General features: G+C 38.2%; 5 protein-coding genes across 9 annotated transcripts; 2 read left to right on the plus strand and 3 right to left on the minus strand.

Moving 5' to 3' along the window:
- Positions 1-66,178: 66,178 nt before the first annotated feature.
- Positions 66,179-210,908, minus strand: ARHGEF28 (Rho guanine nucleotide exchange factor 28). 4 transcript variants are annotated; one of them, XR_015732105.1, is made up of 36 exons: positions 210,559-210,908; positions 198,885-198,928; positions 177,764-177,905; positions 175,717-176,010; positions 163,406-163,589; positions 161,456-161,636; positions 157,215-157,287; positions 151,330-151,382; positions 149,812-149,872; positions 118,340-118,470; positions 116,673-116,899; positions 115,545-115,740; positions 115,189-115,300; positions 113,948-113,987; positions 113,507-113,630; positions 111,856-111,988; positions 109,601-109,656; positions 107,158-107,209; positions 105,255-105,402; positions 105,046-105,167; positions 104,145-104,285; positions 102,653-102,903; positions 101,575-101,697; positions 100,143-100,260; positions 97,998-98,252; positions 96,406-96,482; positions 94,565-94,743; positions 93,826-93,914; positions 93,048-93,230; positions 89,666-89,785; positions 86,314-86,402; positions 86,002-86,040; positions 85,854-85,901; positions 83,899-84,371; positions 82,487-82,781; positions 66,179-67,633 (listed from the first exon to the last, which is right to left on the minus strand). XR_015732105.1 is itself a non-coding variant. In XM_034441149.3 (36 exons), the coding sequence occupies exons 1-36, from the start codon at positions 210,563-210,565 to the stop codon at positions 67,467-67,469; spliced, it is 5,031 nt and encodes a 1,676-aa protein (XP_034297040.2). In that variant the 5' UTR covers positions 210,566-210,908; the 3' UTR covers positions 66,179-67,466. The 4 variants fall into 4 exon arrangements, 3 of the variants coding, with proteins under 3 accessions (XP_034297040.2, XP_034297043.2, XP_034297045.2); XM_034441149.3 differs by having other exon boundaries at positions 83,899-84,375; XM_034441152.3 differs by having other exon boundaries at positions 82,459-82,781; positions 83,899-84,375.
- Positions 210,909-221,776: 10,868 nt separating this feature from the next.
- UTP15 (UTP15 small subunit processome component) lies at positions 221,777-235,894 on the minus strand. Its single transcript, XM_034441155.3, has 13 exons — positions 235,036-235,894; positions 233,774-233,947; positions 232,773-232,865; positions 231,888-232,072; positions 230,740-230,918; positions 228,990-229,115; positions 228,390-228,525; positions 227,539-227,623; positions 226,349-226,495; positions 225,341-225,442; positions 223,633-223,766; positions 223,037-223,095; positions 221,777-222,512 (listed from the first exon to the last, which is right to left on the minus strand). The coding sequence occupies exons 2-13, from the start codon at positions 233,861-233,863 to the stop codon at positions 222,319-222,321; spliced, it is 1,530 nt and encodes a 509-aa protein (XP_034297046.1). The 5' UTR covers positions 233,864-233,947; positions 235,036-235,894; the 3' UTR covers positions 221,777-222,318.
- Positions 235,533-250,073, plus strand: ANKRA2 (ankyrin repeat family A member 2). The gene is made up of 9 exons (XM_034441156.3): positions 235,533-236,168; positions 238,110-238,484; positions 240,366-240,524; positions 242,010-242,075; positions 242,997-243,094; positions 244,769-244,894; positions 245,947-246,013; positions 246,235-246,315; positions 247,363-250,073. Exons 2-9 carry the CDS (start codon positions 238,196-238,198, stop codon positions 247,416-247,418), a joined length of 942 nt encoding a protein of 313 aa, XP_034297047.2. The 5' UTR covers positions 235,533-236,168; positions 238,110-238,195; the 3' UTR covers positions 247,419-250,073.
- Positions 250,074-250,827: 754 nt separating this feature from the next.
- On the minus strand, positions 250,828-257,093 carry BTF3 (basic transcription factor 3). Of its 2 annotated transcripts, none has more exons than XM_034441157.3 (6): positions 256,916-257,093; positions 256,427-256,495; positions 253,680-253,793; positions 253,339-253,540; positions 251,970-252,026; positions 250,828-251,106 (listed from the first exon to the last, which is right to left on the minus strand). In XM_034441157.3, exons 2-6 carry the CDS (start codon positions 256,493-256,495, stop codon positions 251,060-251,062), a joined length of 489 nt encoding a protein of 162 aa, XP_034297048.1. In that variant the 5' UTR covers positions 256,916-257,093; the 3' UTR covers positions 250,828-251,059. The 2 variants fall into 2 exon arrangements, with proteins under 2 accessions (XP_034297048.1, XP_034297049.1); XM_034441158.2 differs by lacking the exon at positions 256,916-257,093 and adding an exon at positions 256,657-256,857.
- A 14,360-nt stretch (positions 257,094-271,453) lies between these two features.
- Positions 271,454-273,930, plus strand: FOXD1 (forkhead box D1). Its single transcript, XM_034440756.3, has one exon. It carries the CDS (start codon positions 272,009-272,011, stop codon positions 273,254-273,256), a length of 1,248 nt encoding a protein of 415 aa, XP_034296647.2. The 5' UTR covers positions 271,454-272,008; the 3' UTR covers positions 273,257-273,930.
- Positions 273,931-288,358: the final 14,428 nt, after the last annotated feature.

Here is a 288,358-nt window from a genome sequence, read left to right on the forward strand (position 1 = left end):
TCAAAATAATATGGCTTTATGCATCTTGACCTGGGTGGGTGGAAACATAGATTGATTATATGCCATTAAGTTGGTGTCAGTTCATACCACCCACCTGGATAGATTTTCCCCATGATGTTCTGTCCTAATTTTGTCTTTCAAGTGGGAAGAGAGAAGAAATTGTACTTCTCCTCAGATCAACTTGACAGGAATACTTATTGACAAATAAATTTTCTGGGTAATCTGTGCAAGGTCCTCATTAACATGAGGAATAAGAGAAAAAGATATTATCTGGGAGAAAGGTGGCATGGAAATAAATATATAAATTTAAAAAATGGTTTATGTTTGCCTCAGATTGAAATTCAATGGCACAAAAAAAGGAGAGCCCACTTTACTGATAAGTGTTCAGGCTGAGAAGCTCGGGGAATAAGTATAGGTCAAAGTCTTTGTGTCCAGTGCTGACAACAAGAAATTCAGTGAAAAGTTTGCCTGCAGGGATTAATAAGAGTGCCTGGTCACCCCTGAGCTGAGTTCAAGGGTCCTTTTCTGGGTGCCTGAATGTTATTATTTTCTAATGAATGACCCTTTAGAAAATAACCAGGGAAAAGCTTATTAATGGTGAAGTTTTCATCCATTATCAAAGTCCATGCCCCCAAAGAGGTCAGGAAAGGCTTAAAAGGAGAAGGAAATAATATTTTAAACATCTGTCTTAAAAATACAGCATGCCCAATTCATCTAAGAAGAAAATTTTGCTTGATTTTGTTTGCTTAAAAAAAAAATCCAGAACAAGGAATTTTAGTGATTCCCTGGGATAAGCACTCAAGGTTTAGGGAGAGAAATCAATTTGACTATTTTTTTTTCTTGACTGTAAAAGAAAAATCGTTTTTCTTGCACTGATGGAAGTTGAAATAGAGTCATAAACCTTAGGAGAATATACAGAATGGAAGTCTCAACCAGCAATATTCCACTGCTATTCCCCAAATAATCTTTATTAGTTGCTGGTCAATATGCTACACCTTAATGTGGTTCATTTGATTTTGGACTATTATGATTTATGAATGAGGTTAGTGAATAATCCATGATTTGCTTTAGGGAAGTAAATGAAAGACTGAAGCCATAAATTGTTGCTGGTTTATAGATTATCACTGTGGTTTAATGTGAAATTGAAAATGGAAATAGAAAATGTTAACTCTTTCAGGTTTACTGATGTATTCAGAATTTGTTTTGTACCTCTAATCCTGAGAGGCAAGAATAAGCCCCCCAAAAGGAATAGAAAGCAGGAAGGTTTTTATGAACTTTTATGAACTTACCATTATTATTTTGTACACCATATTTTTGTACACCGTTGTCTAACTACCATGCAAAACCTAGCTTGACCTGTGAGCACTACCTGTTGTGGCCCACCAGCGGCCAGCAGAGCTGGCAGCAGATGCAGACAGTGAGGAGGTTGGGGAGGAACGTGGGCCAGCCCTGGAGTCTGGGGAAGGTTCGGATGATGGCTCTGAGCCGGACAGTCCCCTCTGAGAGAGGGAGCCAAGGCCATCTGATAGTTCTTTGCTGCCTCCAGAGTCTCCGGAGTCTGACATCAGCGAGGCAGAAGAACAGTGTGAGCCTATTCCCAGTGTGCTCATGCGCAAAGAACAATTAAGATAGCAGGGTCAACTTGGGAGTAAGGCTTGGAGATGATTGGCCCCTCCCATAAGAATAAAAGAGAAGATAATGGGACATGAGCTTTTGCAGGAAGCAATTAGTTCATCTGGCTGATTCAAGATTTGAAAATTCCGTTTGTGACTCTGTGCCAAATTTGGCCTTGCCCTGTGTCTGGAAATTAGCTCTCTGGCAGCGTTCCAGGTGAGATAGGTGGGTGTTGATAACCTTCCTCTGAAAGACTATTTATCAAGCCTTGCGAACTGTAAATGAAAGTAATTTACAGTCATATAAATAAAAGAGGTTTTGTGGGACTAAGATTGTGCTTTATACTTTCTAAGGAAGCCTAGGTCAGAACACTACCATTGTGTGACAAACTTCCCCTCTTCTTCTTTTTTTTTTTTATTAAAGAGTTTTACAGAAAGAGGAAAAAAAATTTTTTTACAAGTATTTCCCCATCCATCCCTCCCTCCCTTCCTTACCCCCCCCACCCCCCACCCGAACTTCCCAGAACAAAATACAGGTTATACAATTGACAATCATATGCTAAACTAAGCTAATAAACTAAGGATTCCTATCCCCCCCTTCACACTTTAACTCCCCTTTTCCTAACTAAGCATCAATACTCTTAATTTTTCTATTCCTTCATAAGCTATTTGATACTTTTTAGTCCGATATTTGTTTTGAATATAATCAATCCATCTTCTCCATTCCGATATATATCTTTCTTGTGAGTGATCTTTCAAATATGCCGAAATCTTCGCCATTTCTGCCAAATTCGCTACTCTTAATGTCCATTCTTCAATAGTAGGCAAATCTTCCTTTTTCCAATATTGTGCCACCAAATGTCTAGCTGCAAACTGGTTCTTTTTTTTTAACAGCTCTCTAAAATTCTTTGTTTTTTTCTTGAGCTCTTTTTCTTTTCACCTTCCCTTACTGGTTCGCTTTTTATTATTGTTGTTGTTGTTTGTTTGTTTGTTTGTTCGTTCGTTTGTTTCTTGGTCTTGCAGCCTCCTGGTCTTTTGAATCTCATCCTTAATAACTTCTTTTATTTATTGCACAGTTGCTGTGACTCTCTATCTATGAGATTTGGGACTTCAAAATGATTTCTGATATTCTTCCTGAAAATGGGAGGTAAAAGCTCAATATCCTATTGCAGAAATCATTGGCTTTATTCCTTTGCCTTAACTTGACTTAGAAATTGCACATCATTTAGTCATGGCCTGTTCCACAGTCACTCTCTGGCTATGTCTTCGTTATTATAACTGAGTTTTTCCACCTCCTTGTACCAATAATATAATCAATTTGATTTCTGTCTATGCTGTCTGGTGATGTCCAGCATCATTGTAATTGTCTGCAGAATGTGATATCAATTTTAAACTGGGCTAAAATATGTTAAAATATGTCATATATTACTAATCACTTACAGGGATGTTTGCAAAGAACATTTAAAAAATCAACATGGCAGCCACTCCTTTTTTTCCCATGTGTGAGACATATAAAAGAGGAGTGGTGTTTTAATTGTGCAGTTGCAATAATCATCTTTATTTTTTTTACCCTTCCTACCCTTGCAATAATCATCTTTATTTTTTTTACCCTGCACAAGAACTGAAATAGTATTAAAACCTGCTGTTTTAACCGCAGCTACATATCTGACTTAAAAATAACAGAAATTGGCAGTGTTTCTTTTTCAACTTGAATTGCAACCATCATAAAATGAATCCCATTTCAACTACGCCCTTGTTAATCATTTTCAGACCAGAACAATTCCAGTTGTCATTGCTAGGTTTGAATTCTTTTTTCCCCCTACAAGGTAAATCCTGCCTCTCTAATATTCTTGACATCTTTCTGTGACATCTTTGATTTTACAATTCTATCTTCCCAGATGCTGGTTATGAAAAAGAAGAACAACTTTCCTTTAGTTAAAAGTTGGCAACTTGAAGTCCCTAAATTAAATGCAGGTTACATTCTGCTTAAATTCATCCCACTCCATTTGATAACATGTAAGAAATGACCTCAGATTTCTGCTAAGGACTAGATGTGGTTTTTATACAACTGGACGCTTATGAAACAGTGAAGGCAGCATCACAGAAAGAACGAAAGTCTGGACTCTGACTGAGTAGTTTCAGGGGGGATGACTGAGGTAGGTCTTGAGAATGTTATCTGGGATGAATTTGATCCTGTGACTCCTGACGACATGGACAGGATTCTGGGTAGACTGAACGCGACCATTTGTTTGTTGGACCCGTGTCCCTCCTGGTTAGTGCTGGCTTCTTGGGAGGTGACGCGAGGCTGGCTCCAGGAGATTATAAATGCTTCATTTAGTGAGGGTGACTTCCCCGCCGCTTTGAAAGAGGCAGTGGTGAGGCCTCTCCTCAAGAAGCCTTCCCTGGACCCGGCAGCGTTGTCTAATTAACATCCGGTCTCCAACCTTCGCTTTGTGGCGAAGGTTGTTGAGAGTGTGGTTGCGCGACAGCTCCCCCAGCACCTGGATGAAACGGTGTATCTGGATCCATTCCAGTCGGGCTTCAGGCCTGGGTGCAGCACGGAAACGGCATTGGTCGCATTGGTTGATGATCTCTGGAGGGCTCGGGACAGAGGTTGCTCCTCTGTCCTGGTCCTATTAGATCTCTCAGCAGCTTTTGATACCATCAACCATGGTATCATGCTGCACTGGTTGGTAGAATTAGGGGTGGGGGGCACTGTGTTGCAGTGGTTCTCCTCCTTTCTCTCTGACTGGTTGCAGTCTGTGTTGGCAGGGGGGCAGAGGTCGACCCCGAGGCGCCTCTCGCCCCTTCTGTTCAACATTTATGTAAAGCCACTGGGCGAGATCATCCGTGGTTTCGGGGTAAAGTACCATCAGTATGCTGACGATACTCACTGTACATCTCCACCCCAGAACCACCCCAACGATGCCCTTGAAGTGATGTCCTGGTGCCTGGAGGCCGTGCGGATCTGGATGGGGAGAAACAGGCTCAGGCTCAACCCATCCAAGACCGAGTGACTGTGGTTTCCGACATCCCGATATAGTCAGTTGGTGCCATCACTGACTATTGGGGGCGAATCGCTGGCCTCCAAGGAGAGGGCTCGCAACTTGGGTGTCCTCCTGGATTCATAGCTGTCTTTAGAAAAGCATTTGACGGCCGTGACCGGGAGGATTTTTTATCAGGTTCGCCTCATTCGCCAGTTGCATCCCTTTCTGGATCGGGACTCCTTACGCACGGTCACTCATGCCCTCATCACTTCCCGCCTGGACTACTGCAACGCTCTCTACATGGGGCTCCCCTTGAGGAGCACCCGGAGGCTCCAACTGGCGCAGAGTGCGGCGGGTGGTTATGGGAGCGACATGGCGTTCCCATCTAACACCTCTCCTGCGCGAGCTGCACTGGCTCCCAGTGGTCTTCTGTGTGCACTTCAAGGTCTTGGTTACCACCTTTAGAGCGCTCCATGGCTTAGGACCTGATTATCTATGGGACCACCTGCTGCCACCAGTAGCCTCCCACCAGCCGGTACGCTCTCATAGAGAGGGGCTCCTCTGGGTGCCATCGGCCAAACAATGTCAACTGGCGGCCCCCAGGGGGAGAGCCTTCTCTGTGGGGGCACCTACTATCTGGAATGAGCTCCCCCTGGAGATACGGAGGATCCCGGATCTACGCACCTTCCGCCGCGCTCTCAAGACCTTTTTATTCCATCAGGCTGGCCTGGCCTAATTTTTCCCTTTTTAATACGCAAATTTTAATTCGTTCATAATTTATTGGGGTGTTTTCAATCTGTCTTCGGCCAAATTGTTTAATTCGGTTTTATTCTGTTTTTTAAATTTTGTATTTATGTGTTTTTATCTTGTGGCTGTTCACCGCCCAGAGTCCTTCGGGAGTAGGGTGGTATATAAATCAAATAAAATAAATTAAACTAAACTAAACTAAACGAGAGCCTTGACTATCTATTTTGTCAGATGACCCCACCCACTCTGTGCTTCCTCTCCACCCACCAGGTGCATCCCCAACAATTTACTTCTGAATTAAATAGAAAAACAGATTACAACTGAAAAGAAGTGGTCATCATTGTGCTTGAACAGCTGCCTTTTTCAAAAATTGTTTTTGAACAAAATGAACAAAGTTTTAAGATCCATACCAGCGGTGAAATCCTCTGAAGTCTGCTTCTGGTTCTGGGGGTCTGCTACCGAGCGTGTGCTTTGTGTGTGCATGTGCGCCTGAGGCATGCCCACATAGCGCTAAAAAAGGAACATTTTTAACCCTTCCAAGTCTGCAAAGAAAAGTAGAACAGCGGGGGGTGGAATCCACTGTGCCACACGATTTAGATTAGCTAGAAAGCAGGAAATCCGACGATTCTAGCTAATATAAATTGTGCGTCACAACTGATCGTCGCCTAGCTGATAGTTGAAAATACCGGTTTGCCCCAACCGGTAGCATTTTTTACTACCTGTTTAGGAGAACTGGTCTGAACTGGTAGCATTTCACCCCTGATCCATACATAAAGACATACATCCCAATGAACACATGAATATTAATAAATTAATATTTAAGTATTAGTTTGTAGTATAACAACTCTTACTGCATCATACCGATATCAACACTATTCTAGAGGTGATGTTATACAATATTACAAAATATGTCTTGCAAAGTATTTACATCCCTTTAGAATGGCTTCTGGAAACCAAAGGATCTAGATGGCTTTTTTTCTGGTTGATTTATTTCCATGGATCAAGATTGTATAAGCATTTTATCTGTGAAAAGATTCTGTTTAGATATCCCTGTCTTGTTGTGATACGCCAACCTCTCCATGAAATCTTTATATGCAGCTCTTGCAACATATGTCTCTGTTTCTATTTTTCCTCCATCTTCATTCAGCTATTGTGGGGGGAAAAGGGGGAAACCATTTATTCATGACATTCCAAATGCTGTATAAAGTGTAGGATATGTAGCAATTAGGGGTATACTGTCTGAACTGAGTCCATGGGAGCCACCTAAATCATATCTGCCTGAAGACAATGATTAAAGCTGGCTCACCTATTTTTCTCTTGATATTTACCATCATGGCTAGTAATATGCAGAACCACAATTAAGTTGAAGTTGACAGTGGTGTATATTGAGTATACTTAAGTTTCTGCTGCCATTTTTTTCATTCCCTAGACAGATAGCAATGCAGGGTTATCGGTGGGAAGGGGTCAAAAAATTCAAGATGGTGGCCAGAAGCCCCAAAGTCCCACCATTTTTAAACATATGTCACGATGCATGTAATCTAGGGGCAAGAATGTTAATGCATAATTCTTGCCACCATCTTGACTTTCTTATCTATCTACTTCTCCACTATCCCTGCAGATATGAAACAGCCAGAAAATCAATTCTACATTACCTACAATTCTACATACTTCTAAAGGCATTCTTTCTACACAAACGTTCTATTTCAATCCCTTTTAGAAAACATGATGTGTCAATTCATGTTAATGAAACTGAGCAAACTATATCCATTACCTTTTTCCTTCTCTTTAATACAATGTCAGAATTGGGTTATTGGTTTGCAGAAGTACAAATGGTGCAGAGGTGGGTTTCAGCAGGTTCTGACCAGTTCTGGAGAACTAGTAGCAGAAATTTTGAGTAGTTCGGAGAACCGGTACTAAAAATTCTGACTGGCCCTGCCCCCATCTATTCTCTGTCTCCCAAGTCCCAGCTGATCAGGAGGAAATGGGGATTTTGCAGTAACCTTCCTCCGGAGTGGGGAGGGAATGGAGATTTTGCAGTAACCTTCCCCTGGAGTGGGGTGGGAATGGAGATTTTACAGTATTTTTCCCTTGCCACGCCCACCAACCATGCCCACCAAGCCATGCCCATAGAACTGGTAGTAAAAATGTTTGAAACCCACCACTGAAGTGGTGGAAGGAAACATCTGAGACTGTATTCGTACTCAGGGGTTTATTGATTATTATTTACATAAATGACATAAGACACAATTTGAGGAGAACGCAAAAGATCCTTGATGAGATTTATTCCTTGTTTCTTTTAAAGGCCTCGGTGCAGCTATGGCACCTTTCAATTTAGAACAGATCCTCATTCTAGGCAAGAATTTTTATAAATATATCTTTTTATCTCTGCCTCTATCTGTACCTGTATTGCAGAGGCAAAACATTATAGTCATCTGAGATGGCAACCAGGGTAGGGACCGTTACTTAGCATTTACAAGCCAAGGCTTAGGAGCAGAGCATCTGTCCCACCTCCCTCTTTTAACAGATTGACTAAGTCTGGTTGTTCACACTGTGATTTCCCCTTTAAAAAATGAAGCAGTTTAATTTCCCCTTTCCCCCCCAACATGGGTATAAAGGACATTTGAAGAAATGAAAATAGTAACTGCCACTTAACATTCATTGCTTTGAACAGCATCATGTTGCTCACAATAGGCATTATTCTCAGATAAATTTATATTGTTTTGTAGCCACAGATATTTGCAAACGTAAATCACATTTTAAAAATTTGCAGAGAAGAGACTTGGGGTGAGTCACCAAATTGTCAGGGAATTTACCAACTTTAGAAACAATTAGTCTCAGGTAAGTTTCGGTGGAGTCTGTTGCTTGACTCCTTTGCTGCAGGCCAACTTCAGGGCAGTTACTATCTATAGCACATTGTACAGAATAGTGCACAGATAAGAAACACACTAAATGTAAGCATTTCTATCAGTTGTAAAGCAATGTTAATCCTACAGTACAGTATGTTTCTGTGCAACGGCTCTGTTAAAAGAGTATCATAAAACCTGTGCCTCTTACAGTGGTTTAATTATCAGTAAACATGCAGAGCAACAGTTGGCAGAAGCTATGAAATGTTACATCTGGGAGAAAGTAGGATGAGAGAAAGTGATAGGCACAAAAGAATCAAACATTCCCTTTTCTTCTGATCAGGTGTGGGATTCAGCCGGTTCGGACCAGTTCAGGCAAACCGGATGTTAATTTTACATCTGGTTCGCCGAACCGGTAGTTACAAGAACTGGCTGACCCCGTCCACCCTGCCCCACCCCTCCCAGGAGTCTCCACATGGCCCATTTTGGATGCAAGGTAAGTGCAGGGCCCGCATGCAGGGTCTGGGAAGAAAAAAAATGGGCCTCCCGGAAGTCTGGAAACGGGCCCATTTCCGGCCTCCAGAGGGCCTCTGGAACCCAGGGGAGGCCATTTTCACCCTCCCGGAGGCTCCCACCGTGGTGCAGAAGGCTTAATAGGCCACTCCCCCATGGCCACGCCCACCCAGCAACCAGGCAGAGAACCAGTTACTAAAATTTTTCAATCCCACCCCTGCTTCTGCAACTGCTCAGTTTTAAGATTACTTTTTAATAGTTAAAAATCAAGAAAGATTTTGTGTGATATGCAAAACTTAGGTAAGGAGGCATTTTTTAAGCTAATAAATGTTACTAAGATTCAACTAAATGCATTGACATTATGCAATCCTTCAGTAAAACCCAACCTTTGTTTTGAAAATGAAGGGCAATTGATTCCCTACCTTTCTCCTATCCCCGCATCCCATCTCTGTTTTCAAGATAAGCTCTTGCAATTGCTGAAACAAGTGTCCTTTGGAAGACTGGCCATGCTTAGGATGTGCAGTTGTGATTGAAAACTTCTGTGCTAGTCATAACAGTCTAGAGTGCCAAAGAAAGTTGAAACTACATATGTACATATGGCCCAAGAACTTTTAGTGAACTTCTCAGAACAAAGCTGAACTGCGCACTAATTAATCAACACTTTAAAGGCTTCCTTTTTCCTCTGATTAACACTGGGAAGAAGAAGGGGGAAATTTTTTTTCAGCACCCTATTGTATCAATGATACCCATGACTTTCTTTCCAAGGATAATTATCCTAAAAATAGCTGATTAAATTAAAAGCCTTTAGCATTCTATGCCTTTCTCCTGATGGATTTCCAGGTAATTTGCAAGAAAAGAGGTGCTTCAGTTAAGATCTGATTCTCATAAAGATGCAAGTGAAAACTGATTATGGATTACAACAATCATTGATCCCTAATCACATACCACTTACATTTAACTTTGATTTTCTGCACAGTGTTCATGCTATGTCATGCATTATTATTACTGTATCCATCCTTTCCAGACGGTGACTTTGACCATCTGGAAAAACAATTGTATGAATAGAGATTCCAAAAGAGATATTGGAAATTTTCAGTTTTCTGCATTTTTACATGACCTGAATGATCTGTGTTGCCCAGATTAGTAGCATGGATTGAAACACAGTTATTCTTTCTGTTGGGTATCATTTGTCTAAATTTTGTGACACATTTGTAATCCTAGGCATATGAAATGTGAATATGAGAGAAAGAGGTGTGCCAAATGTCAGGCAAAGATTGCACATTTTATATGCATGGTGGAAAAAGCAGCATGTAATAATGTGAATTTTCAGTTTGTATTTTACATTCACAGATTGATGTGGAAATTAGGTGGAAAAGAAAGCATAGAATCTATTCTTCCACTGGATGGAAATCAAATATGAATTTGATATGGACTAAGGTAAATTAACTTCTACATCTTTAGTTCCAAATATACCATGTACGTAAAACAGCATTGGATTAATCAGCATTTTATTTATATATTTACACACACACATAAATATATACATGCATACATTTCATTTAAAAATACAATTGCCACTTTTTTTAAAAAAAAGACCTAAACTACCAAACCTGTTTATTTATTTTGAGTGTGTGATGACAACTATTAGAGAGTTACAATATAAAATGCATGGGGCAATCCATTATTTTCTCTTTTTTCCCCAGTTTTAGGCAGGATTGGACCGACCTTCCTCCCTCCCTCCCTCCCTCCCTTCCTATTGGGCCTATTTTACAGCCCAAAGTAAAGAGGTAGTTATATCCACTTCTGTCTCTCACCTCAAAATGGGGGAAACTATGGCACATTTTTGAAGCGACATGGTGGCTCAGTGGCTAAGATGCTGAGCTTGTCGATTGAAAGGTTGGCATTCAGCGGTTTGAATCCTGAGTTCCGCGTAACGGGGTGCGCTCCTGTTACTTGTCCCAGTTTCTGCCAAGCTAGCAGTTCGAAAGCACGCAAAAAATGCAAGTAGAAAAATAGGGACCACCTTTGGTGGGAAGGTAACAGCGTTCCGTGCACCTTTGGCGTTTAATCATGCCAGCCACATGACCATAGAGATGTCTTTGGACACCGCTGGCTCTTCGGCTTTGAAACGGAGATGAGCACCACCCCCTAGAGTTGGGAACGACTAGCACATATGTGCGAGGGGAACCTTTACCTTTACCTTCATGGCACATTTTAACCAATTACACAACCAATTTTCAACATTCAACTATCCATGATATAAACAAATAGACTAGTAATATTCAGGATATGATGATTCTAGTCTGCACTAGACAACTTGAAATAATTTTGAGTTGAAGCAAGTCAAGCAATGGAAGAACAAAAGCTAAGACAAGATCGGATAGCATTTGAGGACGAAGATATTAAACTCAGTGTCCTCAAAATTGAAACTACAGAACCTACAGTCATTGGTCATACTGGCTGAAAGAAGTCTGACACTTCAGGAGGACATAAAGATGCCTTCTCCTGTTGAAAACCCAACATATTATGGAGGCTGTGGGGTGGGGGAACACAGGATAGCAACCAACTAACAGCTCCTTATTTTTAACCAATCTCACCCTCTCTCCTCTAGCCCTCTGGCTTTAACATATTCCCACAGTCACTTTATTGGGGAGATGGGTGACAAAGAAATGTAGTAAAAAATTAAAATATCCAGAAGCAAGAAAAGAATCTGGGCCAGTCCTGAAACAAGTGGTCCCTGTTTAGTGACTGCCTCATTTAGCAATCATTCGATGGTAAGATAGTGGTGGAAAAGAAGCTTTGTCACCAATCCTTGCCTTTGTGACCTTCTGTAAAGCAAAGGAAAGCTGAAATAAGAATATAAAATCATGATGTGATCTGACTGACCCCTAAAAACAATTAAAGCATAGTTTGTGAATACTTTTGTTTTTACATGTGTTAGCAGGCTTCCCAATTGCCTTATAAACTCAGTCACAATGGTGTCTTTGGAGAAGCAAAGCATTTCTAGATTCCAGATTCACCCAGCAGGCACTGTAGTTTTATTTGTTTAACTTTTCATTCTGAGTGTCTTCTAGCAGATTCTGTTCTGTAAATATGTTCCACAAAAGACTCTTGGAGATCAGTTGAATGCTGACCCCAAGTGGAAGAAAGAAAACAGTAGCATCCTTCTTAATTTAATTCATTTCTGAACAGTCAGCGTAGATTTATTTTGCATAAAATATTTTTTATTTATCAAATTTATATGCAACCTATTGGTCAGAGGTCTTCAAGTCAAGCCTGCAGCATTGCATGTCACACCTCAAGGTCTGGTCAGTGAATCCCAAGTGCCACGTGATATTTAATAAGGGGAAATTATTAAATACATAGATAGCAATGCTATTAATTTCAAGTAATTATATAAATTAAATTACTTGGTCAATCCGGTCAGAGAGGAGAAATTAAGACTAGTCAGTTCTTTGACAAGAGAATTCTGGAGAATTATGTGGCATGGACTGGACTGAAACCTTGGAAGAACATTCAGGGAGAAGATAGGGACAGATCAATCCTGTAGAAAACAACATTTTAGTCACTAGGAATCAAGCTTAGCTCAAGGGAGTCTTTGAAGTTAACTTTGAATTAAAGCTGGGTCCTTAACCTACTTCTGGTATGGATGTCTCTAAATTAGGTTTTTACTTTGCAACCATAAATCACTTTGTTCTCCGCAGCTTAAAAGAAGTCCAGAGGATATTATTCTCCATTTCTATTTCTTTTTTCTTTTTTTCCCGCTATTTCTTCTATCATCTTTCAAAACTAAACATCAAGGAGAAAAAGATGAAAGTACTTCACGATGCATTATGATAGGTAGTAATATGCTGTAAGCTTTCCACCAGCATGTGCTTCATACATGCAATTACCGGTAACCATCGTTAGCTACACATAAGACTGTTCAATTATGTGAGAAGAATACATGGAGAATGTACCATAAGAATGTGGAAAAAAGTGCAATCTTTGCATTAATGCAGGTGAACTAGCATCCAAATATTTAAAAAACCCTTTGAAACTGGTTATCTGTATCCACCCACATGGTTGAATATTTCCAGGAGCTATTTTATGCTGTTGCTAGGATCTGTTAGGAATAAAGTTTTTTGTTTTTGCAAAGATGAACACAAGGACTGTGCATCAGATATGACTGAACCATGGATCTTGAAAAGGAGCACTCAGAATACATTTTTATTTTCATTTTCCCTGGGAGAGAATGGATGAGCCTTAACCATTCATTTTTTATTCTGGTTCCCTGAAAAATGCTAATCCTGATTTGTTTATAAGAGGACTGTTGATGAAAGAATGTACGTTAAAAACCTTTGCGCTCATTTTTATGAAGCCAAGTTGAATCTCTTGTAATTCTAAGTATAATTGGAACAACTCTCGTCAAAAAATCTGGAAAGCTATCGTCAGCTAGGGCCCTCAGAGCCATTTACACAACGAATAGAACATAATCACCTAATATAAAAATTTCCTTTTTTTAAAATCATTTATGCACATTTCTAGAATTAAAATGTGAAGAGCTAAGTATGAAACTCAGAAAAAATACATCTGTTGTGTTAAAAGGAAGCTATATGCAGTATATCTACCAAAATGCAGATTACTTGAGAAGATTCTCTAAGATTCTTTCAGAGATTTCTATTATTAGACAAGTAACACAACTGTTCCCATGATAAGATCACATGTTTCATTTGCTGTGGTTTCTTGCTCAACAATTCACACATTTCCTAGCATGTAGAAAGATTGTTTATCTGAAACCTGAAGTATGAAATATTAAGCAGTTAGAAGAGAAGCCAAGTTCCTTTCTCAAACAAAGCTTTATTGTGGTCTTCAGCTTCTAGGATTCCTCAGCCAGCCAATTAGTCCACAATTTTAAAATAACTGAGGTTGAGAAACACTGCTTTAATACATAGTCAAACTCTTCTACTTTGCAGCACTAATATCTGCTATTGATCTAAGGCAGTGTTTCTCAACCTTGGAAGCTTGAAGATGGGTGGACTTCAATTCCCAGAATCCCCCAGCCAGCAGCGCTGGCTGGGGGATTCTGGGAGTTGAAGTCCACCCATCTTCAAGCTTCCAAGGTTGAGAAACACTGATCTAAGGTATTACTGGCTCTTAGAACATCAGTTTTATTGGCAGCCTTTTCCAACTTGGTATTGTTGTTCCAATTATACTTAGAATATGCTGAGCTACAAAATTTATAAGACCTAGTTTGGTGTAGTGGTTAAAGCACCAGCATAGGAAGTGGCATATTGTGAGTTATAAGCATGCCCTTGGTGCCGATTGTTCTTTCTCACCCCTAGGAAGACGACAATAGCTAGAAACCATTTCCAAACCTTGGCAAGAAAACTACAGGGGCTTGAGACTTATCCAGGCAGTCTCTAGGAGTCAACACTGACTCAAAAGCACCACCTCTCCCCAGTGGTGGGTTGCTATCGGTTCATCGCGGTTCGGGTTCCCAGATTTTTGCTACCAGTTCTCCGAACCATCCGCCTCCATCGCTACCAGATCAGGCGATCCGGTCCAAACTGGGAGCATTTCACCCCTGGATACTGGGTTGGATAATGCTGCAGATATATATGTTCTTTCTATTCATATAGATGGATCCAAATAATCATATTTTTAATTGATTATATGCCATCAAGTCATTTTCGATTCCTAGCAATCACGTAGATAATTTTTCTCCAGGTCAATCTATTTCTAACTTGTTTTTTTCATGTTTCCCACTAGTACACACATCACCTCTGTAACTAAGTCCATCCATCTTGCTACTAGTCATTCTCTTCTTTTCTTTTCTCTATCTTTCCAGCATTAGAAGCCATTAGAATTGAAATTTCACATAATGTCTCCAAAGCAGAACTTAATTGATCCATCAATTTGTTTTCCTGGTTGTCCACAATATTTTTGGGAGTCCTCCAATACCAAAGTTCAGAGGTTTAATATTTTTCCTATCCTACTTCTTTAAAGTCAAACTTCTGCTTCTATAGAATGTCTTATAGCAGTGATGGCTAACCTTTTTGCCGTCATGTGCCAAAAGTGGGTGGAGCATGGGGGGTTGTACGGGCGTATGTGGATACCCATAATTCAATGCCCCCCCACACCCCGTGCCCCGGACATGTACGCATGAGCCCACCCCATGCTCCCCCATGCTTTTGGCAAGCAACAGCAAAAAGGTTACTGGTGGGCCTTGAAGGCCCGTTTTTCGCCCTCTCCAGGCTCCAGTGGCTTTCTTGGAGCCTGGAAAGGGTGAAAACGGCTTCGCCCACCTACCCCGGAGGCCCTTCGGAAGCCAGAAACAGCCCATTTCCTGACTTCCTTTGGGCCCGGAAGGCCTGAAAATCAGCTGGCCGGTGCACACATGTGCGCTGGAGCTGAGCTAGGGCAATGCTCAGGTACCCACAGATATGGCTCCACGTGCCACCTGTGGCACGTGTGCCATAGATTCGCCATCACGGTCTTATAGTGAATGCCATGGCTTGCACAATTCTGATCTTTGTAAGTATAGACATATTATGGTATTTAAATATCTTTTCTATAGCCTTGGTGACTGGTCTATGAAATGCTCGTCTGTAGCATATTTCTTGACAGTTGGTTCCTTTACTGTTGATGGTTGATCATAAATTACAGATGCTATCCACCACTTCAATATCTTAATCGTCAATTCTAAGGCTGTTTGCTCCACTTCTTGTCATTAATTTGGTCTTCTTTATATTTTATCTTTAGTCCCATTTTTTCCATTGTGTTCTTCAACTTTTAATACTAGGACATGCATATCTTTTGCATTTTCAGCTATTAGGGTAGTGTCATCAGCAAAGCACAGGTTCCTCCAATTTTAAACCACAGTTCTTCCAGTCCAGTTGCCCTTAATTATTATATTCTGCATATAGGTATAATAAATAAGGAGGGGGTATGCAGCCTTGTCACACTCCTTTACCAATCTGGAACCAGTGTGTTTCACTATATTCTGTCAGACTGTGGCTTCTGTATATAAGTTTCTCATGAGGATAATGAGATATTCTGGAATTCCATTCCCAACAGCTTTTCTTCAATCGAGGAAGCACATATTGACTTGGCTTTTTCAATTATTCAGCATGTATCAACAGTACTGTCTCAAGTTCCTTGGCCTTTTCTAAAGTCAGCTTGTACATCTGGCCTCTCTATTTCCATGTAGTGCTCTATTCTGCATTGGATAATCCTAAACATTATGTTGTAGCTTATGAAATTAAGTACAATGTATGATAGCTTGTACATTGTGTTAAGTCTCCTTTCGGGAAGCACTGGAATATAGACAGATCTTTTCTTCCAATCTGTCATTCTCCAGATTTGTTGCCATAGCTTGGTTAAAACCTTGACTAATATTTCTTACTTGCCATATTTTAGTGGGTATTCCGTCAGTTCCTGTAGCTTTCCAATTTGGTAATAACTGAAGTGCTGATCTAACTTCCTCTTTTAGTGCTAGAGGATCTTATAAGAAAAAATATCTTTTAATATATTATGGATGTTGATTTGTTTCCTGTATATAAAGTTTCAATTTATTTTTCCATCTTCTTTTTATCTTCTTTGAATCAATTAACAACTAGACACAAGAACAGTTTTTTCCCGAACGCCATCACTCTGCTAAACAAATAATTCCCTCAACACTGTCAAACTATTTACTAAGTCTGCACTACTATTAATCTTCTCATCGTTCCCATCACCCATCTCTTCCCACTTACGACTGTATGACTGTAACCTTGTTGCTTGTGTCCGTATGATTTATATTGATATTGTTTCCTGATTGCTTATTTGTAACCTATGACTATCATTAAGTGTTGTACCTTATGATTCTTGATGAACATATCTTTTCTTTTATGTACATGAGACCATATGCACAAAGACAAATTCCTTGTGTGTCCGATCACATTTGGCCAATAAAAATTCTATTCTATTCTATTATTACCTCCCCTTTGGTGTCCTTTAGTATATCAGTTCAAAGTTGGAGACTTTTTCTAAGTTCAGGAATCTCTTGACAAACTTTCCTTGTTTTTCCATGTTTATTTCCATCTTCAGTGGCTTTTCTGATGTTGTTGTAATACTACTTTTTGTCTATTCTTGTCTTTTAAACTCTTTGTTAGGTTTCTTTCTGAGATTGGCTTTCTTGGCTTTGGCTTCCTTCTTTTCTTGGTAATTTCCACAGTATATTCTAGCCTTCAGTTTGCTTTCTTCTTTTTTTCTTCTCTCTTTCTTCATTTTTGTCAGTTTGTTTTCACATTCATCCTTAACTTCTTTAAATTCATTTCATAATTTCTCTGATTATCTATCAAAGCGATTTCTGATAGTCTTGAAAATGGTTGGTATATTCAAGACTGTATCTTGGAAACTGATTGTATTTCTTCTTCTTCTTTTAGTTTAACTTGGAGCTTGCACAGGAGCAGTTCAAGATCTGTTCCACAATTAGCACCTGGCCATGTCTTTGATGCTATAATTGAACTCCTCTGCCTCCTTTTAGCAATAATATAGTCGATCTGATTTCTAGATACTCCACTTGGTGGTCTCATTTTTGTTGTTTGAAGACAGTGTTAGCTATGAAGAAATCATCGGAGTTGCAATTGGTCTCTTGCTTCATACAATTCAATTACATTTTCCTCTTTCATGTTTACATATTGGGCATTCAATCACCAATTATAAGCCTCACAGCTTGCTTGCATGTTTTGTCAAATTCAAATTGAACTTGATCATACAAGTCATCCACCTCCTCTTCTTCTACTTCTATGGTTGGAGCATCAACTTTTGCATCAATACAAATATGAAAAATAAATAAATAAATAAATAAATAAACTTGAATTATCATGATATTAAAGGGTTATCTATGAAGTCTAATCAATATTACTTGATCATTGATTGCATTGTAGCCAGGAACCGTTCTTGTTATACTCTTACTAACTATAAAAGCAACACCATTTTTTCTTTATTTTTCATGTCTTAAGAAATAAATGTTGGAATCTCCTGACTGAAAGTGTCTGATTCCAATCCATTGCAATTCGCTGCTGCCTAAGATTCCAATTTGTAATCATTCTGTTTCATCTTTATTGAACATCCTTGTGTTCCTGCCTCTTATGTTCCACCTTTCTGTTGTAATTTTATCTTTGCAGCTTTAGATTTTCTTTTCCGGTATGGCAACATCAGCAACTAGACATCCTGAAAGCATTAATCTAGCCATGTCACACATACCATTAGTACCTGAAAGTTCCTCAACTCTTCCTTAGTTGCATCTTGAATACATCTGGCATTATATCATCAATCATTTTATATTTTCTATCCATGTATTTTTATTGGTGAAAACACAGGAGTGGTTTACCATTGCCCTCTTCCGCTCAGTATGAACTGATATTTTTGCCATTACCATTAAAGTATCATCTGCCTCCAGCATCTTCTTGTATCACTGCTGCTCAATATACAGTAGGTGCCTGCTTGTTTTAGCAGTTGGGTGACCCTGCTGAGAATATATAATAGATAACAGATTAACAGAGTTGGAAGTGACCTTGTAGGTCAACTAGTTCAACCCCCGCCCAAACAGAGGACCCTACACCATTTCTGACAGATGGCAGTCCTTGAAAGCTTCCAGTGATGAAGTTCCGACAACTTCTGAAGGCAAGCTGTTCCATTGGTTGATTCCTCTCACTGTAAGAAAATTTCTCCTTATTACTCTTGGCATACACTCAAAATGTTCTTTGTTCATCCTTCCCAAGAACACCCACCCCAACACCCACCCCATCACACAGCAGAATGGGGGGGAGAATTATCATTGGCTTCCATAAATTCTGATCTAACACACATGAATGCTCCTATCTGCCTGAACTGATCCAATGTACTAAAATATACCATGCCAACTTTTATACTGCAATAGTTTGCATAAAAGATCATCCTTAAATAGAACCTAAAGTAGTCATGCTTTGACAAAAATTCTTCATGCAATTATGCTTTCTAAAGGCACTCTAATGACATTATTCTTACAGCGCATGCCCAAGATGGCGACAGTTGCCGAGATTGTGGCTTGAGGATGGGGACTGACCTACCCTTTGGGGTCTTTTGGGGGTCGTTGTGAAGATCTACGACCCCAGGCCTGGTTAAGAGAACTCTCTGCCTACACAGAGAGGGTCTTCTCTGCTCTGGATATTGAGGCTGGGCAGAGATAGCGCGTTGGGCGATGTCGGGAGCAGCGGACTGCGTCAGCTGGGCAACAGCAGCGTTTTCCTTCAGCTGGAGCCCACCTGGGCATCAGAACGGCGTGGCGGCGTTTTTGCCTGGGACACTTGCTGCACGGCAACTTCCCAGGCCTGAGGGGTTTGCCTGGAGTGCTGCAGGAGTTGCCGGGTTTCCCAGAAGATCTCTGGGATGCTGCCAGCCCTCTTGGGTGTAACGGCGGCGACGGAGGTGACGGCGTGATGATGGCAGCTGTGATGGCAGTCCAGAGGGCCTGGCAGGGAGGAGACCCCCCCCCATGAAGTTGGGGATGGGGGGGGCAACGAGGCCGGGAGATCATCCACCTTTTGGGTTGGGCGAGGACCTGGCGTGAGATGCTTTTTAGACCTTGGGAGGCCTTCATTTGGTTATGTGGGGGCTGGGGGCTAGAGATAACTGCCCCTGTTTCTCCCCCAATGCTTCTCTACCGGGACTATGCCCACCTTGGATTGTCGGCTAGCCTACTGACTCACTTGACGCCAAGCTTATTTCCACCTGGACTTTCCCTAACTGTGGGGAGGACTATTTAAATCTGAAATGGGGGCTGCTACATGGCTCCCTTCCATCAGCTGAGGGGGCTGGGCGTCAGTTTAAACCACCGTGAGAGGGTGGCTCTGATGTCGGGGCCCCTGGGGGCTGAACTGGGATGATATCAAATCTTCTTGCATTTGCCAGCAGAGGGGACTTAACCATTGGACCAACCGCCGTGAGAGGGCGGTTTTGGACCTGAGCCCCGGTGCTGTGCTGTCTGCATTGGTTCATCGCTGCCATCTCACCACAAGAGGGGGTTGACTGGCTGACCGGACCACCGTGAGAGGGTGGTTGGATCTATCCCCCCCCTTAGATTGTGGTCGACCTGGAACTTGACTTTGTCCTCTGTTGTGAGGGGACAGTGGACCTGGTCTCGTGAAAATGTTTTTGAGACTCCCATTTCATGTCTCTCCCCTGGACCTTTTATATGGACCCCTAGGACATTGTCGCTCCCATCCTCTGTGTCAAGATGTATTCAGCAGCGGAACTTCTTGGTCTGCGAGACTCCCCCCTCTCGCAGGCTTGGCCCTCCACTCTATCGAGGGCCTACCTCAATGACGGGTTTTGGAACCCCAAGAGGTGGCATTCCGCAAAGAGGGGGTTGCAGGGTTTTTTAAAATTGTCTTTTTGTAATCTTTTAAGGGGTTTAGGGTGGGGGGTGGGGAGGGAGGGGTATAGGTCAGGCTCGACACAGGGGCATGGAATGGAAGGCGGGGAGCAGGGTGTGGAGGAGCTCAGTGCTGATAGGGTGGAGGGCGATTCTATCAGGACCGTGGTTGGGAGGGGCAGATATGGCGGGAGTAGGGAGCCACATCAGGTGGTGGGGGCATGCACCCACTATCTCCAAGCGGTGGCATGCCTCAGCCCCCATGACTCTTCTCGTTCCCCCGGCTGTCCAGAGTTTCAGAGCCCAGGCCTTAGACTGATGTTGTGCAACGCCAGGTCCATGGTTAATAAGCCCCCCCTTATTTGTGAGCTAATACAGGAGTGGGGTGCGGACCTGGCAGGCATTACAGAGACCTGGTTGGGCCAAGAGGGGGGGTCCCCCTTGTAGAGATGTGCCCACCAGGTTTCCGCACATTCTATCAGCCAAGGGCCCAGGGCAGGGGTGGGGGGTGGCGGTCGTTATAAAGGAAGGTCTTGATCTGAGGGAGGCCACTGTACCTCAGATAGCCGGATGTGAGCCTCTCCTGGTGAAGTGGGGCCATGGGATGCAGGTGGGCCTGATGATCGCGTACCTGGCTCCCTGCCATGTGACAGCGGCCCTGTCCGAGCTTCTCAACGTTATTGCCAGGGTGGCGGTTGATACCCCCAGACTTTTGGTCATGGGGGATTTCAATTTGCCGTCTGCCGATGAGGCGTCTGGGATGGCTCGGGAGTTTATGGCTTCCATGACAGCCATGGACCTGACACAACTAATTCTTGGCCCTACTCATGCGGGAGGACACACTCTGGACTTGGTTTTTATCTCTGGTCAGTGGCTGAGTGGTCTGGATATAGGAGATATAGTTATTGAACCCCTGTTATGGTCGGACCATTCTCTCCTGAGGCTGGACTTTTTGACTGCTGCACCCCACTGCAGGGAGGCGGAACCGACCAGGTGGTTCCGCCCCAGGCACCTGATGGATCCTGATAGGTTCCAGAGGGAGCTTGGGCCAGTTCCTGAAACTCTGGCTCACGGCTCGGCTGAAGACCTGCTGGCTGCCTGGGATAGGATGGCCACCGGTGCTCTGGACCGAGTCGTGCCTTTGCGGCCTCTGACCTGACGCCGAACCTGCCCGGCCCCTTGGTTCTCCGAGGAGCTGAGGGAGATGAAGCGCCGGAAAAGACGCCTAGAGAGTGGTTGGAGGGCTAGTCGCTCCGAATCCGACCGAACACTAGTTAGGTCTCATATTAAGACCTATCTAGTGGCGATAAAAGCGGCAAAGTGTAATTACTTTTCCGCTCTTATTGCATCAGCAGATAACCACCCAGCCGCCTTGTTTAGGGTGACTCTCTCCCTCCTACATCAGGGAGCACGGGAAGACCCCTTGCAAGGGCAGGCTGAGGACTTTGCACAGTATCTGCACGATAAAATCGCTTAGATTCGGGAAGGCTTGGACTCTGACTGGGTAGATCCCGGCAGGGTGACTGAGGCAGGTCTTGAGAATGTTATCTGGGACGAGTTCGACCCTGTGACTCCTGAGGACGTGGACAGGATCCTGGGGAGGTTAAACGCAACCACATGTTTATTGGACCCGTGCCCCTCCTGGCTGGTACTGGCCACCCGGGAGGTAACATGAGGCTGGCTCCAGACGATTATAAATGCTTCTTTGAGAGAGGGTTTCTTGCCTTCCGCCTTGAAAGAGGCGGTGGTGAGGCCTCTCCTCAAGAAGCCTTCTCTGGACCCGGCTGTTCTGGCAAACTACCGTCCGGTCTCCAACCTTCGCTTCGTTGCGAAGGTTGTGGAGAGTTTGATTGCGCGACAGCTCCCACAGTACCTGGATGAAACCATCTATCTAGATCTGTGCCAGTCTGGCTTCAGGCCTGGGTACAGCACGGAGACAGCATTGGTCACATTGGTGGATGATCTCTGGAGGGCTTGGGACAGGGGTTGTTCCTCTGTTCTGGTCCTGTTAGACCTCTCAGCGGCTTTTGATACCATCGACCATGGTATCATGCTGCGCCAGCTGGGGGATTGAGGGTGGGAGGCACCATGTTGCGGTGGTTCTCCTCCTATCTCTCTGACCGGTCGCAGTCCGTGTTGGCAGGGGGGCAGAAGTCGACCTCGAGGTGCCTTGCTTGCGGGGTGCCGCAAGGGTCGGTCCTCTTGCCGCTCCTGTTCAACATTTATGTGAAGCCGCTGGGTGAGATCATCCATGGTTTTGGGGTGCAATGCCATCTGTATGTTGATTTTTTTTTTATTTTTTATTTTTAATTTGATTTATATGCCGCCCTTCTCCGGAGACTCAGGGCGGCTTACAATGCGTTAAGCAATAGCCTTCATACTTTTGTATATTTATACAAAGTCAGCTTATTGCCCCCACAAACTGGGTCCTCATTTCACCTACCTTAGAAAGGATGGAAGGCTGAGTCAACCTTGAGCCTTGGAGAGATTCGAACCAGCAGTAAATTGCAGGCAGCTGTGTTAATAACGGGGTGCCTAGACCACTGTACCAGCAAGGCTCTGATGATACTCAGCTGCACATCTCCACCCCAGACCACCCCAATGATGCCCTCAAAGTGATGTCCCAGTGTCTGGAGGCTGTTGGGTCTGGATAGGGAGAAACAGGCTTCAACTCAACCCTTCCAAGACCGAGTGGCTGTGGATACTGGCATCCCGATATAGCCAGCTGGTGCCATCGCTGGCTATTGGGGGCGAGTCACTGACCCCCACAGAGGGGGCTCGCAATTTGGGTGTCCTCCTGGACACACGGCTGTCTTTAGAAGAGCATATGATGGCCGTGGCCAGGGGGGCTTTTTATCAGGTCCGCTTGATATGCCAGTTGCGCCCCTTTCTGGATTGGGACTCCTTGTGCACAGTCACTCATGCCCTCGTCACGTCACGCCTGGACTGCAACGCTCTGTATATGAAGTTCCCCTTGAGGAGCACCCGGATGCTCCAGCTGGTGCAGAATGCGGCCGCGCGGGTGATTATGGGAGCGACGTGGCGCTCCCATGTAACACCTCTCCTGCACGAGCTGCATTGGCTCCTGGTGGTCTTCCGGGTGCGCTTTAAGGTATTGGTTCTCATCTTTAAAGCACTCTACGGTTTAGGGCCAGGATATTTACGAGACCGCCTGCTGCTACCGATAACCTCCCACCGGCCAATATGTTCTCACAGAGAGGGCTTCCTCAGGGTGCCGTCGGTCAGGCAATGTCGGCTGGCGGCCCCCAGGGGGAGAGCCTTCTCTGTGGGGGCACCCGCCCTGTGGAACAAGCTGCCTCCTGGAATACAACTGATCCCGGACCTCCGGACCTTCCGTAAGGCCCTGAAGACTTATTTATTCCACCAAGCCGGCCTAGCTTAAATGGTCCTTAATTGGGATTTTAAATTTTATAGACTTGGGGGTTTTAAATTGGGAAGCCAATGATTTAATTTTTTTTTTAATTATCTTAACTTTTGTATTGTATGTATTTTTAATTTTGGCTGTTCACCGCTCTGAGTCCCTTCTTTTATTTATTAAATTAAATTAATAAATAAAATAAATAAATAAATTATAAATCAGTGATGGCTAACCTTTTTGCCATCATGTGCCAGGAGCGGGGGGAGCACAGGGTGGTCGCATGCGCACGTGCCCACACCCATAATTCTATGCGCCCAGTCCCTGCGTATGCATGTGCAACCCCCCTATTCCACCCGCTTCTGGCACGCAATATCCTGATGGGCCCATTTTTCTCTCTCCCCACGCTCCAGAGCCTTTTTAGGAGTCTGGGGAGAGTGAAAACAGCCTTCCCCACCCCCCGGAAGCCGGAAATGTCCCGTTTGCCAACTTCCGGTGGGCCCAGAAGGCCTGAAAATCGGCTGGCCAGTGCACGCATGTGTGCCGGAGCTGAGCTCGCGTGCCCATCGATATGGCTACGTGTGCCACCTGTGGCATGCATGCCATAAGTTGGCCATCACGGTTATAGGTAGTCCTCATTTAGCAACTGCCTTGTTTTAGCAGGCAGTTATAACCTTTATTTGCAGTTATAACAATGATGAAAAACTTTGCAACTAATCTTCCCATTTATGACTTTTGCAGGTCCATAAAGCAAGGAAAAGTTAAAGTTTTACTTAGCATTTTACTTAGCGACCACCTCACTCAACAACCTAACTGAGGACTATCTGTATATGTGACAATTAAAGAAAAATCAAAGAAAAGAATGCAGCAAGAGCAATCATTAGTATTGGAGAATTGCCAAGTGGCAATTAGTGCTAAACATGCAACTTATCTTGGAATTCTCTACCAAATTAATGGGCAAAAAGATTGTGTGGAAATTTTTTTAAAAAAAACTCTGCCGTGGAAAGAAAATTACTGTGACAATTTGTCAAGGAATAAGTGTCCTTTAGTGCAATCATGACTGGAAAAAAATGGCGAGAGGAGCTCCCTCATGATGGAATGTAACAAACATGAGAAGAAGCTGAAGAGGAATTGATTGCACAGCAAAAAACAGGACACTTAAGCACACATCACCTTTGGAATAAATACAGGAACCACACTTCACCCATGAAAATTTCCCCAAAATTCTAATAATTTCTAAAAGAATTTTTGATTTAATACATTGAATTAGAAGTGTAGAAAACCACTTTTCTACAGTTTTCTATATACAGCAGGTAGGAGCACCTGCTGTATATTCTTAGCACTTGCATCCTAATTATTTTACCTGCTGATATTTTATTTTCTTGGTAACATTAAATAAAAACCTTTCTTTCCCCACTCTCAGAAGCTATTTTTATTCCGTAACCCTCATTTCTCTTACGCTGTAATCAAATCACTCACTAATGGTTTACTAATGAAACAGAAGCGCTACAGTTGCAAAAAATATATTTTATGTTCTCCCTTGCATGCATTTCATAGAGCACAAGTCAAATTATCCAACTGATTTAGCCAATCATTTTTCTACTGATGTTTATTTCTTATTCCTTTCTTTCTAGAATGTATTAATTTTAAAAAAAAAATACTAGCTGTAGAACCATGAAGTTGATCGTCTCTTCTTATATCTCCAGTGACACCGGCAGGTTATGGTGGGCATCTGAAAGATAAGGGCATAGTATATCCAGGCCTAGAGAAAGCTGATCATGGTCTCTGTATTTTCCTGCATTTTCACCATTTGACAAATTTACCATATAATTGGAAAACCATTTTCACTGAAGCAACGGTGGTGATTAAAACTTTTGAATTTTCAATACTTCTGCAAAAAAATATGACTTAAAATCTGATCTGATCTCCACACAAATCCTAAAGCTAGATAAAGAGAACTCAATTAAACAAATGAGTCAAAAACACCATACTTGATCCAAAGCTAATATTTGTTGTTGGCAAAGTATGTGAATCTCTAGGATTCTCAATTCATTTGAAGGGACAATTAGAATGAATCAAATGGAATCAGGTGCGAGTGTGGGTGGTCTTGCATTATTTAAAGAACAGAATCCTGGTATTTACTATTTACTATCCTGGTATATACTATATACCTGGTTTTTCACAACACAGGTATATATAAGTATGTCATAGCTCAAACAAAGGAAATTTCTGAGGACCTCCAAAAATAGTTGGAGGAATCCTGAGTAGGTTAAAAATACCTGGAATAGGTTAAAAAATTAATAGCAAAGAGTTTGGACTCCACTAACCTACTGCCAGAACAAAGTGTGTAATATTCTAGGAAGTCTCCAATAACTCCAGGTTAACATCTAAGGAATTAGCAGCTTCTCCTGCATTGGTGAAAGTCAGTGTTTATGAAACCATCATCAAGGGAACACTGAACAACAATTATGTGCATGGCAGGGTTCCAGGGAGAAAGCCATTACTCTCCGAAAAGAACATTGCTGTTCATTTACAGTTTGTGAAAAGCTACAATGATAAGCCAATGTTACTGGAAAAATGTTCTTTAGACTGACAAGACTAAAATAGAATCTTTTTATTTGAATAACAAGCTTTATATTTGGCAAAAACAAACAAGGCATGCCAACATCAAAACCTATCCTGTCTGTGATATATTATGGTAACAGTATCATAGTTTGACCTGCTTTACTGCCTCTGGACCAAGATGGTTTGCCATCATTGATGAAATTCTGAATTGTAGTAACAAATTCTACAAGAAAATTCCAGGTAACTGTCCCTGAACTAAACCTCAACTGAAAGTGGCACATGCAGCATGTCAACAACCCAAAGTCCATAAGATGTGCAACCAAAGAATGAAATTCTTCAAGCAGATGAAAATTAATGTTTTGGATTGACCAAGTCAAATATGTAGCTTTGAATCATTTCTCTCAATAAATAAAGAAACAAGTCTAATATTTTTTGAGCACTGAAAATCTAGAAGGTTCACACATTTTTAAAAATGGTTGTGTTAGTTTTGTTGTACTTTCCCTATTGATAAAATGGACGAATTTCAGAGTGTTTGGCTATTCTGCTGCTTCTGAGATGGTTAGATTTTAACAATACTGCAAATTCAATTCCACTAATGGGAGAATGCCAGTGTTTGAGGAGTTGGCTTCCTAATATTGCTGCCAATAATCACTCAATGTGCTATTAAACTCTGTGCTTATTATTGCTTTGGACTTCATAGATTTTTCTACTTTCCCCTTCCATTCTTGTGCTAATGGAACATTGCCCTTCTGTGCTGATCCTGAGAAAATAATTGGCAGCTTTGATCCACATTCAGCATTTGGAATATTTATTTATTTGTTGGTTGGTTGGTTAGTTCGTTGGTTGTTGGTTAGTTGGATTGTTTGGTTTATTATCACTGTCCATCTCAAATTCATTACTCTGGGTAGCTAATAAGGGCTTGCAGGTCACCTTGCTTCTGAAATTCTGTACAACCGGAGTACATTTAAGGCACTGAAATAAATTTGTGCTGCTCTAAAAACAGATGTAGGATCGTAAAGTTGCAAATGCTTCTTTCTCTTTGTCATCCTTTTTCACTGTGGCCTGCCTTGCTTATGACATTGTTTCTGACTGTGACATCCTGCATCTTCTGTCTTTGCATACTAGAAAGACTGTTGCTGGCAATTCACAACTCAAATGGCTAGAGGTTAATTCCCCTTGTGAACCCCTAGCAATACACTAAAATAAAATAAGAGGCAAAGACGGTAATCAGAGACCCTGATATTTTCAATTCTGAAGAGCAAAGGCATTTTTTTCCTATTCTCGGTGATGTCCATCTTCCAGCTGAAAAAGTAGCTTCCTCTAGTAATATTCTTGCAGCAATTTAATTGGATGGAGTATTTTCAAGGAGAAGCTAATCCTCCCCTTAATGGTTTTTTTTTGGGGGGGGGGGCTTCCTATTTAGTTCAAAGTACTATAAAATTGCTTCAATTTTCTTTTTCAAGCGATAAGACTTGACTATAAAATTGAGAGGTTAAGTATTCAGCAGGCCTCTGTGTTTCATCCTGGCTTTATCTCTGGTCATCAACAAGTAGTATCTTTCTCTCCACACTTTTCTATGGAAATTGGCCGTCAGCCTGAGCTCAGACATTTCACTCTGTGTTGCTTTGTGCTGAAATGCTTTTTCCTGGAGAGATTAGATGAACTGATTTGCTTTCATTCATGTCTGGCCTAATAGATTCTTACTATGAAATCTGCTTTCAAGTTGTTGTTTTTCCTGCTCTATCTAAAGGTTCCTTGCTTTAGGATGCAAATGTAAGCCTGGCTATTTATATTCCATCTGTAGTCAGGACGGAGCCTTATAATTCTTCTATGCAAAGAAAAATGATTTTATCTCAATAGCATTTATAGAGAAATATCACCATAGCCAGCCTGCCTTGAGGCACTGAAGTTCTGTCTGCTTAATCCTCATTCTTTTCCTAATGGAAAATACAGTTCTTAAATATATGTTGATTCTTAGGAATGAGTCTCTCAAGATTTCTTGGGTATTTTGGAATCCAGTGAATTAAGATTCATATTCAATGTAGTATCATAATTTCTTCACCCAGGTGCTTCCATTGCAGCCAAATAGGCAAAGATGCTAAAAAAATGTTCCCAAAAGCAATCATGTCTGTTTATAAGAGTGTGCTTTTGCCCAGTATGTTATATGGAAAGGAGAACTGGGTATCTTAACAGAAACATAATTAAAAGTTGAATGTAGAAAGTATGGAGCATTTTTAAATGGTCCATGGTAAGAAATAGAAGAAACAGGGTCAAGAATAAATAGGTGCTGAATGAGTAAACTAAAATGTGAATTAGTCAATTTAATATTTTCTGAAAATCAGTCAGGTTTTAGCCAGCTATGCTAAAACACTCACACACACACACACACACACACACACACACTCACTCACATCACCAACATTTTTCTAATGCCACTGGAAACATTCATTATTAGAAATATGTTAAACAACTAAAACAACTTGTGTTACCCTCTAGTCACTTTTGAGCATCCTTAAGTCCCTGAATGCATAAAAAATGAAAAATCAGCTTTCTCACAGGCAATATGAAATATAATGGTAATATTAAAAACGATCTAGGGGCAGAATAGCAATATTTAAAGAAAATCTATTTTCACAGATTAAGGTTTTAAAAACTAAAATGAATCTATATAACATACGAGACATTTGCCAGGCCTATACTGGCAAGCTCCTGAGATTCCAGATGATTTACAATAATAGAATTAGAAACATAAATAAACAGCAACCAAGACCCCCAAAAATCCAGACTTCAGCATTCCAAACAGCAGTCTGGATAAAAACACAAGCACAGAATCACATACACCCCACTGAAATAAACATCCAACATCCAGCAAAAGACTTTTAGGACTGTATGCAAGAATCGCTAAAGATGGTGCCAGGTGTATCTCCAAGAAGCAAGATATCCCACAGCATAAACGATAAAGGACCAGAACTTCCTTCAGGTCCATGTCACTTTGATTTCTCATATGAATGGGATTCTAAGTATTTTCTCCCTATCTATTTGAATAGGCCAGGCAGATTCCATTTGGAGCACACAGTCCTTCCTTCCCCAAGGTATACTGGAGCTGAGCCAAGTCATGGAAGACTTTATAGACTACCGCATAACTCCCAACAACCGGTAAGATCCCACAGAGTTGGTCTCCTCTGGGTCCCGTCAGCTAAACAATGCCAGCTGGCGGGCCCGCGGGGGAGGGCCTTCTCTGTGGCTGCCCCAGCTCTCTGGAACCAGTTACCTCCTGAGGTCCGGACCATCCCCACCCTATTAGCCTTCCGAAAAGCGGTGAAGACCTGGCTTTTCTGGCAGGCCTGGGGCCGTTGATCTCACTCTTGTGATCCGGCGAGATCCAGCCGTGAATGGTGTGAATGAGTTTTAATGTTTTTAATGTTTTTAATTTTTAAATGTTTTTATATATGGTTTTTAAATGCATTGTGAGATGCCCTGAGTCTTCAGAGAGGGGCGGCATACAAATTGAATAAATAAATAAATAAATAAATAAATAAATAAATAAATAAATAATATCAATACTTTAAACTGGACACATAGACTTTTGGTAGTCAGTGCATTAAACGGAGATTCGGTGTAACTATATAATAATAGCTCTTACTCATTAACATTGATAGTCTTCAAGGGCAACCCCAGGTACAGCATTTTACAGTAAACTAAATGCATGATGATCAGGACAAATTCCCTGTCCAAAGGGTTTCTCAATCCAGATAGGGCCCCAAAATTGATGAAAAAGCCTAAGGTTAAAAAAATAAAACCAAAATCCTGCCCATAGCTAATACCTGCCCTTCCAACAGGAATTGTGGGTCTGAAAGATTGGCCAAATCTACTCCTTGAAGGTGACCCTCATGGGAGCCATCACTGAGCAAAGATGTTTCCAGACAAATAGTAAGTTTGTCTTGCTGGAATTTGAGCTAGTTTGAGACCATCCAGTCACTCATATTCTTGAAACACCAGGTTAACATTTTTACAGCATTTACAATTCAGTCTGTGGTGGCAGTCTCTAGCTGAGAATAAATATCTTATTGATGATACATAACTCCAAACTGACAAATGGCATTAGTAATAATTGTATGCATTCTTTTACTGAAAACATTAAAATACATATTTCCTTTGTTAATATGCTTCAATTTCTCCTTGTATGCCCGAATAACACTTTCAATTTTTTTGTTTTCTAGACCAAATAGTTTTTCACAGTAACTGTGTGGATCCCCTGACCCTGATTTTTGTTTTAATTTTGTATCGTGCCACAACTCATTTGATTAGGTTTAGGTGTATGGCTGCTTAAATAGGTTGTCTTAACTGTCCTTGGAGATTAGGTTTTAGTAAATGTGTTTCATGTGCCTCTTATAACATTTCATATTTTATTTGTCCAAAGAAATAAGAAAAATTAGTCTGGAAATCAAGGAACATGTTAAAGGAAACAGTAATGAGGGGAAAACAATCCTATGCAGTCAATGCTTTTGATTTCCGGGGTGGGGGTGGGGGGGGTGAGGGGAGAAATCTTCCAGTGATGAGATTCTAGAAAGTGGGCCAGACAAGCACATTTGGAGCTGACTTTTTGCCTTCTACTCTTTTTTTTTAATGTTGTTAGGATGAGAAATTGTTTCCTATTAGTCAAAGCCCTTATTGATTTATTATTTTTAAACTTTCTTGTTCCAGAAAATACTTTCTGTACAAACTTGCTTCTTAAAGTATCAGCCTGATCACTGATTCCCCATGTGTTGCAAAAAGTGGTGAGCAAATCATTTTGAATTAGAAGTATTTCAAATTTGAAACAGGCTGTTTTAATCGTGTTGGAAGTGTCAAGTTTGAAGCAGCTCTGTTTTAAGTTTGAAGCCCTCCATTTTAAGCTCAAAACATCCCTAAAGTAATCAAAATAGCTTCTTTCAAATGTAAAATAGTTTTCAATTCAAAATGTTTTTTTTTTAAATATACAGATATACACCCACACATGTTCAAAATAGCTTGAATTCAATTTTTAAAATATATTCCTTGCAAATGTTTCAGGGTGTTGTAGATTAATGTTTTTTTAACCTCAGCAACTTTAATATGTGTGGGCTTAAGTTCCCAGAATTCTCCAGTCAGCGTGCTTTCTCTCTGGAAGAAAAAAATGGTATTTTTGTCGTCTAGAATCTAGATGACCAGCCTATTTCAACCTTTGTTTCCATCTTTTGAGGAGCACCAGCTTTTTTAAATGGGAAAAAATAAAACCCTGTAGTAGAAACACTCCAGGCTCCAAATATTTGAAATCAATACCTTAATTTTTGCCTTTCCTTTCAGACCGTTCGTTTTGATTACTCCAAGGGATTTCTGCTAGGTGTACTCCTTTGCCTTTTCAAAATAATTTTATTAAATATTTTTTCATAAGTAGAAAGCAAATCTAGAGAGAGAGAGAGAGAGAGAGAGAGAGAGAGAGAGAGAGAGAGAGAAGGAGGAGGAGGAGGAGGAGGAGGAGGAGGAGGAGGGGAGGAGGAGGAGGAGGAGGAGGAGGAGGAGGAGAAGAAGAAGAAGAAGAAGAAGAAGAAGAAGAAGAAGAAGAAGAAGAAGAAGAAGAAGAAGAAGAAGAAGAAGAAGAAGAAGAAGAAGAAGAAAGTGCAAAAAAGGCAAATACACAAGAAAGAAAAAACAATAACTAAAGAAACTAAGGCACATTACTCCCAGCCTTCTTTTCAAAAGATGTTAACAAACTCATCCTTTCCTCTTAATCTCCTTTTAACTATTCCAGAGATCCCTACAGCCCCTTATTTAATCTTCATATTTTTCAATCATTAAATCCATAAATCATAATTTCAAGTATTTCTTCTTTTAGCAAAAAGCCTATAAAAGTTTCCTAGACTTTCAGAGAAGTACTTATTGTTTTCTTCATGACCAAGCAGATCAATTTTGCCATTTCCAACAATTCTGACAATTTATTCTTCCATTGTGGGAATGTCAGTGAACTTCCTCTATTGCGCAAATAGTAATCTTGCTGTGGTTACTATATACAAAATCAATCTTCCATGGGATTGATTCTAATTTGTCTAATTCTAGTTTTTCTCATTTATTATTTTTCATCTGCTGATTCATCAATGAGACAGCAAGATAGACACTTGAATTGGTACATATAACATTACACTAAGCAAATAAATGTTTTCAAATATTTTATAAGAAAAATGTTTCTATAGACTGTTTTGTACTGGCTAAGTTAAAAAAGTGGTTGAAAGAATCAACTGATGCTACCTGTATAGCAAATTTCCTATTTAAATAACCGTAAAAGAACCAATATGGTATAGTAGTGAAGATCCTGGCTTAGAAACTAAGCGATTTCAAGGCCTCCCTTAGGCATGAAAGCTAGCTAGATGGATTTAAGCTGATTGCTTTCTCTCAGCCCACCATGCCTGACATGGTTATTGTTGTGGGGAAAATATGAGTATTAGGTATGTTCATTGCCTTCAATTATATATAAAAAGGCGGGATAAGACCCTAAAAATAAGAAGGCTTCAGTTTTATACCATACATGTTTTTATATCATAGGATATATCAATTTATCATTGCCACATGTGGAGTATTGTTTTCAGCTGAGATCTTTTTACTTCTGGGAAAGCATGGAAGACTATGTTCAACAAATGTCCTTGCTTGTTTTAAAAGTGCCTCTTTTTTGACTTTGTTGACTTAAAATCAGTGGTGAAATGTAAAATTTGTTACTACCGGTTCTGTGGGGCGTGGCTTGGTGAGGGGGTAATGTGACTGAGTGAGCGTGGCCAACTTTTCTCTGATGATCGTGCGGCTCAGCTGGGCATGGGGAGGACAGGGATTTTTGCTACTGGTTCTCCAAACCACCCGCCGCCATCGCTACCGGTCCGAACCGGGAGCATTTCACCCCTGCTTAAAACCCACCAAACTGAAACCTGACTTTTGAAGCCTTCCACAGCATTGAAAGATTCCCAACTAATAATGCAGGTATAATGAAGTAAATATTTATTTATTTATCTATCTATTTATTTCATTATTTATAAAATTTATAGGCGGCCCATCTTACCTCAAGGTATAATAAAATCATGGTTTGGTTGAACAAATGAGCATCCCTTTAAGTTTGAAAGACATAATATACTATCGAGGTAAAAAAACAAAACAGGAGAGTAAAAACCATTTTTCTATATTTCCCTATTCTTGGATCTGAAATGTTGGCTGCCAGTTCTTAATTTAGGCTATTTAGGCTTATCTATAGATCTATTCATATGCCATGGGAATGGTCATGGCAATCTCTGAAAGAAAAATAAGCTCTTGGTAGCATTCCATTTCTTCTACATTCCATTATTTCTGAATATTAATCTATTGTTCTGCAGAAAGAATCTAGAGCAATTTGAGGGTGATTGGTGAGTGAGACGATTGATTGTTAAAAATATACTCCAATGTGTTCAACTCTGAAAATTATAACATTCACCATGGTAACAAATGATCCTTTCCTTCCTAAAGTCCTGTAATCTATATAACTGACATGCCAGTATTTCTGTTTTTGGACCCTCTTTTGCTGAGAAGCAGACATCATTTTATTCAGCCATGTTTGGACTTACAGATGCACAAGCTAATATGAAGTTCTTGCCATATTGGCAATTTGCTAGATGACTGTCCATTACATGAGCCATTTCAAATAGGAGAAAAGGAAGAAGCATCCCTTCTTAGTTACATTCAAACCTTTTCAGGAACATAGGCATAATCTCTCATTAGATTGAGGGAGAGCCAATTTGATATAATGCTTAAGGTACTGGGCCAGAAACCTGGACTGTGGGTTCTCAAAATAATAGAATAACAGAGTTGGAAGGGACCTTTGAGGCAGGGGCGGGTTTTAAAACCCGTCGCTACCAGTTCACTCGTAGGTGCCTGCGCATGTGCAGAAGCAGGTGGGTGGGTGGGCGGAGCCTATCACCATCGCCGCTACCAGTTCCCCCGATCCAGGGCGAACCGGTAGCAACCCACTGCTTGGAGGCCTTCTATTCCAATCCCCTGCACAAGCAGGATGTCAGCTTTGTAAGCCATATTAGGCCTGAAGCTTCCATGCTGCCACCTTCTCATGTGTGGGAAAGTAGGAGGGGGGATTTAGTAGAGGGGTTGTCTGTAGACATAATAACATTCTTCCTGTCAGTCAAGGTCAGGCCGATCTGGCATTTGGAGAAGGCGTGGTCGGAGTGATAACTCGAGACGGGACGGCGGTTGATTGGAGCATGTGATCGACAGAGGAGTGAGGGGATGGTTTGGGGGGTTTTGATTTACTGAGAGAAAACCCAAACCTCTCAGATTTGGGTTTTCCCAGATGTGCCAGTTTATCTATTCTAGTAAATGAAACTTTGAAAAATGATTACTTCAGAGTTTTACTTGGAGTTGGGGTTTTTCTGGAATATTGACACAGGAGACCCTATACCAGTAATGGTGAATCTTTTCAACACCAAGTGCCGAAAAGGGAGTGTGCATGTGCACGACACCAAGTGCCAAAAAGGGAATACTTCACATGCGTCTGGGCTGAGTCCAGCAATAGGAGTTGCCCAGGGGCGTGCACGCACTGGAGAATGTACTTGCGGTTTCTTCAGGTTACTGCCAGAAAGTCTTCAGGTTACTGCCGTGCATGCGTGCGCACCAATCATCTGGCGAGCATGCGCCAGAAAATGTACTTCTGGTTTCCAATGCGTGCACGTGCTGTGGATCTATTCAGATGCTGCCAAGTCTTCAGGTTACTGCCACGCATGTGCATGTGCTGATCAGCTGGCCAGCACATATGCTCACGGCAGAAAATGGAATACTAGCTCTTCCGGTTTCTGGCACTAACACAAGCACAAAGGCCAGCTGATTGTCGCACGTGCATGTGTGCCAGAAACCCGGAAGAGGAACAGGCAACACCACCTGTGCCAGGCAACATGGCTCCACGTGCCACTTAGGGCACACATGCCATAGGTTCACCATCATGGCCCTATACCATTTTGGACAAACGTCCAATCTCTTCTTAAAAACCTCCAGTGATGGAGCACCCACAACTTCTGAGGGCAAGCCATTCCATTCGTTAACTGTTCTCAGTGTCAGGAAATTTCTCCTTAGTTGTAGTTCTCATCCTAAGAGAGGCATGAAACCAGTTGGGTGACCTTGAGCCAGTCCCTCTCTCTGAGCCCTAGGAAACAATGGCACATCAATGTAGAAAGAAAACTGCAGGGACTTGTTCAGGCAGTTGCCAGGAATCAACACTGATTTGAAGGCACCAAAATAAATAACTACATGGAAGCCAAATTTACATTGGGAACCATAACTGGACTTTCTCAACACAACATGACTGTTACTCTACTGTAGCCATCAAGCAGAACACTCGGAGGTTCATCTTTGCTAACATTTCACCCTAGATTAAACAGAAGTAGCTTTTTATAAAGAGAGGATTAGGAACAGACAAACCCGCTGCCTGAATTAATGCGTTAGCATATAACAGCTGTACCAAGACAGATATTATGTGCTAGAAAGCAGAAACTCCCCACTCTGCATTTTCTTATAAAATATGAAACATTTAATTACAGTGACTGATTATACTCATTTCTCCTATACTTCAGAGCTTCAGATAATTTGATGAGAGAGAGAGTTTACGGAGGAAGGAGGCTTGAGAATTTGAAGTGTCTCTTCAAAACGAATGACAAAATCCCCGCAAAACACAGCACTTTAAAGTTCAGACTTTGAAAGAGGGTACTTCTTCCTGAGAGAGAAAGATGGGTATTTAAATATCACAGGAAGATAAATATCAATTATTTATTCTTGAAGATTAATGTTGTTGAGCATTTGCAAGATAAGACAAATAACCAAGTCAATGATGAATAAATATTGTTTATATGGAAGATTCAAACTAAGCACTTTCCTTAGCCTTATGATGAGATGAATTAGAATTTCTGCAAGACAATGCAAATCATGAGCTTTGGAATTGCCTAGTAAGGCTACAATGAAATTCTAGCCTGCTGTTTCCCAACCTCCCACCTTGGGAAGAATGAGTCTACACTCTCATAGATGTCAACCCTGAAGCGAATTCTGAACCACTTTGGTCAATAGCTAGGAATTCTTGGATCTACAACCCCGTTAAGAGGATGCCAGATTGGAACAGATATATTCTATGGCAGTGATGGCTAACCTTTTCTGGACTGAGTGCCCAAAGCACGCGCGAGTCCATGCACACACACAGGAACCCTGAAAATGCAATGCGCGCTCAGGCCCTGTGCATGTGCCCCACACATATGCATGTACCCCCGCATGCACACTGCCCCCCACACATGTCCAGGTGTCTCCCCTCCCGGGCCCCACCCCCCATGCATGTGTGGCAGAGACCCAAAGATCAGCTGGCCGGCGGGAGGCACACAAGCATGCGCGGCAGAGATGAACTGGGGTGACGGCTCGTGAACCCACAGAGAGGGCGCTGCGTGCCACCTCTGGCACGTGTGCCATAGGTTCACCATCACAGTTCTAAGGCAACCTTACCAAGCCTATTTTCAGTCTGTATTTTATGGGCATAGATAAAAGGTAAATGCAGATAGTCCTCAACTTACGACCACAATTGAACCCAAGATTTATGTTGCTAACCGAGAAATTGGTTAAGTGAGCTTTGGCCCATTTTATAACTTACAGTTGTTAAATTAGTAACACAGTTGTTAGGTGAATCTGGTTTCCCCCTTGACTTTGTCAGAATGTTGCAAAATGTGATCACATGATCCCGGGACATCATAAATGTGACTCAGTTGTCAAACATCCCAATGTAAATCATATGACCATGGGGATGCTGCATTAGTGTGAAAAATAGTCATAAGTCACTTTTTTCAGTGCCATTGTAACTTTCTAAGGGTCACTAAGTGAACTGTTGTAAGTCGAGAACTACCTGTATGTTTGGAGGATGAAAATGGTTACTTAGGGTTAGTGAGAGCAGAATCCCACAGTATAGCTATCTGTCAATCTATCCATTATAGGTATAAGAAACTTTCAGTCCAGAAATCAAAATTAGACCTCCACAGGTCTAGATCTTCACATTCTTCTGTGATGTCTCTTCTGTTAAATTCATATCTTTCACTAACAGTCCTATCGGTTTATATGTACAGTACAGCAGTGGTGGGTGGGCTGCAACCGGTTTAACAACCGGCTCTGTGAATGCGCGCTTCGCGCACTTGCACACCTAACACGCAGCATTCGAAATACAGCAATTTGAAGCTCAGCTGCTTACCTTCTAAGGCAGCCTCGGTAAGTAGAACAGTGGAGGCGTGGAAATCAGCTGTGCCGCACGAATCAGCTGAGCCAGAAAGAAGAAAATATAGGATAGGACAAGGGTGGGCAGGTGGGCGGGGCCAGCTGATTGTTGGAACTACCGCCCAAACTGGTCCGAAGCAGCAGCCCACCATTGCAGTACAGATAATATCACATTTATATTAAATGTGAACATAAAAGCAAATCTATATCTACTTTCTATTTCTGGCTCAGCTCATTTTGACTTTTGCCACACCCAACCTTGGAATGATAAGTACAACAGATTTTAACAAGGTCCTGCCTATTTCAGCATATAAAATTTCCCAGCCTTTTCTAATTTATCCATTGGGCAAAAGTGCCTTTTATAGTTCATAGAGGAGCCCTGGCACCTAGATTGTTATGGGACAAAATATAACTTACTGTGAGTATAAAACATGGATTTTATTTACAGTATGTAGTTACATAAAAAATTAATAAAACCCTTTAGGTTGCTTTGAAATTTAAAAAGAAAGAAAACATAGTGTTATATTTCATCTGTTCCACTTCTAAGAGATCAATGATTTTTCAAATATTATTGTACGATGCACATTGTTGCCTCATTCTTTAATACAATATTCCTGTTTCCATGGTTACTAATATAAAAATTAAAGAATAACTCTTGGAGGAGAAAAAATAAATAAATTGTAGGCTGGCAGATAATTCAAATGATTCTGCTGTATTTTTCCAAGTTATTCAACTGTAGATAAGTCATATCGATCTATTCAGAAAACACAGAATGAAATTAGTTATCCAAGCTTAAAAAAAAAAAAAAGGCCAATGTGAAATCACTCCGCTTCAGTTCATCCAAATCTTAGATATATCTAACTAAACTATAATTTAAGGGCTTCAGCATTCAGTTAACCTCATTATAGTTATTTTATTTTATTTAGTTTTCTTAAATATATTTAAATAAAACAGTTACGACAAAAATAGAAGTATCATCTTTCATGAAATGTTAATAAACTATACCCTTGAAATTAATAGTAAACACTGCTAAAACATACATTATAAATGCTACAAATTTTATTTTTAAAACAAAGAAAAAGAAAGAAAATGCCTAGAACATTTTGGCACGGACAGAACAACTCAAATAAATCTGACTAGTTTTCTCCAAAGTCTCTCTCATCACAAAGGGTGGATTTTGAAAGTTGCCTGGAGTCTACTGGCATGGTTGGCCATATCAAGTTTGATGAAATAAATAAATTTCCCCTCCATTTTAGTTTATTAATTTAATAAGAAAATTTATATTTCTGCCCAACTCATTCATGGTGACTCTGGGCAGTTTACAAAAATAAAAGCCCTGTACAAAAACCAATAAATCTCCACTGACTTAGCAACAACAATCAGACCCAGGAATTGATAGGCTCCACATCACCCTGGATTCCCAGGCTTCTTGGCAGAACCATGTCTTCAGGGTCTTTTGAAAGCAAGCCAAGAGGAGGCCAATCTTATGTCCACAGGGATGGAGTAACCATGGAGAAGGCTATTCTTCTTGGTCCCGCCAGATGAATGTCCTTAAGAGAGGGGACCAGGGGTGGGTTCTAAATTTTTTTACTATCGGTTCTGTGGGCATGGCTTATTTTGTGGGTGTGGCTTGGAGGTCATGTGACTAAGTGGGTGTGGCTAGCTGGTCAGAGTCATTTCTGGAAGGTCCTCGCACTTACGACCAGTCCTCGCACTTACGACCCAACTCATTTGTTTGCTTTTAACACTGATCAGCTGTAGGACGGCCCTTTGAAGCCCCACGGCAAGAGTTTAAACAGTTTTTTTCCCTCTAGTCATCAGCTGGGACTCAGGAGGCAGCAATAGATTGGGGGTGGGACCAAATAAAAGGTAAGAATAACGTGGGGGGTGGGGGGTGGGGGGGCGGGGGGGAGAACCGGTTCGGTGATGTCATATCGTCACTGCTACCGGCTTGGCCGAACCGGACCGAACCGGGAGGAACCCACCACTGGAGGGGACCTATAACATTCTCTGCTTCCCAGCTCTGGTGGTCCAGATAGATACAACTGGGAAAAGATAACCTGATTCAAAGCCATGTCGGGCTTTAAAGGTAACAACCATCACTTTGAATTACATCCAGAAGCAAATTGACAACCAATGCAGTTCCCATGTGGGAGAGATGACCCATGTGGAAATCTAGGCTTGCCCAGAACTGGAAATTTATTCACCAGAAGATTGTAAGAATCCTAACTTTCTCACAATAGGGTTTAGGGGGAAATTGCAGGTGAGATATTTCCCAGAAGATAGGTAGTGTAGCAATGGCTACCAAGTAACTGCACAAATGCAGGTGGAAGATCAGGATGTGGTAAGTCAGTAGGGTTTTTTTGGGGGGGGGTCTTAGAAGTTCCACTGCTGCGTCTTACGGCGTGAGAAATATCATTGATTTACTAACTTCCTACTGAGATTTGATGACAGACATTTAACCTAGAGTCCCGATTCAGGTGTCCATTTTTATACCCTGAATTCTTTCATACCAGATGATCCCAGGAAAGAGTTTCAGTAATAAATGTAGTTTAAAATGAAGTCTTCCAATTTTGGATTATTTTTTTCCTAGTGGACGTTGGCTGTAACATCTTCCCATAGCATTGAAAGCTCTTTATTTGTGTTGCTAAGACAGTCTCATGCCCACTTTTTCTTACCTTTCTCAGTCAATTCTATAAACGAGAATTCTCTGTATGAGAGATATAATTTATACACTCAATTTTTCATTAGGTACTATCCCATTTAAATTATGTTAATCCATAAGCATATGCATATTAAACAAAGAATGATCATCATGAGCTTCTTTATTTCTTTCATAATCTTTTTTGTAATGTTATATACAGTGTGTAATTCCTTGTGGTGGTGGTGATCCATATTTTTATTTTAAAATAAAATACAGCTGCACAGTTGTGCATTGGGAAGCACAGGAGTGCAATGGAGAAAGGATTGCAACGCATCTCTGAGAGTGTTAAACTAAGTAGAAAAAAATAATCTTAATCCTCCAAACATTCAGTGTAAGACCTGAAGAGAACAAAAGCTTTCTTTGGTGCACTATTACATAGTTTGCAGAGATCATTGTAGCAATGAAACTGGTCTCAGGCAGTGGTGAAATCTGAACCGGTTTACTACTGGTTCGCTGGCTGCGCATGTGCAGTTCGCACCACACACCAAATGTGAGGTGCACCCGTTCAGTGCACGCCAAAAGGAGGAATGCGGTAAGTGGAACAGCGTGCAAGGGGGGGTTATCAGCTGTGGCACACAATCTTTTTTTTTTAACTTTTAAAAGCATTGCTTTTAAAAGTTAAAAAAAAAAGCCTCTGACGATCGCGCTGCTCAGCTTGGATCATCAGAGGCTTTTTTTAAAAAAACCTTTTAAAAGCATTTTTTCTACAACCTTTTCGGCCAAAGAGGTTGTAGAAAAAATGCTTTTAAAAGGCTCTGACGATCCCAGCTGAGCCGCGCAATCATCAGAGGCTTTTTTTTTTTTACTTTTAAAAGCATTTTTTCTACAACCTCTTTGGCCGAAGAGGTTGTAGAAAAAATGCTTTTAAAAGTAAAAAAATAAAGCCTCTGATGATCACACGGCTCAGCTGGGCAAGTGGGGGGGGGATTTTTGCTACCGGTTCTCTGAACCACCCACCGCCATCGCTACCAGATCGGGCGATCCAGTCTGAACCGGGAGCATGTCACTCTTGTCTCAGGGCATGTGGCCAACTAATAGAGAATTTATTAACTGCATATGCTTATAGTGCTAGGAACTGACACAAGCAATAGTTCATATGCTTGAGCCACCAGGTGATGATTCTGTTCCTTTGCTCATTGATAATGAGCAAAGATAATGATCCAATAAGTCAAAGAAATCCCACAAATTTATATGCACAGATGGGCACTTAAGCAACCACAAATAACAGGTCTGATTTCATTACACCTTCATAGGCCTGCCAAAAAGATTTATGCGTGCAATTTAGGTGGCCACTTCTGGAAAGATCTCTGTTAATTTACAGCAGATATTTAATACAGTGGGGCATTAATATGTTTTTTCTTTCAGCCGGACCAATGAATATATTTTCCAATTCATATCTATCAATATAATTTGATAGATAATAGCTCTAATTAGTTGTTGTCAATAGTCTCCTTTATCTGAAATTATGATACTATATTATAGAACCAGCTAAGTTCATCTCACACAATCCTTTCTATTTTTAAAAAAACAATTTTCAACTCTTGCTTCTGTTCTGCACACACAGGCAATTGGCTTGCATAAGATACAAATTGATAGGACTTTTAGCTTGATCCTCAACAGAGTTGCTGTTGGGACAGCTTAGCCTTATTGTCATAGATATAGTGAAAATCTGGAACCAGCTCACAACTCGGATTTATTATTACTCTGAAACAAAAACATAGCTGTCTCTTTTTTTAAAAGAAGGAGAAAGAGCAAGGGGGTTGTAATGGGGAAGGAGGAGAAACAAACTTGAAATTAGAGAAGTCTGCTGAAATGTCTTGGAGTAGGGGTCTCCAACCTTGACAACTCTAAGCCTGGCGGACTTCAACTCCCAGAATTCCCCAGCCAGCAAAGCAACTCCCAGAAATCCCCAGCCAGCAAATTAACGCTAGCTGTGGAATTCTGGGAGTTGAAGTCCTCCAGGCTTAAAGTTGCCAAGGTTGGAGACCCCTATCTTGGAGGACACTAGATAAATGCTTCTAGTACTATCTCTATATGTGTTCAGTACTTCTGTGAATAAAAACCTAATTCCTTGTTTGCATGAATAATTTTATAAATCTAGGTTTGTTTCAACTACATTTGTCAAATGTCCCTTGAAACTACTCTGAAGGGAATGTAAGATTAATAGAACGCATCTCATATGATGAAATAATATTATACTGTTCACATCCTGGTATAAAAACAAAATATTTCCTGCTGATAAACCATGCATCTATTTTCCTGTATTTTCAACATATTTTTCAAATGATTTGATACACTGGGGCATTTGGTATTTATGAAGGCATTACATTTTTTCAAGCATGGCACAGTTTCTGCAAATTTCAGTTTGAAATACATTGAATAAATTTGGAGCATGAAATACTAACAGCATGAAGCACATAAGCAGCTTTAATATCCTTCATGCTTTAATGATACTTTACTTGTCACATATTGGCAATATTAATTAAAATGAATTTGTTGTTATTGTAAGTGTGTGATTATTGTAATCCTATTTTTCAGGAAAAAGAACGCATAACTGAATAGGTTATATTTTACAGGTTTCTTTCTTTTCCAAAAAGATTTTTTTATATATATTAAGAATATCAGTATTTTCCAAGGATATCAACAGTTATTATCTCTGGTATAACAACCATGGATAAATCATGGAGTCATTATTGTAACTAAGAAGATGAACCACTCAGAAAGTTAATAATCTTCAAAGAGCTAAGCAAGCTGCTTTGAATTTACATAAAATAAATTATGGATTTCTATTATTGCAATTGTACATTTATATGGAACGGAATGATATTTAAAGTAGCTTTCTCTGATAAACTGAATGGAATAATCTGTGCACTAAGCATTATGCTGGAAAATAAATATGTATAAAGAGGTAGTCCATTATAGAAGATTGGCCATAGATCTACTGTTTGATGTTTAAGTTCATAGAGTTTCTTTCAGACTTTGTAGCTTGTAGCTGTAGATAGATAGATGATAGATAGATAGATAGATAGATAGATAGATAGATAGATAGATAGATAGATAGATAGATAGATAGATTATTATTACCCATAAAATTCATGTTTTAGTTGATTTGTTTTCAGGTAAAATTTATTTATTTATTTATTTATTTTGTTGCATTTCTATGCCACCCAACTCTGGGCGGCTTACAACAGAGAATAAAACAATGCAACAATATCCCATACAAAAGTTAAAAGAAGACATTAAAACATTAAAACGTTAAAACACATACACTCCAGTTTGTGGCCGGGTCTCGCAAGATCACTATAACGAGATTAACGGCCCCAGGCCTGCCGGAAGAGCCAGGTCTTCACTGCTTTCTGGAAAGCCAATAGGGTGGGGGCGGTCCAGACTTCAGGAGGTAATTGGTTCCAGAGAGCCAGGGCAGCCACAGAGAAGGCCCTCCCTCACGGGTCCGCCAGCCGACATTGTTTAGCTGACGGACTCGGAGGAGACGGACTCTGTGGGATCTTACCGGTCGCTGGGAGCTATGTGGTAAAAGGCGGTCTTGAAGATAGCCTGGTCCTGAGCCATGTAGGGCTTTAAAGGTAATAACCAACACCTTGAAAATGGTGCTATAATAGTTGTTTCCATCTTAGAGTAATTAATAATTAGATAAGCTGATCTAGTTTAGAAAGCTGAAGCTGATATAATTGAGAAATCAAATAAAAGTAATTAAAATATTCAGTAATGGAATTTCACAAATACATATCTCAACATTTAAATGAATTATTTCTATTATTGGTATCCCATGTTTTCTGTAAGAAATTGAAAGTGGGTTATGTATTCTCTTTCTGCCCTTATGTTGTAAGGAATATGAAACCAATATGTTATGGCTTGTTAGTAGAATAGAGTTTTATATTTCAGTTTCTTCAAGCTGAATATAAAACTTAACCTTTATGGAAAACTGTAAGAATTGTAGTTCAACATACCTGGAGGTTGGCAAATTGAGACACACTACTTGCTTGTGCTAGAAGATTTACTACTCAGGTTCAAAATTAACTGCCCCCAAATATGGAATAAGATCAAGTTGTGTGTAATTCTTGCTCCAAACACTACCAGTCTGGATAATGCAAGTTTGTACTAAGGCTCTGCATCCCAACAGATCTATTAAAAAAGGAAAGAAATTGCTTTCTTGAGAAACTGAGATACATTATAGGCTTACCAGGTCAATGACTGGTTTTCATTTTGTAGTCTCTTTCTTTCTTCCTTCTTTACTGTATTTCCATATTTGTTTAATTTAAGTATTACTGTTCAGGTTTCATTACTTATTGCCATGCAGTTATATCTTTCATTGTTAGTATGAAATTTAGATATAAAACTGTACATTTATTAAATGCCTTATGATGTTTTCACTCTCATCTCTTCCTCTAGGGATTAATATGGTCCCTACCCTATTGGCTTTTTATAAGACCTGAACACCTGGTTCTGTGCCCAGGCCTGGGGCCCTGAATGTATGAAGGATCCCACCACCTGGTAGCACTAGCAACTGTTGGTTGTGATATCTTCCTCACCTGCGGTGTATTTTAATTTGTGAATTCATGGTGGGAATTTTTATTTATTTATTTTAAGACTGTTCACTGCCTACTTGCTGAGATAGGCAGCCATAGAAAATTAATAAATAAATAAAGGTATGTTTTGCTCCATCTGTAAGGTTGCATTATTTCCTCTCTGAGAACAAAATTACACTGCATCTGTTTATTAAATAGGATGCACAGCTGGAAAAAAAACTAAAGGGGATCAAGGCAGGTGTGTGCACACAAATTTACAGCAAGACATTGAAGATATCTAATGGCCCATGGAACAGCTGGTTTTTATTTATACCTCAACAAAGGAATTAGATCAGTGCACACCATTTGAAACTGTTTGCTTTGTTTCAACTGGGGCTAAATCCTCTGAGAGTTACAAATCTCTGTCATCCAATTCCAAGGAGCAATCTTGATGTCTAAGACTTCCCCATTCTACTTGTTCTAAGTGAAGTTCAGCATAGACAGAGGCACCATTCTGATGAGTGAAGAATGAATAAGCATTCTGTCTCTACAGCTTCAGGTATTAAAGTTGATCCAAAATAAATGCAAGTAGATACTGTTGGATATTTATCCTACGGTTGGGTAGGTAATATATAGAAAAACTATGTTTGTGGCTTTAAATGATATAAGAAGAATGATTGGCTGTGCTATTATCAGGCAGCCATAAAGGTAGACAGGAAGCCCGGGAACTCCTGTTCCTGCTATTTGATGATTGATCTCCTGAAGAGGGACTGTGTGTGACTGAAGAGAACTGTAAGCAAACTATGTTTTGTGTTGGAGAGTGATTATTCGAAGACGTGTTATCATTGTTTTGAGAAACCAAATTTGTTTTTTCACTAAGAGTAAAGAATGTTTTTTTTTCACCGTTCAGAGTCTGTGAGTATCTGTGTCTTTAATCAGCAACGTATCTCTTTGCTGTCCCGTCCGTTGCCTACTATGCAGAGGGAAGTTTTCCCATCAACAGATACTAAGAGGTGTCAACTTGAAATTAATACTGTATTAAAATGTGTGTTATAATCTTCATTTTAATTCCAGTAATATTTTTTCCACCATAAGAAAACTGAGATTTTTTTTTAACCGTATAATCAGTATTTTTATATATCTTTTATTTATTGTTCGGAGAGATGAAAGATAAGGTAGTGGGGGAGAGGTACTGTTATTCTGTTCTGTTCTGTTCTGTTCTATGAAAAACCAATAAACCATGGTTTGGTAAATCAAAACAACAATTTGTGAGTAATGTTGTAATTGAATGATTAAGTCAACATATATGTGATGTCATTCTTGTCCCTTGCCCTCTTTCATGGATGCTCATGTTCAATCTACACTCCCTTCTCTATCATACCAGACTTTTGAATATGTTTTGAGCCTATTAGGTTTTATATTGGATACCTATTTGGATCTGCCAATTGGCTATTGGGCCTGTTTTAATTTGCAATGACTTGTTTTGTCTGCTGCTTAAGTTATATACTGTACTTTTTCTCTGTGGCCTAATATTTTAATCATGTTGCTGTTTGTAGGTTCATCTTAATTAGTTACTATTAATCTTGTATAACAGTTATAGGAAAAATAAAATACAAATCAAACAAATAATTAGCAATACAATTATATCCATAGATAAGATTACTTAGAACAGGGATAATTTGTGCAAGAGACTACTCTTTCCATTCAAGCCAACCCCAGTGTATTAACTATTATATATAGCCAATCCATCCTACACCCACAGGTACAGATTTAAAAGCATATTGAAAAATATACATGGGAGTTAACATTATTGAGAAAATGTTAGATTGTACAGGATTTTATTCTGCACCTTCAGGGAGCAGATGCCCTATACAGAAGACATAATACCACCTATAACTATTAGGTTTTCATTTCCCCAATAGATTTCCCCATTAAACTTAGCCAGGCTCTTAAACTCTGTATACAGATATTTGTTTCTCATTACAGCACCTAAAGGGCAAATAAAATAGTTAAGTATTGGTTTTCAAATGCAACTCAAAGACAATAAAGCCCAGTCTTGGCCAAATAGAACAGCCCAAGTTCATTGGCTCAGTTCCACTCAGACAGATCCTTGGAATGACTGAATAAGGAAAATTATAAAAATTTATTGTTCCATTTTTTTTACCAAATGAGTTCTGGAAAGCAACTGGAAACTGGCAGAAACAAAAAAAAATGACATTGAAGATGCTTTTTATTTCAGGAGCCAAACTTTTCATTTATTAGTTTGCAAGCCTTAGTACTAATACAAATAAATACCTTTGGGAACCAAAGATCATTGTCAATCATCTTAATGGAACTCTTGGAATTATTCTCAGTGTAGACTGAATTGTAAGAAATATACCTTTACATATAGAGAGGGGGAAAATAATGATTGGCACAGAAGTTGGGTTTCATATATTAAAAATAGGACTAAGTTGTGGAGGAGATATGATGAGGCAAACCCAAAAGAACTTAGAGAAGTCAACATTAGAAGAATATTTTTTCTGAGGAGATTTTGTCTCCTCCATTTCAATATGACTCTGATTCCATTGATAATAATTTTTAATAAAAAGCCATTAGACTATAAGCTATCCATTTAAGGATAACAGCTTTACATTTGAAATACAATGCAAAATTCATCTAGAGAAATCTAGATGACATCAGTTTGGGATTTGGATTGTAGAACTAGCTGACATTAGTAATATTAAAAAGGAAAAAAATGAATATTTAGATAGAATTGATTTGGAGAGGTACTAAAAGCAAAGCACTGACAATGGAAGAAACGTAAAAATATTTTGTATTTTAGAAATAAACTGTATTTTGCACGCCCAGGGGAAAAAGAAGTTATAAAACAAATTAGACAACTTTTAAAACTGAAGTGGAATGGCAGTAATACACGCAAACCCATTACTATTTCAGCTGTCCTCATTACACACTTCACAGTGTATTACACATTTCAACCATTATTGATTGGGCACAACTGAATTAGCTATTTTAGATTGCAAGACTTGACAACAGATAATGTACTACACTGAAATCTGAACTGAGTCGTTTGTATCTACTGAGGAAAGCTGGTAGTCATGGTTTGTTGCAAATAAAGCAGTCAGTGGAAGATGAAATATGTGGTTTAAATCATTACATAAAAGGAAACAAAGAGATGACGTTAATAAATATCTGCAGGAAAATATTTTGAATGTTACTGAATCAAAGAACAAAATGTTACAACAGTGAATGAAAAAGTAACTAAACTTGGCAATGGCTTCAGACTGGATCCATCAAGAAGGAAATGAAATGATTAATATTTCCAGCACAAGTGAACAAGCACTAGCAATAAATGCCATAACAACAAAAATGCAACAACAAATGCAGATTATGCAAAGAAAAAAAATGCAAAGTCTGTTGATCACCTAAGTAGTAAATGGCCATAGCAAAATATCTCTAACAGATTATATGAAAAGACATGAGTAGGGGACAGAAATGATACATTGAGGTTTACATAAAATATATGGATTTGATGCCCCAAAGTATTGGTATGGACATAATGTTGAAAAAGTGCTCCATAATGATTATGTAAAAAAAATATGGGATTCTTGAATTCAAACAAAGAGAAAATTAACACAATACACCAGCTATCACAAGTGTTGAAGAAAATCAAGTTTTACTTAAATATGTAGTTATCCAATACCAAATAATAGCAGTGTAGCTCAAAAGGAATTGAAAAAGTCTATAAATTACTGGAATGGGGCAATTAAAATACCAAAATGCTGGAATAAATTGGCAATAATTCACCTCAAAATTATTGAAAGATTAGCATAAAATTATAATTCTAGAAGTACCAAAACAGTTTTTAGATAGATAGATGATAGATAGATAGACAGACAGACAGACAGATGGATAGATGATAAAGAGATAGAGATAGATAAAGATATAATGGTGGATAATTAGGATAATAATAGAATTTGGATAATTCTTAATCTGTTTTGAGATAAAGTTTGAATCTACTCTACATTCTACAACTTGCTGAACATTCTTCAGAACAAAACATATATATAAAATAAGTATATCTTCAGCAAATCCAATGTTGTCATTTAATAATCCTCCAGGAGACATATAGGGGGAGATATTTCCTGAGCTGGTGTAACTTCTATCTCTGCAGAGGCAAAAATAATTTACATTTATATTGGGGACAATGCTATAAATTTAATATGTACTGAGCCTACGTCTAAAGATGCAAACAAAATATACTGGGATTTCTTCCTTAGAAGTGACAGCAGCTAGAAATATTTTCACATCCCTTCTTCTCTATTTTAACATTGATGAAACAAACTGTCACTATTAATGAAAGAAGAAAATAGGAGAATACAAAAACTATGCTTGATCTGTAGAGTCTCTCACAATTCTAATATAAGAATGAAGCATTTGCTGTATTCATTTTCCTGGAACCATTATCAGGAGCTACGATTCTTGCATTATTTTCAAAACAACAATAATAATCAGCAGTGCTCTTAGAATGAGCCCATAAACACACATCGTTTGAATGCTGAAGCCATTGTCGATATCTATTTACCAGTTTACCTAGACAAATTCTCTTTTAGTTTAGCACTACAGATTCCAAGAGGAGAGAAATGAAACAGAAAAGTTTGAAGGTTTTGGAAATTGTTTCTATATTCAGTAGTATAGAATATACTACTGGGACTTTTTCCACCCACCCACAACTGTCACAGAGGGGAATTATAAACCATTTTTTGTTCAGTTAGTTGTCTCTTCTGTTTTACTAAGTTGCATGCACAACAACAACATCAAAAATAATGACAACCAATAAAGCCCTTCATCTCCCATTTAATTTGGTATAATTGCAAAGGCTGAATAGGAATTAAAAGCAATGAACAGAAATTGTATAGGTTTGAGCTCCTGTTACAGTTTGCAAGGGAGAAAAGGGGAGATCACCTTATCTTAAAGTAAAATAATTGCACGACTAGTTTGTACATTGTCCCCTGTATTTTTCCTGAAAATGTTAACAGAAACTCTGAACAAGGAAGGACATTAGGATTTGGCTTAACAATAATGACTAGTTCCATGAAACAAAAAACTAAATTAGACAGAAAGATGTAAAGATGTCTTTCTCAAAGCCAAGTTCCTATGTTCTTCACTATTCATTGCACTGACAGGAAAGTATTCACCAATCACCTTGTGTGGGATGAAACTAGGGAGGAGCTAAAGCCATCTGTTAGAACTCAGGTTGGTTTTGAACAAGCATTTTGCATGGGTGTCTTCAAAAAAAGCACAACTATCAGTTCTTTTGGATATGAGTTCCAAAAAAGTGCTAAACCTATGTTCAAAATCGACCAAATAACTGGCTAATGCAGTGAATGTTATGCGATAAAGCAGTAGAAAGAATGCTTTCTCTCTTTCTCATTCTTGCTTCATTATGCAGCCTCCTCATCAGCACCTCATCAACAGTTGCTCAAACCGATCCAAGCTGGAGATCAGTTATGATCTGATAGGTACAGGGAGAGAAGCCTATTGGAAATAACAAGGCTCTCCTACTGCCCAAAACAGAATAGGCCTAGAAGACAGGAACCAGGAATCAGAGAGGAGGAGGATGTCATGGCCCTATCAAATCCCGGTTCAGAGGAGGAGGAGGAGTTGTAACCAGGACCATCCATGGTCCATCCATACCATCTAGGATGACCTGTCTCAGTGGTGGGTTGTCCCCGGTTCGGACTGGTTCGCAAGAACCGGTAGTAAAACCAGCGGGAGGCCTCGCCCACTATCCCGGATGTCATCATCAGCGATCTGTGCAGAAGCAAGGCGTACACATGAGCAAAGCAAGCGCATGCACAGAAACAAGGTGTGCACGATCCCATTGCGAACTGGTAGTAAAGGTAAGTAGAACCCACCCCTGGCCTGTCTCCCCTGGAATGTTTGGATAGGTCAGGGGCTGAGAACAATGCTATCCCTGACCCCTCAGGCATTGGGTGAGGTGGTTGACCGAATGGGGAGCTGCCTATCCTCACAAACACAGGAAAGGATCAGCTGGAGACAGACAGTGGTGTTGAGAGACAGCAGATCCCCTCTGGGACTGTGGGTGCCTGCCTTCAGGGAAATTTGGGGTGGAGTTTTACTGGCCATTATAGGGCCATTTGTTGGTGACTTAATGGAACAATAAAGGACTCTATCAAAGCCTGCCTCTGTCTAGGTGACCTGGGTCATAACAGAGGGTCACTATACCACCCTAAGGGGACAACAGAAATCCTCAGATTGCACTACTGACCAAATGGTTGATATAGCCAAAATGAATGTTTTGATTCAGTTAGCCACCAGAATTACTTATGTGAAATGTTCATCTAACTCCGGTGAACAAAACTAAGAGTTTATACATTGCAAACCCTGTGAAGTAGTTAAGGGGAAAATAGTACATTAACACTGGTACAGATCAGAATGACTTCAGGCTGCTTTAGACGTGGGCTATGGCTCAGATGAAGGACAAGTCATGAGAACATACCAGTAAGAGAGGTTGCGGGGAAATGTTAGTGATATAGTTATCACATGAAAATGAGAAAAGGCTCCAAGTGTGACAGAGCTCATCAAAATGTGACACATTCCCATTTTTATTACAGGCCCAGCAGTAATATTAAAGCTCCAGCTACCTCAAGCAAGCACAAACATAGGACAAGGAAGACAATTTCACTTTCAATTGACTCAAAAGCCTGATTGGGAACTCATTTTGTTTTGTTTTTTTAAATCAGATGTTTGAAATTTAGATGAAAAATATAAGGTTGTCACAACTTCCTATTACAGACACACATTTCCATATACATATACTAATTACAAGCAGCAAGCTAAAACAAAATAGCATCATTTGCAACATTGGTTAAGACCTTAATTCAAGTTCCATATTGTTGCCATAGGAACAATTCTTTTTTATAGACTATGCTGAACCTCTGCTGTGTTTAGTATGAAACTATTATGCTCCATATTCATTCAAATTACAGTTATTATTGAAATATTTCTACATTATTTCCATAATACCAGAGTTTAACCATAGTAAAACAAACTCCTTCAGAGGGGTGAATTTATTTTAGATATTGTACCATTATCATGTAGAACAATTCTCATACCACAGAATATATTGAAGTTTCCTTTTAAATGCTCTTTTTCTTTATAATTAGTGTAACTTTCCTGGTAAAATAAATATATCTGTGTGATGCAGCAATAACAACCATTTTAATTACCAATGTAAGCCTGAGATAGTCCGCCAGGCCGGACTATCAACATAATAGTTTTAAATTGGGGTATTTAAATTTTTGGGGGTTTTAAATCTGAGCCAATTTATTTAATTATTTTAAATTTTAAATTGCTGTTTGTCTGTGTTTTTAAATAGGCTGTACACCGCCCTGAGTCCTTCGGGAGAAGGGCAGTATAGAAATAAAATTATTATTATTATTATTATTATTATTATTATTATTATTATATAAAAAATATTTCATATATCCATAAGCATAAGAACTTTTCTTACTCATAGTTATTGATTATAATTTGTGTCACTTTGTATCAATTTCATTGTATTGGTTTGTGAGAAATTCCTGCAAGATAGATTTTTCACATCTATGAATTCAAATAGAGAGGAAATTGAAAGAGTAATGTATAAACCATGTCAAATCAAATGTATTTAGCTACATTCAACGATCAGCAAAAGAAAAAAACCCTCAAAAACATATGACAGAATGCAGCTAAAATCAGCATAAGTGTTGTAAAAGCTTTAGATTTAAAACCAGAGTAGAGAAAAGTTAAATATATATATTTTTTGAAAATTGGAATAAAATAAAGTTGCCATAGCAAAGACATTTCATATCATTGCTCCAAGATTAGAACATCTTATGTTGTTTTATGTGAATTGCAGCAGATGAAATTTAGCAAATTGATGATAGGTTCCAACCAGCAAGTAGAAAATGGATCATTTTTCCCTCATACAAAATGTAGGTTTTGTTAAATGGCGGTAAAATTATGATTGCACATATATTGACGTACATAGAAAATGGAAATATACATGTGAAAGGCTTCCATTCATTTAGATTATAAAGACAGCATCTTTCAATGAATGGAGTCCTACTGTGCCTCCACCCAGTACACTTGAGGGTGAACAAGCCTACATGGACCTAAACAAATAAGCTGAATAAATCATTTCCCAGTATAAAAGATTTGTGTTGATCTATAATATAATAAAGGTTTGGTTTGGTTTGGTTTGGTTTGATTTGATTTGATTTGATTTGATTTGATTTGATTGTAAAAGGTTTCTGGGTTGAAACCCACCAGTGAAAGTTGGCTACCGCATCCAAATCCATTTGCTGGGTGATGTCAAAGCCTTTGACAGATTCTGAGTTTACCCACCTCAGACCTTGGGCAGAAAGTAATAGGTAGAAAGACTGCAATAGCTGTCATCCTATTTATTTATTTATTTATTTTGTCGCATTTCTATGCCGCCCAACTCCCAAGGGACTCTGGGAGGCTTACAACAAAGAATAAAACAATGTGAACCATCCCATAAAAAATGTTTAAAAGAAAAACATTAAAACATTAAAAACTTTTAAAACGTTAAAACACATGCACTCCAATTCGTGGCCGGATCTTGTAAGATCATTATAACGAGATCAATGGCCCCAGGCCTGCCGGAAGAGCCAGGTCTTCACCACTTTGAGGAAAGCCAATAGGGTGGGGGCAGTCTGGACCTCAGTAGGTAATTGGTTCCAGAGAGCCGGGGCAGCCACAGAGAAGGCCGTCCCCCACAGGCCCGCCAGCCAACATTGTTTAGCTGATGGGACCCGGAGGAGACCGACTCTGTGGGATCTTACCGGTCGCTGGGAGCTATGTGGTAGAAGGCAGTCTCGAAGATAAAAAAAGCCTGACTTTATATATATTTTAGCACTGGAAAGAAGATATTTGTCAAGTACTAATCAAATAACAGATATTAGTTACGTAAGTCATTAACAATACCATTTAGAGTTATGTTGCAGAAATAATCCAAAACTAGGTTTAACTTTTCTTCATTATAAGCAAAGTATTGTCTGCCATCATTGCCTAATCTAGAACCATGGGTAGATATGGGCACTTTCCAGAGAAAGGTGACTCCCATTATGCAAATAAGGGAACTTATTGCTTGAGCAAAACCAGACTTTGCATAATGTAATAAACATTGCTGTTGTAGCAATCTTTTCTCTTTATTTTCCTCTTATACTATATTAACTAGTAAAATGTAGTTACATTAATGAATAGCTGTACAGCGCATACATATGTATGAAGAAAGTGTGATGTACTTTATGGATTGCGCTGTTACCACAGTAAACCCAGACCAGCATGGTGATATGCCGTCTTGCCAACCTATGTAATATGTTTATAGTCTTTCAGAAATATATCCTAGCTAGCTAATGGGCTCAGGAACAGATTTCTAGGAGAAACAAAGGTCTCAAAATGCATCTGAATGGTATACTTTTCCCCCTAGAAGTACACTATCTGACAATTTAAAGACCATTTAAGCTTTGCATGGAATGTCAAAAACCACATTCAAAAGTGGGCAGAGTTTAAAGCATGAATTATTGCTTTTGTAATTACTAAGGCACCCATGTATCCCCTAGGACTCTCAAATATTATTAAAAAGACTCAAAGTTTAGACTACATCCCCGTGGCGCACTTTGGAAACCATAAAAGATAATCTGCAGATCTATGGTGCCACCAACTTCTGTTCATAAGACTTTCACCCTCACAAATATTAAGTATTTATTCAACCTCACTTAGATTCCGGTTTCTTTCATATCAGTCGTGTCATGGGTGATAGGGCAAAGAGAGGGTTTGCCAAATCAGACTTCTAGAGAAAAAGGTTGCTTAGAGGCACTAATTTTTATTTTTATTTTTGCTTTAATTTATATGCTGCCCTTCTCCGGAGACTCAGGGCGGCTTACAATGCGTTAAGCAATAGCCTTCATACTTTTGTATATTTATACAAAGTCAGTTTATTGCCCCCACAATCTGGGTCCTCATTTCATCTACCTTTGAAAGGATGGAAGGCTGAGTCAACCTTGAGCCTGGCGAGATTTGAACTTGCAGTAATTGCAAGCAGCAGATGTTAATCTGTTAATAACAGTGCTTTAGTCCACTGTACTACAGGCTCTTTTTTAATTAATTAAATTAATCTTTGTTTAGCAGTAATTCCACATCAGAAGTTGCGTTCATGCATGCTTTTTAAGTTATAATCAGCTAATATAATTCTAACTTAATATAATGAAGCCAGTGTAAACTCCTATAAAATTAACACCTCTAAATGTTTATTTCTGATCTTCTAATAAACTACAGTATAACAGCAACAGATGAGTTCAAAGAGATAACTAATATGAAAATGGCAGAATTTAGTAAGAGAAAGAACTTTTGTCTCTTTAAAAATTATTAAATAAGTACAATTGTTTCATGAAGTTGAAAGGAATGTTATTCTCTTCTTTAATAATACAAAATTGCTATTCAAAAGGTAAGTAGAAATTAATCTGAACTGTGGGGTATTTTTTTCCTTGCAAAACAATATCGACTAAATGTATTATAGAACTTTCAGGGTAAAGCTTTGAAGATTAAATGAGTCACATGCTGTTAATGTGTTGGGTTTGATTACTGGGACACTTTTCTGTCTTTATTGAAATTTTATTTTTCATTGCTTATATACTCTAGCTTAAGTTGTTTTTTTAAAAATGGAGTACTAAGTGCAAATTCTTTGCATGTTTCCTCAGACTGAATTAGCAATAGCACAATTCAGCAGCAAAATATATTTCTTTGTCTACTGGCATGGGAGTTTTTTTTTCCTCTTCCCCTCTCTCCCTTCCCAACATTGTTGAATGCATTAATAAAAACTGACTGATCTCCTATGGGACTTACATAGAAATGAGGCAAACCATAATTGTCTTCACAGTTTTTGTAACAGAATCCCCAGAAGTAAAAATAGTACATTCTATTATTTGATCAGGAAATGAGATCCATTGTAAACATAACAGTAGGAGTGGGGCAGAATGGCTCTACAGTTAGTTATACCTTAGGATCACAAATTATTTTTGAATTCTTGGATAAGCTTATTAGTTCATAAAATGCATACCACGGATATCATAAAACATCAGTTTAGCACAAGGCAAGCTGATGATTGCTCCCCATCATCCCTTCAACCTTCATAGGATACTCCCTACCATCTTAATTTATTTTTTCTTTTGTTTTCTAAGAAGGTGGATGCATTCGAAATAAACCCTCAGCTGCAGCCCCTTAACATTTTCATTTTCTAAGAATGCATTATTTGCCAAATACATACAATTGTTTGCAAAGCTTGCTGTTTATTTCTAGAGAGGAGAGGAGGGGAGGGGGGAGGGAAGGGAAAGGAAAGGAAAGGAAAGGAAAGGAAAGGAAAGGAAAGGAAAGGAAAGGAAAGGAAAGGAAAGGAAAGGAAAGGAAAGGAATGGGTATTCAAAGATGTTGATGGTACACTGAACCCTACATTGGCCTCAGATAGAATCTAGACTTTTCCACTCTTCCCCCATCAGTGTGGCTTTGAAGGGAAACCAGAAGGTTATTGTTGGTGCTAAGGTGACACTGTTAACATTTCTGATTTCCAGGCAATCCCCCTGCTCTTTGGGCCCTCAGTTCCCTCCCACCAACCTCCACCCAATCATGTGTTTTCTTTTGTTCAGTTGCCACGCTGGAATAAACAATGAAAGGGTTTGATGCTCTTACCTAATAGCGCTAATGGAGATTATTTTGACTGCAAAATTATCACTTCTGAGAATGTAATAAAAATCACAATGGAAGAGGATTTGCTGGAATCTTACAAAGATGACACCGCAAAGCTTTTTTTTTCTTTTTTCTTTGCATATCATGCCTTGCAAATATATTGAAATACAAATCCTATAATTCACTGATCAAGATCTGACTAAGAAATTATAATACTTCTAGATTGAGACATCTGGAACATACCAGACTGAGGGACGTTGTTATTGTTAATTCAGATGGGACTAAGAAATCATCACACTTCCTCCCCAGCAACAAGCCATCAACACCACATATCACTTCCCTTCTCCCTTGGGTCAATTCACAGACTTCAGTCTAGACCACATATGGTGCCAGAAGCTGAAAGGAGAGGCAAGCCAGAAGCGTTGCCAGAAGGTGACTCCACATCCATAACTCCTTTGAGCCACACCATATACTAAAGAATTAAAAAAGGAGCAAAGAAGTGAGTTATTTCTATTTTCCAAAGAGAAACTGACATATAGTCTTCTCTTCCCATCTTTGAAGTGAAAATGGCAGAGAAATAAGACATGTTTTACCTTTTCCCATGTTCCTTTTGATCACATCTCTTTGGTGCTGGGGCAAATAACATAACCTATCTTTTTGTTTACAGCCAAAATTTATCATTTTAGACCCCCGTGTAGGGTTTAATAAAATAGGCCTGCAAACTGTTAGTAATAACTTTCTCCATTCAAATGTTCTTCTTTGGGCAGGCTGAGTGTTTTTTTTTTTATTTTTTAAAATATGTAGAATAATGAATCCAGTGTTTTAAACTGGCAGTTTCGATTGTTTATGTAAGTTTTAGATTATGTGAATTGGTCCAAATCAGTTCTAGTCATAATATTTGGGCTCTGAATATTTTAATAATGTTGGGAGTTGTAGGATCATATATTTTAGTTAGTGGGTTTTTTCATTTCATTTCGTTTTGTTTTGTTTTTCTCACTTCTAATTCTTTGGGAATCAGATAATGATTCATTGAAAAATGTAAATAAGAAGAACTACAATGGAGATTTTGAAAAAGTTACTTTCATATTGCTATTCCCGTGACCCTCAATAACAGGATATTCATAATTTTACTTTTTACAATATACTTTCTAAAGATTACTTCCTATCTCAATTTGGAAGGAATTTTCAGTGACCGGGTGGGGAAACATTGAAGGATGTTATTTGGATATCATTAGATAGGAAAACAGATGTATATGAAACAAAAACAACTGTTCCTGTAATTTCAGGCCAAAACATACTTTGAACTAGAGGAATATGATAGGGGGAAAAATGCCACTATCAAAATAACAGTGTTTATAATCGAGACTTAAAAGAACTTGATACAACTTGTGAAACAATTTAGCCCAGTGCATGATTAAGGACATAAAAATGGAAAAACATAATAGTTCTGCTTGTGTGCTCTCCTGCTCACATACATACATACACACACACACACACACACACGTAATCATGGTTTAGTAAGCAATTCCCTTCACCAAAACCCAGAACTGTCCCAATTAAGTCCAGCCACAAGCAGTCAACAGAGCAATGACCAATGAGTCCACAGGAGTGGTGGGTTGCTACCGGTTCACCCCGGATTGGGCAAACCGGTAGCGGTGGCAGGAGGCTTCGCCCACCCGCTCAGAAGCTTCTGCGCATGCGCAGAAGCGTTGCATGTGCCCACAAGTGAACAGGTAGCAACAGGTTTTGAAACCAACCCCTGGTCCACAGGGCACTTGAAAGTTTCCCAATCAAAATAAACCCACCAGGTAAACTTAAATCTACAATACAAGAGGGTTCATGAGGCAAAAAAAGTCCAGAATTCACACGGCACGATCTGGGAGTCTACCATTACTGCTCTGTGTGTGTGTGTGTGTGTGTGTGTGTGTGCGCGTGCACAAGCACGTGCATGAACACACACACACACACACACAACAGTGTTTGTCAACTTTGGCAGTTTTAATTCCCAGGCTAGAAAATTCTAGGAATTGAGGTCCATACATTTAAAAGTTGCCAAGGTTGAGAAGTATTAAAAATAATAAAAAATAGAAAATGTAATTTCTCCCTTACTCTTTAGTTTCTAAGATGATTGTAAGTTGCTTTAGAGATATTCAGCTCCTTAACCATCTGTCCTGGAGTGCTTCTACTCTGACTGGCAGTAGCTTTTCACTAGTCTTTTCTATAACTCTGAAATCGTATTCTCTTTCATTGTGTTGAAATTGCTCAAAGCAAAGCATTTGCTTTGCCATTTAACCAACAATTCTTTCTAAATAATATAAGTGGTTGACATTTGTGTTTGCTTATAGTAGAAATTGTCTGATCTGCCTGCATGTCTGACTTTGTTTCTTTCTTAGTCCTGGCAAAGTATTCACAAATGCCTTACAAAGTTGGAGAGGGGAATTTCCTAAATTTCAGCCCGATAAATTACATTGTTAATTTTTAAATTTATTTACTACATGGCTTAAGTCTCTGGAATTTTCTATTCCAAGATGCCTTGTGATTATGGAAACATTTTACATAGGCACAAGGCCATAAGCTTGTTTTCTGGAAGACAAAATCTGGAAGGTTCCGCTCCATATTAACTGTGTTACATTGGTTTTCTGAATCATCTACAAAGTATGTAGCAGGCAAGTGTCTCTAACCAACCCAACAGTTGAATTTCATGAGGTGCCTAAAATTAAATATAATGATTGTAGCTATGGTAATAAAGTTTCAGTTTTTCACTATCTATTATGAGGATGGTAATACTTGTACTTTAAAAGAGGGTTTTTTAAAAAAAAAATCAGTTTCCAACTCAGGGTAGCATCACTGATTCTTGACATAAATAATCTAAAAAGGTTCAAAGTTACTTAGGTTGTGTCTAACATTGATCTATCCCGTTCTAATGTTCTTCAAGATTTATAATACCTGATGTTGCTTACATCAATCAAGCAGTAAATCCTAATCAGAGTGCAAGTTTATGGCAACTGAGATCACATTCCAAGAACCACTAGTCACGTAGACTTCTTCCTTGTCCTGAAATCAGAAGAAAATCACAGCTGCCACTTTCAAGTGGATTATTTCAACATGGGATGCCCCATGTCACTTCCCTCCAGTTTACACTTTGTGGGTGGTGTAATGGTTCAGTGGTTAAGACTGGACTTGATGGCTGGAAGTGGGAAGATAACATCATGCTGGCCACAAAACTGTAGAAATGTTTTTGGACAGTGCTAGCTCAAAGGCCCTTGAAACAGAAATGAGCATAGCCCCTATAGCCAGCAACAACTAGCAGATTAAAATTCACAGGGACTCCATTATCATCTTACAAACCAGGCTCTTTGATAGATCAGGAAACTCCTGTTTCAGATTATTTTTATTTATTTGTATCATTTATTATTTTTACAATAGTTCAATGCGGCAAACCAGGGGTGGGTTCTACTTACCTTTACTACCGGTTTGCAGCGGGGCCGCACACATGCAAAAAATTCTGCATTTTGATGACATCTGGGTTGGTGGGCGGAGCCTCCCACCAGTTTTACTATCTGTTCTATAGAACCAGTGTGAACTGGGGGCAACCCATCATTGCGACAAACATATCTTCCTATAGAGTGTGATGGAAATGAGTTAAACGGTTCTGAGATCTCTTGTGTTTTCCATCTTAACAACATCTGTAAATTTATTTTCTCACAATGCTTTCAATTAATTTTTAGTTTTATTTCTATAAAACAAAATAAACCAGCAACTTGCTACCAGCAAGTCACTTGGATATAAAACATTCTAAAGACCGGGCAACAAGATTGTGTGTGTTTTTAAAAGTCATTTCTGTCTCTTTTGTATATCAATGCTTCATGAGTTTAAGGTAGTCTGGTATCTGCTCTGTCAAACTCATAGAACAGGGGTCCTCAAACTTCGACCTGCAGGCCGGATATGGCCCGCCGAAGCCATTAATCCAACCCATGTGGGACCATGAGGCTGCCCCACCCACATCGCCCCAACTATCTGCTGGCCCCCATCCGCCTTCTGGAGGCCGAGGAGGCCAAAATGGGTCTGTTTTTTTGCCTCCCCATCCTTCAGAGAGAGAGAGGGAGGGTGGGAGAGCGAGAGGGAGACAGAGAAAGAGACACACTCACTCACACACACAAACAGAAGTCCCTCACAAAGCCCTCCAAGGCAGCCACATCCCTTCACTAACCTGCTTTCCACCCCCAGGAGCATAACAAATTAAAGTTTAATTTGTGTGTATTGTTTAATGGACTGCTAAATTGGCCACGCCCACCAAGTCACATGACCACCTAGCCACGCCCACCCAGCTCATCCGGGGGGCTCAATAGTCTGAGGGCCCATGAATTGACCCCATTTAAAAAGTTTGAGGACCCCTGTCACAGAACATAGAATCATAGGGCTGGATTCTAGTCCAACCCCTGCCCAAGGCGGGACACCTTATACATATCATAGACAGATTGTTATCCAATCTTTTTTTGAAAACTTCCAGCAATGAAGCGCCCACAACTCCAGGAGCCAAACTGTTAAATTAATTGTTCTCACTGGCAGAAAATGTCTTGGTCCTACGTAAGACCTCTCTTTAACAAGTTTTCACCCGTTGCTGCTTGTCCTACCCCTAGGTGCTTTGGAAAATAAGTCAATCCTTCTTCTGACAGCCCTCAAGCACTGAAAGACAGCTATCATGTCACCCCAAATTCTTCTCTTCATTAGGCTAGACATACATAGTTCCCTTAATCGTTCATCATACAATTTAGCCTCCAAATCCCTTATCATCTTTGTTGCTTTTCTCTGCATACTTTCTGTGGTCTCAGTATTTTTTTTGTATTGTGGCTACCAGAACTGAATGCAGTATTCCAAGTAGGGACTCACTGGTGCCATATAGGCAGTGCTATCACTACTCATGATCTTGATGCTATTCCTTTGTTACTGAAGCTTAGGACTGCATTGGCTTTTTTGGCAGCTGGAGCACACTGCTGGCTCATATTTTCTAATGGCCTAGCAATAAGTCTTGCTGCTGTACCTAATGGAATGAGGACTGTTGCCAAAAACTGGAATACATTTCAGGAATTCATATGGTAACACTATGTACATTAGTACATATTCATAAATATGTACTAATGTATGCATTATAGTGAGACAGTCTCAAGACCAAATTGCTGATACTGGTTGGTTATACAGATTCTAAAAATGCTGCCAAAATATTGGCTGATTGGCACTAGCACTGATCACTTGCTCTGCTGCAGATCAGCAAGATTTGTAGACTTGTAGCTGGCTAAAATGGGACCAGGCAAATGGCCCAAAGTCCAAAATCAGAGTCCAAGGCAAGGGTTGAATATCACCGGATTTCTGCTCAATAAAAAAAGCAAGGGTCATAAGACTAATATGTCAACCTTGTTCCAGCACTACTCTGCTGCTGACTGAAGTCTTTTATTCTCCTACCTTGAGTGTGTCAGTTTTTGTTGGCTTGTTAGTTTTGGAAGAAAGAAGACATGAAGTCTGGTTTCCAGCCAGGTTGTAGCACTTAGATGACACGGATTGCCCTGCCTGATAATCTCTGCCAAGTTTGGCATGGAGTTGGTACATTCATCATGGCCATTCCCTTCAAGGCCATTGGTGTACTGGTACCAGTTCACACTGGTGTTGGAGCAGAAGGTTCCAATTGGTGGATTGGTTCCAGTTGGTGTTGCTGAGGTAAGGGGAGGGGAGGGGTGAGGTCCAGTCCTAGACCCCGGCATTGCAGGTGCTTCAAAACTAAACTCCTTCCATATTCCTGTTTAGCCAATACATAAAGCCAAGGTAAAAGGTAAAGGTAAAGGTTCCCCTTGCACATATGTGCTAGTCATTCCAGACTCTGGTAGGTGGTGCTCATCTCAGTTTCAAAGCCGAAGAGTTAGCGCTGTCCAAAGACGTCTCCATGGTCATGTGGCCGGTATGAGTAAATGTCAAAGGTGCATGGAACGCTGTTACCTTCCCACCAAAGGTGGTCCCTATTTTTCTACTTGCATTTTTACATGCTTTCAAACTGCTAGGTTGGCAGAAGCTGGGACAAGTAACGGGAGCTCACCCCATTACACGGCACTAGAGATTCGAACCACTGAACTGCCGACCTTTTGATTGACAAGCTCAGTGTCTTAGCCACTGAGCTACATATCATCAATATGGAGATGATACAAAACTGTATATCTCTATCTCTAGCTTGCCAAGCGATGCCATCAACATCTTTCTTAGTGTCTGAAAGCTATGGGGGGATTGGATGGGGTAGGATTGTATTTAAGCTTAGCAAGACTGAGTAGCCAGGGGTTTAGGTACACCGGATCTGGAGTTGTTCTATATTTGACTTTGACTGGGGTAGTATTCCCCATAATCGACATAGTTTATAATTTGGAGATCCTCATGGTTCCATCTTAGCAGTCCTAGCTAAGAAAGACTTTCTACAAATCCAGCTTGTGCACCATTTGTGGTCATTTCTGGACTGAACTGCTGCAGTCACGGTCAATCTGCCTTTGCATGAGCTAATTTTATTGTCATAAGTATCAGTACTGATACTTATAGTAGCGAGGCAGCCCACTACTATTTCAACATTCTTTTAAACATGGATAGTTATAATAGGTGAATTATTTGAAACATATTAATGCCATATACTTGGGATTCCAACCCAAATTGGAGTCAGGCTCATTCCAGATGGAAAAAGTCATTAATTTTCTTTGAGGGAATTCTGATAATTATTATAATATTCTACAGTCTAAGCCAGGCTATACAACATACAGACCATGGGCTTCAAGCGGCTTACCAAGCAGCCTGGCATGGCCCACCAGCATTTTTTTAAAAAGTAATCAATTCACTGCCTCTTTCACCAAGGCATGCTGCCAGGGGTCTCCATGCCTTGCTGCCACCAGCTCCAGCACTGCTGGCACTCCACTAGCTACCAAACAGCAGATCACATACTCCTCTGAGCCTGCAAACATCTTTCCCTCTACAAGTTATGCAAGCTGGTCTAGGGTATGCTTCCTATGATAGCACCACATTGTACATTTGAGCGAATACAGCAAGGAAAACTGTTTTATCCCCACCACATTATTATTGGCTGATTTATTAAATTTAGATGCTACCGTACCATCTCACTATCCAGTTTCAATATAAGCAGCATTTTTTTTTTGTTTTTCTGGAATGCTCAGGAACATAAGATTTGGAAAAAGCTGTTTCTGCAAAATAATTTGAAACTTATGGACACATATTCAGATATGCATTTATCATTTCATCTAGGCTCCTGACTCTTTTTCCCTTTAAATGATTCCATCAGCACCATTTGCCTCACAACATCAAATAGTGTTTATTTTTTTGAAGAAAAAAAAAGCATTCTCTGCCCAAGTGGAAAATAGTAAAAGAGCCCTTATTGATATACAGATTTAGTAGAAGAGCCCAAAGAACTGATATACAGATTTAGATCGTCCTGGATGTTAGCCTCAAGAATCTTACATTACATTGCTTGGGGGAGGGGAACCAAAGCTAAAACAAAGGCTGTTTATCTGGATCCAAAATCTATCTGGAAGCTGGCAGCAAAGCTCAGAGGCTCACTTTTCCTTTTTAAATTCCTTTTTAAATCAGAGTTTATGCATTTGCCCATTACTGAAGTATTGGGATGATTCTGAGTGAATTAGATGACCATGCTACACTGGGAAATCTCCAGTCTAAAGAAACAGAATAGGACAATGTCACTGAAGTGTCGCAAACACTGATAGTAGCTGCTATAATATGTATGTGCTCTGCAAGTGGTTTTCTTCATGAACCCTGTGCCAGATCCACTTAGGAAGTCGACCTTCACCTATGTAGACTGTGCTTGGGTGTCCAGGAGGAAAGTAGTGATAAAAAAAATTGTCAAGATAATGGCTGCAATCAAGCAAAATCATAATCTTGAATTATTTTTTTTTTGACATATAATCCAGATACTCCTGAGATTACATTGGAATTTTCTTCTATAGCATTTCTTTGGTGTTGAAAGGAATTAAGTCTCTAATACTGAGCTAATGAATTCTTAATGTTTCTAAAAGCTCATGTTTAATTCAAATAAACATTAAAAATGTCTAAATGATGGATACTTATAGAATACAGACTGCTTAGAAGACCACCTAGATTCAGCATTGCTTTACGTTTTAAATCTTTCTTTGCCCTATAAGTACAGAGGCAAGCTATAAACTGATGAAATTTACTTTTATTGTAAATATGGGTAAACAAAATAGACAATACTTAATGCTAAAGGTCTGAAGATCACTGAAAGTATTGTAAATAAAGATGTGCCATTATTTCTCTTCCACGGGCACAGTGCAATGCAGGAAATAGGTTTGTAGGCAATTGTTCTTTTCCAAGAAAGTATGTGGTACACAAATACTGTGTAATATACACGCAGTGATAGTAGTAAATTGACTCTAATATATTATGGGTCGGTTGTGCATATTCTATCTTTACCTGTAAGTTACTGCTCTTTCCACTATATTTCATTGTTGCATGGACACCAATGTGAAATGCTGTCTGTCCATTTTCCATTTTAATATTCTTCAAAATATTTTTACCCAATTTGCAATAAAATGCCCCCATTTTATCTTCCTCCCCTCTGTTGAACTTGACTGATTTAACATAGCCCTGGAATTTACAGAGAGCAAATTCAGCTAATCATTGCCCAAATCTAGAACGCCAATAGTTAGCTCTGAGAATTCAGCCTATCTGCAAATTTTGTCTATCGTAAACCCATTAGTCAATAAGTTTACTCCCCCCTCCCTTTTAGTTCTCCATGAATCAACAAATAGCCCCTCCCTCTTCCTTCACAACAAGCCTTCAATTCACTATGGTGCTATTCTAGCATGCACTGTGAAATGTCCCATTTCAGTAAATTATGAACATTCAGCAAGCTAACCAAGATGCATACAAGGTATAATTCTAGACCTAGACTGTGTCAAATGGATCTACAAGATGGGACACCTGGGAGGCCATCTATCCAGCGAGAAAAACAACTCCTGCAGATACAGGATTAACATTTCATCCATAGCTGAAACAAAGGAAGGAGAGGGAGACACGAAACATGTAGTTTCCACCAAGTGAAAAGGAAGCATGGTTTTTAGGTGTTTGCAACATGCGGTATTGCTACAGGTTTGCTGTTTAAATTAAGTTTAAGTTAAGTGATCAGTAAACACTATATATAGAGGCGGCAGGGAAATTGGGAGTAGCATTCATAGCAAGAGAGAGTTCTCTGAAAGAAGTATTGAATGGTAGGAGTGAGGAAAGGGCAAACATTTACTTATACTACTGACTGAATCCTAAGGCAACCTACACAGACCCTCTTTGCTTATAAGAATTATAACTCCCTGAACCACTGAGAATCTCACCACTGTAGTAACCATAAATGAAACAATCTGCAGTTAGTTGATTTATGGCAGATCTTGGCTATTCTTGAAAAAGCTAAATGAGGTCAAACCTGATCTTTGGATGGACTCATAAGCAAGCAATCCCACCATGAAATCCTGCAACTGTTGACTGGACAGAAGAAGGAAGGAAGGAAGGAAGGAAGGAAGGAAGGAAGGAAGGAAGGAAGGAAGGAAGGAAGGAAGGAAGGAAGGAAGGAAGGAAGGAAGGAAGGAAGGAAGGAAGTTTTAGGATACCACTTTGTGATTATCATCAATAAAAGTACATTGATGTGTCCATGTGATCACTGGGAATTATATTCAGCTCAGCTGGGATTTTTCAATGTCATGTTGGAAATTCCATACATACAGTCAGTTGTGTATGTGCATACACATACACAGAAACACACATTTGGAGATTGAAACGAATAATTCCATTCAAAAAGTATACAATTCATTTGCAAAATGTACAGAAAAGATCCTTATTTATTATAGTGCACCAAAGCTCTGCATTCTGAAAGATATATACTGATTCACAGTCCATGCATGTAAAAAAAAAAATCAGTGGATCCTGGTTTATTATTTAAATAGGAAAAATCCTGCATTTGCTCTTATTCCACTTCCTAGTTCTTCTACACCATGTGAGAGAGAAATGTCATGCATTTTGCTGCTTTTGATATGAAAGGCCACTCTGAATAGCTAAGGACAAATTATAAGGCAATACATAAAAATGATCCCTAGAAAGCAAAAGATGTTGTACATGGTTGATGAAAATGACAAAAATATGTACTAAGGAATGATACAGAAAAACAAACGTAGCTTGAAGTGACGAATACGTGGCCATTAATTATTTACTAAAACTCTTTGCTGTTATATTAGGACCACATTAGACTATAGATCAAAAGGTTCACAACTGAAACAAGATAAAAGTAACTATAATGTGGCAGAAGTCCTAGTGTGATAATTCAATTGAAAAGATATAGTGATTCAGAAGAAGTCTTATTTCGAGAGTATAGGTGGGCTTCTCCACCCAAAGACATGTGACCTGAATTAAACTAAGTTATCAGCACAAAATTTTCTAGGCTTTTTATCACCATTTCAGGACACAATCATGTCTGCGTACATGTTATGAAACTAATATGAAAGACATACTATGGTCGTGTAATTTGGAAAGTAACTGAGAACAATGCCTTCTTCAATCTGATGCTTGTTGTTTACGTGAACTGAAGTTCAATGCATCTGAAGGGAAGCAACCTGAGGTAATGATTGGACTGATGCTTATAAAAGTCTGTAGTAAATCCAGTATGGTACATTCAGAAAGTACAACAGCAACAGACCGAGGTTCTCGTTTCTGTTTTTCCATTACATCATTTGTTATCCCTTGGTGCTTTTTTTTTTTGTAACTGAAGTTGCATTCTTAAATTTTAACTGCTCAAATTATAGTGTACATAATCTAAAGCAAAAATCTTTCCACTTAACCTAGTCCAATGTTGATAATCTTATTTCAGACATACAAATACATATGTATATATACATATATACACCAGGTGTAGTTTTAGAGCTCATCTATGTTTCAAAGGTCACAATTTAAATATTACAGGTATATTTTAAAAAATAACTTAATTTGTATCCTATGGATAGAGAAAATTTGTATTTTGAAATAAATAATATACTGGCAAAGCAATTTGAATAAAGAATAACTACAATTAGAAAAGCTACCCGAAAGTGCTACTGTATTAATATTACAAATGAGGAATTAGAGATAAACAATCTTTTCTTCCATGCCACCATTTTCTGACTCTTGTTCCATGTCACAAGGTAAATTATGAAGCAGAACATCTGAAGGGTGAAGTAACTGAAAGTTGCCATGAGTTGAATCAAAATCTTGTAATCTTGGGTACTGGCTCTGCAATGCATTCATATCTAGAACATAAAAGCATAGGTGGGTTAAAATTATTTCTTGGCTTGCACTATGCACGTAGCACCAGTAAAGATAATATTCAAGAATTTTCTTAATGGCTATTTTGTGGGACCAGCCCAAAATATTTCACTGCCTAAAACAAGGCAACCAAATACAACCATCACCCACCAAGTCAAAGTGCAAAGTATCCAGTGTTAATATATTTTGGCATGTGAAAATATCTTACATATGTCTGTTTCCCACTTTGGAAATAATTATACAATAACAAATCAAATCTCTAGTAGTTTTAGACTTGTGTGATTTATTTTCCTAGGGCAACTTCTCTTGAATTGATTTTCTTGTAACAAATTTGCAGAAACATGTAGTGTGACCATTTCATATTTTTCCCACAAGAAAATAAGATGAATAAAAAATAGTAAAATTAATTAAATATTTAATAAACTTTTAAAAAATCAAAAAGATAATCCAGTGAGTGCCCAGTTGAGTGAAATGCAAGAGCTGAGTTGCAACAGAAACTCTTGGGCTGCTTATTGCTTAATTTGTTTTACATGTGCCTTTAGCAAGAACTTACCCAGACTGGTTCCATTTTAATTTTAAATAGAACACTGAAAACTCTGTCCATGACCTGAATGTGCTGTAATTATTAAACTTGTCAAACTATCTGTTATGACTCCGGGTGTTTCTCACAATCCTGATTCACAGGGTTCCATTTATTGTTGGAATGGGAACAACCTGCATTTCTTTTTATTAACATGTGCAGGGAGTAATCTGGAAACACTTCTGGAAGACAGAGACTACAAATGCCAATTTCTGGATCCAATCCAATCAGACCCTACTGTTCACCCACTGAACTGGCTATGAGAACCTCCTTAAAAGCCAATTAACAGAAAGAACTACAAATATTGTAAAATTGGGGGGTGGGGAGAACCATTCACCTCCCATCACCCTCCCATCGCCATCCTTAAAGTTCATCAAGCTGAGAGCGAACGCTTGTATACCAGAGAAGTGTCTTCCCAAGGACTGAATGCCTTCATTACAAGCACAGCATGATTGTATTTATGTTCAAAAACAAGCACAGCATGAATGTGTTTATGTTCAAAACTAATTTTTTGAAACGAGGGCAAATTTTAGCCCCATTTAAATGCTTTGGATTCAAACACAAAAAAACAAACAAACAAACAAGGGAAACCTATTCTTAACTCTTTCTCTGTCACTGTAAGGTTTATAGGTAACTATTACATTCTGAAATTAAGCAGACTTCAAATATTCAATACTACATACTACAAATGGAAGTATTATTCCTATTGGAAAGTATTGGAAGTATTATTCCTATTGGAAAGTATTATTATTATACAGTACTTCCTGAACACAAAATATTCATATGAAAATATGAATATTTACAATCAGTATAAATCAGCAAATATATTGCAGCCTTATGTACCCTGTGTCCCCAACAACTCTGAGATTCATCTCCCACAATCTTCAGAGAATATGGCTTTTCAGTGGAGGGTACTACCTCAGGACTGACTGATAAATTATGCTTTCTAAATATTTTTGGGTGAATCTTATAGATTCCATGTTAGGTCTTCCAGGGAAGAAATGGCAGACTGAAGACACTCCATGAAAAGTGGAGCTGATGACTGCAGGGCAATGAACACCTGGCAAGAAGACCAGTTCCTCAATCATTCCTTTCTGGACAAGGAGAAGACTTGAGAGCACCCACAAGTACTCCAGACAGTTATTCCTCATGAGACCTTAAGGTAGCAGTCTCTGACAGGTTTAAAGATCTGGGAAATAAGGGAACAACTGAGCAATTGGTGCCTTTGTAAGGACACTAGCCTTTCCTCAGAGTCTAACAACTGCTTTTAGTATAAACAGTACAAAATTTATGGACCAATTATATGACTCAGCATAAGCAACTTTTTACAATGGCCAGGCAGAAAAGATGCTAAGTTTCTAAATGCTGCCTACATAGCACAAACCTGAAGGGTAATAACTTTTAGTAAAGGCTGAATTTGCATTTAGCCGCACCAGCTTCAAATGCCTAAGAACTTTTTTCAGATATGTGTCTGACCCAGGGAGATGTCACTTTCTAGCACTTTCTTTATTGCTAGCCACTAAACGTAGCTTCACTTCTGGTTACAAAGTTTTGCTGAGAACAAGCCAGCAGCATCGGAATGCAGTGTCATCTTTTAGTTCCCAATACAAGAAGTCTGAGAATTTAGAGTCCATAATTTATATTTTTAAAAGTATATTTGAACATGTTATACTGTATATTCAAAGTGTTCAAAATATTTACTTTGGAATAAATATCTCGCTGTCTTTTAAGGTACAGTAACATCCAAGAGGATTATGTTTTCTGAGAAATTCAAAATGAATTGTTCATATAATGTATGTACCTTCTGTGCCACTCATATACACATCAGAAAAAACTGATCCAATAAAACATGTATTGTACCTTTTCCAGGGTTGCCATGACAGCACTATTTGAATAATGCATGATTTAAAGGCAGTTCTGGCACTGTTTCAATTTTTTATGGTCCTAGTTGTTTTTAAAGATACGGGATTCAGTATCAGGGTCATCAACCACTGACCTTACAAGAAAAGATTAAGAGAACTAGGAATGTACAGTCTTACAGTATGGAGTGAGGGAAGGAGTTAAGCAAGCATTTTACAAAGAAAGCAATGACACGTTTATTCTCATTCTATATGCCAGAATATGGAATAAAAGAAGTTTAGGAATACAAATTATAGCGGAAGAGTCATTAAGTGTGGTACCACTGAGCAATGATTAGTATCAGCCTTTCTGTTGTGGCCCGCCAGCTGCCAGCAGAGCTGGCACAGACTCAGACGATGAGGAGATTGGGGAGGAACTTGGGCCAGCTCTGGAGTCTGGGGAAGGTTCTGATGGATGCTCTACGTCAGATGCAAAGATAGAGCCAGGGCCATCCAACATTTCCCAGCCACCAGAGAAGCAGCTGCCTTTGGAGGCTGAGATAAGTGGGAGGAAGAACAGCTGGGGCCTGTTCCAGATGCGCGTATGTGCAAAGCTCTTAGGAGAAGAGAATAACTGAGGACAAGGAGTCGACTCAGGAAGCAAGGCAAACATGGATGCTGACTGGCCCTCCCTGGCTGGGGAGAAAATAGAAGGAAAGGGGAGCGGTGGTCGTAGGAGACAACAGTTCGGATTTCTGAAGATTTGGCTCATTGTGTTTTGTGCCTCAGAGACTGCTTGCCAGAACTTAATTTGCAGCTTTATGCCTAGGAGCTCACGGCCTGGCAATTATCGCAAGGAACTGATAAGGTCTGTTACTGCAGTTAACCCTTTGAAGGACTATTGCCTGGACTTTTCAGTGTGTGAATGCCATTAATTCACAGGAGATAAATATAGAGGGGTTTTTCATGACAAGGAGTCTGTTTCTTGTTTCTGCTAAGGATGGGTCAAAACACTTTCTGATAAGAGCAAGATGCAGAAGGATTTGTATTGGAAAGTTCCAGAAAAGAGAAAGTATTTAGAAGAAAGTGGAAGGAAATGATGAGAAAAAGCTTTAATTTAATTAAGAAAGCACCGGGCCTTGGCTGCTATTTAAGTAAGTAGGCACAATTTCATAGTCTCCCTTACAAAAAGCATGATTTTTCCCATGTGTAACAACAAAATCTTTCTGAAAGTGGAACAGGAAATCCTGCTGTTGCATGTTTCCAAAGTTCATCTTGAAAGTAGCACAGTTCTGAGACAAATCCAGGGCACAACAGATGGCACAATCGATTGATAAAATACCACAGTGGAAACAAATCCATTGTACTTTTTACATGTAATGACAAATGTCATACACATTCAACGTTCAGAGTTCCTTGGGAGTTGGGCGGCATAGAAATTCTATAAATTAAATTAAATTAAACATACAAAATTGCTATTTTGAGAGGTTTGTACCTGAACTAAAACATGGATGTTGGATGTTTTGGTTTGTGTAATTGGTTTCTTTTTCTAGATATGGACTGACATGTGATTGCTCTACAAAAAAGTGGAGCACTGAGTGCAAGGGGTTGAGGAGAAACAGTGCTAAATGATTTCCTTACTGATGGCATGTGCAGATATCAGAGCATTTGTTGCTTGAGATTTGGAGTTGCCAAGTGTTTGACCATTCTGACACATAGTCGAGGTCTTTTTGTAGAGTAGCAGCATTGTCAGTGGTGTTGAATAGTTTTACATCATCCACAAAGAGAACGCAGTTGCTTATAATATGATCACAAAGGTCATTTATATAAAGTATAAAGTATAAAGTGCATATCAGACATTAATACAATCGAATGAGTCCAGAGATATACAAGAAGAATCTTCCACTCTGCTCACAACAAAATACCTTATGCCACCAGATTCTAAATTTTGGGCTTAGACAACTTAGAACTTCGCCGTCTTCAGTATGACCTAAGCATAGTACATAAAATCATCTGCTACAATGTCCTACTAGCCAATGAATACTTCAGCTTCAACCAAAACAATAAAGAGCACACAATAGATACAAACTCATGGTAAACCGATCCAAACTAGACTGCAGAAAATATGACTTCACCAACAGAGTTATCAATGCCTGGAATGCACTACCTGATTCTGTGGTTTCTTCCCCAAATCCCCAAAACTTTAACCTTAGACTGTCTACTGTAGACCTCACCCTATTCCTAAGAGGCGTACTTAAGCGCACCAGCGTGCCTACCGTCCCCGGTGTTTTCTTTTATTCGTATCCTTTTCATGTATTTATAATTATATTTACACTTGTGTCTGTCATAAAATACATGCTTGATGAAATAAATAAATAAATAAATAAATAAATAAATAAATAAATAAATAAATAAATAAATAAATAAATAAATAAATAAATAAATAAATAAATAAATAAATAAATAAAAATTATGGAGACCACTGCTCTAGGGAACAGGCACACAAGTCAGTATATTGAAGTTGACTGGTAAGAGTGGGTAAGGGAAGATCAGGGAAAGTCAACTAATAGGATTTCTTGCTGGGTCAACATTACAGATGGAAGGCAGAGGACAGAGCAGAAAGCACCAAGAAGGTCTGTGTTATAAATTAGGAATTAAAGGGCGGATAGTGATACTGTTTATGTATTATGTATTAAGAAGAGATTAAGATAAGATAAAGAAATATGGAAAAAGAATATTATGGCCAAAGTTGGAAATATGTACTTTGGGGGCGGGGGGGAAGAGATGAAATAACAAGATATGGTGAAAAATGATGAATTTGTGATAAAGAATTATATAAAAGGGATGAATTTGGAAAAAGCGGGAAGATTGGAATAGATTATAAAAATTAAGATATATAAGATGTATAAGATGTAACCCGGTCAACAGTCTGTTCATAAAATATGTATGGTGAAAGTAAAATTTTAATAAAACCTGTTTACAAAAAAAAAAAATCAGTATTGGAGAGAAAACAGGGGGTACCTTACACCACCTTTGCCCTCTATGCTTAATAAAAATACTCTAGGACCCCTCTAGAACAGTGTTTCTCAACAATGTAAAGCTTAAAATGTGTAGACTGCATCTCCCAGAATTCTCTACAGTGGCTTTATAGAAATTAAAATCCACAGAGTTTCAAGTTGCCATGCTTGAGAAACACAGCACTAGATTTTGTTTTGTTTGAAACAATATAATCAAAACAATGCTTCACCAAAACATACTTTCATTTTGTGTAGATCTCTAATTTCCAGGAACTCTTCTCTCTTCAGTTACAGCCACAATCAAAATTTCATATGCTAACAGCTATGCAGTGTGGAAAAAAATTCAAAAGCTAACACGAAACCACTTCTACAATTAGATAGCCAACAATGATACTGCCATAATGCCCCAAAGGCAAATATCTTTTAGAGAAATGATATCCAAAAGCCACAGGTAAAATCAGAAAGTATGTTTGTTTATATCTATTTTTGATATTGATTCAAGAAAAATTATGCCATATTTGTAAATAAATATAAAGTGTTTATGATCAATTTCTCCAAAATCTGAAGGTATCAAACCCAAATCTTTAAAAATAATTTTAAATGAAAAAATGTGAAAGAATAAAAGGCATATTATCTTATAGTTGTAGCTATAATTCTATAGAGTAATCTAATGCAATGATTGTTCAATTACATAAATATTTCTAATACCCCGTTTCCCCCAAAATAAGACATCCCCTAATAATAAGCCCAATCAGGCTTTTGAGCGCATGGCAATAGGGTCAAGCACTTATTTCAGGGTTGAAAAAAATATAAGACAAGATCTTATTTTCGGGCAAACATGGTACATTTATACAACTATCAAATTATCCACCCAAAAATTATGTGTGGATGTGTAAAAATTAAAAATAATGTTATCAAGACCACAAAAGAACAAAACTTTCTGCAAACATAAATTTATATTCACTTATTGTGATCCTTAGTATGAAATTGCAGATCCAACCAGTTACAGTTTTGAATGAAAAACTTTGTGATAGTCTTCTTTAAAAAAAAAGTAAACAGCTTTTTACTTTACAAATATATAGCAGGGAATAATTTAGTTAAATGAGATATTGTTCTGAATATGTATCTTCAGGATAGGCTTTAATTTGTCATCTTAAATAAATTATTGATATGAAATCTTACATTTTATTGCAATTGGAACATATGTTACAAAAGAATCAACTTTTGTATTCTTCTGACATCTTATGAAATAGTTTTTATATTTAAAGATTTTTAATTTTTTAATTTGCTATAGCAGATCTATAGGGACACATTTTATTACAATGCATAAAGTTCTTTAAGTTTCATTTAGCTCAACAGTGCACCCAACAGCTAAACAAGAATATCTATGGAGCTGCAACACTTTTTATTATTCTGATTTTTAATATTGTAATTTAACAAATTGTAAAATCATATAAAATATCCTTGCCATGGTGTGGTCTTAGTTTATCTACTGGTTACCAATGCAATACTAATGCAATTGCCTAGTAATATAATATTGAGTATTACTGCAAAGGAAGGTTTTCATTATTATGACATTTGTTTTAAGCAGATTTTCCATTAGCCTATTTGTATTAGTCAAAAGTATCACAAGGCTGTGTTGTTCAAAATACAGTACTTCAGATGATATATTTTATTCTGCAGATATTGAGGAGACTACAGGTAGTCCTCAATTTACAACAGTTCATTTAGTGACTGTTCAAAGTTACAACAACAGCACTGAAAAAAGTGACATGACCATTTTTCATACTTATGACCTTTGCAGCATCTTCATGGGCATGTGATCAAAATTCATATGCTTGGCAGCTGAATCATATTTATGATGGTTGCAGCAGGGGTGAAATCTAAAATCTGTTACTACCGGTTCTGTGGCCGTGGCTTGGGGGGGGGGGTAATGTGACTGGGTGGGCATGGCCAACTTTTTTTTTTTTTACTTTTAAAAGCATTCTTTCTTTAAGAGGTTGCAGAAAAAAATGCTTTTAGAAGCTTCTGATGATCAGGCAAGTCAGCTGGGACCGCCAGAGGCTTTTAAAGGCATTTTTTTCCTACAACCTCTTTGGCTGAAGAGATTTCAGAAAAAAATGCTTTTAGAAGCCTCTGATGATCCCAGCTGAGCCACGCGATCATCAGAGGCTTTTTTTTTTTTTAACTTTTAAAAGCATTTTTTCGGTTGAAGAGGTTGTAGAAAAAATGGTAATAAAATTTAAAAAACAGCCTCTGATGATCGCGCGGCTCAGCTGGGCATAGGGGGGGCACAGGGATTTTTGCTACCGGTTCTCTGAACCACCCGCCACCATCACTACCGGATCAGGTGATCCGGTCCGAACCGGGAGCATTTCACCCCTGGGTTGCAGTGTCCCAGGGTCATGTGATCACCTTTTGCGACCTTCTGACAAATTAAGTCAATGGGGAAGCCAGATTCACTTAATTGTATTACTAACTTACATGGGGCAAAATTCACGTAATAAATGTATCACTTAGCAACAGAAATTTTGGGCTCATCGATAGAGGACTACCTGTATAATAAACCTAATCTGCAAGCTCACAAGCTTTTCTTCAAACCAAGTAAAGCAACTTATGACTTAACATTACAAAGATGAAAGCAGGGAAAATTCATTTTGTGGCTCAGGTTTTTGTGGCTGAACATTTTCCATTAAAGCGCAAAGCTATCATTTCAACTGGCAACAGAATTTGTGAGGTAAAATACACTGGAGAATTAGATTGGAAGTCTAGTGCGATGTTTCTCAACCATAGCAATTTTAACATGTGTGGACTTCAATTCCCAAAGTTCCTCAGTCAGCATGAAGTCCACACGTCTTAAAGACAATCAGTTTGATAAATTCTGGTCTAGGGAAACCAAAACCTGAGCCTTGGAGCCAGGTGAAAATAATATATAACTGAAATGTTGCTGTATTATGGGAAACCAAGAAGAGATCTAGTTTACTTTGTTTTGATCTATTATTTAGAAATAAAGTTCATTTATTTCTAACAAAATGAAAATCCATTCCATTTCTACCACCTATACCAGCCTTAGTATAGACCCATTACATTTACAGGCCAAATAATCTGCGTCATACTTATTATATGCTTTTAAAGAATTAAAAGAATTGTATTCATATTTGCCTGGAAAGCTATCTTTCCAGGCTAAATCTATGTTTGGCAAAATCAAGATGGTACCACCAGCTGAAAAAATGCAATGCTTATTTGTTTTTAATCTTCATAACTAAACAGAGAGCAGTGTTTTGGAAATCATTAAAATATCACAATGTATAAAGCTATGATGTTGATTCAAAACATATTTGTTATGATACTCTCCTGAAATGCTGCAGGAGATTTCTATTATTTGGTTTCTTCCAAATTTGGGATGGACGAGAAAGACATACAAGAAGAAAAAAAATGTACTCTTCATTATAGTACAAGTTCCAATCTCTCTTTTCCTTGCCTCATTTGGTCTTAGGGTCCAAGGTAGGGTGAAATCTAAAATTTTCCCCTACCGGTTCTGTGGACGTGGCTTGGTGGGCGTGGCAGATTTTGGACTGCAAAATCTCCATTCCCACCCCACTCCAGGGGAAGGATATTGCAAAATCTCCATTCCCACCCCACTCTGGGGCCAGCCAGAGTGCTGGTTCTCCAAACTACTCAAAATTTCCGCTACCGGTTCTCCAGAACCTGTCAGAACCTGCTGGATTTCATCCCTAGTCCAAGGATGTGAATTCATTGCATATGTACCGCAAACATGTGGATTGGGAAAATACTTTTGCATCCCACTAGTTTCAATTTCTGCAGGAAGGTGTGGTTTATGAAATCAGCCTGTATCAAATGTTTAATAGATCTATCAGATTCTAGGGAGACCTTATGGTTTTTCCCTTGGACCTGATCGGTAGTCAATTGAACCCTCAGTCAGTACATGATATGGGTATGAGATGAGGTCCTTGTGCTGGGCTGCTCCTACGTGGCCTCTCTCATAGTGTGTGCCCTTTGGTTCTTCTATGAACTAAGGGAAGTGATATGCCAGAAGAGGCATCTGGAGTATCTATTATAGCTATCCCTTGGTCAGATCAATATGAAGTGCAGTTTTTAGGACAAAGCATCTCATTCCTTTTCAGTATTAATTGTCTACTTATTCTTTTCCCATCTGCTTAGCTGTTTGTAAACTGGCCATTCTCTCAAGCTTTGGGATAGGGAATCTATTGTTTTATTAACTCATGTTTATTTGTGCTGTTGCCTGGATTTGTCATCTTGTTCTTTATCTTGTCTTTGTTTTTGCTAACTCTGGCCTTTTAAATTCCAATTTTCTTATATTGTGAACTGCCCAGAGTCAGTTGTTGGGAATCAGGTGACATACACATTTATAATTATTACTACATTATTCTGGAGTTGGGCAGCATCTAAACTGAATAAATTAGGATTTCCATAAGAACACATGGCTTTATTCCACCATTTACTACTTACCTGATCTTATGGTGCTTGCACTTCTATTGTTCTCTCAATTTCATAGTATTAAAGCTGCCTTTCCTTTCAGCTTTTGAAGTTTTGCAGTATAATTATGCACATACACATGATTCATTCAGTATTCTTCTAACGATGAACATACCTTTTATTGGCTTGCTTCTTTCCCAATTCATTAAACACAGCTGGGCTCTAAATAAGGAATAATGAAAAGGGAACCTAGAGCTTTTAAATGTATCTCTGTGAATTTACCATGAGGAGGAAGAAACAGTTGTCCTGCCAAGAGAATATTCTGGCAATCACCTTGATCAGTGTTTTATCTTTTTGTGAGCCTATAAAGAAACACTTAAAAACACCCATTATGAACTATGCTTACTTTTGCAGCCACTAGCCCAGTTAATTAAGTGCTCTCATCTTCTGAAATGGGACAATTGGAAAAAAAATATTTTTTATTTCTCAGTGGAGGAAAATCCAATCCACTACAGAACAGGTTTTTTTTTTCAAAAGGAACTTTGCAATCTTGCCAATTGCTGTCCATGAATTTGGGCAGAAGATAAAGTGTTAGAATATTTAGTAGATTGTTGGAAGCAATATCCTGACACTGAAAACCACCCAGAACGTGCTTTAAAGCACTATGGGGCAATATATAAGTCTAAATGCTATTGCGATTGCTATTAAAAATAGAAAAAAAAGTAAATTATATTTCAGCTCCGATCTAGAATGGGGTGGCTAGAAATATTGGTAATAAAGAAAACATAAATAATAAAATAAAGCTAGCTTTTGTACTATTCAAAGTGTTCAAAGTACACTTTTCTTTGCTTATTTACTCATTAAAAAAAATAAAATTGTCTTCAAAAGTTTAATATAATAGGGTGATTCTGCAGCTTAATATTAATCTTTCTTCTGTGATGCAGTCCAGATTATTATGAGCAATTATGTTGCATACTATTTTCAACATACAATAAAACATTGGAAACATAAAGCATTATAATTCATATTATGTATATAAATTCTACTGCAGAATTATCTCATGCACTTTATTTCTGTGCAAACATGCTTAACCATTTCTTTACAATCTCATTTTATATAAATACTTAGTTTTAGCATTGCTTTTTTATATAACTCTTTCAAATATACATTGACATAGTCAAGAGTGAACCAAGTAGACTCTTATCACAGATGTTGTCCATTGGTGATATGGTCTGCTTTAGTATTGTTTTTCTCAATTTCAGCAACTTTAAGATGCAACTTCAACTCCCAGAATTCCCTAGCCATTCCCTAACATTAAGTCAACACATATTCATGTCACCAAAGTGAGAAATACTGCTTTAGTGAATTACAGCATTTTAATACAACTGTAGAAGAAATGTCAATTAATGACTATGTTTTGTTCTGAGACAAAATATACTTCAGGCTGTCATTCTCTCTCTCTCTCTCTCTCTCTCTCTCTCTCTCTCTCTCTCTCTCTCTCTCTCTCTCTCTCTCTCTCAACCCAACTTTCCTCATAGCAAAACTGTGGGGAAAGAAGGGGGAGAGAGTGCTATGAATTCCACCTTGATTTCCGAAAATGTAAGGGGAAATATAAATCTAACAAAAAATCTGTTTCATTACTGTGCCTACACTATATGAACACACAAAGGATTTTCATGGAGGCATCTTTATAAAAAGAATGGATTAATGTAAAAATAATATTGCTTTACAAATTCAATATAAATAGTTTAGCTGACTGAAACAGTTTGTGTGTCTTTTTTCCTCTTCTCTTTGGTACTGCACTGTTGGTTGTTTATTTGTTTGCCCTCTGCCTTAAACAAATGGTGATATTATTCCCAAAGGCATAATTTCCCCATAATTGACTTCTGCTAAGAAGCCTGCAAAGAATACTTCATTCCAGTTGTACATGAAACTCTGTAATCAACAGTCTGGAACTTGACTCAAATACTGTGTTTCCCCAAAAATAATACCCATTATATTTTTTTGAACCCCGAAATAAGTGCTTGGCCTTATTTTCGAGGTGGTCTTATTATTCTGGGGCACATGGAGCAAGACGGGCTCCTCTTGCTATCTTACCTGATTTCCAGCTCTCTCTCCCTAACCCTAACCAGAGGAAATGGCTGTGCAGGCATTTAAATATTTTCGGGGAGGGCTTATTTTCAGGGAGGGCTTATTTTCAGGGGGGCTTATTTTAGCACATGTGTTCAAAAGGCAATTGGGCTTATTATCTGGGGAGGTCTTATTTTCAGGGCAACAGGGTATGTTATCCTGATAAATAATTCAGAGACTTCCATTCTCTGCAGTTTGCACATATGTATTACTAATATTATTCTACCAACCAGACATTCACTACACAGGTGCACAGAGCATATTATAAGCTTGTTTGAGTTTCCCAAGTAAAATGCATCTATTTTATGTGAATTACAGGGTGAAAGTAGCAACTTTCAATCCTCTCCGTATTCTGGATCACAACTCAAAACACTCTGACGGTCTAATTGCATATAGTTATGGGACTGACATCAGGTAGAACCAGAAGGTAGTACAGTATCATATCATCTTTACAAGATAAACATTTTGTACATTGTTTATATCATGTATTCCCCTGTATACCAAACAGAATGTTTTTCTAAAAAGCGGAAAACATTATCAAAATTAATAAAGTTATATTAAAAAATAAATCTTCTGGAAAACTATGGAGAAAAGACCCTATGCTATGAAATAATAATCTTGCAACATGAATTTTATCATTTTGAAATACACTGCACATTAGGAGGACTTGCAACAAGCACTTGTTGGAAAATGTAATGGAAAATATGGTTCTTTAGAGTAATTGTAGTTCTTTCACCAACCTTGCTTAAAATAAAATGTCAATGCTAGACTGAGGCACACAGAAAACAATGCAGATCTGCTCAAGAAACAATTTTTAGGATTTGGAATTACAGCTTCTCTTCATAAAGTAAACATTAAAACGCTGATCAATTGCCTTGCTACTGAACTATTTTGCTGAATGTTAGATACAGATATTGCTCAATTTTACTACAGAAATTCGATGTGGTAATTTGTATCAGCTGAAATTACAAAATAGACATGCTCACAAGTGCTGAGCTGAAATCACTTATCAGGATGGAAGATTTAAACTACAGCAACATGCTGGATTTGCTAAATATCCCTTGTGGCCCAAGAGCTACAGAGACCAAAAAGAATTATAGAAGTTTCTCCTGTGCCAACTTCTAGTTGAAGTCTCTCAACTGTTGCCCACTTTTGAAATAAAGTTTTGCGATGCCACCAATTTTCTCCTATTGATATTATTCTGAAGTTGAACACATTTCAATATGAGTATATTCAATCATTTTTATGAATCATGCAAGGGATTCTTTGTCAATTATTTTTTGAATTATCTATCACCAAAAGCTATACCTTCCCAATCAAAGTAAGGAAGATAGGAATTTCAGGATTTCAGATTGATTTTTCTTTTAAGTGCTAAAGTTTTCTCGATTTAAAATTGCTTGCTAACATGAATTAAAACTTCTGTTAACTCACTACTTACTTGGGTGTGGTATAAGAAAAAGAAAAAAGTGAGAGTACTACTCAGACATTCAAATTTAGGATCCTATTAAAATTTAGCTCTGCACTCGTGAATTTATTTATTTATAAAAGACGAATGTGCATTTATAATAAATAGCTATTATACTTACAAGACCTATTCCTTCAGCAATTTAAAAATATCAATTTCTACTTTCTTTAACTATACATAAGCTATACAATTTGTTGTACATGTCTTTATTATTCTTTATTAGAAAGGATCCATGTACATCCTTTCTGTACATGGATATTATTATTAAATATCCAGTCACTCTATTGAGCATTTAACTGGACTTGATTGAATAGAACATTTTAAACCCAGTGATGTAAACTTTCATTTCCTTCCTATTCTAATTAATCAAACCATTGGCTATTAATCTACATAAAAGAAGACAACGATTAGTTTAGTATGAATGTAATGTCTTTCAATCATTTTCTTCCTGCTTTTAAGTTAAGTGACAGGCTTTTTATTACAAAGCCTATAATATCTAGTATTGAGTTTTGCCGTTTGTGGGAACTTGCCTCAAGGCCATTTGTAAAGCATATGCACTGGAACCAACAATTGCCAATTATGTGAACAGCAACCTTTAGATTCTCAATTAAACACCTTGTACTCCAAATCTGTATATGCATATAATGGAGCAAATAAACTTTCCCCACCTGTAAATATTTGCATTTTCTTATAGGTTTCTCTGGACTAGTATTTCTGGGGAAGGCAAGATATTTATGAGACTACACAGTAGAACATATTTTGTACTCTGTAAAATCTGAAAAGCAACATTTTAAATTTATCTAATCTCATTATCTTATTTTGTTTGCTAAATCGTTTGATACTGTGTATATATATATGACACTCTTTTAAATTTGATGTCCTTATAAATATCAATTCTAAATAAAAGAATATTTATAAAAGAAATAAAAGTAAGAGATCTTAAATTATTATAGTCTGTTTGATAATACATTCCGTGTAACTTTCTAGAAATAAAACAGGAATCCATCCCCTCACAGCGTATGGTTTGCTACTATATATACACAGCTAATATATGTAGTATGGATTTACAAGAGCACTACTAAGGGAAATTGGGTGAGCAAATATTCCAAACCTTAAAAATAGGCTGCTTTCATATTTGCTTCTCTTTTGTCTCTGGATTTGGTTGGGCAGAGGGAGATGCATCAAACTTTCATATCTTTAAAAAAAGATGGTATTTTTCATATCTTCCCTTTTCTTAATAGCAGAAGATTCAATTTATTTATTTCAATAAATAAGAATACTCAGAAGAAAACATATGTTACTTTTTCACTATGTTACTTACTAGATATATGTATTGAAGCATAACTTACGATTGTTACAAGCATCTGACTGATTTGTGTTGGAAGAAGGATGATGGCGGGGTCCCGTCGATTTTGAGAGATCAGTAGTGAATGTTTGCTGACAAGATATATCCATGTTGAAGTTGGCCTGATTTTCAGTTCTCCTTGGTAACTCTGAATCTGTTAAATTTACACTATTCCCAGTGTCTTGGTAAGCTAGAGAATTTGATCTGTTGAGGTGGTTTAATGACATCTGTACTAGGGTTTCTTTTATGATGGCTGAATTCTCACCACAAAAACTGTCCAAATGAAGAGGTCCCATTATCTGTACATAAGAATACAAAAGGAAGTCTAAGCAGGCCAAATTTTTATCATTTCCTGCCACCGTAAATCTCCTTCCTATATCTTGAAGTAATTAACCAGCTTTGAACAAAAAAGAAAAATATTTTAAAAACTTAATCTTATTCATCTGTTGCCAAGATGAGAATCAAGAGCAGGGTAGCAAGTTCATGCAATGCACAATTTGTGGAAAAAATAATAATTTAACACTTAAACAACTTCTCCTGATGAAGGAAGGGAGAAAGGAAGGGAGGGAAGAAGGGGGGGAAGGGGGCATGTTTTGGAATAGTTCTTTTTTTTCTCTCCTCTTAAAAATATGTGCTATAATTTTCTCCAAGTAAGCACTAGATTAGACTGTTGCTACTTTTCTATGTTTTGTCTGCTGTTTAAAAAGAAGCTAATTTTGAGATTATCATGCTTCTCACATTATGTAAATAGAATTATCACCTGTAAATGAAAAAGCATGATACTTAAATTATAATCCATAAACTACAAAAACTCTTAAACAACAAATTTTGCTATCTTCATTCCACTGGCTGACACTTCCTGTGGTTAGAGAAATCCTAATAATCATAAGTGGCACTCCTCACTTCCCACTGCATATTATAGAGGAGACCCCAGAGGCACATTCAGGGTGAGGACTTCCTGCATTTCTCTATTGTATGAGTACTGTACTCTAACTATAAGACCCTTGTTTTCCCTCTGTGGTACTCCACTGCCAATGGCTTCCTTCCCACCTTTTCAATTCCTAGATCATCCTGATTACCCTGACTTGTCCATCAGAATGATACAATGGCTTTTCAGTGGTAATGCCTGGAGTATGGTACTTCTAGTATATGGTAGTATGAATACTGGAAGCTTAAAGCAATCAGCATAAGTGATTAAGCTCATCACAAGCTATTAATCTCCCCGACAATCTTTATCTCTTCTTTTTCTGAGTTACATAAATAAGGTAGTGATTCAGATCTTATGTCAGCCATAAACTCAATGGGTTCTTTGCTAGTTCTTAATCTCATGTGTTAGCTCATCAAACTGGACTACCTCAGATGGGGCTTAAGGGAGATCCATCACCAAGTTCAATAATGTTTGGAAATGCTGCATACCTCGTTGTTTCCCGATGAGATGACTGCTGGCAGATTGCTTTGATGGTTGTATTTCCAGTGGTGCAGAATGTTTTGCTGCAACCTGACAGTTTCCCGTTCCTTCTCCACCATCCTTTGACTCTCTTGGAGTCTCTCTAGATTCTGTTGGTAATCTTGGAACTGGCTGTCCAGCTCTTCTCGGTTTTTGCAAAGCAATTCTTCTTGGCTACAGCACTCTTTCTCCTTCTCCAGCAACCTGCTCTCTCTTGTCTCGTGTGCCTGTTGCTGCTGCTCACACTCACGGTGCCATCGTTGCTGCTCTTGCTGAAATTGCTGCTTGAGTTTATGAATATTTGCAAATTCTTCTTTTAAGTTTCTGTGTTTTTCTTGTTCGGGAAAGAAAGTGCTCCTTGGGCTGTGGCTCAAGCTGGACCTTTCATGTTCCTGCAAAAGCAGCTTATTGATCTCAATGTGACTGTCCTGGATAGTCAAGGCTGCCTTTTCATCAAAACAAAATGCAGTAACAAGTTCTATCAGTTGTTCTATTCATTTTATAGAATATCAACGTTTAATGCATAATAGCTTTAAAAAGAAAATTCCACATAAAGACGATGTTTGTTGTTTTATTCATTTAACATACTGTTTCCATTTTCAGATAATAACATGTGTTCATTTTCTGCACTAATCCTATGATTAACGTTATAGTTTTTGGCTCGCTATACCTTACAATTTACAAATTCTGGCTTATCTGGAAATAAAGATATTCTTAAGCAAGATAGGAAGTGCTTTGAACAGAGGTCTCAAATATATATATCCCAGCCATAATCTCAGAATCTCTTCCACCTTTTACAATAAATATTTAAGTTTGGGATCACATCTGAAGGACGCTTGCACTCATATGCACTTGCTTAAGCTCTAAGATCAGGACATTAATACTTGGACAATCTAGTTAAAACTATGAGAATTGTCAATTCCAGACAAATGAACCTTTCTAAACACCCCCATTCAGAGCTACACATAGTGAATGACTGCTATCATTCAGTTAAACTCTGAAAATGTTTATTCCCCAAATCACAATTCAATTATGTCTTTATTAAAACTGGTCCAAATTTCCAATCAATCAAATATCTATATGATTGCCAGGAATACAAAATGACTTGACACCTCAGACTCAAACTTCCAACAGTGAGCTTTGAAAAATCCTAAAAGTTTGCTCATTATCCCACCATTTTAGCCAGTTTTAACAAAAGTGTCTGAATTAATTTGAAGGTTTTGGGGATTCACGCTTATCTTTGATCATTCTTTTTGTCTACATGAGATGAATTTGCTTGGATAGAGTTTAAGTATGCTTAATTTTATAACCCTGAATTACATTTTATAGAATGGCTTGACAGCAAATAGCACTCCTTAGTAGAACTGATGATGTTACCTAATTAGGGTAATGAAACTTCTTCAAGAAATTTCAACCCTGAGCTACAAATATTCTCCTTTATTGGTTTTCTCTCTAATTGCATATTTTTATTTTCATACAGACAATAAATACACAATGCTGAATATCTATTCAGAATGTTCTCTGAACATTCTTCAAGAAGAACCACTAACTTCACACTTTAGAGTTGTAGTAGAGACCATTCAGGGACCTATCACCTCAGTCAGGCTCAATCAACCATGTGCTTTAGGAGAAAACAAATGCTACATTGATTTTTAAATTATATTAATTTTTTCCTCAAATGTGATATCCAAGAACAAAGACAACACAAAAAGACAAACTCCTAACTAATCCACTGTATAGTAGTTTCCAACTCTTTGTAGTTAATTAACAATTATTATTTTTTTGAAGAATAGGATAATGTTCAGAGAAGATTTTTGTAAAGAGACTGCTAAACTGTTAACAATTCTTTGAAAATCAGAAAAGCTGTGAGCTTTTTGAATGTACAATTTTTAAAAATCCATTAAATTCACTAAGCAATAATCACCTGAATGCTGTATAAGAGCCGTGTTAAATTCTGGATAGTCTGCACAACCTAAGGAAGAAAGGAAACATTGAGGATGAGATAGGAATTAAAAACATAATAAACTAAGAGTAGGGAATATTAATAGATCGCTGTAAGAGAACCATCTTACCTCAGTTTGTGCAGAAGCAGAAAAGCAGGCATTTTCTTCCTACAAACATATAATTACATTAGACTATTTGTGGAACTGTGCTGCCATCTTCTGGTCTGTCTAGGAAATTATCTAAAACTTTTGCTATTTACAAATATGGTGTAGTTCATGCACAATTATGGTATTAAGCAGCCTTTTAATGGCAGCTTTGAGGAAAAGTGGGCATAAAGACTAGATAAAGTGAAAGTACAGACCAAAAAAAAAGAGAATAAGAAATGGGCTAAATTCAATGTCTAGGTAATGCCATTCAAGGCGCATATGAAAGTACAGTACCTGGTCTAGTATATCCATTTCTGCAACATTGTTTTCATCGTGCAGGTCAGAATTACAAGTTTCTTTCTCTATCTTCTGTAGTTCTGTACCTACAGATTAACGCCAAGAGGAAAAATATGACTTAGAATTGAAAAATTAAATGCATGTCTCTCTTTAATTATGTTGGATTCAAACTTATTACTTCTAGCATTCCACTCACTTAGCTTTCTTTGTTTTCTTTTGTTTACTTAGCTTGCTTTCTTTCTCTTGTTCTTTTTTCTTGTTCTTTTTTTACCCTTTCTTTTCTGAGATTTTCCCCATGTCTAAGTAGGGATACTGCTATTCAGTTTTTCATAGTTTTCTTTGTACCATTAAGAATGTTTAATAAAATGCTGAGTTTAATCACCAAGAATAAGCATATACCGTATTTTCCGGCGTATAAGACGACTGGGCGTATATGACGACCCCCGACTTTTTCTGTTAAAATATAGGGTTTGGGCTATACTCACCGTATAAGACTACCCCTCTTCCAACGCACACCAAATAAAAATTAAAAAACATCAACTGGCTCACCCACAATGTAAAAGCAGCTGTGTTAGACCCAAAATGGCCCCTGCAACAAGCAGGAACCTCACACAGCCACAAAAAGCCCAAAAAAAACAACTTTCACACTTTACACACACAAAATTCCACATACAGCTTTGTGAGATTTTGTGTGTTTGTGTAGTTAGAGTGAAACACTACAAAAACACACTAAATCTCAGAAAGCTGCACAAATATTATTTTATTTTATTTTTATTTTTATATGAAAGCTAAATTTAAAACTTCCTAAACTTTAAATGGCTAGGTCTAAAAAAGAACAACTAAAAAAAACCCCAATTAACGATTTTTTTTAAAGCTCCCAAAGGGGAAAAAACTTACCCAATAGAACAGGGGTCTCCAACCTTGGCAACTTTAAGACTTGTAGACTTCAACTCCCAGAATTCCTCAGCCAGCTTTGTTTTGCTGGCTGAGGAATTCTGGGAGTTGAAGTCCACAACTCCCTGCCTGCTTAATTGTAGGCAGGGAGTTGCTTGCTGATGGAATGGATTCAGGCAAGCGAAGCAAGACAAGCAAAGCAAGGCAAGCAAGCTGGAGGGGGAAAACTTTTTTCCTTCTCCATGGCTCTGGCGATCCCAGCTGAGTTGCCTGATTAGCAGGCAACTCAGCTGGAATCGTCAGAGCTTGGTTCGATGGCTCTGGCGATCCCAGCTGCGTTGCCTGATTAGCAGGCAAAGCTGGGATCATCAGAGCTTGGATCGCCAGAGCCATTTAAGGCTCGTCAGAATCTTTCGGGCTGGTCTGCCTGGTTACAGGAGAACGACACCCGGTGTATAAGACAACCCCCGACTTTTGAGAAGATTTTCATGTGTTAAAAAGTTGTCTTATACGCCGGAAAATACGGTATATGCAGTTGGTATTGATGGAACTCCTTTCTAACAGAACTTTTATTTTAACTGGTATTGGAGAACCATCAATCATCATTGTCGATATGTGGAAGGTTTAAGTTTTGAAGACCTATTTCACCTTGCTTTCAAAATTTTTAAAGTTAGTGCTTTCATTCTCATGTTAAAAATCAAACAAATTATACCTTTGTTCTACTTTCTTTTACAATGGAGTGTTGCTATAATACAGAAATGCAAGTGCCCTTTTTGTAACAGAAAAATAAATGCAATATCACACTATCAATACAGCAAATACCGTATTTTCCGGCGTATAAGACGACTTTTTAACACATGAAAATCTTCTCAAAAGTCGGGGGTCGTCTTATATGCGGGGTGTCGTTCTCCTGTAATCAGGCAGACCAGCCCGAAAGGCTCTGACGAGCCTTAAATGGCTCTGACGGTCCCAGCTCTGACAGTCGATCCCAGCTCTGACGATCCCAGCTGAGTTCCCTGCAACTCAGCTGGGATCGCCAGAAACCATGTAAAAGAAAAAAAGTTTTTTCCCTTTTACTCTGACGATCCCAGCTCTGACGATCCCAGATGAGTTCCCTGCAACTCAGCTGGGATCGCCAGAACCATGGCTCTGACGGTCCCAGCTCTGACGGTCGATCCCATCCCAGCTGAGTTCCCTGCAACTCAGCTGGGATGGCCAGAGCCATGTAAAAGATAAAAAGTTTTCCCCCTCCAGCTTGCTTACCTCAGCTGCTAGTCCCAACGCTTGCCTTGCTTCGCTTGCCTGAATCTATTCCATCAGCAACTAACTCCCTGCCTGAAATCAAGCAAGCAGGGAGTTGTGGACTTCAGCTCCCAGAATTCCTCAGCCAGCAAAGCAAAGTTGGCTGAGGAATTCTGGGAGTTGAAGTCTACAAGTCTTAAAGTTGCCAAGGTTAGAGACCCCTGTTCTATTGGGTAAGGTTTTTTCCCCTTTGGGAGCTTTAAAAAAAATAGTCAATTGGGGTTTTTTTAGTTGTTCTTTTTTAGACCTAGCCATTTAAAGTTTAGGAAGTTTTAAATTTAGCTTTCATATAAAAATTAAAATAAAATAAAATAAAATAATGTTTGTGCAGCTTTCTGAGATTTAGTGTGTTTCTGTAGTGTTTCACTCTAACTACACAAACACACAAAATCTCACAAAGCTGTATGTGGAATTTTGTATGTGTAAAGTGTGAAAGTTGGTTTTTTGGACTTTTTGTGGCTGTGTGAGGTTCCTGCTTGTTGCAGGGGCCATTTTGGGACTAGCACAGCTGCTTTTACATTGTGGGTGAGCCAGTTGTGTTGTGTTGTGTGTGTTTAGAGTGTGAAAGTTTTTGGGGGGGGCTTTTTGTGGCTGTGTGAGGTTCCTGCTTGTTGCAGGGGCCATTTTGGGTCTAGCACAGCTGCTTTTACATTGTAGGTGAGCCAGTTGATGTTTTTTAATTTTTATTTGGTGTGCATTGGAAGAGGGGTAGTCTTATATGGCGAGTATAGCCCAAACCCTATATTTTAACAGGAAAAGTTGGGGGTCGTCTTATACGCCCAGTCATCTTATACGCCGGAAAATACGGTATATTTAAGACTTCAAGGCCAGATTATTTTTTTCAAGTAATCTCCAAGCATATGAATAAACATGGCATACAAGTCATTCAATCAGTGTCTCAGATTAATAGTTCTCAATTTTTGCAATAATAAGTATTGAGTTGACTAAATCCATTCACAGTTTATAGGGCTTCATATTAGCATATACCAGATTGAAACATTTATGTCAGCAATGCAAGTACCAGTGACATATCTAATTCTTCTAGAAAGTATCTTTATATATTGTATTAGATTTTTTATATTTTCGTATTTTGAAACTATCATGGTAAATATATTTAAGCAGTGGACGATTAAAAATATTAGCTCTTACTAACAATCAGTGAAAGGTTCACAGGCTTCAGTTTCACTAAGATTTGTCAAACATGAGTCACCAACATTCTCTTCCTTTAAGTCTTTTGTTTGCAATGATGCTACTGCTGTATGAAGGTTTTCCGCTGCAACAAAAGCAAACATTTAGATGTTGATTGTGTCTACAAGGTAAACAGTAATTCTTATATCACTTATAAGAAAAGGAGGAGAAAGAAGGAAAAGGAGATTTTTATTGTGGTCAATGATCAGCCGATAAGTATCAATCGTATGGTATATCGTTCATACACATATGACTGATAGTGATTAACCAATTAGATATAACAGATTACATATAACATGTCAAAATTTAGCTACACTTAATAGTGTATTTTAGTCTTCCAAGCTTTCGGACTTGTGCTGGAGCCCATCCTCAGGGAGCGTTTCTCTCGCCAGAATGTGGTCACTCAGCTGTTCTATGCATATATTTATGTGGTGCCTGGCGGTGTGTGACTTTTAGTTGTTAACTGGGATGTTGATGGACAGCTATTAAATCATTGATTGTTGTTTCCTTGTCCTGCCATGCCTTGGCTTCTACATATCTAGTAAGCTAGTGGTAAATCAGCACTCCTGTTGACTGACAAGGGGCCCATTTCCCAGGCTTCCATCATTTCCCTGGCTATTTTTGTCCCTGCTTGGCCAACAATCTTATTGGCTGCAAAATTGAATATATGCCCTTGTTCGTTGCAATGTGAGGCTACCAATGATTTTGGGTCTCCTCATCTAATCGCTCACTTGTGTTCTTGCAATCTGATGCTTAGTTTCCTTCCCGTCTGTCCTACATACTCACAGGAGCAATCCATGCAGGGAATCCGGTAAATTACATTAGAAGTTTCTCCCACCTCCAAACGATTTTTGTAATGCATGATTTATAAGGGATACAAAATCTATTAAAAACTTCTCTTTGGGGAGGGACATCAGGTCTACTGGTAATGTACAACCTTCATCACAATCTCATCACAGTGAATAAAGTTCAACTGACTCAGTTCAGCATATTTTTAAAAAAATCTATTAAAATTTAACCATGTAATATTAACATGTCAACCATTAAACACCTAGAAATGTTTAAACATTCAAAGTTCCTAAAATATAAATAACACATTCAAAAAGTGATAAGACAAATCTAATGCAATCCTAAATTGCATTAATAGGGGGATACAAGCAAGATCAAGTGAGGTACTAATACCACTCAATAAAGCCCTAGTAAGACCACACCTAGAGTACTGCATCCAGTTTTGGTCACCACACTATAAAAAAGATGTTGAGACTCTAGAAAAAGTGCAGAGGAGAGCAACCAGGATGATTAGGGGACTGGAGACTAAAACATATGAAGAACGGTCACATGAACTGGGCATGGCTAGTCTAGTGAAGAGAAGGACCAGGGGAGGCATGACCAGGGGAGTTCCATTATTTGAGGGGCTGCCACAGAGAGGAGGGGTCAAGCTGTTTTCCAAAGCACCTGAAGGCCAGACAAGGAATAATGGATGGAAACTGACCAAGGAAATGAGAAGGAACTTTCTGACAATGAGAACAATCAACCAATGGAACAGTTTGCCTTCGCAAGTTGTGGGAGCTTAATCATTCTTAATCAAGAAAAGTTTGGACTGCCATTTGTCAGAGAAAGGGTTGGACTAGATGACCTATAAGGTCCCTTCCATCTCTGTTAATCTGTAATCTGTAATCTTTACTTTTTGACTAAACCAAGCCACCTTGCCTTCAGGAGGGAAAAACTTGGAAACCATGACCATCCCCATATGAAGACCTCCTGTGCAATGACCGGAAGGCAAGGTATAAGCTTCAGTAGGAACAGCAAGATGCTTTCTGATGAACGTTAAGATCACCCAATTCCATATCAAAGTAGGAAATCTCAAAGTTATTTGAACATGCATTGTTAGGATTTGAGAGCCTGAATCTAATTTGGCAGATGTAAATATCAAAGACAGTCCTGCAACTGATTTAAAGCAACTGCTTTCTAGGTTACCTCCTATTAATAAGACAACATTACAAAGCCTGGAGAGAATATCATGCCTACTTTTTGAAGTAATATATTAATTAAAGTGGCTTGGAAATATTATTTTCTGTCATCTATAATTAAACAAGAGTTTCAAGAAGCCTAATAATATTCAGGTAATCAAAAGATAAATCTGCACTAACACTTAGCTGGGCGTGTAGCAGGTATATGAAGTATGAAGGGTAGACTATTTCTAGAAGCAAATAGAATGAAAGGCCACAATGTATAAGTAAAAGAAAGAAAGAATGAACCACCAGTTTACCAATATGAGTAAATGTGCCATCAAATATTTAGACATTCTTATGAAGATTTTCCTAATTTATAATCTCAAAATAAATTCAATCCAAAGGAAGAGAAGTGCATCCTTTATTGGTTAGTAGATGTCCTTATCTAGGGGATGTATCACCAAGGATATAAATGTGTGGAAAAAAGGTTTAAATTCTTAATTTGAGTAAATCAGGTATCTCAAGGTTAATCTTGGTTTTTGTTTGAGTATTATTTTTAGTATCCAAGGACATAATGGTAAAATAATAATATTTTAATATCACATACATAGACCTTTTGAGGATGTAGGTCTTAATTTGGAATACGTTCTTTCTGTTCTCTCTTTTAGATACACAAATTAATAAGTCTTATTAATTCTGTTCAAAAAAGGGGTTCAAAAAAGGGTCAGAGGCACATGGAGCCTATAGGTCGGTAATGGCGAACCTATGGCACTCGTGCCTGAGGTGGCACACAGCACCCTCTCTGTGGGTACGCGAGCCGTCGCCCCAATCCAGCTCCGCCGAGCATGCGCACACACTTTCCGCCAGGCAGCTGGTCTTTGGTGCTTTGCCGCACATGCGGAGGGTGGGGTGCATGCAGGGGGGCACATGCGCATGCCGGGGGTGGGGGGCACACGGGGGCACACGGGGCACACGCATGCATTGCATTTTGGGAATTCAGGCCCTTTGGGCACTTGGTCCGAAAAAGGTTAGCCATCACTGGTATAGGTTCTGAATTTCAAACAGAAAGCCATGGAGAGTAACGCAGTATTCAAAGCCCAGCACGGGTCTAGAGTCACTTACAGGGTTTCCTAGTTAATTAATTTTAAAAATCCTTTTAAGAGTTCCATACAACAGAGTTTAAAGAAAACCATACTATTTTCCATAGTGGCTGGCTCATTCAGAACAAGAGTTAAGTATTTTGGAGCTACTATGATCACATTTGGGGAGAATTCTGAGTGCCTGTTTTCCAACTTTTAAACCTGAAATTAATTAAAATCCTAAGAAGTGTGATAAGGGGCAGATGGGGAGGAGATGTCCTTGGAAAAAATACTTTATATGTAGACAAAGACTTACCTTCTTTGAGAGCTGCTGCCAGAAGTGAGGCCACTTGAGGAGTTTCTCCAGAGTCGGGTTTAATAAGTAGATGTGGTTCCGCATGAACTTCTTCAAAACCACTCATAGTTCCAAGTTTTGCATAGATATTAAGCTTCTCTTCTAAGTAGTTACAGATCTGCTGGTCTTGATTATTCAAGAGTACTATACCAAAAAAATCATGCACTATTAAGATTAAAAGGTATGGTGATTGTAATTATTACTTATTTATGCTGGAACCATAATTATCCATATTATTATCTTCATTTTAAAATTTGGTATTTGTATTATGAATTGCATGCAATCCCAACCCTAGTGAAGCAACCACGAACACATTATAGTTACCCTGTTTCCCCAAAAATAAGACATTCCCTGATAATAAGCCCAATCGGTCTTTTGAGCACATGCACTAAAATAAGCCTCCCCCAGAAAATAAGCCCTCCCCAAAAATATTTAAACGCAGAGCTGGAAATCAGGTAAGACTGCAAGAGGAGCCCTATCTTGCTCCACATGCCCCAAAATAATAAGATCTCCCTGAAAATAAGGCCAAGCGCTTATTTTGGGGTTAAAAAAAAATATAAGTCAGGGTCTTATTTTCGGGGAAACATGGTACTTCACAATGAGGAAACAGTGCTGGGTAGGAAATCCTAATGCACAGACATGTTTATAAAATGTCTAATGGAGGAAGGGACATCCTTTCTTAAGACTATCTCCACTCTAATGTATTGGTTTTAAAGTGCCAGAAAACATTACATTATACCTTGACATTTTTGGATTTTGGCTGCTCTGGCTTCAGTTATTTTTCGGTCCTCGTCAGAATCACCTATTTTGCCTTCTTCTTCCGGACAACTTCAGTGATGCCATATAAGCAAAACAGATTAAAGCAATCTTATATTTTTTCATTATATACAGGAATCCATTTGGAAAAGTCAGCTTCACTCATACTAATTTAATAGGGTTAATTTAAAAGGGTTATGGTAGAGATATTTATAATTTGATCAGGTTAGCAGATATATTTTCTTTTCACATTTTGTCCACTGAGTAAGAAATATTGAACAGAAATAAAAATTGAACAGAAATAAATATTGAACAAAAATAAAAATTTAAGCAGTTGGCCACCATTTACTCTAAAAATCAGGCCGGACATGACATCATAAATGACGTGCTTACCAACAACACTAAACTGCAATAAAGATGGTGCCTTACTATTCCTGTCCTCCCTAGCAGAGCAGATCCCAAGTCATACTGCCATTTAACTATCCCAAATAGCTTGACCTGGGAAGACATATGACTTCATTTTATAACAGGCACTGCTGACAGCAAGATGCAGTTCAAGTCCATCAAATCAAGTCTCAGAATCTTCAAATTTTTATATGTTTCAAAGATTTGTCATGTGTATGTTATTTTGGTAGAATGTAGTTAACAAGCATTTCTAGGGAGAATTTTTACATTAAAATAAAGAAAGGGTTAGCAAGCGGCAACAATGTTCCAGTATGTACCTTTCCACTGCTTCTTGAATTTGCCTCATCCAGTGACTGCGTTCCTCTTTGGAACTAGTATGAATTTCATACATCTCAGGTCCTGTGGAGGATGCACTGATCAAGAACATCCCTCTCTCTTCATTGGCTACCTCTCTGACAATAAGTTTCTGAAGAGCTATAACAGCAGGCTTCTGGTCCTATAGAAAAAAAAAATGCAAATCACAGTATAGTATATTCTGAGTAAAAGGATCTGACTGGCCATCTAAATCAGGGGTCTCCAATCTTAGCAACTTTAAGACTTGTGGACTTCAACTCCCAGAATTCCTCAGCCACCCTGAAGTCCACAAGTCTTAAAAGTTGCCAAGGTTGGAGACCTCTGATCATTTCAATGTAACACTATGCCAGCTATTTCTGGAAACATTATTTTGTTGGTGTGTATTTTTTTTTTTTTGAACAAAGGTAAATAATGTGAGAAAGAGCAAGCTTTCTCACATTAGCACATCTCACAAGAGCAAAGGACAAATAGCTTGTCCTTTCACTATAACATCATTCAAAATATATACAAAGCATTATCCCTCATGTCAGGATAAATCCAGCATGATCAGGATGTATCAATCCAGTTAGAAATTTATTAGTCTTTTTGCAAATATTGCTGTTGAAAAGCTTGTTATGTGCATTAAGTAACAAAACAGGTCTGTATGACTCTGAACAGCCTGTAATAGTCCTCACTAAATAACACAGAAATTAAAGCAGGAGGATGAAATTGCTTGACCCTGTTGAATCTCATTCATTACCTAAGTTAATAGCTTAATCAGAATTTCAAGTAATGTCTTATAATACATAAAAAGCCCACCTGGTCCTGGTTATTGAATTTTAACATCTGTGTTGCTCTTTTTGTTTCCTCTTCAATAATTAGTTTATTGGGAGCTTTCTTTTGTTCTTCTATACCAGTGGTGGGTTTCAAAAAATTTTACTACCGGTTCTGTGGGTGTGGTGTGGTGGGCGTGGCGTGGTGTGGTGGGCGTGACAGAAGAATGATACTGTAAAATCCCCACTCCAGGGGAAGGTTACTGCAAAATCCCCATTTCCTCCCGATCAGCTGGGACTCGGGAGGCAGAGAATAGATGGCGGGGCCAGTCAGAGGTGGTATTTACCGACTTTCCGAACTACTCAAAATTTCCGCTACCGGTTCTCCAGAACTGGTTAGAACCTGCTGAAACCCACCTCTGTTCTATACCCTTTCTAAGGTGCATTGTGTCTAAATATTCCTCAATCTGTCCTGCATTTAATATCTATCCATTATATTATCTAGAATAATCTTTAACATGTATGGGTTTGTTACAGTGGTGGGTTGTTCCCGGTTCTGTCCGGTTCTTTAGAACCGGTAGTAAAAGCGGCGGGAGGCTACGCCCATCAGCCCGGATGTCATAAATGACGATTTGCGCATGCAAGATCCCGCCAAAAGCTTCTTGTGACTTGGTTTCAAAGTTATGGTCATGCAGCACCGTGCAGACATATGAACAAAATTCAAGTGCTTGGCAATCTGCCCAACCTCAGAAATGCTACAGTGCCCCTCACCATTTAGTAAAGAGTGTAATTATATTTTGCCTAATCTGCTATGAAATCATTAGTATGAATCATTAAGGGAATCTTCAAATTCATTTATCATTTTAGAAATTTGAGAAAATGTGCTACTAAATATCTATTTTCTTTCAATGACTTGAACAGAAATTTATCCAAATTTACACAGACTCAAGATTGCCATCTATAATGCTTAATTTTGATTGAATATTATTTTTATAAAAGGCACAATTTCCCACTTAAGATAATTTAAAGCGTTTTTAAACATTCATACTTACAACAGCTGCAAATATATATTTCTGATCTTTTTCTTGTAAAAACAACATCACATCATTTAGAAGGAGCGCTAAAATGTCTTTTAAAAAAAATGAAAATTGCTATTATAGACCAATCGTTCATAACATATCAAAAAAATCAAATGAAAATAAATTCAATTCTTTAAAAACATTCACATCACAGTACACAGTACAACATTCATAGATTCACCAGGTGCACTGATTAGGATTAGGACATCAGTATTTTGAAACAATACCAACTAATATAGCTATTAATATATTTCTTCACTTTAAGAATTTTTGGTTTACATTTTATATTTTAATACAGGTAATCGTCATTTAATACAGGTAATTCTCATTTACCGAGAATTTGCAAATACAATAATGAAAAAGTTTATGCTGTTCACAGTTGATTGATGATTACTATCATAATTACAAGCTACACAGGCTAGTAAAGCAAAGGAAAGCTGAAGTAAAATCATATGCTGTTGTGGTTTTGCTTAGCGACCACTTCCCTTAATGACTGACTTAGCAGTCTCAATTATGGCTGCTAAATGAGGATTATTTGTACCAGAGTCAGGGTAATACAACCAGTTCATCTAGTTGCTTCAGTTTTCATTTCACTTGCTTCAGTCTGTCTATCTGTTAAATTTTTCACTTGGACCCTTTCCCAGATGTAATCATAATCTGAGCATAAGCTTGTTATTTCAGAGTCAACATATGTACATGATTTTATTATTTTCTTAATTGTGTGCTTCTTTTTTTCATTACTACAGTGTACTTGTGAGTGACGCGGTGGCTCAGTGGCTAAGACACTGAGCTTGTCGATCAAAAGGTCAGCAGTTCAGGGGTTCGAATCCCTAGCACCGTGTAACGGGATGAGCTCCCGTTACTTGTCCCAGCTTCTGCCAACCTACCAGTTAGAAAGCACGCAAAAAATGCAAGTAGAAAAATAGGGACCACCTTTGGTGGGAAGATAACAGCATTCCGTGAGCCTTTGGCATTTAGTTATGCCGGCCACATGACCATGGAAACGTCTTCGGACAGCGCAGGCTCTTCAGCTTTGAAAAGGAGATAAGCACTGCCTCCTAGAGTCGGGAACGACTAGCACATATGTGCGAGGGGAACCTTTACCTTTACAGTGTACTAGTTAGGCTAATGAAATAAATTTAACTTGATATAATTTTATTAAATAATAATTATTATTTAATTTTATTAAACAATAATAATTTTATTATTATTGTTTAACAAGATATAATTTTACACCTAACATTAGAGCAGGTTTAATGTTCTAATGTGATTTCATACTGTATTAGAAAACAGATTGCTAGTGTTGGGTGCATTACAATCAGATCAACTGATTTCTTACTTTTATGACAGGAAATAAAGGATTCAGACAAACTTAACTCTGGGGAAAATTAGTGAGAGAAAATGCCAAGGTTTTAAACTTAATCAACATATTGCTATCCTATCTATACTCCCAAGACATTTTCTATATCTTTAGCAACTTAACATGTTAAAAACTAACTTTCTTTAGAAAAATACAGATGATGATGCACCACTGAAAATATACAAGGAATTTGAATTTCAATAACCTTTGAAACGTCCTGTAGCTGTCTTCCAGTAGACTAAGCCTTCGTACAAAAGTGTCCTCTGTTTCTTGATCAAATCTTGTTTCCTGAAAACATGTCCATTTTTCAGTTTGGTATATGTTTTGTTCTCAACTTTACTGAAAATCTCCAGCAACTTCTGTTTCTTTTCGTATTCACTGACTTGCAAATCAACTGCTGCAATCATATCCTTGATAAGGTTAAGGGCTCTACATAAATCTTGGTGTTCTTCTGTTCCTTCTGTATAAAAACAAAGAGGCGCCTATTGTTAGCAAACCCTTCTCCTTAAATATTTAGAATGGATTCTCATAAGAAAGAGACAGAGTATTATTTTCAAATCTGTTTTGTGAATGGTTCATGACCCATGGAATTCTAAAATCAAAATTTTGCTGCTTTAAAAAGCAGACATCTGAAAATTCATTTATTGTTTAGAACAGGGGTGTCAAACTGGCAGCCCATGGGCCAGATACGTCACATGCAGGCCACGGCCACCCCAGCTCTACGAATGGGGGAAACGTCGTGAAATGTCACGTGACAGCAACGTGGCACAGCAAATTTGACACCCATGGTTTAGAAGAACCATCCATGATGTTGCCACATTAATCTCTGAGTGTTACCACGTGATGCTAGATTTACTGCATTGTTCTGGTAGAACCATGAGCTCAGAGTATAGAACCTAAGACCATAATCAGACTTGCTTCCACTTCTTTTTCTTCCCACCATCTCATCCTCTACTCACACCTTTGTTTACTGGACAAATTTTTTGAGACAGGCTCTATGAAATTGGCCGATTCTATCAATTCATGGCATTTCTCTGAAAAATATTATATTTGCCAGATGGATTATGGAACAGCAATTCATTATGGCATATATTTAAGGAAATGTCTAAGCCTCATGGTGAGCTGTTCCCAGTGTAGAGAGTAAAGGAGTTGACCTTGACAAAAATAGGCCGGATCTATTAACAAAGCAATGAAGAGAAAAACAAGGCTTAAGTCCAAAATAAGTAAAGAGTTTATACAGGGAACCCTTGGCTTACAACCACAATAAGGGACCAGAATTTATGTTGCTAAAAAGCAAGGTTGTTCAGTGAGTTACATCTAATTTTACAATCTTTTTTTTTTTTTTTTTTGCTGTGGTGGTTAAGCAATCACTGCAGTTGCTACTGTATAACAGTATGGTACGCTGGTTCAACAGCTGCGAACAGGAAGGCACTACAGAGAGTGATTAATTTGGCACAAGAAACCATTGGTTGCCCCCTAACACCACTGGATGACATCGCCAGGTCTTGTTGTTCCAAAGGCCCCTCATTGGCCACTGATTAGCTACAACAGCCTTCCCCAACCCGAATGCCCAGGCTATGTGGACTAGAATCTTTACCATATTTCAGGTAATTTTTTTCAAGATTAGGAGCTTACTCTGCTTACTTTGTTGTAATTCTCCAATAAAAAACAATATAATAGAGGAGCACATTTTATTGATGGATTGATAGCAGACTCCATCTCCCCTCCCTTGTTCTCTGCTCTCCACCTGTTCATCTTTTTGTTATCATATTGATCTTTTTGCTACCATATCAATGTATTCTTGTTGTGTTCAGTGGTGGGTTTCTACCATTTGCCCCGTTCAGGCAAAATGATAGTGGTGGCGGTGGGAGGCTCCGTCCACCCGCCCGGACACCATCACTGATGCTCTGCCCATGCGCAGAAGCACCCCGTGCGTGCAAAGTGAGCGCGCACACGCACACACTTCCAGTTCCAAACCGGTAGCAAAGGTAAGTGGAACCAACTACTGGTTGTGTTCCATTTCATTGTTTATTTTATTATTATTTTACTTCGGTTTACACTCTTTTCATTTCTTCCTTTTTACTTTTGTAAACCGCTTAGAGAGTAGGAGGGAAATACATTTAACAAATAAATAAATAACAAATATATGAAACAGATCTCCTTTTCATTTATTGCAAAAAAAGTTAAAATTGCAAAATAAGCAAAATCTGAAAACATATAAAAGTATTACAAATTTGTAAAAGGAAATATTTTTATAGGAAATTTTAAAAATAACGTTGATGCTTTGATGTTACTTAGCTAAGCACACCATAAGATTTATTCATGGAGCAGGTAGAAAATTATTGCTTACCTTTGGTATACTGTAATATTCTTTCTACCAGAACTGGGTACTTTGTGATTCTTTGAGTGACTAGCAAAATGCATTCTGGGATTCCTCGACGCCGGGCCAAAAGATTGCTGTTCCGCAGCTTTAAGAAGAGATTTCACTTTTAATATACAGTTTTCAAGTTTGCTAGATCTTATAAAATGTCTCTCAGATTTTAAAGCCTCTCTGCTTGGGTGAAGGAAGAGAATCTTCTACGTGTTTTATTTCTTGCTTGAATACATCTGATATTAAGCTATTAGTCACTTCATTTTGCCATGTTATAAGGCTGATGCAGGAAAAAGACTAAGGGATTTTATAATAATTTTGAATAAATTATCTACAGTGGATATGGCAAAGGAAATGGCCTGGGATGGTAAAAAAAATAAATAAAAGTAAAGATGGCTAGAGCCATTTTGATAGCAAGACTATCAATAACACATCTCTTTTGTATGTTTATCAATGCTGCACACCAACACAAAGGGTTGGGCTTCAATTGGGCTGCTGTGATTGCCACTTTGACTTTTTCTCCATCCCCTCATGGAAGTTGCTAGTCCCCCACTCCAATGAATCACAAAAGCCTGTAGGTGGTCTAAACATCCAGAGGAAACAATAAAAGAAATAAAATACTAACAAAGCATATTGTTATATGTATATAATTTTTTAAAAAAGCTTTTATTTCTACTATGGATCCCTCCCATTGGAATGGGATAGGTAATTTATTATCTTATTTGTAACTAAGTACAAATAAGCCAACAGCAAATAAGCCAATGCATGTAATTGTGTTTTTTTTAATTATTCAAATAATCAGAAACACTAAAGATAGTTCAGTTTGTTAATTTTTTTTAATAAGGCTTTAATGACAAGCCCTGTTTTGAAATGAAAATAATGGTGTCTATAATTACTTTAATAATACTTTGTACTTTAATAAAAATAGAAGACAACTTCTATAAAAGAGCTGTGTGTTTATTTATTTGTTCATTTTATTCTATTAGTACAATGTCCAATTCCTCTGCCTTAAAACATTCAATGTCTTTTTTACATTGCCCGAAATTTAATGAGTTTTATCCACCACAGAATAAAATATAGAATAGGATTGGATTTTCCCTTTGCTTAGAAACTCACTCTCCACTTTGAAAACCTTGACAAAAAGTAAAAAGTAAGAAAACTGTTTTGTATAAATGGAAACCTCTTATGTGACACAGGATATATATATCCATTGGCTGCAATTCTTACAATTCTGAAAGTATTATCCACCATACTGCACTAAAATAGAGCCATCTTGTGGTATACTTAGGAAAAACTATTTTTGAACTATTTATTAGAATTCTAAGCTAATGTGCTGTACCACTTCTCATGTTAACAGTTCTCCTAAACTAGATAAACTTTTGTGCAACTGAGATAGATATTATCAACTTACTTTGATGAAGTTCTGGAATTTTTTGTTTTGCTGCAATTCTTTAAAAAGGCTAACTGCTTCTTTCTGGTGACTACAAAACTCCCCGTAGATTGTCTTCATTTTTCTTGCATTCTCTTCCGAAAACTGAAAAATAGTAACGACTCAATAGAGTAGTGGTAGAACTGTCACTATGCTGCATACTGGATATGTAGCAAATTAGTTTTCCAACTCACCAAACAGATTTCTTTCCCTTCACCACCAATCTATTTGGAGCAGTGGAAAAGCATTTTGGACTGGGACATGTCACACAATTGCTAGAGAAAGGGAAGCATTTCAAACACCTTGAAAATGTTGGCAAAGGAAGGTTAAGGCCTTCCTCTTTCAGGATTATCATCTGTTTAGGGGAGATGTGGTTGGATCAGGATTGTAATAAATGGATATATAGATAATCATTGGCTTATCAAGGCAAGAGCGGCCACAATTTCCATCACTAAGCAATTCAATCATAAAGTGTAATATCACAGGATGGCATCCCTTAGCAAGGGCAATCCTGACAGTTCCAGTTGTTGTCCTAAGTCCAGGACCACACATGTCATTAAGTGGGAAAAGATGAGAGTACCAGTCAAACAGGTGCTAACTGTGGGTGAGAATTGGGTATTTCTGATACAGGCACACATGGGGGGGGAGGGGTGCCTCAGGCTGGGGCTCTGGAGTGTACAAAGGTACATGGGTGCTGCAGGAGTATCGCAAGCAGGCATTCTGGAGCATGAGTGCTATTGGTGGGGGGGTGCTGTGGACAGGCACTACAGAATGTAGTATGGGAACAATTTCTGACTTCCTGCCTACTTTCCCTTGACTTTGCTTGTGGAATGTCAGCAGAAAATGTTGATCATGTGACCGCGCTGGGCATCAAGCGCCTGCCTCGTGATCACATGACTACTGATCCACTGCAATGGTCAGAACAGTGAAGAGTCGTCATAAAACCCCCTTATTCAGCCATATTTTAACTCTGAACAATTACTAAGCAAATGGTTTCTCTTAGAATGACTATATCTTCACAAACACTTCGTTGAAAGTACAATTCTTTTCAGTGCTCTACCTGCTGCACAAGGACATCTCCAATTTTGCTGATCACAAAATTTCTGTCACTTCCCTCCTGACTTGAGAGCTGTCGCCTTTCCTTCATCCTACAGAAGAACTGCTGGTGAAGTTCTAGCAGTTCATCTAAGCAAGGGAATATTTTGTCCACTGTGCTATGGTCCAGCTGTAGTTCTTCTTTCATCCCTTTTCTGAATATTTTGGACATGATGAACAGGGTATGGATGTGGTGCACTTCTGTTTGCATTAGTTCTACATAAAAAAACATAAAATTAAATGTCATGGTAGATATATTTTACAGTAGATTCTCTCTATATTTATTTATTACATTGAAGATCCATTTACGAAATGAGGGATGCTATCAGGACATTAGGGAACACCTAAGGTTTGCAGAAGTATAAATGCATCTTTAGCAAGAAAACAAAATGAAAAGAGGAGATGGGGATTAAAGCCCACAGAATCTAAGTATACACTCAAAACTGTGACAAACTGCTTGGAACAAAATAACATGGGAAGAAAGAACACAATGCAGCACGCGGGGGGGGGGGGGATTCATGGCTGTTTGCCTATAATCCTAAATAAAAGCACTCTGCACTTATTCAGCATATCCTACCATTCTGTCCAAATACTCTTATTAGATGACAGCCAGTTTGGTCTAGTGGTTTAGGCACTTAGATGTTTGATTAATTTGATTGCCTTTGATGAAGTGACTAAAGCACCAGGCTAGAAAAAACTGTGAGTTCTAGTCCTGCTTTAGTCATGAAAGCCAGCTAAATAACTTTGGTTCATTCTCTCTCTTTCTCTCCTCTCAGCCCAGCTGCCTCAGATGTTGTTGTGGAAAAAATAAGAGGAGCAAGCAGTGGTGGAATCCTTCTGGTTTAACAACCAGTTCGGTGATCGCGTGATTTGTGTGTGTGCGCGTGCCAGTCACGCTCTGTGAGCATGTGCACAATCTGCTCTGCTGCCCTAATCATCTGCAAAGATAAAGTAAGTAAAGCGCGGGAGGGCGGGCAGTCTCAGCTAATCGTCAGAGCTACCAATTCACCCAAACCCATCCAAACCGGTAGAATCCCAACCCTGGGAGCAAGGATTAGATATGTTCACTGCTTTGAGTTATTTATAAGAAATGATAAAGGTGGGTTAAAAATGTCTTTAATTTTGTTTTAAAAGATCCATTAAGAATATTATATAACAGTTTATCAGATTACTGCACAACTGAGGTAACATTGAATACAAATGGAGTATGACTCCTCTCACTTTCTCAGACTGTTACAAAGACAAAAATAAAATATAAGTTCTGAAACTAGTGTGCATTTTTTAATTTTATTTTCACTATTGATTCCAGCATATATTTTAGATTACAATTCCTATTATCAAATCCTGCTGGTAGAATATATCACATCTACTGTGACCACCAATTTAGAGAAGGCTGTTTTACATTTTCTCTCCCAACCATCTATATAGAAACATAGAGGATACTATAGCAAACTAACCAAAGATTACATCTTGTCGCTTGATAACATCCTTTTCTTGTTGGTTACAAAACCCAGGCTCTACAACCAGACTCCAAGATTCTGCCTCAAATTCCAATGTATCAGTGCTGAGGTCATTCCATAAAGAGGCATCAACATCATCTATAACAAGATAAAAGCCATTCTTAAACATAAAAAATAGGCAAGTTAAATTCAGGTACCAATTAAACAATTAAAATATATTCCAGGATTGGTTTGTGGGCTGATTTTTAATACTTCCAAGAAGTACTGATAGTAATGAATCTATGAATCTGGAGATATAGTTATGAATTTTTAATAATGTTGTGGATCTTCAGTATAAAATCCTTTTTTTTTAATGGTAGCATTTAATGGGATGCACTTTACTTTAAAAATGGAGATCCCAAAATGAATAAGAATGTTATATTCTGTTAAGGAAAAATTTAAGTGTCACTGAGTTTGCAAAAGGTTAATCTTGTTAAGAGGGAAAGAATATGATAAACCATATCCAGTTTCACTACTCTTTATCTGAAAATCTCTTTGGCATTGCTTGGAAACTTTGGTGAGCACTTATGAAGGAACTAACACTTCATTCATTTACTTCCTGCTCAAGAAACACAATAATCCTGTAGTACTGGCAAATGTATATTCAGTTTTAAGTAGACACTTTAAAGGAATACAATGATGGCACCTGTTAAAAATTTCCAACATTTTTAAGTATCTGAAAAAAAGTTTTGATCAGCTGTACAATGCTAATAATCTCTAAATTTTGAGCCATGTCTCATCATAACATGAACACCAATTAATCCCTTTTATTTTTTTTAATGTAGGGTAATTCAATATTGTTTGTTATTAATATCGTATTTTTTCGTGTGAATGTTATCACACAAAGTTCCCAGTTTACCTTCAATTATAAAAGAGTCAACAGATGAAGCAGACCCTAAAGTTTGCAGCAGCTCTTCAGAGTGTGACCTAAATCTCCAAGTGCTGGTATTAGTATCTGGCTCCAATGAGGACATACTCTTTCTATGGATAAAAAAAAAATCATAGAAATATAGTGTTTCACTTGGAAAGATTTTTTTAAACTGAGAGACATCAGAAACTGTTGTCTACCTTTCAGATGTGGTACTTGGAACGCTTCTGGATAAGGAGTGTTGTTGCTGTAATGCTTCCTTTTTCATAAGGGATACTCCAATGGGAATTGTGGTAGAAGGCAGAGTTGCCAAGAATGCTGGCTGTGGAGTATCTCTGAATGATAGATCTGGAAAATCAAAAATATGGTGTTAGATTTTAGCAATGTATTCCATCCATGTGTTAGAGACAGACTTCTCTTGTATGCCGAAAATCCACAAAATCAGGAGGAGTCTAGTAGCACCTAACAAATTAGATTAAAAGCCATAAACTTTTGTGAACTAAAGCTCACTTCATGAGCTGCATGAAACATCCCAGGATCACATTCATCTCAGAAATATTGGAGAATAACTGCCAATCTATTTAAACAATATTGTCTTTGACAGTCAAATGTATGACTGTACAGCTGCTTCCTATATTCCTCCAGTAAATAGCTAATAAAAATGTTTTTAGTCATCCATTGTATCCTTTGATTGGTATACATTCATAACATAACATAAACTGCCTTTGCAGCCACATTCTAAATCTAATATATTAATAACTGTCCCACTGAATTTAATATGATATATATATATATAAGTAGACATATATCAAATTGAAATATAACTGAAAAGTCTTTTGATACAGAGCATGGATAAATATTTATTTTTCAAAATGAAATGCTATTTGCAAATATTATTGTAACACTGCAATATTTTAGATTTATGAAAAGAATATTGTTTCTATCTCTATCTGTGATTACTAAAACATATTTCATAGCTCCAATTTCAGCATTCAATTTCATATTTTTTAAAATCGCTTTAATACTTCTATCAACTTACACAAATGAAGTTGATGGAAATATTATCTGAAGAGTTCATGTAGTTGTTCAAAAATATTGAACAGTATTTTAAAAGTCAAAGTTTTATTATAATCTGTAATCTGGTTCAATCAAAATTGGAGGAAAGTCCAATTTTCCAAGTCTTAATTTAGAGCTAACATACATAATGAGCTGAGGGGCATCACTAGTCTCTGAATTGCATATTACAAACCACACTTAAAAATGAAGGAAGTCAGGGCCAAAACTAAATCTGATTTAAAATATGTTAAGCTTAAATACCATTAAAAGTCTTAATATGATTATTTATATTTAATAATTTCATCTTCCTGCCACATTAAAAATAACAAGAACCTTTGAGATGATTTAGAATGAATGAGCTGGAAGGGATCGTCGATTAACCGTTTCACTGGTTAATTGTCCTCGCTGTTAGGAAGTTTCTCTTTAATTCCAGGTTGCTTCTCTCTTTGATTAGTTTCCAACCATTGTTTCTTGTCCTGCCCTCTGTTGCTTTGGAGAATAATTTGATCTCCTCTTCTTTGTGGCAGCCCCTCAAATACTTTAGATTACCAAATAGTTGGAAGCCCAATACATAAGAGTGATAGATTGGGTATTTCTGCTTTTAATGTCTGTTTAATTTAATTAATTTAACTACTGAATGTATGCTGTCAGAAGTTAAGGTAAAATTATTGTATGAAGGAAAACCTTGGAGTTGATAGTGAAGCAAGTGAAAAATATTGGATTAGAGTGAATGTGTTCAGTTCATTCTGAGAAGTGTACTCATAGAAAGACCAAGAGATAGTGGAGACCCATAAAGAAGATGGAAGGATGGAGGGAATTTTTGCCAATATTCATTTGCAGCTCTCCAAACTATCTCTTCCTCTAAAATAAAGGAATCCGATATTCAAAGACAGCTTTGTTTATGAGCTAAGAAAGGCATTAATGGAAAGGGATAAATCAACAAAAGCTGTCCATTCTCCCAAAGACAGCCACTAATAATAACAAAACATGAAACATAACAGAAAAAAAACAATTTACATTTCTTATCTTTCTTACTCTTTAACTTACTTGTCTGGACAGTTTGTATCTTGTTCTTAACATAACTTCTATCTTGCAATTTCTGGTAAAGAAGAATGTTTTGATTAATATGAATTTTATTAAATATATTAAATATAAAGTTTATTTAATTGGTTAAATAAATAAGAGATGATTTAACGTTACTATACATATGAGATCATATTTTATTGAAAGATTTTATATTGACTTATGATGCTACATTTTTTACATAACCCTAATAGTGAAGTTGCAAATTGCTAGAATTTTGCTAATGTTACCAGACACAATAATTAATATAAATCATTACGTATTTTAGAAACTTTGACAGGCATTTTAAAAAAAAACTAATACTGTTGGGAAAAGCCAATAATATTGAACTGATCCTATTCATTGAATTTATGTCATTCTAACTGGTGTACGCTAGGGGGCGATATTCCTCTTTGTTCTACCTGATAATATAAACAGCCTCTGGATTTAACAAAACAGGAAGATGATGCTATTCATACCTTTGTTCCATTACAATTTGAATTCTCAGTTTATTATGCTTTTGCAATGATTTTGAAGCAGCTACTTCACTAGTCTAATGTACAGTCACCTGAGAAGCCAATTTCAAATCCCCAAAGGCAGTCAAATCTTCCGCCCAAACACACCACCCTTTCTCAAGAATTAATCGGGATATGAAGAGAGGCAGAGACAAAGAAAGATCAGACAAGTCTGAGTCATGGACAAGGCAAAATTGTGGGCAAATTCCTGTGACTGTTTATTTACCATGACATATGAACCAAAATCCCATGTTCATTTCTTCCGAAGAAAATCAAAATTCGTGATAAAAAGAATGGCTTCCAAGTTTGTAATAAGCCAGCATTCCTCTTTTCCACTTCATGCAAAAAAAACATGGATCTAATTTTTTAGTTGGTCCCACATGGCAAAAGGTAGTGACAACTAATTAGTAGTGTACATACTAGTCACATAACTAGCAAATCATAGTAAGCAAACATAAAAAAGGACAAGTCATTGTAATAAGGAAGCCTAAACAAAAAGATTGAAACAAAATGATCTTCAGTGTAGAAACAAAGCAACAAACTTACTAAGCAAGAGAGCTTAGGAAAATATAAAGGTTAGTTACTCTTACTGTATCTATTTGTAATGATTTTATTACCACAACTAATGCCTTGGTTTTTTTCCCCTATAGGTCAACAATAGTTACTCACTTGAAATACTTAGCTTAAATTATTAAATTATCTTATCTTTTCTTTTATGTACACCGAGAGCATATGCACCAAGACAAATTCCTTGTGTGTCCAATCATACTTGGACAATAAAGAATTCTATTCTATTCTATTCTATTACTCTAACATAAAACTATAGGTAGTCCTTGCTTAACATTCACCCATTCTGGGATTGTTCGAAGTTCAACAATTATTCGAAGCTACGATGGTGCTGAACAAGTGGGACGAACAAGCCCTCTTGGTTGCAGCAATTGTTGTGTACCCATAATCATGTAACTGCAATTTGGGTACTTGGCAATCAGCTCACCATTATGACCTTGCAACATTGCACAATCATATGGTTGCCATTTGTGATCTTCACAGCTCACTTCTGATAAGCAAAATCAATGAGGAAATCAGCATGAAGTCACTATTAATAAGGGGTGAAAAAAATGTTGGGTGATAATTAAAATGAAATGGTAAATTTTGAGACCTCTGTGTAAAAGTTTAAGAATATAGGATAGATTGGGTTTAGAAAACGAGAAAAATAGAAAGAAATTTTGATTAATAAATTGAAATAAAAATTGAGTTGTATACATTTGGAAATTAAGATTTGTGGTGATAAAATTGTAAGGTAAATATATAGATTAAAGAAAAGATTGTTTTTGTGCTTAATGTTGATGTCAAAAGGAGCAAGGGATAAAAAATGTAGGTAAAGCAGTATTGAATTCTGATTTATAATTGAATTTATAATTGAATATAAAAAGAAGCTTTGCCTTAGTAGGAGATTAGGATGTATGATGAGATAATTGGAAAATTTATTAAGATGTTGGAATTTATGTTAAAATTGTTTGTTTCTCATTTGTTAAATTAGTGTACCCATTTGTGACCGGACCAAGACTTCGTTCTTGAAAAAAATTTCTTTTTTATGTTTATGTTGGAAAAAATAAAAAAATATATAAAAAACAAAAAAAAAAATCATGATCACATAATCTTGGAATGCTATGATGTCCATGATTTGCCTAATGACGGTAGCTGGGACTGCCAGAACTTCTGCCATAAATTGGCATGGTGGCAATTGCTTAGTGATGAAGTTTTAGTCCCAATTACCATTGTTAAGGGAGGACTACCTGTAGACCCAATAAAATATAGTTTTCTTGATATGTTACACTCTAAAATAACAAAATAGAAATAAAACAGTGTAAAAGTGAGCAATGACATCCCCAAGTAGTCACTTTAAAACTTACTTTTGTACACACAGGAGCACAATCCTTACAACCTCTATGCACAATTGCATTGCAATCTGTAAGGAAGCAAAAAAAAAATCTCTCAATTGCAATCTCAGTTTTAAAGCATTCAACTTTCATCTAGAAGTAATCCTTGTCCTAATGTTTTCCAGCTGTGATGACTGGTTCCTTCAAAAGGGTTGGAAAAGTTATATAAATCGGCAAAGACCCAGCTAATTTTCACTGAAAGGATAAAGAAGTACAGTATGTCTTGGATCTTAGGCCAAAACCACTCATCATACAGAGCAGGAGGTTGCCATCAAGAAAACAACCCCATCTATGTTTATATTATGAGAATCAACTATTCTCAAGTATTACCCTGAGAATCAAACTAGGTGAAATTTACTGATTGATTGATTTCAATTTGTTATAGCCGCCCAGTTCAACAGTCTGGGCGGCTTACAAAATTAAAAAAAGAAAAACAGTTGAAAACATAAACTTTGACAGCTCAGACTAAAACAACCATAACAGTACAAGCCTGATAAGGACCATGCAAATAAATTAATCCCAGCCAGGGACCAAAGTCAAGTCTTAAGGGCTTTCCAAAGCCCCTCGCAAGAGGCCATCAGCCATATCTCTGGCGGGAATGGGACTACTTGCCACAGCCAACTTGCTGCGGCCAACTCACCATGGCCAACTCGTCGCAACCAACTTATCTTGGCCAACTCACTGCGGGACAACTCACTGTGGGACAATGTAACAATTCTATTTAATTATTTAAAATAAATAAAAATATTTTAATTTTTGCCATTCACATTTTATTCTTGTCCTCCTTTTGCATCATTTCTTTAATGATTCTATTCCACCATTTCTTTGATATTAGTGTAAGTCGTGTCCTGGATCAAGCTGTCCTGTGGCAATATGGCCATGGCAAGTTGTCCTATAGTCGTGGCAAGCTGGCTGTGGCGAGTTAGCCGTAGTGAGTTGACTGTGGCAAGTTGGTCATGGCGAGTTGGCCATGGTGACTTGTGATAGACCCTATCTTGGGCAGGAGCCATGACAGAGAAGACATGCTTCCCTTAGTCCCACAACATTTGATAAAGGGGAACTGGAATGTATCCACTCTGCTCGAACATACCAGGTAGGCAGAAACAATTGGAGAAAGATGATCCCTCAGATATGCCATCAGTGATGGGTTGCCTCCGGTACGGACCAGTTCGCAAGAACCGGTCGTAAAACCGGCAGGAAGCTCCGCCCACCAACCCAGACATCATCAGGAAGCTTCTGCGCACTCCCGTTGCAAACCAGTAGTAAAGTCAGTAGAACCTACTCCTGTATGCCATGACCTGGAAACAGGTCTGTCTGTTTACATTCACATCAGCCCCAACTATGTTCAGACTGAGTGATCCATGTTTGAGAAGGCAGAGAAGCATGAATGAACTATACTAAATCTCCTCAAACTATTTTTCTTTCAATCTCTGGGCTCATTTCATCTATTGGAACTAATCAGGAGGAATAAAAATAAATGCAGCCTTAGGCCAGAAGAAGGGTTGGGGATGGAACTGATTTTTTGAGAATGTTCACCCGTATTCACCTTATAAGTTCTAAACAGATCTCTCGGACTTCATTTTGTGGAATAGCTAAAAGAAAACATTTACAACTCTTAAGTTTACTTGGAGATATATAAAGATGAAATTGATTTAAGGGAGCATCTAACACAAAACTATGTAAACCCAGCAACTGTTCAAGGCAGAGGTAACATTAGATGTTTAATATGCTAATTTGTTAATATGGCTTTATTGTGTTGGACACACCTAATTAAGAGATCACTATAGCTTGTGGAGTAATAATCTTATGGATTTGTGGGAGGAGTTCCAAATTCAACTCCAACAGCTCAGAACTAGAAAAGTTCTTCCTAAAGGCAAACAAACTGCTGCTAGCAATATAAAGATAATGAAGTCTCCAATGTGACAATGGCTGAATCCTGAGATTTAGTACCTATGATACAAACATTGTACTTTGAACTAAGCAAATTATTCTCAAATCAAGAAATAGAACTGAATCTACATTTAGTCATGTTTCAAGTAATCCCACGACAATTTTACTTAAATTAAGAAAATTGTACGTTAGTTAAGAGACTTAAGTAAGTTATGGTTCTGGGTCTATGATCTGTTCTACACATGACTAAGTTTGGAACCAATCTACAAATACAAGCAACTTCCTATAACACAGTTGGGGAAAGCAACTTCTATGAATACAAAGTATAAGTTACTTACAAGAACACTGTAATGATTCTTTCCCCAAAAGTGGTTTCTCACATGTGAAACACGGCATTACTCCAGCATACGATCCAGAAACAAAGTGATGTCTGTTAGCTTTCTCTTTTTCTTTGGCATCTTTGTTTTTTGCCTTAATAACCAAAATGGAAATTACAAATAAATACAAATTTAGTTTGCAGTGTGATACAGCGTCAATATCTGCAGAAGCAGTCAACTACCCCACTCAAAAGAAGCAATGAATAATCTTTTCATTCCTCTCCATTTTGTAGAACAATATTCCATAGAAATCATATTCTTACATGTTTATATAAACCATAGTAGAATAACCTCATTCAAATAACATTTGATCTAAAGCGCCAGATTAGAAACACGGAGATTCTGAATTGTAGTTCCTGCCTTAGGCATGAAAGCCAGTCATACTCTCTCAGTCCAACTCACAAGGTTGTGGTGGGGAAAAGAGGAAGACAAGGAACCCATGCCACCATGGGTTATTTTTAAAAATAATAAAGGCAAGATAAAAAAAAATCTAAACAAAATAAAATGAATAATAACCTTTACTTTTGGAAATGCTGGATATTGTAACAAAAGGGAAACAAAAGTGAATAATCATTGAAAATGAGCTCAGCACTTTCTGAAGGCTATATCATTCAGAGATGTAGGGACGATCTTAAGATAATTCTGAATATCTTCATAACCATATAATTACACAGGACTATAAAGCCCTACATGGCACGAGCACGGGATACTTGCGGGACCACTTCTTACCGGCCTCCCACTGCCCAGTGCGGTTACATAGGGCTGCCCTCCTCCGGGTGCCATCGGCCAGACAATGTTGGCTGGTGGCCCCTGGACTGAGGGCATTCTCGGTGGCCGCGCCGACCCTCTGGAATGAATTACCCACCGAGCTCCAGACAGCCCCTGATCTCCGTTCTTTCCGCAAAGATCTTAAGACCTGGCTTTTTACTCAAATCACCTGATCTGGTTGGGTTTTTTAGTGGGATTTTAAATTAGATTTTTAATGCTATTTAGTGATATTGTTTTTATTGTCATTTTATACTTGTGAGCCACCCCGAGTCCTTCGGGAGAAGGGCGGCATATAAATTTTAATAAAATAAAATAAATAAATAAATATATTGACACTTTTCCCAAAATAAGACTTTATAAAAATCACAATAGAACAAAAACAACAGTAGATTGGAAAAATATTGACATGAACCAATTTTTTAAAATGTTCCCAAACTGTCCCAAAATCAGAAGGGAAATATTTAGCACAAGTCCCCCCACCCAAAAAATCCCCTCTGAATTTTATCAAATTCTGTCCCTTTTCCCCTTTAATTTATTTAGCCTACCATTTTCGGACAATTGAATGATAAATCCCAAATTAACATAGAGGATATCATCATTTCACTGTAGGTCAATGGTTCTCTTGTGCTTTTTTTTTTTTTTAAATCTGTTGCAACTGGAAAATGTTTTCTATTCAGTATATCCAAAGAAATATTTCTCATTGTCAAGTTTAAAGAATTGTATTTTAGTGTCCATCTTTTAATTGCAAGCACAATTTAGCACTCATAATATTTAAGATTTTTTTGTTGTTGTTCTGGTCGGGTGTTTTGGTTATTTTTCCCATAGTGCATTGATCACAAATTACCTTGGACTTATTTCGTGTACTGGCCATTCTATTCATTAGAAAACTGAATGTTCGGCTAACTTTATATTTTTCAGATTCTGATTTTGTTGGTATTATGTACTTATCCCATTCTTCTTCTTGAATCCTAAAAATATACCAGGAAATATCTTAACAAAGTAAAAATGCATAATTAAATAAAATATGTGACATTATAGAAGTCATAAAATACAAAAAATAAATATCCGCATTCTTATATCTTATTTAAATATGGAAAAATTTCAGTATACCTGCATTTCTGCATTTTATCCAGCTATCATTGCAAGTTAATTTCAAGTAGCATATTTGATAGATGCTGAAATTCTTACATTTTTCAAGTAAACAGCATCTATTTGGCAATTATTACCAATAACCAAATTTGTGTGTGTGTGTGCGTGTGTATATATACAAACACTTAAAACATACCTTTTTTCTGACTGTTCATGCAAGCTGAATGCATGTGATTCTATAAAAGAAACAATGTTTAAAATAATTATATTTTAGCAGTCAGTAATTGTTGACAGCATAAGATTTCCATTTAAAAATTCTTTTGTATTCCTTCCATTTAAAAATTACTATTATACACTAACATCCCTGAAGTAGCAATTACTATTATTATTGTTATTGATATTGTTGTTGTTAATAATAATAATAATAATAATAATAATAATAATAATAATAATAATAATAATAATAATATTTTTTAAAAAGCTGAAAGATTATGGCATAAACTCACTGTTTATGTGTTCCCAATGGTTATTGACACATCAGGTGCCATACCAAAAAACTTGGACAGACTTAGAAAATATACGATTTAACAGAATCTCCCTCTTGCAATTACAAAAGGCCACAGAGTTTGAATGCACACATATATATACTAGACCAGAGGTCTTCAAACATGGCAGCTTTAAGACTAGTGGACTTTAACTCCCAGAATTCTCCAGCCAGCATAGTGGCTGGAGAATTCTGGGAGTTGAAGTTCACAAGTCTTAAAGCTGCCATGTTTGAAGACCTCTGTACTACACCGATATATCACAACGTCCTAGAACTGGCAGCTGTAATTTCACATATTATGTATATTATAATAATAAATTGCAGAAGACTGCTTACATCCTGCAACAACACCTCTCATATTATTAAACAACATCTGCCTAGCCCACGTTCTCAAGGACTCAATAGGTGGGCAAAAATGCCAAATCCTGGATGACTTTGTGAACAATCATAATATCAGCAATATCCATCTTTAGCCCCAGAAATTAGTGCTCTTCCTAGGCACATTATTATTGTGGGGAAAATTGGGACCATCTACGCTGTCTTTGCTCCTGAACAAAAGTATTCATATAAATTTAATAAGCAAATAGTCTTCCTTTTCCAAAACCTTAATAAGATACTGTATAACTAAACTTTACAAAAATTCAAGATGCACATTATAGGGAGAAAAATTAATGCATCCGTTCATCCTGCCCATCTTCACACAACCATAGTTAGATATAAACCTGATTTAGAAAAAGGTGAGATATGTGTGAGTAATTTGAATCTTGCAATTTAGAAAAAAAGATTTCCTCTTATATGAAAAGTATACTTAATACCCTACTCTAAAGTTAATTTGAGGTAAACCATGCTAACTTGCTCTAAAAATATAAGAATATTAAAATATCAATACTCACCATCATTTGAATCACATTGAATAAATTCCTGGGCACACTGTGGTTTGCCTAATAAGACTTTGGGCGAAGTATAAGAATATGAACGAGAACGAATTCCCGAAAGTAGAGTTTCCTAAACATATAAAATAAACAGCATATTTTGAAATTTTCCTATCTTTTTCTTAGTTTTTACAAAAGTTTTAATTGCAAAACTAGATGACAATTGTGACTTATGGAAAATTCCTTTTACTAAAATTTACTGGAAAATTCCAAATGTTTTTTAAAAATAATACTATGGCATTTTGGAGGAAATGTAAATAAGTTCTCCCATCAATTAAATAATTGTTATTAATTTTATGGGAAAATAACAACAATACCTTGGATTGTAAATTGCCGGATAAAGGAAGAGATTCAGCTCTGTTCATGCTGCCATCCAATCTAGTGGTGGGCTCTGAAGCACTTAACCGTTCCCTATCACTAGGCAAAATCACAGAAGAATTGTAGGATACTGAAGAATAGCAGTTATGGGATCTTTCATCTCCATTGTCAACATCCAAGTCATCAAGACTGGAACTAGGAGCAAAGGAACACAAACATACAATAATTTACTACAGTAGCTTACAGTAGTTATACACAATAAGTAAAGTGTATTGTCCTTTCATCCACTCTATCTAACCTTAAGGTAAAGGTAAAGGTTCCCTCGCACATATGTGCTAGTCGTTCCCGACTCTAGGGGGCGGTGCTCATCTCCTTTTCAAAGCCGAAGAGCCAGCTCTGTCCGAAGAAGACTCCATGGTCATGTGGCCAGCATGATTAAACGCCAAAGGCGCACAGAACGCTGTTACCTTCCCACCAAAGGTGGCCCCTATTTTTCTACTTGCATTTTTTACGTGCTTTCAAACTGCTAGGTTGGCAGAAGCTGGGACAAGTAATGGGAGCTCACCCCATTACACAGCACTAGGGATTCAAACTGCTGAACTGACGACCTTTTGATCAACAAGCTCAGCATCTTAGCCAGTGAGCCACTGCGTCCCTCTCTGCCTAACCTTAACCATAGTTAAAATAGCTGAAGAAATCTAAAAAATTAGAGGCATGTCTTAGGAAAAAAGAAGCATTTCCCTGAATGTCAAAATATAACTTTAGTCAAAAATCAACAATATATCAGCAAACACATCACAAAGCTGACATTTACTGTGGCAGCATGAATTCAGAAACAGAAAAACAGTGATGGGAAATTTTAAATACGTTTCTCTGAGTAGGGAAGAGGGAAATGAAGGGAGAAGGTTCTGAAAGAGTCATTCTTGATCACTTTTGCTTAGTTGTGTTTTCAGAAAACAGAATAAAGAATGTCAGAACCAACAGAACAGATGCATGAAAGGTTTTGTAACCCTATCCAACAAATTCCTCTCCAAATCCATGCAACCCATATTTATTTTATAGAACACACACACATATGAAAAGAGTTACTGTTTTTATAACAATGCAAATCAAAAGCTATCACACACCTTCGTTTTTTAATAAAGGGATAACGATGATTCCGTAAATTACTAAGACCATGTGTCTTCTTTAATGGCATGTAAGAACCTGAGGTATCCAAGCTAGGTATCATAAGCGATGATAGATTTTTGTTGCCTGGAATATTTTCCAACACTTCTGGATCTTTATTTGCATCTGTGTTAGTTTCAGAAGTACTCTGGCTGTTATTAACGTATTTGACACCAGCATCTTCCAACTAAAGTATGGAAATAAAATTATTAATATTAAATACAAAACAATGCAAAATGATGTAAAACTAAATTCAGCTGTTAGAACCATCAAGAGATATTAATATCCCAATAGAAAAAGTTCAGTGGGATCAGGAATCCAGTGATGGCAGAATATACTCTTAGTGCTATGCTCCAAGAATTCATTCAATATCTATAATGATATTATCAGGTATCAAAATGAAATAAAAATATCTGCAAGAAGGAAGCATACCAATTCCTCAGAAAGAAAACACTAGATAGCATAGGTAAGTAAAAACTACATTTTTAATATTATTATTGTTATACAAAACCTAAACATTTTTAATTTTTTCAGCCAAAGAGGTTGTAGAAAAAATGCTTCTAAAAGTAAAAAAAACAGCTCTGATGATCGCGCGACTCAGCTGGGCATGGGGGGGTGGGAGCTCAGAGATTTTTGTTACCGGTTCTTCGAACCACCCGCCACCATTGCTATCGGATCCAGTCCGAACCGGGAGCATTTCATCCCTGAACGCACCCCTACAATAGCACTACTGAGAATTGTCATCCAGCAACAACTGGAGCGACAAATCTGGCCTAGGAGAGGGGGGGCATAAGTGTATGAGACACCCATAAAAGAGAGAAGAGCATACAACAGATCAATTTGGATGGGTGCATGAAATGGACAAAAATAAAAGAAGTGAAAGGGATAACTTGTGCAGGAAATTGATGGGCAGCATGTAGGTGATGAAATAGGGACACAGAAGACATTTTTGCACAATTCACTCGTAGTTAAGGGGAGTGAAGGAAGAAGGCTGAGATTTGCAAACCGAAATCAATGCTTGCAAGTATTTTCATGTTTTTTTAACTTTTAAACGTTTTTTATTGAATTTATAACTGATAAAAATTAACATCAATCAGTCCCAAAATGAAATGTCATGGCTTAGTACATATTAAGAGCCATTTCAGAAGAGCTAAGTGCAAGGTTCTTGGTATCCTGTTTAAACAAAAGTTTTTAATTTTACTCTTCATCTTTTAAAAAAGAGAGCATTTTAGTCCAGAAACTTTAAGTATCAATACTATACAAGCTTGAGAAAAAGCAGTCCACAAACTGTTGTAGAATTATGAAAAGCTCCTCTAAAATTAGTGGGACTTCAGCAGGTAATTTTTGGCCAACACATTTGTGCGTGTGTGTGTGTGTGTGTGTGTGTGTGTGTGAGAGAGAGAGAGAGAGAGAGAGAGAAAGAGAGAGAGAGAGAGAGAGAGAGAGAGAGAGAGAGTGAGTGAGTGAGTGAGTTAACACGCTTAGGTATAAATGATAAACATTTCCCTTATTGCTTCCCCTTGAAATAAAATAAACAAATACTAATTGTGCAATTCATTACTTTATATAATCATATACCTTCAATAACCATATGTAGCTAATCTCAATATACACCTGTCAGTCTTACCTGATCTACTACCATGCGGTTTGCATACACTTCATCATTTCCATTTAGCATAGCAGAAAGTTTGGCTGCAGCAAAGAAGGTGGAAGGATTTGGTCTTCTCCTGTAAGCTTCAAATGGGGAATATTGCTGAGCTGGAATAAAATAATAGGAAAATTTATTTTTTGCATGATAATTCAGAAGAAAAATATAATTTTGATGAAATTATTCATGTTTTTGTTTCAGGAGTAGAACAATTGAAGTAAGAGGAGTTTATCAGTCTATTTTTTCTTCCTTCTCTTCTCATTGTTGTTGTCACACTCAGCCTTCTACAGCAGGGTCATTCTATAGTATTCATTAGAGCATCATGGCCTCCAGATATACTATTGGTCATTGCTGGTTTAGAATTCTAGGAGTTGTAATCCCATCATATTTGAACACTGGGAAATTACATAAGGAATGAATTATTCCTAGAATTATCTATGTATGGGGTTTATAACAGTGATGGGAAACTTAAAGCCCTTCTTAACTATAGTTTGTAGCAATCTAGTGTTGGAGAATAGACAACTACTGTATATTTTTATTGATTGATTGAATTTATTTGCCACCTATCTCGTATCAAAAAGACTCTGGGTGGCTATATGTCTTGAAAGAGTGAAACCATAATTTAAAAGTAAACTGGGTCTATCTACTTTGTAGCCCTTAGCTAGCCAATGATCACCAAATTACTGCTCATTTGTCCTATCTAGCTAGCTCCAACTTTTCCAATAAGAATTAACTATTATAAATAACAGCATGAAAGGTTCCTTATCATCTCAATCACATAAGAGGAAGGCTATCACTATAATTACTGTCATCAATGAATCTATCAATATGGGCATAATTCAGATTAACAAGTGTTTAGAGCAGTGTCTGGGTCTACTAGTTCTGGGATGGAGGCAGGATTACATGATTTTTCTATTTTATTTTATTTTTTTAAGATCAAGTGAGATTTTTAAAAACAGGAGGAATCTGACCAGCAGTTTTTTCCAAACTAAAGGAGTTTCACAACAGCTACAAATTCTGATTCTGGTGGACCTTCTCAGCTTCCTTTATTCCCTTATCAGTGCAACACAATGTTTTTCCTGGACTAAGATTGTTTCCAGGATATGCTTTGAATTTTAGTTAGTTGTTTCTCCTTGAACTTGGCTCTTCCACATTCTCTGCATGACCCATTGCAATTATGCCAAGTTGTGAAGGAGATTTAATAATGCAACAGGTGTCTCAGCTGCTTATTATTTTTTTAATGTTTCTACTCTAACATTTCAAAATGGGCTTGAAGACAGCAGGTAGAATCATTTGAGAAGGAAAGAAAAGGAAGTAAAATGTTAAGTAGTAAGTACTGAAATCTCAGTGTATCCTACATTGCCTGCCAACACATTTGTTTCCTCATAGTTTATTCATTCAGGATATAATCTGTCCAAATAAACAAGGAGCTAACCGAACTGAATAATGAAAACATTGTTTTATTGTAGCAGAAATTAGAGGTTATCAACTAGTCAATAGTACTAAGTAAATGAAATCACCCCTGGGACTGGAAGACAGAAGGATTAACTCTTTCCTCCAATGTTCTTTCCTGAAAGGGTGTTAATACTCCTAATAGTTCTATGAGGAGAAACATACATTTCTCCTCATACCCATTTCTCTCATCTCTTTTAATCCCACTGAATGGCATAGGCCCTTATTAACCCTGACCATTGAGAAGTTTATGCGAATAATTTTATGAAATTGTTTAGGATTATATGCATAATATATGCACACATGCACATACAAAATATTTTAAAAGAGTGAAGAACACAATGATACACTTTAATACCATGATTAATGCATGCAAATAATGGAATTTAGTTTCCTTGTACTGGTATATCTTGCATTTAAAAAATTAAAATTAAGGAAGAGTCCATTCAACTTCATGATCAGAATGTTCACCTGATGTTTTAACACATAAAAATAAACAGAATTAATTACCATCTTTTTACTTCTTTACTTTTAACATGGCCAATTTAGTAACTTAACCAGCAAACAGAAATACCATTTATGTACTTATTTTAGAAAACATGTATGGTCGTTCATCTTATAACTCTGAGCAATCACAGCAACAACAAAAATAAGTAAAATAAGTAAACATACAGCAACATCCAAAACAGAAACAGCATCTTCCAGCACCACACTGCAATAAAACTAACAAGAACCACAGGGTTTCAGATTCACCTTATTCCAGTGTCTGGGGGAAGAACCAGTTTTTTAAGGCCTTCTGAAAGACTAAAAGAGCGCTAGAACCAGAGGTTAATAAGGCTCATGCAGCAATGGTATAACAAAGGCAAAGCAAGGAGCATCCGAAACTATGCATATCACTGTATTTGGGATCATCTGTAATTTCTCAAATTATTTGATTTCTACAGCCACCTATCTCAATAAGTGACTCCAGTAGCATAATTTCTAGATGGTCTTCAAGGGCAATCCTATGAACAACACATTGCAGTAATCCAATCAGGAAGTAATGAAGTCCAGGAACTGGCACAACCAATGCACAAAATGGTTCTGTGCAAAGTGCCCCTCCTGGCCATGGCTGTCACCTGCAGAGAACCGGTTCTGCCTGGGAATTGCTACCCTGTCAAGAATCAGAACTAACACCATTCTGGATCTGTGCTCAACTGGCGGGAAAGCCATTTTTTCTTGCTAACATTGAGCTAGACCTGGTTCCTGCTAAATTCTAGACACAGGGTCAGCAACTAAGCAGCACCCCCCCCCCCACCGCTCAGCCAGGAGTAGAAATGTATAGCTGGTTATCATCAGCATGCTGATACCACAATGCAATGAATTATCTCCCTCAGTAGTTTCATGTAAATATTGCACTGTCTGGAATTTAAAAAAAAAGAATTTCAGTAGAATGTTAGCAGAAATGTCCTGATGGTTAGCGCTATAAACAATAGAGCAATCTAATGGAATAAGCAGTAATTGATAGAGAAGGAGACTGAATTAGATAACCTGTAAAGGTCTCTTCCATCTAATACGCTGTATAGGATGACTAATATTACAAAAAGATGATTAAAACCATCGTATCAGATGGAATATAGAAATAACATTAATGGTTCTCTTAGAAGGGCAATGATGGAGTTAATAAGCAAGCATGTACTAAAAACTGTAGTAAATCAAGACTCTGAAAATGAAGGCCCTGCATTTTTTTTTACTTCATATGTAATTATTAATTTCAAAAGCTATTAACATGCCATAGTGACAGACATCTCTCCCTCTTGAGACCAAAATCTTGCTTTATTGTTAGCCAAAACTAAGTTAGATTTAGAGAATAAAATACTGCCATACCAGATAAGGATTCTTCAGTGATTCACCAGATTACAGACAAGTCCATAGGGTGAATTAACTAGAGCAGTGATAGTGAAGCTTTTCGGCATTGAGTACCCAAACCGGAAAGTGCGCACCCATGCCAAAAACCCGAAGACCAGGCACCGGAAACCAGAAGAACAACTGGCGACAGCTAGCTATGACAATCTATGACATAGACAACCTATGACGCGTGCCATAGGTTCGCCATCACGGATCTAGAGGCTATATTATTTATGTCTTAATTAAAATTAAAAATTGGCAATCTATTTGTATTTGAAGAAATGCTATGTAATGACTTCACTACCTGCCCACATTAAAATAATTTCAGTATTTCTTTGCTTCCCTAAATTTATCACACTTCTATACAAGGATTCTATGAAGTCAGAAACCTCCATGTTTCTCTGATGGCTTGAAAGGCTGAACTGCTTTATTTCCAGCTCAGCTGCAGTATAGCTGCAGGTAGTGAAACTGGTCTGTGGGAAAAAGCTCCGTTTTGTCATTGCGGGAGTGACCTGGAATGTGAAAATGAGCTTGGAAAATTGGGGGGGGGGGTAAGAGAAGATTTGAGAAGGTGCCTAGGGATCAAATAAAAGGGGGAGGAACCTGCAACTGAGTAATAAGAGGAAGGAACATAGAAGAATGGTGGGAGACTTTCAGACTTCCAAGATTCTGTTACTGTAGCCTTACAATAAAGTAGTTCATCTTGTGTTTCTTTCTTATCTACTTGGAAGACTGTCAGGGAAATTCCTGCCTCTTCCCATGTTAGCCTTTTGAGGTAGTCCAGATCAGTGGTGCTATTCAGCCGGTTCTATCAGATTCGGGCGAGCCTTTAGAGGCGGCTGCAGGAGGCTCTGTCCACCTGCCTGGGCATCATCACGAGGGGTGGGTTCTACTTACTGCCGGTTCGCAATGGGAGCTTCTGCTCATGTGCAGATCATCAATTATGATGTCCGGACGGGTGGGTGGAGCCTCCCGCTTTTACTACAGGTTCTAAAGAACCGGACAGAACCAGGAGCAACCCACCACTAGTCATATCCTGTTTTTGACGCTCTGCGCACGCGCGCTCCCATTTGCGAACCTGTAGCGAAGGTAAGTGAATACCATCCCTGGTCCAGATAAGAAGCATAATCTTGAGTACTATCTTTATGTTTATTCTACATTAGCAGAATGTTGCAAGACCAAAAGTATTTCTCCCCTTCTTTCTTTTTACTCTCAGAAAACTAGGGAGAGTCCCTTCTGAAATGCTTCCCTCTCCTTTTGTGGCCTAAGAAATCTTCTGCACACCTGCCCTGGTCCACGGGTCTTCCTCATAACCCCCAAGGTTATTCTCGTATACTATTAAACCCCATCCCCATCAGCTATAAGAAAAATACTAACTTGAAGCTTTCAATCTCTCTCTCATTATTGCCAATCAGATTGGCCACGAGTAAATCTTATACATAGTTTTGTTAATTTTCAAACAAGCCAGAATATAAAACATCAAGCTGCTTTCTTTCTCTTTTTGGCCAGAGTAAAGAAGCTGAGATTACTTTTTTCTAGCATTCTTATTCTATGGCTATAAGGAGTAAAAATGGTGGCACCATATGACCGTTAGTACAAGTTAATATATTTTCTTAACATCTGCATTATCCTACAATTGAGATCTATCAAAATATTATTTGAGGGAAAGTTGATAGCATGTGATTCTTAACTGCAAAACTGATTGGGTTGGACTACTACTACTACTACTACTACTACTACTACTACTACTACTACAACCATAATAAAATTTGCCTATCCAAGACCTTTGGGAGGGACTTGATAGGTGGATAAAAATGCCAAATCCAGTCTAAACAGTCTAAACATCTGACTGACTCTGTGCTGAACCACAATAATAGCATTTGATAGATTATACCTGCCCTGCAGAAATTGAGGCAGGTGTTTACATCAAGTCAAACAAACTGTTGAAGAAGAAAAGCATGAATTGGCTGATTACATAAAAGACAGACAAGAACAAGCACTAATGCAAATTAAAAATTAGAACTTACTGAATGTGCAGACACAAAACAGGAATATGGAAATGTAATAAAAAGAACATAAAGCTGGCAAGGAAAAGAATTTCTACAAAAGATCAAGGGGAGTCAATACAGTTTTAAAAATTGAAGCTATTATAAAATAACAAGATCGGCAAAATATAAAGAAAACCAATACAAAATGTTCTACCGGTGACATCTGGCTCCCTCAAGATTGGCAAAAATATATCCAAACTTAACCCCAAATTGTTGGAAATGCGGACAAAAGAAGGGTACCTTCTATCACTCATGGTGGCTGTGCTCAGAATCGAAAAAATATTGGAATAAAATAAAAATTGGTTACAGGAAATAACTGGTGCTCAACTGGAATATACACCAGAATTGTTCCTTCTGGGGATAATGAAAAAAACTTATGATAAGAAAACAAGACATATGATTCTACATATAACAACTGCGGCAAGATTGGCCTTTGCACAATGTTGGAAGAAGGTAAAGACGCCCTCCAATGACTTAATAATTAAAAAAATCTTTGCACTGAAATGGACATTAACATTGGAATTGAAAGGAATGACAGACTTGGAGTATTATGTATCATGGGAGAAATGGTACAAATGGATTGAAAACAGAAAAATAAAACAGACTCAGACATAATAGAATTTGATGAAGTAAAATGTATAGAGTATAAGAACTTTGTAGTGATATGTCGTGTAAATGGTCACAATTCTGCACAAAAATTTCCTTTTTTGTATTTTTGTATCTATGTTTGTGTTTTTCATTTGTTTAAAAATTAATAAAATATTTTTAAACAAAATAAAAAAATAAAAATTGAAGCTATGGTGGTCCCGGTGATTATCAGCACAGTGATAATACATACTAAAACATGTTGGATGGCACTTAGAAAGACACTGCTTGGATCTGCACATATACCACACTAATTCATTCAAACATCCTATGTTGCAATGAACTCAATGCATATGAAGGCAAACACTAGCTAGAGACCCAGGGGCTGTGGTTTAAGATTTTTATGCTAATAATAATAATAATAATAATAATAATAATAATAATAATAATAATAATAATAATAATAAACTGTTATGTTTTTACCAGTTCCAGACTGTGAATTGAATTGAAGTACGTTGCTTGATTATCAGCAACCTGGGCAGCTTACAAATTGTTTAAAACATTAAAAACAAGAAAAACACCAAGAAATAAACAGAAGGGTAAAAGATGGCAGGATAACAGAAACAGAGTAAAGCAAAACAGCCTATATTGCTTAAAATAAGCTTTGATCATCTTTGCCAAAAGCCTGGAAGAAGAGCCAGATCTTCAAAGCATCAGCAGGGTGTGGCCCATCCAGAGCACTTTTTTAAATGTATATGTTCTGTTATGCTTTTCATTAAGTCTTAAATAATTGAAAATTCCAATGGATTTAGCAATCAAATATCTATAGCAGACTCTTAGACTTTGTAACCACCTTAACAGAGTGTTATAAAAGAGTAGCTCATCAGTTTTCTATTTTCACCCTTACTTTAAACTACTGTAATAGGAAAGGTATTTCAAGACTTCTAATTCACTAGACAGGAAAATTAATTACACATTGATTCCATTAGTTATTTATTTTTACTGGAAGAAACAATCTAGTTTCAAAAAATGACAAAGAAATATCTATTGTGCAGATGATAAATCACATTCCTGAAGTTCCATGCATTTTTTACAGCACAAGTATGGCAAAGTGTTAACTCATTGATTGTGGTTTATGTAGACGCTTATAAAATCAAGAAAGAGATCAAAATTTTGTTTCCTAACCAAAAATCCAAGTTCACACATGTAAAAAATGGTACTTTAAAACATTTTTAAACAGCGTTACAATGCTTGTATTAATTCTTGGGACATCTGGTTGTTTGCTTTTAAAATTCTAGGCCAGATGTACTTTGGTCTTCTCTAACAAGACTATGTTAGAGTTAGAAAGCTATGTTTTTCAGACATTGTTGCAAGTTGGCAAGAGCTATCTGCATCCTCTAGATTTGTGTTGCACACATCATTGTGTTCAAAAGCTAGAACTCTACACATTCACCAACAGTAATTCACCCCCTATTCTATGCTTATTGAGTCTACCACATACATATGCACAGCTGTCAGCATTATTTTCCAAAATACAATTTGGTACATTATGTGTACCAAATATAATAACTATAAATATGTATTGTTCAAAAAGAGGAAACGTATTACCTAAAGAAAGAGGATACAGATTTGCATTTGTTAGTGTATAATTTAAATAGAAATGTGACATATTTCCCTGTAATGTGATCCTATACTTGTGTGCCACTATGATGTCTAGGAGTTAACTCTTGATGGACAGCTAAAGGATCTTGTTTCCCTTTCTTATGCTTAAGATTAAACTAAATTTGGCCTGAAAAGTCCTTAAAATAAATGTCTTTTTCTTTAAGATAAGATGTATTCCCACCCTAGAAACAGAATATATAGGAAGCTACCTTTTTACTTATAAACATACACACAAAACAATCACTCTATTTCCTTACAAGCAAACATTAAACAAAACATAGAAAAAGTTAGGAGTAATAAGAAAAAGAAGACCAAAGTAAGAAAAAGGAAAGGAAATCTAATTAAATCTACTTTGCAATAACACAATCCATTGTACCTTTTCCTACTTTTCTACAACTGAACCATTTTTGCTTTCTTGTTCCCATATATCAATTCATATATTGTTTCATATATTAAGATGTTTCATTTCTCTTTTCTTAACGTTTTCATCTAATCATGATATTCTCACTCCTCCCCTTCCTCTCAACTCATTCTTTCTTCCAGCAAACATTTGTCTTCATTCTCTCTACAAGACTAAACTACCTCAATATAGGTTTTTTTGTTGTTGTTGGTCAACTCATTTTCATATTCAGTCCACATTTATTTATTAGACTTTCATGGTTGAGTCCATCTGTTCTTTTTTATCACTTACAGTTCTTAAATAAACTATTCCTATTGCATTCAACTTATTTTTATGCTTCTTTTGATATACACAACTCTCACTTTCATAAATAGTAAGTTTGTAGCTGTTTGGACAAACATTAATTCCTTGCAAAAGGCTGCCTACTATCCATTACTTTTTTACAAATAGCTGCATAGTTTAAAACTTCTCCCGTGTTTCCCTCTATATTAATATCATATCCATATTCATTCCATCATACAATATATGTAACATATACTACAAATAATTCGGATTCTCGGTCATCAACATCACAGCATCTGCATACAAAAGTACACATTTCCATTTTACCAATCAACATACAGTATAGTAATTCAAGTGGTATCATAAATACTCTCTATGTATTTATCCATAAAATATCTATATAAAAGCAATGGTGATACTACATATGCCTGTTTTACTCTCTGCTAAATTTTGATCCATTTGCTAAGCTTTCTGTTTAGCCTCTCTCATGCTTTACTTTCATCATATAACACTTGAACATTTCAATCTTTTCAGTACTATCAATATATAAAGAAACAAGGTATTATTGATCATAACCTGTTTATAATCTATAGAGTTGGTTGCATGCAAATCCTTGTAATAATTTTTTTTAAAGGCAGCTATCGCATTAAATAAATCACACAGGCTAATAATTCTGATGTTTACTGGGTTTAGAATGTAATGCCCATATGAACTTTCAAAGGACAATTAAAAATCCTTAAACACTATTTAGTAACATACCAGTACATTTCATAAATTTTAGACATATGTCAGAGAAGAAAATGAATAATGATCACCAGGGAAAAATAGCAAACAGTTTTCAAATAGCTTCCCAGAATTTCCTCCAGCAAAGTTAACATAAGTTAATCTATAACTTAAAAGAATGAAAGCTATGAAACCAAAAAGGGAAAATATCTGCAGTATAAATTATGTTGGATAAAGTGTACAACCTCATACCATGTAAAAATTTATGTTTGAATTTCAGGATTAAAAGGACAGATCTTCAAAATTGTGTTCCACATATTTTCTTTCTGTTAGGCCTAGTGAGGGAAGCCAAAACTTTCTTCTGGCAATACTCATGATTCTAATTTCCAAAGAATTACTTACTGCATGTGAAAATGTTTTGAACATTTCACCAAGCTTGTGAAACTGAAAAGGGGTCGGCACCAATTTGGATGTAGTTATTAAATTTGACCCACATAGATGATTGACAATTTTATTCAGCCTATATTTTTATAAATATTGCCAGAAAACGTCATCATTAATGATGCATTTGCTATGCATCATTAATGGCATAGCAAATACTTAAGTTACATGATGAAGAGAAATATAGCTCCTGGGATAAATAGCCAACCTGCAATTCTTTATAACCAGGATAGGAGGAAGTCTAAAGCAGAGGTCATCAATCCGGTGATCTGAGAAAATTTTGGTGGTCCGGAGAAAAATTATTTGCATTTTTTATATTGCATTAAATACTATTTATCTTTTTTAAAAATTCATATTAGTGGTCCGCAGGATTTAAAATTATTAATTTAGTGGTCCCTGACATCCAAAAGGTTGGTGACCCCTGGTCTAAAGGGTATGTGGCTGGTTTAAGCAAACTGTTCACATTGTCAATTTAAAAAGTGGAGAAGTAACTATCTCAACCATCCCACCAGAATAGATAGCAATGATTTTATCAACAGAGCATGTAAGTCATCAACTAAAGTCTTTGGAAAGGCCTTTTCAGTTACAATTCTACTACCCAAAGCTGAGAAGGGTTTCTTTGTTTTTGTTTCCAACACAGATCAGGTTCTACACGGGTTTAATATGAATCAGCCAGATTTCTCTCTATCATTACTCGAGTCTTCCTAAGCTCTTCAATAAATCTTATGGAAAGTGTTGGAGAACAGTTGTCATAAATACCAATTTTGGGAAAGAAATCCCTCAGTAACCACTAGGGATAATTAAGTAAATAAACTATCTAACTCATACCCATTGAAAGCCTTATCTTCCACAAACGTATTGAACCCATTTTGTATGTTTTCGTACACCTGAAATGTAAAAACATATTGAATCTGTTTGCTAGGAGACATATTTTCTTCATCAGTTTTTGATCTCCCACCAATTATCCAAGATTCTAGTATTTTTAAAATAAGAAAAATAATAAAATTGTACACCCATGCCTAATTTGATAACCTTTATCATGTTCACTCTGTACTTACGTTTTCAAATAAATACCAAGCTGCTACCCCAAAGCATGATGCAGAATGTGAGTGTGAAGACCTAGAATTTCTGGAATAGAATTTCTGGGATCTCTAATTTCGCATGCTGTGAGGCTCAGAAACTCCTCTGAAAACCGAATAAATTTAAAATAATAACGATGGTGATGGTGATGACCACAATGATGATGATCTGCACAGGGACTATAATTGGAAGAATACTTTGCTGAAAGAACATATCTAATATTTTATATACCGTATTTTTCGGAGTATAAGACGCACTGGAGTATAAGACACACATTAGTTTTTGGGGAGGAAAATAAGAAAAAAGCTGATTGGCAGGTAGATCGGCCTCCCGGAATACCCCCAATCAGCTGTTCCCAGAGATGAATTTTAGCAACAGGTTCGTTGGTTGTGAGCTCTGTGCCTTGATTTTTTTTCCAGCCTCTGAAAGCCTCTGAAACAGGGCTTCAGAAAAAAGCTTCAGAGTTTTTTTCTGAAGCTCTGTTTAGAGGCTTTTTTTCTGAAGCACTGTTTGGAGGCTTTTTTTCTGAAGCTTCATTTCTGAGACTTTTTTCAGCCTCTGAAACCTCCATTTGAGAGGCTGGGAGGGGCTACATTCGGAGTATAAGACACACCCAGATTTTCACCCTCTTTTTCGGGTGGAAAAGGTGCGTCTTATACTCCAAAAAATACGGTATGCAGGTTATATCCTTCTTCTACATTGTTTATGCTTTTATCACTTTCCACGCTCTTAGAGTTTCTAAAATCTCCTTCTTTCTTCAGCTTTGACTTCAGATAAAGGTTAAGACTACCAATACCAATTAAAAGCACTATCTGATTATTCTGTGCATCCCTATTAATCTGTTTCCTGTAGAGAAATATAACAGAAGAATATACAGGAAAATCAAGAATAGACTACAGTGATACCTGAAACCCTAGTTAACAAGTGGCACAATACACATAAACACCTGAATTAGAAATATCCTTAGGAACAAACTGATACATAGAGTATCTGTGGTAGGATTTCCAGATGGTCTTTTGTTTTATAACAGTCATGGCAGACAATAAGAATGGGAGTAAATTTGAGTTGAAGTCAGTGATAACAGGATCTTTCTCGCTACTTTCTCAAATCCTATTCAGATCAGTAGATTGCATCCTAGATCTTTGTCTCACAATACATACTGAAAAGAGAGAAGGATAATTTTAATGGGAAAATTGCATGGGGAAAAATAATGGGACAGTTCTGGTTCTGTCTATGGGGAAAATATGGGAAATATTGTTTTAGCAATAGATTCTTGATCTCTCATGATCCCAAGAACTATCACACTACTTCTAAAATCTAAAACCAGAACATCTGAGTTAATTTTTCTCAATCATTTATAGCCTACATCTATTATAGTAACACATGACAAATGGACAAATGTGCACATGTTATGTGTTCAGGTTTCCTTTCATGACAATCTGTTATTAATTATATTTTTAAAACTCAAATCTTCAGTTTGCATACCTTCATTTTATACCTTCATACACACAAACACACATACATATACATACACAGATGCATACATACATATATACATGTAGGTATGTATGTATGTATGCATGCATGCATGCATGCATGTATTTCAAAGCATCCCATTTGCAAGCAGACGAAGTTTCATCTCCCTCTGGGCGAAAAATATTTGGGTGCCTGTGGAGTGCTTGGGAAATCCAAGTGCCCCATAGATGCCCAAACACTTTTCGCCCAGACGGAGAAATGACAGAGACTGGAAGCTTCGTCTACTTGCAAATGGGGCACTTTGAAACAGAGCTATTCATTCCATTTTAAAGCATCCCATTTGCAAACAGACAAAGCTTCCAGTCCCCCTCCGGGCAAAAAATGTGTGGTGGAGCCAGGTGGAAGCAGAGAGATGGGGGGAGACCAACGCGCCACCCACTCCATCTCTCGGCTTGCCTGCGGCTGCGCCACTACATACGCCCATGGTAGGCATCCAATCACCTGCCTCCCCCTGTGTCTTTGCCTCTGCCTGCTGCTGGTGCCACCATGCAAGCCTTCCGTGAGTCTCCCGTGAGCCAGGCAGCCGTGCAGCACGTCCAGATTGCCTGTCTCCCCCCGCCTCTGCCTCCGTGCTCAGACTTATCTGTGCTGCATCAAGAGGCCTACAGGCTACGGCTGCTGCCAGACATCGTCAGCCCTGCACACTCGCCACCTCTTGTTCTGGCCATACCCATCCCCCCCGGCTTACTTTTGGGGTAGGGTTTATATTAGGCCCACCCCAAAAAATCAGACTACGGCTTATTTTTTGGGTGGGTCTTATTTTTGGGGAAAACACAGTACATATCAGTCAATTAAAGCTAAATGAAGTCAAGGCAGAAATAGCAAAAAATTAAAGTAAGGCAAGGATTGGAAAACAAAACAAGTTATAAAACTGGAAAACCAGCAAGCCTAAGTAAAGAAAAAAGATGGTGTTGATAAAACATTTTAGGTACAAAACAAGCCTCAGACTGGGAATAGAATTGTAACTATTAGTACTCAATTTTATTACACTGAAGAAATATTCCTCCTCTTTTCAACTCAGATAAAAAAACCTCTCCCTCCCCAAGGAAAGTCCACAGAAGATGGCCTTCAGTAACCTTGAACAAAACCACTCAGGCCATTAAAGCTGGGCTGGAAACAGGCTTAAAGCCAGGACTGATTAAAGAAGCGTGACCATAATTCTGGTAGAATATCTAACCTCTGTTAACAGTCTTGACTGCCTTGCTAAATCAATGCTTTTTAAATACATCTTCCTATAAAAATATCCTTGTTTCTGTCTGAAACTGCTAGAATAACCATGAAAAACCAAGTTTCATATCAAAAGGAAAGTTCCCCCCACCCTTTTGTTTACATCTGATTCTGTAAATGAGCCAATAGGCTTTCACTTTAACAACCTTTAGGGATATAATTAAAGTCACTCATGGGTAAACAAAGCAAAATAAAAACAGAGCTATTTACAGATCACATCTGATAGGTCATTCATTTCTATTATTTTTCAAAATACATATCTGGCATAAGCTTTTGATATATTTGCTCAACACTGCTTAAAGTAAGCTCTAATGAAATCATAAATAGTTTCTGTTAAATAAAACGATTTAGAACTTGAAAGCATGCATATTTTAAGAAAAAAAAAAACCAAACTAAAAGAGACAAAGATCATCCATACATTGTCAAAAGAAAGGGACATCTGGTTTTCAAACTTTTTGGTATCTGTGAGACAGTATTTTAAATATTTTGAAATGACAAAAAACCCACCAAAATTATTGACTTTCTTCTGTATGCACCTATCAAACAAAATAAACAAAGGAAAGGAATAATTTAAAGGGGGAAAAAAATTCTCTACCTTTTGGTTTGGAGGTCCTTTTTCGAATCTTCATTTTAGGTAAGGATGGCCAAGAATAATGAAAAGGTGCATCTGAATCCGAATCCATTGTTCTTGCTAATCAAACACCCCTTTCAAGTGGTAACTATGGTAGCCGTTGTATGGAGCAGCAAGGTAAGCAATAGGAAATGAAAAAGTTGAACCATACAGAAAGAAATTGCTCTCTAAACCCAGGAGAGGCAATAGGAGTCTGTTCTCTGCATTAATGCACATGGGCTAACTTGAAAGCAGACAGAGTCAAGTTAAAGTAAGATGTGCACCCAGGAGTGAGGCTGCTGTATCCTAGTCTACAGTCACTGGAAAGGTCACAGTGTGCCAATTAATCATTAACTTGCCTTTTCATTTTCCAAACCTCAGTAAAGAATAATCAGGGTTGTTTGAGAAGGAAAAGAACGTTTGCATTGTCTCAGAATGATATAGAAAACTAGGGCAATTATTTCCTTTATTGTGTTTTACAAAGTTAAAATATTTAATCCTCTTATATTATTTTAAAGCATGAGCCATCTAAAAGATGAAACTCTGAAGATAATATTCAGACCAATAATTGGTGACTCTAATCACATTCCTGAGTTCCTTTGTTTCAGGTTTTCCCTCATAATTTATAACTTTGGCAGATAAGAATACTTTGTCCATTAATTTTAAAAAGGAAGCATGTTCTTCCCACCACAACCTTATTATTATTAATCTTATTAATCCACAATCTTATTATGATCCTTTTGGATGTGTTACTTCTAAAAACACTTTTTATCCCCAGTCATTGTGTCTGAATTTCACAAGCTACCATAAAGATATTTGTAAGGTTGGCACCTTTACAGAACGATATTGCCTTCCTTTGGATGTACAATAGAACTAGTGACAAATTTACAAGTCTCTCATTCTTATACAATCTCCCTGAACAACCCAATGGCGATTAGTATTCAACAAAAACTCATTATCCTTTCCCCATCATTACACTACATAAACTACAGTTAGTTTTCTTGTTTAAAGGTTCCATTTGTAAACACAAAACTAACCTATTTGTGATTACTAGTTTTTAACCAAAATTCACTACAAAACATTTCACATACATTACTTTTGCAATTTACTCAATGGGGATAGTGTGTACAAAATGAAATAGCATTTTGTAATTTAAGAAACAGCAGAATCTTTCCTCGGTTATATTTCCAACCAGTGAGATATACAGATCAATTTCAGCATAACAGATCAAATGATTTCCTGGACCTTGATAAATTAGATGGCTAGCCAACCCACACACACTCAGTTACAGATTAATAACAGTCTTGCCAAGGGAAAAAATGCAGATTAAATTCTTCAAAATAATGTGTGTAAAAATAGGGCCAATTAAAATTATTTAAAATTCAAGTTTCAATTTTTTAAAAAAAGAATAAATATGTGCAAAACTATTTTTCCTGTTAGTTCATTTCATTTTACACATAAAGACTTTATTGGGATCATGTTGATCTATTAAATCTAATTCTAAACTTTCTAATATATATATATATATATGCTAAATAAGAATAAAGTCCTATCTGATTTACCATTCTGATCATAAATAACCATAGAAACTAAGAAATTGTGACAAATATAGAAACCACACATATATTTGATGAAGTGTTCCTACCCATAATGTCCAGCAACTGTGCTAGAAAAGCATATTATCCATCTACCAAGCCAATATGTAGTCATCATAACTAATACCGGTATACATGAATAAGCTGATCATTCCCTTGAGATTGTTGAAATATATACTGACACCAATGGGAGTTTCCCTCTCTCTTAGGTTTAATAAGTGCAATGGGAATTTTGTAGCATTCACAAAAGAATAGCAATCTAGTCCCACTGGCATTGTTACAGTAACGACTGTGCCCATCTTTGTGCCTGTAACTACAGAGTTATTAAGCTGGAATTTATGTATTTAGCAAATTATATAAACTCAACTCAAAAATGCCGATTATTTTGCCCAACATAGCTTTATACATAATTCTAATCTAGGAAGTGTCACCACACATTCCTTATTGATTATCACTAACCTCCACTGCTGACCAGTTTGATTTATATCTCTGTAGGCTGCAAGTCTTCAAAATATTTATTATTTATTTATTGAATTTATATGCTGTCCATCTCCCTGAGAAGGTGATTGTAATAAATAATGTTGCAAGCATAAGTGTATGAAATAGCATGATAGTCTAGGTTTCTGCATGACTAGTACTTAAAGAACTTCATTGTTGTTTTAATTATTGTTGTTAATGAACATGACAGAGGTCAGCATACAATATATATTTGCCTGCTTTTCCCAAGTAAATGGAAATAAGTTTAACACTTCTGAAAAGCAAGCAAGCTGGTTCTATGATTTGAGTTTAATTATGAAATTGCAAATGATAAGACCAGTAAGCTTAGGGGAGAGAGGACAGAGAATCAATGTATAGAACATGAAAACATGATGAGAATATAACTTGTTGTTCAACTTATACAGCCACCCCTCTATTTGAAGGAAATCTGAGTAGAAGATGAAATAAAAATGTAATACAGGTAGTCCTCAACTTATAAATATTCATTCAGTGACTGTTCACTAAATGTTGTAACTGTAAACGTTGCTGTTGTAACAGTCCCTTCAAAGTTACAACAACACTGAAAAAGTGACATGACCGTTTTTCACACTTCTGACCACTGCAGCATTCTCATGGTCACATGATCAAAATTTAGATGCTTAACAATTGACTCATATTTATGACGGTTGCAGGGTCCCAGGATAATGTGATCACCTTTTGGGACCTTCTGAGAAGCAAAGTCAATGGGGAAGCCAGGTTCACTTAACAACTGAGGCAAAAAATGGTTGTAAAATGGGGCAAAAGACTTAACTGTCTTGCTTAGCAACAGAAATTTTGGGCTCAATTTTAGTCATAAATCGAGGACTTCCTGTACACTAAAAAGACAATATACAGCAATAAACAATGTTGAGGTAAAAATTTCATTAACTCAGCACCGACCCCATACCAGCTCCAGGAACATTCTGGTCCTACAGCCTGGGTAAAAACCCAGGTCTTCACTGAAATAAAATAAATGAACAAGTATAATCTTTTTATTTAATTGGATTCCTTTTATATAGTTTAGTACTTGCATGGAGAAGAAATTATGCTTTAGGTAACTTTTATGCAAAAAATATTGAAAATTCAAATGGTTTCCCAAATTTTTAAGCACGACTATAAATAGGTGGATAGCTGCCCAATTTCAGTGTCATGTGGAAGCCTCTGGGGGCTGAAGAAAAGGGCTCAACGGCTGAAGCTGCTTGAGCCGTTCTCCTACATTACAAGGTGAGAAATAAATAACAAAAACACTCTTTTAATCAACTATAGTGTCATACATATAGATCAGTGATGGTGAACCTTTTAGGCACCGAATGCCCAAACCGCCCGTGAGCATGCCCAAACTAAAAGGGGTGTGTGTGCACAAATGTGCGCAGGCACAAACATGTGCGCACGTGCAAACGTGCGCATGCGCAGCAGAGATTTGAAGACCAGCTGGTCAGCGGGAAACTGGGCATCCCAACACTGGCAGCACGGCAAGAGGTAAGATCTTTTTCTTTCGTGAGCTTCTGTTTCGTCGTTTGCAGGGAAACAGAAGCTCACGAAAGAAACACCACAGAGATCTGATCTGGGGTAATGGCGCGTGTGCCAACAGAGAGGGCTCTGCGTGCCACCTCTGGCACGCATGCCATAGGTTCGCCATCGTGGATATAGATGATGTTACCTTAAAACAAAGCTTTGTTTCCACACTTTACCTGTGATTGTCAGCCTCTTTCTATGAAACAAATTCAAGCTTAACAATCCCCATTTACCTAGTCAGCATTTTTAAACAAGCATTTACACATTCCATTCAGATTATGTAATGTTTTCATTAAGCGCACAGTTGCATAAGGGATCTATGTCATGTTCATAACATTTACCTATTTACATTTATCCCATAAGGTAAGAGCTATCTGAATTTTGCTTGCTTTTTGAGAACACTGGCTATTTACTACTGCCTTCTACTGGCATGGTTTTGAAAAGTGTTCAGAAAGCACAGCTGATGCAGATTGAGACATCTAAACTTCTCCCTGATACATGCGATTATAACTATGCTCTGCACTGATATAATTTGTTGCTAGGCACTAGTATTTATAAACCCTGAATCAAGGATATATGAAATATTTCTTCTCTCCATGGGCTGATCTAACTTTCAAGAAGGTACACAATCCCAAATTTCCAAATCAAACTTGGAAAGACAAATTCTTCAGCCATATAAAATTCACTCCAGACACATAAACATCCTCTCCTTGTGATTTTAAGGTCTTAATTTTAATTTGGTTATTTGATGTTTTGTTTTGTAATTTTTTTGGGGTATATTTATTAACGGTAAAAATGGCATGATTTTTTTTATAAACAAACTAAAAATCTTAGCAAAACTGCAGAATGACTATTCTATTTTTTTAAAAAACCAAAAAAAACTATTTAAACTGTCTCTGGACAAATGAAATTATTGTACTTGATATTTCTGACCAATAACTACAGAAAGCAAAGGAATGATAGATCCCCAATTACTACTGTGTGAATAATAATTCTCATTGGTGTTTATTTCAGTTAATTAAAAGCATTTTAGATTTACTATATTTTACAGCATTTGTCCCATTATTACCATACCCTTTGATCTCTATCTTTACAGACAAAGATTGAGGAGATGGGACCAGTGAACCCAGAGAAAGTAGGAGAGGGCAGGGGGCACATGTGGTTTAGGGTCCAAGTTTAAGATAGGGGGCAAATTCAAATTTATATAATTTTTTTTTAATGACTGCCTGACATAATATATTGGGGGATTCTATTTTATTTTCATGGGCCACTCTTTCTTATTTTTATTATGGCTAGGAAACTAATCTCTGGAATAATGTATGCATGTTAGCATCATTGACAGGAGAAAAAAAGGAACTGCTAAAAATGCTCAAACTGTTGAAACATTGTGCTTCTTGCATGCTTGTGCTAGTAAGATTATGAATAAGATTTTGTAATCCAGATTTCAACAACATGGAGTGAGAACAACCAGACATACAAGTTGGATTCAAAAGAGGCAGGAGTGCCCCAGGTCATCTTATTAACACTTGGTGGGTAATGGAAAAAGCAAGAGTTGTCAAAAAATGCCCATTTTAACCCTTATTAAATGACTTTTACTGCTTATTAAAAAAAACCTTAAGCTGTAGACTGCCCTTAAAAAATTGATTGTACCAGGTCACCTCACCTCTCTAAGGAAGAATGTGTTTGGTGACCAGGCAGCAACAGTCATAACACAATATGGAGCGATCAAATAGTTCAAAATAGGTGATAGAATGACCCAAGTTATACACTATTACAAAGACTTTATTATGGAAAATGTTAGATTAGCAGAAGTAGACATTGGAATTAAAACTGCCAGGAGAAAAATTAACAGTCTGGATAGCTCTGCAGACAAGGAGCCTGGATAGCTCTGCAGACAAGGCACTTGAATTTAACACCAGCTGTCTGGTGTTAAGTTCTTTCGAAGTTCTTTCGAACTTAAAGTAAGTTCGAATCTTGCCAGGCTCAAGGTTGACTCAGCCTTCCATCCTTTCTTAGGTAGGTAAATTGAGGACCCAGTTTGTGGGGGCAATAAGCTGACTTTGTATAAAATATACAAAAGTATGAAGGCTATTGCTTAACGCACTGTAAGCCGCCCTGAGTCTCCGGAGAAGGGCAGCATATAAATCAAATTTAAAAAAAACAAAAAACAGTCTGATGGCTGGAAGCAAAGGACACTTAAAGGATGCCTTGCTGAAAGTAAAAGACCAGAGTGCAAAGCTGGCCTGCTGCTTAGTGTTCAAAAAAAAAAGAATAAACCCATAGGTTTGTGTCTACAAGCAATGCCAACCATGTGCAGAAAAATGTGATGTATGGAGCATGAAGGACCATCTTTATCTTCATGGCTCAATGTTCACAGTGTTGGAAACTGTAGCTATGAGCTAAAGAGATATTTGCTTCTTGGGAAAAAGAGCATGACAAGCCTAGTAGGGTGCAGAAAGCTAAGGCTGCCAACTAAGTTATGTATTGTCAGGATTACAGCTTTCTCAACTGAAATATATGGCTGTGAAAGCTCAAAGGGTGAATGAAGAAAAAACTAACGCCTTGGAATTGTGGCACTGGATAAATGTTGAGAATCCTTTGAACTGAATAACTTGAATTATTTAATACTGGACAAAGTAAAAGCAGGGTGCTCAATAATGAATACAAGACATATATTTTGGAGACATAACACGAAGGCAAGAGTCACTAGAAAAGCCCTTTGAAATGCTTGGGAAAAAAAAATCAAAGGCAATCAGAAAAGTTGCCAATGAAAGGCGATGTAGTATAACACTGTCACACTGGTGATAGAAACTTGCATTATGGGGAAAAAGGAACAGCTACAGACAATTCTAGCAAAATGGTGTCTATCAAGACAGAAGAAACTGGACAATTTCAAAACACAGCCAATCTCTACCTGGAAGAGAAAGGTCCAATTGTTGTTGTTTTTTTAATTCATCTCAATAGTATTCTACAAACTTTGCAGATCACAAAGAAGCATGGGAAGATAGGGAAGATTTGTTGAATAGCCAAGCAACCAAAACATTCTTCCAACTAGCAACTCTTGCTTTATTTCTCATGCCAAGCCAAAAGAGAAAAAGAAGCATCCCAAGTTGCCTAGAAACTGATCATAGGGAATGGCTATATCATGGGATAGATTGCTCAGTTCAAAGAATTAACCCTCCCCTCTTGAAACATTTGCTGCAATAGAGAAGGTGACAGCTTCACAACTCACTAAAAAAGAACTTTGAATATTCAATATATATGAATTCTTGAAGACTGAAGAGTCGTATCTTGCCTACAAAGGTTTATTCTAGGAAATATTTGCTATTGTTTAAAATGGCACAAGAGCATTTCTTGTTAAACTAATACCAAGAAGCACTTTTCTAGAAAAGGCAAAAAATATATCTTATACCCTTTCTCTGCCCACCAGCAAGCTCAATTTGAACAAATTTCCAAACTCTAGAAATTAATAATTAATCACAATCTCACCAAACTTTAATCTTTGCTCACCAACTATGTTTGAATAACGTATCTTATGGTAGCTAAAATTACTTCCACAAGTAGGTTGCACATGATGCAGTAAATCACTCATTTGTTTTGAGATTGCCACATTGTCCACTGCAACAAATCCAAAAAAGCTTGAAACAATCAGAGGTTCCCTCTCTGATTTATACATTTGGACAAAAGGAAGATGGTTGAGGGAAACTCCAGATGGATTTGTGATAAGCCATATTATCTTGTCCAAACATGTCCATAATACGTACGGTTTCACTTTTTGACTGTAGCTTAGTTACTTGCTGTGGTCATTTCTAGGTCAGCAAATTTTGGTTAATATTACCACATATTACAAGTGATAATTACATATTACTACATATTACACATTACTACAAGTGGGAGTCCACTTCAAAGCAATTTTTTCCAATTATGATTTGAAAGGCAAGCAGTAATCCACGCATCAAAGCAAACAGATGAAAATGCAAGGAAGTCCGAGAAAGAAGAAGCTGTGTTTCCATTAGTTGCAAGATCATCCGAATTCATATTCCTGGAATATGCGAGAATTTATTTTGCACGGAGTCTCAAGCAAAGTATTTTCTTGACAGAACAAACTTTTGAAATCTCAGCATATTGAAAAAAGAAGCCAAATAAGTATTTGGAAAAAGAGATGTTTCAATGTTAAATGGAAGCAAGCATACAGTTATGGAATCCATACTATATAAACTGAGTGTACAGTTTTATCTATGTTTTCTCTCCTTTCCTTTTAAAAGGAAGTTAGGACCTAATAAATTGCCTTCCTGATCATTTTTCTTGAAATACAGTTCAGATAGTTAAACAATTCTTCTATCACTCTTTCTCATCTAAAAAATAATCCAATTTCCTATATTTGATTATCTATAAATCTTATCTTATTATATTAGGAATAAAAAAATCTTATATTTTAAAATACAAAGCAGCCTTTACTGCTTTGAAAACACTAACATGTCATGACTTGATTCTCAAAGTACCGCAGTCATAGTGCTCCAGAGTTTGATAAGTAATAATTCTTTATTTAACAATCTGTCAGCTCCACCTGACATTCAAAGCACTCACTAGTTATATTACTGTAGTTAAATCTCATTTAAAATGTTAATATATGTAAAAAGGGAATTGGAATAATAGAAAAAATACAGAGCAGAGGGCAACTACACAGCTACAAAAGATACAGCTACTTTCAGGAGGTATAAAAAGATGTTGCAGAAATGCTCTGAAGCTATACAGCCTATAGCTCTTTAACTGGTTATCAGGCCACTGGGAATTTTCACTGTCAAAATCACTTTAATGCAAAAGATTTTATATCAGAAGGCTAACCATGCTTGCTCTTAATCATGATTAATTAAAACAAGCCACATTCTAAAACTATGATTTGGGAGTTCACTTATTTCAAGTAATTGTTCTTAAGACCAAGCATAATTAATAATCTGAATGCAAAGGTAATGTTTATTTATTTATTTATTTATTATTTTATTTTATTTATAATATTTATATGCTGCCCTTCTCCCGAAGGACTCGGCGTGGCTCACAAGATAAACAACAATAAATATCACATTAAAAGGTCGATAAAAACCCCAACAATTAAAATAAAACTCCCAACAGATCAGGCAATTTGATTAAAAATTCATGTCTTCAGGTCCTTGTGGAAGGAACGGAGGTCAGGGTCTGTCCGAAGCCCAGTGGGTAGTTTGTTCTAGAGGGTCGGCGCAGCCACAGAGAAAGCCCTCATCCTGGGCGCCACCAGCCGACATTGTCTGGTCGATGGCACCCGCAGGAGGGCAGTCATATGTGCGCACACCGGGCGGTGGGAGGCCGATAGGAGGTGATCCTGCAAGTACTCCGGGCCCATGCCATGAAGGGCTTTATAGGTTAATACCAGCACCTTGAAGCGGATCCGGAGGACCACCGGCAACCAGTGCAGCTCACGCAGGAGAGGTGTAACACGGGAGTAACGGGAAGCTCCAGTAACAACCCACGCGGCCGCATTCTGGACCAGTTGGAGCCTCCGGGTTTACCCCAAGGGCAGCCCCATGTAGAGGGCGTTGCAGTAGTCTAGACGTGAGACAACGAGAGCCTGAGTTACCATACGGAGGGCATCCCTATCACAACTGGCGCACCAGGCGAACCTGTACAAAAGCCCCTCTGGTCACGGCCATCTGATGGTCAACTAGAGACAGCCGCAAATCTAGGAGGATGCCAAGATTGCGAACCCTTTCAGAGGGAGCAAGCAACTCCTCTCCCATCAAAAGTGATGGGGCCACTAGATCCTTGGATGCCAACATCCACAACCACTCGGTCTTGGAGGGGTTGAGTTTGAGCCTGTTCCTACCCATCCAAACCCACACCACCTCCAGGCACTTAGAATCACGGAAAGGACATCCCTGGATTGGTCCGGGGTGGAGATGTAAAGCTGAGTATCATCAGCATACTGGTGATAGCTCACCCCAAAACTACGAATGATCTCACCCAACGGCTTCATATAGATGTTAAAGAGCAGGGGGAAGAGGACTGAACCCTGAGGCACCCCACAAATGAGGGGCCTAGAGGAGGATTTCTGTCCCCCTGCCCAAACAAACTGTGTACGACCCGAGAGGTAGAAGGAGAACCACTGTAAAACAGTGCCGCCCACACCCAACCCCCCAAGTCGTCGCAGTAGGATACCATGGTCGATGGTATCAAAAGCCGCTGAGAGGTCAAGTAGGACCAGAACAGAGGAATAACTCCTGTCCCGGGCCTGCCAGAGATCATTCACCAGGGCGACCAATGCTGTTTCCATGCTGTGTCCGTGCCTGAAGCCCGATTGGTACGGGTCTAGATAGTCCGTTTCCTCCTGGAATTGTGGAAGTTGGTATGCCACAACGGACTCAACAACCTTCGCTATAAAGCGAAGGTTGGAGACGGGACGAAAGTTGTTTAGGGAGGCCGGATCCAGGGCAGGCTTCTTGAGGAGGGGTCGAACCACCGCCTCCTTAAGGGTGGTGGGGAAGACTCCATCCCTCAATGAAGCATTGACAATCGCCTGCATCCAGTCTCCGGTCACCTCTCTGGTTGCCGCAACAAGCCAGGAGGGACACGGGTCCAACAAACACATTGAGGCCCCCAATCTTCCCACAATCCTGTCCACTTCATCCGAGGACACAGGGTCAAAGTCAACCCAGATGTTACCATCAAGGCTTGCTCCCATCTCCCCGTCGGACCCTGCCCAGTCGGAGTCTAAACCCGTCCGGATCTGAGCGATTTTGTCTTGCAGGAATTGAACGAAATCCTCAGCACTGCCCTGCAAGGGATCCTCCCTTGCTCCCTGATTAAGAAGAGAGCAGGTCACTCAAAACAAGGCTGCTGGACGATTCTCTGCAGACGCAATGAGAGCAGCGAAATAATCATGTTTCGCCACTTCCATCGCCACAAGATAAGACCTAATGTAGGTTCTTAACTGTGTTCAATCAGATTCAGAACGGGAAGATCTCCAATGGCCCTCTAGGCGTCTCTTCCAACGCTTGATCTCCTGAGCTCCTCGGAGAACCATGGAACTACCCGGGATCCCTGTCGGCGGAGAGGCCGCAATGGGGCGATTCGATCCAGTGCTCCGGCGGCAGCCCATTCACAGGCATCAACCAGGGCCTCTGGCGAATCGTGGGATAAGGACGTGGGAAATGTCCCAAGCTACGTCAGGAACCTATCAGGGTCTATCAGGTGCCTGGGGCGGAACCAACGAGTTGGTTCTGCCTCCCAGCGGTGAGTGTTGACGGATGGAAAGTCCAGCGTAAGAAGGGAATGGTCAGTCCATGACAGGGGTTGAATGGATAGAACCCCCCTAGCCCGAGCATTAATCCACTGCCCAGAGATAAAAATCAGGTCAAGAGTGTGCTCCCCATTGTGAGTTGCGCCCTGTACAACTTGAGTCAGGTCCATGGTCGTCATGGAGCCATGAACTCCTGAACCAGCTCGGATGTCTCGCCGACTGACGGGAGGTTAAAAATCTCCCACAACTATCAAGTTGGGGAGCTCGACCGTCAGTTCGGCAATGACTTCAAGTAGTGTGGGCAGAGCCGAAGATACGCAGCTGGAAGATAGGTACATGATCAACAAGCCCGACTGTACTCCAGGGTTCCATTTCAACAATAGGGATTCACAACCGCCTATCTGAGGGACAGTGACCTCCTTAGGACTAAGACTTTCCCTAAGAAAAACCGCCACTCCCCCCACCCCTTCCATGGAGTCACGGCTGGTGCAGCACACGAAAACCCGGAGTGGATAAATCAGAAAGGGGAACCCCTCCCTCCGGTCCCAGCCAGGTCTCCATGATGCACGCGAGGTCCGCGCCCCCTTCATCAATAAGATCTCGATTATTTGCAATGGACCTGGCATTAACATACAGCAGTCGGAGTCCCGGATTCCGCACATCCAACCCCCCGAGGAAGCAGGAAGAGCTAAGAGGGCCAGGTGCGTCACCGCCTGTAAAGAGTGGGGGCATGTCTCCCAGATGCCATTAGGCCCTCTACACCCCCTACCTCTACCCCTCCCAACCACCACAGTGATAAAATGACCCTCATCCTCCTGTACCCCATCCGACCCCCCTCCCCATCCCCCGCACCAGGACCATCCAACAGGCTGGTATGCCGATCTGTAAGGACCCCCCCAGGTCGATTCACATAATAAGACCCCCCCTCCTGGGACCCTTTAAAATATTAACAAACAATTTAACCAAAAAACCCCTCAGCCTCCTCTTCGCCGCATGCCAGGGTTCCAAAACCCGTCATCAAGGTAGGCCCTTGATAGAGTGGAGGGCCAAACCTGCGAGAGGGGGGAGTCTCACAGTGCAAGGAGCTCTATCGCCGAATACATCCGGTAACCGGGGTGAGTGATGGCCTATGGCCAAGGAGGTCCACAACAATGATCTAAAAAATCCAACGGAGAGAAGTGCAAAGCTGAGGCACAGGCAAGCTGGACTCCACTGCCCTCTCAGTGGGAGGAGTCTCACACCATTACGACAACCGGGAGAAAATAATCATGCCACCCTCTCATGGTGGCTGGCCCAGCAAGATGGTCTGGGAGATCGATGGAACCAGTGGTGAAACAGCAGCTGAAAACCGGCTCCCTCAGCACTCGTATCTCAGTTGCAGCTCCCCATACGGCTAAGGAGAGACAGATGGAGTAAAGCCATTCTACGGGCTCCAGGACAAAAGTCAGTCCATGGGAACGGTGTACCCTCAGGCCGACCGGGAATAAGCAGAGCAGCGAGCGACAGGCCTGAAACCAGGCCAAAAGGAAGGAAGGGGGGAGCACAGGGCAACAAGGCCCCAGAGCGACATTCCTCAGTCATCTTCCGCCCCCCAACCGCCCCAGATCATCCATCAGTCAGGATTGCTCCCCAAGCTCAGCCTCCACCAGATCACCAGATTACTGTGGAGACCTCTGGGTCGTCATGGGGGCCGGCCCTCCAAAGGTAGCCAAACACCCCATGGTCGCCCAGGCAGTTCCCAGATGAAGGCTGTTGAAAGTATCCCCCGCCATCTCACTTCTAGCCCTCAGGCTGCAGCCGCCATCTCCGATGCCATCCCAGCGGTTGCCATTGTGGCCGTCATCGACACCACCGCCAGCCTCCCCGCCATCGTCCTCGTCCTCCCCTCACCTCACCTCAACAGACATCTTCCAAGGCATCCCGGGTCCCGACGAGGATCCGACGAGAATGCCGTGCTGCCGCCACTGCTGTATCGCTGCTGCTCCAGCAGCCGCTGCCAGCAATGCAGAGTCAGCCACCGCAGCCATCCAGGCCGATACCACCGCCTCATACTGTCCTCCGCAAACGCCGACCTCTCCCAGGCCAGAGCGTTCCGAAAGCCGGGAAAGCTCTCAATTGACTGGAAAAAACTCCCTTAGCCGGGCAGGGGCCATAGGTGTTCAATCCAGCCCCCCGAGGACCCCCAAAAAGCCACAGGCATCACCCCATCGGAACTGCGAACTCAGCGAAGAGCTGCCATCTTGGGCATGCACAGAGGTTTTTGAACCATGGCTAATAAAAATGGAAGCAAAATGTTGAAACTCAAACTCCGAGCTAAGGTGGTAGGAACAAGGACATTCTGTAGTTTATTACCATAATGATAAACTATAGTTCTTTCATTTGGAAATTGATATCCAATATAGCATTGGATTATCTAATTCTATTGGGCATGTATTTCTTGAAATACATTTTTCAATACTCACAAAATCCAATTAATAAGACTGGGATGTAGAGTTTAATTTAATTTTCCTAGCTTGGCATATATCCATAAACTGCCTCATTCAAAATCATCTAAGTATGTTGGACTTCAATTCCCATCAGCCTCCTTTGTTATGATGTGTTTGTAGACCAATATATGTAGAAGATGTCTAATTGGAGAAGACACCCTAAAGGATAACATGCAAATGTTCATTCCAAATCCCTTTTCTATTGTCATACCTACTTTCCGGGGAGAAGGGGGATTAACTAAAATCCTTTATAATCCTACAAAGAAACTGACTTTAAAGAATGGGGATATTGAAAGCAAAGTTTGCAGACTCCAGTATAACCCAAGTGGTTCTCACAATGAAACAGATCACTCTGTTCAATGTCTGAAAGTGATGAGCAATTAAATGGGAATTACTGAAGAATCTAAAACCCACCCGAAAAGCAGATTCCTTAAAATCTTCTTTTGCTACCCTGGTCACACTGTGAGTGATGCCAACAATCTGGCCTCTGTGCTTTTTATCTCTTGAAGAGCAAGCTGTGGCCGGTAGAATGTCTCACCTCCTCAGAAATATAAGCCAAGGAACTCAGCAAAATAAAAACATTGGCTGCCAAATCACATGAACAACGTTAAAAGTGTTTTATCAGACTCTTATTATTTAAAATTGCAGCCCTTTATCATTCCATATCTGTCTATTAAAATACTGGGCATTATAAATTTTGAGTTTTAGAAATGGAATGTATTTCTATTAAAAGATTCCTATACCTATATTATAAAAAGAACATAAACATTCAGGGTTTAGGAATATTTTAAAATAGGAATAAGCATTCAGCTTTTTAAAGTATTGCTGCTATTTTAATGTGAAGCGTCTTAACAATAATAGCATTCAACTAACTTTTTCTAGTTTCTAAAAAGCTAACCAATCTCAGGCCTAGTTTGTATTCAGATAGAAAGTCATTAGAGAACTTAGGCTCTAAACTAAACTGAAATTTGGAAAACTCCCCAGAAGACAATGGGAAGCTATTTCCATATTATTGCCAAGAAAATTTCATGATTGTGTCCACAGTCACCAGAAGAGTCATCAACACTTTGACTTGTGAAATCTCTATCTGCAACTTATTTTAATATTAAGATAAATGTATAGGAATTCTTCTGAAATGTGTGTGATAAAGCAGCAACATAAGATATAATTACAAACTATAAATGTGTGGTGCACCACTTCAAAACACCTGTCAATTTTTCCTGTATGTTTCTTTGCTGTTGAGTGCCAAATGTTTTTTATAAGCAATATCTTCAAATTTAATATGAAGATAGGATAATATTATCTAGAATAGAAGTTTAGGGAAGCTCCTTTATACAGAGTCTGATCCATTTAACCCAAGACTACCTACATTGGCTAGCAGATACTCCAAGGAGCAGAGCCCTAACTAGAAATGACAGAGATGTTATCTGGACCTTCTTCATGCAAGACAGTGATATATACTTAGCACTTATTTAGCTACAGCTCTTCCCTTCCTCACAAAAATATGGATAATCATTCTGTAAAGAGATAATAGAGACCGGAAACAATGTTTTTAACAGAGAGGCTACGGCAGGCGTGTCAAACTTGCGGTGTCACAGTGGTGTCACGTGACGTACCTTTTTCCCCCTTCGCCAAATCGGGCATGGGTGTGGGCAGCGTGTGATGCATCCGGCCGGTGAGCCGCAAGTTTAACACCCCTGGGCTAAGGAGAAATAGAAACATTTGGCTACAGTTTGGAATTTAATTTACTTTCTGAACAGTACTTTTTAACCAGCTAACATAAGATAAAGTCCATCACTGCCTAGGAAACTGACACAATGTAATAACCTGAGCTAATGTAGTGGCAGAAAAGCCCATTTTTGCCCATTTTATTTGTCTCATCAATCCCTTACTTTATTTCGGTCATCTCCAGTGTGTGTCTTGCTTAATTAACATCCAGAGCTTGTTCTTCTTTCTTGTTTATTTCCATATCATACTATCTTTTTACCACCTCCAGCTTTTATTCCTTAGTTTTCTTCTCTAATTTTTGTTTGGTCTTCTTCACTTCACTGGAAGGACGCAGTGGCTCAGTGGTTAAGACGCTGGGTTTGTCGATGGCCCGAGTCACACAACAGGGTGAGCATTTGTCTTTGCTTAGCTCCTACCCACCTAGCATGTTGAAAGCATGCAAATGCAAGTAAATAAATAGGTATGACTTTGGTAGGGAGGAAACAGTGGTCCGCGATGTCATGCTGGCCACATGGCCACAGAAACGTCTTCAGATAGCATTGGGTCAGCGGCCTTGAAACAGAGATAAACACCAGCAACGACTAGCAGAGCAAAATCCTCAAGGACTCCTTTCCTTTTCCTTCTTCACTTAAACTGTGTTCTGCTTTTTCTCCTTGTCACTTTTCTCCCTCCTTACTTTCATTTCAAACAAAAATAGGAACAGCACTCATTTTCCTGTCATATGCCTTTGAAATAACACTAGGTTAATGCAGCATCATTAATTTCAAACATTTTAGAATTAGTCAACACAACAAATCATTTAATCACACTTAGTCCCTGGCTACCACTTCTTTGCCCATGTTTTACAGCCAAACTGTAAAGCTTTCAAGGAAGAGCATTGGAAAAATGGAAGTAGAATCCAGAATTGCAGAAAAACTCTTTAAGAATATTGGACAAAATCTGTCCTCATCCAGAGAACTAGTAACTATGAAATGTGCTTGTGCAAATTTAATGAATTAATGTAAATATATAAAGTCAAAAATCAATATATAAAATGGCTGAAAAGAAATAAATGTGAGAGCAAACAAAAAGAAACCCAAAACATCTACATGCTTTCTATTACTAAAACATATACCGACATGATGTTTTCACACCGATGTGATTATCTTCTCCTTTAGTCTAAATATAACTAAAATTACATGAAGAAATGTATAAAGTATAAAGTGGAAATTAATGCCAGAAGTCTGAAATATTGGTTTCATCATGGAAATCCCCATAAGTACTGTCTATTTATAATTAATAAATTATCTAGGACCAATTTAGAATGTACTTTTAAAAAATGACTTATTCAGCAGTGGTTTCTACAGGTAGTCCTCGACTTACAACCATTCAAAGTTACAACAGCACTGAAAAAAGTGACTTAGGACTATTTTTCAGACTTACGTCTGTTGCAGCATCTCTATGCTCATGTGGTCAAAAATTCAGATTCTTGACAATCGGCATGTATTTTTGATGGTTTGCAGAGTCCCAGGAGCATGTGATCCCCATTTTGACCAGCAAAGTCAATAGATCAAGCCAAATCCACTTAATAACTGTCTTATTAACAACTACAGTAATTCACTTAATAGTCAAGGCAACAGTCGTAAACTGGGGCAAAATTCATTTAACTTGCTTCGGAAGGGGAATTTTGGGCTCAAATGTGATCATAAATCGAGGATTACCTGTATACGCTTATTGTTCAAAAGAAATATGTAAAAATCATTTCAATATTCAATTCTGCATTTAATATCAACTTTCAGATACACTGATACTCCCACTCCTGGAATTCCACATCAGCACAGAAAGTAATACTGCCTAGAAATTCTAACAGTTGTTGGTTTCCCCATTCACTTTGCTTGTGAGAAATTAGCAAGACTGGTTGGAAATCACATGGGTCTCTATGAAGTCAATAATTAAACAACAATAAATCAACTGCTCTTTCTTCAGGCAAATGTCAGCCCCTTTCTTCAAAGCAATGAAGAGGAAAGTACCATGGTGCTATGGTATCTTGACTAAGATGGAGAGGTATACTTCTGAAGAATGAAAAGACAGGGCAAAATGGCTATACCCACCCATATGCAACTACACAGCATAGCTTCAGAGGATATGCAAAACACATTATTTGCACTGTTTCTCCTGGAGTTATCAGCAAATGAATAGTTAATTGCTTCAACTTGTGAAGACTTACCCAATATCTGTGTGACAAAACAACACAGCACCAATCTTGAATTGATGCATCCTTGTGCACAGAAGAGGTGACAGAAGAGAAACAAGTTTCAGCACTATTATTTGCAACCTATCACTTCAGGCCATCAGAAAGTAATTTCCATTTACAAATGATAATAAATGGGATTTTAAAATACAAGCACACAGCTGAAAAAAATTCTTACCTAAATCCAATACATTCTCATCTTCATTTTCCTGTGGATGAATTATATGTTCTTGGTGAAACTACAAACAAATGGAAATAATACTATAATAAATTGTGTTGAAAAATTTCAGAACGCAATATATTTTTCAAAAGCATTTGCTGCTCTGGTTCATTTCAGAATGTAACATTAATTTTTCTAAACTGTCAAGCAAAATTAGCCACTCAGAATAGAATATCTGTTTTTACAATAAGCTCTTGTCCAATATTCTCAAATAACAAACCAGAGCTTTTATAAAAATCTTAACAGTCAAGGACACATCCAGTACTTCAGGAAAGTAGTATAAATTCAAGAAATGTATTTTGCAAGTTCGGCAACAACAAGGATAGCTCATTATAAAAGAAGGAGGAGGAAACCACTTTGGCTGTCGCAGGTTTTAAAGGCACCATATAAAGAAATAACACTTCCACCGACTTTGAAATATCAAGAAGCCGACAATGCAGATCATAAAGTATCAAAAACATCTGCTTACCTTCTACTTCCTGTATAATTCAAAGACTTGGGAGTGTGCCTACAAGTCATTTAGTCATTTCCATACCAGAAAATAGGTGGAGACATGAATTATGTCCTGCCAAAGATCTCTAATATTTGGAGTCACAGTTAAATCCTTATAAGCCACAAGTCCATCCAAGGCAAGGATTTCCAGATCTCAAGGGGAAAAACATGCTTTGCTATGCTGAAGATTTTAAATGTAAATCTTGCCATTGCCAATCAAAAGCGGTTTTATAAGGAAATATCTCCAGGTAAAACCACACAATGGGTTAAAAACTAAACTACTACTAAAAACTAAACTACTAAAACCAGCGAACCAATTCAGAGGTGGGATTCACTTACCTTCCCTACCGGTTTGCAAAAACGAGCATGTGTGTGCATGCTCATCTCTGCGCATGCACATGGCTTTCTGCACATGCGCAGTAGTCACGCATTACGTGGGCAGAGTCTCCTGCAGTTGCCGCTACCGGTTTGCGCGATCCGGAGAGAACCAGATGAATACCACCACTGAACCAATTAAATATAAGGGAGGTCACATGCCCAAGTATCCCAAAACAATTTTGTTTCTTCAGGTCTTCCACAGATCTAACACTTATTAGCAAAGCATCATTAGCAATAACATGAAAAGTGAAATGCCCACAGAAAACAGCAGCAGCCATGCAAACCGTCCATTCTTAGAGTTTGTCCCTGATGATGCTGTACAGATTTCTAACTATAAAAAACTGGGCATAATTATTATGGCTTATGCATGAAGCAAAGCTGGTTTTCTTTAAATATATTATTAGCAGACAGCAAGACTATGTTTTTGTAAAATCTCAGACACTTTTTAATTGGTCTTGAAACATATTCAGAAGGAAGCGTTACTTAGCTGTCATTAGCCCAGCTGGGATTTTGTGAAGTGTTGTGCTCTCAAAGCAAATATAAGTAAGATAATATTAAGTGTCTCATTAGATTTTAGCAATTCATAAAAAGGTGATTGGACTATACCGTTAAATCTTCATTTTTAAGAGGTGGCTCCTCAGATGCAACATCTATAAGATCTGTTTAAAGAAAGGCAGTTTCTCATTAGTTCCCTGTCGCCAACAGTGGGAAGTAATTCTTTTTATTTCCCCTTCCCATACACTCACTGAAAGAGGAAAACAGAAGGATATACAAAGACCAAACAATGTTTCTTTACTATATTCACTACTTCCAAGTCGCATGACTATAGCTGAAATGCTAGGCGGCTCTACAATAACTTCTCATGTTATTTTAATGGGTTAATTTAAACAAGATTTCCTCCTTAAAGGGGTATGCTGCACAGTGCAAACTTAATCCCAAATTATCCTTATTTATTAATACTTCTTGAGCAGTATAATCATTTATAGTGAACCTGAGATTTTGACTTTGTAAACAAGAGTAGCAATTTAATGTTGTTGTTTTTTTAAAAAAACTGCCCTTCCTTTTCTTTTGACTACAGGAAACAACTGCGCTTGTGTTATTATTTTATTTCCTGGCTCCTTTTCAAAAGTCTGGAATAAGGACTTGCTGCATCAAAACCATTTTTAATTTATTTTCCCCTGATCATAAACAGTGCCAATATTATGCAAGAGAAGCATGAATATTCTGTGCCTGAGCACATTTTGCAGAACTCCCAACTTTTTCTATAACCTACATGGTTAAACTAAAATAATATCTTTGCCAAAAAGAAATTTATCGTCTGTGAGCATAGTTTTTCCATTTACACTCATTCTAATTCATTAGCCAGTTTTTATATCAAGTTTCTATCACTGGATGCAAATCTGTTTTTTTGAGTTTACACTGCAAAGTTGAGTTTCAAATATTACATAAAAGCAGGGAGGAAGGAGGAAGCATAAGTGAATCATGCATTCTTTTGCAAATCATAGACCCCACCTGAAGGGGAAAGTTTCTCCTTTACAAATTACACTGAAAGCAAATCCACCTTTCACACAGAGATCTTGCACAAAGATTTACAAAACATTACAGAATGTACACATCCACTACTTGAATTTATTTAAAAAAGCAAATTAAAATTTTGGTGGGTGGATCAAGGACTGTACCTTTTTTTTTAATCCTTCTTGAAAAACAATGAATACTGTATAAAATATTTTCTACAATGTACATCACTTTCTTTCAAAATATTGCCTACATGTGCAGTAATTCTCTAGCCTGTTTAATTTATAGCAAATTAAATATTTATTATGGCAATTTGTTTTATTTCTACATTAAGTTATTTCCAGTAGGAAACGATCACTGCTGTTAACCAGTCAATAGCCACTTCTGAAATCAGTGTCAAAGATTAGGCATTTGTTTATTAAGAACTCAAACATAAAAACAGCAGAATTCTGTTGTAAAGAGATTTATATCTGATTGCAATTCTCTATAACCTAGAAATATCATGATGGTCCGGCATGAATACAGTCAAAGCCAAATATTCAGAACTAGCAGCAAGGAATGATCCTTCTGTGACACCAAAGGGAGCATCTGCTTCGAGGAAATGATTTTGGAAGTCACAAAACAGTAGAAATTAGATTTTTTTTATTTGTTCTTTTTGTATTTTCACTGCCAGAGAGAGATCTGTCTGATTTTTTTCCTTTGGGTGTCAAAACAATTACAGATATCCTTCTATGGGTGCTCTACTATGAACTAGGTAGAAGGAGGCAACTTCCTCAGACAACAAACAGTTTAGGTTACCATGATTTTGGGATGGAACATCCATAATTTTCCTACCTGTTTAAACAATTTTTTTAGTTCCTGAATGTTTACATTTGCAGCAGGTGCTTCAAGCTAAGGTGATGACTCAATCAAGAGCAACAAAATGTTTCTAAGCATTACTACTTCCTTTTATGCCTTTGATAGGTTCAGATTTCCTTCCCTACTTGTTTGATCATTCCTTTGAACAAAAGACATGGTCAGATATCTTTTGCCCTGACATGTCCAGACCAAAACATACCTGAATCCATATTCATGTTCTTGTGACTCAATAGAATAAATCTCTGGCTTTGCTATGGCAAAACAGTGCCCCATAAAAATGACCCCATGCGGAAACACCAGGATAAATGAAATTCAATCCATGCTTCCCCAATGTGGAATTCCTACCTAAACCTTAACACAGCACCCAGGTATTTAAAACCATTAAACATCTTGGATTAATCCCAAATGTTCTTATGAAATGGCACACCTAAAAGAAGCTAGATTGTCCCTTTATAATCCCCACTATGGTTTTTAGAAAGATGAATTTAGATATTAGATCATTTCTGATTTAGTGGCCAGACCTGGGATTAAACATTTTACTTGAATGGATAAAGCAAACCTCTTCAAAGATGCTAGCTTCCATATCCTCTGTATTCCATAAAACTAAGCAGTGCTGAAAAGAGAAGTAGCAGCCGCAAGTAAATTCTTTGCCTAACAGCATCCCCAGCAGGTGAAGTAATAATTTATTTCAACTATCCTTTCTTCAATGTATTTTGAACATGTTCTGAAACTTACTTCCTTAGATAAGCAAGTAATAAGTAAATACTTTAGCTAGGCTGGCTACACTGATTTTATTTGGAATCTACATGTGTGTAATGATCATCTTTTCATCTTGTTCTTATTTCCCTCTGAGTACTTTTTATACCTCACAATTTTGGCTTTTTTGGTTTAATAAGGGTACATTAAAATCCTATCTATTTGGGAGCTGGTACAGTTGCACAGCTTTTCATTGCCTTTCAGATTTGACACAAGCTTATTTTTCCGTAGTTCTGTATTTCAGGACTTTGGGCAGGTAAATCCAAACCATTGTTTTTTTACTATGAAGTTCTTAGTAGAATTAAAACAGAGTAAGATCAGACAGAACATTGAGCCTGACTATTGATAGCCTATCATAATTAATAGAGAACTCATTGCAGAAAGATCTGCTCGTGATTTTTTTAAATTAATACCTTCCTAGTTTGTAAAATTCAGATTTATGTTAAACAAGTTTGTTTACGCTTGGGCAGTTTGATTTTTCCTCCTTGGAAGTATTCCCATCCCCTAGGAAAATCCTGTCCCTATTGAGTGAATTAATCTTAGCATTTTTTTTCCAGAGGCTGGTCACATCTATTGGGGAGTCCTAAATAAACACTTTGTTGATAGATTGCATACAATCTATCAATAATTGATATTGATAGATAGATTGCAGACAAACTTTGTTAATAAGTTTTGTCGGATAAATAAATTAGTAAAGTCTATGTTCTGATTTAAACTGCAACAGATTACATTTAATCTTTGCTGAAGGACTTCCTATACACCGCAGACCCTCGTGGTCCCTTCCAAATCTCCATTCTATGACTCTAGGTGCCAGAATACTCCATGTACACATTCACTTAGTTCTTAAAGGAAAGGGTTTAGAAGATAAGCCCACCCTTCTCTAGCAATTCACTTTTGAAAGCCAAGATTGTCCTATGTTCAGACTGAGTTTAATAACTGTCAAACATCACATGAGCCTTTCTACGCTGGAAATATATAAGAATGTAAATCAGACAGGCAGTCCTACCTCACAGATTAAGAGGTACAATTGCACTTCTTGGTTGTTACAATGCCATATTGATCACGACAGATTTTTTTTTAAGTACAATAAAAGGCAGACAAACAATGCAGTGATTTATAAGGATTGTAACAAATAAAAGTAGCAAATAAAATTATACAGATAGAAATAAAGAATAATTGTGAACACAATGGAAATTTTAAAACGATGTCCAGAAAATGGTTTAATGTGTCCTCTCCTAACCTAGTGTTTTTCAGATAAATTGAACTTCAACATTATAATTTCCAGAAAATTAGCTCTTGGCATCTGGAAGTTTCCAAAATGGTCTAATCTCTTCTCTGGTCTATCCAAATTTTAAATTCTGAAATGAGATTATTGACTAAGGATTTGTTGATAATTTTCTCTCTTAAAACGCTCACTTAACAAACAAAATACTTAACTTTGAAGTTAACTAATGAACATTAGTTAAATTAAAAGAGATTACAGATACACCATAACTAATATACCTGATGTAATACATGCAAATCATAAAAAGGAATTATTATGTTTTACAGTTCCACAAATCAAACCATAAAGCTCACTTAGAATATCAATACTAGATCAATAGTTTAAATTATTTTTCTTATGAGAACATTTCAGATTATGTATACAGTGAGCCCAGTGAGATTTGCTTCTAAGTAAACATAAGTTGTGAAACACAACTGTTTCATGATCAAATATTTCAGATTACATTTCTGTGCCTTGTTTGTTTTATAATTTCCATCTGATGCGTTAGTCTAGAAGAAATATGCAAACTTTTATTTTCTGTAATCAAAAGCCAGCTTTAACAGCTTTTGAGAAGGAAGAAGCAGGGGAAGCAGGGTTTTTTTGAAATTTGGACTTTTGCTTTGTTTTTACGTTTTAATTTAAATCCAGCACTCTGAAGCTTCTCTAGGTGCTTACACTTTCCAATCTGGAAAAAGCCAAATTGGAAAAAATCTTCTGGATTTAACTGAAGTGTGGCCAATCAGGGAGACTAGATCACTGGGTAGAGAATTGTGCAATGAAAGAATAGAATAGAATAGAATAGAATAGAATAGAATAGAATAGAATAGAATAGAATAGAATAGAATAGAATAGAATAGAATAGAATAGAACAGAACAGAACAGAACAGAACAGAACAGAACAGAACAGAACAGAACAGAATAGAATAGAATAGAATAGAATTCTTTATTGGCCAAATGTGATTGGACATGCAAGGAATTTGTCTTGGTGCATACGCTCTCGGAGTACATAAAAGAAAAGATACATTTGTCAAGAATCATAAGGTACAACACTTAATGATAGTTATAGGGAAACAGTTAATAAGGCTACCAGCAACAAGGTTACAGTCATACAGTCATAAGTAGGAGGAGATGGGTGATAGAAACAATGAGAAGATTAATAGTAATGCAGATTTAGTAACTAGTTTGACAGTGTTGAGGGAATTATTTATTTAGCAGAGTGATGGCGTTCGGGAGAAAACTGTTCTTGTGTCTAGTTGTTTTGGTGTGCAGTGCTCTATAGCGTCATTTTGAGGGTAGGAGTTGAAACAGTTTATGTCCAGGATGCGAGGGGTCTGTAAATATTTTCACATCGTTCTTTTTGACTCGTATACTTCCTCTATGGAAGGCAGGTTGGTAGTAATTGTTTTTTCTGCAGTTCTCTTTCTTTCTCATACAACCATCCAGCAACTTCGTAACTCAATTAAGTATAAGACAACATATTTTATCTATGATAAATTCAACAAAATCCTCTTCTTTAATAAGAACGTTTTGAAACCAAATTCTGTCAGCAAGCTGAAATAGGAAGTGATGGAAGAAATGGAAGATATTTTTTCTGCAAGCACTACTGTGAGCACTGAGTTGTTAGAGAGGAAGGGGACATGGCAGTTAGATCATCTGTCCAACATCCACAAGCATCAGTGTTCATCACTGGTTTGTGTCCACCATATTGAGCACACACCCATTTCGGTCCTTGTAGGGAACAGAGAGCTCAAATACCTACACTATGCCCCATCAAACCCATAATCAGATATATTTTCAACACTGCTATTCAAGTTAAAGCTATTGCTACGTTTTTCTTACTACAGCCTCTAAAATTTAGATCCCTTCTTCTAAAGGTATTATTTGTAATTAAATACTTTGGAATTATATTTAGCATTGCTGTATTTAAAATAGATTACAATATTTAAGTTCTCTTTGTTTTGTCTCATAATTCTGCAGATGTTGGTTAAAAAGCAACTGTGCCTTGGCATACAAGTGAAAGGTGAAAGCCTTTTGACGTATTTTATGCACACAATACAATGAATTGTAAATAATGTCATACAATAGAGAATGAAAATACCTTCTTTAGATGTTAAAGAGTTGCAAGGCATCTGCATTCCTCCCAATGTCTCAGCTTGCTTTGAAGTAAGATTCTTAAAAAAATAATAATAAATTGGTTTAATTATTATGTTCATTATGTTATTATTATTTTATGTTCTTCATATAGGATGCACAAAGCAAATTCACAGAGTACTCTAACATAACCTGCCCCAATTTGTTACTGCCCAGATGTCCTCAGGCTGCAGCAGTCAGCACAGCCAGCAAAGCCAATCAATAGCAACAGAGTGTTGGGAATTGATGTCCAAATACATTTGGGATATATTTGTGGAAGGAATACTATTCCAACATACTACATATTGTATGTTCAGAGTTAAATTAGATCATAGCCTGAAGCTAAGTAAACCTAAGTTGAGTCAGTGCCTATGTTCAATTGTTGACCTGGGGGGAAAAGTTTATTATTTATTTATTTATCAACAAGTACAAGAAAACAAATAACAGAATAGACATAAACATGGACACATGAAAAAAATTGGCACAAAAAAGGATATAAATTTATTTATTTATCAAATTTATGTAGCCGCCATCTCACCGAAGGTGACTGGGTAATGCATATGGGAAAACCATATATAAAAAACCATATATAAAAAAACATATTAATAATAAACATTGTAAAAACAGAGATACAAATCTTAGGTTAAGAGGGAAGATAAATGGGCAGCTCAGCAATAGAGCCACCTAAGCATTGTCTCCAGTTTCATTTGGAGCCTCAGGCCTGATAAGACAACCAGGCCTTGAGGACCTTCCTCAGGATCTACCCTATCCAGATATAGATAGATATAACAAAGGACAATATGAGTTGGTGATTTGTGGCCTTATCACCACACAGTCAGATTTCTGCAATTAATTCTATTTGAAGTAGAAGTGAAGATAATTTAAAGGCTACAGTTGGTCCACCTATCTTGCGGACCCTGTACTAGTTACCAGTAAAGTGGTAGTTTTGATATATAAACGGATACAGGATAGGCAAACGTTTCAGAACTCACTGTACTAATTAGATTCAACTCATCTGAAGAGTCCTCCCAGGACAAACTGCTCAAAGTGCTTCATTTTCACACAGTGAGAGCGATGAAGCCAGAAAACTATCAAACACTCTGGAACAGCCTCCTTCCAAAAATTAGGTTTACATCCTCAGTGAAGGCCTTCCAGAGACTGTGAAGACTAAAAGTGTACAAATTTGGTGTACAATACGTTCTGTGTATTGGTTATATCTGTTAACATATTGGTATTGTGAATTTTTGGCAATTTTGTTTTATTGGACATTGTAGTTACTGAGGGTTGATGATGATTTGACAACATAGCAAGTTTGATTAATAAATAAAAATAAAGTTTCAAGTTCACTTTTTTTAGAGGAATGACACTGTCAAATAAAAAATGAATCAACACTTGCACTAACAGTAAATAGCTCATGTCAGTGTTGGTTATTTCTAGGGAACAAAGGCTAAGATAGGGAACAAGGTCTGATTTACAGGACTGATATTCTGTAGCTTGCTCTCCTCCAAGAAGGTCTGACAGGTAGAAGGAGCAGGTGCTGAGGATTAGCAATGTGGGTCAGCCCTCTTCTCAAGCTGCAAATTGCTTTGGCTGCTGGTGTGGATCTTGTTGCTAGGAGGGTGATGTTGGGCTGGTTCTTCTTGACATCATGGAAAGCCCCTGGTCACATAAGATCCTCCTTGCCAAGCCAATATCAGCACCAGAAACTAGTTTATGCCAGTATGAAGAAAAGCCGCAGAGCAAGTTCTTCTCACATAATTATGAGCTTCTTGGGTTAATCTGGCAGCAAAGAATTAATTCAGGTTCTCTGCAATGTCTTCAACTTCCCTACTGGCACAACTGTAACTTCCTTCTCTGTACAGCCCTACTGCCTCCCTAGCCGATTTCCTGCTTCTGAAGTATTTAAAGCTTTTAATTGTTATTCTTGGTCTTGAAGATTTTAGCAATACAATCCTCAGATTTATTTCTGGCATCCCTCATTGTCTATACTTCTAAATTTCCTTAACTCACTCATGGGCATGTTCCTGGATTTGTTGGTACTTTTCTGATTAGTAGTACAGTAGACATTTTGGCTGAACTTTCATTATTGTGCTTGTCATATTCTCCTGGTAAATTCTAGGTTTATTCATAATAACAGCATGTTCATCTGCAATCTGGTAGTGAATCAGGTGGTGGACCTGGCAGGTTTTACTGAGACTCAACTGAGCAAAGCAGTGATATTACTGACTTTGTCCAGTTCTCAGCCCTTCAAGGTAGGCCGGGTTAGGAAACGAAGGTTTTAGAAATGCTACTTTACTCTTGCAGGTATAATAAAATCTTGAGAGCCTGCTAGATTTCCTCTGATCCCTCGTATACCAAACAGAATCAAGATAACAATATTTTGATTTTTTTTCTCCTGTCTTCTTCTTCCCCAGGAGTAAGCTGTTGTTTATTTTCTCTTAATGGTTCTTGTATTCCTTCATCGATCACCATACTTCCCTTCACTGGCTGGATTTCAGCTCCCCTCACTCAAGGACAGGGGATGGCATTGATCTTACTGCAAGGGACTCCTTTTGTGGATTTCAAGGACTAGCCTTCTGCTATGACCCCTGCCATTTGTGAGCTAGGCACATGACTATCATGGAATTATAGGGATTCCATATCTTAGCTATTATATGGGATTGTAGGGCTGCAAGAACAAGAATTGGGATACCAGCAACACCCTACTTCAGGAAGGAGATGATGTTAACAGTCTTAAGAAAGCTGTGCTGCACATTTTTCTTAAAAAGGTTCACCCTGGATCAGCAATGTATTGCCCAACTTTTATGATGGGGATTCAGCTGCAGAGAATTCTAGAGGAAGTAGATTATTTGACACTTTTCAGTCAGGTTGCTATCTTCAAATTCAGGATGTATATGAATTATACCTCTTTATTCAGTCAATGAGAATCACTAGAAATCAAGTATTTCTAAAAGAGATTGTTCCTGGATGCCTTGTTGATTTTACTCTCCATTTTAAGGCAAGCATGCACATTCTGGGCAAAATCTTCAGCTTCTTTTCACAATTTCTAATTAGTTTTATTCAGCGCCTTTGTCATATATAACAGCATTGTCCTGAATAACATTATACGCAAAATAAGCAATTTGTGTTCAAAGTTTATTACATTTCTGTAGTTTTCATTCTTAAGTGATAATTCATCTTGAATTTTCTAGCATATATTAGCTTTTCCCCAAGAACAATTTAATTTTCAGAAGGTTACACTAATCTTTTGCAGCTATACTAAGATTTGTTTATAATCTGTCTTCCAAATTCTGTTCAACCTCTGTACTATTTGTCTGCCCAGGACGTCCTGTTTATTCTATGGACTATGTACTCCTTCAGACATTTCCTTCTAATTTTGTACTGCAAAGGCTTATTGCTGAATCATACATAAAATAGCTTATTTCTTTCTCCAAATGTACATATACGTAAGTGATTGTTCTCTATAAGCAACAAGGGTTGCTTTACTTGAACATATATACAACTTATACGTATGTACAACGTAAAATACATGCAACATTTAATTAGAATGTGGCTTTTCACAATTTTCATATCACTTTTCAATTTAAAGAAAAACTAGCTTCATAGAAATTAACTGAATTTTTATGCATGTTTCTTGATATAGCATTTTTATAATCATGCACCTTTGCAAAATATGATGCATTTTTGTACATTATTTTCATCATTTTTCTATACATTATTGAGCATGTTATTTTACTGTTTAAGCTTAACAATTATATTATAACTTTTAAAAGATAAAAATATCAAGGGGTAATTACATTTCCATCCGATTCTGCTTTTGAAATTGCAATTTAGTAGCTTTGAATTTAAATGTGAAATGTCACAATTCTTGGTTTAGTAACCAAGGTGATTTGCCTGGTTTCATCATATTTTCTAAACATTTCAGGGTAATTAAATTTAGATACCAGACTTCACATAAACTTTTGACTAGACTACACTTTTGACTAAAACTGTCTAAGATTAAATTAAATTCTAGATCACAATTCTGATTTTACAATAAAATTGTTTGTATTTAAGGCACCATAGGATTCTTTTGTCCCATCCTTTTTCTTATTAGCAAGGGCTGTTGACAATTTAAAAATGATCAATGACCCTATCAAATGTGAATAAACAGCATTTTTCTTAAACTGTGAAAAATAATGTTTCACTATATTACAACTTGGCACTTACCTTTTGTGTAAAAGTTCTATCCCAGAAGTATTTCCTAAAGAGCTGTACATCAGATTCTAACGAATGGTCTGTTGTGTGATTAGATGTCAGGAACAAAGTCCCTGACGAATAAGCAAATTGAAGGACAGCGTTTTCATCAACCTCCACTTTAGAAATCTCAAAAGGATGGATGGTCTGCCTCCTGAAACAACACATTCATGAGATTAGAGTCAGAGTGCCAGGACAACTGAAACATGGAACACAAACCTATGCAAAGTTCCTCTCTCACTGCATTCCATAATTTCAGACTCTAATCCGACTAATTCCAAAGATTTCATGGAAAAAATATTGTGAAATGCTCAGGCTAAACAAAGTTTTTTCCTGAAGAACTTTCCCCATGAATCAACAATTCCCACTTGGAAGAATTCTGATCAAAAAAATAAGAACATACAGTTGATTTTTTTTGTGACTTTTTAAAAAAATGCAGACTATTTAATCACAAACCCGATTCAGTAGACAAACCAGCAGCATACCAGCTCATAAGCGTACCACAATATAAAATAGTCTCTAGAGAGTGCTGTATTGTTTGAATGTTCCAAAAAAGTGAGACATTCATAATAAGAGTGATAACAAAGAATGCATAAATTCATACAAACAAAATATTATGTAAAGCTAGAAACAAAACAGCAGTGTAAATTTGAAGGACGGGGAATAATTAAGCTGGGGGGAGTTCTTGCTCGTTTTCTCTCCTATTTAATACTATCATGACTGGATAATGAGAATTGGACAAGACAACTGTCAGAATCCTGGCTCCTCTTTGTTCATTTTAAGATTATGTTGCCCACATGTGGTACAGTGGGCTTGTATGTACACAACAAACCAAAAACCCCAATAAATATCCCTAAAAGGGAAATTTAAAAATAAATGACAAGTCTCCTTGCTTACTTGTTTCACTTTGCATACAACTTTCATGGCAACTTTAAAATAAAGTTCAGGCAACTGGGCTGTTGCTAAGTCAATTGTGGGGAGGATCTCCAGGGTAGGTCTGCGGTACAATAGATGGTGCCAGCCAAGTTGTCTAATCAGCAACAACATATTGCTTCAGAACTTCAGCAGGAAATGAACTCTTGAACAGCTTAAAATCTGTTCTATTTCACTGCAGCTTTGTGAGTGGGGTGTGTGATTGTATGCGCATGGCAGAGAGAAATCTATATGTAGTTGAAAAGCAAGATAGGTAAGAAGAAGGAAAAATAATGGTAAGAACTAAGTTGTTGAGGAACAAAAGTGGCAGAAGTGACAGTGCTGTTTTGCTGTAAGCGTGTATTCTAACCTCTTACAAACTAGCACCTTTTGAAAAGCTAAATTCATAAGAGCAAAAGATATAACTAACAAATCCAGTGAATACATGTCCAGATTAGAGAGAAAAATATTTTGGATATTTCCTAAATACTTTGGATATTCTCTAAAACATATAAACACAGGTGCCAATCAAACAGTTTTACCTGAAGTTGTTTTATTGTTTATATCTCACCTAGACTGTTTTTGGTTGCCCGTCTTTCTAATCGAATTTTAGATGTAGCTGGGTTTTTCTTCTATTCTATTTACTCATTATTTACAGAATTATTATCTACCCATAAATCTTGAGAATAAGGTTCACATAAAACTTTAAGTAAACCAAATATGATATTACAATCTATAACAAGACATAAACAAGTAAATTATATTATATTCCCATTGAGCAGTGTTTTCCAGCCTTGACAATTTTCAGATTGGCTTCAACTCCCAGAATTCTAAGCAATAGCTTTGTTTGCTAGGAAATTTTCAGTACTAAAGCCCAAGCAGCCTTTGCAAAGAGTATTTGCATTTAAACATCTGTAATAGAATAATTCACTGAATTTAAGAGAAGTACAAACAAAAGGAGTCACTGAATTTCTTTCTTCCCATTCTTTCATATCAAACCATACTACTTACTTGGAAAACATTTTAACAAGACTGAAATGTCCATTCTGTAAAGCCAAGTCCAATGGTGTCAATCCTTCTTCATTAAATAAAGTGACTGCAACTGTTCCACCTGGTTGGAATAACAGGAACTGCGAAAGTTGAACTAGACCCAATCTCATTGCAAGATGGAGAAGTGTTTCTTTGCATTTAGATTCTAAAATAAAAATATATATAGGTTTTGCATTAAAAATCAGCAATCCTATTCTTCTGGACTATAAGCATCTTTTAATATAACAATGTAGACTTTATTATTAACACAGATTAGTAAAAAAGAAAGGTTATTTCAATAGAATCCCTATAGCAATCCCTGCTACATACCGATATTTTAATTATGTATTGTTAGTTGTAACTGTTTTTAATTTATTTTTGTTTGTCACACAATCACTTATTGAGATGGGTGGGAAGGAAGGAAGGAAGGAAGGAAGGAAGGAAGGAAGGAAGGAAGGAAGGAAGGAAGGAAGGAAGGTTTGGGAAAAAGGAATTATTTAATTTATTTCTCCAGTTTTTAAATGGATACAAGCATGTTTCAATTTCTGTTAAATTATAACAATGCAGTCTTTAAGCTAATTGACCCAGCACAAATTTCATTAGCAGAATAGAGCACAAGTCTCGTGTTCCTCAGCCAACCACAAATCTGCTTGAGGATTTGGGAATACTTCAGAACAATGTGGATTTGGGGTTTTCTATGCAGGAACCCTCCACTGTATCAAGCAAACAGTTCTGGCCCTGATAACTGATTTAGTTGGCAAAGTGGTTGGCCTCTGCCTTTTTGAAGATTTATTTTAGACTCATCATCTAGCCTGTGATTTCTTGGTGATCTCTTTTCCAAACAATAACCAAGTCTAATTCTGCTAAGCTTTTAAGATTAGCCAAAGCAGGTTATACTTTGCCAATGAACAGAAAACTGTAATATTAAAATTCAGATGTTGGTATACTCTTATTTACTTTCTATTGCAAACATTTTCACATGGGCTGAGATAGTCCAAAGATATGAGCAGCCATGATTAAAGACCTGTATGGGAAATTCAGTGAACTGTATCCCCTCTCTTGTGCTTTTCATTCTGCCAGGTACTCAAATCCTCCTGCTGCAAGGTAGACATTTGGGCAAATGGAAATTTTTATTTGTGCCTTATTAACATACTGTAGGTGAGAAGGAAAGCTATGGTCTGAGTAGCAGGTTCAGTATGTTTCCCACACAAATATGTCTAGACATATCCACAGACTGAGTCTGGCGATATATTCTCCCATGTAGGGTTACTGTAATCCATATCCTACATCCATATCCCATACCTCTATTTTGTAACCCCTTTCCATACACGCTCCAATCACATTACCATAATGTAAACAGTAGAATGGACAGTTATGACTACAGTGTTCTTTTTGACAAACTAAGGGTAGAAAATGATGCATTAAGATTCTACAAAGCAAAATGCATCTCTTTTCCACTTCAAAGAGCAAAGTTTCAAAACCATAAACATGAGCTGAAAAACATTTCGACCCAATAACTATTTTGTTACTAGACATGCTTCCTGCAACCCTTGGAAGCCAAAATAATCTTCAGCCTAAAAACAAATTGCCTGATCCTGCTTTCATTTACTCTCTATTCAGTCTTATACTTGCACATACTAAGTGAACAATTGGAAACATACAACTTTCTTGGGAGAAATTTCTTTCTCACAGGAACATTAATGAAAATTACAAAACATCTGCTCCTGCTACTTCTTTGCCAGTTACAGATATTCTTCTACACTCCTCCTCTGGACTCCTCAGCCATGCTCAATATGGTAAACCTGTGCCTGCTTCTAAAACATTTTGTTTTATGTTAGCCTCCTAATATAATGAATTCAGCTTCTTTTTCTTAAAAACTTGCTTTTTCTCATTTTGTGATTTTTTTTTTCTTCTCTTTCCAGGGTTTCTGTGATCTCTTCCTGGTGGTCTCTTCCAGAAAGTCTATTCACCTTTCTCAGTTCTGTCCTCTTTTATTCTATTCCCCCCATCACCACTACAACAGAAGCTCTCAACTAATTAGCAGCTCAACTTTGGGATCAAGCCATTTAATTGCATTTAAAATAGCCCAACCACTTTAAAGGCCTGAGAAGATGAAAAATATTCACATTGTTGAATCTGCACACAAGCATGAGTATAGAATGAAACTGGCTTCCCCAGCACAATTTTCAGAGTCTATCCTCAAGATTGACAGTAGAATCAAACATTATAGCACAAATCATGGACATTATTTCAGAAGAAAATGAGAGTGAATTGGGAATTAAGCCAACTCCAAAGCCTACAGGCATATCTTTAAGCAAATCATTCCCTTATGAGACCATCCTATAATAAAGATGCCCAGAATAAATACAGAGTCTATGAGAAAAGACCAGTAAGAACTTCCTCAATATTTATTTGGCTGTTTCAGGGGTGGGCTACTGGGGGTTCGCAGGTTTTTGGAAGAACCTCTAGCTAAGATTCTGTGCAGTTCAGAGAACTCCCAAATCCCACTCCTGCTTGGCCCCTTCCATCCCTCCGCTGAGTCCCCACGTGGCCCGTGCGTGCAGAGGCTCAGGGAGGGTGAAAAATGTGCCTACTGGAAGTTCAGGAAGGCCGGAAACGGGCCTGTTTCCGGCGTTCAGAGGGCCTCTGGAACCTGGAGAGGCCGTTTTCTCCCTCCTGGAGGCTCAACAAAAGCCTCTGGAGCCTGGGGAGGGCAAAAATGCTCACACCCACAGTGGTGCAGGAGGCCGACTAGGCCATGCTCACCATGGCCACGCCCAACTGGCAACTGGGCAGAGAACCCCTTGCTAACATTTTTGAACACCACCCCTGGGCTTCAGTGACACTGTTTCAGTGACAGCTTGCATCTTTTTTTCAGCAGTACAAAATGATCTACTCTCACTTGTCATTTCCCCCCCCCCAAACAGCAATCCTGTAAAGTAGGCTAAATTGAAAAAAGGGAGCAGCCTGAAGTCATTCAACGAATCTTTCCTATTTTTACCATGGAACATAACTGTCTATACAGGTCTAACACAGTAAATATGTTTTATGACTAACATAAAAGCAAATGAAAAATAAAAACGAAAGTACAGAATAACATTTATGTTTGTTCTCCTGTAACTTCAACTAACAATCTGGGCTTCCCTAAAGACAAAGACAGCAACACATTTTATATTACAACCAGGCTATTCCCTCAGCCAATGTAAGCAAATGCAGATGACAGCAATGAGACTGTACATATGTTCCCTTCTGATGATGCAGTTGGAAAATCAGAAGTCAACTTCCAAAACAGGAGGAAATTTTTGCACACTGACCTCAGGAACAACATAATAAGCCTAAACATTTGCCTACATGAATAGCATATGCTAAGATTAGTTCAAAAGTTGATAGTAGTCTTGGAAAATGAAGAGCAAAATTAATTGTAATCCATACTGAATTTTCTAAATGTCTACCGTACCACTGATTGAGACTATGCTAAGAAAGACAAAGCCTCTTGAAAGTGTGTGAATGAATAGGCAAGATAAGATTCTATTGGCACTTTATACTAATGTGAATGTCTCTTCCTTGTTATGCATATGAGAACAATGAATATCTGCTATGGAGAACCTTTTCCATCAATAAAGGCTGGAGAAGTTCATGGTTGAGAAACTCTCCACTGCAGAGATTTACATCCTGCTCCTCGAAGGAAAGGGGGAAAGAATGCAACTAGCATGAGGACTGAATATGACCAGAAGTCTTTTTTTTTTTAAATCAAGGTGTTTTTTTATTTATATATAAGTATCTTGAATAGAGTGTATTGTCCGGGCGTACCATTTTACAAAAAGGAAAGAAAAAAAAGGATATCACATATACTGATAGCAATAATAATAATATAATAAAATAATTTCTAATCATATTTATAATTATATTCGCTTATTTATGTTCCTATTAAATGTACTGGCTAATTATAAATAACATTCATATTTTACTTAAACATAACCAGTGGTGGGTTTCAAAAATGTTTACTACCGGTTCTGTGGGCGTGGCTTGGTAGGCATGGCAGGGGAAGGATACTGCAAAATCTCCATTCCCTCCCCACTCCAGGGGAAGTATACTGCAAAATCCCCATTTCTTCCCGATCAGCTGGGACTTGGAAGGCAGAGAATAGATGGGGGCGGGGCCAGTCAGAATTTTTACTACCGGTTCTCCGAACTATTCAAAATTTCCACTACCAGTTCTCCAGAACTGGTCAGAACCTGCTGAAACCCACCACTGAACATAACAATACTCTTTCTTCATCTAGTTTCTACCTCTCATCTCTAACCATTGATAAAACCTATTCCACGTTAAATAGTATCTTGTGTCTCCTTTATCTTTTATTTTCAATGTCAATCTATCCATCTCTGCACAGTCCAATATTTTCTGGATTATATTTTCATCTGTTGGAGTGTTCTCATTTTTCCAATATTGTGCAAATACGATTCTTGCTGCTGTCAATACATGTTACATTAAATATATAATCCCTTTGTCATAATTTTCTGGTATTATACCTAACAAAAATATTTCTGGTTTAAAATCTATGTGTTGCTTAATCATTTTCTCCAACCATGTATGTACTTTTGTCCAATATTTTCTTGCCTTCACACATATCCACATATGATAATAGGTGACACGTCTTGACACATTTACCTTGGAATAAAAGGAATTAAACTGAAAGCCTGAATATTTTTCCTTTTTCTTTCAGCCTTGGAACAACTATTCCATGTTGCAAAGTAAAGGGCAAAAAAACACCTCAATACCGCCAAAACTCCTTTCCCCATTTTTCATGCCAACTCTCAAGGAATAAGCTGGAATAAACATGAGCAGTAGTTTTATGTTTATCTAAGAAGGGTCACGGACTTCAGTTGGACTTCTTACAGAAAAAGCATGCATAGGTTTATGTTCGCTGAACCCAGACAGTTACTCTGTCTCTAGTCAAATGTGCGTTTTGTGCATTTGTGTGAATGTAGGACAGGAGTTTATGCGAGAGAAAATAGCTATATCCAAACAGATCAACTGATATCAACAATTTTAAATCAATGAACATTAATTCAAATAACATTCATTTAATGTCTTTGCTTGGACTCTAAACTTTTTTTTCAATCATGGGCTTTGGCCACGGCATATATCCACAATTTATATAGATTGTTCATATGCACATATTAATTGGAAAACCTTCATGTTTCAGTGGAAGTTGGTAACTATAACTGACAAGGTAAGAAATCTGGAAAACGTGTTGTATGCATTTTTTACCCTTTTTGTTATTATCTTCTTTATAAAGGATCTGCTTTAAATCCAGATTTATCTTTTAGTTTACTACTAATATATGCCATGTAAACGGGTGCAGCCAATAAGATTCCTATATACTAACCTCTTCCAATGTACTTCAACTCCATAATTTAAATAGTTGAACAAGCCTGCTGTTTCAGCAAAATAGAACCCATTCTCAAATTTACACCATCAGAACAAAGAACATTTGTTCTAATTCAATGGATGATTAAAACAAAATGAGACATGAGTAGAAAGCTCACATTAAGGAGCGAGCAAATTCATTTGAGAACTGAAAGATTCCCAGTTTTAAAGAACTAGTTTCCATCAAACTGTCTCTTGAAAAATCAGCAGTCAAGTTATTTGAAAGGACTGGAAATATTGCAAACAAGTTACAGCCAGTATTCTAGATCTTGATTTGCAGCAGTTCTCTAGTTTATAGTAAAAACATAATGTTTGAGGGATAATAGCAGAGATAAAACCAGTCTGTTTAATCTATTACACAAATATTCCTATTCTTTCTTGCACCTGAATTCCTTTCCTTGCTCAAACTATTTAAAACAAAACAAATATTTCTCCTAACAGAAGTGACTAAGTTGTCCCTGGATGATACAGCTCATTTATTTTCAGGAAGGAAGCAGAAAATATTAGCTGTGTCTTGAAGGGAAGACCTGGCATCAGAACAGGCTTACAGCTTTCAGTTGTCTCAGGTTTAATCTTCTTTTAAACTTTTAATGTGTTGACAAGCTTTCAAACCAGGGGTGGGTTCTAAATTTTTTTACTACCGGTTCTGTCGGCGTGGCTTATTTTGTGGGCATGGCTTGGTGGGGGGTAATGTGACTGGGTGGGTGTGGCCAACTTTTTCTTTTTAACTTTTAAAAGCATTTTTTCTACAACCTTAAGAGGTTGCAGAAAAAAATGCTCTTAAAAGCCTCTGACGATCAGGCAACTCAGCTGGGATTGCCAGAGGCTTTTAAAGGCATTTTTTTTTTTACAACCTCTTCGACTGAAGAGGTTGTAGAAAAAATGCTTTTAAAAACCTCTGACGATCCCAACTCAGCTGCGCGATCATCAGAGGCTTTTTTTAACTTTTAAAAACATTCTTTCGGCTGAAGAGATTGTAGAAAAAATGCTTTTAAAAGTAAAAAAAAAAAAAGCGCCTCTGATGAGGTGGGTAGGGTAAGCGAGCGGAGACCGGAGCAGGGACCGGTTTGGGGGTGTGGCCAGCCAATGTTATTACTGGTTCTCCAAACTACTACAAATTTTTACTATCAGTTCTTGCGAACCGGTGCGAACCAGGAACAACCCACCACTCTTTCAAACCCAATATCTTTTTTTTTCCTCTGAAAATCAGCTGAAGATTCTAATACTGCAGATAATTTCCTACCTTGAGCAACTCTGCAAAGCCAAGGTTGTGCTTGAAAACTCATCACACCCTGCTATCTGCCACCAACTTTCTTTTTCGTTCTTAGCAAACAAGTTCTGCATATGCTTTTACTATGAATCAAACCACAATTGTGCATGCTGGCACACAACCCATATTTTGAAAAGTTTGTGATAAGATTCAAGTACCATTTATCTTTTGCTGATTTATTTAAAACAAACTGAACTGCAAGGGGAGAAAAACATCTAAGAACAAGTGTTATGGCACACGTACAATGAAAGTTTATTCATGCTGACAGAAGAAAACATAAAACTGATGACTCACACCATAATAGTGTGTCCACTTCTTTCAATAAATGCATGTTTTTTTGCTACTAAGTGTCTCAAAGTAATTTAAGCTAAAGGAAGCTCATCAATAGCCTTAAATTGCAGGAACTATTGAAGCATAGTCCTTAGTGAAGCTATCATCTAGAACTGAGGTGTGATGAACCAGTGGTGGGTTGCTACCAGTCCGCCCCGGATCAGGCGAACCAGTAGCGGCAGCAGCAGGAGGCTCCGCCCACCCACCCGGACGTATCTGCGCATGCACAGAAGCTTCTGTGCATGCGCAAAAGCATCACACGCAAGCACGCACACGCCGAGCGAACCGGTAGCGGCCGAAATTGAAACCCACTACTGTGATGAATGACTATAAGATTCAGATGTCTTAATTTTGAACATAGGCAGATTACTTCCTCTCTAAATCTGTATTTAAAGTTTAGAAAATATATTCTAAAAAGAATATAAGGCCACATATAACAATCAACCACAAAAATTAAACGGTGGCAGAAAACAATACATAACTGCAATATCATACGTACTCAACAGCAGAACAGATATCTTTCAAGCAAAACACTTTTCTCTGAAAAGAGAAAAAAATGCCACTTGAACACTTGAGAGCCATTGCAGACCTTTGACAATACTGAGTTTGATACAGCAAGATCAGTCATTACAAGGCAATTTTCTCTTTTCCTAACTGACAAAGCACTGTATGATTTTCAGGATGACTTGTAATCACTGAATGCCCTCACAATACTTATCAGACACCAATACTGTAGACCAGAGGTCCCCAACCCCTTACTTACTGGGTCATGGCCTATTAGGAATTGGATCACGTGAGTTGATGGCTGGAGTGTGTGTGCGTTGACCTGGCCGTCACGTGGCCCAGTTCCCCTCTCCCCACCCCCAGCTTGGCTGCCAAGTCACAAAGATTGGGGACCTTTGTAGACTTTCTTTGTAGACTTTCTTGTGTCCTGTGAATGCCTTTTTATTCTCCTAAGCATTTAAAAATAATTTTAATACAATCAAAACCTTTAATACAATCACAAATTTAATCACAAATTTGCCCCTCTTTTACTGTTAAGTGTTTTTTCCTGCCTGTGTGCAACTTTACGTTTTTACTTGTTTGCTTGTCAGATACAATTGTCATCTTTTCTCCAGGAATTCAAAACAACATACCAAGACAGACAGACAGACAGACAGACACACATACACACACAAACAGACAAATAAACACACACAGCAGTTTTCTTCACACTGACCACTACTAGGTTATTTAGGCTGAAAAGTGATGTGCCTAAGTCACCCAATGGTGACTTCATTGGTTTAGGAGAGATTAGGCCTCCTAAATCCAAGACCCCAACCACAAGACTATACTGGCTCTGCTGCTTCGGTTTGTTGTTATTGTTTCTTTTGTTTTGTTTTCAGTGATAGTGCTATTTATAGTTGGACTGTATTATTGTACTGATTTTCACATCACCCAGACAACTGTTCTTATCAGAGTGTTTAAGAACGCAACACAATGTGCTAAATGCAGCCCAATGGTAGTCTTGTTTGTGTTTCATTTGATAAGCAGTGCAGTGCTATGGAAAAACGGGACTCAAGGTTTTGTTAACATTAAAACAACCTAGAACTAATATAATGTTCAGTACAGAAAAACAATCCTATGACAAATATATTGGGCAATAAGTAACTATTAATCCACTTTGAAGAAAACTTTAGCCTGCATTAATAAAAACAGGAAATAATTCCAATTTCTGAAAGAAAGTTAAATAAGTTTCCTTCTTGCAGTTTTCATTAGAGTCCAGAATTAATGCTAACAAACGTTAAAGCTTGGTAAAAATCAAATTTCATAATATAATAATTCCTAGAAAGCATTATTCAATATCTGAAATTGAAGAGTTAATTGAACTTAATTGAATTGAATTGCTAAGTAGTTGCAGTCAGGCAAATAAGCTTAACATAAAGCCATCTGATGTTGGCAGGGTCAACATGAGGGATCTGCCAAAGGCACAGGGGCTCAGAAAGGCCCATCATTAATTGTGCCAACCCTTCTGCCATTAGGACTTTCACCAAGGCCAGATAGAATGCCATGGTCTCAGCTGCTCTTTGTTCTCACTCCTGGCAATCATTCATTCCCTCTCTACCATTAGCAGGCTTATCTCACAAGAAGGTGGGGAAGCACCTCTGCTGGAAGCAAGTCTTAAAATTCATTCTTTAGCGGATACACATTTTGTTTTTCATTGGTTTTTGAATTTTGGGGAATCCAGAACCAAATATAGCATGATTTTCACAATACTACCAATGGTAACAAACATTACCAATGTTAGGTAAATCACATCTGCAAAAAGCAAGGATAACTTGAATGATTGATAATAACAGGAATCAGTGTGCAACTGCCTGATGGGTAGGGGAATTGGCACCAAGGGAAAAAGTCTTTTTTTTAGGTCAGGTTTGACTTCTGATGATTTAATGGGCATGTAGGTTTTTTTGGGAACCAATACAGAGTTAGATTTGCCATTGATTTCTTCCATGATGTTTGGGAGGTGGGGGTTTTTTTTCCCAATAACTTTAAGTTTTTCAAAGTAAAAAATAAAAAAAAATGAGCAGATGCAAACAAAGCAAGTTTTTTTTTTCCTGCTTAGCACTTTCAATAGGAGCCAGTAAGTGGATTGTGGGGCTTTCTTTTGTGATCTGCCTATAATAAGATCTAAATCCGTAGATGGCCTTTATGACTCTATCCAAATCTTATTCTTAATTGGGATAGAAATTTTAGGGATCCCAATTTAGATCACAGTTGAATTTTTTAAGTGACTTGCTTACCTGCTCCTATGGCAGGAAGAATCCAGCTATAACTAAGCTCACTTACAGTTCATCTAAAAAATCCTGATCTACCAAGAAACATAAATCCTTCCTATTTATTTAGTAAATTTGTTTGCTGCCCATCTCAAAATACTAGTGAAATTATAACATTCTGCTGTAAAGGCTACTTCTTCACATTGATTTACTAATATTGTTTTTCCTACATTTAGTGTATGCAGAGTAAGTGGCAGCAGCTTTTTCCCATAAGCATACTGAATTTTGTTTCTCTGAACTACTTGTTTCCTGTACACACCTTGGATTGACTGCCCAAAAGGAATGAAAGGAATAATAATCTTAGTTTTGCTCTTTATATGGTAAATATTTCTTATCAAAATAGTACATGGGTATCTAGCACAGCACACTTTCCTAACCAGCCAGATGTCTGAAGCACCATGGCATTAAGGAATCCATCAGTGAATCCCTATGTTTCATAAGCCCACATGATTGCTCAGGGTTAGTTGCAAGACAGAACAGAATGAAAAGTATAACATGCCTTAACTTTAAGGCAAAACTTGTAATGTGAAGTACTTTACGACTGAGCTGATAGAGGCAAACCTAAGAGAAGAAAACGTAAGTAATTTGAGATTAGCTAAGAAGGAGTTGAGTTACTTAAATTGCACTTTTTAATGTTAAGACTACCAAAACTCTAGAGCATCTGCGATGGTCCTGAGATGCTTGAATTTCAGCATTCAACAACTCCACAGCCTGCACAGATCATGCGAGCTGAAGAACATAAAAGTAGCTGTCTAATATATATGAAGGGAACCCATTGGGAAAGGGTTTTTCTGCCTTTGGCCTTTATTAATGTTTATCACAAAACTAATTAAGAATTTCTCCAGATTTCTGCCAGTTTCATCTCATAGCATTCCTGGAGATGATTTGCAAACCAATTGAAAGAAAGCATTGTAACATGGTCTTGCAGTTTGGGAAGATGGGGAGGTGAAGAGCCATATTATTCATCACATCATACTGTGTAACAATAAATGTTTTATAATCCTAATATAATTATGTCTTGTATGAAACTCTTTAGGAGGAAAAAAATTAACTGGAACTAAATAAACTGGATTTTACTTTCTTACAAAGGCAGGCACCAGACACAATTATGTACCCTTATGAGAATGGAAGTGCTTTCTTAGCCCAATTTCACTAGCAGCGATCACTTTAGAAGAAACCCATCTTTGAGAAATGTCTTGGCATGAAACTTAAAGTCAAACTTCAGAAAGTCATATATAAGATCTCTTTGTGTAATCTTTCTGATTACGCATAATTACTTTGTGAATTGCATGTCTCAAAGTACCCAGAAGAACATTTGTAACTGTTAAAGCATTAGGCTAGAACTGAAAACTGAGACAACTCCACTGTCAATCATGGAAATCACTGACTGACTTTGGGCCAGTCACTTTCTCCCAGCCTTACCTGCCTCACAGGGAGACAGAAGTTCTATGTACCAGTATATTGTTTTGAGTTCTGAATGAAAGGCAGGATACAAATTTTAAAAACATATATAAATAAGATAAAATCTACTTTTGCTAAACAATTTCCACGCAAGAGCGAAATTCAGGTTTTCAATTGAATTCAAAATCCAAATATAACCATCTATATTTTTCATCATGATGGTGTTATTAAACACAAATCATACCCAATAAAGGTTAAATCAATCAATGACAAAGCATTAGTAGTTGTAATAAATAAGTTGTTGGTTACGAAAATTCCTGCACTACAGCATTCTTTTCATCATTTCAATGTAAAGGATGTCTCCTTTTGTTCATATAATAAGAACGTGTTATTACATAACAGTTTTGAATCAGAAAAAATGTTCATCTGCTAGTAACCAAAGTGAAAACATCATATTAGCGCCACATTAATCTTGTTAGCAGGTTTTGAATTATCATCAGTTGCTGACAAGCATTATTCATGAACTGAATTAGATGTACTAAGGAAACAACTTTTTTAAAAAACTATCAAAAAAAATCTCATTGCTTTGTAATGTTCCTAGCTCATTGGCTATTTTATATATTAGCAGTAATATGACACAAATCTGTTTAGAATATTCAGTTTAATTTCTGGTGCCTAATTTAATTTTACAATTTAAATTTAATTTCTGTTGTACTAGTTGTCTTTGATCTTTATGCTGGTAATATATACAAAACAATAAGAATCAGAATACATGAGAAAAGAATAAGCAAAGCTGAAGTAAAAGAGTAATATAGCAGTAAAGATATAGTAGAACCAAGGAAGCACAGCTTCAAATCCAATCCCAATTGTGGATAATTTTGGTACAGATATTATGCCCAATCTACCTCACAATTTTATTATGATGAGAAAAAATCAGAGGAAGGAGTATCGCATATTCAACTTCAAGCTGCTGGATAAAAGACAGGCTTTAATTCTAATCACACATGCTATAAAAGAAAAAATAAATAAATTAAATGAGAATTACTTACCATCTTCTGTACTATTCCCAACAATGTTCCAGGAAGATGGAATCTCTTCACAGGCCATGGCCAGCATAATATCATGATCCATTGACTGCAAATCTCTCTCGATCAAATCAAACTGACTGAGAAGGGTGTGATGACTGGAGGGAGTGAGACAGTTGACCTGACTCACCAAGAAACATGCTAATTCGCAAACAATGTCATGCTTGAAGGTAAGAAATGAGGAGCCAAGAATCACAAATTCATTTTCCTTTCCATACATAACCACAAAGACAGAAACATCTTCTTGTTCTCTATGAGCTGAAAAAGTATAACAATTAAATGTTATATACTCAATACATGCCTTTACAAAAATACATTTTATTGCCATTTCTTAAAGCATGAGAAATCGGAATTAATGTCAGATTCCATTCTCATATACTATATGTGCAGAAAAAAAATAAACAATTGCTAGTATTCACCATGTACGTATATACACTAGACTGAAAATACATAGGCGATGCATAGTAATATTAGAAGTAACAGAAAGATTGATATATTTTTCAGTTGTCAGTTGCCTTATTTACGTTGTTCTTTTTTATTCAGTGCAATTTACATTGTCCACTTTATTGGGATGCAAGTGTTACTAATATCCAGCCAGAACACCAATTAGTCCAGGCACAAAAACATGCCAGAAGATTCCCTAACCATATTATGTTGGTTGTGAATTCTGGAATTTATGATTAAAGCGTACATAGAGTTGCCCCATCAGCAAAGATACTCTTACTAATACAAACAAAAAGGATTGTATTACATGAGCTTTATTTGATCACCACTGTGACACAACAAGCCAGGTTGCGACTGCTTGGCCATGCAAATAGTACTATAATTACTTCTGCATTCATCAGTATTTGATACTAGCATGTCAAGGGTAGAGGATTCTCCAATAGCTACTTCATTACAGGTAGTCCTCATTTAACAACTGTTCAAAGTTACCTCAAAAAGCTACTTATGACCTGCTCTCAAAGATAGGATGGCTGCATCCCTCCCCAGTGTGATCAATGATTGCAGTTCCAGTGCTTTGGCAATCAGTTCATCTTTATGACCAGTTACAATATTCCTCAATCATATGAGACAATATGCAACTTTTTTGCCAGTTTCCAGCATTTTTACTGGTTTCTTGCAAAGAACACCCATTCAATGGAATGGATTTGCTTAATGACCACATGGTTTACTTAACAGCCACATGATTCATTTAATGTTGTATAAACAGTAGTAAAATAGAATCAGGTCATGGCAACTCGTTTAGTGACCACAATGACTTATGACCAACATTCTGGCTTCAGTTGTGATTGCTGAGGCATGATTAAGTACATAATAATGGTGCTGAAAAGAGAGTGCTCAAAATGGGAAGGAAAAGCAACTTATCAAGGCACCCGATAACCACAGAATCCAGATTAGTCTACGCCCCCTTTACTAGAAGATTAAAAAATAGCTTGGATAATGCTAGGGATTGATTATCTGGAAGAAAAATCTATCAGTGAGATCATTAGGAATCAAGAATGACTTAATAGCACATCATATTAATCAATCAATGTTAATGGAAAAATATTGCCTATGTCTGTCTAACCATAGTTAACAAATAGCTATCAAAAAGCTGTAAAAACTAGCAAATTTTATAAGTCATGCTTTAGTTTGGAATATATATTGTAAATAAAAGGATTTCATTCCTGATTCTTTAAACTGTATATATTAAGTAGGATCACAAATAATGCTTTGACTTGGTGAAGGAGAAACTAAGCAATGTGGAGAATGCAGTGCTCCTAAGAAAAAGTTAGACATTTGGGGGAATTCACTGCCACTTATTGCTATGCTTAGTGGTTATCTGGAAACAGATTTTACATCTTAGCTCAGTAACTGTACACAAGAAACAAAAACTCTCTTGCTGTTGTTTGGCTTCTGCTGTGATAACAATTAAATAATCAAAATTCAATAATTAATAGCCCTTCCAAAACAGATTAAAATGCTGCAATAAGAAGACAAATGGACAATGTAGCAAAGCTACACCACTCACCTGGAATGATAGATTCAAGAGTGTTTTCAGTAACTTGTTTGGCAAAAACCACATGTTTTTGTACTGATCCTTTGTAAACAAAGTAAAATTCAGCCTCCTCTGGAAGAATGTTGTCAAACTTTCCATATACAATGGTTTGCCCCTAGAAAGTGGACATATTGTTAATGCTATATCACATAATAGAAATATTTCTAATTACAGCAAGCTGGCAATACAGACTGAGCATATTCTACAGTATTTAACACGGTTAAAGTTTTCACACGGTAATCAGTGAGGTGGAAAATTTTTACCCTGTTTCCCCCAAAATAAGACATCTCCTGATAATAAGCCCAATCGGGCTTTTGAGTGCATGGCAATAAGGCCAAGCACTTATTTCAGGGTTCAAAAAAATATAAGACAGGGTCTTATTTTCGGAGAAACACAGTACTTGGAAACAGATTGTGGTAAACGTTTTGCAGTTCAAACCAGGATTTACAAAACTATAAACAAATCACACTTTTTCTGAGCAACTGAAATTAACAAACCAAAAACAACTCCATTATATAACTCTGAAGGGTTCAAAAGAATGAAACATACAAGAGAGCAATAACAAAGAATCAGATCTGTTTTGGGGAGGAAGTGTAGATGGAGCTGTGTTTCCTTAAAAGAAGAGCTACATACTTGTTGCTACCGTTATTTTTAATAATGTAGTTTTAACAACAGTCAATAAAATTGTCCTCATCTGACAGTAGCAACTTGTTAACAAGCAAAATAACAAAAACAAATACTTCAAAATATTTTTTTTAACACAAAGGCCTTCAAATCAATTGAAAGTCTACTCTTGGATTGAAAGTCTACTCTTCAGAGAAAAACTATTCAGAGCAAAATGCCAATAATGGACAGAGCCAGGTATTCTCTCCTCTTCACTAAAATACCCTCCATAACAGTATACATTTTCTTACTCACACATTTAAGAATACTAAGAGAAAATGTATTGAATTCAGGTTCAACTATGGCTGGATTCATCCAATTTACTAAGGCAAAACCAAACAAATAACTTTTGATGGTGTAAACTTTCATGACTGGCATCAATGAAGCAGTGATGAGCTTTGGGCTGGATGCCTGTGTTCCCTTTTTCTATTGTTTTAAAACAAGAAAACTAGACCACCGTTATCCAGTCTGAAAGCTCATCACTGCTTCAAATAACATTTGGGCTTACATGTGAAAACATGCATGCATTAATAGGTATATGTATGTAACCAATGGGTGTGTATGAATCAGTGGGCAAGCATTAAGAGATTTCATCACACCCTAACATACATACATACCAGGGGTGGGTTTCAAAACCTGTTGCTACCAGTTCACTCGTGTGCACGCACAACGCTTCTGCACATGCGCAAAAGCATCCAGGTGGGTAGGCGGAGCCTCCTGCCACCGCCGCTACCGATTCGCCCGATCTGGGGCAAACCGGTAGCAACCCACCACTGATACATACATACATATCATTTGATATGGTTTGAAAAGCAGAGTCACCAACAACTCTCTGGAGGACCTGAAATTAAGACTGTATGCCATGTATTCCTACTATTTTTTTAAATGTAAATTAATTTAAATAGGACTTAAGGATTGTTTGTTGAAGTAATGAGCAAATCTAGTGCTAAGTAAGCACTAAGTAGAACATATATTTTTATGTATGAATTACTAAGTTCAGAGTGTACACAAAACCAAATTATATATCCCCTTATCTCCAGATAACAATACAAGGGCACCAATATTACATTGTTTTTCTAATCTCTGCAAGCGCCAATCAATCAAATGTGGGCAGGACTCCTTGTAGTCATGTCATCCCAGGTATTCTTTAATTAAAACATTATTGAAGAGTACAGCCACAGTTTTTTGTACCATGCTGGACAATGCATAATTCTGTCAAACCTTGGCATCAAAGCATAAAGCTCTATCACTCTACAAGCAACACCCAGGTCTAGCTTTACTTTTGATGCAAAGTTAATCTTGCTTATTTGCTATCTGGGTGTGATGGGCAAACAGGATACAAAAGAACTAACTGATAATGAATCAGACGAAACTTAGGAAATGATGACTGACAAACATTATGAAGAGGAGTTATATATCACCAACAGATTAAATCTTTCATATATTATGTCCTAGTATGCTCTGGTCCCATTTTTCTTTGAAAATAGATTATATTACTAGTAAAACAGACATATAGCTGACAATATAATTTCAACAAATGAAATCGAAGTTCATTTACAGAAAAGACATTTCCAAATATGCATTTTCCAGAAAAAAAAATTTTTTCAATGAGATTTATATTACCCATTTTAGTCAAGTTGGAATTCTAACTATTCCAAATAAAATTCAGGATAGTAATTTTTATGCAGGGTGCTTTAAACATCCAGAAAAATTTTTTTGCAGTCAGCATGTATAAACTGGACACAGCATGTATGTGTCCAGTTTATACATTACACATCTAGAAATATGTATCAAATCAAATGCATAACTGGAAATGTAGGAGAGGAGATTCACAATTTGGCATAGATACTAAGGATATAAGGCCTTATAAAGATATAAGGCCAAAATAGATCTATCTTAGTCTCCCAATGGGCAGCAAAGGGTCTGCTGGCTGCCAGAAGAAAAAAAGCCCAGAAACTAGTGAATTGTGATTTCACTGAACTAGGGCTGCATAATATCTTGGTTTACGTAGGTAGAACCTGGCTAAAGAGAAATACATACATACATACATACATACATACATACATACATACATACACACACACAAACGTCTAAAGTTTTTTGATGAAATGTAACAACATGCCTGTTTAAAGTTTTCACTTATTCCATTCTATTTTGATAGAAAAATGAAGGCTAAATGAATTGAACAGAACCAGAAGATCATTCTTTACAACAGAAAACTAAAGCTAGAGACTAAACTACTATAAAAGGTAAGTGAAGAGTGAACAATTAATGGAAAAGCACTTAGAATATTTCTGAGATACAGACTCTTGCATATATTTACTAAATACACTCAAATAAAAACCCAAATATATAGTAAGTTCCCGTTGTTGTTGTTGTTATTGTTGTTGGTAGTCCCACAATCAATCAAATGCATTTTTATCAACCTACCGAATCCTTCCAAAGGAGCTAGGATAGGCAGATGTTGATGTCTCATTGTGTTAAAGGTATCGGAGCAGAATGTAAACTGTTCCGAGTAAAGCTGCCTTTTGCAATTGACTGATAGTGATTTTGTCAATGCCAATATTGTCAATTGTCAATGTCAATATTGTCAATTTAAGTGGTGTTTTGAGATTGCACCAGGGCACCTATTACTATTGGTACTACCTTTGCTTTCTTTTGCCACAGTCATTCCATTTCTATTTGCAGATCTTTGTACTTTGTTTTCTTTTCCAGTTCTTTCTCATCTATTATGCTGTCTCCAGGTATTGCAATGTCCACTATCCAGACTTTTCTTTCATTCTTATCAACAATGTTTAGTCTGGGATATTATGCGACAGTGTTTGAAATCTAAAGTCCTGGAGCATGTTAACTTCTTCATTTCCTCAATTCTGTCTTTGTATGAATTTGTTCTTAAGTCTTGTTCTGCCAGAATTAGCTCCTGCATCTCTTTCTTCAGCTTTCCTGCTCTTAGCCATTGCCAGGTCTTGTTGTTACCTGCTCTGCCTACTATTTTTTATGTACTGCCATGTAATAGTTCGACTTGCCATATCTCTTTTCTGTTCTTAATTTGATCTTTCTTATAGGCCAGATTTGTCTCTCAATAGGCCTTCCTAGTATATTAGATTCAGTGCATCTTCTTCACTGTCTTTTAGATATTCTTACAATGTCCTTTTTTCTTCTTCAACTATACATTATTGTTGTTGTTGTTGTTCTTGTTGTTGTTGTTACCATATAAAAGAGACTTCTCCAACTTTGTGCCTTCCAAATGTATCTGAACCAATTTAAAGGAGATCAAAGAAAGATGGGAGGAATACACTGAAATACTGTACAGTAAAGATGTCAACATAGAAGGTAGATAGGAAATATTTCCTACTTATAAAAACCTCTATTACTTAGAAGATAAAATTAAATTGGCACTCTGGTTATTACTAAGTCAGAAGGAACAGAACAAGACAACTATTCTCTTCCCTTATTTATTCAACCTATATGCTGAATATATACTGTATTAAGGAAAGCTAGATTGTAAGAAAATTAGTGTAATTATAAAACTGGAGGAAGAAACATCAACAACTTACACTATGCTGGAGACATTATTCTAATAGCTGAAAATGGAAAGAACCTGCAAAATCTACTAATAAAAGTCAGCTCCCACTATTTTAATATAATGCTAGGCAACATATTTTCCAAACAGCTTCCCGTGGTATCCTTTTTCACCATCTAAAGGTACAGTGTAAATGAGAAAGAAACATAAGACACATGTACAATATTGACTGGGTATGTCCAGACGGGATGACTGAGGCAGGTCTTGAGAGTGTTATCTGGGGGGAGTTCGATCCTGTGGCTCCCGAGGACATGGACAGGGTCCTGGGACGGCTGAACGCGACCACATGTTTATTGGACCTGTGTCCCTCCTGGTTGGTACTGGCTTCCCGGGAGGTGACACGAGGCTGGCTCCAGAAGATTGTTAACGCTTCTTTGAGTGAGGGGGTCCTGCCGGCCGCTTTGAAAGAAGCGGTGGTGAGGCCCCTCCTCAAGAAGCCTTCTCTGGATCCGGCTGTTTTGGCTAACTATCGTCCAGTCTCCAACCTTCGCTTCATTGCGAAGGTTGTTGAGAGTGTGGTGGCGCAACAGCTTCCCCGGTACCTGGATGAAGCTGTCTATCTAGACCCGCTCCAGTCCGGCTTCCGGCCTGGGCACAGCACGGAAACGGCATTGGTCGCATTGGTGGATGATCTCTGGAGGGCCCGGGATAGGGGTTGCTCCTCTATCCTGGTCCTGTTAGACCTCTCAGCGGCTTTTGATACCATCGACCATGGTATCATGTTGCACCGGTTGGCGGGGTTGGGGGTGGGAGGCACCGTTTTGCGGTGGTTCTCCTCCTACCTCTCTGACCGGTCGCAATCTGTGTTGACAGGGGGGCAGCGGTCGACCCCGAGGCACCTTGCTTGTGGGGTGCCACAAGGGTCGGTCCTCTCGCCCCTTCTGTTCAACATTTATGTAAAGCCGCTGGGTGAGATCATCCGTGGCTTCGGGGTGGAGTTCCATCAGTACGCTGATGACACCCAGCTGTACATCTCCACCCCAGGCCACCCCAATGATGCCCTTAAAGTGATGTCCCAGTGCCTGGAGGCCGTGCGGGCCTGGATGGGGAGAAACAGGCTCCAACTCAACCCCTCCAAGACCGAGTGGCTGTGGCTTCCGGCGTCCCGATATAGCCAGCTGACGCCATCGCTGGCTATTGGGGGCGAATCACTCGCCCCCACGGAGAGGGCTCGTAACTTGGGCGTCCTCCTGGACGCACGGCTGTCGTTAGAAGATCATTTGGCGGCCGTGGCCAGGGGGGCTTTTTATCAGGTCCGCCTGATACGCCAGTTGCGCCCCTTTCTAGATCGGGACTCCCTACGCACAGTCACTCAGGCACTCGTCACTTCCCGCCTGGACTACTGCAACGCTCTCTACATGGGGCTCCCCCTGGGGTGCACCCGGAGGCTCCAGCTGGTCCAGAACGTGGCCGCGCGGGGGATTTTGGGGGCGACGAGGCGCTCCCACGTGACACCTCTCCTGCGCGAGCTGCACTGGCTCCCGGTGGTCTTCCGGGTGCGCTTCAAGGTGTTGGTGACCACCTTTAAAGCGCTCCATGGCTTAGGGCCGGGGTACTTACGAGACCACCTTCTGCCACCAATAGCCTCCCACCGGCCAGTACGCTCCCACAGAGTGGGCCTCCTCAGGGTGCCGTCCGCCAGACAATGTCGGCTGGCGACCCCCAGGGGGAGAGCCTTCTCTGTGGCGGCGCCCGCCCTCTGGAACAACCTCCCCCCAGAGCTACGTACAATAACAGACCTCCGGATTTTTCGTCGGGCCCTAAAAACCCATTTATTTCAACTAGCTGGGCTGGCTTGAGTCAAATTTTAAACGGATTTTAAATTGGAATGTTTTAATTACGGCCAAAATTATTTAATTATTTTAAACAGATTTTAGATTTTGTATGTTTTGTATGTATGTCTTGTTTTTACTTTGGCTGTTCACCGCCCTGAGTCCTACATTGGAGAAGGGCGGTATAGAAATTTAAACAAATAAAATAATAAATAAATAAATATTAATTATGATCTTAAGCAAGTCTTTCATCTCTTAATATATTAATATTTAAATTAATATTAAAGTCCAGGTTAAATGAACAGTAGGCTGAACAGTAGGAATTTCAGCATTTTGTTACACAGTTGTCCTTTCACAACTATCAAGTCAAAAATTTCAAAACTAGATTTACAAGGATCCAAAAACTCAGATAAGTATGTTTACTGTACAAAAGGTTTGAAGCCATTATGAGAACAATACAGCAACTGCTGTTTCAGATGTAAGCCTTATTTATAGTGAAATCACAGTTTAAAATTCTTGTACTTTTTTCTCCCTCTACCTCGTAAGAAATTGCGGGAAGGAAGGAAGAAGGAATGTAAAAGATAGCCAGCATAAATATTCAAGAGAGAATGGGTGAGTTAGTTGAGAATTATCTGATAAATAGCAGCTGAATCCAAACCATCAGAATAGAGCTGGAAGTGACCTTGGAGCAGTGGTGAAATGTAAAATTTGTTACTACCGGTTCTGTAGGCATGGCTTGGTGGTGGTGGGGTAATGTGACTGGGTGGGCATGGCCAACTTTTTTTTTTTTTTAAACTTCTAAAAGCATTTTTTCCTACAACCTCTTCAACAGAAGAGGTTGTAGGGAAAAAATGCTTTTAAAAGCCTCTGACAATCCCAGCTGAGCTGCTGGATCATCAGAGGCTTTTTTTTTAACTTTTAAAAGCATTTTTTTTTTTGGCTGAAGAGGTTGTAGAAAAAAAAATGCTTTTAAAAGTAAAAAACAGCCTCTAATGATCACGTGGCTCAGCTGGGCATGGGGGGGGGGTAAGTGCAGGGATTTTTGCTACCGGTTCTCCAAACCATCCGCCGCCATTGCTACCGGATCGGGTGATCCGGTCTGAACCGGGAGCATTTTAGCCCTGCCTTGGAGGTCTTCTAGTCCAACCCCCTGCGCAAGCAGGAAACCCTATACCATTTCAGACAAGTGACTGTCCAGTTGCTTCTTAAAAACCTACAGTGATGCATCTACAACTTCTGATGGCAAGCTGTTCCACTGGTTAAACGTCCTCACTGTTAGGAAGTTTCTCCTCAGTTTCTTGCTTCTCTCCTTCATTAGTTTCTTATCCGGCCTACAGGTGCTTTGGTAAATAAGTTGACCCCCTCCTCTTTGTGGCAACCTCTCAAACACTGAAATACTGCTATCATGTCACCTCTAGTCCTTCTTATCTCTAGACTGCCAAACCCAAATCCTCCAACTGTTCTTCATATGTTTTAGTTTCCAGGTCTTTAATCATCTTAGCTGCTCTTCTTTGCACTTTTTCCAAAGTCTCAACATCTCGTTTGTAATGTGGTGACCAAAACTGGATGCAGTATTCCAGGCGTGGCCTTACTAAGGCTGTTGCACACTGCTGGCTCATTCTTAAGTGATCGTCCACTAGGTCGATCTCTCAGAGTTCTGTTTTTGAGCCAGGTTTCGCCTAATCTGTACTTGTACCTTTGGTTTTTCCTGCCTAAGTGTAAAACTTTGCTTTTCTCCACATTAAATTTCATGTTGTTGGATAGGGCCCATTGTCTATTAAGAACTTTTTGGATACTGAGTTTGTCTTCTGGGGTGTTGGCTATTCCTGCCAGATTAGTGTCATCTGCAAATCTGATGAGTTTCCCCCTTCTATTCCCTCATCTAAGTCATTTATAAAGATACTGACGAGTACTGGTTTATAAAGATATTGAAGAGTACTGGGCCTAAGACAGAATCTAGTGGTACCACACTGCTTACTTCCCTCCATATAGATGTAGTACCATTAAGGACAACTCATTTAGTACGGTTTGTCAGCTAGTTACAAATCCATCTAGTGGTGATGCTGTCTATCCCACATTTTTCTAGCTTACCAAGAAATAGGTTGTGGTCTACTTTGTCTAATGCCTTGCTGAAGTCTAAGTATACTATGTCCACAGCATTTTGCTGGTCTACTAATTTAGTCACTTTGTCAAAGAATGAAATAAGATTGGTTTGGCGTGATCTGTTTTTAATAAACTCATGCTGGCTTTTAGTTATAACTTTATTTGTTTCTAGATGTTCACAGATCTGTTTTTTGATTATCTTTTCCAGTATCATCTTAGGCACTCGACTTACAACAATTTGTTTAGTGACCGTTCAAAGTTACAATGGCACTGAAGAAAGTGACTTATGACCAGTTTTCACAATTATGACTGTTGTAGCATCCTCATGGTCATGTGATTAAAATTCAGGTGCTTGGCAATTGACTCATATTTACGAGAGTTGCAATGTCCCAGGCTCACATAATTCCCTTTTGCAACCTTCTGACAAACAAAGTCAATGGGGAAGCCAGATTCACTTAACAAACAGTTTGATTAATTTAAGAACTATGGTGATTCACTTAACTGTGGCAAGAAGGACCGTAAAATGGGGCAAACTCACTTAACAAATGTTTCATTTAGGAACAGAAATTTTGGGCTCAATTGTGGTCGTAAGTTGAAGACTACCTGAATTGATGTTAGGCTGATTGGTCTGTAGTTTCCTGGGTCTGGTTGTTTTGTTTTGTTTGTTTGTTTGTTTGTTTGTTTTTGAAGATAGAAACCACATCAGCTCTTTCCCAATCCTCGAGTAATTTCCCGTTGTTCCAGGATTTTTGAAAGATATGGTACAATGGTTCTGAGACAACATCTGCTGGTGCCTTCACAACTCTGGGATGTAAACCATCAGGTCCTGGTGATTTATATTCGTCAAGGTCAGGTAGGTGCTCTCTAACTATTTTCTTGCTTATTTTAATTTTTATTTCTAGAAATCTGCAAGAAGTGTTTAAAGCATCTGTATCACTATGATGGCAAAATGACTGTTATATCAGGTGGGCTGCTAGTCTAATAAAATAAACTAAGTAGTGCTCTGATTATTACTTAACCTACTATTCACATCACTTTGGAGCATTTGTCTCTTGCAAAACGAGTAAAATTCTCAACACTTTTTTTTTGCAATAAAACTAAGGTTAGCCATATTAGAAATCAAGAGACAAAAATTATTTTGGCTTAATTAGTTTCATATTACAGACATTATAGTAGTACACTCAAATATGTGGGTTTCTTACATCCAAATAATAATCAAGATCTTAGTAATTACAATTGCATGTTTTTCTGTTCCTGGCCGGGAGGTGAAAATTAATTCAATCTGTGTAAATCTGACACACCCTTGCATCTGGATCTACTTTCTTCCACATCTCTTTGAATTCTTCATACCTATGCTTAGACTTAGGTGAAAAGCTTTTGAGACTTAGGTGTGCATATAGATACTACTATTTTATAAAAATGAAATGCAGGTGTAAACATGAGCTGGAATCCCAAGAACAGACAATTATTTCCAATATCCCAAAGATTTTAAAGTAGACATTCTTAGTAAATAATCCCATCTCTTAAACACAAGCTGCATTTAAAACTGGGGCAGAGATCATTTTAAAAACTATTGGGGGGGGAGGGACAGAAACTATTTTGTTTCATAAAACTTTTGACTTAATCAAAAAATACTCCGTTTCTACATGACTGCCTCAAGCAGATACTGAGTTCTAGTCCTGCCTTGGTGGGACCTGGGCCAGTCACTCTCTCTCAGCCCTAGGAACCAGGCAATGGCAAACTACTTCCAAAGCCTCACCAAGAAAACTGAGGCAAAACTGCAGGCTCAAAGGCAGGCAAACCCAAACCCACCCAACCATACACATACACATACACACACATACCATACACACACTATCTACCTTAGGGACTTAGAGGAAATTGTACTGAAGGAGTGGTTTTTAAAAAATATGATTTCTAGATAGACACATTAAAAAATAATTCTGGATGTACTTAAAGTAGCTCTAGGATTCCAAGCAAAAGTGCCTGGCAATGTTGCTTACCTAGCTTGTTCCCTAATGCAACCTGCAAATTGAGAATATAACTTCACATTGCCTAATTAACTGGGCGATTCAACAGACACAGGGATTTGCACCTGCTCTTTGATCCTTTTCTTTGTCTAGCCTCCCTTTTCCATCTGTTTGGCCCGCCTACAATTCTGCTCACTATAGAAGAATATTGAAAAAACATAGAAAGATCCAAGATCTATCTTCTTACTTTAGGTTGCAAAATTGCAACCATTGGCTATCCATTATATTTCTGAATATCCAGAATAATAGTTCTATACCCAATTAAAATATTTCATGTTTAACTATGGCTTGTAGATTACATTCTATCTACACTTATGACTCCTTTTTACACAGCCTTGGAAAGTGTTGGTTGTTTTTTTATTTAGTATCAAATTAAAGAATACCTACATTTCTGTATATTTTGAATTATAGATAAAAGATAAGTGATTGTAGTCAGTTATCCTTTCTCAGCCAGACTTTCAGTTTGGTCATTCTGCAATTACCAATAATTATAAGCTACAAGGATGTACTTCAAGGATGTACTTCAATATTTGGCTCGCACAATTATCCAATCTTCCCACTTTGATATGATAGGAAAATGCAAACTGTGCACATGGGTCCAAATAGATCAAGATGTTTCCATCCAAATCACAACTACTGTTAGGCTGTTCAGTAGCCAACAACCCAAAGTTGAGAGAGATTTCCAGACTGCTCCTTCAATAGCTGCCATATGAATGGCAGAGAACCAAGTCTGACTAAAGCTTCCGTCTGCAAGGATCTGCTTACAACTGATCCTCATGGATATTATTTATTTCTCCATAACTTTCTCGTTCTCTGACTTCCCTTGTTATATCTGAACTAGTTTATTACAACAAAACGAGAACTTTAACCATTCTTTTCCACAAAACCTCTATGCCTTGCGTGCTTACTTTAAAAGGCCATTGTTTAAAAGAAGTATTCTTGCCTTTCTCTCTAGGCACCAGTAACCCGATCTAGAAAAGGATTGAAAGTAAACATCTATTTCAAGTACTATACACTTTGGAGAAACTCACAAGTATTTTCTGAGTAAAACCAGAAAAACCAAGACCATTTCCAAATTTGTCCCAGATGTGATGACTAAAATCATTTCAAAGGAAGGATAAATTCATACTTTGCAGTAAAAGCTAACTAAATCTTATGTGAATATACTGGCTGATGTTAACCAAAAGCCAACATGGGTTTGTCAAAAACAGATCATGCCAGACAAATCTTACTGCATTTTTTGACGAAGTGACAAAATTAGTAGGCCAGAGGAATGCTGTGGATATAATTTACTTGGACTTCAGTAAGGCATTTGATAAAGTAGACCACAACCCACTACAGGTAGTCCTCAACTTACAACAGTTCATTTAGTGACCGTTCAAATTTACAACGGCACTGGAAAAAGTGACTTATGGCCATTTTTCACAGTTACGACCTCTGCAGCATCCCCAAAATTCAGATACTGGGCCACTTATTTGTATTTATGACGGTTGCAGTGTCCCAGGGTCATGTGATCAACATTTGCCACCTTCTGACGAGCAAAGTCAATGGAGAGGCCAGATTCATGTAACAACTTTGTGACTAACTTAATAACTGAAATGATTCACTTAACAACTGTGGCAAGAAAGTTCATAAAATAAGGCAAAACTCATTTAACAAATGTCTAACAGAACGTTTGGGCTCAATTGTGGTCATAAATCAAGTATTACCTATATTTGATAAGATAGAAAAATATGAGTTGGACAGCATCACCACCAGATGGATTTGTAACTGGCTGATCAACCGCACTCAACGTGCAGTCCTCAATAGAACTGCATCTACATAGAAGGGTACCCCAAGGCTCTGTTTTAGACCCATCTTCATCAATGATCTGGATGAGGTGATAGATCAAATCAAATTTGCAGGTAACATGAAGCTGGCAGGTATAGCTAACATTCCAGAATATAGGCTTAAGATACAGAAGAATCTTGACAGACTTGAACATTGGATGCTATCTAACAAAATGAAATTCAATGGTGAAAAAAGTAAGGTTCTACATTTAGGCAAAAAAAACCAAATGCACAGGTATAGTATAGGTTGTACCTGGCTTAATAGTAGTAACTGTGGGAGGGATCTCAGAGTCATAGTGGATAATCACTTAAATATGAGCCAGCAGTATGCTGCAGCTGCCAAAAAAGCTAACACAGTTCTAGGCTGCATTAACAAAGGGACATAATCATGATCATGTGAAGTGTTAATATCACATTATAATCAGGGGTGAAATTCAAAAATTTTCCCTACCGGTTCTGTGGGCATGGCTTGGTGGGTGTGGCAATGGAAGGATATTGCAAAATCTCCATTCTCACCCCACTCTGGGGCCAGCCAGAGGCAGTATTTGCCAGTTCTCCAAACTACTCAAAATTTCCGCTACCGGTTCACCAGAACCTGTTAGAACCTGCTGGATTTCACCCCTGGTTATAATGCATTGGAAAGACCACACTTGGAATACTGCAGCCAGTTTTTGTCACCACAATGTAAAGGAGTGCAGAGAAGAGCAACAAAGATGATTAGGGGACTGGAGGCTAAAACATATAAAGAATGGTTGCTGGGATTGGGTATATCTAGTTTAATGAAAGGAAGGACTAAGGGTGACATGATAGCAGTGTTCCAATATCTCAGGGGTCAAAAAAGAGGGAGTCAAGCTATTCCCCAAAGCACCTGAAGGCAGCAATGGATGGAAACTAATTAAGGAGAAAAGCAACCTAGAACTAAGGAGAAATTTCCTCAATTAGAACAATTAATCAGTGGAATAACTTGCCTTCAGAAGTTGTGAATGTTCCAACACTGGAAGTTTTTAAGAAGAGATTGGACAACCATTTTTCTGAAACGATATAGGATTTCCTGCCCGAGTAGAAGGTTGGACTAGAAGACCTCCAAGGTCCTTTCCAACTCTGTTTTTCTATTCGGTTCGGTTCGGTTCGGTTCGGTTTGGCTCTATTCTATTCTCTATGACAGAAAATTTTAGAAACTGTGTCCATTTAATCTCAGTTATGTTACTCACTATTGGATGTGTATAGGGAAAGAGATCTATAAATACGTAGTAAAATATAATAGGTTACAACAGTAATTACAATTTCCTACTTATTATTATTACAACAATTGTATTGTTCTATTAATTTTTAGTTATAATTCATATCATTATGAATTATGTTTGAGATTATCACAGGCAATCTTGTATTAGGGAGCCAAGTGACAAATAATTTAAAGATAACATTACCCAATTCAAGTCAAAGGAAATACAACTATATTTCTTGGTTTATTTATTATAATTCGACTCTTTCACTCTTTCAAAATCCTTTTTCAATGGAAAACTGAAGTTCAGTGGCAGAATTTACTGGGGGATTGAAGTGTTCCCCCATTTCTTTTCATAAAGAAATCTTTTTGCCTGCCTTTTATTTATGTTGTCCAGTAAATTATTACTGTAGTGAAGAGCTAAACAAGCCAACTCAGAACAACCAATTAATCAGGATTTTTGCTTAAAAAAATAAGATATGCATTGCTAATCGTTCTTCTACAAAGAGATTTCAACCAAAGAAAATCATATTTTTCCCTCTTGCTTGATACTGTCTTTGTCCTTTTGCTCTTCTCTCTGCAATTCTATACTTTATTCCAAAATATATTTCACAAATTATCTGTTGTGTTTATCTAGTGTTTAGGAAGTGATAGTTTACTTTTAATGCAATCTGGCTAAAGAGGTTAGTCTAACACCAAATTATATATACTAGATTTCAAATATATATTTGTTTTAGGATCATAACAGAGTCCCAAACCAGTTCCCTATATATATCACACTTCTATTCTAATTAAATTATAATTAAACTGGAGCACCAGGCAGAATAGTTTCAAAGGTCCTCAAAGGGATATTTATCATAAAGCTTACTAATATTTTCATACTTGAAAAATCACTGCTATAGATAATTGTCACAAGGTTATTCTAGGTCTAGAATTAAATGCAACCCTAACCCTAATCCTCACCAAATGTTAACAGAGAAACTTTGCTATAACCAAACACATTATCTAGAATTTTTGAACAAGCCAAAGATGAAAACAGATATTCAATCTCTACTACATATAATATTCAACAATCAAAATATTTTGTCATTAATATTATCATCCACTGTTTTTAACTATCAATATCCAGTCACTGTATTCATCAGAGGCCTCTGTGGTCTGCCAGATCAAAGCTTAATATAAGCACACCAGTGGTGAAATCCAATTTTTTTTACTACTGGTTCTGTGGGAGTAGCTTGGTGGGCATGATTTGGTGAGCATGGCAGGGGAAGGATACTGCAAAATCTCCATTCCCTCCTCACTCCTGGGGAAAGGACACTGTAAAATCTCCATTCCCACCCACTCTAGGGCCAGCCAGAAGTGGTATTTGCCGGTTCTCCGAACTACTTAAAACTTCCGCTACCGGTTCTCTGAACTGCTCAAAATTTCCGCTACCGGTTCTCCAGAACCTGTCAGAACCTGCTGGATTTCACCCCTGAAGCACACTGAAGCTGAATATAGGATTGATCAAAGCAGTCCAGGGTGAAATTAAATACTAATTCTTAAATATTCTATCCTTTTATACACTGCAATATGGAACTTCTACAGGGAGACTTTAGGGAATACTTCCAATTTTTTAGTGAAGAACAGATCTATTTATGTATTGTTTACACATTCCTATGCCATCTACTCAATGATTCTGGATGGCTTACTATTACTACAGCTCATGCAACTAGTATGACTGACCTTGGTGAAAGAGGGGAAGAGATGCTGCCTAGGAAACAATAAGACAAGAGAGACAGGAGCTCCCAGTGGCTTAAAGTGTCAGAGAAAGAAACTTAGGAAAGACCTGCCATAATGGATCAAGCAGTTAAAAGGGCAGCAGGAAGTTTGTATGTTCAGACTTGCAAGATTCTGTTAATTTGGCTTTACAATAAAGTAGAATTAGTTCATCTAATTTTGTTTCCTGTCTGGTTTCTCGGGAGGGCTAATGAGCTGGGATTGCCAACGGGAAACCTGCCTCATGTTTTATAGCAGACTACCTTTGCATCAGGCTTTAAGCCAGGGCTATAAATCTTAATTCTAAAACCACTGTATCTTTTATTCAGAAATTGTCTTACTTAACTTCAGGTTAAAATTTATAATGAACCAGAAGGACCACTACAGTAGGGATCGGCAGCAGACAGTGAAGTCTATCTGGCAAAGTCTCTCCAGAAAAAGGAGAGATTATGATTTCGCCCACTTTTATGCTAGACAGCTGCTTCTTGTCAGTAGACTACGGGAACTGAGGTTTTTGTGGTTGACTTGTGAGTCGAGTAGCTGGGAGGCAAGGGATTTCAACCATGCACACAATGTAGCCTATATGGACATAAGGTTCACTGAGCCTTATTTCTTAAACACTTTCGGAAATTTATTTGTTTGTATCTTACCACAGAGTAACTTCACACACAACACATACAAATAAGTTAATGCCAACTTCTAAAATCCAATTACAGATAGGGAGGGCGGGCCAGGGTAGGGAGGGAGGTGGGATCTATTGTTACTGAATCAACCATCTCCACTGTGATGCCCACAGATCTTTAGGTCCTTACAAAAGATCAGGAAGGTTGGGACCGACCTCACATTGGGGGACAAGATGTTTTAGAGGGGAGGTGAAACAGCAGAGAAGGCCCTTCTCCTGGACCCCTCATTAGCTGAAATGATAGGGTTGACAGGGCCCATAGCATGCCTCCTCTGCCAGCACAGGTGGGAAGGGCCAATTCTTAACTATTTAGCTATTAGGAACCTTCCCAATGACATGTTTTAAAGCACTGGGTGAGCCTTGTTTTCAGTCCTTAGAAAAAGAAGATTTAAATCCAAGTTTCAAGAACTTTCAAAATTATTTTTGGAATAAACAGTAAAAGGGTAATTAGAGCATTGATTTTGGAAAATTACAAATGGACTAAAGGTCCAGATGGACTTGAAATAAGATTTTGAAATTAATTAGGAGAATCTTTCCTATGGAAAAAATGTTGCTTTTCATTCTTTTTTTAAAAAACATGATAGGATGGAACTTTGAAAGTTGGATGCCACTAGGAACAAGGAGCTATTGATTACAATTAAAGGAGAAGAGAACTTAAATTTGACTTACTAACAGAAAACAGAACAAAATCCCTTAATATTGGAGTACTGAAGGATATGTGTAAACAATAGAACCAAAAGTTAATTTTGAAAATGTCCGCCATTATAAACTGATTGTATCGAAAAGAAGAAGAGCAAGTTCTACTGAACAAGAAGACTGAGACTGGTTTGAAAGTAGATGTAAAAATAACAGGTTACTGTACAAGAACAAAGATACTACATTGAATATACAAATGAAACTGGCTCATGTCCTAATAATTAAAAGGGATATAAATAACAAAAGATTGACCTGGATAACTGGCATGTAAAAAAAGCTTCTTCAACTTTGGAAGGATTTTGTGAGAAGAGACAAAATGAAATGAAAAGAAATCAAGTTCTAGCACAGTATTTGAAGAAATTAAAGATCATATGGTTAGAAGTAAAAAGAAGAAATACAAATTTGGTTTATTTCATTAAGATTAAAATAAATATTGTTATCTGTGGTAATCTCAATGGGCTTTTGCTGACCAAGACTGAATGACGAGGCTTTAAAAATTTTGTTCATAAACATGAGATGAAATATGGGAAGAAGAGATCATCTGTTGTATTTTAAGAGAAGGTGACAAGTTACTAAAAATGTTTATACTTGTGATGAAGACGGAAGTCACTCTTTATATATTTTTTTCTTTACTATATTTTTTTTACTTTTCTATTTTTTTAATGTTTTTCCTTCTTTTTTGCACTATTTTGTTATTCTTTAACATCTTAGATATCACCAAATTGAAATCAACAAAAAAAAATACTGTTGTTTTCATACTCAGGAAGCAAATAGCCAATCAGCACCTGGCTACTATGTACTCAGTGACCCAATACAGATAGTCCTTGACTTACAACCACAATTGAGACCCAAATTTCCATTGCTAAGCAGTTAAGTGAATTTTGCCCCATTTTATGATTTTTCTTGCCACTGCTATTAATTGAAACACTGCAGTTGGTAAATTAGTAACATGGCTATTAAGTGAACCTAGCTTCCCCATTGACTTTGCTTGTCAGAAGGTCGCAAAAGGTGATCACATGACCCTGGGATATTGCAACCATCATATGAACCAATTGCCATGTTTCTGAAATTTGATCATGTGACCACCGGGATGCTGCAAATGTCAAGTCACTTTTTTCAATGCCATTATAACTTTGAACGTTCACCAAAATGAATGGTTATAAGTTGAGGACTACTGTAATATCAAGTATACTTCACAAACAACTCTTCAATTATGATGGTTACCCAAGTTTCTTCAATTTCCAATGCAAAAGAAAAAAGAATTTGACAAATTTTATGGTCAAGTTCAATTTGAATTTAACAAAACTTGTTGGCAAAGTTTGGAATGCCAAACTTGTAAATAGTACAGAAAAATGTAGTTGGACAACATGATTTGGAAATCAAAACGAAACAAGAGAACTTAATCCGTTTCTGCCAATCCAATATTTTTTTCCTGATAACATAGTTTTCAAATAATCGAAACAATGCCTTTTTACATGGACATCATCAAACAGAACACATAGAAATGAAATTCACTTTATATTGGTACAAGAACGTAGATGAATTCAGTTATTATAAATAAATTTATAATAAAATAGACATAAGCAGATGACCACAAAACAGATCATAACCTGATTATGTACAATTTTAAAATACAAGATAAAGCACAAGAACAAAGACAACTGGTATGATTTTGAACATATGCCAACAATTTACTCTTCTTTTATTAAAGTTTATTGTAATATAAATTACAAATGAAAATAAAGATCAGGAAAAAAAGGTAAAAGAAGATGCAAGTTAAAGAGAAAAAGGGAAAAAATATGCAACTCCACATCTTTAATCTGAACATAAAAACATATGCATATGGCTACATATTGTAAAAGATTAATTTTTGAATATAAACCTTTAGAAACTATAAATATTTGTAGTAAACATTTGTATTTTTACATGGTGCCATTAGCATATTTATTATTTAAATTGTACTGCTAGGTAGGGCCATTAATAAAATATATTCTGCTTGTACTAGAATGGAGAAATTACAAGAAAGATCTTGGTGAAATTTAATCATTTATAACTAAACAATAACAATATTTCAGCATTCTTCAATCTGGGGATAGCATAAGGTTATACTGTAATTTCCAAAGTTTACAAACCAATATGTGCTCCTTGGAACTATATGAATTAAAGGCATCCATTTAGGAACTGATTCTATTTTATTTTGTTTAGCTTTGAGTCAACTAAAGCCCATAGAGGAAAGATTGGAAAAGAAAAGTTTATCTGCAGAGTACAAAAAGATCAAAAGAACTTTTCAATTTATAGAAGGAACATAAAGCGATTGTACATATCACCTAATAGCTAACTATGAAGTTTTGTCATTTAGTCTAAAAGTATGTTGACATTTGACAAAAGAGCTTTTTTTAATTGGTTCACACATTTCCCATTAGCTAGACACTATTTGCTATGCTAGCAGTGCAACATCAAGGTTTTCTCTGAATTTATGCACATTTACATTCATCTCAACAAGGCATAAGCATTGACCAGAGCTTCCAAGTTAAAATGGCTTTTAAAGGTCATTCACATTCTCAGTATATGCCACCATTGCTGTTGCCAAATGAATGGGAGAATTTCACATGCTACCATATTTTAAAACATCAAACACAGTAAAGATGTCTTAATATATAAAGTTTTTTAACTTTATGCTGTAAACAGATTGATTTGTCTCAAATTATTTACTTGTACCAAATTGTCTGGTATAGTATAGTACAGCTATAGTACAGTAAAACAAAATACTGAAAAAGATCACTGCATTATTTCCTGTTAAAGATCTAACTTTTATACTGTAAATGTGAAGTTAAAAAAACTGAAAAGCAAAAGTTAAAATCGCAAATTATGACACAATGCTACTTCCAAATCTTAAATTTGAGAATATTTGTTTGATTTAAATTCCATGCATGGTCTTAGTTAATATCACAAAAGTTATTACTAAGAAGCTACATCAACAGGAATTTATTAAAATAATATTTGTCTTTGGGATATAAATGGCTTGTTTACAGAAACAATGAAAATGTACAATATTTGAACTTAATCACAATAAGATCATTGTCTGTACATTAAAAAGCAAGTGAACTTATTTCCAACAGGTGTGTTACTGTCCCATTCCCCATTCCCTTTTTTACATCCCCAAACAATTTACTAATACTACAATGTAACTAGTATTTTACAGGCATCATATAATTTCCTCCAAACAAATAAGACATTTGTTAAAATCCTGTTGATTTCAAACCTATATGCATGTCACATTCCTGGCATCCTTATGTTCAACAATGTAATTTGAATTTCATATGTCCATCCTTCAATCACTCTCTTGCTAGCTTTTAAGTTGAGATTTTCACTAATTCACACTTTGAGTAAGTAAAAACTGAAATGGTATTTTGTTCCATTTCTGCTGGGTGCTGTATTGACAAATGAAATCATCACCCTTACTATCTTTCTCTCCCTCTGTATTCTCCCAAACAAAATAGAAGTCGCACGTGTATCATCTTTTTATGCTTTGGTGAGTTCTATGCCACGCTGTAAAAAGATTGAAACTCAAGTAGATTGTTTTCACCATCTCCTTCTTACACAAATATTGTGATTCATTGAAATCTTCAAACTCCAAATGTACTGTATAAGATTTCAACCAAACACAGCAAGCCAGTAATCTAGTCAAGAAAAACAGACAAAAGAACTACTTTCTATGTCTGATTTAAATACCAACTTGATTGTGTTTCCCATGAAGATATACTAATAAGGCAGGAGTTTCTCTAATGGAAGGAATCCCAAGAGGTTTATATATACTGCATTAGAAAGCAAATTACTGGGGCATTTCTAGCATAGGCTATTGCTGTTTCATCAATAGAGCACAATTGTGACTGATTTCCATCTGTATGCCTGTTTATACAAGGTCAGGTTGCCCACATTTATTTGTCAAATGATTATATTGCTATAGTCTTCCCCAGCACAGTTCCTTCAAAATTTGATATCATCCACTGGTTGTGCTTACTAGGAATGATGAATTTTGTGATCCAAGATTTTCAAAGGATTGCCAAAGCAACCTCTCAAATAAATTTATGTGTCTTAAAGATACTCCTAATTCCAGAATCTACCATCACTTAAAACTCCAAAGAGTGTTCTTCTCTCATCTATTCCATGCATAGTTCATTCTTTTAAATTCCGAATTTAATGGTTATAGGGGGCCTCCTGTAATGCATGTTACTTTACTCATCACGCTATAAATTAGCCCAATTTCATTGAGTGTCTCCTGCTCATTGTGCTGGGAGAAGTAAGGGGGGTAATAATTCTGCTTTAATGGTACCAATTATATCATGGACTATCCAGCAGTAGCCTTTCATTATGAAGTAGTGGCTTGAAGTTCTTCATTTGAGTGGAGCTATTAAAATAATGGGGATTTGCAATGATGTCTATATCTCGTGGTTTAAACATTTTCTGTCCTAATACATTTTAAGTTTAAAATGATTTAAATTATCTTTAAGTACAAACTAGGCTACATTATCTGTAAGTACAAATATCTGGATACCGCAATGTGAAAATTACTTCAAGAACAATGAGAAACAGTGCACATAAAAGGCATGGCCCAGTTAGAATGAGACAGCAGCATTCAATAATTTGAAGATTCTGTCAAGCAAGACACAATATTTTGCTTCATTCATGCTTCCTTTCAATAAGCCTCTATTCAAAACAAAAGAAAAGGGCATAAGTCTAAAGTTGTGGAACTTACATAAAGAGGTGCTTCAGTGCAGCTCAATTCCATCATTGCAGCATCTGCAAACAGAGCAAACCAAGATAATTATCACACACTTAATTGCAAAGCATTGATACTATACTGTTTGGATAGTCAAAGATACTAAGACCATCACCATGGTATCTGAAGATTTCCACGAATAATTCTCTGTCTCATACATTTGTAAAAGCACTCACTTTTTTCATTACCCTCCATAAGAACGAAAACACAAGAGGTGCAATGTTTGGAAAGTTTACAACCATTTTTTTACAAAAACTACTTAAAATAAACTGAATTTGCACAATGTAAGGTCATCCAGGTGCCGATAAGTTTAATAAACTCTCCATTTGGAGACTCACTAAATAATGCTTGCCATTTAAATAAATGAAACATTATATAACCCACAGTTTATGTAATAGAAACAAAACAATAATTCCTAATTAGTGAAAAGTAATAAAAATTACCTAGAGAACTCAAATTTTGTAACCATATTTGTCATCATTTTAAAAAACTGAAAGAGTATATTTCCATAATGCCATCCTATACTGTAAATTAGACAAGCTAAATCCTCTGTGAGCAAAATAATAAACTGATACAAATGTGACATCTGAAATGCTAATATCCAAAGAAAACCAAAGCAAAGCAGTTTGGAGTCCATAGGATATTCTGCCTCTCCTCACATGTTCCTTAAAAATACTGATTTCACTAGGAAATAGCTTATTGAGAACTCTTACAAAATAATTAACATTGTGTTCAAACTTTCTTAAATGTAAACACAGCCTCCGCTCATTTTCAAACCTTCAATAATTCAGCCGAACTCATTAACAATATAACTAGCTAGAGATAATTTTCTCCTAGGTCTCCTTTCTCCATCCTCAGGACTATAAGCCTCTGACATAGCAACTGTGATTCAAGACAGTTTATGCAACAGTAAATTCGTTGTTGGTAGTCCTTTGTTTAGCAATTGCCTCATTTAGCAACTATTCAGGGTTACAAAAGTGATGAAAAAGTAACTTTACAACCAATCTTCACATTTATGATCTTTGCAGGTCTGTAAAGCAAAGGAAAGTTGAAATAAGATCATAAGCACAGGAAAAGTTTCAGAGTTAACATTCCAAAGGAAGATGGATGTTTTTCAGCCTCTTAGTCCTTGCTATGTCCATAGCACCCTTCTTAATGGCAATCAGACTGTGCCCATCTACCCCTTTATATTTAAAAAAAATGATAAAGGGATCTTAGTGAATTCCTTTTTCACTATGAAAGGTACTGACTTTGAATTCATCATATAGCTGTACTCTGCCAGCAAGTTCTATTTAATAGGAATTGCTTTTCTACATGATCGAGCATGTTGAAGAAGTTACTCACATGCAATTTCTAATCTATCACATAGGAAGCTACTATAAGAAAGAATAGGCATAGTGTCAACCCTGAAGCTGACCTGACTGAAGCCATCTGGGAGTTTCAGTGTTGCCACACTGGAGCTGAGGGATAAGGAAGGGGGATTTGAGATAGTTGGGACTTTGTAGCCAAAATAAAATACTTTCTCTTGGGAACCAAGGACATTCTCACACCTGGTCATAGGAGGGAGGAGTGATGTCACCAAGCAACCAGACAGAGCCATGATTGGATCATGTGACTGTTTTGAGAAAGTAAAAAACGTTTACTTTTAATTAGGTGAAAACTACGGGAACCTTCAGAGTTGGTGCCAATATGATATATCCAATAAAACTATTCTTTGAGGAAGCTACCTGCCTCAGAGTTTTGCTTGCTATGGGTCTATTACTTGGAATCCTGACACATAGAATTGGTTACTAGACAGATGCATCCTAAATGAAATTGGGTTTACATGAAAATTAAGTCAATTAAGTTTTATAGGAAACAAAGATATATTTTCTTCCATTAGGACAACCTGGGGAGCAATCTTTTTCCTTGTTCTTATTACTTTGTGTGTGCCCAAGACAAGCTGATGCATATGTAGGAGTTAGGCATTGAACAGAGAGAGATAAAGTACACAGATGCTGACTTTGTTCTCCTTTTAAAAGCATACGGTAAAGCAGGGTTAGTCAAGTTTAATAGATGAAGAATTGCTTTGGGCAGGATTTTGCAAAACAACTGATTCATTCATATAAGTAGTGTCTGGATTTGGGAGGATAGGGGAACCTAATCATTTTCCCCAGTTGGATGTTGCTGTTGTTGCTTTATCCAACTATGTAAAGCCTTTTTTGCTGCCCATTGATTAGGTACAGGTGATATAGTGATACAGGTGGAATGGGTTCTGATGGCCATATTTTCATGCTTTTAGAATTAATAGATTTTGGAGACAGAAAGAAATCTGAGGTATAAAACCAAAGAGCAAGAAGTTTATTTTCAGACTGTGTGGATTGTAATACTGTACTGAGTAACTGGGTAATTAGTTTATTAAAGCTATATAAATAAACAGTTAAAGGTTTTGTAATGTCCTTCTTTCAACAAATCCACAATGAACATCTCCAAAACTTCTGGTGAAATTACTCAGAAGATATTAGAATGTAATGAATTGCAAAATATTTTCAACAGAACAATTGTATTGGAAATATAAATAAGGAAGTCATTCTTGTTAATTTTTTTTTATTCAAGATGAATATTTTGCAAACTCATTACACCTCTATTTGGCACAGTCTGTAATTTGTAACATACAGTGTACAATGAGTCAGGAATTACTTAAAACATTTCTTCTTCCGGATCTACTTTTGTCCAATATAACAAAATGAATTTCTTTGGTTAAAAGCTATTACTACTATCGAATCTGTTTCAAGTGTTACCTTAATTACCTACAAAGATTCTCTTCTATCTGGGTACTTTTCCTCTTTCTAAATAATTTATTTTACCATAAAGATTTTGATCTGACAGTAGATCAAAGATGAGATTATCTAGTTTATTCTCCACAAACAGATGCTCCTTCTACCCAACATGTTAAACAAGAAAGTACGCAATTTTTTCCTTGGTCTACATGCAGAAAAAAATATTGGCTTCACTATAAACTTACTCATCATTTTTTAAGATACAAGATAAAAGAAAGAAGTAGAAAAAGTTGATTAAAGGATACTTAGTCCCTTTGGTCCATAATTATTCTCAAATCAGATCAGATTCAGCTGTTAGTTTCTCTTCTCCATAGTTTAATCTCAGCTATGAAAATTGCAATGCCAGCTGCCTATAATAATTATCTGCAATCTGTATCCTACAGAAACAGATTATAAACATTAAGCCCTAGGAAAAAGCAAGTACTACTTATATACCAAACATCTAAGTACAAAAGAGTTCAAATTACTGTCTAGCTGCCTTTACATTCTAGAAGGTCTAGTCTCAATCCAGGGAGTGCCAGCTTGGAAAGGCTGCAATAATATCACTTTCTAGTTTGTGCTTTATTAAAACACTTTGCTCAAGATATGCCTCTACCCTTATGATGCTTTTTGTTTATACTTTGTGAAAGGCTCCAGCAAAAGTCCATAAAAGTAAAATAATTTTTAAAGCTGCTTGCTCTTGGCAACCAGGTTTAAATAGCAATTCTTCTTGTCAAAAGGCAATTGTATCAGACTGCAGAAAATATGAAGGCAAGAGGTTATCTCAGAACACCTCCAGTAACTACAAAATAATCCTCAGCACACTAGATTTCAATGGATCTTATTCTTATGTCCCAAAATCTTCTTTATAGTATTTCAATCTGCTTCTTTGAACTGTTTACTACAGATTCTGTACAAGAATTACATTCCAGAGGTTCTGAACTACAGCTTCCAACATTCCCCAAAACATGGTTGGTTGTGTAAGATGCTGGGAATTTGAATTCAGAAGTACCGAAGTCATTTAACTGTGCTTTTTCAATGACCGCAGTGGTTTTCCAAATGTGAAGTAGACTGTTTCTTCCAGGCTACCTGAGCGTTTTGAAGGTCTCCACATTAGGAATATGCTGCTAGTGCTCAACCAAGAAGTAATAATTCCTAACGAAAGCAGATATGTTTAATCCGTAACTCATTCAATACTAAAAACTCGTCAACATGATTAGATGCTTGTCTGCCCAAACATATTCTAAACACATCCTGGAGTGAAAAGATATGTGACAGCTATCCTTATATCACTCCTAACAGGTATTATGCTGAGCAATATCTCAAGCATCAAACACCCTAGGGAACATCCTCAGTCTTCCATGCAGAAGGATAGCCGCAGCCATTGTTTTAGAAAACGCTCATTATTTCCTTTCAATAAGCCCTGGTAGAATCCCATGTTAATGGCATTTCCTGAAACGGACGTGCAACAGGACACATAATTGATCCTCTTTGACTTCCTGCTCTTGTACAAGATCTTGTTAATATCATAAGCAGTAATGTTAGCCCAATTTGAGTAGATGGTGAACATGAACAGAATCAAGCATCTTCAAATGGTAAATTGTCTCAAAGATGAAGCAAAACTCAAGATTTTTTTTCTTCTTCCTGGAGGAAGGCGGTGGCACTGGATTATGTTCATTGTGATGCAAACCTCTTTAGTGTACATTAGAACCTGCATATAAAAAAAATTCCCCACAGCAAAAGCCTTCATTAAATTATCTCTGCTTGCCTGAAAGTGAAAAACAAAGGCATTGTGTAAACATGGTAAATTGTTTTAATAGAAAAAGGGGTTTTGTTAACAATTGTTTTAGCTTGCATGCCTTTAAAATGAATCAGATTAAGCAGAGAACATAACATAAAATAATGCTGGCAAAGTGATGGTTGGGCACACAAATTAACTTTACTTTTTTTTTCTTCTCTCTATCACAAAGATTCATGCTGCTATTGTTTGAATACACAGCAGCATCGAGCACCTGCCAACTGCTTTGTAAATACAAAGATGGAAAAACAAATATTTAGTACCACACAACACAAATAGCTCAATGTATTCAATATACGGTATTAAAGAATCCATGTAGGCAGAGAAAAACCTGAAATCTGTGTGTTGACAGAATTCAATATGCATAACTGAATGAGTAAAATGAATAAGTAAAACTATTGCTTGTGACAAATAGGACGCAAAAGAATGTTCAATTAAGGCTAAAGAACTACTTCTATGATATCTTTCACCTTTTAAATTAGAACAATACATTCTGCGTCACAGCCTGCTTTTTACAGTAGGTTTGATTTCATGTGTTGGTTTTTCATGTGATATGACCACACAAGTGTTTTTTGCAAGCATGCCTCTGAGCATGACAAAAATGAAAAGTGGAGGCAATATAATCCAGTGCTTTGTTTGTAACTATGCCTACTTTTCAATGGGAAAAAATATTAAAATAAGTTAGAAAGGTAAGGAGAACTGAGCAGGGCGGGGGGGTGAGAGAGCAACTTTACCAACTTGTCTTCTTGGGCTAGACATGCTCACCATGGCAACTCTTCTGTGAGAAAATCCCGAACATGCTTTCAAAATTCCTAATATACTCTTCAGTTTCATACATATCCCAAACCCAGATACATGTACATTTGCATATTTTGTATCATTTTTTTTTTACATTATGTGGAACAATAATACTTTTCCATTGACTTGTCAAACAGACAGCTTAACCCAAAGACAGGGATTCTTCAAAACAATTTTCCTAAATTTTCAAAAGAAGTTCCTCTAACCCAGTCAAACTGGCTCTCATCTACTTCCTGTTTGACACCTCTGTTGAGTAGCTAATACGAAGCAACTTGCCTAAACAGATATAGTGCTAACAAATGTAGGGCTCTTCAGTATTTTCCGAACCTATACTCCAGTCTAAAGCATAAGACCAATTTTATTCTTTAGTCTAATGTTCAATTCATTTCCTCTTCCTCAATAAATTAAATTTGAATCTGAATCACAATCTTATTCCAACCTAATCCACTTGTATAATAAACAGCACCCAAAACATGACTGAAGAGTAAAAATTGAACGAATGAAAGTTTCAGAACCAAACACAGCACACAGAAGCATGATGCCCACAAACTTGCGAATCCAGATGTAAAAGAGTTCAGGAACAACAAATGGTAGTTTACCAACTCCATAATTCTAATCAAGGTCTAATGAAGTATGAGCATGTCAAAACTACAGATACAGATAAAGGAAGAAGCAAAGTAAACCACATTTATTTCTCTAGTTTGTACACAACAATATGAAGATTCTAAGTTGACCTGTCTTGATACTGCAGTGACAGATTAACTTCTCTACCACCTGCATTTAAAGCTCCAATATCTCTCAACCACTAATTATAAGGGCTAAAGATGGAGAACTTATTTGCATACAAAGGTTACAGCCTAACCTTGACCCAATCTCCTTTGCAGGCAAACAAACTTTTTGTCCTACCCTTCTGCAACTTATTTTTTGAAGCAGCATTACAGTAAAAGTTGATTGAGAAGCTGGAAGACTACCTTTGTGGTTGGGACATATATATTAATTTAAAAACTTCACCCGGTCCTATAGTAGTGCATAAACGACAAGTTCCAGTCATCATTTTTATTGGCTTTCAACAGGCATGCGCAGAAGGTAAAAATACATTACTTCCTGGTTAAAATCAGGAAGTAATGACACCTGGCCAAGTGGGTAGAGCTATGCTCCACCATCGCTACCGGATCGCCAAACCACCAGCCAAGATCACTACCGAATCGGGCAATCTGGTCCGACCCGGGAGCATTTCACCCCTGGTTTGGCTGCAGTTCTATACTGTAGGCAATAGATTTTGGCACTGCTCAACTCTACAGCAACTCACTCGTGCTACCATGGGGAAGACTGACTGATCTATGTGCTAGCTCAAATTGCTGGCCAAATGCTAATTCTAGAAGAGCAAGGTTCCTATGCACACATGCATAGCATGCTCTCTCTATATATATTTGCATTTACACATACACATACGGTTTAAACTGGACTTCAGCTTCAGCTAAAGGATGCCTTAAGCTAGGAATTTGTTTTCCTTCAAGTAGAAGGCCTTTTCTATTATGGACATCCTCCCAAAATGACAAAACATGAGTCAATCTTATTTTAGGCATATGCTGGATGCATTCTTCTTTACCTTGATATTCAGCATTTTATGGATGCATTGCTTTATTACTCATCACAAGTATCCACAAATATCAATATTTTAATATAGATTAATGTTTTGTTGCTTTATATCTTTACAATTATTTTAATATTGTAGAACAGATTATAGACATTCTGCAGCTATGCCTTTTTTCCCTATATATTCTCATACTAAAGAGTTTTTATTATTTCACTAAATGTACTGGAGATGCACAGCATAACTGGGAGTATCAAAATGTTTCAAACAAAGCAAACATATAGAGCACTATTCTCTGAAATATAATTAATTCATGCTGCTGCTCAGAGATGGAGGAATTAAATCTCCATGTGGAATGGCAGTCCAAATCCAATCCTTACCTCCACAGCTACTATGTCCAAAATTTTTATGAAATTTATATGCCACTCATCTCAGTATTGAAACGATAATATGAAATAGCGGTCAAAGCAAGATTGAGGAGAACTAGGCCCAATCCACAATCAGACACAGATGCTGAGTGATTTCAGAGTGATCTAATTCTGCCTTTACACAGCTGTTTGGGGGAAATGACATGCCACCTGAGTTCTTACATAAGATTTAAGAAATAAATATAACAAAGAAATAAAAGAAAAACCAATTTAGAATTTTAAACACTTTTTCCATCTAGTCTTGGCTGTACTGGCTATCACATCCTGTGGTGGTAAATACCGAAAATTAGCAACACATGAGTTGAAACAGTACCTTATGTTCTAGTACAAGAAACTGATTTTTTTTCCCCAAAAGAAATTCTAGGATTTTGAGAGGGGGGAAAAACTCTTTGTGAAACTTTTATGATGTGAAAAGAGCAGAGAAGTATAATTTTATTAAATATATCCCTCTTCTCCCCAAGTCATGTTTTCCTCACTATAGTGCAGCTTTATCAACTTTAATCATTCTTTTTTCATTGTCTATTTCTGTAACTTTCCCAAACCCTAAGGCATTCTTTTAGGAACAGGGTAAGCTAACCCATATATAATATTGTATATATCACTGCATATTCATAGATATGTACACAAATAAACATATTCACTTATAGCATTATGATACCATTATTTTAATTTCTAGTCTTTTTTCTAATATTTTTCCATATTGCTGGATCATTTTTCATCACAGAGATAATTGCTTTTAGCTAGTTTGGAACACAATCCTCAAACCTCTTCTATAGTAGTTACAGCCACTTTGTGTAACTATCTTAGCAATTCGCACAGGGTTGTTGTGGAGAAAATGCGAAGAAGAAAGAGTAGGAAGTAAATGTGCCATCTTGAGTTATTTATTTAAAAGGTAGAATATAAATTAAATAAAAACTCTCACTGGTTACTTTGTGACACTGTCCCTATTTCCTACCACTATATTTATTTCCATTTCCAATTTTATCTTTATTTTTTTCACATTTCTTCTATGTTTAAATTATGCTTCTCAGGGTCAGCACACTAAGCCTCACTTCATGCAAGCAGACTCTTTGGGGAATCCTATAGGCACATTTTATCATAATTACAACAGAAAATTACATAAAGCATGTCAAATTATTCCAGTTTCTGCCTTCTAAACCTAAGTGTTTGAGGAAAATATTTTTACTTCCAAAACTTTCACTAATCCGTATGGAAACTCAAGTTTTATCAAACAAACAGGACTCAAATTTAAATAGCATCTACAAGCAAACAAAGAAAAGCACTCTTGGTCCACTTTGGGAGAAAAGGGAAAGACTTGGTGAGCAGGTTATGCATTTAAAAGATCTTCTTACTGAGGAACTTCAGTTTGATGTTTTCCTCCATCACCTTCACTGCCAAGTACAGTGGCAGTAATTCCCATTTACAAGTTAATATACTGTAACATCATCTTACCCTCAAAATGGCAAGGCTGAGTGAACAGATGCCGAGAGAATTTACATAGCATTTAAGTAATGAAGCTCTAAAGCAATAGACTTTATGCAATAGTTTTATGCAGCCAATTCCTTTAAAAAGCATGCAACCTTATTCTATCGCTTGCTTTGTTCCATCCAAGGACAATCTCGTTCAGTTATTTTTATTTGGGTTACAAAATAACTCAAATCACTTAAGAATGGCAAATCCCAGTATGTCTACAGGTTCTCCCAAGTGTTCAACTATATGCATGATTTTTTTTATTTGATGTTTATTTGGTTAAAACTTATTTTATTGCATTTAATTGTTGTAAACCTTCCTGAAATCAGAGGCAAGAAAAGGAAGATTTGTTTTCCTTAACAAGCACATAGACTTGCTAATAAAGGTTCACTGCTGCCCCTCTTCTAGGTGTTTTTAAAACAAAGCCATTATTTTATTAATACAGCTTGCATATAAGATGAAGCAATGAACACGTTTGGCAATCCCTACTTCTTTAGACAGACACAGCACAAAATGTGCTCATATCATAACTCATATCTCCACCTTGAGTGCAAAAGTCCAGATAATGATACAATTTCTTCCCTTCCAATTAAATGTGGAAGGACACTTATTCACTCATATAGCATTAATTTCAGCAGATGTAAAGAAAAAGTAGACACACTCCTTCAAGAGAGCTATTTGCTAGACCTCACTATGAGAAGAATCTGGAGCAACTATTAACTGGAAAAAAACAAGACCACTTGGTCACTCATACAGAGCTGTATCAGCAATCTCTGGCTCTACTGAATTTCTATTTCCTGATTGCTTATTTGTACCCTATGACTATCATTAAGTGTTGTTCCTTATGATTCTTGATGAACGTATCTTTTCTTTTATGTACACTGAGAGCATATGCACCAAGACAAATTCCTTGTGTGTCCAATCATACTTGGCCAATAAAAAATTCTATTCTATTCTATATTGATTGCTTAATTCTTACACATGTGGAAAGGAAATTGCCTGTATTCTCCAAACTGGAGCAGAAGAGCAAATCCAAATGCAATATGAGGCTTCCTGAAAACAGGTGATTTTTCTGTGCTTCTTCATCAGGGCAATTAAATGATGCAACCACACATAATACATAGGTGAAACAAAGCAGATGCTAATCAGTAAGGTGCAAGCCCATAGCAGTGACTCATATGGGGTTGTAGTAAGCCTTCTTCTGGGGAGCTGAAACACCTCTATGTTTTTACACCGAGATAATGGATCACTTACTCACACCTGACACAAAGAAATAGCAGTAGCAATCACCCTGCCAGACAAGATAAGAGAACTAACTACAACAAGGGATAAAATATACAACTTCTTTTAAGTTACTGGAGTCTTTATTTTCTCTACAACAAATAACAAAGCAATTTGAAGAATTATAAGCTTCTACTGACAGTCAACTATGAGGATATAACAAAAATGCTGCAGTTTAGAACTGTTTTATTTTGTTCATTTGTTTGTTGTATTTTTATACTGGCACGCTATGCAAAATCATTTATTTTAATATTATATGTCTAGGTAACAAGAAAAGGTGGTAAATTATGCTAAGAAAACTTTATAAAATGTATTTAACAAAACTGAATATTTGGTTTTCCCCACAATCCAGGTTGACAAATGAAAACTGCATCCCACAGGGCTAAAGTCCTCACAATAAATGCCTTTAGAAATCAAGGAGGATGTGGGAAAAGGAACAAATGGCACAATGCAGCAGGGAGATAGAGAAGTGGCTTACAATATATAGTTTCCTTTTGTTCTCTTGAAAGTTTGTTATATTTCAACTGGTTGCACTATAAAAATAATTGAAACCTACCTTGGTCCTCTTTTTTTTTTTTTTTTAAGTCAGCGGTTTCCAAACATGAACTGATTTTCAGGTATGCCTAAGGCAGATAGCATAGGTGAAACAGGCATGAATTTCACAGTGAAATCAAGTTTAACATGTTTTATGGCACCAGTGCAGACAAGTCCTAAATCAGACCTATTCTACTACATTTCAATTAAGGAGCTGCTCTTGTGCTAAAGGTAGAAAATGGCTGCTGTAACACAAGCCTCTGAGTCACACAGAACTCCTTACTGGGAAATACGGAAAAGTAAACATTGTTACCCAGTGTGGTTTAAATAATAACAATACCGCATCTAATTGAGATGGATAACTTTATGAGATATGGCTCTGATAGAAATTCATAGAAAGGCATTTAAGACCTGAACTTGCACAAAACTTTTCATTGTGGGCAAAAGGGAAAAGTAATGTTTTTCAGGCCACACAGAAAACCTGTTTGCAAATGCAAATCCCGCTAGCCTACAACAATACGGTTGGTCTAAACTTGATAAAAGAGCTTTGTTCCTTTTGCGCCGGGTTTCCACGTTCAATATGGTACCCAAGACCGCACGAAGTCAAAGCAGGCAACTAAGCCCCTCGTCTAATTGTGGGAAGACACACACACACACCCAAAGACGCCAGGTGAGCCTTTTTTTTAGACGCGCTGTCTCACAATAGCCAGAACTGCACCTGCTGGATCAGTGTTATTCGAAGCAAAGCAACTTTTACCAAAGAAAGGGAGGAGGGAAGAAGGTAGCAAGGCGGAATCTGGATAAATCGTCCATCGGTTCAAAAGAAAAAGCAGGAGCCTGCCTGCATCCCAACGAAGCTCTCCTTCGCCCCCGCCACCCCCCCGCCCCAAGCACCATTCCCGGTTCTATGGGAAAGCGGAGCCACATTTCTCCGCACCGACGACCTTACCTGTCATTCTTTCCACCGGGACGGTCCCGAAGCGGCCCCCGGTGTGGAGCCGGGGCCGCAGCGCTTCGCCAGCCCCGCAAAAGCAAGAAGCGCGCGCCCTCGGAGTCCCCGGCTGCCTCGCTCGGTCGCCGGCTGCTGCTCTCGCCACCTCGGGGGCTCCCGGGTTCCTGGCGGGGCGGAGCTTCCCACTCGGAGACTTGTTGCTAACTGAGCGCAGGCAAAGCCGCCCCAAGCGGTGAAAAGGAGTGGCTGGGCAGGCCGCTCCTTTGACGACTTGCCCGCTCGGTCTCTTGGCGTGTGAAAGAGCCCTCGCTTCTCCACGGGGAGCCGGCGTTCCGTGGAGGCTTCGTCGGAGAGGGCGGGAGGGAGCGAGCGACCTCCAGCGGATCCCGGCGGGTAGAGTGGAGGACCAGACGTGGATCTGCTCCGCCGGGAACCGCCAGCGATCGAGGCCTCGCTAGTCTAAAGACTGAGGTCGGAAAAGATGGGGGAAAGGGAATGGAGACGTTTTTCCTAGGCCTGCTCAGACGGAGGAACCAGCATACAGAGCCTGATCCAGAAGGACTGGTTGATCTCAATGAGACTGAGGGGGATCTCCCCCTTAAATCCACTCCTGGTTCTTCTACTTCAGTGGTTCTCAACCTTCCTAATGCTGTGACCCTTTAATACAGTTCCTCATGTTGTGGTGACCCCCAACCATAAAATTATTCCTAAAACCATTGAAAATATGTGTTTTCCGATGGTCTTAAGTGACCCCTGTGAAAGGGTCGTTCGACCCCCAAAGGGGTTGCGACCCACAGGCTGAGAACCACTGTTCTACTTGAATCACGGACATCTTTGCGAATGGATTGCAAATCACCCATAAATCAGTCAGCCCCAATCTCCTCATTGAAGTATTAGTGCCACTTTGTAAAGTCTTAGTAAGGCCACACCTGGAATGCTGCAACCAATTTTGGTCACCGCACTATAAAAAAGAGGTTGAGACGCTGGAAAGAGTGCAGAGAAGAATAACCAGGATGATTAGGGGACTGGAGGCTAAAACATACAAAGAACGGTTGCAGGAACTGGGCCTGGCTAGGCTAGTGAAGAGAAGGAACAGGGGAGACAGGATAGCAGTCTTCCAATACTTGAGGGGCTGCCACAGAGAGGAGGGGGGTCAAGCTATTTTCCAAGGCATCCGAAGGCCAGACAAGGAACAATGGATGGAAACTGATCAAGGAGAGAGTCAACCTGGAAATGAGGAGGAATTTTCTGAGAGGGAGAGCAATCAACCAATGGAACAGAAGTTGCCTTAGGAAGTTGTGGGAGCTTCATCCCTGCAAGCTTTCAAGAAGAGACTGGACAGCCCTCTGTCGGAAATGGTGTAGGGTCTCCTACTTGGATGGGGGGGTTGGACTAGATGACCTACAAGGTCCCTTCCAACTCTGTTAGTCTGTAAATGAGACTATTTGTCCATTATGTTAATCTAAAATATAGCTAGTTTATGACTTGCAGGGATTGTATGAATTCATCTTGTTAGACTGATTCAAGCTAGACTGGGCCTGAGGGCTAGCGTGTTATATACTAGGAGTCAACTTATAATGGGTCCTATTTCTCATTAAAAAAATAAAACAAATCAATTAAAATGTAGAAATGTCGAAAAGAATTTAAGTTTTAAGTCCCCACTACATTGGGGCTACATTTGCTTCCCCGACCCCTCATCCCCCCATTCTTGATTTAGTGAACAAAAACAAAAAAAAAATTAAAGGGTATCCTGGATGTAACAAGAGAAAATGGGAAGTCAATTACTTTTTTTTTTTTGGCAAGGGAAAATGGGTCTTTATTGTAGCCCCCCCCTCCCCCAGCCTTCACTTAAACCCTCTTCTTGATGAGGCTGGAAGGTGTGGCTCTGTTGTCTGACGGCTGAACTTCAAGGTTTCCTCTGACCTTTTTTAAAACATTGTGGGTTAACGCCAACTGATCTATGATGACCCTCTCCATGTTTTCTTTGAGTTGGTTGGTGAAATACAGGCACCTGGCCATGCTGTAGAGCTTCTTCTCCTGTTCAGTCACTTTCCGATGGAGTTTATAGACCTTGGACTTCAGGTTTTCATCCTGAAGTGAGTAAGCAGCAGCATGGACCACTTTCATTGGAAAGTAATTGGAAAGTCAATTACTTTTATACATCTGAGCATTCAGTATTAAAGTTGCATTCTTCCCTTTCTCCCTCCCTACATATTGGTTCTACATATAGAAATTAGCTGTGTTGATTAGGGCAATGAACAGTGCCTTCCTTTTTTACCCTTTATTTTTTTAAATGCACACATTTTGATAGATTATTTAATCAAAATTGCACAAGAATAAAGATACAAAAAGCAAAGTAGAGATGAAACAACTTAAAAAACTGGTAGACTATTTGCAAGACTCTAGGTCGGACAAGGTTCTGAGTAAATTAGTATTTTAACAGTAGTATAGAGCTTTAAAGCTTCTTGCCGCCAAATAGAATTTGCTACATACCTACTGTACTTAATCTTGTGTATAAAACTGCCCCAGACCTATTACACAAAATGGGGGCAAAGGACATGCCAGGAAAGAATCAGAAAAAAAACTAACTTGGCTCCATATGTCCTAAATATTCAGTAACATTCTTTGGACAAAAAGACGTTTATATTTTAGGAATGGCGGGAGAGAAAGTCACAGTGTTATATCATTAGGCAGATAATAAATTTAAAGTATAAATACAAAAATTCCCAAAATGAAGTTAAATTCTCTGTAATATTAGAAGATTATTCTTGGTGCTCTCTGAGCTTGGTTGTTTTCTTGCATTTTAGTGCTCAAGAATAAGTGTTCAAAACAAAAGACTAACACCTAAGTAGTTTCTGGGTTGTTCTGTTGACTGAGGCAGATACTGCTGCCAAATAATTCCAAAGCAACATAACAGGCAAAAATTTTTTGTTCTTGGGACTGCAAGAACTAACACAGATTGTATAGCATGCAAAATTTTCATGGTAAAGCTTTACTACCACTCTGGTGTAATAATGACATAGATGAAACTTCTGTAACAACATATTTTGGACAAAATATACTTTGAACCTCCTCCCCAACTTGGCTTTCAGAATAATTTATGAATTAAGAAACTTATTTGCCTTTTTACTATTAAAGCAAATCACAAGAGGCTGTTTAAAGTTCTTCCTCATTATGAAAATGACTGCCTTGGGTGCTTACTATTGATTTAGCAATTCTAATCAGAGCTACTAATGAAGTAATATAAATTATACTTGGAAGGAGATTCAAATTAGGCAAACCTAGTAGAAGTCTTGTGACACCCTAAACAATTCATTACATATATATTTCATACATAGAATAACAGAGTTGGAAGGGACCTTGGAGGTCTTCTAGTCTAATCCCCTACTCAAGCAGGAAACCCTATAGTATAGCATTTCAGATAAATGATTGTCCAATGTCTTCTTAAAAACCTCCAGTGTTGGAGCGTTCACAACTTCTGGAGGCAAGTCATTCCACTGATTAATTGTTCTCACTGTCAATAAATTTCTCCTTAGTTCTAGATTGGTTCTGTCCTTGATTAAATTCCATCAATTGCTTCTTGTTCTGCCTTCGGGTGCTTTGGATAATAGGTTGACCATGTCTTCTTTGTGGCAGCCCCTTAAATATTGAAACATTGTTATGATGTCACCCCAATCCTTCTTTTCATTAAACTAGACATACTTAATTTCTGCAACCTTTTCATATGCTTTAGCCACCAGTTCATAAGAGATGTGGACAACAGGATCACTTATATGGAATGATATCCTAAACTGACAGCTAAATATACTCTTGGCTGCAGTAAAAAAAAAAAAAAGACATTATTTCTTTTTAATTTAACTAAATAGTTTTATAATTTGATTTACTGCTGAGATGAGGACTGAAGGTATTAATAAGTTAGAACCTTACTATTAGAAGGAACAATTTAGGCCATAAGATACAAATGTTTATTCAGTGCAAAAATTAAAATGAAAGCATCTCAAAAAGATGGTTGTTTAACCTCTGCTTAAGCCGATTCTGTGAAGGAAAGTTTAGCATCTCTCTCTGGGTATACTGTTGAACTGATGGGATTTTTTTCCTGAAATTAAAAATTATCTGAATAGATTAATTGGCTGAAAGTAACAAAATGAAATGTAACAGAAACATGTGCCGTGATCACTTATTAGGAAACAAAAATTAAATCAGAGGCACAGGGTGAGGGATGGAATAGAATAAAGTAGAAGAATGGAATGGAATGGAATGGAATGGAATGGAATGGAATGGAATGGAATGGAATGGAATAGAATAGAATAGAATAGAATAGAATAGAATAGAATAGAATAGAATAGAATAGAATAGAATAGAATAGAATAGAATAGTTGGAAGGGACCTTGGAGGTCTTCTAGTTCAACCCCCTGCTCAGGCAGGAAACTCTATACCAGGCCTGTCAAACTGTTAGCCCGCAGCCCTGATGCGTCACATGCAAGCCATGCCCACCCAGGCTCCGCAAAGGCAAAAAACATCGCGATACATCACAATATGTCACATGACGCAATCGAGTTTGAAACCCATGCCCTCTACCATTTCAGACAAGGGATACCATTTCAGACAAGAGATACTTGCACAGAATATCATGGAGTAGTAGTATATTGCAAACTGAATAGGAGTCAATAGTATATGTAGTTTCACAAAAGATGAATGCAATTTCTGGCTGCATCTATAGGAGTATAATTTCCAAATCAAAGGAAGTTATTATTCCTTTTTATTCTGCTTTGGTCAGATCTCACCTTAATTACTGTGCTCAGTTCTGAATATTAAAGAAACATAGAAAACTGATGACAGAAAATGATCCATCGAATCTATCCTTTGAGGGTTTTTTTTATTTTGTACATTTTTGTCAGATGTAGGACATGTGTTTTCCGAAGCATGTTTGTAAAATCATCCTTTTAAAAAACTGTATCACCATCTATAATTAAATTTGCTATTTGCAAATTTAATGAGCAGTCCTTGCACTTATTAGCTAAGGCATGACCAAACATGAATATTATAAACCTGATTTGAGGTTTGGGAGTCAAATCAAAATCTCTCCCCAATTTGATGAGGAATACAGAGTACAACTGTAAGCATGCTAGATATCATTTATTTATTGCCATGCCACTCAGTACAGATTAGTACAATGTAAAATATTGACAAGTATATGCTGCTAATAAAATCAATTAATAATTTAAAACTTGGGCAAAGAGATATGTAAAAGAAATATCCTAAAGAGATATATTGCAATATTTGTGTGAAGGTTAATTTCATATAAAATAATTAGTGACCATAGCTAAATCACTGATAACGAAAACATTCTGAATACTGTACATTGTTAACTGAGTTGGGCTGGAGTCAGATGGTGCCAAAATCAAATAAATAGATTAAATAAATAATAATAAATACTGAGATTAAGAATGTTGTATTGAAATAATGTCAAAGGGGTTGTTTTAGCATAGAAAAACTTTCAGAGCAATGAAGAAGTTAAAAATAATCACCTGTGACCTTGAAACAAGAATGGGGGGGGTGTTCCCAATAGGGATGTTAATTAATGTCCTAGTCTCAGAAAAAAAAGTTCACATCAAGTTCAGATTTTCCAAAAATTCTATTTCTTTCCTTGAGTTAAGTGGCATTGAGCATGCAACTTGTAAAACCCTTGAGCGGTTCAAATATCTGCTCAAATTTTCATCTGTATTGAAGAGTGAGTTATTAAAACTTTTCCTGGATAAAAAGACTATATGCAACAGGAATCACTACCACAATATCCTCATTTGCTCTTCCGATGCTTTGAGAAACAATAAGAGAATTTGACCTTTATTTCCATGTACTTAAAATCCAGTAAATTATTTCCTTTCTCTACCACCTTAGAGCCCTTTCATGTGGCTACAAGCTTCACCATCTTCAACCATAAGTGGCACTTTCACAAAACTCAAAAGTGTCCTATCTCCCTCTCTTTTTTGCCTTATCCTTTGGTCCCTCCATTTGGCAAATGAGGGAATACTAAAAATGTGCAACTTGTGCATGTTATTGTACTTTTTATTGTTATTTCTAGCCCTAAAAGATTTCAATTTCTTTTTCAATTGAACTGTACAGCATACTGTATATGTTCTATTAATGGCGGAAAAATTCTGGTGCTTTATCTTAAGTCTGATTTTTTTACATCTCAAAAACCTGGCATTCTAACAGGAGTGTGTAGACTTTTTATATCCACTGTATATGAAGATTGGTTTCAAGAAGATAACAGGGTGGCAGAGCAGGTCTTAATTTATATACCTTTTTGGATTAGTTGAGCCATTACTTATATAACTTTAGCTTGTTAAAGGTATCATAAAGAAGGGTGAAGGAATAGATCTCACTCAAAATTAATTTGGTCACTTGTCCTTGGACTATTAAAACACATTAATCTATTGCACTTAAATAAATCAGTAGGAATGCCACCAAAATCAAACAATAGATGTCTGTTTAAGATACTGGAAATAGTGGGCGGGACTATGTTAAGAAATAAGACTATTGTAGCATTTTTTTTTTGGTCAGTTTCTAGTTTCAGAGTATTCAATGTCCTGTTTTTGTCAGGTCGACTCTGTCCCCACCAGCAATATTGTCTCATGCTGAAAGCAATAACCTTGTGAGTCATAACATTTGTTCAAAAACTAAAAATATTTCAGAGAAATATACACAACTTCTCCGAACAGCTACTCAGAGCAAGGAAGCTTACAGGTAAATTACAAAACTTTTGTTTGCTTATTTCATTCCTAAGATGCAGCACTGGACCAGCCAGCATTCCCAGTGACCCTGGAGGGATCTTGTATTTCTTATCTTTCACTGAAACTGTGTGGGTTGTGTTTCATGACCATGTCTGTGTCACTATGCAATGCGAGGGGAGGAGTGGGGGGGAAGTCTAACCAATCTCCTGACATTTCTATTCATAAATTCGTGTAAGGGAACATTTTGTGAGTTAACATTAAATAAATTCAACATTCAATAAATTCAGTGAAAATAAATATAAGGTCACTGTTGAGGCTGTAACAGGATAGAGTCAAACACGAACTCATCTTAAAATGGAATTTATCACTGCAGTAGCTGTCATCAGGTTACTGGCAGCAGAAAGCAACACTGCATACTTAGCTGTGAATAGTCTATTAGAGCAGAAAAACTGAACTACAAGGATGTAAACTTCATTTTTCCCATTTACAAGGATGGTAGCAAATAAGCAAGCTCCTCTGGACATGATTGTTCCTTGAGGTGTATAGGATTTGGCCCTTTATCATGTTGAAATTATGTACTGACCCTGTGAGGATTGTGGGTTTTTCGTCAATTTAAAGTATAGCACATGTTAAAGTGTTTTGAGTAGAATTACTAGGTCACAGCATACAGAATAGCTTAATCTGGATAACAAACTGGTACTTAATAAATATTTTGGACAACAGTTCCCATTAGTCAGAGGCATTATGACCAACACCTCTGGAAATGACCAGGTGGATGAAAGGAGGTCTGCAATTTTACAATTTTAGAAATTCAATTAACAGATACACAGCATTCTAACCTAGTAAGTATTCTTATTTACTAAACAAGTATCTCCAGCCCTACAATTGTAAAGTTACAAATTTGAAGCGCAATATAAGAGTGGATTCCCTCAAATCCTGCTGAACTGTTTCATGGTGGTGTTATGTTCATTGATAGGACAAGCAAAGTATGCTGAGATTATATAATCCCCACCGGGGTTACTTTAGGCATGAGGGTCACCTCAGCAGGCACCAATATTGGGCAAGAATGATATAAAAAGATCTTTGAAGCAGATGATTACTTTAATGACAATGGCAAAAGCATAATTTCATACTGCATGGGAGATGTCAATGGTAAACCATTCTGGTATTTTATCAAGAGTTATAAGTAGTCAATATAAAGTAACTGATGATATAATACTGAACCTGTCAGGTCAGAAGGTACTACACATGCTATTGAGGAATTGCTGATATTTAAGATTACCAATGATGATTTGGGACATCTTGTACACTTTAGTCAAGTGTACAAGACAACTACTTGTAACTACTCGTTGATGTTGCCTTAAGAGAAAAAGAAAAACTAAAGATAGTAAGATAGAATAGGTAGGTGGAGTGTAAGAAGTGAAATAAGGAGAATCCATGACCTCAATGCCTTCCGTCGTTCCCTTAAAACCCATCTTTTCCAGCAAGCTGGGTTGGCTTAAGAAGAAATTTTTAAATTTTTTTAATCAATCTGTGATTCTTAACTTTCGGGCCAAAATTTATATATATTTTTAAATGTTTTTTAATATTTGTATTCTATGTTTTTTATCTTGGCTGTACCCCGCCCTGAGTCCTCAGGGAGAAGGGCGGTATATAAATTGGAAATTAAATTAAATTAAACCATGCATGATTACATAAATTGACTCCATGTTGACATATCAGGCATAAGTGAACTGAATTGCAGTACAACTGAACATATTTAGTCAGACTATTATACTGTTTCCTACTCAAAACTCAAAGAAGGAATAGCATTGCTTTCATAATCAAGGAAGATAGAGTGAGAACAGTATATGAATACAATGCAATCAATAATGAATATCAATTAGACTTCATGAACAGCCCTTTAATATGATTATCCAAGTTTGTACTCCAACCACCGATGCAAAATTTAAAGAACTTGATGAGTTTTATGATTGTATTTAATCTGAAATAGAACATGCATGCAAGATGTGGTTAGAGATTGCTCAACCAATTTCTACAGTATGATCTTGAACGCCTACCACCATTTTCAAGAACGTCAGGAACCACACTGAAGTCCTTAATCTTACTGATAGGGAAACAAACAAACAAAAAACTTGGTGCAATGAAAACAAATATAGTTATGAATGAATTTGAAAGGAGGCTGCCAAAGACAAAAAGAAAAAAAAAAAAACAGAAGAAAGCAATCTGGATGTCATAGCAATTGATGGAAATTGCCAAGAAAAGAAAAGTCAAAGCCAAGAAAGACAAACATCTCCCGAAGAAGCTTAACAGAGAATTTCAGACTGTTAAAAGAGACAAGTAGTAGTATGATATCTGTAAACACCAACTGTAAGACACAGAATATCAAGGCAACCTTTCCAAAAGATCTCTGAGTCCATAAAAATGTTCCAACTTCAATCTACTAAACAGTGCCAATGGACAGACAGTAATAGATTAAAAGATTATCAAATAGATAATTATATTTATTTGATGTTCTTTGTATCAATCCTATTAAAATTCTGTAGAGTAGGATCCCTTGGAAGATATACCTTACAAGAACTTCAACTATTAGAAGGTAAAGTTAAATCATCCTTCAGTCATTACTACATCAAAAGGCTACAGTAATTGATGGAATATGTCCAGAAATCTATCAAGCAGCAGAAAATTTTTTTGTAAAGGTTCTAACCAAACTATCCTAGCGACGCTGGAGAATGATGCAATAGTCAGTCATTTGCGAGACATATCAAGATACAATACCAATGCCAATTAAAAAAAGACTTAACAGAGTATGCAAACTGTTGTGCAATATCCTTAAATTACAATGCTAGGCAAATAATGTTTAGGATGATCATCTAACAGATTAGAGTCCAACATGGAAAAGGAGATGCTAAATCTTCAAGATGGCTTTAGAAAAGCTGAGGAATAAGAAACATTATACTGAAATATACTGGATAATGCTGGACAAAGAATGCTAAAAAATCAGTATGTGCTTCATTGATTACAGAAAGCTCTTCAATGGTTCAACCATCTCAAACTGTAAAATGTCTTTAGGAAAATGGGAATCCCAGGATATTTTGTTTTCATGGAAAACCTATACACAGGTTAAAAGAAACACCATATAGATGAAATATAGTGAAACGAATTGCTATAAATCAGCAAAAGATTGAGACTAAAGGAACTAGGTTCATTTAGCTTAAGAAAGAATGGTAATATGATGCAGTAGGCCAATACTTGAAGGTCTGCCACAGGCAAGACGGTGTTGATTTATTTTCCATAGCATTTGATGGTAGGATTAAAAGCAATGGATGGAATGTTGTCAGAGGGAGATCCAACTTGGAAATAGAAATTTCCTCATAGAACTGTTAAGCAAGGGAAGTTTGCCTTCGAGAGTTGTGGGTTCTCCATTGCTGGAGGTTTTCAGGAAAAGGTTGGATAGGGGGTTGGACTACAAGACCTCCAAGATCCCTTTCAGTCCTGTGATTCTATGAGACAAAGCTTTCCCCTTACGTTATTTAACATATATGATGGATCCATATTAAAGGAAACTGGATTGAAAAATGAGTATGGCTTTAAAACAGGGAAGAACATAAATAATCTATGCTGTGCTAGTAAGACTTCTCTGATAAGCAGTTTCAGATCATTGGAAATGTAAAGGATTTATAAATTCTAGTATTAAAGTCAAGAAACATGAAAAAATGGGATTAATACTAAAAAAAAAAAAGCCATGCTAATGATAGCAAGAACAGTAACCATTGATAGCTTCTGTTTTTAAGAATTATCAACAGCAAAAGAACCAGCAGTCAAGTAGTATGCTACAGACTAGCATTTGGTTGAGTAGCAATGGAGGCCTTGGAAGATATTCAGCACTATGATATTTCTGTGTCTAACAAAGAACATAATTATGCAGGGAATGGTTTTCCTGTGACAATTTATGGAAGGGAAAAGTTGTACTTTTAAGAAGCGAGATGGAAAGCATATTGATGATTTTGAACTTTGACATCGGAGAAGACTCATGAAAATACCACTTATAGCCAAGAATACAAACAAATGGATTATTCAACAAATCAATCCAGTTTTCACTTGAAGCACAAATGTCCAGGCTAGAATTACCACAAGTTTAGCTTTCTTGAGAAGTATGTAAAGCTGGGAAAGGTGGAAGGAAAGAAAAAAAAAAACAAACCAGGATGACCAGCAGCAAAATGGACTCAATTATAGTAGCAATGAGTGCACCACTGGAAGACTTGAAGGACTAGGCTGGAAACCTATGATCACTAAGCGACTGCTTGATGATAGTCTATCAGTAGTAGTTTAAGCTTAAACGTGCATTCTTTGCAATTAGAAATAATAGACATCTCACATTGTCCAAGAATAATTTGCTAGTTGGATTAGATTCCTAATTAATCCTAGTTGTTGGCTGACAACATGCTCTTATTCATATGTGAAGGAGGAAAAAGATACTATTTAGCCAACTGTTATCATTTATTTTCATCTACTGAGATATCAACAGAAAGTACATGTTTATGATAAATTCTTAGAATTTAAAAAAGTAAAAGATTCAGCATAAGCATCCTTAGATACTATACATACACAGAATATTTTTATAGAAATAATTTTTTTGAATGTTGGCACGGAAACATCTCCAAAGGCTTGGTTTTCCCAAATGAAAGCAGACCTGATTAAATACGAATGGTCCCATGAGAGCTTGCAGGTAAGATATGATACAGTTTTCTTCAAGTTCTGGCATTTATTTCTACTTTAGCAGCTGACAATTTTAATGAATAGAAAAATATTTGAATAATCTAAAACGGAAAGCCTGATGAATCTGCATAAATAAAAGGGTTAAAATAAAATAGCATTTGAATTTAAAAATCCACCCTGGCTGCCTTAAAATTATTTCAGATGTGTCACTCTCCAGTCAAAAGTAATGTTTACTTTTGGGTGCAAATAAGAGCTAAATGCAGATTCCACTGGTGAAATTTCTCAGCACAGTTCCAGTGTTTTTTTATAGCTCAACTGTTTTGTTCACATCCATGGAACTGGATTGTTTTCTTGTCATGGTAGCAAACAGTGCATCCATCATTCCCAAAACTTCTAGCAATTCCTCTTGATAATCAATCTCTTTCTCTACAAGATTTTGAAGTTTCAGAAACTGCTTATCAATAACTGAGGATTGTCCAATTACAGGCATATATATATCTGGAAAAGAAAAGATATAAGTTAATGGCATTTACAGTATGTACCTCATGTGGATAAAGACATATTAAGAATTCCCAACTGCCTCTTTTCTAGAACAATTTTAAGCAAGATATAAATAAAAAAATAATTTGGTAGCCAGTCTTGTCACTACTGAAAAGGATGGAGCAAGTGATGCTTTTTCTATCTGTAATTCCTTACTTTCTTGCCGCTTCACTAACTGAAAATAAACAGCTGAAAAACACCAATGTCAGTTTGAGAGACAGGGCAACCCCCACCCCCATCTTGGATCCTAAAAGGTCAAGATGCCTTCAAGTTCAGGGATGTCAAACTCAAGGCTCCAAGTCGGATCCAGCCTGCGGGTTGCTTAGATCTGGAACCTCTTTATATGCAAGCATTCAATTTCCCATCGAATTACAGCTACCTCTATGCTTATTTGTGGATTGTATTCTTTCAAGAGCAACAAAACGCATGCACTTTTGAAATATCTGGGTAAATGTCAATTTTATTCATGTTATTTCACGTACCTATAATGAGTTCTGCAACATTTATCAGTACAGGCGCATATCTTGCATCAGTCACATTTCTGCAAATGTAATTAATAGCCAGATGTTAAACTTCCTATCATACCCATTTTTTTCAGTTTTAATGACCTCCCGGAGAAAGAAAAGTAAACTCGGCTCTTCTTTTATCAGGAAAAAAACCTTCCAATTTACATGGTTAGGAGCTTTTTTTCCACCTAGCACCTGTCCCCTGGAACCAACCTCCCCCAAAATTATAGTCTAGGATCAAGATGCTACCCATGAAGATGGTTTAAGTATTAATTCTTCATGCAGAATAATGCTTAGCTGATTTATAATAATTGTTTAAATGTTATGGACCACTTGGGCTGAGACTTTGTATTTTAAGTTGTGATTTTAAATCAAACTGTACTGCATTATTGTATTAAGTTCTTTCACATTCTGATATTTCTCCATCCCCTTTGGTCCAATAAAACTCATCCAAACTTAAAAAAAAAAAGAATCTGAAAACCCCATCATTCTAAAATTAGAATTTATTTAGGCAATTTATTCCAATTTGGATTACTATGTAGTTGCCTCTGATGACTAACCTGGTAAATTACCTTATTAAGAAAGAAAGGAGGACACTGAGCTGCTTTTCATCCCGCCCAGCAAGTGCATTTTTCAGTGTTCCTCTGCGGTTTAATTCTTGCATGACAGCAACTGTAACTTCAGGTGGATTCTTTTTTTCAGGGCCCTAGAAGTAGAAAGTATTCAAGAACACATTTTTACAATAAAATGTTTTCAGGCATTTCAACAACTCAAATATATTCTAATACATTTGAAGAAGAAAAATGATTTAATTCTGAATAATGTAACAGTTTACATTTAAAAGCCATTCACAGAGCAGCTTGCTGCAATCTTGTCTAATTGCTGTGCCAAGGACACATCTGTTAAGGGTCTTGATTGCAAGGAGCTGTTCAAGGATCATTAATGAAACTTTTTTTTGTTTTCCAAACTAACGTAATTTAATTTACAGTTATTTCTAGGTCAAGGTAATCTTATATGTTGCTTTCTCATATGAATAAATTGTATTTTAAAAATGGCTCAATCCACTTTCACATTTAATGATGAAAAGCAGGTAACAACTACATATAAAAAGTGTACTAAAATCTTTTAGTTCCACTTTTCCTTTAAAAAATACTTATATGCTGATATAAGAACCTGAGGTGGGGAGATTCCAGGTCAGTGGCACAGTATATATGATTTGCACACAAATGGTACTTAATTCAAAATCTGGCTTCTCCATGAAGGAAAGGCACCAATATGAAATCCTACAGAGCACTTGCCAACCTGAGTGGGGAAATCACTTAACTGTCTGGCTCCAACCAAATCTAATCTGGCCCACATGGCCTCAACTAAGTCTCAGTACTTTCCTCAAACCTCCTCCTCTCTGACATTATTGTGGCTCTATTATTTTTGGCTCTGTTTTAGCTTTGTTCTCAGGAAGGAAACACACGAGGTGAGAACCATGTCCACCTTTCACTACTTTGTCTCCTCCTGCACACAAAAGCTTTCCATGCAGTGAAAAATAGGAAAAGGTGCTCGCTACCAACGCCCGTTGTCCGTGCAAGAGCAATGGAAAGCAAAGGCCCTCACCCTCTTTTCATGGGCAGAAGAGATACTGTCTATAAAGGTCCCTTGGGGGGAGAACTTAACCTGTTATCTTTCAATTTGCTAGAGCAGTGGAGAATTCAATCCAGTCCCCAGGCCAGACTCAGTTCCCCACCCACAATTTGGATTAAAGGTTGCTCTGTCTGAAAATGGAAATTTTCAGAAAATATTAATGGCAGAGGGAAGAGCTTTTATTTTCCTTTGGAGGATATAAACCAAATCTGAAAACCTGAAATGCTTTTAGCAGCATCTTTTACCAATCTAAAACCACTTTGCTACTTTAGGAATTAAAATTGTAAAACAGTAGTAAGAGAATGTTTGTGAACCTTGGGACTACCTATCTGTTCTGTAATCCTGAAATACTGCAATTTACAATATGTTCAGAACTTTGTAAACTTCTATTAAAATATAAAGAGATTCTAACAAGCAATACTCAAAACAATGTTGTGTCTTTGTTTTCCTAATCCTTCATATTTCTTCATGTAAAATCTACAGAGGATTTCTCCAATACCTTTTAACATTACATTTGGTATTCCCCACTATTAACAATAGTACCAATGTTATTGCATATATAGCAGGTGGCTTATATTTATGAAAATATTGACCAGATCCACTGCAGTGTAATTAAAAATAAAGCAGATGGGAACATTATCTTACTTGAAGTACTGCATCCAGAGCCTTGGAAACCTGGAAAGTTCTCAAGAACTTGTCATATTTCTTCAAATAGTTCTTCACAGGCTTGCTGACAAATAAATCATCCTAACGACAGGAAAAGAGTCAGAGAACAGTCAACAACATATAAGTGGTAAAAAAAAAATCCTGTTTTAGCTTCATTTTCTTGTCTTAATTAATCTCCTCTGTCAAATGGAATCTATAACAGATACAGACTGTTCTTGCAAGGTTGTTTACGCAGCGAGTACTTCATACTCGCATCATGGAAAAAAGAGGGTACTGATTTTTGGTTTCTCACCTGACTAGGTAATCTTAGGCAATGATCTTAAACAATATCACTGCAATCTGGAATACCTTCTGGACTCTTTCCCCAAACTCCCTGCACAGACCATACAAAAAAGTGGAAATATTCTGTATCAGCAATGACAGAGCTCATTTGAGCAAGCCAAGAGAAAAAGTATCTTCAGTGACCATAAGTAAACTTTGAACATCCTGGTGTGAACCCTACCACAAGCTTTTCAAGATTTCAAATAATCATGCTTTTGTGTCATTTTATGCTTCAATTCTTCACTTATTTAAACTGTCATCTATGCAGTACAAGACCAGGCAATATAATTTACATGTTAAAAAAAGATCCAATTAACTCAGTGAGACATGGTCTCTGTAGACAACAGACCTTCCAAACTTTGTTCACTTCACTTTGAACAAATATGGTTACAACTTGATTACTTCTATCACCACATCTGTATTTTAAATGCATAATATTTTAATGCTTAACATTTTAAATGTTTACTATCCAGTTTACCAATAGCATCTTTGCTTATTTTTGTTTTTAATTGGCTACCCCATATCAGCTTTTCCAAACTGGTCCCCTTCATGTTAAGAGTTGATATCCAGTGAAATATAGCCCAATTTTACCCTTCACATCTTTACTTTTTCATGCTATTCACTAACAAAAAATAGGGCTTTTTCTGAGCATCTTTTTCTGCATACCTGCTTTGGTAGATAATTTTTTCCTTTCACAAAGGTTCGGTATGCAGGCCTTCTCCGATGCAAAACCTCTTTTACTCCTTCATGCTTCCGATGTTTAACGTTCAATATGCCATTTGTCATGCCTACAACCAAAGCTTCATCCTCAGGCTATAAAGGAAAACAAAGTTGGTTTAATTGATATATTAAGTTCAATGGTATTAATTTTATGAAAATACTGCCTCACAGAGAAATTAACTTCTAATATTAAAAATGAGGAGGTATTCTACAATGATTTTAATCAAATAAAATTATGTTAAATTACCAGGCTTATGAGGTTAAGCCCAATCAAGTTTTTTACCCCAACTACATATATTAAATATTCCACTGTGTTCAATGAGGCTTATACCTCATTAAATCTCTTTTATTTGCTTTGTTCAGTTATTCATGCACATACTTAAACTGAAGTCAATTCAAGGTAGCTAACTTCTCAATTTCAAAAATGCAATGAATCCATCATCTTTGGCCCTAAAGTTTAATTAATAAACAATGAGGCAATACCCCTTTTCTAAAACATTCATGTCTTTCTGTATCTGTGCTGCAACAAATGAATGTAGTTAAAGACTTTACGTTTGTGTTATTTTTCCTGATATCCTCCAATTATGCTAGACTACATTACCAAACTTCCAGCAGCTAGGATATTGACTATATTATCCAGAAATCAAGAGTTATAGTCCAATACATTTGGAGGCATCAGGTTGAGGAAGATTAATAGGGTCAGGGTATCAGTGGAATCCAGATTGTAGGTTTTGTGTTGACATGACTAGGGAGTTCAGTACTTTTAGTTGGTGTCTTTTATTGTTATCTTATATGCATGTTTTTGCTTCTACTTCTTTATTAGCCAGCCAGGTATATTATTTATATGGGCAGCCATGTAAATCTGAAAAATATAGTTGAAAAGCATGGCATATGCACAACTGCCTTCTTTAACGAGATCTATTTTTATCAACATCTTTGTATCCAGCACCTTATATTCAAAAACTTAAGACTGATAAGCATTTTTACTGACAAAATCTGAAGGCCTACAAAACAAAAGAATAGCCGGGTTCACTGCATTATGTTAAACAAAAATCAAGCCAAAACACTTTTGGCCTGGAACAATACAGAGATACAAATGATTATTATCTATATACCCACCAGATTATACTACTTACTGCTAATGCAAGACTGAGAATTGATGCTTCATAGTTAAAACTGTGCACTACTTTGTAGGAAGTTGTACTGTAAATCTTCACATGCCTAAAAAAGAAAATGTCCATACCATAGTCAGCCCTCTACTGTAATTTTGTCAATACAGGTAGTACTCGACTTACAACCATTTGTTTAGTGAACATTCAAAGTTAGAATTGATAAAAGTGACTTATGTTAGTTTTTCACATTCATACCATTGGAGTTTTCCTGTGGCACATGATCAAAATTTGGTTGCTTGGCAACTGGCATATATTCATGGCGGTTGCTGTGTCCTGGGGGGGTCATGTGATCACCATTTCTAAATTTCTGACAACCAAAGTCAGTGAGGAAGCCAGATTCACTTAACAACCATATTACCAACTTAACAACTGCAGTGATTCACTTAACAACTGTGGCAAGAAAGGTTTTAAAATGGGACAAAACTCACTTAACTGTTGCTTAGCAACAGAAATTTTGGGCTCAATTGTAGTTGTAAGTCGAGGATCACCTGTATTTACCCCTTTCTGAGAATGAGTTTCTTTGTCATATATATTCTTCATATATATGAATAAAACGGTCAAATTTCCTCTCAGCTAATGGAAAGACAGCAATCTATTGATGACACCAAAACCACATCATTAGACCTCTAGCCCTCATTCTGAGATTCAGTAAACTTGCAAGTTTCACCTTTGTCTTCAGAAAATGTAAGACATGCACTCACAATATTTTGGGAATGCTACTAAGCTATATGTCCAGTTTTCAATTTTTCAACTGAATATGCATTAATTGCACAGAACTATTAGAAGCTTGATAGAAAATGCTGAAAAATACAAACCGATCTAGGGAGCCGGAGAGCAGCCTTTGACCAGAACTACTCAAACATAAACAGGTTACAGTTTTATGGTGATTTCTCAAGGACACTAATAGCTGGCCTCCTTTAAGGATATCCCAGATTTTAATGTAGCGACCACCTGCAAAGTTTTAAGAAATAGTATTTTATACATACACTTTTGGAAGGCAATTTCCATAGTTTACTTCTCTTCCCAGTCTATTAATCACCCCCCTTATTAACAAAATATCTTGTAATAGATTCAGCACTTTCACTTGGAGTAGGGCAAAATAAACTAGACTATAACCTAGAAAAGGCTTGCAAATCCAAACATGCATTAAGCAACTGCAGGTCACTAATCACAGCTTACAGGGACTTGATATCCTGTCCCAGCCCATGCTTGTGTAATGCAAGGAAGGAAAGAAGGAAGGAAGGAAGGAAGGGAGGGAGGGAGGGAGGGAGGGAGGGAGGGAGGGAGGGAGGGGAGGGAGGGGGGAGGGAGGGAGGAGAGAAACAGTTTTCGCATATGGAAATAAAAACAGGATGTTTTGCCTAAAATAAAGATGGCAAAGAGATGGAAAAAAAACTTCTGATTGAAAGAAATACCTGCTGTCACAAGAAGACCTTCAGAAGGAAACAGATTAACACTCTCAACTGGCTGCCCATGTTCTATCCTCATAATGCTTTTGTCTGTCCTTGTATCATATACTTTCACTGTATGGTCGTAGGAACCTAGAATGTATCCCAGAAGAAAGGATTTAGTACTTCACAAGAGATGTAGGAACAGCACATGTGCTTTTCTTCAAACCTAAAACACAATCTAACTTTGTTAGTGCTTTAAACACAAAGAAGTTGGTTTTTTATGTGGCAGCTTGTCCTACTTATCTTGATCACGGTTGTTGTAGTTTAGGTGCCCGTTTCTAACTGCCCAATTTGGAAAACTGACAAACTGATTTCGAGTCGTCCTTGACTTACGACAATTCAGGCCAAAATTTCTATTTCTAAACAAGGCAGTTATTAATTGAGTTGCACTTCATTTTGACGTTTTGCCAGTTGTTAAGTGAATCACTGCTGTTGTTAAGGTAATCATGCAATCGTTAAGGGAATCTGTCTTCCCTCATTGACTTTGCTGGTCGGAAGCTGGCTGGGAAGGTTACAAATAGTGATAGTATGATCCTGGGACAATGCAACCATCACAAATAATCCAAGTTGCCAACCACCTAAATTTTGATCACATGACCATGGGGATGCTGCAACAGTAGTGTGAAAACCACTCATTAGTTTTTTTTTTCAGTGTTGTTGTAAACATTTAGTAAATGAATGATTGTAAGTCAAGAACTACCTGTATTGGCTGTCTTACAATGTCGAATGTCTTACAAACATCTGTAATAATAAAACACTCAACAACAACCAAGTTTTCAACATGAAGTGTTTTATAATCTGAGGTCAAATGTGCCATCTAAGGATTTCATCTTCTGATTCCAAAATGTCTGCAGAATTTTTGAATTACCAACCTACCATTATAATTACCGTATATACTCATGTATAAGCCGAGTTTTTAACACATTTTTTATGCAGAAAAAGCCCCCCTCGGCTTATACTCGAGTAGAAGCCTCTGATCATGCAGCTCAGCTGGGATCGTCAGAGGCTTCTGAAAGCATTTTTTCTGCAACCTCTTCTCCAGGGCTGTGACAAATGACGTAGCCTTTACAGCCTTACCCGTGCTTGGTTACACCCCCGTGCTCTGCCCAAGCATTGCTGAATACAAGTACTGGTAAAGCTCTGTTTGGACATACAGATGAGGAGGAGGAATCCAGTTTTGAAGGATTTTAACTCTTGTGTTTTAGCTTGGTTGCTGATTGAGCTAAGGTTTTTGTACTTTTAAAGTTATTGTTGATACCATATTGTTTTTGTTGACCCTCTTTTCCACTTACAGAGCTAGTTTACTGTTTTTCTTTGAAATAAATATTCAAAAACATTTAACCTACTGATGCCTCAATTAATGTAATTTTATTGGTATCTATTTTTATTTTTGAAATTTACCAGTAGCTGCTGCATTTCCCACCCTAGGCTTATACTCAAGTCAATAAGTTTTCCCAGTTTTTTGTGGTAATATTAGGTGCCTTGGCTTATATTCAGGTCGGCTTATACTCGAGTATATACGGGTAAGTCATTCTTACAAAAAAAACCCAAAACTAAATACAGAGCAGAAAACCAAGCTGAAGCAGGAAAATCAATATATTTGAACAAAAATAAGTAAGAAATTTATAATTAGGAAAATATTGTAACAGTAGAGAAATGAATACATCATAAGGAAGTCATTTTGTCACCAGTAAATGTAAGGTTAATCACAAACCTGTTACAAAAAGATCTGCATTCAGTTTACTAGTACAGCCACATCTTACATAATCTGTGTGCTCTTTGTAGCATGCTATTTCAGATGAGGTTGAAACATCCCAGACCCGTGCCGTATAATCATCTGCTCCAGACATTATTCGGTACTTATCAGACAGAAATCCTACAACGTGTACTGCTCTATAAATCACAACAAAAAACAATAAATATAAAGCCATCTCAATTTTTGCTATAGTCAGTACATACCCTTCAAAGCATGAAACACTGTGAATTCTACTATTTCAGAGTACTGATTAGCATGGTTTTCTGAATTACTTGAAATTATCTGAGGTGATTATCTGAAATCATCTCTATCATTTTAAAAAATTAACACAAGAACAATATATTAATGATCTAAGAAAATAATAGGGGAAAACTATCCACCTAATTCACACAGTGAATACAAATAAAATGGTTGGGTTCACCCATCAAGGTAACAATAATGATCCAGTTATTCTGGGTTAAGCATGATGTATATTAAACAGGATATTATAAGAGGCTAATAGGCCAATCAGAGTTAGTTCAGATTTGAGCACCCTATAAGATCTGCAAATAAACAACTAAACCAATTAAACTTTAATTAGCAAATTAAATATATTCAACAATTCATATTTTAAAATTCTATACTATTCATAAAAAGAGACAAACTCTAACTACATTTTTAAAACATACAATTATGAAAACACTGCTTGGATCAATTGTCGAACGTTTCCAGGTTGTTAATATTTTCAGGAACATTAATTGAAACCAAAATTAATAATCAAGTTTTATGTCACAATTAAGCAAAGTCAGATCTGATGCAGCAAAAGCGAACAATTATGTGCAAAATGTATGCCAAAAGACTACGTTTTACATCACAATTATACACAAAGCATTTTTAAATCAATGCACTGTGACTAATGACAATAGAGACACAATTGATAAAACAATCACAACTTATTGTTTGTAAATATTATATCTGCAATATAATTAATGCATTTGTTAATTAGCTGAGAAAACAGATGCTTCAAATATGTTTTCTCACATCTGAAATTTGAATTACTCCAAGGTACAATTATAGATTGAAACAATTAGGCAATGAATCAAATATAGTCATGTTCCCATACTTACTTGGAGTGGCCTTCAAATTGCCTTAATGGTGCTCTTCCACCAATGTCAAAGATCCGAACTCTACCCTCTTCACTGCCAGCAACCAGCAGCTGCCCATCCTCTCGATAGGTAGCACAATAAGCTACATCTTTGAAGCGAGAAAATGTTTTGATTGGCTCTTGTGAATATCGCCCATATATGTGAATCTAAAACAACATAAAATGCACGAATTTTCATTCATAATGACATTAGAAAAAGCCAAAAGCTTTGTTGCTTATAGTTTCAGTTGTTGCAAGAATCATCCTCCATATGCCCTACACCAAAGTCAATAACCATGATCTTCTGACCTTCATTGCAGATATTGGTATGTCCTGTGTCCAATGTGAAATGGCCAAAAAGTTTGTAGCAATGTCTTCTTTAATAAATTTAACAACTTGCTATGATCTTCTTTATTTTCTTCATTTTTGGCACACTATGTACGCTTGCAGAAAGATATGAAATTCTGGCCTTTGGTTTAATGAAGTTGTCATCAAATAGCCATCATGATTTAAGTTTGAGACCAATATCCACAGAATACCATTTTTCTCAAGAACCAGTTCTCTTTCAGATACACATAGAGGCTCACATTTATTGATAAATTATTGTTTGGTATCACAAGGATCCATTGTTTGGTATAACAAGGATCCTGAGGGGATCCCCATAGGGATTCTGAATGTTACATGTTCCTTCTCCTAGATAGCCCAAAAAAGTCTTATTTGCTTCAGCAAATGGACACATTTATTCCACTGCAGTAAAAATAGGATGGTACAGCAAATGAATTTGCAGAAATTCACTATAATATAAAGTAGAATTAGAGTGTGAAAAAATGTAAATATTTTAAATAAAAAAATTAACTTAAAATCTTACCCTTGATGAGGCTGTCACAGCATAATTATATGGAGGAACTGGAGAAAAGTGTATATTATTCACTGCACCAAATTCCTTTATCTGAATGGGAGTCTGAACAAAGATGGCACAATGTTAAAAATTATTATCCTTTTGAAGACAATGTTATTAGAAAACTATTTACAAAAGACAAAGAGAAAAGTGACAATCTTTTTTAAGTTTAAAAATGAAATATTTTTATTCACAGCATTGCAGCATCATAAATTGTAACAGGGAGATATGTACAGTGAAAATTCATTTTTATAGTTCATTCAGGGGGGAGGAATGTCAATTACTCCCAAATTTCATAAAATAAGAAAATAGATATTCATGATGATTTACTTTATTTGTGTAGTACTTTCATTTTGATTTTTTTCCCCTTCCTGTCATTTGCCTCCAAGTGCCCGGTTCCTTTTTTCAGATCAACTGCGTAGTGATCCATTGACTGAGACAGAAATTGACAGCCAAGGCTGACCCTGTAGGTTGAAAGAGAGTGACTGGCCCAAAGTCACCCAGCTAGTTTTCATGCCTAAGGCAGGACTAGAACTCACTCTCTCCTGATTTCTAGCCTGGTACCTTAACTACTCGACCAAACTGGCTCTTAAAATATGTTAGTTTTTAAGAGCCAGTTTGGTCGAGTAGTTAAGGTACCAGGCTAGAAATCAGGAGAGAGTGAGTGTAGTTTTGCAAAATGTAGGTTAAATTACCATAACTTCAACCATCTCGCTCAGACTACTCTGTAATGCAACTAACTTGTCTGGCACTTATGGGGGATGTTTGGATAGAATCTGATCCATTGACTCTAAAGTTAGCTAAACTAAGGATTCATTAAATCATGGTTCACTCATGAATGGGAGAGTGCAGAAGTGATATACAAGTTTTGCATTTTTTCTTTTTTCATTTAAAAAATCAAATCAGGTAATATTTACAAAGAATTGACATCAGTTTCAGTTCCTATAATTAACTACAGTATGTGTTATTACCTTATAATTCTTCCAATACAAAGTATCCTTTGTAATTTTTTCTCCAAGCTTTGGAAATGTCTGAACTATTACAGGCTTGTAATTTGCCATTGTTTCTTAAATGAAATTTCTCCAGGAGCAGAAAGCAATCTTCTACCTATAAACTTCATAAGGATAGAATTTTCTAGATGCAACCTTTTAAAATAAAAAGCAAACAGATTGTTTAAAATAGCAAAACAAGTAAGGATACAATTTTCCCATCTTCTTTTATCTAAAATATGAATGTGCAAAATAAATCTTAGAATTCAAACTATTATTGAAGACTAGCCTGTTTCATTCATTTTGAAATGGGAGGTGGTAATATTCTATAATAATCTACAATATATTTGTTACACTATTTAAAACAAGTATTCTATTTCTAAGAAGAGATTGGACAACGATTTATCTGAAATGAGATGGGATTTCCTGCTTGAACAGGGAGTTAGACAACCAGACCTCCAGGGTAGTTCCAATTCTGTTATCCTATTACAGTTCCAATTTTGTTATTCTATTATATTTTTCCAATTTTTATTCAGGTTTTTTTTTTAATCTGAACTGGAAAATCTGCCCAAACTCTTCTAAGCCAATTGAAAATTTATATTTTTCCTTGAAGTCAATAGTTACAAGCTCCGAAAAGAGATGTGTGCAAAAATCTCAATGTCAACTATAACACACGTAGTAAATTGCAAATGGCAATTTACAGCTGATATATTCAGACTTCATAAACTGTATTTATGACCAGACAGGTTTTATGCTCAATACTGGCCACCGGCTTTCCCATTTTAAAAGAAATCAGATTGGTAACGAATAAAATGGGGCACTTTTTTCTTATTGCAATTACTTTTAGAGTTCATTGATAGCAGGAATGCCACTGGACAACTGCCCCAAGGAAATTTATTCAAAAGCAACGTTGCCCCCTAATACCAATGATTGCAAACTTGGAAGAGCGCTGCTTTCAGAATTCACTTGAAGGCTTTCCAGGACAACCTGCACAACAATGCAGGCAAGCAAGCAAAGAAGCGTTAATCCAATCTAATGGTCCTGCGGCATTTTCTGGAAAGGAGGCGGCAAGGTGGGGAAAGTAGCGGCTGTTCCTGGTCTGCCTTCCTTGCCACTAAAACGCTAGTCTACCTATTAAGGGAGAAGAGGGGGGAACTGGGCCTAAAAATGCAAGAGCTGGAGGCTGAAGGCCTTTCGCATCTCTGGGAGCCCCGTCCCGTCCCCTACAATCAGCCCGCGTTTACCTGGACCTGCGGTTCTTCACGCTCACGTTGCCTCCAAGGGAGCCGCCATCGCAGCACAGCGTAGCGGCTGAGAACTACGTCATCACACCGCGCCTCCTCTCTAACTTCTGCGCCGACCTGGGCAGAGGGTGAGGGCTTTTCTCATCGGCAACCGCTCTGGCGCTCCTTTCCGCTTCTTTTTACATTCTTCTGCCAGAAGGGGGCAGAATAAGCCGGAGGGAAACCGCTTTGCCCTCGACAAGTGGTGGTTTTTTGGTTTTTTTTTTTTTGGTAGGGGGTTGCGTTGCTCTAATTTTTCTCCACTCTTAATCCAATATACAAGAGGGGATAGAAGAATTGGTGGTGCAGACTAAACCAGGGGTCTCCAATCTTGGCCACGTTAAGCCTGGCGGACTTCAACTCCCAGAATCCCCCAGCCAGCAAAGCTTCATAAACAGCCAGCAAAGCTGGCTGGGGGATTCTGGGAGTTGAAGTCCGCCAGGTTTAACGTGGCCAAGGTTGGAGACCCCTGGACCAAGGGTGGGCAACTGTGGCCCTTTTACAACCTGTGGACTTCAACTCCCAGAATTCCTGAGACAGCCAAGCTGGCTCAGGAATTCTGGGAGTTGAAGTCCACAGGTCATAAAGGGACCATATTTGCCCACCCCTGCCCTGGACTAAAACAGTGCATCTTCCTTGTCTCGGGCTGAGTTTTTCCTGAGCTGCAAACCTCCAGGATATCACGAGAGGGCAGCAAGGAAACAGCTAAGCCTAGTATCCGCCGCCGCGCATTGCCCTCTCGTGGCCTTCTAGAGGCTTTGCAGGCCGGAGGACGGTTAACCGTATCCCCCACCCCGCGTTTCTGAGTCTGCCGTTGTGCTTCGGCGGAAGTGACGTCACGGAACGGAATCACAACAGCCGCGGATTGGCGTTGCAGCGCGAGGAACGAAGCGAGACAATGGAGTTGAAGGATGCCGAGGTGGGAGACGGGGAATTCGGCGACCTGTGGAAGTGAAGGTGGCGAAGTCTTCTGCGCCATAGAGGAATCTCGAGTGGCGAAGTTTAGAGCAGAGAAAGCCGGGTCGGTTTAAGTAAGCCGGGTCTGCGAAGGTGAGGTTGGTCCTCCTGCAGCCCGCTGGATGCTGGCTGTGCAGGTGAGGTCTCCTTAAATTAGAGTCTATGGACTGACATCCTATTTAGGGCGTTTAAATTGGTTGTTATTGTCGCATTCGTGCGGCAACAGACAATAACTTAGCGGTGTCCATTGAAAAGAAATACAGGTAGTCCTCAATTTAGGACCACAATTGAGCTCCAAATTGACGTCGTTAAGTGAGAAATTTGTTAATTTGCTCCGTTTTGCAACCTTTCCTGCCGCGTTTGTGAGTCACTGTGGTTCTTAAATCAGTAGCACAGTTGGTTAAGTGAATCTGGTTTCCTCCATTGACTGCTTGTCGAAAGGTCACAAAAGGGGATCATGTGATTCCTCCGGGACACGGCAACCGTCAAAAACGTGAATCGGTTGTCAAACATCTGAATGCAGATCATGGGATGCTGCAACGGTCATAAGTGTGAAAAATGGTCAGGTCACTTTTTTTTCAGTGCTGTTGTAATTTTGAAAGGTCACTAAATGAACTTGTAAGCCAAGGACTACCTGTACTGATTTTGTGTTGCAATTCAGAGGGAGTCTTTCTGAATAAAGGAAAATACGATGAGAGGAGGACCCAGATTGTTGGAGGTGATAAGTTGACTGTAAACTGCTAAGGAAGGGCCATAAAGCACTGTGAAGCGATATACAAATCTGGAACGATTTGCCCCCAGAGACACGAAGGATATTGGATCTCCGGGTCTTTCGCCATGCCCTAAAAACTTTTCCATCAAGCAGGGCGGGCGTGAACCCCCCTCCCCTTTTTAGCCTTTTAAATTGTCAACGGGTTTTAGTTTGAATGTTTTAAATTTTGGGCCAAAGTCATATAATTCTTTTAAAAAATTTTAAATTTTGTATTGGTATGTGTTTTAGTTCTGGCTGTGCACCACCCTGAGTCCACTAGGAGAAGGGCGGGATACAAATTGAATTAATTAATTAAATAAATAAATAAATAAATAATAAATGTACTGTTGCTATTATGAAATGTGATGTTCCATGTATGTTCTATAAGCTGTCTTTGATTACATATTTTTTCCCCAAAAGAACTTAATGGAATGGAATGTTTTTAAAAGTGGAATTTAAACTTAGTTTTTTACCCAAAATAAATGTCATGTTCAGGATGCATTAGCCCTGCCTATAGCGAAACCAGTAATGCTATAGCAGCGAAACTGGCAAAGAGAAATCCCCAAAGTACTCTGCCATGGATGTTTAATATGTAGCTCTGTGTGAGATCATCAATAGCTGTTTATGAAAAGAGGTCCTTCTCAATTTTTAAAACTTCTATCAAGAGCTGATTCCCTTGTAACATAGTATCTGATTTGAGTAGAGTCCAGTATAGAAATTTTAGAGGCTATCTTGGGCAGTGGTGAAATGTAAAATTTGTTACTACCAGTCCTGTGGGCGTGACTTGGTGGAGTGGGTGGGTAATATGACTGAGTGGGTGTGGCCAACTTTTTTTTTTTTTTTACTTTTAAAAGCATTTTTTCTACAACCTCTTCGGCTGAAGAGGTTGTAAAAAAATGCTTTTAAAGCCTCTGACGATCCCAGCTGACTTGCCTGATTGGCAGAGGCTTTCTTTTTTTTTTAAAGCCTCTGACGATCCCAGCTGACTTGCCTGATTCGGCCGAAGATGTTATAGACAAAATGCTTTTAAAAATTAAAAAAAAGCCTCTGATGATTGCGTGGCTCAGCTGGGCAATGGGGGGGGGGACAGGTTTGCTACCGGGTCTCCGAACCACCCATCTCCATCGCTACCGGATTGGGCAATCCAGTCCAAACCGGGAGCATTTCACCCCTGATTTGGGGATTTTCCTTATACGCAGAAGATGGAGAATATTTTGCACTGTTCAGAATTCATTAGTTGTTTACAATGGTGACTGCTATTTTTTGCACAGTAAACTGAATCAGTGTTCAATGTTCTAATTTACTGATATTTTGTTTCCAACTATAGATTATTAGAAATCTCAAACACTAATACTGAAAAAGAGAATACATCAAATACCTTGAGAAACAGATTACATAATTGAAATTCAGATCATGGAGTCTTCAACCAATTTAGATACTGATACCCAGCTAATTGTGGAAGATTGTGCTGGCACCTTTAGCTTGTCTCATATGCCAGATATTAAAGTTGAACATCACCTTGAGTCCAGTGTGGAGGAAGGATCACCTCAGAGTGTTGCTATGGGAATGAAATTCATTTTGCCTAATAGGTTTGATATGAATGTATGTTCTCGATTTGTCAAGTCCTTGAATGAAGAAGAAAGCAAAAATATTCAAGATCAAGTGAACTCTGACCTTGAAGTGGCTTCAGTATTATTTAAAGGTCAGTTTTTCAAAAAAAAAATTCAATAATGCTATCAAAGGAAATGAATATATGGGTGCAGTTGAACATTGTATATTTTTCTTATAAAGAATGGACTTAAATTTAGTTTGAAGTTCCATCTTATCTGACCCAACATTTTTTTCTGTTTTCATTGCCGTTATTTATTTATTATTTATTGTACATTATTTTTATAAATGACTCAAGGCAGCAAGTATATTTAATATTCTTTCCTTCTATTTTCCACTTTTGTGGAAAAATTGTCACTTTTCTGCCCTACTTATATGTAACGTGACCTGAACTTTCCACGTATATGGATCAACTTAATATTTGGTCTCAGATATATAAATAATAATTTAGGAATAAAAATAAAAGGTCCTGCTATTTTCTATTATGATTGGGTCAGTCTAATCCAAGCTACTAAATAGAGTAATATTTATTTCATATGGCTGTCCATCTGACTCTGGGTGGGGAAACAATATTTTTATAATAATAATAATTAAAATAATGCAAACATTAAAATATATGGCAGCTGAGAATAAAACACCTATTATAATGGCTACATTAACTACAAAAACAGATCCTTGCATATACTTGTGTCCCCAGTCATATTGGTCATACCCAGTGGTGGGATTCAGCCAGTTCTCACCAGTTTGGGAGAACCGGTTGTTAACTTTCTGAGCAGTTTGGCAAAACTGGTTGTTGGAAGAAATCATTAGGGCAGAGAACCGGTTGTTAAATTACTTGAATCCCACCACTGGTCATACCTCATCCCAAACTGTCAGATGACGTCACCCAGCAGTTTCATGTAGATTATAAACAAGAGGGGAGAAAGAACGAAGCCCTGAAGCATCGCACAAGTAGGGACTGAGGATTGAACTTCTCCCCTCTTATTAACACCAACTGAAACAGACCTCAGAGGAAGGAAGGGAACCAACACAGCACAATGCAATCTACCCCCAATTCCCAGAGCAGGTTCAGAAGAACACTATGACTGGTAGTATTGAAGACCACTGAGAGGTTAAGAAGAGCTAGGATCAGGTGAAATGCTCCCGGTTCAGACCGGATCGTCCGATCCGGTAGCGATGGCGGGTGGTTCGGAGAAACCCCTGCAAAAATCCCTCCCCCCCCCCACATGCCCAGCTGAGCCGCGCGATCATCAGAAGCTTTTTTTTTCTTTTAAAAGCATTTTTTCTACAATCCCTTCAGCCGAAGAGGTTGTTTAAAAAATGCTTTTAAAAGGTAAAAAAAAAACCTCTGACGATCACAGCTGAGCTGCACGATTGTCAGAGGCTTTCTTTTTTTACTTTTAAAAGCAATGCTTTTAAAAGTAAAAAGAAGATTGTGCGCCACAGCTGATCACCCCCCCCTTGCATGCTGTTCTACTTACTGCATGCCTCCTTTTGGCATACACTGCGCATGCGCACATTGCATTTGGTGCGTGGTGCACACTGTGCATGCGCAGCCAGCAAACCGGTAATAAACTGGTTCAGATTTCACCATTGGTAAGGATGACACTATCCCACTGCCACTACAGGCCATCCAAGAGTGTGATCAATACCATCTTTGTCCCATACCATGACCAGAATCCTAATTAAATATATCTTTCAGTCAGATAATTAGAATATCATTACAAGCTAGGATCCAAAAATATCTTAGCAGGTTATGTTCAATTATGAAAGTTGCCTACATAATCTCATTTGCCTTAAACTGCCTGAGTCTATGATTTATTTAGTATTTTACATGATGTTCTTCTAACTATGCAAATGTTGAACTGAGGATAAGCTTTGGTGTTATCTGAATGAAACAACCACATTGCTTTGTGCAATAAAATACTGTTATACCATATGACATTCTGACTAGCTTTTTTTTTTTTTTACCTAGCTGAGTGCAATATCCACACTTCTCCTTCTCCTGGGATTCAAGTGAGACACGTCTATACCCCATCAACTACTAAGCATTTTTCACCTATCAAGCAGTCAACTACCTTAACTAACAAGCACAGAGGAAATGAAGTTTCTACAACACCTTTGCTTGTAAACTGTACGTGTTTCTCTGTAGAAAGAATAATTTGGGAACAGTCCCAGAAATACATATTGATACAGAAGTCCTCAGGAGCCTTCAAGCTGCTTTGGCTGCTTTGTACCACAGACCCAGAGAAGTGCTTTACCAATTGAAGAAAATATATGTAAGCCTTTAAATTAAAACATCTTAAGTAAACCAAAAGCCCAAGTAGCCCAAGGAAGAAAAACAGAAGTCCTACAACGTACAATGTAAGGACTGTAATAGCCATTATGTAGGACAAGTAAGCAGAAGACTGGCAGAGGGTATTCATTGCTACCATTTAGCAATAAAAAACTTAATCTTATAATGCATGAACAGACTCAACCTAGTTTCAACTGAAAAACTGCATCCTAAACCAAAATAAATCCAAAATCACTAGGGAGTTGGTTTAAGTTGGTACTCAGACATATTAGCCATCAATAGACACATATAGGTAGCAACTTACAACCAGTTGCTTAGTGACCATTTGAAGTTATGGTGGACTTACCTTGGGGCTATTTATGACTTGGATTCAAAGTTCCAACTGACACAGCAGTCATATGACAGAATTGAGACCCTTGGCAGTATGGATGCATTTATGGCTATTTGCATCTCCCCACAGTCACATGACTACATTTTATGATAGTTTTGCCAAAAACCACATCCATAGTGAACCATTGGTTTACTTAACTGCAACAAAAACGCTGTAAAATCAGGTTGGTCGTGTGGCTGACCCATTTTATAATTGCTACGATTTATGACCATGATGGGCAGGCTCCATTACAGTCATAAATTGAGGACTCTCTGTAAAGATACATCACATTCAAAAGAGAAAAGCCAAGAAGGAAACAAAAAGACCAGAACACTTCCTGTTCAGTAGTCAACATCCAGATAAATAGGGATTAATTCCAGATAAGCAGAAAACAATACTGTACGTAATAAACTACAGTATCAGGAAGAAGACCACATCTCCATCAATACTGGCAGGGCAAGGCACTGTATATAAATGGAGCAAATCCCATCCCCACTAGCACTGATGCTATCTAGTTGGATAATAAAATATCTGCAAGCAAACAACCAAACTCGGAGCATCAAGAATTCCACACAACTGCTTTAATCAGGAAAGCTATATTGTAAGACTTGTACAGCCATGTTGCTTTATAGCAATGAAAGATACAGCCATATTGCTTTATAACTGAAATATTACTAAAGTGAAGCTTTCACTTCCTTAATACATGTCCTCCTACCAGTATCTAACCCCTGTGGCTGGCTTCATATACCAAACCAACGTGAGGATTGGTGGGGTTTGGTTATAGTTCAATGTGTGAACCTAAGTGATGATGTATAATAAATGTAGTTAAAGACAAACTATCTTAGTACAATTTGTAGTATAAACCTAATTTACGTGGCTGTGGATTCCTGGTTATCCACTGAATTTGGTTATTTGCTGAATTGTTATATGGTTTTCTGCTGTTGCCTTTGCAGCTCTGTCTGTTCACCAGCTGGCAGCTCAGGGAGAAATGTTGTATTTAGCTACACGTATAGAACAAGGTAAGAATTGATCTCTGGAGTTTTGTGGGATTTTTAGCACAGATAATATGGTGCAGGTTGGGGTCTGAACCGGGGCTCTTTTTTTTACAGAAAGTTTCCTTTTCTTCCTTGCATCCATTCTTTTTCTCCAGTTACTTTGAAATAAGTTCAAAATCATTTGAGTTCAATTAATTATGTCAAATCATTTTATATCAGCATTGATACAAATACTGATATATACTTACAACTATGTACCAGAATTACAGAAACAAAAGATTTAAAAGCAGTAGATAGATTTGCATTATGGGGCTTCTACATTTTTTTTCTTGTGAAAATATATTTATTAGCAAACCTTTTCTTATAGTACTATGAAATTATTATCCAAGGTATCCTGTAATTCTGGTAAATCATACGACAAGGGAACACGCTCTTTAATAAAAAGAGTTTTGCTTGTATTGTACAAGCTTCTTATTATTGTTCAGTTCTTACAGGATATCCTATAACATTGCTTAAATTGCAGTGTTGTCACAGATAATTTTGTTTCTTATCTCTGAGATCAATCTCTGCACCTTTTTGATGACTATTTGATGAATTTAAACAACTAATAATGTTTCAGAGCGTTTATATTTTCAATTTCACCAAGAAATTCTTAGGAATTTTTTGTAGTATAGAACTGCTGTAGTAATATATAAGAAAATATTTTTATCTGATTAAAACATAATTTATTTAAACTAAAAAGAAAGAAAAACAGAAAAGGTTGTTTTAACATGTCAGACTGACTATGTAGCTCAGACATGGTTGAACCTTGAGCCAAATGTAGATGGAGAGCATATTTTGCAACCCCCCAAAGTACTATAAATGGGATGCAGGTTTTGGCAGCAGTTTGGGAATTGGAGGCCGAATAAGTGGAAAGCGAGTTCATCTGTATGTTTCTTTGAACAGAAAATGTTATCAATCATGTGGATGAAGAAGGCTTTACTCCTCTAATGTGGGCTGCAGCTCACGGGCAAATTGCAGTAGTAGAATTTCTACTCCAAAATGTAAGTGAAATTGCATTGTATTTTATATATGCCTAGTGATACTACAAACAGATGTTTCTTTCCATCTGAACATAAATTGTTAAAGAAGTTGTATCAGTACCAGTAGAAAATATAAAAACTGAGAAATGAATATGCAAGTGTTGTGAATGCAGCTTGCATGCCGGACTTCAGATTCACAAGCCACATCCCTGTGAGTGAAAATTGTTTCCTTCAGTGGTGGGTTGCCCCGGTTCACACCGGTTCTATAGAACCGGTAGTAAAACCGGTGGGAGGCTCCGCCCACCAACTCCGACATCATCAAAATGCTTCTGCGCATTTGCAAGCGTGAGCACACGGCCCCACTGCGAACCAGTAGTTAAGGTAAGTAGAACCCACCCTTGGTTTCCTTGTCCAGTACAGAGCAAGATTTTCTGACTTCTCCTATTGAATATAGTAAATGTTTGTTTTTTTCTGAAGCCAGAAGGAAGTTTATAGTGATAGGCTGGATGTAAAATAGCATTTCTATCTTCCTCAGCAGCCTGTGATCAATTTTTGGATCTTCAAACAACTGGAAAAGTACAGGAAATTGAACGAGAGGACCATTTGGCTCAGAAAAATTTTGGGTACTATAGAAATATGAAAAACATATAACTAGGAATTTGAATTAGGTTTTTTAAAATTATTTTTGTATTCTATATTTTTTGGTACAAATTATATAATTGGATGTTTAATTTCAGTGTTCATCCACATTTCAGGCTACATACATGAAGACAGATTTTTTTCCTTTAGAATTTTCTGGTGATCTGTAATATTTTGAACCCTCTCCTTGGGCTCTGTAATATTTTTGGGCAGAGGATTTTTAATTTGTAGGAATCCATTGCTACCTTGTTACCATGTCCAGAATGGTATATTTTCTTTTGGATTTCGTTTGGATAAACTATTTTGCAAGCTGATTGTTATCATGACCAGAGCTGTTCTTACCACAATAGATGGTGGCAGCAGAAACTATCAAGGTGCTGCCCCAAAACAGATGGTGGCAGCAGCAGATCAGAGCGCATCTGGGAAACAAGGTTTAGGACCATCAGCCTTTTGTGGGTGTGGGTCTCTAAGGCAAGTAGGTAACATCAGTACAGCTTAAAGTGTTTTGATCTGCAGTTATAAGTGGTACTGCATTAGTCACCTATTAAGTATGTTTCCATTTATAGAAATAATTTCATGTCCAGTTTGTTAATTGCCCATTTCTCTATTTCTGTATGTCCTATCTCTAATACTTTCATTGGAGCAATAAAAACCTTTTTCCAAGAATCATACTAAATGATAGGTTCATCAGTACTTAAACTATTGTTTTGCATTCCTGTTCTAAAAGAGGGATAGTGGGAAATATAATGAGTGAAGATATGTGATTATTCTTTAGGAATATAAAGGTTATTATAAAGAAAAACTGTCTGAAGGGCCAGATTTAAGAAGCAATTACTTTAAACTGCAACAGAGGAAGAATTATGCGTAAGAAGAAAGAGTGGTTCATTCAAGCAAATTATTCCTTAGCTGTTTAAAGATGTACTCATTTTAAAGAAGCAAATGGCTACATGTTATAATGGGGGTTTGACCCTTGGATTTAGGAGACCATTTGATTAATCTATGATTTCACACATGAAGGATCTTGTTAATGAAACCAATGCTGTTTTTTTCTGAAAGGGTGCAGACCCTCAAATCTTGGGAAAAGGACGAGAGAGTGCACTGTCATTAGCATGTAGTAAAGGATATACAGACATTGTCAAGATGCTACTAGATTGTGGAGTTGACGTAAATGAATATGACTGGGTAAGTTTGTCAGAGGAAGTGCAGCTACCATAATATGTAACACTGAACATTGTCTGTCTGTCTGTCTGTCTGTCTGTCTGTCTGTCTGTCTGTCTGTCTGTCTGTCTGTCTATCTATCTATCTATCTATCTATCTATCTATCTATCTATCTATCTAATCTATCTATCTATCATCACATTTTAAAACTGCCTGCCTCTATGAGAACATATCACAGCAGTTGATATGCCCCTAAGCAGAGCATAAAGGGTGAACATCCTTATTAAAATTTTTACTTCAGTTTCTGTTCTTTATATGATACTCTGTTTTGTGAATATGGCAAATTGGATTGTTTAAACGTATTTGACTTTATTTTCTTTGTATAATTCAGGGTTTTGGCTCTTTATACCAATCAAAATGACTAAGATCATTTTCAAGGCAGTTACGTTAGTTGGGTAGCCATCAAGTTAAGCTTGACACAGTAATTAGATAGTCAAAGGTCTACCATTTTAACGTAATGGTGGAATTCTTTTACAACATTCCTACAATGTATTTGATCTTGTCCATCCCTCTTTTCTGCTTCCTCTTCTTTTTTCTGTAGCCTTCCCAATTAACCTTTGGAAGGACTACCTACTGAGTCTTATTTTTCTGCAATTTCTGCTCTCTGTCATCTTATAAAACCATTGGAATACCAGAATAGCAACTCTCTGACTTGTTTTAATTCCCAAGCACTTTCTTCTTGTTATTGTCCCAGGATCTGAGAGCAACCTGTGGCTTGTACTTCCTTCCCACATTCCATGTGTTCATAACACCCGAATGCTTCCTGCAGTATTCTGGTCATCAGGCTAAATTGTAGCCCAGCCATAGGAAAGCCACCTAATTAGTGGGTATGAGCTAAAATCTAGTTCACAAAGGAAAATCCACCTTTCTATTGCTTTATAGACATTTGATAAGGAAAAGATGAATTGGGACCATATAATACACTTTGTTGACAAATAAATTAAAATGTTAGGACTAATGGTTTTATCATTGAGTTGTACAAAGGAAATTTTAAATTTTATTTTATTTTTCCTCAGAATGGCGGTTCACCCTTGCTCTATGCTGTTCATGGGAATCATGTGAAATGTGTCAAAATACTCTTAGGTAATTATTATTAATACAAATTAAACTTATAGTGCCCAAACTGTGTATGTGGTAGTGAACTCAGAGATACTGTGGGGTATTTTGCTAAATAAATGGAACTGTTAGTATGTTCACTCGAGCAGCCTAAGGACATTGTGAAATAAAGTTTGGGAACTTCTGGATTAAACAATGAGATTTAACATCCATGAACATATTCCTAAATGTCATTTTGTTTTTAAAAGAACATGGCGCTGATCCAACTGTAGAAACTGATTCTGGATATAATTCTATGGATCTTGCTGTAGCCTTGGGCCATCGTAGCGGTGAGTATTCAAGCACTTTTTAACATGCTATTGCAGCCCTTTTTACTGTCAATTGATTAGTTTAACCACTTAATAGGTTTTCTTATGCGTATATGAATGGGCATTTTAGAACCATGGCCTGTTAAATCAGAAGTCCTCCCAAGGTGGCGCAGTGGTTAGAGTGCAGTACTGCAGCTACTTTAGCTGACTGCTAGTTCAGCAGATCATTGGGTCAAATCCTACCGCCTCAAGGTTGACTCAGCCTTCCATCCTTCCGAGGTGGGTAAAATGAGGACTCAGATTGTTGGGGGCAATATGCTATTTAGTATACAGTCTTTGGTGTAAGCCGCCCAGAGTCCTCGGAGAGTGGGCGGCATAGAAATATGAATAATAAAAAATAATAATAATAAAAGTGTTTCTTGATGCTTCTTTAAACAACAGCATTCTTTACTCTTTACATAGCTAAGCAAAGATAAATATTATGTGTATCAATTCCCTTTTAATGTCAAGATAAAAATATTTTTTGATTCCTAACATGTTATAAATTGCTGTTTATTTGTTAAAACTGTGTGTGTGTGTGTATAAGACTGTACATATATACAATGTACACTGAGGACTAAGCTTTTCACGAATGCTTGGTTGTAGTATAGCATGTTCAAGAGATAACACAATAGAACTTGCTTTAATAATCTAAAAAACCATCAGATGTGTAGCTACATAAGGCACACAACATATATTTGCAGTGACACATTGTACATATATATACATATACAGGATGGTAGCTATGCTATTATCAGTGTCAAGGCTTGGGAATCTAGTATCTTGGGTCTAAACTTTTCCCAACATTGCTAACCACAGCCACTCAGAATTAAGTGTATTGCTGGGTATAACTTGGTTCTTTTTCTTCACAAGTGTAGTCAATTGTGTATTGGAAACTTATAGGTGTGTGCCTAATGCATATATCGACTATTACAAAATCTCACTCTAGTCCTCACATCTTTCAATACTTTTAGAAGAGTCCCCAGTTTAAAGAATTGAATACTAATCATGTTTTCCTCTCTATTTCAGTCCAACAGGTTATTGAGACTCATTTATTAACACTCCTTCAAAACATCAAGGAATAATATTTTAGCTATGGAATAAGAGAAGAAATGGACTTCTTGAATACCCATCAGTATAAAAGCATTTTTTAATTGGTAAAATAGTCCATTCTCCATTCTTACTACTTACCAAATGTGCTTGAAATGGTATGTTAGTGGCATGCATACTTAGCAGTTGATTTATAAGTAGAAGAGATTGCTTTTTGCCCCAGCAAACCTTTCCTGTACCATAGTGCTGGTTTATTGTTCCAATATTTCATAGTAGGGTCTATGACATTAGAATTTGTTTCAGTGTTTAGATACAAGAATGGGTAATAACACAGCACTTGAAAGCTGAATTTTTTTAAAAAATGGGGTTTATTCAAGCTATTTTTTTTCTTTTGAGTTATATTTTAGGTGAACCATGTTCATTTGAGTGATGTTCATAGATGTTTAAAATTCAAGCTCATTTCTATTTCATGTATGCACTTGAAAAAGGAATTGTAAAATGCTGATACACAAAATTATATCCCATGCTGATGTATGATTTATTTATACATTTCAAATTGATAGCAAGATAGTTTTTCAGACTGTATTAATGTATGTAATACTTTGATTCAGTTGGTGCCAATAGGGGTTTATGATGAGTAGTTTTGTGTCTATTTATTTTCATGTATAGACAACAATCAGTTCTTTGCTGTTTGTAGAAAGGATTTTTTTATGTTTACAACTAAGTTCTAAAATCTTAGAAGAACAGACTTTTTTATGCAAATAGCTTGTTTATTTCAGTGCCGCTATTGAAATATACAGGTTTAACATGATTTTCTACTATAGATTTAAGTATTTGAATTGGATAAATAATATATACACAAAAATATAGCTGGCTGAAGCAATAACCTGGAATGACTGAAAAAATTGTTAACATTAGCACACTATTACAATTAAAATATTGGTGTTTTAAATAAGAGCCACCTAAAATAAATGTATCTTATTGTAGTGTTTGTTCAAAGCCTTCTGTTTTAGGAATGTTACAAAAAATACCACTAAATGAAATTACTCTGGATTGTAACAAATTTGCAACCCATGCATTGATATTATCCTGAAAACGATCTTTATTGCATGTTATATGGAATTGTTAATTCTCACATAAAAACACAAAAAGCATGAGGTAAACATGTTTCATTGAAAATAGACCTACGTCTCTAAACTGCTGTGGGGAAATTGTGCAATACTTAATATATGGTAGATTCGTCTATGAGAATCTTACTAGCCAAAGAGAATTCTTTAGCTTCTGCTACTTATTTTTTTAGGTGGCTGAAAACATGTGTACCTCTCAATGTGTATTTAATATGCTATGTTATTATATTCTCAAGCCTTTGAGATAAAATGCTGTTTGATTCTATAGAATTGCAACTTGAAAGCAAGTCTACATTTTTAAACTATTGTTTTTATATAAAGTACAAATTGTGTTTTTGAGCTGTTGTCTATCATAATCTTTTCAAATCTGTTTTCGTATTGTATTTTTTAGAAATAGCCTTTCCTCAGTATTTAAAACTAGTAAGAAGCTACATGTTGCTGTTATTCCATATTTCCAATTCACCATTAAATAGTAGTTACCAGTTTTTTCCTGTAGTTCACTGAAATTGTAAAAGAAGTTAGCAAACCATTTGCACAGTATTCATTACCATATAAATAAAAATACGTAAGTTATGTTGATAATTTGTCTTCTGCAATAGCATGTTGAAGACTGCAGTTCTGGTCCCGGGAGTTTTATTGAAAGCAGCTAGACTGTACCAGCACAATTATAACTATTTGGTAAAATAGAAGCAATTCCTGCCACTACTCATAATAGCTATTTGTAGTACTTGGGTAAATGGCACTGTTGGATACTTTCCTACTGTATAACCTTCCCAGACAGATTGCAATCTTAAGAATTTATCTACAGTAGTCAATTTTTAAGGAGCGTATTCTTGTTAAAAATGGGGAGGGTACTGTATACTTTGTGTATGTCAATTGCTTTTTTTCATTATAATTAAGACAAAAAGAAGGATTTGCCATCCATTTCTTCATTAGTGGCAAAATGAAACTGATTTGCCATGACCTCCTTCCAGGAAATTGTTTCAACTTTTCCGTGCAGCCTACAAATTCTGGGTTTTCCTGGTGGTCTTTCATCCAAATAGTACCCAAGATAGTAATTAATCTAGCCCATGGCTAAATAATCTATCTCTAAAAAGAACACCAGGAAAGGCTTCTTTATGTGTCATTTTAGGGCATAGCACAGATGTCAAATTACTCATCTTGCCTGTGCCTATCTTTTTTAAACAGGTAACTTATCACAAAAGCCCTTCTCTGGTCTAAGACTGAAATACAGATTTCTACAACAAACTTTTGTCCAAGCACTAGTGCAGCTGATAAATTACAGCTGTTATTTTATCTAAAAATCAAGGTTCATTCAACTAAGAGACAGCATCCACTCTCATGAACTGTTCACTTGTGAACATTACTATGCTGATGTCTACTGTACTTGTAAGTTGTTTCTGTGAGATACCAATGTCTAAATAATTGTTTCAAATTCAATATTCTTTGCATCTAGACATAATGAACACAATTCTGCTGCTAATAATCCAGTTATTCAAGGCAACGTATAGTCATTTGGTGCTTTGTTAATAAAGTGCTGTCTTAAAAGTAAAAGCAAAAAAACCAGAACAGCTTCTGATGGTAATTGTATCGATGTGTAGTGATTTTGAACAATTCTTTATATTAACTTCCACATGGAAAAGAGAATGGCAACAATTGCTGTAAAGAATAAACTACGTTAAAAAAAATCACCTTATCACTAAAATCTCAGCAACTCAAAGATTATTCCTGATTATTTGAAAGTCTACTATTGTAGATGCCTTTAGATTCACCTGAAGCCCTGTGATCTTATTCTTCTGCATTGTCCAAACTTTATAGATGTATTAGTAAAGATCATACGTACATATTCATTTAAATAAACAACTTGAAGGGAAAAAATGTATATTAAACAACATCCTTTTAAGTTCGCCTTCTCCATTTTAGGCTCCTCAACATCAGATTTCTTCTATAATTCCCAGCTAATATAGATGCCCTACTGTTAAGAACTTGGAGCGTTGAAGTCCAGCATATCAAGAGGAGACCCAATGAAGGTTAGGTTAAACCATGAAACCTTTAACTAAAAGGTGCCAGCCTATCTATAATTTAGTAATCTAACATGTCTTTTATTCAGATAAAAGCTGAACCACCATCAATAATCTAGTTGTGAACTTAAATCCATTTCAATATGTTGGCATAAATCATTATAATAGGTAATGCAAAAGAGGTGGCTCTGCAAGATTTTAAGTTACTATTAAAGTAAAATTTGAAGCCAAGAACCTTCATTTCCCACCACTATCACAAGTAATTATTTTAATTATATACAAAAATACTAATAAAGTATTTGACTAAAGATTTAGTCTTTATTAGCTTTTGGACTTAGTACTTTTCCATTTTGTGCACTTCCAGCCCATTTGCACTGTGCATTAATAACTGAAGAGAGCTGCATTGAACCAAGTTTCCAAATATTACAGATCTTTAAGACTTAAGATCAGTACAAAATATTACAAATAAAAGTCACAATATAAAATAGCAGCTCCACATAATTTTCAAGTTTTACTGAACATGACAATTCAATTTGCTTCATTTTTGGAAGCCTCATCAAAGTTCTCCACGAGATCTGCAAAGAAAAAAAATGGAATGAGGTTTTTTTAAAGTGGAAAAAAGTCCTGTGCTATTTCAATGCTTATGCTAACATCTAAAGCATTTCAGAATTGTATATTTGTCAGAGGACATTAAGTATTAAAAGTTTCCTGCATAACTATACGACTATCTCTACCTCATATACTTATGCAACTAATCTGAGAGAAGCAATGCATTGTAATGCAACTATCTTTGATCAATTGCAGTCCTTCGGTTACATCCATTCAGTGACCGTTCAAAGTTATAACAGCACTGAACAAGGAGCCTGTCCTTGAGTTTCAGCTGGAATGTTGGAATGTCCCCACAATCATGCAACTGCAAGCAAGCATTCAGTGCCTGTCCACAATTGTGTCACAGAATTCCATGATCATATGGTTGCCATCTGTGATCTTTGCCAGCTTCCAGCAAGCGAATGTTCACTTGTGAACATTACTGTGTGGATGTCTACTGTACTTGTAAGTTATTCCTATGAGGTACTAATGTCTAAATAATTGTTTCAAGTTCAGTATTTGAAGCTGACAGGAAGTCACAAAAGTAACTGTGTGATGTCCTCGCTTGACAACCCAGGGCGATACACTTAACAGCAACCAGAAATGCCTGAACTATTGTGCCTTAGTATTACAGACAGCTGACTTTGCACTTTACAACTACCTCATTTGGCAATGGAAATTCTGGTCCCAACTTCTGTTGTGAGATGAGGGTTACCTGTATACACCACAGGTCAATCCATATTCCACTCTTCTAACAAATATTGGGCCAAATATAAAGTGGTAGGAACACAAAATATTCAAATCTTTTCAAATCCTGTCCTGAAAAATAAATGAGGCTAACAATTCTTACCTGGAACTTCATCATCATCATCTTCTCCAGTAGCAAGAGGTGCCTTTCCATCCACAGCTGAAATCACATATGAAAACATGGCTGAAGCATCTCGTCTTAATATTTTAACCTTCCATCACAATGTCTCTTATTCACTTCCTTCAGAATGAGTCCTATTGAATTCAATGGCATTTCCGAATAGACACATAAGAATTTGTGAATGTAATGCATTTAATACAGGAATAGGCCACCCAAAGTATGTCTAGAATTTTGTTGTCTGCTGTTTTCCAAAATAGTTAGATCTCATACATAGTTTGCTTTTAGGCAAGAATGAGTCCAAAATTAATGCACGTAATAAAATAAGGAAGAATCAGTCCAACATTATTCAAGCTAAAAAAAATATTCAGACTGCTCCCAAGGTAAAAACAAAAGCACTTCTGATTTCAGTGTTGTATTTGAGAACATAACTTGTAATATTTTTCAACCAATTTATATCTTGTTCTAGCCTTGGAAAAGACCAGATATAACCAGTTTTTTGTATGCAGAAAATCGGGCTGGTCATACTAATTAGTCAAAGGAAAACGTTAAGTTCCTCTTTTGTTCAGGAACTAAGAAAAAGTGTACTTGCAGTTTTCTCAATTCATTAAAAAAAGTCTTGTCAATAGAGGAACAGAGGTATTCCTGATTCCATTCTTTGGAAGAGGACATGAAAGACATCTGAATTATCTAAAATTCCAGGTAATACTTTTTTGCATGACACACTGAATCATTTTTCTAATTACTAGGCCATTACAAAACAATTTTTGCCTATTTTCTATTACAAGCAGTTTACACTTGTGGGCAAAATATGAACCTCCAGCTGCTTATTTGTGCCCTGCTTTGATTTACATCCAAGTCACACAATAAAGGTTTTTTTTAGTGGATTAAGAAAATAATCCTATTGTCTTCTAAGATTGATGCACTTTTATTTTTAAAAGCCCAATTCCTCCAAACAAAGACCTGATTTTTATCAATTCTTCTTACACTATAATCCCTGCAGCACTAACTCTACACCTATTGTGAAGTCTTTGTGGCCCCAACCTGATCTATGCTAATTATACAAAAACTTGTTCTCAAATCTTCTCTACACAAATCAGCTTCTGAAATATAGTTTTAACACAGATCTTTTATCCATTTGTCAAAAAGAACTTCTGTTTATCACGTCGTCTTTGTCAATCTGGGTATCAGTGAAAATGATGAACAATATATTAAGTTTTAATTAAGAATGCATTCCCATTGAAACCCAAATTTAGCACCTTTTTCAGAAAGCCTGCAAGCCTAGGTACTTAATAGAAGTGCTTTAAACCCTTTTCAGAATATTCATTCTTAATTATAGTGGGTCTTTACTTACATTGTTTTGGTAGAGCTTCTGCCAGTCTCCTCAAGCTTGTCAGACTATCAGCGCCAAGCTGGTTTAAAATGCTAGGCAACATTTCAGTCAGCTGCTTTGTCTCAGCATGGCCCGTGATTGTGAAAGTGTTAGCAGCTAGGGAGGCTTGAACTTTAGGATTGTTGAAGTGAATTACAGTGCCTTGGTTGGTGAACATGTTGACCTATAAGAAAAATATTAATTGTACAAATACATTTTTTATATGAGTGTGCTCCATTTCACCCATTTCCTAATAACTCCATTTTCTTAAAAGCAGCATTTTGTCAAGTCTTTATAAGTACTGTGAAAGAAAAAGCTGTTACCTCTTCGATCCCAGATATGTTATTTACTCCCAATTTCTTTAAGGAAAACTGAAGTTTCTTGTCATCTGCTGTAGCTGTTCTGTGAACTACCTTCTTCTTTCTACGAGCAGTACCCTAAAGAGAAAGAGTACATTTTTAAGTATCTTCAAAATGTTGTCTTTTGAGCACGTAAATGTCAGGCAGCCTAATTTTATCTCTGGATGCAGTAAGCACTATTCTTTCTACAAAAGCTAAGCAATTCCGCTGATAAACATGAATGAAGTAGGTTCAACAAAATTAGCTGAAAACACTTATACATAATATTAGCCAAATAAATATTCCAAATGCTGAAAATATATTTTTCAGAGAATTAACAGGAACATTAGTAGCACAAATATATTTATCTAAAGATCTCAATAACTTCTGATAGAAGAAACAAGATGTGAAACATTGTTAAATGCTTTTGGGGGTCTTTATACCCTGTTTTCTTTAAGTAATTCAATTTTCATGGGCAAACAAAGCATCTGTGAAGAAAATGATAGCAGATATTACTGCACCCATCTATCAGTCTTTCATTACTAGCAGGTGACATATATACAATAAAGCAAACAGAAAAAAAGCCCATTTCCACAAAACATCCAGATTCTCTTTCTTGGGAGGAAAGAATTCTGAGCGAAATTCTGTCAAGAGACCCTCCCAAAAAAGGAAAAATATAAAACATACTAGGTTGGAGTTGTATTTTAAGTCAGTGGGCTTCAATGACTGCAGCATGATGAGTCAATGTTTTAAGACAAATAGTCCTTTTTTTGAATCACATTTATTCTTCATGGAAATGGATTTCCACATTCTTGTTTGTGCACAGCTCTTGTATATGCAGTAAAATTCTAATTAAGCAATTCTGAAGTGTTTTACAAATGATGGATGCCAATTAATCAACCAGGATAAAGTGACAAATATACAGTAGCAATCTCTCTTCTAATTTTATGAACAGTAATAACCCACGAGGGATAGATTGGACAGAAAGATAATGATTGGAATGCTGCTTAATAAGTTTCATGAAGTTTTATGAATCCAATACCTTCAGTACTATACCGTACTCTGAAAAAATGAACAGTTTAATTCAATTAAATCAACTAAATTCATAGGCTAAGACAGCTTAGTCATTATTTTCAGTCTAAAAACTATACTGCTATACTGCTTTACATTACTTAATAACCATTTAGTGAATATGATGAAAATTATACGTTCTAGCTGTAAACATGCTGGAACCTGAAATTCCAGACTGCACCCTTAATTAAAAATAGTTTCTTATGCAAACTGAATCTAATACTGTTCGTATCAGAAAGGTACAATACACACCATTTTGTACACAGTCCGTGTTTAATCTTTGAACAGAATCCTGTTCATATGTATGCAAGAGGGCTATATAATTTATAAGTTTTCTTCCAAATAAGTGGCCACAGGACTATATTCCACAGCATTATAGCAATCAGTCTGATGAAAAAGTTAAGTCTTACTGAATTTGTTGAATCTTTAATTTAGGAACATGTAGCATAAAAAGATAATGTCTCTGTCAACTAAACCCAACTCCTGAAGTCCTCAGAAAATGTCCAAACAGTTTTCTTGGTAACATTATGACTATGTGATTCACTACTGCCGTTTTCCAAGAACTTTCTACACATTTCAGCCTATAGCCCTAGTATCTCAGGGACTAACTAACTACACCTTAATTTACCAGCTTTCAATATATATTTGTTTAGTACATGATGTATTGCTGGCAAATAATCTTTATCAGGTTATTTTCACAAATTGCCAGAAATAAAAGCATATTTATCAGATACTAATATTATGTTTTCAAACATGAAAACATCTCTGGCCAACCATCCCTTTTCATTAGCAGCACTACCATCAACTCAAATATTGCCACATGCAAACTTTAAATACAGTATGGTGAATGTAATGCTCTTCTTTAGAAGAGTTTTCAAATCAATTAGCAAATCTATATTTGATTAAATCAATAAAGACATAAGCACATTACATTTGTTTCTAACTATACATAGCTTTTCTCTAAAACAGAAACGGCCTTAGTTCATTTTTCGTTTTATTACCCAATGAATTTAATGGCTATGCAAGGAACAGTCCCCTCAAACAGGGTTCCTCACCTCAAAAATGGCTCCTCATACTTACAGTTTTAGTGGCAACAATGTGAAAATGGTGGACACTTGTGTTATTCCTGGGATGTTTTTTCCCTCAACTTTATAGCCCAAGCCTACAACTCCTGCTATTTTTCTGATGGTCTTTCACTCAACTATTAACCAGATCTGGCCTCACTTAGCGAGATCGTACATCATTTTAAGAAAGCTATCCGTTCCGACACCCCTCGCGACCTATGATTTACTTGGTTGACGTATTTTAACAATGTAATCCCATTAAATTCAGGCCTATCTAAACTAGGCCTATCTATGACACCACCTGCGATTAAACTCTCACGAAATGCTTTTGTTTAACAAGACCTACATAACACTAGACTACCGTAGGCGAGGCTCAACTCGCAGATCGCCCCTCCAAACCAGTTACGAAGTCATGCCTTCTACGAACTAATAATAATAATAATAATAATAATAATAATAATAATAATAATAAAGATTTAAACCAAGAAATCCAGACGAGCAAGCCCCCCCCCCCTCCGCCAAAGACGGCTACTGTTATAAGATCGTAATTTCTTCGAGGTTAAAGAGGGAGGAGAAATGGGAATCGGCCCGTCTTACCTTCCCACCGATGCGCACTTGGGCCTGGAGTTTAGCTAATTTTTCTTGATTCATGATCGTTTCTTTCATCTGAGGCAAAAAGGAAAAAAAAAAGGCAAAGGGGAGGGTTAGACGGGTAGAGCCCCACCGATTCGGGGGCTGACGGGATTAAAGTGGAGCCTCAAACGACCCCCTCTTCCCCCCCCCCCACACCTCCCTTCTCCTCCCCGGCCTTGTTCGGCTCAGCCTACGAGCAACCGCCGCTTCCTTATGCGAGAAGGCAACGTCCGCTGCCCAAGCGCCGGCGGCTGTGGAGCGACCGAAATCAGGCGGCCACTTCCGGAGGCTGCACCGGGATTCACTCCGCGCTCAAGGCCCCGGGCGTCTTCCCGACTCAAGGGGGGCCCAGAAACGGATCTCCTCTGCCACCGCCGACTTTCTTTTTTTTTGGTCTCCCTCCCGCTTTTCCTCTGGTGGGAGCGGTGTGTGTGTGTGTGTGTCTTGCCGTACCTTTGCGGGACGAACCGGGCGGATCCCGACAGGCGAGCAGGAAAAGCCGCAGGAGGGACGCGCCGAGCCCGAAAGCCGCACGCGGAGGGAACCAAGATGGCCGCCGGAAAGGAATAAACAGGCAGCGGCGAGGCTGTGAGGCAACTCGGCCTCTGCGCATGCGTACTCACTCAATTTTGCCCCTGTGCTTTTCGCACCTCTCGTTCCAGTTCACCGCTGGATCCTGGCGGCGTTGGAGACCGCAGCTCAAGTCTTCCCTCCCATTACGTTTCCGCCAGTGGGGCTGGGAATTATAGGGTGCTTGCAGGTGGAGCGATAATTCCAGTTGCTGATCCTGTTAGGTGGGTCTCGTTTTGATCCGAGGTACAAGCGTCGTGCGGAGTAAGAGCCATTTTGGTCTAGTGTGGTTAAGCCACCAGGCTAGAAACCAGAAAACTAAGTCCTTCCTTAGAGAGTAGGTGTCTTCGATCCGGAAAAAAAAGCAGATCCTGCACTTGCTGAAAAACTAGGAAAGAAATAAAAAGCTTTGTGTGGAGTGAGATTGAGCACAATCAGTTATTGCAGTCACTCTACTTGCACCAATGTTTTTCCAACTCGGTTAACTTGAAGATGGGTGGACTTCAACTCCCAAAATTTCCCAGCCAGCATGCTATATGTCAGTTCACACATTTTAAAATTGCCAAGTTGAAGAAAACATTGTTCTGCAGGCTGATCTAAAGTCCGACTGGTATAACAGGTGGAGTCCCTTTTGCTCCATTCTAGGAGTTCTGACCTAGGCTCCCTGAGAAAGCTTAAATCACACACTTAGTCCCAAAAAACCCTCTTTTATTTAAATGGCTGTGAATTATGGTCATTCACAGAGGCAGCACATAACTACCAGATGGCCCTGGCCCCCTCTCTGCCTCCAACGCAGAGCCCTCGTCCGAGCCTTTCCCAGACTCCAGAACTGGCCCACATTCCTCCCCAACCTCCTCACTGTCCTAATCTGCTGCCAATTCTGCTGGCGGACCACAACACTAGTATATAATACTTTAGGCCAGTCAAGTTATTTGTACATCTGAGCCAAAACCCTATCACATGATAAGTGGTTTCTTTTCATACAGTAAGTAGTGGAACACTTATGATTTTTTATTATTACCGGCATTATTATTAGTAGTAGTATTGCCATGAAAGCAAAGATACAAAAATCCACTGACAATCCAAACTGCCGACTTTGCAATGACAAAGTTGAATCTGTAACATTTAATATGTGAGTGCAGCAAAATCGCGCAAACTGATTACAAAGCTAGATATGACCAAGTTGCTAAATTAATCCAATGGTCATTATGTAAAAAATACGACTTACCTATATCTGAAAAGTCATGGGAACATCACGTGGAAAAAGTTCTTGAAAATGAGAAGGCGAAGATTTTGTGGGACTTTCAAATACAGATATATCGTTGGAACACAACACACCAGATATCACAGTTGTTGAAAACTGAAGCGTACAATTTATTGATATCGCTGTACCAGGAGACGCCAGAGTAGAAGAAAAAGAACTGGAAAAAATCACAAAATATTACAACCCGGTCATCGAAACTATACAATTATGGATGAAGCATGTGACAGTGATACCCATTGTCATCAGGGCACTTGGTACCATGTCCAAGAATTTTATAAAATACATCAAGAAATTGCAGCTTCCTGCAATAACACCAGCGGAACTGCAAAAAACTGCACTACTCAGAACATGGTACATTTTAAGAACATACCTGGTTGATACCTAGGATGCCGGCAGCAACCCATATCAACCATCAGCACCAGTCAATGATATTTGTGATACATTTTTAAATGTTCAGTTGACCAAGTTTCATGTTTAATGAATAAATAATAATAAAATGTATTGGCTGCCCATTTTACCATAAGATAAATGCACGGCTTACAGTCATCAAAAATACATCGACATTAAAACATAAATAAAGCAAAGATTAAAATGTAAGGACACATGGGGTGGGCAGGGCAGCATACAGAGAGGTGGGATCAGTGGTGGGTTGTGTTCTGTCCCCGTCTCACACACGCACACAAACAGCCAGCCAGGAGTTAAATAAAACTTGCAGACAATAAATTCCTTCGATACAGGATTGGCAGCAACCCAGTAGCTGCTTGCCAAGGACTTTACTCACAGAGGGAGGTGTTCCTCCTCCGTCAGATAAACCAAAACAAATACACAAAGCCACAGAATTGTCAAGTCCAGTCCGTATTAAATCCAAGGCAGGCAGATAACGTAGTTTCAGAGATATAATGCGATTCGCTAGTTGTTTAGTTTTGTCCGTCATAGAGCCTGAATGGCCACCACACCACACCCCCTTTTATCCCCTGTGGGGTGATTCAGCTTAATCTTTGGCACACCTCCTTTTCTGCTGCGTGCGCTTGTCTCTCCAACGCTGGTGTGGATCCAGCCAAGACTTATCTCCGTCACTGTCCGACTGAGACTGTTCGAAGATACTTGGCTCCTGGCCAATCTCTTCTCCTTCGGGACACACCTGAGGCATTGCCAGAGAGGAGGGTCCTGGAGAGGGAGGCCTGGCTAACTCCTCTCCTTCACTTTCGGAGCCTTCTCCCTCCGATAAGACGGGCTCGGGAGTCAGAGTCACAACAGGTTGCTCCCAGTTCACACCGGATCGCAAGAACTGGTAGTAAAAAATTTTAATAGTTCAGAGAACCAGTAATAAGATTGGCTGGCCACACCCCCAAATTGGTTCCCGGCCGTTCGCCGTTCGCTTACCCCGCCCACTCCCAATCTATTGCTGCCTCCTGAGTCCCAGCTGATGGCTAGAGGGAAAAAAACTGTTTAAACTCTTGCCGCAGGGCTTCAAAGGCCGCCCTACAGCTGATCAGTGTTAAAAGAAAACAAATGAGTAGACTGATGCCTGCAAAAATAGAAAAAACAGCCCCTTACAGCTTCAGCATAGGTTAAGTAGCACAAGTTGATTAGATCGGCTTCCCAACTCTCAGCTGATTTGTTCTCAGCTGTTATGCGCAGGGCTCTGTTTTTGCTAGCTGCAGAGTGCTGGAGCAGATTTTTTTCCCCCTAGCTATGCTGAAAAAACGAAACTGAAAGTAAAGCAGGGTCTTTGCTGCAATGTGGCAAAATGAAGCAGAGAGAGATTTTCTTTTCCCTCACCAAAAAAGGTAGGTGCAAAACTGCAAACAACGGGAAATTTAGGGCAAAAGAGGAGAGTTTAAGATTTTAAAACACAAAAGAAAAAAAGCTCTCTTTAACTAGGGAATTGTAATAATTGAGATACTATTAATTGTATATTGTGTTGAAAGCAGAAATGATTAAGTTGTGGTTTGGAGGAATATATGGGGGAAATTATTTGGTTTATTATTGGTAAATATAATTAATTGATTTGTAAGAAATTGGATTGCATGGAAATAATTGGAATATTCATGTTCATATTGATTAATATACAAGAAAGATAGTTATATAACTAATTGATTTATATTAAAATGTTGAATTTGTATTAAACAACTGTATTACATAATTACATAATTAACCAATGTGAGGATGGATATAAAAATAGATGACAATGGGAAGGGGTATAATATAGAATAGAAGGGAAAAATTGAATTTGATTAAGATTAGAGATGAGGATGAAGGGTAATATTGGTTTTTTTAAAAAATAGATGAGGAATAAATATGGCAAAAAGGAAATATAGAAATTGTGAATTTAATTGAAATTACTAAACACTGTTTAAATTTGTGAACCGGCCAAATACTCTGTTCAAAGAAAATACATTGTATGTTTGTATGTGTGTTTCTAATTATTGCTATTTATTCATATTTGTTCTCTTTTTATTCTTTAAAGTTTAACAATTCATTTTTTATCTTAATATCTTTATATTTGTTTGGGGTTGGCTTTCTTCCCTTTCATCTTTTTTATTGTATAACAATCTTTCTCCTCAAACCTACCACCTCTCTCTTTTCTTTCCTTCTTACTTTCTCTTCCCCCCTTCTTCTCCTCCCTACTTCCTCTTCCTTTCTCCTTCTCCTCCTCTCTTCCTCCCTCTCTTACCCTCACTTCTACTCTAATTTCCCTTCCCTTCCTTCATCCCTCTCTATTGCTGTATCCTTTTATGCATATGGACTACTCAGAGGGCTGAAAAAATTATTTTTGACTGGTCCTTGCACTTTTGACCAGTCCTCGAACTTACGACTGTCCTCACATTTTACATTTTTTGCCCTATCTTATCACCATGATGAAGAGAAGCAGTTGTGAAATGAGTGACATGGTTGTTAAGAATGCTGCACGGGCATAAATGTGAGGATGGTCATAAGTGTGAGGACCAGTCAAAAGTGCGAGGACCTGTCAGAAATGACTTTTTTTAGCCCTCTGAGTAGTCCCTATACACATACCCATGGCCACCCGGTCACATGACCAGCTAGCCATGCCCACCCAGTCACATGACCTCCAAGCCATGCCCACAAAATAAGCCACGCCCACAGAACCGGTAGTAAAAAAATTTAGAACCCACCCCTGGGTGGGATCTGTTGTTACTGGATCAACCAGCTCCACTGTGCTGATCCTCCAGTGGGGCCTCAGGCCAACATAAACATTTTATTTCTCAGGACAACTGCCTATATCTGCAGACATATTTTACTTTTGGAAAAAATCAATGGGAATTTGGGGAGGTGGAATCAGAAGTACAAGGTATTTTACAGAGGTGAAATGCTCCTGGTTCAGACCGGATCGCCTGATTTGGTAGCGATGGCAACGGGTGATTCAGAGAACTGGTAGCAAAAATCCCTCCCCCGCCCATGCCCAGCTGAGCCGCACGATCATCAGAGGCTTTTCTAAAACCTCTTCGGTGGAAGAAGTTGTAGAAAAAATGCTTTTAAAAGTTTGTTTTTAGAAAAGTTGGCCACGCCCACCCAGTCCCATTAACCCCCACCAAGCCACGCCCACAGAACCGGTAGTAACAAATTTTACATTTCACCCCTGATATTTTACAATAAGAACCCAAACAGAAAAGTAAATTAAAAAATAAAAATTGTAGGGAAAAGCAAAAGTAAACAAAAAACCCAAACAAAAAGAAAAGTAAACTAAAAAAAAAAAATCAAAGAAGCAATAAGGTTTGATCCACAAAAGGTACCTACAAGGGTAGAAAGTGTCAAAACATGTGTTGAACGCACGGTCTGTTCCTTCCATATTTTAAGTATGATATCATTAATACAAGTATAGCAGGGCAGACTTTGCATCTTGATGCCACTAATCATTGGCACCCCTGTAGATACAAATGCCTATACTCCCATGCACCAGCTTCCAACACAGAAAATAATTTCACTGGTTCAGCGTGCTGCACTTAATTTGAAAAATCTAATTTGTTGATCACAAATTTCTCAGACTTCAGTTGCCCATTGTGGGCTTGTGAAGGCAAGCTGAGGTACAAGGCCCTTAGCAAATTTTGACAGTGCTCCCCTTTTGCAAGCCTGATTACAGAATTTATGAGCCCCTTTTAAGTTATTTGCAATCCTGAGGGCCATTTATTCAAAATCATTGGGGAATATTCTGAATAAAACTAATGCGGGAATGCAGATGAATTGTTGCCTTTCAGCATGGAGTGCAATTTCAATCTGTGAAAAAAAAACAAGAAACTGCAATTTGAGGCCAAAAGGTAGAGGGGAAAAGATCTGGACTTTTAGAGTCTATTGTGAAGCTTCTGCACCTTTCTGGGGCATCCTATGACTAAGCTGCAAAGCTCTAAACAGCCACAGGATGGCAGCAGAATATTAGAATTTTCCATCTTTCTTTACTAACATCTAGTCAAGTGGCTATTTGGATTTTTACAATCCAGATACTGCAGCCCTAGCAATGCAGTTGGCCAGTCAATGCTATGACTATGCCTAGAAATCCTCCCCTGATATGACCACTCTCAAGTTATTTCCACCAGCAGGATTTCAATTTCTTCCATTCTGAAATGGATGCCCAAAGGCTAAAATCACTGTCATTCCTTCCAGCTGACCTACACTAAGCACATTGTCTGTCCAGCACTTAAATGACATGGCGTCACAGCCTTGCTGTGCCTGAGCCTTGCTTTTCCAAGCCCATTGAAATACCAGCTGAGATGGAAGGAATGCAATTTAAATAGGGATGGATACTTAAAGCTAAACTGAAGTGGCAAATAGAAGGAACAGTTTTTATCTGATGCACTGAGAGAGGAGCAATTAATACATTCTGGAACTATGCATGTCCATACTGGGGGGTACAGTGTATTTGTGTGTGAGAGACAAACAGAGAAAGATAATAAACATGGCTGATTGAACAAATGCATTATGTTAACCCATGATTTGCTTGAATCATGATTTGCTGAATAAGTCACAGTAGCTGGCCTAACAGGAGTATAAATTCTGAGTCCAGATGTTCCAGTGGGTAAGGTAGTTAAGTATAACTCTCTGGGTTTGTTTTTTTTGTTTTTTTTCCAGAACAGGAGTGACAGCTGGAGAACTAAAAACTGAAAATTCTTTTGCTCCAATGTTGACTTAGTTTAGAAATGAGACTTTTGCAAAGGGCCACGCTGGATGCTGAAAAAAGAGTGTGTTGTTGTTTTGGTGGTGATAGTGACATTGCTGTGCAATCATTCAGCGCTCACTACCCAACTGAAGAAGTTTGCAACTATCAATAGCATAAATATCAGTTGCTGCAAAATCAGAATCACGCTAACATTTCAGGCCAGCATAGTGAATGCACAAGAGTCCAGGAAGAGTTTATTTGTTTAATATTATATTAAACAAATATAGGGCTGGCACCAAAATGCCAGGTGAATTACCAGAATTAACCGAAGTAGATTTCCATAGGCAGGGTGAGACTGGGACAGTATAGAAATAGAGTGAGTTGTAAGCTTAGATGATATAAAAGTCACTTAGTTAAAAAATACTTTTAATAAATAATTTGTCCACCAAGGAAATCTTGATGCATAAGAGCAAGTAATAAGGAATAGACCTTCAGAAATAGACCACCATATCCATTTTCCCACAGGAAAAGAGATAAAATCCAGAAGATGGAAGGAGCATAATTTCAATGGGAATGAACATTGCAGGACCCTGTATCAGAAAACGTTAGCAACCATAACCAAAGCTATATTTAAGGTGCTCAGTTGAATAAGATTGTCAGAGTTTAAGCAGCGTAACTAGTATTCTGAGATAAACCCAGGAGCAAAACACAGCACACAGGCCACAGAGCCTTTTAGGTAAATAACACAGTGAAATATCTACAGTGAAATATTTACAAACTTATGTGTGGTTAAATACCTTTACAGCTACTGATACATGGAGAGCAATTGATATACACAGGACGAGAGAACAAGAAGTACAGTGCTCGAGGAGAAGGCTTGAGGAGAAGGGGAAACAGACTAATGGCTTCCCTTATATAGGCAGCTTCTGACCCAGTTTCTTAAAGGGGCAGTAATTCTGTTGCCTCATTCTATTGCATCAGCTTCCTGCTGGCTCTGCTTACAGCTTCACATCAGCTTACAGCTATTAACTCTTTACACTCTGACAAAGCTAGAAGCTATTGTCAAGCAGAAAAGGTACCCAAAGCACGGCACTTGCTGGAAAGAAAATAAGTAATGTGAAGTACAGGCTGTACACAAATTAAAAACAAGTCTCTTTGTTTTTAAAATAAGTCTGCTGCGTTTCTAGAGATAGAGGCAAACATATACAAATAACTGTGTAGTTCTTAATAAGGTAAGTGGAAAGATGATGTACATAAATAGTTTGATAAAAATGCTTGTTTACATATAATTTTTGTCTTAACACACTGGTCACAAATCAATAAAACTTCAAAGCATTGTTTCACTGTTTGGCTTTATTGGTTTAAATTGAGATTTAGGTAAAAAAAATTCTTGCAACACAGTAAATAGCTTCCCATTTGCACAATGGACAGGCTTTTGATTTTGTACAGCTAAGGCAGAGAACTGTCTATAGAACCCCTTCAAAATGGCTCTGAAATTGAGGCAGAATATTTATTTCAGGTCAATTTATTTCTAGACCCCCTTATAGCCAGTGAGGGTATAGGTTTATGGTAAACTACTAGAATCCTAAAGGTAATCCTATTTGCAAGGAGCTGCCTAGAGTTCACATTTAAGGATAAATAATTAAAGTATCTGTTTCCACACTTGTGAATATCCTGAAGAATATTTTGCATTATCTCGTTTTCACATTAATCTATCTGTATATTATAATCAAAATTCTTAGTCCACTTTATCATACATTACTTAAACTGTTTTTCCTGTTTCAAATTTCAACAAAAGTGTATACATTTTAGCAATTACACATTCATTATCAATACAATTGTATTTCACATTCTGTCTTACGTTGCTCCATGCCATAGGTCATTCTGTTCATTTGAATCTTTCTGATAACTAAATGGGAAAACCAATGAAAACCATATTTTTCTGCTGTTAATTGCGCTTTTGATTTGATTTTAAATTCTCCTTGATGGTTTTCCAATAAATCCCAGTACTTCAACCATTTGTCCTTGTCTGTTTATCTTCTATGAAAAGCTACTTGAGTTGAGATCCATAAACATGTTTTTGAGCATGACTCACGTTTATAACTACTCCATATTCTCAATATGGCACATGTAAAATTGATTTTAAAGTCTACATAACCTTATTGTACCATAAATATCCATGCCACTCACAATCTTCTAACTGTACAAAATCTCTTGCTTCTCAGCAACATTTATCCTTTCATCCAGACCAAACAACAAGCAGCAGAATACAATTTCAAATCCAGTAAATCCAGTTCTTCTCTTTCCTTTGAATCTCTTAACACTTTATATTTATTTCATGGTTTTTTCCTTGCCTTATAAATTGAGATATGTCTTTTTGCCATTATTTGAATGAAATATCAGTTGTCAAAATAGGTACTGTCTGAAACAAAAACATAATTCTTGGCAAAACATTCATTTTTACGACAAAGATTCCCACCCCAACACTCATAATTTTATTTCCTCCCATAGCCATATGTCCTTCTTAATTTTATTTCATATATTAATATAATTATTTTGAAATAACACACAATTCATATTTATCATAGTAATACCCAAGCATTTTACTTTTGTTTCAAAGTTAAAATCACCATGCCCATTAATTGTATTTAGTCTTCTACTTTCATATTTTTTGTTATCAGCCTTGTCTTCTGATTATTATTAATCTTAAAACCAAAGTCCTTTAATTTTCCTATTACTGTCTCTACTCTCTAGTGGATCTTTCAAAATTAACATCCACAAATGCTCTTATAAGTTTATTTTTTAATCTTAAATCCCATAACTCTCTCGTCTAGTCTTATGTCTCTATTTTGTACTTCAAGAACTAAAATGAGCAAACGTGGAGACAGTGGACATCCTTGTCTTGTCCCTTTTTAAATCATGCAAGGTTTTGTTAGTTCTCCATTAACAGTTATTTGTTTTTTTCTGAGAAATATAAGTCGAACTTACTCATTTAATAAATTTATATCCAAGGTTTATATAGTTCAGAACTATAAACAAAAAAAAATTGATTCAAATTATCAAAGGCTTTCTCTACATCTGAAAACATCACTGAAGCAACCTTTTTCTTGTGATGAACTTGCCATAATTTTTGTCTCCAGACAGGAGTGAGACAGGCTGAATATGCTTTGTATTCCAGAGTTAACACAGTCCTCTTTCTTATTCCATTGCTATCCAAAGCAACTTCATTTTGTTTTGTTTTTTTAAAAAAATAATCTATCAGACATTTTGAAGGGAGATCAGGTGACTATGATGACCTGAAACAGAGGAGAATATAGCACTGATGAGAAAATTTCAGGCCAATAAACTTTCATTCTGACTCAAGGATGGGAGACCATAAAGGCATTTTACTAAGGCTTTAAAGTTAATGCCCCAAAAAATGTTTTGGGGACATGCAAGTAACACTTGACTGCAGTACCTGTATACAGATCCTTCCCCAGGATCCCAATGCAGCATCTCTAGCACTTCAACAGCAATGAAGAGCAGCTCTAGTAAGATGGCTTCTCTTCCTTGTGAATATACATGACAATGGCCCAACAAATTATATCTCCTTGCAGAAAAGACAATTACAATTAATCTTGAGTTGCTTGGGAAACCTCTTTCATAAGACCCAAGTGCAGAGCAAAGGAGGCTTGGTCAAGTTATTTCAACATTTGAATAATACCATCTCCAGCAGAACAACAAAATAACATTACTAAAACCATGCCTGTAGTTGAAACGAACTTTCCAACCATCTCACAAGTCATAACTCTCTTCTTTTCTGAAACCAGCTTCCTCTGAGCTTGTCCCGTTTTAAAAATGCACCTAGTAAGAGGGTCCTGATCATGCTTACAGGCAGGGTAACTCATGACAATGATGGGGATGACAAGAGTTGGGATCCAAAGCGGGAGCACAATGAGTCTGCAAATTTACCCCCAACTCGATGGGGGCAAGTGATCGGGGGAAGCCTAGGCTACCTTGAAGAAGCAGCATTCATTGCAACCCCACCAGCTAGAGAAAAGGGGGCAACGGCTTTCCGTCAGCGCGGGGATCTGCCAGAGAACATTCAGCCAGTTTAAAATAAGAGTCTTTGAGGCGCTTAGAAGCCTCTGATCGGTTGGCCGGTAGGTGGCATCATTTCTCTACGGAGTCACTCCGGCAACTCCCCGGGCACTGAGGAGGAAGAAGCCTAGGAGGCAGCCACCTCGACGGCCTTCTGCAACCTGGCGCCCTCCGGAAAGTTGGACTACAGCCCGCACAATGCCCAGCTAGCACGGTCATTCGACCGGTTTGCTTGAAGAAGTTTGCTGCCCGAAGATTAGCGGAGGCGAGCACGACACCAGAACCTTGCTCCACACCTACGTTTCCCTCGTCAGACCTGTGTGGGTGAAGGCGCCCACTTTCTTCGCGGTGAGCTTCTGAAGAGTGCGGCCGTCGTTCACTGGGGAGAGGGGAGCCTTCCTTCCCTTTGCCTTGTGGGGGACGAGCTTCTGTTCGTCCCGCAGAGCGATTCACAGTTGCCCTGAGGAAGGAGGCAGTTAAACCATCTTAGATCTGGACTGAGATAGCCGACTTGGGCATCTATTTCAGGTCTGACCTAAGCTGTCCCTTCTGCCTCCAGGGTTGGACCGACGAACGGCCGGGGAACTTTTCAGTTGTCCTTCTCCTGAGGCGCTTCTTCTCTCTTACTGCCGCAGTCCTGGCTCGGTGAAAGGCGGCGACCGGGTCAGAGATGATCTGCCGTTCTAACACGCGAGTCAGTCCAATTCACTCAAGCAGAATCGGCCGCTTCTCTCGCGGGTTAACAGCCCCTTCCTTTCCCACCGCTTTGGAGGGAGCTTAGAAGATGGAAGTCTTTATTTTATGATCAGAGCGCTCAGGCATAATCTCCCCCAACCGTCGGAAGAGAGGAATGGAAACGGACTGAAAGGGGAATGTTGGACGGGTGTATATAAACTGTAACGAATCCAGCCTTCGGGCGTGTCACAGGATCTCCGTTTCTCTCGTTACCGAATAAAGTCGGCGGTTATTTACGTTTCTGGTCCTTTTCGGGTGACCTCATCCTAGGAACAGTGTTTACCACTCGGAATTAACAGGTCTGATACATCCAGTCCGTTGTGCATCCGATGGAAGTGATGCACCTGAGCCACGTAGCTTTAATAAATGTATTCTTTATCCATCTCTCCTCTCTCACCCCCAAAGCCGACTAAATACCTGATCTCTATGGAAATTTCCCCCATTTAGGCTTATTCTTCAGCCAAAAAAAAAAGGTACATGCAATTCCTTAGAAATTAAGTCTTATTTCTGGGGAAATATGCCCAGATGCAAACATTTCCCATGCAACTCAACTCCAACTGAAATATTCTGAAATAGAAGAAAACCGAAATAAAAATAAAATAGTACATACACATGATAGTACAATCTGGTATTACTTACTTACTAGTCATTACTTACTATAACTATCATTAAGTGTTGTCCCTTATGATTCTTGATGAACTTTTCTTTTATGTACACTGAGAGCATATGCACCAAGACAAATTCCTTGTGTGTCCAATCACACTTGGCCAATTTATTCTATTCTATTCTATTCTATTCTATTCTATTCTATTCTATTCTATTCTATTCTATTCTATTCTATTCTATTACCAGAAACTTCAGAAATTGTAAATAGGCAATAAGTCAATATAGTTTTCAGACTTCTAACAAATCATTCCAAATCGTTATTCATTTTTGGGTCATACCCGTGGTTCCTGGGAGGATAGGTTCCTTGTTCAAATATTTAATGATACAATGGAGAAACTGTGGAGGGAATTTGTGTGCCCACTTATTTTTAACAAGATTGCTTGCTTTTTGTTATTTAGTCCAATCTTTAAGGCATGGCTACATTAAAAAGAAGTTTACTAGAGCAATGTAGAAATACATTGAACTAAATGGAATTTCCTTTAGGCTTTAATTTCTTATACATTTATTTGGAAGTAAATCCCAAGAAAATGAATTTGTTTGACTTCCAAACAGTCACAGTAAAGAAGCATGATTAATGTACAAGTTGCCTTATTTTTAGGCATATTAATAGGTATAGTTAATTAATATAATTACTATATATCTATAAACTGGATTGATTTTTATCTACCAGTTGGACTAAATTGAGTTAAATAAAGTATTAAATATATAATTAAAATATACTATTGGAAAGAATGAGAATTTTCTTTCTAATATATTTAAGAACAAAGCATAAGAGTTGCATGTCCCTTAATTTCAAAATCCTTGGTTATACTTTAAGAAGCAGGGCAATTTCACTAGAAGGGATCTTATTAGTATAATTTCATCAAGGAAATTCTTTATTTAGAAAGAGAAAATGGGATTTATTTTTCTTTTTAAAATGGCAAAGAGATTTCTCTAAACAGTCACCCAATCTGAAATGCTACTTATTTTTATGTAATGACCTGTATTTTAAATGCTTTCATAGATGCATAAATACATATACAGGAGGAATGGGAAAGAGAAGTTTTAAAGCATGAAATAATTTCCAAACAAATTTGCTCTAGATGTGGTTGAGTGTACTTAATTACACAGAGACACAGACTCTACAACCATACACCCATACACACACAAACACACACACTGTAATAACGAGCAAAAAGAAATAAATCTTTTGGCCTCCTTTGGCCTTTATTAGCTCTCTCTCCCATCCACCCACCCACATATAAGGGTACACACGCACAGAATATGCGCACACTTCCACACGTTTTTAATTCACCGCCTAAAATAAGCAGGGTGCTTTTTAGGTATGCCCACTCGATAAACTACCCATTCACTAAGAGAGCAAGAAGCAAACCAGCCTCTTCGCCCCCCAGTCCCAGCGAAAGAGCGTTATCACAATGCGGGTCAGGGAAGAGATAGTGGAGAACGGCAAGTAGGTCGCTCCGCCTGGCGGCGCGTTGGCGACAGCAACCCAGAAACTCCGGCCCTCTTCTGCCTTTCAGACATCACGGCGACCTTCTTCAGCTGCAAAAGCGCTAAACGGCCCAACGACCGCGGGGCTCTCTTGCCCGGGGATGATGAGCCTCTCTAAAGCCTTTACTTCTGAGGAGAAGCGTTAAGGATTGGAAAATGCATACAGCCCTTTCATTCTTTTTACCAACATTAATTTATGCCCAGTGGAGGCTTTGGGGGCGGAGAAAATAAAAGAGAAACAAGAGAGAGTTTAGAAGTTGGTCCGTCCCCATTGAAGCGCTCATTATCAAATCATGTTTAAAAAAAAAAAAGAAAAATCCCACTGGCTTCAGGCATGTTATATTTTTCAACCGCTTCGCCTTTCAGTAAAGTTTCTTGTCTTAATCTCGGCGGAGCGGAAAAGGCTCCGCTGCCAACGACCGAGCCGGGCTCCACGGTCAGCCCGCCTGTCTCGAGGTGTCCTCGGGAGGTCGGAGCAGAGATACTCCTGGAAAAAGGTCCAGTCTGAAGAGAAGAGACCCGTCTACACCTCCTCGGCCGAAGCGCGCCCCGCGGAGCACAAGGAGACGAGGGAAAACTCGGAATTACAGTTCACTAAATCCCGGACAGGGTTTCCAACCACCAACCACCCCGCCTTCTGCGGACCTTGCAGGGCAAAACCCCGACTCGGGCTTTCATTTCTCGGCTTCCCAGCGCATAAAAATGTGGCTTGGCGAGCATTTCTTCGGCTCCCCCTTTTCCCACCCACTCCCAATTTTCTCCCCCCCCCCTTCCGTTCCGTGCAGCGCTTGGAGAGTTTTCCTCAGATTTTGGGACCTGCCGGAGGGCAACCCTGGAGTTCGGATCTCTTATGTTTAATTCCAAAGCCTTTTCTCTCCGCCCCCTCCAGCTGAAGAAGAAACCAAATAACAACCGCCCGCCATTCCGAGGGAGGGGGAGGGGAAAGGCGAAGGAAAGTCTGAAGCGGGGAAGCAGCCCGGCCACAGTCCGGTTGGCGGCGGGGGGGGGGAGTAGGGAGGGGGCAGAGGAAGAGGAGTTCCCGAGGGCGCCCCTCCCCCCCACCCCAAGATATCCAGCGGGGCTTTTTATGCCCGGAATGAGGCTCCGGTTTTGCCGCCTGGTCTCTTTTCCCTCACTCGGACCGCGCTCCCCTCACACACACACACACACCCCGTCACATCCCGCCGCTCTTTTTCAGGAATCTTTTCCCGGTTGTGGCGCTGACGTTGGGAGCCATGTGACTCTCCGCTCCGCTCCCCGCCCCGCCCGCCCGCGGGAGGAGAAAAGGCCATCCCCTTTGGGCACGGCCTCAGCCTGGCCAAGCTCCTCCGCGGGCTCCGCTGCTTTTGCCAGCCTCCCCGAGAAAGGGTCGCGGCGGCTTCCCCCCGCAGGGTTCATTCCTAACTGAGGGGGAACGGCGGAAAGGGAGCAAGCTCCCGGCTCGCCCACCCGCCGGAGAAGCCAGCCCATCGCTCCGGCAAGCCAACTCCGGCTGGCGGAGGAGCTGCCGGGCGGGCCCTTACCGGCGCGCTCGGCTGACCGGGGACCGACACCTCCCGCGCGGGCAGCTGCCCCGCCGCCTCCCCGCCCGCCCGCCCGCTGCGCCCATGCCCGGCTCCGCCAAGCGATGACTCTGAGCGCGGAGATGTCCGCCGCCGCCTCCGCCTTGGCCGAAGAGACAGACATCGACGTGGTCGGGGAGGGAGAGGACGAGGGGGGCGGCGACGAGGACGAGGACGACGAGGAGGAGCCCCCTCCCCGGCGGCCCTACGACGAGGAGGAGGAGGAGGACGAGGCCATCTCGCTGCCCAGGTCCCCGGGGGGGCGCGCGCCGGCAGGGTCCCCCGGCTCCGGCTCGCCCTCCTCGCCCTCCTCCTCGTCCTCGGGCTCCCCCTCGCAGCCGGGCCCCTTCAGGGCGGCGGGCGGCGGCAAGAGCAGCCTGGTGAAGCCGCCCTACTCCTACATCGCCCTCATCACCATGGCCATCCTGCAGAGCCCCAAGAAGCGGCTGACGCTGAGCGAGATCTGCGAGTTCATCAGTGGCCGCTTCCCTTACTACCGCGAGAAGTTCCCGGCCTGGCAGAACTCCATCCGCCACAACCTGTCGCTCAACGACTGCTTCGTCAAGATCCCCCGCGAGCCGGGCAACCCGGGCAAAGGCAACTACTGGACGCTGGACCCGGAGTCCGCCGACATGTTCGACAACGGCAGCTTCCTGCGGCGCAGGAAGCGCTTCAAGCGGCAGCCGCTGCCGGCGTCCGACCTGCTCCTCCGCGGGCTCGAACCCTCCGCCGCGGCCGCCTTCCTTCACCCGCCGCCGCCCGGCGCCCAGCCGCCGCCCGGGCACCCCGGCCAGCCCCCCGCGTACGCCTACGGGCCTTACAGCTGCGGCTACGGCCTCCACCTCCAGCCCTACCCCGCGCCCTCGACTCTCTTCGCTTTCCCGCCCCAGGAGAGGCGGCCGTCGGCGTCGGGCCCTGTCCTGCCACCTGCTCTGCCTTCCCTCCTGGGCCCGGCCGCGGCGGCGGGCCCGGACCTGGCCCGGACTACCAGTTTCAGCTACGCGGCCCAGTTGAGCCCGTCGCTGGCCGCTTCATTGCAGGCGGCCGCCACCAAGACCCCTTCAGCCTTGGCGCGCTCCCCGTTCTCCATTGAGAGCATCATCGGGGGCAGCGTGAGCCCCGGGCCGGGGAACCGCTGCGGGTCTCAGGCCGCGGGGCTGCCGGTCCTGGCGCGAACTTTGATGGCCTCGCCGTCGCCTTCGCCCTCGCTGACCTCTCCCGCCGTGGCCGCCAACGCCTCTCTGGGAAGTCTGCCCCCCGCGCCGGCCTTGGGCAGCGTGGAAAACTGCGCGGCCAGGATTTCCAACTGCTAGCTTGCCTGGGCCGCCAGCCTCGTCTTGCCTTCGGCTTTGGAGAGCAACGACGCGGAGAGACCTTTCCGGACAGATCGACTCGCTGGTTGGTTCCTCTGCGCCCTTTTTTTTTCCTGGCTTGTTCTCTGGCCTTCCGGTTTGCTTCTTCTTCCGTACCTCTATTTATGCAAAGCCATTTCTTCCATGCTGCAGAGACAGATGGCAGAGAAACGGTCCGAAGGTCTCTGCTTTGAAAACAGACGCCGCCCTGTCCCCCCTTTTCAAATATCTCCTTTTTAAAAAAAAAAGTTTTATTTGCTTTCCGTTGCAGAGCTCGCTGGGTTCCCCCAGGAAGGAAGGGGGGGGGGTTAACATGGGACTCCAGCGAAAATGTTGAGGGAGTCGTCGTTTGCAGCTCATTTCCCTCCTTCCCCCCCCCCCCCACGCCCCGGTACTTTTTATGCACGGAAAGATCAAAATGTTTACATAGAAGAGATTGTCATTGTTTTAACCTGGGGTATGTATGAATGGAAGGCGCTCTGTCTTTTCAATTTGTATTTTATGTATATTCTTTATCAGGATTATTGTTAGGACTGACAAGTTTTATTGTACCTTCCATTTTTTTTAAAAAAAAAAACACTTTTTTTTTTTACATATTTCCGTAAATAAAGCAAATGATTTTTCAAGAAAATAAATCCCGCTATTGGCTTTTAGGGCTCCAGGTCTTTAGTGTTCTGCCCTGTGAAAATGTATTTGTAGTTCTAATTTTATCAGTATTTAGGCAGATGAATAAAAATAAAAATAACAAAAAATAATAGCAGCAAATGTTTTCGCAGAGGAGGTTTGGTTCTCAAGATTTAGCCATAACTTAATCCAGATGAAAGGTCACTAAATCTTATAATATTTCCATGAGATTAGCAACTTTGATATGAAGTTGTACATTCCCCTTTCCTGCAGTTGGTCTTCAATAATCCCATAGGCTCATAGTTGAAATCAGTGGGACTTCCTTTGTACTTAACTGTAAAACCAATAGGCTTATGGTGATAGACCGAAATTTAACTACCTCATGCCTTGATCTACCCTGGTAGAAAACATTATAGCCTCAGCAGACATAGAATAATATTTTTGAGTTTTTCCTAAACAAGTAACTCAAAGGGTAAGGAATAACCAAAGAAAACAAGGAGCTCTTTTAGTGATGGATAAAGTCTGGTAGCTGTAAGCTATAATCTTCTCTAAGGACAATGTTGTGTATTTGAAGCAAATGAATGTAAATTCTTTCAAGGATTTCAGAGTATAATGAATTTGGCAAGCTGATCACATTTGTCTGTGTCCCCCACCAATCTATGTGATAGATTATAGATGAGGGGCACCCATGTATGGGTTTAGCATTTTAAAAACGCAAATAATGCAGATATATGCCTATCTTCCCGGCATTCATATTTGAATAGAAGCATGCATGCATAACCAAATAAAAAAAAAAATCCAGTTAAACAGAGTTGCCTTAATGTGCAGACAAATATTCAACACTTACTATATTGCTTTTAAATATATAGAAGTATAGAAAATACTTTGAGCTGATCTGACATTTTGAAAGCCGATGAGCAGTTAAAACAGCAGATTAAAAAAAATCTTAGTGTTGCTAATTATAGGATAAATATAGTAACTTGTCTGATGTATTAATTTTGAAATAATTTTCAGTTCAGACAAAAGGAACCTAAAGAGTCTGCATATACCCAGATATATGCTATCTCTACAATATTTTGGTTTTAAAAAAAAAAGTTAAATCTAACAGAAATTTTAAGGAATGCTGAAACCATATTCCTAGTTATGTCCGCCTTAAGGAAGAGTAATCATTATTAATTTGTAAGGCATATTTGAATACTGTTCCATTCCATAGTATACTGTAAAGGAGTAGCACATTCCTTTGAAAAAAAAACCTTATATAAATAAATGCTTCATGTGTTCTTTTCCAGAAAAAAAAATACATCTCACAGAATGGCAATGACTGTTTAATAGCCAGGTATGTGGGAACTCTGCTGAAAAATTTTGTATTATCTCATTAAAAACTTGATTGCACTATAGAAAGCAGGTGCTTAGCAGACAAACAGGAAGTTAACACCTCTCTCCTGAAACTCACTCACTTTAGGCATAACTATTAAGGACTGTGGTGCCTCTGACAAAACTCACCTGTAGAACCCTGGATCTGGCTGCCTAGCTTGGATCTACTTTTCCTAAACTGTTACAATCATTTTCTCAGTCCCTGAAACTCTTACCTAGATTTTTTGTTATGTGTTAATTTGTTGTTCTCAGTTAATGTTTCAATTTGAAGGCAATGCAATTTATTTGTCAAAAAGTCCTGGTGGATCATTTCAAAGTGCTGGCAACTCTTCTCTGCATTAATATTGTTTGGTTTTCCTAAGGATTCAGAATGCGGCAATCCGATTTCTTGTCTTGGCAGCAAATAATCAATGTGTCTATATTTTTTTTAAAAAGCCAGATTCTCTCCTCAAAGATATAAACAAAGTGATTTCTAAATGAATTTCCAAATTTCCTACAAATTCAGGAAGCTATTCTGATCTTTCATTTAGTAACTAATCTCCAAATTGTCATTTGTTCAAAGTTCTCCCAAAAACGATGGTGAGTTGGGGAGGTTTTGCGAGATGTATGTTTGGAGAGGTGAGAGACCAAGGCTGAAGGAGAAGCAAGTATTGCTGCGTTTAGAGGGCTTTTCTCTCCTGGGTGCGCCTTCTTCCCGGACAGTTAAGGGGTCAGCGGTGCTCTCTCCCTTCTTGACCGTTTCGTATCAGCGGTGAGTGGCACAGCCCGCGGTTGAGGCTTGGTCTGAAGGTGAGCTGCTCCAACACCTCCGTGTTTGTTATAGCCGGACTTCTCTGGGGGATGCTCCGCTTTGCGGCGGCGACCCCTGCCCTTCCCTTGGAGCCCCTGCCCTTGCTGGCCTGCTCGAGGCCGCGGCCCTGGGAAGAAAGGGACTCCCGCACAAAGGGCCCATAGCGAAGCGGGCAATTCAGTTCGGCGGATCAGATGCCGAGATTAACAAACCCGGATTGTCTCTGACGGGAGTCCGAAGCGGCTGGCTGAAGAGGGACCCTGCTCCGGTGCAGATGGAGCTCCAAGTCCCCTTCGGGGCTTTGAACGCGCAGCCACAGGAGCGCTGCTGCGTTGCGGAGATCAAGCCGAAACCCTGGGCTGAGAAACAAACGGGGCGAGGGAGGGGGGCTGTCTCCCCACCCTTCCTCCTCCTAATCTTTTTCTCCCCAAACTACAAAGTGTGGTTTTATTAATAAAAGACGCTCCCTCCCCCCTCCCACCCCCAGGTTCCAGGGAAGAATTAGGAGGGAATGACTTGGCGAAGGGAGAGCTAATGTTTCAGTTCGTGGCCCGCAGAAGGACCACACAAAAAGCCCCGTCTTCGCTGATGGGCTATTATGTCGCGTTGTAATCTAAGGACCGAGTTAACCAAATGTTATCTATTGGAAACGTAATGAAGCCCTGATGTACGCGGCCGGGTTTTTCCCCAATGCCACACACGCTGCCGCTTAACCAGCCATACCTCCACAGCCGCAGAGCTGCTATCTCGCCGATGCATCTCTCTTCGCTTTCTTTTTTTCCCCAAGGAGGGGAAGGGGCTGGCTCGGTGATTCGATTCTTTGCGGTTCGGCTGGGGTCTTTTTCTCCTTTCTCGTCCTCAAAGATTCCCCATTAGGTTTTTTTTTTTTACCTTTAATCCTAGCTCATCCCTGACCCCAGGCATGGTGGTTTTTTCTTTTCTTTTCTTGCAAAAACCAAAGAAACCAAGGGGCACTTCCTTGTCAGTTAAATGCTTCAGAATCGTGATGGGCGCCCGGGTTTGCTGTGAGCAAAAATAGACTTCTCTGAAGGGGTAGGAAGGAGCCACAGGCCCTCCTGATCTGCGACGCCTGAAAAGCTGCCCGAAAAGCTTTTGGAATATGTAGTTTCGTTTCGTTTCTTGCGATCCAACTCGCCACTTTGCGGGGTGTCAACTTCCCAACGCGAAAATGTTCTAATGGAACAAGATAGTTATTATTTATTCCAAGCGGAAATGATGGAGCAAATAGCCGTTTATCTTATTTGCATTCTCACTATTTCGGATATTAATGGGTTGATATGAATAAAGGGATTATAGTTTTCCCCTCCCTCTCCTCCATTCTAACTCCATAAATCTTTCTCTCGGAAAAAGGAACCTGGTTATTTTCCGCATAGCTTTTTTCTAGAGTTTGTAATGAATATGATGGCAAGTGGATGGTTCTTTTTTAATCTTAATCCTCCACCTGCCCATCTTCCTCCCTCCCTTGGTGGTTCATAAATCTACCGCCACTTTTGAGGGTCGGGTTTTCTGGCTCTGGAGCTGATTAAACATGGAAATCAACTTCGATATCTCGGTGCCTTGCAGATATGTGCCTTAAATCTTGCTTCCTCGCTGAAACCTTACCCCGACCAGTTTGAGTGAAGCGTGGGCGTCACATTGGGCCGGGAAGGATCCGATTCCATGGCCTTACTCCCGTATCCATCCCTGCCGGCGGATCGGTTAAAAGAGGACTGCTTCTCCGGAAAAGTAATAGGCCACGGACCTGCGCCTGTCGGTGTTTTTCAGCCTTTAATGCCTAGATCCCATCAGTCACAGTAAATGCTGCAAGTACCCGGGGGGTGGGGGTGGGGGTGGGAGGGACAGAGAGCGAAATAGAGCTCATGGCGACCACCTCTCTGGATTTATGTGCCCATAACTCAGTCTTGCTTCCCTTAAGTGAGTTTCCAGCAGTCTACGCCTACCTCCAGCTTTCCGAGGTGCACTTATGGTTTCTTCACTTTTATTGGACTCCACTTTTTTTTTTATGCTTTCAGCAGGTAAATCCAGGTTGTGCCAAATGCAGTTATGATTACACTATTATTACACTACATGCATTTTCTAGCCTCAGATTAAACTCCAGTTATCACTTTAATACAGACTCAGAGCTAATCTCTTTCTCTCTTTTTGTTGTTGATGTACAGTAAATTAATCATCGCCCTAGCGTGGTCAGGCTACATTTTATACCAGTTTATTTGGAAGTAAGTTCTGTTTCATTGAAATTGCAATTAACTAGATAGAAAGGTGCTCTGGAGAAGCATTTTGGAAGTTAGGGTTCTTTCGACTCGAGTGATTATAGCGTCACCCAGTCATAGCGTGGGGTCATAAAGCTGGTCAGTGACTGGGAAATGGGCTCAGCGACGGCTGGGTGGTGCTACAAAATACTCGGGTAAAAATGAGGGAGTGGGCCTCTTCCCCAGTTTAAACCAGCTGATTCCGCAGCAGGACCAGATCGCCGGCTGCGTTACCTTTGGGTTGACCTGCATCCCCCTTGCATGTGAGTTCCCAGCCCTGAGGGAGACACCCAGACAAAGCCCCCTCTAGTACTCCACCATGGACATTTGCATAAGCAACTCCACAAGCAAGTCCTTCAGGAAGAAATAGGATTCGCTGCAGGCCTCGCTGCCCTTTTGTGCCCTCCAAACCTACTGCTTACTGAGGCTGCCTCCTTCTGGCCTCGGTCTTCTGTTCTGTTCCGTTCCGTTCCGTTCCGCGGAGGCCAGCTGCTTCTGGCCCACGGGAAAGAGACCCTGGTTACACGGAGGAAAGCAAGGGCCGAATCCGCTGCGTTAAGACGCTTCCTCGCTTTGTTTTCCTTTAAGCTGAGCCCAGCAAAAGAAGCCGAAGGCCGGGTACCGAAAGAGAGATCTGAGGGCCTGCGGAAGCCAGTTTCAAACCAACAGGTCGCAGATGACGAGCTCTCGGCTCTTGCTCGTTTCGCAGAGTTGCCTGCTCTTCCCGCGAACTCGGTGTCCTTTTGGGGCCTCCATCCCCTTCCAGGGGAAAGTGGTCGGTTGCGTTGGAGCAAAACCCTCCGAGCAAGCGGCCAAGTCCTGAATTTTACTCTTTAAGGTGGGAAGCGGCCGAGGTGGAGCAAGGCAGGCCAAAACCCAGCGAGTAAAAGTCCAAAGCCCGGCTAAACTGCAACGGCGAGAAGAAATGGGGCTTGCGGGAAGCTGACCGGGGCTCTCTCGCGTGAGGGTCGCCTTCCCTCCTCCGCTCGCTCCGTCCGGGGCTGCGCCCTTTGTGCGCCTCTGCCGAGGAGCTGAGCCCTGCTCGTGCATGGTGATCTGAAGCGCTTCTGCTTTCGCTGGGCTGGAGGGATCTTTGGACCAAGGAAAGAGAGGCGCGATTGGGATGTAAAGGTCGCTGCCACAAGACCTGAGAGGGGATAGCCGGCTTCCAGGCCTGAGTGGGTCTGCGAGAAAGATCGAGGCCTTCTCTGGCTTGCTCACACCCTGCAGAGTTGCTCTGGGCCTCGTGTGCCAGCTAGGTGTCAGCTTTGGAAGCCATATTAACCCCAGAAGCTGCCACTAAGGCAGCTTGCTTAGGCCTCTTCCAATTCATTGCCAGGAAGGAGGGGCCTTACTGCCTGGTAATCTAAGGAACTGTTTTCTGAGTATGTGGGCCCACTCAGCGCCATGTCTGCTGCCTTCACAGAACAGGTCTAACTTGTTGACTAAAGTAACCCATTTTGTGTGTTCACTCCACCATAAGCTAACCAATTCCGCTGGGTATGCCCAATGTGCTAAACCATAAACAAGCAAACTCTTGCCAAGGCTAAAACTACTTCAAGTTTACTATGTTGAAACAAACTTATAGACAGCAACACTTCTCTAAGATTTCAGGCCAGAATTTCCCCACTTCTGCTTAAAATGTGCAGGGTTGACTCAAATGGACGTGCAAGCAAGCCAGCATCTGGGTTTGGTTCAAAAGAAGTCAAAATGGGAGGTGTGATGGAAGCTCTACCTGATTTGTATGCATGGCACATAAACCCTGCTGATCCCTGGCTCCTGTACTGTACAGAATTGATGCCCTTGTCCTGAAGACTATGGATCTGGGGAGAAGGACTTTAGTGGTGCTCAGTGGGGCAATTCTGAAGCCACAAGTACAGGAGTCCTCTGTTGGCAAGAGACTCCTGTCTTGCCTCCTTCTGTTCAGTAAAAGCAGCAGAACCTGCAACTGCCAGGGCTTGGTGGAAGGGGAAGAGATGGGAAAGGGCCTCCTAGGCAACCTGAAATCCTAAGGCAGAGGTCTCCAACCTGGCTGGCTGGGGAATTCTGGGAGTTGAAGTCTGCCAGGCTTAAAGTTGCCAAGGTTGGAGACCCCTGTCCCTAAGCAACTCCCATTCTTGGCACAGAGATAGGATTGAGAATAATAAAAAAGGAGAGAAGCTGTAGAAAGAGGTGAGTTTTACTTAAAGGCCTTTTGAAAAATAATACCCATAAATTCCGGGTGCATTTTATTTTGCTCTTTACTAATGCATGCTGTGCTGGGGTAGATGTGAGGGTTTCAAAGTGAAGCAAAGAAGACCCAGCTGCATTCCTTGGAAGGCAGCCTATGCTGCAGTCGGTGGTTCCTGAGGGGGGGGGCACCAGAGAAGATATGGTAACAGAATAACGGGCTTGGAGGGACCTTGAAGGTCTTCTAGTCCAACCCCCCTATGATATCAGGAGGATGATATTAGACCTGGGGTAGCAAAGAGAATGAAATTGAGGTTCCTTTCATTGGACCTATCACAAGGGCCTCAGTTATGAGCACTGCCCAATTTCCAAATCAATGGATATTGATTTGGGTTGAGCATCCCTGCAGTTCTGATAGGAGACAGGCCTTCTCTCTGAATACAGCCATGGATGATGGCTTTGTATGTTTAGTATTTCCTCCTTGCTCCTTTTATCAATTCCGCAACTGCTAAAAGAAAAAGAAAAATTGCATCTAGACAGCCTGGCTCAGTTCAAACAGCCCAAGTATTGCATGTGTTTGCTAGAGAAGTTGAGCTACAAACCAGCCAACTTGCTCCCTTTAGGCTCAGATGCTGTGCAAAGCCATTCCCTATAATTAATTCAGGGCTGTGTGTTTTACCAAGCCTGAACATTGCATTAAATTGAATAAAACAAGGTTAAGTGGGAAAGTGTAATGTAGGAACAACAACAAAAAGATGAGCCATTCACCTGGGCACGCACATACACAATGGGTAGGAAGCCAAGAAGTGTGTGAAGGATGCATGTAAAAAGGGGATGTCTCAAGCTGCTCTTTGGTCTAGGGCTGGGGGTTTGCTGATTTGGTATAATCTGGCTCCTCCCTGGAAAGAATGGCAGTTGGGGGGGGCGACTTTGATTCCCCCACGTGTTCCCATACCACGAGATTCAACTGATGCTCATGACCATCCTGTGAAAGCCTCTGGAGATTTACTATGGACATACTTACTTTGCTGGAAGTAAATCCCATTCAAAAGGATGACACTTTAGTAGCCAATCATCCTACAGGGCGCTGTCTGCATCCCTCCACAAAGGCAAGGCATCCCTAGGAACTGGGAAATAGGCAGGGGAATCAGATTTGTAAGGTTTAACACAGGCACAGCTGGAGTTTGAGGGATGTTGCTTGTTTAAGGATTGCTGAAGAGCTCAAGGCTTATATCCTAGAAAAGAGGTGTAGGAGGTTGTGATTGATAGGCTGGATCAGCTAGGAACTCTCCTGAAAATGTCCAATGAACATTTATTTGGAAGTACATTTCTTTCCCATGATTTATGGTGTTGGAAATATACTAGAATTGCAGACTTTTAAAAAACCTTCTGATAAATGCCAAAGGACCACTCAATTTCAATAGTTCTGAAATTATAAATATCAGAAACATAATTTAAAAAATAGAAACGAGTGTGTAACAAAATCTGAAAGGAAACAGGCGATAACTAGTATCTGACACTTATAATTTACCTTTGGTCTACTGATGTGACCAAAGTGCTTTTAAATAGATATGTATGGACAAAGAGATCATTTCAATTCAGTCTAGTTTAGTGCAAATTGATTAAGGCCTCAAGCTCAGATGTTCTTTCTGTTCAATTCAGTGGGGCCAAGGTTACAGACATGTTAGTATTGTAAAGCTGCTAAGTGGTTATTTAAAAGGAAATGTATTGAACAAATGGATTTACGTATGGTGAATCAAAATTGCCACTGTCCACTATTTCAGGTTTCTGATTATATCTATCTATCTATCTGTCTATCTATCTATCCATCTATCTATCTATCCCTCTATCATCTCTCTATTGTCTAGCTGAGGCTGTTATTCTGCCTTTGGGAGCAAACCTGAACAAAATGAATGAGAACTGCACTGGTGAGGAAGCATTATCTAAAGATAGAATCAGCTCAACCAGTTCAGCTATTTCCACTTTTTTTTTCCTGTTTTCATCCCGAAGTTGGACTTATTGGCTCATATGAGTGTTGGGTGGGATTATAAGTAAATATAACCAACCCAGCGTTGCTCTGGATATTTCTTCAACTCAGGAGAGTCACATTCGAAGTACTACTTCTCTGCTCCGCAGAGAGGGCTCCGGAAAGGCTTAAGTAAGTGTCAAACTTCTCAGATTGAACCGGCAACAGTCACTAAAGCGAATGCGAGATCTAAGCACCGATTTGTACGATGGGAAGAACGGAGGGGTGGGGGGATCAGGTTCAGCTCTGGCTGAATTGCCAATCTCTTGGCAAGTAAGAACGGAACGATCCAGTCTGCGGGATGGGACTTCGGGGAGCGCATGAAGGATGATCTCGCTCTTGACCCCGGGCTCCTGGGTGCGCTCCGAGTTAGAAGGAAGCTGACTGCGATAGTTCATTGGTGCCGGCCGGCCGGAGAGAAGCTCAGGGCTCTTGGGCCAACCCGACGCCGTGGATACTCTGTCCGGGAAGTGTATCCTAAGAGGCTCTATAGTCCAATAATATCTTGAGCGTCCCAAGTTGGAGAAGAAGAAATGAGTCGAGCCGGTAACTTTTTCGAACCCGTGAAGGTGACTGCGGGTTGAGTGGCACGGACAGGCCACGCTGGAAGAGAAATGGAACTGGACGAAACCTAGAATTGATTGAGCTGAGATAAATTGAACTAAATTTAAGTTAGCGGAATATTGCGTAGGCTGCGATGGCTTCTGTTATAGTGAATGTTCTCCGTCGGCCCCCTCGCCCTGCTAGTTTCCAATTAACTTTGTTTTTTTAGGGTGGGGGCGCAAAGTTTGAAACCGTTCGGTTGGAAGAGGTGCATCCAGTCGCTCTTCGGAAGCTCTTCAAGCTCGTCTTTCTGAACGAAGAGTGCCCGTGGGTCGCCTTGCTCTTGAGTAACCCCAAGGAAATCAGGAGTAATGGATGGTTTTTCTTCCTAGTTGACGGACCGAATGCCAATTCACACGTATTCCTGACCAGGAACGTTAGGAAGGCTAGAGGAAGGATCGGGGGGAACAAGCAAAGGTTCAGATTCTCTTATCCTGAGTGGGTAACCTTGATTTTTTTCAAAGAGGCTTCCCTGTGAGATTTGGTTGCCGTAGGTTTCAACACCAGCCTAGGCATCAAAGCCAGTATTCCAACTTCCAGAAAATTGCTCTGAATTAGGAGAGAGAGTAGGGGGATTATTTAATGTTGAATATCAGAGACTCTTAATTCCACATGAACGATAATTCGACTGCAGTACAGTCTAAGATCTGATTGCTTAGAAGTAAATCCCATTGTTTTTCATTTCTGCCTGGTATGTAGGACTTGAATAATATTTATAGAGTTGAGCCCTCCACTTGGAAAGCAAAAAGAGGCTGAATTTCCATTATTTATTTAACGAACTGGTGACTCAACAGCTTGTATCATAGATGAATCAGAGACACATAGTTCACAAACCACCCTAGGCTTAAACATAAGCCAGATAATTTGTCAGTCCATATATTGAGGATTAACCTTACAGAGAAAGTCTGTCATAGTACCTATCAAAATAACTGGGTGTTTCAATAAGTAAGTGTCTGGATACCTCTACCTTGGGGGGTAGATACAGGCTACACTAGAAATGAACAGCATTTTTATTGCCTGCTATTTGAACAATGTCAAAGGACAACATTTAGAACTGCTTCAGGGGATGTATCCTGGATGAATGCAAAAAAAAAAAAGCAGGATGATAAATCAAAATATACTGGAGGTCAGTTAAAACCCTCAACCGTAAAAAAAAATAATAATCTTGATACTCTTTAGGCAAGAGAACTTTAATTCCCAGTCTTCTCAGCAGTTGTCCATTACTAGCTGGGAAATTTGGCAATTGAAGGTTACTGATCGGAAGAGCCAGGTTAAGGAAGGCTGTTCCTATGGAACATCAATGGATTCCCCTTCTGAAGGTGCATTAGGAATAGCAGCCATAGAAGTTATCCTGCATGGAGCTAGGTGCCCAACTTGAAGATAGAAAATTATGGAGCTTAACGTTCATCATACCCAGACTACTGGGGAAATTAATCATATTGACTTTGGGTCAAGTGCTCTGGACTGGAGAGAATGGATTTTGGATTGCAGGTAAACTTCAGCTTGGCATGCAGCTCCTTTATATCTCTACTTTTTGTTGTGGGGAGAGGGATAGGGAGAAAGAGGGAAGCAACAGCTACAGGTTCTGTTTCTTGGAATGTGTGCGCATAAGAAATTTATGACTTTAAGCACTCACACAAGTTCTTTGCCAAACAAACTCTCAGTTTTTGGATTGGAAAGTAATCTTTTGGCTCCTGTTCCTTTTTTGCCCACTAAGAAGTTTTTGCTTGCCAGTGAGTTGTGCAATCACAATAAGAATAACTTCAAATACATTCTACATGATATATCTGTGCAACATTCCTGTAACTGAATTGTTGAAGAATAAAAATGCACAGAATCTGCCTGTGCAAATTTATCGGCAATCAGGAAAAAACTTTGGAGACATGAGATTTTTATCAGTTGTAGTGAGCAAAAAAGGATGAAGAGCCCACCTTTCCTCTCTGGTAACAGCTGAAAGGATTATTTACCTTCTATTCCAGATCATTTTCTCTCCTTTCTTCTTCTGGTAACATTTCAAAACCATTGCTCCTTCCTCAGGCCATAAACATTATCCTGAGAAAATGACCTAGTGGGCTTTCCATAGTTTGCTTTGTTAGACTGCAATCCCCCTGGAGAATAGATACGGACCCTTGACAGGAAGTTTTGCTCTTTCATAAAATATCTCTTCACCAAACCAGTCACTTTTCCCTTTGTCTCCTTGGTTTTTTCTTTTGCAGACTGTCTATGAAAGATTGAGGTTTAAGCCTAAATACAAAGTTATCCCAGGCTTTGGATCTAATGGAATTCATTTTGCTGAATATATTTGTAACAGGTTTTATCCTGTTTTTTATTTGAAATAATAATAACAATAACAACAACAACACCCTGTCCCTATACCTATATCAGATCTCAGGTCCTTGAGAAGGACTCAGCAGGTGGATAAAAATCCAGTCTAAACATCTGAGTGACTGTGCAACAAACAACAACAACAATAATAGCAGTAGTAAGGCTGATAGGAGTCTTATAATCTAAAAATTAATGGCATAAAGAAGAAAAAGGATGAAAAGGAAAGAGGAGGCATTTTAAGATAATAAGGAATCTTCTGGGATTTGCTACATGGAATCCTGGAATTCTGAGGGGGATAAAGACTTGCTCCCAAATATTAGTATAAATTAGTGTAGTACTTATAAATACTATACCCATGATGATGGATACCTATGGCACGCGTGCCAGAAATGGCATGTAATCTCTCCAGGTATGCAAGCCATCGCCTATTGGTCTTCCGGGTTCCGGTGCGCCGGGCAGCTGGTCTTCACGCATGCGGGAACGCCATAAACAGAAGAGCAGCCGCCCGGTATGCATGTGTGCGCTGGGCAGCTGCTCTTCTGGTTTCCAGCGTGCACATTTGCACTGGCCACCTGGTCTTCCGGTTTCTGGTGCACATGCATATGCGAAGACCAGCTGGCCGGTGCCTATGCACGCACCAGAAACTGGAAGACCAGCTGGTCGGTGTTCATGCACATGCCAGAAACTGGGGCACACACATGCTGTTCCGGTTTCTGGCATGTGCGTACATGTGCGCCCTCCCGCTTTGGCACTCGGTGCTGAAAAGGTGCACCAACACTGTATACTATACTTATTATACACCCACCCACTATATTCACACTCAATTATACTCATTCAGATATTGAATCTCAGGATTTAAGGAGCCTGAGGCCTAAGGCACTGCCTCCCACAGGCTTGAGGGAGGGAACCAGGCTGGCAAAACTTTTACCTCTGACACCTCAGGCTCGCCCACTACAGCTGCCAGAGTAGCTCGCACTGTTTCATCATTGCTACATGCAGAACAAACCAAGGACTGGAAGTTGTCTCTGGTTTATGTAATCTCCTGTGTTCCGCCTTTTCATTTTTGGTACAGTTCAGCCAGAATGAAGATACTGGTTTAAATGGGGTTGCAACTTTCAAATCAGATGGCACCTTGCCCTTTATTGGTAGCTACACACAGAGTAGGATTTCATACAACACCAAGGTTCAATGGGTCAGAAATCATTTTTATTTAGAATGCAACCTGACTGATTAAACCGAGTCCTTTGGGGTAGAAGGATCGTAGTCTCAGAGGTAAAGCTCCTTTCATTCATTTCAATAAATCCTCATTTCCACTTTCCCCATTTTAAGAATCGTTTTGAATGTAGCGCCACATTTCAACCCTGAATCAATCAATAAATGAAAGAAGCCACTGTATACTTTTGTGTGCTTGGGAATAATTGCTTTGAAATCACCGACACTTCATCACTGTGAAGTGCGCCCCCTTCACAGGAACGGCATGTCTGAATGGGGACGGCATTATCTGGGATTTAGGTAGAAATCATGTTCACAGCTATTAATGTAGGTTCAAAGAAACGACTCTCAGGAGAGGAGGAGAAAGTGGGGGACAGCAAGGACGGTTCAGTTAGAGCTCAACCTGCCAACAGAGGGAGACCCCGACAGGGTTACACCAAGGCAGGGAATCAGAGGTGGGTTTCAGCAGGTTCTGACCAGTTCTGGAGAACCGGTAGCAGAAATTTTGAGTAGTTTGAAGAACCGGTAGTAAAAATTCTGACTGGCCCGGCCCCCATCTATTCTCTGCCTCCCAAGTCCCAGCTGATCAGGAGGAAATGGGGATTTTGCAGTAACCTTCCCCGGATTGGGGTGGGAATGGAGATTTTACAGTATCCTTCCCCTGCCACACCTACCAAGCCAATGCACACCCACAGAACTGGTAGTAAAAAGATTTGAAACCCACCACTGCAGGAAATCTCTGCAAGGGACACCTGCAGAGTAGACTCCTGTTAAGGTAGTGCAGAGGTCTTCAAACCTGGCAGCTTTAAGAGTTGTGGACGTCACCTCCTAGAATTCTCCAGCCAGCTCTGCTTGGTTTTTTTTTTTTTTTTAATTTGATTTATATGCTGCCCTTCTCCGAAGACTCAGGGCGGCTTACAATGCGTTAAGCAATAGCCTTCATCCTTTTGTATATTTATACAAAGTCAGCTTATTGCCCCCACAAACTGGGTCCTCAATTTACCTACCTTAGAAAGGATGGAAGGCTGAGTCAACCTTGAGCCTTGGCGAGATTCGAACCCTGCAGTAATTGCAGGCAGCTGGTCTTAATAACCAGCTTAATAACAGGGTGCCTTAGACCACTGTACTACCAAGGCTCTTGACTTCCACAAGTTGACTCCACAAGTCTTAAAGCTGCCAGGTTTGAAGACCTCTGACGTAGAGCTTCCCTGCTTCCTTCTCTCCAAGAGCAGCTGGTTTGGCATCTGTCCCCCAGCCACCACCTTGCAATTAGGTTGACTTGCGGCGCAGCCTCTTATTTCCTGAAACAAACCGATGCTTGGTTTAAACTTAAAGCCTGGGGCCCTTAAGCTCCACCCCATTCCCCGCTCCCGAGCAGGCACGTTTCGCTTCCCAGTCCTCCAAGCGAGGGAAAGCCGAGGGTTGCGTGCAAAGCAAGGTAGGGAAAAAAAAAAAAAAAAAACCACGACGCGCCACGTGCACTCGGCGTCGGCTTGTGCTCGACGCTCGTTTCCTTCCCCCCCCTCCCCGCCGCCTCTGATTGGTGCACAATCTCTCCAAGAGCGAGGTCCGAGAAGCGGGAGCGGCAGAGAAGGCGTGGTTCTGCATGCAAATAAGGGGGCGGGGCCTCCGAGCAAAGCCAGGCGTCCGCTGCGGAGAGGCGGCGGTCG

This window comes from Pantherophis guttatus, chromosome 2, assembly GCF_059756535.1.
Source record: "Pantherophis guttatus breed Tessera chromosome 2, ASM5975653v1, whole genome shotgun sequence".
In the NCBI taxonomy this organism is placed as follows: Eukaryota; Metazoa; Chordata; class Lepidosauria; order Squamata; family Colubridae; genus Pantherophis; species Pantherophis guttatus.

Coding starts and splice junctions, on each gene's coding strand:
- ARHGEF28 (XM_034441149.3), bottom strand. Junction 107,210..109,600: donor GTGCTCCTGTGTGTACAAAA/GTAAGTTTTAAA, acceptor CTTCTTTACCAG/AAATTGCAAGATAGAAGTTA. Junction 96,483..97,997: donor AGCTACAGGACGTTTCAAAG/GTTATTGAAATT, acceptor TTTTTTTAAAAG/ACATTTTAGCGCTCCTTCTA.
- UTP15 (XM_034441155.3), bottom strand. CDS start 233,863: ATGGCAAATTACAAGCCTGTAATAGTTCAGACATTTCCAAAGCTTGGA. Junction 232,073..232,772: donor CTGTGACAGCCTCATCAAGG/GTAAGATTTTAA, acceptor ATGTTGTTTTAG/ATTCACATATATGGGCGATA. Junction 225,443..226,348: donor AAAATTATCTACCAAAGCAG/GTATGCAGAAAA, acceptor TCCTGTCGTTAG/GATGATTTATTTGTCAGCAA.
- ANKRA2 (XM_034441156.3), top strand. CDS start 238,196: ATGGAGTCTTCAACCAATTTAGATACTGATACCCAGCTAATTGTGGAA. Junction 238,485..240,365: donor GGCTTCAGTATTATTTAAAG/GTCAGTTTTTCA, acceptor TTTTTTACCTAG/CTGAGTGCAATATCCACACT. Junction 243,095..244,768: donor TAGAATTTCTACTCCAAAAT/GTAAGTGAAATT, acceptor TTTTTCTGAAAG/GGTGCAGACCCTCAAATCTT.
- BTF3 (XM_034441157.3), bottom strand. CDS start 256,495: ATGAAAGAAACGATCATGAATCAAGAAAAATTAGCTAAACTCCAGGCC. Junction 253,541..253,679: donor ACATATCTGGGATCGAAGAG/GTAACAGCTTTT, acceptor TTTTTCTTATAG/GTCAACATGTTCACCAACCA. Junction 251,107..251,969: donor TGATGATGATGAAGTTCCAG/GTAAGAATTGTT, acceptor TTTTCTTTGCAG/ATCTCGTGGAGAACTTTGAT.
- FOXD1 (XM_034440756.3), top strand. CDS start 272,009: ATGACTCTGAGCGCGGAGATGTCCGCCGCCGCCTCCGCCTTGGCCGAA.